The sequence below is a fragment of the Gavia stellata genome, chromosome 1 (genome assembly GCF_030936135.1).
Source record: "Gavia stellata isolate bGavSte3 chromosome 1, bGavSte3.hap2, whole genome shotgun sequence".
In the NCBI taxonomy this organism is placed as follows: Eukaryota; Metazoa; Chordata; class Aves; order Gaviiformes; family Gaviidae; genus Gavia; species Gavia stellata.
In genome coordinates this window covers 57,374,737-57,625,483 of record NC_082594.1, presented here as the reverse complement: position 1 = coordinate 57,625,483, position 250,747 = coordinate 57,374,737, and the positions used below count along the sequence as shown (strand labels likewise).

General features: G+C 40.8%; 1 protein-coding gene across 2 annotated transcripts; it reads left to right on the top strand.

Annotated features, from left to right (window-relative positions):
- Window positions 1-61,076: 61,076 nt before the first annotated feature.
- ABCC4 (ATP binding cassette subfamily C member 4) lies at window positions 61,077-212,897 on the top strand. 2 transcript variants are annotated; one of them, XM_059818476.1, is made up of 32 exons: window positions 61,077-61,150; window positions 74,869-74,979; window positions 77,201-77,321; window positions 77,979-78,203; window positions 83,191-83,280; window positions 83,727-83,890; window positions 88,074-88,199; window positions 91,024-91,273; window positions 95,179-95,283; window positions 99,635-99,724; window positions 100,087-100,278; window positions 101,826-101,920; window positions 102,027-102,113; window positions 112,386-112,482; window positions 113,611-113,826; window positions 115,765-115,905; window positions 117,299-117,336; window positions 117,706-117,806; window positions 120,816-120,962; window positions 148,111-148,190; window positions 167,010-167,160; window positions 167,787-167,906; window positions 171,756-171,866; window positions 173,332-173,432; window positions 175,605-175,796; window positions 178,822-178,878; window positions 180,122-180,277; window positions 184,309-184,398; window positions 184,862-185,034; window positions 191,355-191,460; window positions 206,734-206,868; window positions 212,247-212,897. In XM_059818476.1, exons 1-32 carry the CDS (start codon window positions 61,077-61,079, stop codon window positions 212,352-212,354), a joined length of 4,050 nt encoding a protein of 1,349 aa, XP_059674459.1. In that variant the 3' UTR covers window positions 212,355-212,897. The 2 variants fall into 2 exon arrangements, with proteins under 2 accessions (XP_059674459.1, XP_059674465.1); XM_059818482.1 differs by lacking the exon at window positions 178,822-178,878.
- The last annotated feature ends 37,850 nt before the right edge of the window (window positions 212,898-250,747 follow it).

The following is a 250,747-nucleotide window of genomic DNA, read 5'->3' as shown; positions in this document are numbered from 1 at the left end:
GGACAGACCCTGTGGTCACACTTGGGAAGGATTTCTCCCCTCTTAGATGATGCCTGCTCCAGTTGTGGTTGGATGAGCCTGGCCGTTGACTAATAAGGTATAGACACAACCAAAAAAGCTGCTTTCAGCAGAACGAGTGGGTTGGCTTTTACGTGTGTGGAAGGGTATGGCCTCAAATTACGGTGGAATCAAGGTATTGTACTGCGGACGGCTTGAACACAGCAAAAAGGTCACATCAGGAAAAGGGAAGGAATAGACCTTTGTTCATTGTCTTCCCAGGAGCTGCTGGTATTTATGTAATTTGCTGGCTGTGTGCGCCCTGGCTGCCAGAGTAGGCAGCTTTTGAAGCATCTTTCTTTACCCAGGCAGACAACAAGGTGGGATTAGTGGGCAACACGGTCATCCTTGCAGCAGGAATCCCTCCAATCTGCCTTTCAGGAGTAAGGAACAAGGATGCTATGTTTCCTGCACGTCTGCTCCTTAGGGAAAAGGATGTGTCTGACTGAGTTATTTATGATAGGGTGAAATTTCACACTGTGTTGCAAGTGATCTGGAATGCGTTTGCCTTGGCATGTCCTCTTACTGCCCTCAGTTGAATTACGGCCATCTCTTCAGATATCTATTCACGTGGATCTTGTTCATCGAGCCATTCACTACCTCTGGGAGGAAGACATGGCAGGCTGCTGCCACTCCGGTCCCTGGTACCGGGTCCTTCTGGTGCTCCATGGGAGGCAAGGGAGGGTGGCGAGGGAAGGCTTTACCACTCGGCGCTTGCAGAATTGGGACCTGATTAACATCTACCTCTAAGGTGCCCACTGGGAGTAGCTCTGGACCTGTTCTGGACACTTGTTAAGAGACTGTTACATTTTTTGGTGTGGAATGGGTGGAGTTAATGGGGATTTTGAGACAAATGTATTCTGTGCAAAGTGATCTCTATAGAAATGTCTGGCATTTTTCTGTTCTTTGGCATACAGTGGGGTAGTAGGGAAGCTCCAGTGTGAATGGTTTTGTCCTAAAAATAACGCTTTTCCCGGGTAAGGTCTACTGCTGCAAACTGTGCCGTGTGAGTAAGCTTGGGTTTTTAATGAGTGCTTGTTGGTTGAACCATCATGATGCTCTTCAGCTAAGTTACCTGACGGGCTTTACATGTATTCGTTTGCACTTCATGGCATCTCTGTGGGGGAGGAAACAGCTTTTCACCTGCTTCATTTTTTACCTGAAGTCCTTTGCTACATTTTTACTTTTCTGTCATCACTTCTGTTTTTCTTGCATATTTTTTTTCCCCTTTCACAGCCCTAAGCCAAGAATATGGATCACTCTTTCCCTCTGTACCGACTTGTTCAACTTTACCCCACGTAGTTACTCTTTATTTTTTCTCTTTTAGATGCCTCAGCTGTCTTTGTGTTGTGTTGAAGGGTTTCGGAAGTTACAGGGCAAATTATATGTCCCCTATGATAGTGCACCTTATATTTAAAGGAACATTATTTTCTGCTCTTGAGGATTCATTTGTCTTAGCTGCACCGTAATTGTAAAATGACTGCAAGAGTTTTCTGGACGCAGGGATTCATTCCCATTTTGATGACAGAGAGGAACACAGGAACATACTGTACTGGTATGTTCTACTGGTAACAGCATAAAATGGCCATCTGCCTCCCTCTCACCAGGTCCCATAAAGCTGTCCCTCACCAGCTTGCCTCACTTTCTAAGGCAAGCTCCATTTGCAGCGATAGTCAGTAGCACATTGCTCCCTGGGCAGGAGGCATGCCTTCGCTCTTGCGGGGGTTAGACCTGTGTATGTCGGAGATGTTCTGCCACTTTTCCCCTGCCGTTATAGAAAGCTGAGCCAACGAGGCATTGATTTGTTACACCTGCTCATTTTTCCCTATGTATTTGTCTGATCCTCTTGATGGTACTTTGTAAATGCTACTTTTATTATTTGGAATTGGTGAGTGAGTCTGCTGGACCACCCAAGCATCAGTTCTCCAGGTACTCCAGCCTTTCAGCAGAATTAAAAGTAAATCATAGTAAGTGACCTGGTCGGTAGTCCTTTTGAACACATGAAAGCATTTGTGTTCCTCACACCATATCATTTTGTTTGTCATATCTGAGCCTTGCAGTATTTGAAACACAATTCTATATATTTTCTCAATGGCTTCTGTATTTATCTTTTTTTCTTATGAGTAGATCTTTCTCTCAATTGCCCCAATACACTATATTTTCCCTTCCTAAAACCTTCCCTGACTTTATATAGGGTTTGACATCTACCAGAAAATGCATAACAGGCTGGACTTGAAGATCTGCAAGAATCCCATGTTTGAATACCCCAGCACTAGTGCGTGGAGCTACTCCTGCCTTCTGCTCAGCCCTTCTAATGGGTGGTCTCTGTAGGGGAACAAGGCAAAGCTGCAGAGCAATGCATGTGTTAAATGCCCAGAGTTCAAATCTGCAGCGGCATTACAGATTAATTTCTCTAATCTCGACCACTTCATGGAGGTACTCCTGTAAGGAACAATTAAACCTTTATGTAAACTCAAACTTTTTCCCCAGGTGATGGAGGGGAGCCCCACTAGTCGGGTAATGTTTGTGGCCCTGTGCTATCTAAAGGGCTTAGCCGAGGCAAGGGTCCTGGTGGCCCTGACTTGGTAGTGCTTCAGCAGTTCTCAAATGAGGCACTTGTGATACTTTGGGTAACTGATCTAGTACCAACTGCTCCTAAGCTAACCAAACTGTGCCTCTATGAACTTTCTTCTCAAATTTACCAGACCTTTTTTTGGCTTGAGTACAGGGCAATTTACTCCCTGGAAACCTTTACCAAAATGAGGCTTTGCAACTCCTTTGTATTCCGCGCTCCTGAGATGCAGACTGCCTGGGAACATAACATGCAGCCTCTGCAGCCAGTGCTCTCAGATTATGGAGATAAAGTTATCTGCACAGGCTGCTACGGAAGGTGCACAGGTACCAAATGGCCATTACAAATAGCACACACTGACCATCTGCCAGTGTCACAGATAGATAGGTAACTAAACCTCCCTTTCAAGAGGTGGTCATCCTAGCTCCAGGATGAAGCGCTGCTGAAGAAACTTGCACTGTTACGATGTGTCTCATCTAGCCCAGCTCGAGCAGACTAAAATCTCAGCGAGTGGTTTATGCCGATTCTTTAGGCTCTCTCTACAGGCAAGACAGAGACAACAGAGGGGGAGGGACATCATGTCCAAAAATAGTTGTCTGAGATAGGTGGGGTGAGTTACCTCTTTCTTCCTCTTGACAGTAGGGAGAGCGGAAACTAGTTATTTCATTCTTATTGTCCTCTTTGCATCCATTTTTTGGACATTAGAGGATTTCCATCTTCAGCTGTGACAACCTCATACCTCCAATTGTACAGTATTTGAAAGAAGGTGGTATCTTTTTCTTTATGCTTGCAGGATAGTGATCCACCTGACTGCGGAGAGATAGGATTAGTTATTTGCACTTTCTGTACATCTAAGTGGACAAGAAATCCCTGATCAGCTAATCTTCGTTGACCTTGAGATGTGTCATATATCTTTGAGAATAGTTTTCCCCCAAGCCAGCCATACTCTGAACAGTGTTTTCTAATGAGCCTAATTACTAACCTGTTTATCTCATTATTCCACTATACTGAGCTACTGTTCTAGGCAGCTCTGGGTCTATAAGTGATAAAATCTTACTGGTTTTATGTAACTTCTTTCTGTAAACAACTTCTTGGTAGAAGATTTATCTTACATCCTTTCCTGTTTTAACACCTCTTTGTGCCCCCATCACCTGCCAAAGAGCATAATGTTTTCTGTAAATAATACTCACCTGTATTCAGGATATCTTGTTTTACTGTATATTGTTCTCTGTTCTCACAGAAGTGTCTCACAGAGGTTTGAACTCCGCAGATACTCTGGACACAGTTCTTGCAAAACTGGTTATGTCTAATGTTTTGTAGCCGTTCCAAAACACCTTCGGCAATATCTGCTCTCTCACCTATTTTAACAATTTCTCATTTATTAAGTTTGAATATTCTGTTGCTTGCATGGGCTTTATATTTTTGGGCTGACCTTGGAAAGTGCGAGGCATGTGGCAGTACTCTCGTTAACAGCAGGAGTAAAGCACAGATGATTGCAGGGCGGGCTGCATGGATGCATAAAGCAAAGATGAGGAGTTTTAAGAAACACTGAAACTGGATTCAGGATCACCTTGAAGAACAAAGGGAGTGCACCCTCATAAAACAATACGGTAGCTCAGGATTCAGATCTAGTTCAAAGTACCTAAACCACCAAGGTGGCTTAATTTTGAATTTGTTCTGTCTGCTTTGAAGAGGGTAAAGGTCTGCAGAGGATTTCCCTTGCAATACCCTTGTGACTAATACCTTTGGCAGGTCCCTAGTAGCAATGGCTTTGCTATCAACTGAGACAGCATTGTTGTGAGCTGCTGAGTCAGCTGGGCTGGGTGCTGTGAATACTGCGTTCATGCACAGCTTTGATACCTTCCTAAAGGCGTAAGAATTACGGGCTGCCTCTGCATAGCTAAAGGCACTCCTGGGGATGAGACGGTGCTCTCAGGCCAAATTTGGAGGGTGGCTTAGATCCACCTGCTAGCTATCGCTAAAGCAAATTGTCCAGGATCTCATTGTATATCGTTTGGTTTGGATCTCTTCCAGATTCTAAGTGATGGCTCTAAGACATAATTATGAATTTTAAGGTAGTTTTTTTTGGTGTTTTTATGTCATGAAACTGAATTTAAGGTTTTCACATCCCAGTATAGCATGGCAGTGTGTGGGGGAGAAGGTGTTGCCTATTGGTAAAGCCAATCTGTGGAGCCTGCTGTCCTCAGAATTACATCCGAGTTTATGTTTTGGTCAAATTAATTAGTTATCTCCAAAAGAGATCTGGAAGTGAATTAAATGACATATAGTGTGGATAATGATGTTGACGATGATGAAGGGCTTGGTGAAGACCCAGTGGCAGTGTGGGCAACTCTGCACCTGGAGACTTCAGTCTCTAAGAACAGGACCCCAAACAGGTGGGAGCCACCTGGAGTCACTACCTTGCACCCGGAGCAGGTAAAACACTAATAAGGAGCCCTACTGCTGCTTCCTTATATTGGGGCAGGGTGCAGCTCAGCCAGCTTTGGGTAAAAGATTTACCCCAAATTTGTCATGCAAATTCTTATAGTTTGCAGAGAGAGAAAGAGGCAATCCCAAAGGATAATTCCTTCTCTGGTTAGGGTAATTATAGTAGACAAAACAACGAAGGAGCAACCCAGGTACATAAGCATATGTGGCTAGTGCCATTTTAATTGCCCTAACGTATCCTCCAGTCTCCTGACTGCGGGATGTGGGTCTCGTCTATCATATTTGCCAGGCCTGGGGAAAGTCTCAGATATTTTAAGGGCTTTTAAGATGGGCTGTGTTTAAACACCTCAGTTGTTTCCTTCTCTCTAAGATAGATGAGCCTTCCTCTCAGACCCCCATTCATCCAATTTAATTCAGGAGTGTAACTAACTGCCCTGTGCTCTCCCTGCAGAGAGGACTCGAGAGAGGTACTCAATTTACCTAAACTTTGACCCCCTCCCCTCCGGAGATGTCTATACAGTGCTGAAGCTGAGCATAACTGCTGGTTGACAATGTTTATTACTCAGATTACAAGTATGCTTAGAGATTATCCTATTTCTCACAGCCTGACCAAATAACAAACAGGTAAACTTTAAATGCCTCCTTTTTTTTTCCTAACCAAGCAGACAAAATGACAAACAGTGTGCCATTCCAGCTTGGGCTTCTCTTTATCCACTGAGTGCAGTGGGAGTCCAACACCTCAATTAAAGGTCTCAATTGCACAGCATTTCTGAGCCTCTCAGCTGAAGGAGCAGTTCACCTTTCAAGGTAAGACACAGTCTGCCCAAATTCTACTACACCGCAAAGTTCCTTACCTGGGATCACAGGAAACTGCAGCAGTACTGCAGCTGTGCCTGAGAGGTCGAATGCCCCAGTGTGTTTGGAGAGAATCACTTACTCCTCTAAGCACAGGGCTAGCAGCAAGGATGGACAGATCATGGTTTCTGCCTGGGACAAGCCAGTTCACTTTTGTGGTTCACTTTTCTGTGCAATAAGGTACTACGTCAAAAGCATGTATGCTTGAGACTCAGTTTTAGATAAATTTTATCATGAAAACCTCTGCTCACTGATAAAATCTATGACTTGACTTAAACATTATTTCTTTTAAGCTGTCTTACAACAAGAAGTAACCCTTAAAGTATTTCTCTCCTTCATAGAGCTCAAACACCTCTCCAGATAAGGAATACATCTGAGAATTGATTTCGCGTTAAGACTTGATTGACATTCAGGGCAATACCATAATTCACTGAATGGCCTTTAGAGGGAAGCAGATCCAAAGAATCCACGGAGAGACCAAGAGGCAAGCATTTTGCAAGAACACACTGCCAGATCTTGGTAAAAAAACCCTGAAGATGAGACACTTGGCTTGTTCTCTATGTCCCTGTGTAGTACTGGGTGAGATTTGAACACCCCTCACATTATTCCAGTCTGAAAGCTATCACAGAGCAAAGGAAGTTATCTTAATCTGCTAGTGTCAGGAGACCTTGCTGCTTTGGTATGTGGGGAGTCTTCCTTTAGCCTTCAAAAGTTCCCTTGAGAATAGGATTTGGGGATGATAGAGAACCACAGGAGCATCCAGGGCACTATGCGAGTGGTACTCGTCAAGTCTGGAAAGAGGTACCTTCCTGTCCAACATAATAAGGCATGATTTGAAGTAAATCTGTGACCTGAAGCTTCCTGACTTCCATCCACTCTCCTGTGAGGGATCAGGCAAAAATGTCTGAAAAACACCTAGATACAGACTTATAGCCAAAATCTTAAAGGGTGATTTTTAAATCCTACATATTTGAAGGGCTGTGATATGTGTGACATAATTCTACCTGTATGAAGCATTGCTTTTACACTAAAAAGTGTTTTAAAGACAGAAGATTGCTTTAAAGGTCTTCAAAGATCAGAAGTGGCAGCAAAATCTCTATGGGTAAAGTTCTCTGCCCTTGCTATGTCCTCTTTATGTCTCGGTGGCACGTCAATGGGGCAGGAATTCCCCAGTGGCATTCAGCCAGGGCAGTGTGCCACACTTCTGGCAGACCAGAGCTGTTGTTTTATGGGGAGAAGGCAGATGCCCTATATATAGCCTGGAATTAGATGAGTTTGAAGCAGTCTTAAAGAAGTTCACGCAATTTTCAGTACATGCATACTTCTAGAGAAAGAAGGTCCAAGCAATGAGCTCTGGCACTGGACTTCTGATTGCCAGTTATACAACTTTATGGCTCGGTTTAGGCCATACCAACTGGCTCTCCCCAGGACATATCTGCTCTGGAGTGTGCCCTGAGCAATCCTGAACACCAGTCTGGCCTGTTTTATTTCATGCCATAGACAGAGCCTTCACAGGCTCATAGAGGATTTGTAAATGGCAGAAGCCTGGAAAAGGACAAAGAGGGCCAAACTTCAGAAAAAAAACCCGCAACAGAAACATCAAGGAATTAAAAATTCATACACTTAACGTCAATTGTTGGAATTTTTGGGAACAGGTAGTGAAATAAACTATTTGTAAGTACCTGTAAGACAAGAGATGCGTAACAACCAGTACAGACAAGTCATGTCAAATCCATCTAACTTCTTTCCTGATGGCGTAGAAGGCTTTCCAGGTAGGAAGCTGTACTTAAATGTTGCATACCTTGACTTTTTTAACACCCAATAAAAACAAGATGAAGTTTGCTGAAATCACCCTAAAGCAGAGACCCCAAACACCCGCTGAATCATCAGTGGCTTTCTGTCCACAATGCCCTCAGAAGGGGTCTGCAGGGATCCATGCTGAACCTGCTACTTTTTGGTCGTTAGCTTAGCTAGCAAATAAGAGCTCTGTTATTTCTGGCCAAGCTACAATGCAAACTATTGAAACTACGTGCATGTAAATTAAAGTATTCCCAATTTTGTCACATTATTTGCAAGATTATTTTTAGACTTGCGCCTAGCTCCCCAGCAGCCCCTGCCCTCCCTGAATGGAGGCGCTGCCCTAGCCAACACACCACAGTGCTCCCAGCTGAGGTTTCTCTGGAGTTCCCAGGCTTACGAAAGGAGGTGCTAGCCCCCTTTTAAATCAGATGTCATGCCCCAGACTTACATAAACCCAGGTTAATTACATCAGTCTTGGTGTATACCTTTTCACTGATACTGCTGAGGGAAGCTATAAGCAGATTAACGAGTGCTGGGTGTAAGTTTAAACTTTAATTACATATGTTAACATCCAAGGGTTGTGCAAGACAGAATTTCGAATGAAACATGTAAACAATGTTTGATGATGTTTTACATGCTGTGGAAACCTTATGGGGTTTGTATACTCTTACATGTCTTAGTCATATTTGGACTGAACATCCTAACAGACTGATTTTTAGGTTTTTACCAATGAATTTTTGAAGCTCTAGAAATAGGAGTTAAATTAATAGGAAAAAAAAGACAAACAATAAGGTTCACATTCTCGGGCATTTCAAGAACAAAAAGGATTATCCACTGTAAAAGCTGTCCTCCTTCCAAGTAAAGTCCAGTTGAATATGCCAGCATAAAGAGCGAGAGGAACTGGAGAAAGAAGAAACGCCTGTGTGTGGGTAATGTGACACTGTCCTCTCCTTTTTGTCTGTAGGTGAGAAAGATTTGTTTTTCTGTGTGCACAGTGATTTAGACATGTTTATCCCAGAGGATCACATCAAAATTTTTAATCCTGCCACCAAGCCAACTCTTGATGCATTTTCATAAAGGTCTTCCCGTGACGGTTGTTTCTTGGACCCTAGTTTCAGCTGTAAGTGGCTATATAAGAGCTTCTGTCATATACATGTTAATGGACAATGATAACGGAATTATTAGCACAAAAGCAAGACACAAACTTAAAGAAATCATCTGTTTCTTCTTAGATATAACACAGAAGCTCAGATAAGTGGGCAACTCATTCCTACTCAGATGGTTAGGACCAGACTGGTGTCTACATGAAAACCTACTTCCCGTGCTTGCAGATTAATTTCTCCCAACACGTAAAAAAAGAAGAGCACAGTGTGAGATACATGAACTGTACCGAAGGGGAAAATCCAAATTGTTTTATGGGATAAAGGTTTCAAATTATGCAATTAAGAGCACATTATCGATGAGGACTACTATCTTTATCTCCTCCTGGGTTGTATAAACAGACCACCTCCTTGATCATTTTGGAGGGACAACATGGGGAATCTCCACCACTGAGACTTTTTGCCTCCATGGTGGTTACTGATAATCTGTATGATCAAGACATCAGTCTTTATCCATTTATATAAATGTTCCCTACATGTATTCTTCTCAGCCTCAGATTTGTTGTTTGAGTAGAGTAAAAGTTAGAGACAACTTTCTCCCAGGAAGTCTCTGTTGTCTTACGTCCTCTCCTCAAGAAACTCTAATTATTTTAATCCAAACCCCCTCTTTAAAAGCATTATCTGTGTAAAATAGACTGGAGCTAAACAATCAAACCCTTTATGTGTTTAAATCATTTCTTCCTTGGAAAACAGATAAATCAATTTAAAAAGTGACTTGTCTGAGGTGGTGAGGGGAGGTACCATTTGAATCTTTCTTGTACTGATACCAGAAAAGGATTCTGGTGCCAGCGCCAACTCAGAAATCATTAAAAAATTTGAGAAAGCGGCCATGGGGTTTCAGAGCTGAGGTTTTTTCTCTTTCATAATTAGTCCCTTTTTCACAAGCTTGTTCTCTAGCTCCAATGTTGATCAACCACCCAAAAACACCCTCTCATCAAACAGACTATGTTTTGCCCTAAGATGCACTAAGGCTTTGTGTGAAACTCAAGAGCTGGAGAGGACTGGATCCAGTTTCCCTTCTCCAACACTCTGCCGTTAGTGGGCTGGCCACCTGCACGGCCCAGCAGAGGAGGGTGCCCTGCGCAGTCCCGTGGGTGCTGCAGAGCAGGCGTGGGCTGCCGAACCCCCGGCTGCTGCCGTCAGAGAAGCGGTTTCCTATCTGGCGGTCACGCTGCAGTGAACCGTTCTGGCTCCTGTCTCACTTCTGGGTGTGGTCTGACTGGACGTTTTGATCCTTTTCTTCAAGACGCCAAAGAAGTATAAACTATAAAACATTTCAAAAGGAGAGCTGGCGTGCTGAACCTTCTAGCTTTTGACAGAAATGATTCCAAGCTGGGAAACGCAGCAGTGGCTGGTGGAGTAACTCCCAGCGCCCTGGAGGAACAGCCTGACAAAGAGCCTACAAACCCCACCAATCCAAAGGATTTTTTCCTCTCGCTTTTTGTGAAGCAGCATGATCAAACAAGCTCGATCTTCTTCTTCCACCTCCTTCTTCCTCCTCCTTTATGACATAAACCTACCCACTTCTTTTGAAGTTTGCTCCCTAGATTATAAATGCTTAGGGACAGAGCTGTCCTTTGTGTTCGGTGTTTGCACAGTGCCAATTACAAGATGTACTCCTAGAAGCCAATAATAATAATAAATAATAAACATTTGTTCTGGTTTCAGTGGTTCCTGATAAGTGCAAACAGAGCACAATGCCTGTGTTTGGTTCCTTTGTGGAGCACTGCATGAGAGAGATGTAATCCCCAAAATACGTGAATATAGCTGAGCATCAGCAGAGCAGTGAAAATGTCTCACGAAGCAGAATCAGATTCACAACTGGCCTAAGCACCCTACGGAGCAATGTTTTCCTTCCAGTCCTTGCCAGTTCTAAAATCTGTGTGGTTTATGGTAATAATGAAAGTGGCACAGCCTTTCCGATGCAAATACAGTATTGACTTCAGTTTGATCCTTCAAGAGAAAGAATGCAACATTATTGCTGGAATTAAAACATAGATATGGAATTCAATAGTATACAAGCTACTGTTAAAGGAAAGTAATGTAAGTCAAACTTTAGTGCTACTATTGGCCCTATTGCCAAATCTCAACAAGGCTCCAACATTTCCATGAGGAAATGTGAAATTTCTCTGCTTTGAGGATATTCCACCAAAGAATATACATCTGAAGCTTGTTCCCTAGTCTCTTTTCAGTGGAATTTGGTGAGTGTGCACAGAGGTGATGGCGTGTCATTTCTTGTATACACGTTGAATACAACATTAGTAAATAAATATGACAAAGGCTATTACTTTTACGATATGTCCTACTAAGGGACTTGGTAAGTGAGAAGCATTTTTAGTTTTTGGGAGAGGTGTCTTATGGAAACAAGTGCTCAGTAACAGGAAGGAAGGGAAATCCTACCTCTGAGAGACTTCTCTGTACTGCCTGTGTAAGGAATCCTATCATCAACCTGAGCTGAAATGCATTAATTGCTTTAGTACTTGGGTATGGGTCATCCATACTCAAGCCACCCCCTTGCAGGTCTCCTTGCCTGAAGGACACGATCATCAGCTGCACTTGGCATAGGGAGGACTGGAGCAGGACAGAGGTGGCCATGGCTGTGTGGGAGGGGAGCACCGGCACTGGCACAGGGAAGCATGGGATGGGAGGACAGTGGGAGCCTCACGTCAAAGCTGCGAGACTCAATGTATCTAAATGCACTCCGGGTAAAGGAGAATCTGCCCCTGAACCCTTCCAGACTTGATTTCAGAGGCTCGGACAACCGAAGTCAGTGACATCCTCTATGCACAAGGCCAATTAATCTGCTTACTTCTTTGACATTAGGCACCCAAAGTGTAATATTTTGGGCTGCGATAGCAGCTGTTAGGAAACAAACACTAACTAGGTAAGAAAAGCTTCCTCACAACATTTTTAACTTCCTCAACCCATGTAAAAGCAGTGCCTCTTCTGTCCCACAAGCTGCTGCCTGGTCACGCTGCTACAACTGATGGTCTCTTTCTCATGCCCTTCGAGGACTTGGGTCCTTTGCCAGACTGACAGGCATCCCAAGCAGTGGGGTGAGGACACTGGTAAAAGAAGTAGCTTTTAAGAAGTATTTTATATGAAAATAATGATTAATATATGAGCTAAACATAAAGATAACTGGAAGAATTATAAAAGTATCACTGTTATTATTTTGTCTGTATTTTAGGACAAGACAAATCTAAAGGAGTTCAGATTGTGTGTGTATTTTAGACCTAGTAAGGTAGATTACGTAAGGCAACGTGTTTGGGATAAGGCAGTCACGTTGCCTTATCCCAACTCATGTTGCCATGTGCTATGTACCCCCCAAATTTTTGTTGTTGTTGTTGTAGAATGTGGTTTCTATAAACTTATCCTGACATTTTCTTTTAAAAATATTTGACAATACATTCTTAATAGGACTAAGTTCTGTTGGCCTGATTCAGTCTGAGTCTGATGTAACTCCATCAAAATCTGTGGAGTTTCCCTGGCATCAAAACTGCAGTAATTTAGGAATGACTCAGGCTTTTAATTTTTTGGATTTTGCCAGTAGGAACTTGGAACCAGCAATACAAAAATTACTTTTAATCACATCCGGAGATCCCCATTTGCTTTCAAAGATACAATCTTCATCGTCACATACTCTGGAACAGCACACTTGCATTCATGTTTAGAAGCTTAATTATGCATCAATTACATGGGGGAATTTTAAATAAGATTTGCTGATCCTTTTGTTTCATGGATTTGACTAAAATATTCTGTTTATTTTGGTATCACTCTCATAGCTGGCATGACTGATTTATCTGATGACTAATTTATTTGACTCCAGCCAGAGATATACTGCCAAAATTTCAACAAAGGGCTCCTTTGGAAAGGGTTTATATTGTCTCAGTGCATTCTAACTATTAAACACTTTATGAAAATGTCCATTGATTCCCAAAAGCTGCCTGGCAACGACATAGCCTTAAACAACTGAGCTTAACCAGCCCTTCCTCTTGATTAGCCTTTTTGCCTGCTGTAACTACTTCTCCACCAGTCTGGTATTAGTGAAATATCTTTCAAAAACGATAGCATTATTTCTGCACAAGGAAAATGAGGGACAGCTTGACTTTGTGTGCGCATGTGTGCACACGGAGCGTGTTTTACGTAAAAGCTCGATCAAAAGAGTAAATGGCAGGCTTAGTTTTTGAAATAGCTGGCGTTACCTCTTGCGTGAGTGAGATCCTGGCTGTCAGCGAATGCCTATCAGAGACTTGTTTTCCGTACTCATGCCCATCACTGCACTATGGCTAAAGAAGAACATGGATTTCATTGGGGCATCTAGGCTGTGTGGAAAGAGGGGGTGACAAGGTTTTGCACATCAAGGACAGTTTGAGTCCTGGTCAGCTAGAGATCTATTCAATGAAGAATGAATAATGTGGGATGGAGAGGGGCTCCTCAATCCAAGGTGACATTTTAACGGCTGCAGTGCTTTACCCCTGCAGCAGCTTTCCATGAAAGTGTTGCTCCCTTTGGGCACAGATTGGGAGAGAGGAGAGATATGAAATATGGGAAAATCAGCTGCAGGAGGAAAGAAAGAAATTGCTCTTCATGTGCACTCTGGTTGGGATTGAAAGTTGTGGGTGTAAATTACACTCAAGTGATCTGAGGTAGGGTAGGATTCACCTCCAGGTATCTGCTGAGTCAGGGTGGCAGTTGAATCCTGCCTGGTATGTCTATACCTTCACTAATCATCCATCTGCTTTACTGTCAATTGGCATGTCTAGACTGCTCCTCTGACCTGGTGTAGGTGTCTCCCAGGGATAAGAGGGACCCTGTCCTAGAAGGGAACAGGATCCCATGTTCCTGTTGACTATAAGGTGATCACAGGGTAACTAGCTCCCACACAGCATTTTACACCACAGATGTCTAACGTGGTCTGGGATAAATCCTAAACCTATGCTTAAGATCCAGCGCAGCAATTTTAGCACCTCATTTGTACCCAACTTCAGGTGCCTGATGAAGCAGGGCAACATCTCTTAGGTTGGAAGAAAGAAGAACTATGGGACCCACACCATTCAAGATTACTAATGTGTGGCTCTGTTCTGTACACAAGATTACAATCTCATGGCAAATCTCAGCTGTTACAGAGGACACGAAGCTTATTCAAAGCATTGCCTCTCCCTGCCAGCCTTGCTTGATTCTTCCCTGAGCTGGCCATTAACTGAATGGGGTTTGTTCAGATGCCAGTCTAAATGCTGTTTATATTTGATACAAGGAAGATAATGTACAGTTTGAGTACTCCAAGCATTTTGGCCTATATTGTCTCCCCGCCTCCTCCACTTTGGGCTGTTTCAAATATATTAGGAGAATATTGTTTGGCAGTGCAAATAGCACAGAGAAATGAAATGGGATGAATGTGAGTGTGCTGCCTTTGCTCAGGGCTGTAGATCTTTCAGCAATATCTAGGGAAATCACGGGCATCAAACATGTTACACAGAGCTACGTGCTCTGCAAGCACAGAGCAAAACGCCCACTCCAAATTCAGACGAAAAGTAGAAAAAGGATATAAAAAAGCACAAGAGGATTTAATACCAACCAACCTTTGCAGACCAAAAGTCCACTAAAAGACCTTTATAGACCACTGGCTACTAACAAGTGGACCTTAGATACTTTATAAATTATATTTTCTGAATTACAGCTTTCCACCTAAGCAGGCTGCAAGAGGGAGGCCAAGAGAGAAGAGGTGAGGACTTCAGGGGGCACATTTCACTTCTGGCGGCTAGAACTGACCACGGGGTATAAGGCTGAGCTGATTCAGGTAACCACAGAGTAAAACAACCACAGAGTAACAAAATTAAGCTAAGGGTTAGACGTAGGCTGTCCACAGACAGACAAAAAAAGGACAGTTGCTTTTAGATTAGAATGCTAAAACTGCTGATAGTCTTTGTGGTAATCCAGGCTCACCATTTCCTCTGGTATTCCCACTGGACATGGGGAACTGATTATGCTCTTCCTGTTTGCAGCCACTTCTTACTATTTGAAGGCTATTTTCATGCCTACAGATAGTCTACTCTTCTTTAGACTAAACAGTCTTAATTCTTCCAGTCTTTCCTCATAGGTCATGTTTCGTAAACTTGAGGGATCCTAGTTGCTGTTATCTGTGTGCTCTTTCCAAGTGCCCTGCATCTTGCCTCGAGTGTAGTACCCAAACTGGACACAGTACTGCAGCAGAGGCTTTGCTTGGGCCAAGCAGAAGCCATCTCGCATCTTACAGACAAGCTATTTTTCATAAAGACTTGCTTTTTTTTTGCAGCACAGTGCCATCTATATGCCATGCATTGCCTGATCCCAACTGAGAGGATCCTGGATGTGGGATTGATCCCTGCTGGTCCATCTACACAGACCTGATAGCTGACTAGAAGCTTGCGGGAATTTTTTTCTGTTGAGTTTCCAGTAAATTATTTAGAAAGGCGAAGATAGATGTTTTGAGGCAAGGGAGGGGATAGATTATAAAAACTTAACATTACTTGAGCAACAGTAGTGGGTCAGACATAGCACTGAAGTAATTTATGATCCTGTCTCTGCTAGTGGCATGAAGGAGACAGTAAGGCTGCAAAGATGTTGAGAGAAAAGGAAAAAAAAAAAGAAATAAATCCATTTAGAAAATATTGCTGTCGGTAGAACTGAGTGAAAGCAGATGTAACCCAGTGAACTTCAGACCGTGAAGTAATGTTATTTCTTTTGCTTACTGAGAAAAGTGAGCAATGCCAGTGAAAAAATCTCTGGCTCTAAAAATCACTTTGTACGACTTATGCATAATAGAAATGAGTCTTGTTTGGAAACAGACTTTTCCTCGTCATTCCTTCTTCTTTTAAAAAACTACTCAGGAGCCTTGCATACCTAAAATACACTTTGCTTCCTCGTTCCTCTCCCTTATTCAGCAATGCTTTCCCTTCAGTATTATGAACTATAACTATCTTGCTACAAGGCTGTGTGAGCAAGCGGGCACAACAGGGAGCTCTGTTGCTGGACACAGATTTTTATTTGAAATGATCCAAGGTGGTAAAATTGTAAAGAACAGGTGGTTGAAAGCACTCCTTAAATAAGAGCTCCCACTCATTCTTTAGATTAAAACACTAGAAGTTTTTGGAAATGATCAATTTCTCCCAGTTGAGCGGTTAGACTTTGCTGACATTGCAGAGGGACTTGCCCAGTCCCTCTTGTATGAAAGCAGTGGCCAAATTGTCACCACCAGGTCAAGGCAGAGCCTTGCACCTCACAAGCTCACTTTCTGCTTTCCTAATGGTCTGCTTCCGTCAAGCTGTCTGATGTCTTTTGGGTGGCTGTGCCCTGTGTGTTTTGTGAAGAGCTCTCTCCCTGCCCCATGCCAGAGCTGTCGTACACCAGACTCGCTTTCCTTGGCTGCAAGTGTTTTGTCTCCTGGCAAACTGTTCCCAGGAAAGAGGAGTGCAAAAGAAAGCCATTCCTATCCCCCTGACTCCTTTCGCAGGGGCATGTCTGAGTCTTGCACACTTGTATCTTGCTGATCGAGTGCAAATCCTATCAGCTGGCCCAGACAACCAGTCGTGCCTTACTCTGCCCTGCACTTGCCCTTAGGCCTCTGCAGTAACCAGAGCAATTGCCACACTGCAGCACAACTAGTGAGTGACCTTAGGAAGTGCTCAAATATTTGCATATTATTGCAAATAATAATAAAAGTCTGTGGGATGTGGGGTGGTGTGGAGTATCTCTTATCAACAGGCTCCACAAAAGCTCCTTCTTTTGTTTATAAGGAACTGCAGACCAGAGATGCCTGGATTTGCAGACAGGAAGGGTGAGGGGGGAAAACACCTCCACTTGTTTTCTCCTTTGAGCAACAACATTTCTCTTAACCTTAACCAAAGAAGGTAGTGAAGCCACTTGGCAAACAGACTTGTGTTAAGTACCTTGGCTGGAAATGTTTATGCTTGTTCCTGTTAACACACACAGCGCTCTGCTCCGTGCATGCCGAGGAGAGGGAGGGGAAGGGCTCGCCACCCGGTGCAGCCATCCCCTTCACAGCCCACCACACCCCTGCACTGCATGTCTGGGCAGGAGTTTGCCCGCAGACAGTAACCGCTGCCTGCAGGGAGGGATGCTGGCTTCAGCTGCCCATCTCTCCTTCTGCCTCTCTCCCTAGCCTCTCTCCCTAGCTGTGCTCAGCACAGCCCCTTGAAAGGGACCACCACCACCGGCCAGGGCAGGGAAGCTTCGCTGCTCGGAAGGAAGTTAGCTGGGTTGAGCGTGGGCTGAGCCATACAGCAAAGTATGGCTATGGCAGTGCAGGATGTCCTAGCCACAGAGACCCAACTGGCCATTGACCCTCTGAGAATGAGCCCTGTACCACAGTCTGGAAAGAGGCCGAGATGCAGAACTGGAGAAGCACAACCGCTTTGCTCCCTGTTATACCCCTGCACTGAAACTCACCATCTCCAACCACGGTGCATCTCATTTGCTTTAGGGGAAGGTGGGTCTACTGTATGTGGCCTCCTGCTCCCTGAGGGACACACATTTCCAGCTCTAGATTATTTCTTTGCCTTTAACTATCCCACCTTCTACCTCAGCTGAGCTCCCTGTGCCTCCTGGAAGGATGTACCCATCTCAAACACCTATACAGAGAAAGCAGTAATGTGATGCTCCCTCTGCAGCCTGTGCTGTTGGACTCCGGTGTCGGCTAGAAACACAGGAGGAGCCCTGTGTTGGTCTCAGCTGGAGATGCCCTTGGAAGAACAGGGCTGAGGGGGAAAAGCAAAGAAGATGAAGGCCATGGGGTTGGCAGGGGATGTGCAGGATGGCCATGCCGTGTTCACAGTGCCACAGGCAGTGACTTCCCTAGCAAAGCTCGGTGAGCAGTGCCAGCTGTGGTGCTTGCTCAGCCTCTGGGACCGTGGGGCGAGAAGCCCTGGCTGCTGTCAGCTGGCTGGGATGGCAGCAAGCCTTTCTGACTCAGCAGGAATTGACCCAAATCCCCGGCAGCGAGGAAAACAAATTTTCGGCCTTCCACTCACATCCTGTCCCTAGCTGCGGTGGGTGCCCTTGTTTTAAAAGTTGAGGTCCAGGGCTCTGACTAGGACACTTGGTGACTTCTCAGCTGGTGGGGCTTTTTGGTCAGGTGACATCACCATTTCAACAAATTCCACCTCTGGGTACACTCAATGTGGAGATTTTGTAACCTAGCAAGATGAGACCCAGTTCATCAGGTAAACTGAAGAAGCTTTGGCTTTTGCACTGAAAGGTCATCTTTGCAGCAAGCTTCGATCTGAATGGGGATGCACTCATGCGGGTCAAAAACCCTGTTGGGTGCCAGCCCTGCACCAAGCCAGGTGAATAGGTCTGCTCAAAGGGGACCTGAGCCTTGCTGCACACAGAGGCACAAGAGTCACTGGCACTTGAAAATGCTGAATTTCTGTGAAGAATGGAGTTTATAGGGAAAATATTAAGTAAACACGATCTTGGAGGTTTTGTAATAGCCACTGAGTAAAGCAAAACTACTTGTGGCATGAAGTGTTGAAAGGTGGTGTAAATTAAAGTAAAATTGTCTATTGCATTGGTTTTGCTGGAATATAATGGTATCATCTGTTTTGTAAGGTGGAATGTTTCCATTTAAAATATGCTATGGAAAAGCCAGATGCCATTAATGATTCTTTAGTTAATTACATTACCTCTTTTCCGCACTTTGTGAGATAACTACTTCTGTAATTAACAAAAGGTGGCTGACTCAGGGCCCAGTACATGGTGTGATGCTTGCTTGGGATGGGATGCCAGCCTGGGGCAGCAGCTTGGGCTCATGGTGGGTTTGCAGTGGAGAAGCTCTTTGTACCTCCAGAGACTCCTGTCCTCCTGGTCACCCAATTAAACACTGTACTGAGACACAGTTAGTGAGTCACTTTCACTGTTTCTTAGTGGCTGGGGTTTGGTTTCTGCTTTTGCTGCTTACAGGATGAAATATCAATAGAAAGGCTTTTATGTGACATTCTGTGTTATTGTTTAAAAATTCATTTGTGAAGAAGGAAAAGGCAGTCTCCAAATAACAGAAGGTTTTGGCGGATTTCCATCTGCAGCAGAAATTTAGAACTTCTGAGCTCTCATTTCCTTTGGAAATACGAATCAGTGTGCGTTGCCTTAAATATGAGCCTGAGGCACATCTTTGTGTCTGACTGGCATCTGCACAAGAGTAGCCTCACATCTTAGCCGGATACAAAAATAATAGCAAGTATAAAAATTGGTAGAGTGGACCTAGTAGAAAACCAGTATATATTATTATGAAAGCAAATTCATGAAAATCTTCAAGTATTCAGATTTGCTTCTCATTTTGACTGTCAGGTTATGTAATTGTATTCTTTCAAATACGAGCAGAATCTGTGTAATTAACTTTTGGAAAAATGGGAGGCTAGAAGGGAAATTTTGGAGCCTAACTTAAAATAAGATCAATGACATATCCAGTTGATGATGTACAGTATTAAAATCTAGCACACAGAAGTCTTGATTTATGGAAAACTGTTCAACAGTACAACATAAATCTCAGCTCAGGATGTGGAATTTAAAAATTCTATCTTTAAGCAGGTTAATCCTGAGGATGTGTTTTACTGGAGCTTGCTTAAGTACCTCCAGGCTAACATATGTTTTCTTTAGAAAAGTTAACACAGGGAAAAAGAAACAGAACTATAAAATGATCACATCTGTAGACTGTTGAGCATTGTCTTTAGACATCTTCAATGCCTCTGCTTTTTTAACTGTTTCAGATCCTTTTTTAGAAATTTAAAGGGCAAATGTCTGGGTGACCAGTACAAGGTATTTAAGGTGAGAGATGAATGAAATATTCTCAGAAGACTTTGCATATGCCTGAATTTCAGTATGTGCTTTGCCAATTAAGACCATAAATGTTCAGGTTCTAGATTTTTTAATATTTGGACAGGCAACAGTGTCTTCCAGCATCCCATAAAAGGTCACTATAGGGGCAGAAAAAGAATCTGGCTTTCCAGCTTTCTCTCCAGGCCAGCACATTCACTCATCCCCTGTCAGTCCTGTCCCCGGCATGAAGAAAATATATGACCATATTGTTCTATGGGTCCAATCTATTTAGCCACCATCCTTGTTCTTGAGTGACCTCAGCTAGCTACATGCCAGTTTGTAGGGTCTACACTAACAGATTCTGGTAGGTGTCTGGTAGGTGTTGTTGGTTATCTGTGCCACGTCATCAAGTGACTCTTTTTGACATCTCTTGTTCTGTTTCCTTTGATCCTGGTTTCATGCCTTTTGGTTCATTTCTCTCTGACAGAAAGCATCCCCTGGAACAGAAAGACTTTGCTGGCTTATTATTAACAGTGAAACTAATGAAGGTTTGATTGCTTGGCTTTGTGACTTGACTTCTGTTTTGAATATATGTGTGTTTTAGAAACAGAAAAGTAATAAAATCCAGGAAGATTTTAATGACACAAAACCATTATTAAATCCTGAATACCGTCAAAATGGTACTTAAGGCCTTCTTTGCCTCAGTCTTTAAGAGTAAGACCAGTTGTTCTCCAGGTACCCAGCCCCCTGAGCTGGACGATAGAGATGGGGAGCAGAATGAAGCCCCCACAATCCAAAGGGAAATGGTTAGCGACCTGCTCCACCCCTTAGACACCCACAAATCTATGGGACTGGATGGGATCCACCCAAGAGTACTGAGGGAGCTGGTGGAAGTGCTCACCAAGCCACTTTCCGTCATCTTCCAGCAGTCCTGGCTAAGCGGGGAGACCCCGGTGGACTGAAGGTTAGCAAATGTGACGCCCATCTACAAGAAGGGCCGGAAGGAGGATCCAGGGAACTACAGGCCTGTCAGCCTGACCTCGGTGCTGGGGAAGATTATGGAGCAGATCATCTTGAGTGCCATCATGCAGCATGTACAGGACAACCAGGCCATCAGGCCCAGTCAGCATGGGTGTATGAAAGGCAGGTCCTGCTTGATCAACCTGATCTCCTTCTATGACAAAGTGACCAGCTTAGTGGATGAGAGAAAGGCTGTGGATAGAGTCTACCTAGACTTTAGTAAAGCCTTTGACACCATTTCCCAGAGCATTCTCCTGGAGAAACAGGCAGCTCATGGCTCGGACAGGCGCATTCCTTGCTGGGTAAAAAACTGGCTGGATGGCCGAGCCCAGAGAGTTGTGGTGAATGGGGTGAAATCCAGCTGGCGGCCGGTCACAAGTGGTGTCCCCCAGGGCTCAGTTTTGGGACCGGTCTTGTTTAATTTATTTATCGATTATCTGGATGAGGGGATTGAGTGCACCCTCAGCAAGTTTGCAGAAGACACCAAGTTGGGTGGGAGTGTTGATCTGCTTGAGGGTCGGAAGGCTCTGCAGAGGGATCTGGACAGGCTGGATCGATGGGCCGAGGCCAATTGTATGAGGTTCAACAAGGCCAAGTGCCGGGTCCTGCACTTGGGTCACAACAACCCCAGGCAACGCTACAGGCTTGGGGACGAGTGGCTGGAAAGCTGCCTGGCGGAAAAGGACCTGAGGGTGTTGGTCGGCAGCTGCTGAACATGAGCCAGCAGTGTGCCCAGGTGGCCAAGAAGGCCAATGGCATCCTGGCCTGTATCAGAAATAGTGTGGCCAGCAGGAGCAGGGAGGTGATCGTGCCCCTGTACTCGGCGCTGGTGAGGCCGCACCTCAAATCCTGTGTTCAGTTTTGAGCCCCTCACTACAAGAAGGACATTGAGGTGCTGGAGTGTGTCCAGAGAAGGGCGACGAAGCTGGTGAGGGGTCTGGAGCACAAGTCTTATGAGGACCGTCTGAGGGAACTGGGGTTGTTCAGTCTGGAGAAGAGGAGGCTGAGGGGAGACCTTGTTGCTCTCTACAACTACCTCAAAGGAGGTTGCAGAGAGGTGGGTGTTAGTCTCTTCTCCCAAGTGACGAGTGATAGGACCAGAGGAAATGGCCTCAAGTTTCACCAGGGGAGCTTTAGGCTGGATATTAGGAAAAATTTCTTTACTGAGAGAGTGGTGAAGCATTGGAACAGGCTGCCCAGGGATGTGGTAGAGTCACCATCCCTGGAGGTATTTAAAAGACGTGTGGATGAGGCGCTTAGGGACATGGTTTAGTGGTGGACTTAGCTGTGTTATGTTTACAGTTGGACTTGATGATCTTAAAGGTCTTTTCCAACCTAAACAATGCTATGATTCTACGATTCTAAAAGGGAGGTGCTGCTTCTTCACTTCAATAGTGAAATGTCATCAGAAGTGCCCCTCTCCTTGCCAGGTATCCTGCTGCCAGGCCTGTCCATCTCATACGTTCAGCTTGGGACCCTTCTCAGGTGCCCAACTTCCAGGACTCTGCTTCACCTTCTGCATCCCTGGCTGCTTGCCCCCATGCTAAGAGATCATTTGGTCAGCAGGTCCATGAGCTGCTGCATGGCTGGGCTGGGCAAGCGACGCCATGGACTGAGGGGCGTGGAGTGGGAAAAGAAAGTGCCCTTGCACATAACAAAGCCCTGCTTTAAGGCACAGCTATCTGAGCTGATGTGATCTCTCCTGTGTTAGGAAATGCATCCCTGGAGACGAAAGTCATGCAGGAGCCCTAGGCTTCAATGTCTAGTCTGTAGAGAGAAGATTGAGTGGATTGCAGGCATCTGGTGGGCACAGCCAGAGGTCCGTCACAGTTCTGGCACCAGGACTGAGTCAAGGAATAAGTGCCCTGAAAAAGTGGGAATCTGAAGCCCTCAGTAACACCCCTGGCAACACCTCTGCTCCAAGCATTTGATCTCATTTGAATCAGTGGACCCCAAGAACCTCTAAACCACTGGAGACCCCCATGGCACCCACTCCAGGGAAGGCTTGTAAGGATAATTGGACATTGTAGGACTTGATGTATGTGGGATATGGAGAGGAATCCTATGTGCAAGCTCCACTAAAATGGCTTCACTCATCTGGCATCTTGCTTGACATTGCAAAACTATGTGTAAGTACCATGAGACATAGAATAACACCTGCATTCAGGGATTTAATACCCCTATTGTCTGTGTAGTGATTTGTTTTCTCTACCAAATTGGCACTTAACTCACACCTGCCCAGCCAACTCCACGTGGTAGCCACAGCAGAGATTTTTATGTACATAGATTTTTTTCTCTACAATTTCTCATCTCATGCCCTTTGGCTACACTTATTCCCCCATACCCATTCCCAAGTTGTTTGCTGCTCAGCCTCTCTCCTCTCCCTTGCACCGCTCCCTAGAAATGTCATATGTGCTAGAAGGCTAAAGATTTAAAATCTTAAATCTCAGCACTGTGAATCCCAAAATCATCAACTTTAATGATTTCTACTTCAGTCTCCCCTACCACAGCTTTTTTTGCCAGGTGTCCTCTCCCCTCCTGCTGCACGGACTTTCAAAAATGAAATGGATTCTATCTCTGTAACTTTGAATGAATCTCTGGTTGTAGCATGACTGCTAAAAAAATTAGAAGAGGTACATTGGCCCTAGGCTTCTCAGTGCACACTACAGGGAAGCTCTCCTCACCCACCTCAGTGCTTGCAAGGCAGACCAGGGTACAAAACCTGTTTGAACAGAGGTATTTTAAGACATTGGCTGAATACCAATTACTGCTGAGTCCTATTCATATTGCAGTACACTCTCTGCTGCTATGTAGGAGTAATCAAAGAAAGCTAAAAGCAAAGCAGAGATAACAATCTATCCTGGTGTGAGTATTAGAAGATGAAAGAGCTTTGTTATTAATGCCCCAATAACAAGCTTTGCATTCCCATCCTTGCACCAGCTGCATGGGAACCACGCTAGCAGATAGCAGCACTTTGCACCTTCCACATTTCCTCACTAATTTTCTGCAAATTAAGACCACCTCTGAGGGACTGTCCGCTAGGCAAAAGTCTGTAAGGATGACTGAAGAGAAGCACAAGCAGCGTTACTCTTGTCTGGGTCTTGACAAAAGTGAAAAAGATCTCAATACTGTAACCTCTGCCCTTGTACAGAGGTGGGAAGACAGAAGGCTTATGGCACAAAAAGAGGATTGCGAGGATGCTGTCAAAATGCCAGGTGTAAACAAGAGCTAAAAAGGAGGGCTGGTCTGCAATGCCTTATGTTTTCCTGGAATCCTGCAGATTTTAAAGCAGCATCAGAGTCTGTCCTTTGTAACCTGCCATCAGCTTCTCCTCCAGAACTGGCAGCTGGCTGTGAAAGGCTCCACCCTCAGTGTTTTCCAGCCGGCCCTGTGAAGTCTAGTCCTGCAGTTCTTGGATTCCCTCTGTGTACCTTTCTGGCTGCAGAACCCCCAGTAGGCACATGTCTTTCCAGTCTGCCCCGTAGCTCTGGACTATTCTGGTTCAAGTAATTGTCCAGAGCCAGACAGTCTTCAAGTAAATAGCAGTAAATAGTGATTAATTGTGGTTTAGATTCATGAATTTTCAAAGCTTATAGATTAAAATCTTGGAAACAAAGAGCTTGAAGAGAAAACCAAAATTTGGCAGCAGGATTCCTTGTCAACCACTTCAAAATCTCTAACCTATGTTTCAGCTCTGAGATCGAAAACTCCAGGTTTTACAGAGTTATCCTGTCTCTTGGGGGACTCCTGGGCTCTGGATGCTTCCTCTGGAAGTTACTACCTCCACGGAAGCCCTGGGTTTTGCTCTGGATCTACTGCAAAGCTCCTTCTGGAGCTCCCTGGGGGCAAATATCTTGGATACTAGGGAGTTAGCCCCCTCCTTCAGTTCATATCTGTTCTGCCAGGGGCTGCTAGGTCAAACATGGCTCTCTGCTTTGTGAATGGCTCTGCTGCATATGATTAAATTCCTTCCGTTACTGGAAACTAGCCTAATAAGACTCGTTATTCCTCAGACTAACTCCTGCCTAGGCTGAGCCGTTTAATTTACTTTATTCTTTCACTTCTGCATGTGGGAGAAGGGGAGAGGGTGGGCAATAATAAACAATATATAACAGATTCCAAAAACATTTACTGTATATTGTCATGACATCTCATGACCTCTGGTGCATTACCAGCTTCCTCTAGGGACCAGACATACGTTTTAGGTTATCATCTTGTTTGAGCAGAGAGCAGACCTAGTCATCTCATGTCAGAATGGAGGACATGAGCTTGGAAAGAGGCTTGCTACGATGTAGAGGCAAACTGTGAGAGCGGAGAACCTTTTGTTGCCAAGATTTAACACCCTACTTATCTGCATTCACAAAAGTCCCCATGCTGGAATCAGCATTTCAATCAGTCCAAACAGTGACTGTCATGGTTTAACTCCAGCCGGCAACTAAGCACCACACAGCAGCTCAGTCACTCCCCCCAGGTGCGATGGGGGAGAGAATCGGAAGGGTAAAAGTGAGATAACTCGTGCATTGAGATAAAGACAGTTTAATAGGTAAAGCAAAAGCTGTGCACACAAGCAAAGCAAAACAAGGAATTCATTTACTACTTCCCATCGGCAGGCAGGTGTTCACCCATCTCCAGGAAAGCAGGGCTCCATCGTGTGTAATGGTTACTTGGGAAGACAAACTCCATCACTCCGAATGTTTCCCCTTTCCTTCTTCTACCCCCAGGTTTATATGCTGAACATGACATCATATGGTATGGGATATCACTTTTGTCAGTTGGGGTCAGCTGTCCCGCCTGTGTCCCCTCCCAACTTCCTGTGCACCCCCAGTCTACTCACTGGTGGGGTGGGGTGAGGAGCAGAAAAGGCCTTGACTCTGTGTAAGCACTGCTCAGCAATAATGAAAACATCCCTGTATTATCAACACTGTTTTCAGCACAAATCCAAAACATAGCCCCATGCTAACTACTATGAAGAAAATTAACTCTACCCCAGCCAAAACCAGCACAGTGACCCTTCTGCCTACTGAAAAATGGAGAGTACTTTGAGATTAAGCCATAAAACTCTGAGAGAAATTCTGGACATGTCTCATGGTCACCATTTTCACATTTGCGCTACTGATAGTATATAGTGTGTAGTATACATAGAGTGTATATTTCTTTTTATATTGATGCAAATTTGCTAATGCTGTTTTGACTTTGTTTTTCTAAATCAGCAACGGATATTGTACTCACTGGGCAGAAAAAATTAACAGAGGTGTTGCTCGATCTATCAAACACAAATCAACCCCACCTCCCTTCAGGTAGCATTTTTCCTAGAAGGATTTTCTTGCTGCAGAGAAGTTCTTAGACACCGTTACCGTCTAACCTAAACATCAGACCCCCGTGACTCTGTCCCTTTGACTACCTGGAGTATCCCTCAGCAGACTCCTTTGCGGCTGGCCATCAGTCTGAAGAAAACCTCCCCGATGGATTTCTCCCTTCCTGCTGACGGCTGCGGCCATTCACCCCTGGCTGACGGCCCGGCCCTCTCCCCTTTTCACCTCCCAGAAGCACACTCTGCTGCTGCTTTGCCATGGCTCTGGGTGCGGTTAAACCGCTCCTCCCCTGTGGCCGCTCACCCAGGGGAAGCCGGGGACGACGTACGCTGCCTTTCCAGGACGACCGAGAGCTTCTTGCCCCCACCCGAGCGGCGCGACAGCTGCCCCCGGGCACGGCCGGCGCTTCCCCGGGGCCGCGCCTGCAGCACCATGGAGAGAGGAGCGCGCTCGCCTCCGGCGGGCGGGAGCGCGCAGCGAGCGGGCAGCGGGCAGGGAGCGGGCAGCGAGTGGGAGGGGAGCGGGCAGGGAGCAGGCAGTGGACGGGCAGCGGGCAGGGAGCGGGCAGCGAGTGGGAGGGGAGCGGGCAGGGAGCAGGCAGTGGACGGGCAGCGGGCAGGGCGCGGGCAGCGAGCGGGAGGGGAGCGGGCAGGGAGCAGGCAGTGGACGGGCAGCGGGCAGGGAGCGGGCAGCGAGAGGGAGGGGAGCGGGCAGGGAGCAGGCAGTGGACGGGCAGCGGGCAGGGTGCGGGCAGGGCGTGGGGATCTGGCAGGCAGCGGGGAGCCGGTAGGCAGCGGGGAGCAGGAGCGCAGTCCGTGGCCCCAGCCCTCCCTCAGCTTGCCCCCGGGTGTAGCCCCACTCGTGATGAGTACAGAGCAGTGGCGTTGGCCGCTGGGGGATTTCACTAAATTCCCTCTTCGTAGGCTCAGGAGAAGCCCGGCCTTGGCTGCCGCGCAGATATCTGGCTGGCTCGCTGTTGACTGGCAGTAATCAAATGGCTAGTGTGTTTTCCCTGGCAGTAAGTTTCTGTCTAGTGAGGGAAACTCTCATGTCAGCCCTTTCCTGCTCTAGGCTGAGCCCTCTGGGAAGGTTGCTAGTGTCACCCCAAAGCATGGCTGGCATTGCTCTCCACACCCCAATGAACTCAAATGCTGTTCGACTAAGCAAGGCTGCTCTGGGTGCAGGTGCTGCAGTACTAGTTGCCTTGTTTCAGCTTCCTTCCACCCATTAGCTGTGTTACAGTGGCAGCGTCATGAAATGGCAGCTCTAAATCTGTCTGCTGATGTGACCCAGAATGCTTGGGCATTGCCCTTTCCATAGTGGCTACCATCAGGATAGCACTGCTTGCCCCACCTGGCTCCATCAAAACAGGCACTGGCAAGGCTAAGGGATGCCAGCAGAAGATCTGAGGCTCAAACAAGCAAAGGTTGAAGGAAGCACAATTCTTCTGCTTTCTGGTACGCCTCCCTGAATGCATGGTATGGAAAACCAGAGAGTACAGAGGAGTCATGAAACAGCGCCGTAGGCTAGGCATGCCGAATGCTGAACCAATTATTTGAAGAAGCCCTGACAGACTAGGGAGGTGTCATAGGAAAGGAATGTGGGCACAACTCAGTTTTCTAGTTACACTCAAGTTTTTTTATGTGAACAGAACAGCTCTCTCTAGCATCACCAAAAGCAAAATACTTAAAGTATTTAAGCAGTGCTAGCATAGACAACTAAAAGCTAGTTCTTGTCAAATCTGGTGAATTCTGAAGAATTCTGAAGAATTCAGGGCGATAAACATGAGAGGAATGAGAAGAGAGGTAACTACTGCCTGTGGAGCACTAAGGAGTTAGCAGGAGATGGGGCGGGTAGAAACTCTGCTATAAAAAGCCAGTATCTTTCTGAAGTCCAGACCAGCTCTGACTCTAATGGAGTTAGGAGCTTTAGTTCCCAGGCTCACCCTTTGAAGGTACTTTGTGGGTCTTTCTTATTGATAAAGACTGAGAGGTTAAACAGAGGTTAGTGGTTTTGTTAAACAATATTGTCTCTCTGTTAGTTTTAATTGCTCGCATTTATTGACTGTGTGAGTTTATGCCTGTGTGTAATGGTCCCTCGGTTTTGATCATATAATTTCCATGAGTATATCTGGTGCACTGATAATCATAACCAAGTTAACTGAAGAGACAATGTCCCCAGATACTATTCAGCTTGAAGCTGGCTGTATTTGTGTCAGATCTGATGAATGACTTTGTTGCATACTTCTCCCAAAGCAGTTGATTTACTAAAAGATATTGTTTCTTCCCACAAACATCACCTTAAATGACTGTAGCTAGAATACTGTTACTATTTGTGCTACAGTAAATATGTCATACCCCTCCAGGATCTTTCATCCGAATGTTTCAGTCACTGCAGCGGAGTACACTGTGGCTGTACGTGTGAATGTACATGTACGTTTGGCAACAGCCCAGCTAGCTTGGATACCGTTAGTGTGCCCTGCTAACCCAGACTTCCAGAACCATGAACCCCTCAAGATCTGTAGGTGGGCTGGGTTGCAGAAGCTGAGCTCTTATTACCTTGGCTATGCTCCTATCAGCACAACTAGTCCTTTAGCTGAAAGTCAGTTGAGGTATGTATTCACATACTGCCAATGACCGCAGGGTAATCCTGCTAAAAGAAAGACCTCTGAGGTCTGTTTTTTGTTTACTGTGTTTTAAATAGGAAAAAAAAAAATCTTAAGACTTCATGGAGCTTATGTAGAAGCCTCTCCTGCAGAATCCCTCCAAAAATGCAATCAAAATTTAATGATCAAATGCATCTGCTTTGGAGTAGAAGTGGCTTGTGTTATTTACTGCTAATACTTTCTGTGGGGTAACCTGAAGATGGATAGGTAGGAATGGAGTGAGGAGCTTATGTAACAGAGTTCTCTTTGGCTGTAGGACAATTTGCAAACAGATGCCATAAAATCATAAACGTGCAGAAGAAAAAGGTATATTGCCAGCCCACTCTGATGTCAGTATGCTGATAATGATGATGTATTGAAGCTCTGAGGACAGAGATGGGAGTTCATTGCTTTTTGAATCTGAGCGTTTTATTGTTTTACAATGTAGGACAGAGCGAGAGTGCAAAGCTCTTTCTCTGTTGAACTCTTGTTTTCCTTGGATTACCAGGAGTTTATGTTTAGCAGGTTTTCCAAACAAAATACCTCACTCTTTCCCAGTAGTGTTTATGCTACATGTAACATTACCCTTTGCTGGTGCGTGCACTGGCAGGTTAAAATTAGACTTCCTAAATGTCAGTACAGCAGCTTGCTACTTGCTTACTTTAACAAGAGTGTGCTACTTTAATTTGTTGGGAATTTCTTGTCTATGTTACTCTAAACAGCAAATAAGCAAAATCTTACTCAGATGCTTAAGTATATATTTAAAGGATGCACACATAATGATGCGTATTTTGTTTACTCAAGTTTCAATCTGCCAGTGATCAAAATAATAGTAACAATAGAAAGTGGCAAATGGATTACAGCTGATTATTCTGAAAGCAGCTTTTGTACTACTAATAATAGCAATAATGGTAGTTTCTAGGTACTGAAGTACTTTACATGGCTTTAAACAGATTTGATCATTTGTGCCTGGGAAGAAGAGTTGGCTTTTTTTCTTTAAATCTTGGCAGAAATAATGCATAAATGGTGATTTGCAAAGATATAATATTCACTTTTAAAGCATATGTGTGAGTTTGTATGCTTTTTAAGTAATTTTTGGTGAACAGCACTCTTTAAAAGAAGTAAAACTATTCTTATCCATTCACATCCCTCACGTGTTATTTGTGATCGTTTGGAGAAAGGCATGATAAAATGTGTACAAAAATGATGCTGAGTTTTATCTCAAAATCCTCTGTACATATAAGAGTTGATCTGTATGTCTCAGAATGCAGTCTGATGTGGCAGGGGCATGAGAGGCAAGAAAAGGTGTGGATCTGTAACATCCTCACATTTCCATGTTTCCACGTGTGTGCAAGGTGTGTATGTATGACGCTGTTTATGTAATATGGTAGCAACCGTTCAACAGTACATTTTATGTCTCGTTCAGCCACTTGCTGTTAGTACCTTATAATTGTACTTTTTTCTGGTCTCACAAAAGCTTTGGAAGACTGGTTCTGTCTAGCCTGGTTTTCTTTTCTGGTTCCCTAAAATACCAATGTCTTAATCAATTTTTTCCTAGTCCAGCCTGACTCCATCTTGCTCGTGTGCTGCTTACATCCAGGAGAGAGAAGTCCCTCTGCCCTTGCCCTCGTGAGTACTTAAACGCAATTTCACTGAAAACAACATCTTGCCTACTGTCTCAAGGCTTAACAACAAATAGAAAACAAACCTGTTCATTTTACTGCTTTATGCACAGAGCAAAACAGAAAACACATTGCATAGTAAACTTTTAGTTAGTCCCTGTCTCTGAGAAAACCTGTTCCTGTTCCTGATACAAGGCAAGAAGACCTTGTTTGTTTTTACGCTCCGATAGATGGCTTCCAAATCCGACGCTTTCCATTAAAATGGACATTCTGAAACAGCACACCTTTGATCTTTAAAGTTAAAATATTAGCCTGTGATACAGCAAGTATATACACGTGCACCTTATTTCCAGCATGTGAATATTTGCATAGTATTCGTGGACGCGGTTCTTTGCTATCTAATTTCCTTAGATACTAAAACGAGTACCGATAGCTGTCCCAGACCTTGCTATCTTCCTTCTCTCCCCATCCAGCAAGCAGGGTGCTTATTTTTGCACAGAAATTAGAACTGGAAGACAGTTTAGTCCATCTCTGCTAACAATCGTTTGCTCCTGGTAGCGTATTTACTCGAACTTTGTCGAGTATACTTACCACCTATTAGCAACCATGGAGCAGAGCTTATTTTCTTGGAATACATATAATTCCTACAAAGTTGTTTCTGATATTCTGCCTACAATATCCTTTACTTACATTCATCACAATGCTTTAATCATAATCTCTTGCACAAGCCAAAATAATCTTTTTTCTCCTCAGGCTCACACCTTGGAATACACATAGCTCTCCATATGTTCCAGTTACGTTACACTTACTTACCTTCTACTTTGAAGATAGTAAGGTGAGGTCTGCAGTGAAAAGCACCCAATGCATTGCCAGCACAGTTCATCCAAAGTCCCTGGAAAACCCAGGTTGCAGTGATAACAGATGACGCTCGACTAGTGACTTTCCACTCGTTCGATGCAGTAGCAGCAATAGCAGCTCCCAGCCCACAGAAACAAAATATGAACGCTATAATCTGTATTCCTAGCATGTTTCTCTGTAACCTAGGGACTTAGTAATGCCACTGCGTGGAAAGAAAAGTACTTTAGTCATGTGAGTAAGCAAAAAGGCATAACATAAGCAAATTATACTTGAACAAGTTCAGCAACACTTGCTACAGAAAGTTAATGGGGCTGAAAGAAATTGTCATGCTTGAGTGATTTAAGAAGGCCCTAGGCATTACAAATGTTAGAAAGAAAGGCAACGTACAACTTTAGGGGAGCTAATTACTAGTACTTTCTTACTAATTTCTAATGGCAAAAATTAATTAAAATGTTTTCATATTTTTTTCAATTAAGGTATTCCAGTTAATGCTTAATTTTTAGTTAATTGGAAACTTACAACCATTGCATCTAGCAAAATAAGTTCAGAGTCCAAACTGTACAGCGCTATTTAACAGATTACCATAACATTTTAGAAGGATCACACAACACTTGAAAAATAAATTTTTAAAAGGCTGTGAAATTAATTCAGCCATAACTAGACACCATACAAGCAGCTCTAAACCAGTAGCACCTTGCAGGCAGTGTCTGTGGATGTATTTGTAGAATACCAAACCTAGAACAACTACAGAAACAGTAAGTGGTCCCTGAGCAGTGATGCAGCTGCAGCAGTCAGCAGAATGAACATTATGTAGCCCCCATCGAGACTTCTTCTTCGGTCAGCACAGAAAATTTACCGCGTCTTATGGTATGTCTGCTCTGCACAATGGACATAGCACAGAAACATCTGTCCCACCACTGAATGAGCTCCTGCCACCTCATGCCATGAAAAATGCTCAAAGAATATCACTGATTTAATAAAATGCAATCCTTGCAAGTAGAAGGCACTGACAGCAGAGCTAATAAGCTTGGGTGCAGCACTGCACTGGAACAGCTATTCTACCTCTGGTTCCTCAGCAAATTCTCAAATCAAGTGTGGGACCTACACACTATTTTGCAAACATATGTGGCCTCCAGTCTTTCAATATGCCAACTTCTAGCTTTATTCATGCCTATCCTCATGCTCCAGTCCTTTTGGCCACCCCTCTGAAGAATGAGCACGTGCCTCCTCTCTTTGGTGTTACTGTATGCCATTTGGTGACGAGATCACCCTGGAGATCCCTTTTGGCAATGAGAGTAGTCTATTTTTTTTCCCTTTGGATGCTTCTAGTGTTGCTTCTCTCTGTTACAGCTGTGGTAAACACCACACTGAACTTTGGCATCTGAGTTTTTCTGTAGGCTTCTCGAAGCTCAAGGAGAGGTAATCAAAGATGCTAAAACATCGTTGATATCCCCTGTAAAGACCAAGAGGAGTTTTACTGAAACTGTCCTGTTGAACAATCACCTGATACTTCCACTTTAACCTCAGTGATGAGAAGTAGGACCCCAAAATATGATTACATAGGCCAGAGAATTATATTACAAGAAGGAATTTCTTTTTAGAGTAATTAGTAGGCTCACATCCCGCACATCAAGGGCAAATAGAAAGGTTTTTATTAACTCAGCCAGATTCAGAGACATGGAAAGTGGTTTTGCTACAGAGCAATACTATAATATAGCACGTTGTTTTAATGATGAGGACAATATTACACAGACAGGAAGCAATTTTTCCTTGCTATGAAATAATGCAGTAACATGGTTTTCTTATGGCAAGGGTCAACCTTCATGTAATTCTTCATATATCTTTTCACTAAATTTGAAATGGTATAGAGCAGTATACAGAAATGGGTCCCTCTCTGAAGCAGATTCCTGAGAGTGAATACTATTTTTTTGTTCAACCTTTACCATATAAAATGTGGGTTTTTTCATTTTGTTTTTGTTTTGGGAGGGGATGGTGTTGTTTGTTTTTGTTGGGGTTTTTTGTTTGTTTGTTTGTCAAAGGCTCTGTTAGTTCACAGAGTAGACTAAGAAGAGATGTCATTAGGTACCTTCTGGTTTTTTAAACCAACCCAGTGACAGTGATGTTGGCTGAGTGCTCAGAGAAGCGCAAAGACATGTTTTACATCTGATGCTAAATTCAGGCCTTGTTCTGCAGTTCTCCTGAGTCTTCTCCTCACTGATCCAGAACAAAACTGAGAAGCTCGTTTGGGCTGGAAAAGCAAAGGTGACTGGATGCAAACACTCTCCCATCCCTCCCTGCTCTGCCTTTTGCTATGCATAGCAGTGTGCCTTAACATGGCCTGTGAAGAGCTACCCAAGCTCAGCAGGACAGGGCTGGCTGATCGCTTCTTAGTGACATGGGCCAAAGGCAGTGGTGCCTCCTCAGTAAGACCTCATTCTTTTAAACTGGTATCATGCTAGGAAAAGAAACTGCAATATAAACTCCTAAGTCATTTTCCCTTCTCAGTCTTAGATGATCGTATACAAAGGTCCCATCCAGTATACCTTCACTCATGACTGTCATGCTCATGGGACACTGAAAGCTGCTTACTTTAGTGGAAAGTGCCTATAGGCACCACTTGAACTGTAGACTGCACTTTTAGGGCTTAAGGAGGACTTAATGGTTTCTTGGCCTTTATCCTGATTCTCGTCTAGTGCATGACTTTGCGGAATTCATGGTTACAAGCACTTCACCCTGCGTTGTTTCTAGGCAGTTAAGTGTGTGAGTGATGAATAAATTAAACAGATACTTAAGTGATAAGAAAGAAGTAAGCAGTCCTGTTTACAACCCTCATTTCTTCTATAAACTGTCAGGAAGTAAGTTAATCAGTCATTTAAGAAGTTCAAGGCAAAGTTGAAAGTTAACCTGTTAATTGTGTTTTCCATTATATCAAAACTTCTTTTCTCTGTTACTGAACAGACAAAAGTTGGAAAAAATCTGGGAGCTTAAGGAGTGTTTAAATACAAAGTTGGAAAACATTGCTACAGGCCTTCTTGAACCATTTTCCCAAAACTCCACAAATATACTAGCTGATCATGTGACGTATCGCTGGCTCTGTTCAATTGACCACTGTGTCAGTAACATGTAATGTATCTATTACTACTGATACTCTCTTTTTAAATCAGTCCAATGCTTGTTTTTAAACACAGCTGACACCTTTGCAGCAGGGCAAGAATGTTTATGCAGGGAAGCTGTAGCCTCCGGTTTGCAATTTCTACTTCAGCCTATGTTAATTGTTGTAACCTACTGGCTGGAGGAGTTCCCAAGGCTGGTATGTTGGCTGATGCAGATCTGACTGCTGACTGTGTGTATTTCCCTCATGAAGACATACACATGTAGCTAAACTGCATGAGTTGTGGGGAAAGCTATGATAAAATTAAAAAAAGAACTAAGTGTAAATCAATCCAGATGTTATCTGGGTAAGCAAAAAGAGAGGTCTGCAAAGGAGGTAGCTAAGGTAACTTGGAGACAATGTGCCAGGTAAGTATCTCGTAATGCCAAAGATATCCCTCTGCAGAATGGGTGGACAATGCAAATTGATCCTGAGCACTGTGGAGGAAGTTATGAGAGGCCTAAACAACCATAGAGAAGTTGGACGAGCAGTAAAACTAGAAGTTACGGAGACTGAATAAGTGACTCAAGATTTCTGGAGAAGTTGAAGAAGTAAAATAATTGTTTAAAGTGGCAAAGAAATCATAAAGCCTGGAGACATCACTACTCAATGCAGGCAAGGGCTAAGCTGTATGGCATTGCGGCTGGACCAATAACACAAACACAAACTGTGTTCCTGAGAACTGGCAGTGAAGTATGAGATGGTGTTGAAAGTAGGAAGCGTGCATTCCAGTTGAGTGCCAAATCCTGCCATCTCTTCCAGATGCATGCACCCTAGAAATTCTGAGTAAACAGGGTAACAGGCAAAGGTTGAAGAGGCACCACCTAGCAAGGAATTTCAAGGAGCAATGACATCACTGGAAATGGGAAAGTCGAGGGAATAGACAATTTCACAGTTTGCTACAGCAAAAGGACAACATCAGGTTATAGTGGTATGATGCAGTTGTGGTTTGAGATGTTTGCTGCTCACCTTGTTATTCACAAAGTGCTGGGTGACATACACAGTTGGAGAAGGTAATCTCAGAGTCATGCTCATTCCAAATTTGTTGCTTTTTATTGAGCACTGCAGTCACAATATGATAATATGATTATAATATTAGTGTTACGTACTATAGTATAATCCTATTATTCATAGTACAGTTGTTATATAGCTGTAGAACAGAAAGAGAAAATTCATAAACTTATCACTAGAACTGCTTTGAGAATATATGGATACAGCGGGTAACCCAGTTCAGGATTTACACTAACTTCACATGAGCTAGGTATGTGTGTGTTTAAGAATATATGTATGTATTTAATATCTATATAGATACAAGCTATGCTTTATTACATTTTTAAGCATTTTATGTTAGTTTTTTAATGGTCAAACTACTTACTCGTGTACATTATTTACATGAGCACTTTTTGAATATTTGCCTAAGAATGGGTGGGATTTTGAACAACTGGTTCAAATCAATGTTTGGTGGGAGAATGAAAATACACAGGATTAACCTTGTTTTTTTCATCATGTTCCTTATCTGGACATTAAGGGTAAGAGATGGTTTGAAAATGTTTCTTTTGGATGATCTAGCATGAGGCTTCTTAGTTTATGCTGTTGATACTGGACACTAGCGAAAGTATTTGGATTAAAGACATTTGCTATCATTAAGCGTAGTGTTATTGTTGGCACACTTTGCCTAGACTTGCAGTAAGTGGCAGAAAGCCAAAATGGTTCCATTTACGTAAAACTACAAAATGCAAACAACTAATATGCAGTGAAGTTGAAATGGTATGACAAGTCATATGTTTGACCAGTGCTGAAAGCCAGGATGAAATTCAAGGTCATTGTGCTTTGCTGAGAACTTCTGAACAGACATTGATGAAGTGATGGGCTCAATGAAGACATCAAACCCAGCCACTATTAGAATTATCCTGTTTTATAGTATACTGATAGCATTACTGTAAGCAGTAGTATTAGACATGAACAAGCACCACGGTGCCGTGGACAGAAGAGTTCAATGCTTTGAAAGATGGCAGATACAAAGTGAAATGATTGCAACACAGATGAAGAAGGAAGGAAGCTGGGAAACAGGGAAAGAGGGTAGTAACAGAAATATTGTGATGCAAATGCTACAGATAAACATAAACACTGAAGAAAAACATCACGATGCTGAAAAAAAGCATTAGTCTGCCATTCAAGTGAACTCAACCTTGAGAAAACCCACGTAAGGGCCCTGAGTGCCTCCGCTTCTCCTGGAGGTTTGGCTGCAGGGGCTCGGGGCCAGCTTACAAACAGTGCAGCTGAGGGCGGCCCCCTTCCCACTGGAAGTGTGGGGATAGGCTCCCAGCGAGCATGATGCTGCCGGAAAGCCACAGCCAGCGTCCCTCCCTACCCCATGGGATCTGCTTTTAAGCTGAGGTTCCAGAGCTTTGCCCTTGCCGGAACTACTGCCGCTGCCTGGCAGCCCAGCCTGTGCCAGGTCATGGGCTGCTGGTCTGGAGCTGGACCCTGTCCCTGACCTGCTGACTTGACTTCCCAGCTTGACCTTGGACTTATTTCATCGCCATGGACCTGCCTGGCAATCACTGGGCTGTGTCTGATGCTGGTCACTGTCACCATGGACTGCTGCTCCCCAGGCTGCCCTGCTCCCTGGCTGGGGCGGTGGGACAGGCCCTGGCTGGCGAGGCCGTGCCCTGCCGCCCCTGTGGGGAGCCCCCGCTGCCCCACAGCCAACTTGGGCCACCCTGAGCCCTGTGCTGAGTGCCATGGGGCCCGGCCCCTGCCAGTCCTCCCAGGCTGAGAGCCACAGGCCTGCCCCAAGGTTCCCACAGCTCCCAGTCTCAACACAGCCCCAAGCCCTCTGCGATCCCTGGTTTGGCCCTGGGTCCTGACCTCCTTGGTGGCACCTGAACCGCTCCGCACAGCCCTGATGCCCCTTGGTGGCAACCCCAACTACCCTCAAGTCCCCAGGGCTCTTCAGGGATGGCCTGACCCCCTCACCCCCCTGCCTGTCCTGGATCCTATAACGACTCCCAGGCAATATCAGCCCCAGCCCTCCGGCTACTGGGGACAGATCCACCACCCCTGTGAGACAGGGAGCAGTTGCAGGCCCTGGAGGTAGCCCCATGGGGACTCCAGACCTGGCCCGGGACCCAGCAATGGGCAACCCCGCCACGCCCAGGGCGCCTCACGCCCAGCACCTCGGGCCCCAGGGCTGTGCAAGGTGTGAGGACACCCTTGTTGATGGGGAGCCATGGCCAGGGCCTGATGGGAGCTGCTCTGAAGCTGAGACTTTGGTGCTGGATCCCCAGCAGAGCCACGGACCCCGCTGCGGTGCAGCCCAGCCTGCGCCTGGCCGTGGGCCCGGCTGATCCTGACCCAGACCCCCCGCCATGGGCTAACCTCCGAGCCCTGCTTCAGCCTGTCTCCATCCCCAGGGAGGTGCCCGATGCCTGGGGCTGGGGCTGTCCCAGTGCCCCCCAGCTGCCCTGCTCCTGGCTGGGGGGTGGGATGGGGCCTGGCTGCTGGGTCCTTCACCGACACCCCCCGGGGAGCCATGCCCTGGGAAACCATTATCCAAATGTCTGGGCATTACCAGCGGAAACTATGGTAGAACTGAGGAATCAGAAATCTTGTCTGTGCATAGGTCATGTCATTTGATTGTGTTAGTAGTTTTGAATGAGTATATCTAAAAGTACATGCAAATAACCCTTCCTGAGTACTGCACCATGTTATTGAGCACAGACACAGAGAGAAAAAAAACTTAACATGAAGAATATACCTGAAATAATACTGTAAATTTTGACGATAAGGTCCAACTGTGCCGAATTCATCAAAATTGCATAAAATATTTTGACATAAAGTAACTGTATTATGAAAATTAATAATAAAAATGAGCTACTGAATGACTTTCCTAATACTATGTTTTGCAGATCAGAAAGAGTTTTGGTGCCTTCACAATTTTCCACCTGATAATACAGCTCTTTAAAATGACAACACATAATCAGATTGCAAAACTCTCTCCACATCTCCTTAGCCTATCTCATAAGGAGTGTGGCAAACACATCTCTTCGCCTCTACCAGTCTGCTGTGGTACCAGTCCTCCGGGATGCTATCACTTCACACGGGATTTAGGCAAGAAGGAAAAAAGTGTTGTTGCCTTCCTGCACCGATTCACCCCCCCAACCTCCTTCAAGAGGATGCCTCCACCCAGCCCACTTCCCGTTCTGGTGTGGTGGGGAAGCAACCCCTCCTCTGAGTTACTACATTTGTTGGGCATCTGCCAGGGTGCAGCTCTAATGACTTTTGCTATGCTGCTGATCACTCTTTCCCCAAAGGCAGTAGAAATGTCTCTGCTTATAAGCACACATATGTACTCCTTTTGTGTTAAATAACTGAGATACTGAACATGATATGCAAGTTCCTTTGAGCAATGCCAAACTCTCCTGCTCACATGAGCCCTTTAGTACTAGCTTGTCTACTGACAAAGACTAGGTGATTTCTCCTAAAGCTGATGCACAAAACACAGAACTATGCCTACACATCCAGGCATCAATTCCTGTGATCTGCTCATATGATCCTGAAAGCAGAATTTTGTAGACTTTAGCACTTTCATGTCACTGAGACATCATCTTCAGTAGGGCCATTAACATATTAGCTTGTCATCACTGACATCCCAAATCCATGACGTGCCAGACACACCCCTTCATTGCTTTAACCAAGGTCTAATACCAGGATTTGCATAGGTTCTTCTTGCAAATTCTTTGGATTGCTTCTGGGAGCAGCCCAAAGCTCTCCATTCTTGCTGCAGCCATGTTTGCCTCAGACCTTTTCCTCTAGAGCAGGAAAGGACTCTTGGGGTTATATATTCTACTTTTCCTTCTTGAATCTTAGCAGTACTGCTTACCCTGCCAGGAAACCCAAACCTAGTGTTTCATACAACACATATGAATTAGCTTTCAGGTCTGACTAGTCTCCAGTCTTCCTTTCAAAGGGAAGCTTATTGCAATGTTTAAGAAATCCTCCCCCTCTGCAGTTTTCAGGCAGCAATGTATTAGGCTAAGCCATGATTGAGGGCAGCTGACACTACCCAGAGCCCAAGTTTGTAAAACTGAAGAAAGCCAGTATTGTGCTGATAGCCTTTCTGAATGTCCAGCCCACTGAGCCAATGCCATCAAGCTTGCCAGGAGCAGTGAGGCGACTACATAGATCTGTCTCACACCTCCAAATGGACCAGGTCAAGAGTATATGTGAGGAGCTAGAGGTGTGGCACAGCTCTCTGTTTGCTGGTGTGGGACTTGGGCTCAGCAGCTACAGCCCTTTTCTTAAATTCAGCCTTGTTCCTAATTAAAAGCATACCCAGGCAGTCCATCACCCACAACTCACACACCTGACTGAGAACTGCTAACCACTTTAATGTCTTCCAAAATTGTCAGAAGCTGGTAAAGCATGATCACAGCCTTCCATGGGCTGAGCCTAGCTTCACCTGTGTTGTAAAAAACAGCAGATGAACGCAGTACTGAGAGCAGCCAGGAAGCTGTTCAGTGGGATCTGGGCCCTACTCAGCTCTCTGTTCATAGCAGGGCAAGCACTGAGTAGAAGGGGAATTGCAATGCTGCATCCTGCCCATCACTCACTGGCTGCCTCTCGTATGGATTACTGGCTCTTGATATTGCAGCACCTTAAGGTAAGAAGGAACCCTTAAAATCTTTTCATCTTTCTGTATGTCACAACGTGGATTAGTTTTCAACAATTTCCCCTTTTCACTGAGGCTAGTTTGACTAAAGTCTGTCTTTGGAGAAGGCATTCGCTTCCGATTTAATGGATGAAGATGTAGACAGGAATGTGTTACTGAGCAGTTTGCTCCAAGGTCAGTTTGGTCAATATCTTAAATGTGTCTTCTTCGTTCAGTGTCTCTTCTTTTGCTTTATTAAACAGCCTTTTAGTATTGGCTACTCTGGAAATAGACCAGGTTGGACCAGATGATCTTTTGAGGTTTCTTCCAACCTGGGGTGTTTTATGAAATAATTTTGTACTGGAGTCAGTGTATAATTGACCCTCAATTATGGTTTTCATAAACTAAACACATTAAGCTCTTCCAGTCTCTTGCATCAAGTATTTTCTAGAACTTCCAGGTACTTTCTGGGGCTTTTTTCTGCATCTTTTCCATTTTTTCAATATTCTTGTCAAATTATGGGCACCAAAATGGAAAGTTATATTCTGGTATTGCCTGTTCCAGTGCCAACTCTATTTTATCTGGAATAATCTGATTATTTTCCACAGTACTGCATTGGAAACTCATATTCAGTTATGACTCTTGAGCACTTTCTAAAAGCATTATTTTCCAGAACTGAAATTGTGTAATCTCCATGTGCTATTTTACAAATTACTCTGTTAAAAGAAAGTAATATTTGATGCCACCTATGCCAAAGAAAGGCTTGCTCACTTACTGTCCTAAATGAAAGATAATAATAAAATCCTTAAAAATACAAAAAAAGTCTTGGTAAAAGTAAGTCCTTGGAAATTAAGAAACAAGGCCATCTTGACAAATAGCTCTTGCACATGAACAGTTGCTGTGGCAGAGTAAAGCCGATCCAGCTGGAAAACAAGTAATTCAATGACCTTTCAACACTAAAACATATGCCTCCTAAAAATTTTAAACCCTATAAGTATGCCAGAAGTACCTTTTTAAATTTACTGACCAACCTTTCCCATTCTGTGTTCTGCTTAATTCCACACAAGTAGCCAAATGTGTTGCATGGTGCTTGGAAAGCAAACCATTGCCATGGTCTTACAATTTATGATGGGAAATACATGACTGACCTACTTCACTTCTGTGGTGCTATCTACTTTGGCAACAAGAGAAAAATAAGTGCTTTCTTGTAAACAGTGCTTTTTACTTCTCTGTACCTGTACTGATCATGTCCCAGCAATGTTTGCTTATTTGGCTTTTCAGTCTGTCTGAGAACTTCTCAGACAAACTCCAGGATACTTCAGGACAAGAATTAACGCAGTTAATCCTTCAATTTCATGACAGAAGTGGTGATGTCTGAGGAAAACCTTTGCCATTTCTTATAACAGTGTGGGGTCTGCAGGCTCAGAGACTAAATTAATTTCATTAGCACGATGACAGTATTTATATGTGATTATACATTGTGCTAATGTTTGTAGTTCATTGTTATTATTTCATTTGGCTTGGGAAGGGAAGGATAGGTGTAGGAATGATATCACTGGGAAGTTCTTGCTGAAATAGTTGAGAACTGATAATTACGTTGTTCAGAGGCTGAGCATTGGCAGGAATGAGCACTTCGTACTCCTACATGGAGCTGGCTTCTCACAGGTCCAGGAGCAGAATGGAAGTGAGAAGAGCTGTGCCTTCTCCCATCTGGTCCTTGGCGCTGGGCTGAGGGACTTCTCCTTTTCCTCTCCCTCTCCCCACCTCCTCCCTCCTGAAAGACAAGATGATGTCAGGGCCAGAAACAGAGCAAGAGGAGAGGAGGGGGAAGAGAAAAGGAGGGGAGGATAGGGCAAGGGATGGGAGGACTCTGCAATCAGTCACATTCACTAGCTAGTGTTAATCCACTCCTGAATATGGATGTGCATTGGTATGCTCAGTGGGACAATATCTAGGGCTGAAGCCCATGCTTAACACACAGTGGGAATAACAGCTTCTCTGTTATGTTCCAAAAGCCTATTCCCTGCATTTATTGTTCCTGGACATCTTGAACCAAACCTTGATCCTCACCCTGGGTGACTAAGCTGACCAGTGGTACAGTTTTCAGTCTGATGGAGTAGCATGACAGGGAAAAGCTTTGAAAATATTCATATTGTCTGAGTCAATATCACCTCCTTGTCTCAATAATCTTTCATCTTGTATGCATAAATTGTCTTTTTGTCTTTCTTTAAGTTCTTTACTCAAAGCCAAGAGATAATTCAATCTGGAAGCTTTTTCATTTTTGAGGAAGGACTATAAAAGAGTCTCTAAAAGAGACTATGTACAGATGTAAGGCAAAATAAGACTGTTAACACGACTTTAGTGAGCATAGAACAAAAAATACTCTTGCATTTGGGCTGGCAACTAAAATCTTTCTGAAAGTTCTGTGTCTCCTTGGCACTGCCAAACTTGTTAGCTATCATTTGCTTTTTGGAATTGGCCAAATTCCAAAAAACAAAATGGTTCTCAGAGATTTGGAAGGGACTAAGTGGAAACACCTTCTGCAGCAGGTATTCTACAGCTCTCTGAGTGATGCCATGCCAAAGCCTCTATCATGTTACATATGCATTCCAAATGTTCCAGTGTTTCTCCCTGTGCCTTTCAACAGATTTGCAGTGGGCTCAGAAAGCAAAGGACTTTGGTTTAGACAACTGTAATCAGATGTCAATACAATCTCTTGTTTCCTATCAATAGCATGTACAGTTCAGCAGTGGTGAAAAACTGCTCTTTGCAAAAAAAATACTGTTTTATTTACCATTCTCTCCTGGTATTCATTATTGTTCCAATGCAATTCATCATGCTAATTATTATAAGAAAATGCATTTCTTGACAGGTATATACCCATTGTCTGATTCCTGGTTGATGATTTATAATCTTCTTAAATCACTGGTCTATTTTGGATTTGATGGAAGCAAGAGTTGTATGTTTACTGAGAAGGGCAATCATGAGAGAAGAATAACTACTGAATTGTCACCTCCTCAGCTCTGGAAACTTACAAAATCTCATTCAGAGAAGAGAGACAAAACACATTTTAAAACATAGAATTCTGTGCCTACCCACCATGGTCAGCTGCATTACAGGCATACTTCACAGATCCCCAACCAAAGTCCATCTCCAAGAGCCAGCTCCTCATTTGGCCATAGCTCCACCAACTGCCCTTGGAGTTAACACCTTCCACAAAGCTGATGTACTCACCTGTTTTATTTTCCTTTCATATTTTCTACCCACTTCAGGTGGTTGAATACTAACATTGCTTCTTCAACACAGGTAGACACATAATGTTTTGAAAGTTGTGCTTACAAAATATATCTTCTGTCTTCTTTAAATGAAAGCATGGAATTTGCATCTTTACCATTGAGTACTTCCCTCTGATAAAACTAAGATAAGGATGTGACTACACATACAATGAAAGAGAAATTAAGAGTGAAATAATCATTTGAAGGGATAGATATTGCTCTAGAAAAAGAAAATATGAAGGCAGTCCATATCACTAATATGATATGCATATCACTAAAGTGACAACATTGCAAAAAATAAGGAAGGAAAATGTGGCTAGACAAGAAACCATCTAGGTCAAAGTCCCTTAAAAGATGACCTGCTTGGGTAATGCTGGTAAAGACCACCTAACTCGATTTTGCAGAGGAACACAAACCTTGGTAATTTTATCTAAAAGGTAAATAGCTCTGATAATTTGGAACTACTGTGGTGGAATGTAACTTTTTGGAATCCAAAAAGGACATGATGCTTTGGCAACAAATTTCTTTGTGGTTTCTGTCTGTTCTTGATTAGCCTCTTTTGCTCCCTGTCTCTGTTCTTTGTTGATCCTCTTGTGCCAGCTCTCCCTATTTCTTGACCAGTCCTTTCCTACATGTCCATTCCATAATGTAAAACCTTGGCAGACACAGACAGATGTCATCTCAAAGTGCGCTGCTTTACTCCTCCTTGTGCTCACAAACTTTCTGGATATATATTGAAAATGTGCATTTCCTATTTCCTTAGTAGCAGTAGAGCATATTATTTCTGACTGTGAGAGATGACAGGTTCTTCTCCAAATAGAAATTTAAACATCAGGAACTGACGTAAGTTTAAACTTGTTTTTGAAATATGTGCTTTATGGAAGATTCTGGGGTAAAACTTCAAATTAAGCGGTCACAAGATGATTCAATTTTAGCTAGAGGGAGAAATTAAGGTAGTTTTGCAACTAAGCTCCCTGATTTTGAGAGCAGAAGTGGTGATGAATTCATAGGACTTACCTGTAAAATCAGCTGCATTAAGTTTAGGGACTTGAATGAAGTCTGTAACTTGCAGCTATACAAAAGGGAAAAAACAGCTTCAAACCTACTCGTTGAATAGGGAAAAGTGAGTGACAGAGAGCATTTTAGCCTGCTAAACTACTTATCTGTAGTTCACAATTCAATGGGATAACATTAGGAATGCCAAAAACCAAACTGACTCAACGCTTACGGAGAACTTCAAAGTAAACGACAAAAGGTCTTGATATGTACAAAGTAAGTGAGAACAAAGAAAGAAAATGTGAATCAGCTGTATGGAAAGAAGGAGGTAAATATTCATGCTATGCTGGTATGAACCCAAAATGAAGGGTTGAATCCAATAAGGGACATGGGTTGTGCTATAGTCAGCACCCAGTCAGGAGCGCCCATGCAGGTGCCCAAGTTTGTTACGCATTGACTGAGGAGAGATAAGCACTATGAATGGGATTTGTAGCACCGGAAGGCTGTAGGGTTAAGGCATATGCAAGACTTAATAAACAGTACCAAAGGGTGGTCTAAAATGCTGTCTGTCTGCTGGATTTAAGCATCCTATTAAGGGATACAGGAAGTGCCCCAGTGAGGCCTGGATCAGTTCTGTGCTTAGTACATACATTATACATTGGGATGCAGAAGACTGGCTCATGGCTTCCTCAGCAAAGATGGAGAAGAGCAATAAATGGAGAAAGGCAACAATCAGTTCTGAAGAATAATGTATTAATTAAAGCAGTCAGCAAAGAAGTGGAAGTCCCATTCCTTGACTTGTGTAAATCTGAACCCCCAGATTCTAGGTGAATCCTGCAGACTACATGACCAGTGGATTACGAGGCAAGTGGGATAGAGACACGCTTCAGCCACTGCCCTAGGCAGCCACACAGCCACCAACACAAGATTCATGATTTCAGAAAAGACATCAGACCTGACCCAGGGGCCTAGCAAGTAAGGGACGTAGCTGGATAGCGAGACACCTAACATCATCTTTTCTTTCATTTCTTGTGTATTTTATGTTATCCCGTGTAACAGGATAAAAAGCTGAAATAATTTGGGGGTGAGGAACCATCTAAACACAGACTGATGTAGAGAATCTAGACTTGTGTTATGTTATCCCTCCAAATCAGTAAAGCAGAAAAGCTTCCATCTGGTTTGTTCTCCCCTCATAATTGATAGCAGCACTTAAGGGGACACAAACTCCTTCTGCAGTGTGCAAAACTTTTTGAGATTCTTCGGGGCGATATTAAAGCAAAAATGACACAACATCTTTATAATTTCCACATGAGTGAGGAAATCAATACCTCCTGCCATACAGTGCAGAAGCAATCTGTGCAGGGTTCACTTTCTGGATGCAGATTTGGGCTCTTTCTCCTGTGGCAATGCTTCAGTGCCTCTGTATCCTTCAGCTTCCAAAAGGTGCCTGCAGTGTGACTATGCTGTTGGAACTGCTTCTTTCTACCAAGGTCTTGAGGGAGCCATTGTCACTAGGCCAGTTTTACAAATTAAAAATTCCTGCATCTCTAATGACTGGATCGTCTGCAAAATCTTTTAATCTAATTTCCAAATCTTTCAGAGTAACAGAAGTCCCATTCTTTGCAGCAAAAAAAGGAACAGCAGGTCTACCAGTTCCCCTGTTTCTTGAATAGTTTGAATAGGAGCAGAGCTTTTACCTTCCTCAGGAGACGGTCTTAAATCTTTTGATTACCTCAGGGTTCAGATGGAGAAAACCAACACATTTGCTAAGATGTTTGACCTGACCTGTATTTGGAAACTCAGGCTTGGGTTTCATGTAGACAGTGTCCACTTTAAAGTCCCTATCTCATGCTTTCCATGCAGTTTCAAATGGATGGAGTGCTTTAAATTGACAGGCAGTAGTACTACTCTCTATTTCAAATGCAAACAAAACAATGCCTTTAAAAAGCCCATTTGTTCTTTAAAACTGTTATCCTGATTTTGTTGAAAAAATCTCTAATGGACTCAATTCAGGCATGCTACAAATGTGCCACAGGTTGGGCCTGTGGAGGATAACGTAATAGTAGTTAAGTAGTTTATTGCATCTCAAAAAGCATCCCGTAGTCACTCGGAAGGATATGTACTAAGATCCTAATCCTGCCAAGAGCAAATGGATTTCTTTTTTTTTTTTTTTGCAATTACTTTGCAGGGAAATCAAGTGGATTGCCTTAATGTGCAAGTATCATTGATCATCATTGCTCATGTTTGCAGAGCCCACAGACTTAGTCATGCAGATACTTACATCACATTACCTAAATTAATGTAGGACCCAGGCACCTACATGCTCCTGCCAGTCCAAAATCCAGCAGCCACTGTTCTATTACAGCGCTCCTGGGAACACCTTCAAGGCCAGGGTCCAGTACAACCAAATGCAACAGGAAGAGTTAAGCTTATTATGAACATATTGGTGTCACAGGCAATAGCAGGTAAAACAGAAAAACAGATTATCCAGTTCATAAAGCAGAGCTGACTGATGACCTCATGCTGCCCACCAGCTAGTTGGTGTGTGCTAGCTGCTGACATTTGTTAGACTAATGTCACTTTTAATGCAACAACTACATCACATTCTCAGGTCTTGTGTTTGCCTGGACATGGTCCCCCTTCCCTTATTTCTTCAGTCAGTAGCACGTGGCTCAGCATAGACACCACAGTAGTCACCAGAAGTGTCCAAAGCAGAAACACATGGGAGAGAAAAGTCAAACATTCCCCATACCTCATGGTCTTTGTTGTCTCTTCCCATCCAACTTTAACCAGCCTGTGTCTCAGAAGCCTCAAAGCTTGGCTCTGCCCTCATCTTCTCCAAAAACTGCGGCAGTATGACACTTCAGAGAGACAAGATGGCACAAGATGACCCACTCACTAGCTGTCTTATTCCTGCCTAGTTTCTGGCTAGACTGGACACACAAGGAGGAAACACCATTCAATGTACTCTGTGTCACCTAGATAGCCTAAAATTGTGTCCTGGGCACCGCTTAGTTTACTAGCACAGCAGTGGTATTCCTCTGTCAAAGGCATTCCCAGCAGAATGGCATTAGCTAACAAGGCTTTCCGTGTTGGCTGGACGTCCTGCCACTCTTCTGCAGAGGTGCAGCCACCCCCGCAGACTAGCCTGCTTGCTCTGGGGGAGGGAAAAACACTTTCCAGGACTTTTAGAAATGCACGCAGCCTGCCAGAGCTGGAGATGTGGAAAGGAACCATCTCTGATGGAAAACAAACTTTGCTCTCCCATGTCTGAGCAAAAAAATGTTCATGGGTTTGTCCTGGAAGAATACCAAAGCCTGGTTTTGGCAGGGGCCTGTGAGCAGACTGTGAGCTCCTTCTGCAACGAGGGTGAAAAACAGGAACGGGCCTCAGGGTGCTGCAGGGAGCTTAGATATCTTGTTTTATCCTTGGGGCTTTCTCATTAGATAGTTGTGTGGTGTTCTAACCACACTAGCTGGCTGAGTTGCCTGGGCTGACCTGGCTGGGGCTAAAAGCAATAGCAAAAAGCACATTTAATTCAGAAGTCTTCTATGAAAGGTATAGCCAGGAGGGTTTTATCTGATGATTCTGAGTGAAGGCCCAGCTATCTGATGCCAAATTTCTGAGTTTTCTACAGTGGTCTGAGAGTGACAGTCCCGATATTGAACTGCCTTGGCAGGCCCATGGGATTGCCGTTCTTTAGGTACCAGTTGTAAGAATCTACATTTGCCCACAGCCCTTGTAAGCAAAATGAAAATTATCTATCCTGCGTATCAGCAATGGTAACTGGCTTTTGTTGGGTTGCAAACATGTCTTGTTGCAAATGGGCCTTATTGCCCAAAGTCCTCCCTTCTCCTGGCTTTGCCTGTGTCCCCCGAAATGATACACCCTCTGCCCTCCTGTAATCTGAGCTCTTCTGAATCTGGAGAACCCAAAAAGAGGGGGGCATCCAGGTGTCCTGCTAAAAGCCAGGGATGGAGGGAAGCACATGGCTCACTGTGGGATAGGGTGGGGTTGCAGAAAGGTCCTGCCCCACACCAGCATTTGGGCAGGCTGGGCCTGCAGGAATGGGTTCAGGTCAGTGACCTCAGCAGGGCTGCCAGGTATACCCCGGGAAAACCCTTGGGAGACAATGTGGAAAGCTGTTAGCCTGGAGGGCTGGTTCTTGATTTTTACCTCCCTTTTTGCTATTAGACCCTGATGAATAAAGGCACGAGGCAGCTGTGTGACATGGTCAGTGGGTGCATATGGAACACATGGGGAGTGTGTGGCACAGGTACCGCACAGGAGAGATGGGGAGCGTGGTACAGGTATGATGCTCCACCTTTGGGCCCCATCACTGTGACAGGTCTGCAGCATACACAGTGCTCTCCTGGTTAAAACTGCCTAATTGAGCAGGGCTTCCTTTTTTAAAATGGTTGTTAGAGAAGATCTTATTGGTGTTGCTCATCTTTCATACCATGGTTAAAGCACTTGTCCATGAAGTGTGCACTTAACATTCAAGATGGCACAGTTGGGGGCAGACTGTTTCTTTTAAAGCGGGTCCCCATGGATGTTGTGGCACCATTAAAATCAGGCAGTTGGTAATAAAGTTCTACATGAAGGCATAGCAGGGATAAGTGGCTTCTTATTTCTTTGTAATTTTCAAAAAAATGCATTCACGTTTAAATATTTGCGATTTTTTTTTTTGTTTGTGGTTTGTTTTTTTTTTTTTTTGTCTGCTGTGATCTTTTGCATGTCAGGTCTGTTTCTGGCCAGGGGAGGAGACCAAGTGCGTCGAGACAGTTGTGGGTAGCTGTTTAGGGAAGTGGCTGTATCTATGTCTAAAGAATATGTGCAGTACATGCTTTCAATCTTGATTGCATCCTCTGACTAATATAGAGATGCATCTATGTAATCATAAAAATCTGCTTATAATAAAACCGAAAAGGTTAATAATTCCAGTGCCTGTGCAGATGTTACTGATAGTGAACATGAACAAAGCAGACCTCTGACTTTCAAAGAAAGAAAAAAAAGGAAAAACTGTGCCAAATTTTAAAAAGAGAAACCCTTAAGGGAAAGAAAAACAGAAAGTTTGAGAGTGCAGAGTAAAAAAGCAAGTATTAAAAACTATGAAAAAACCTTGTCACTACCACATTCATTAGAAAAATTCTGAGTACCCTTTGTGAAATATCCAAGTTTTATATCCCAGCAACAAATAAGAAACAAATGAAATCAGGGGGGTTGAATTACATTATATATTGCTTCAGTTAAGTCTTCAGCTACTTGCATCCTCCGTCAATAAAATGCACTGATTCTAGAAGATAAAAACACTGTTTTATAGGATCAGAAGAGTAGAAGCCTTTAAAACAGATACTGCCTAAATCCAGTAATAAATATAACATTTTTGGTTTGAAAAAGCCATCATCCTGTTCGACACTTTACCTTCTGTTTTCTCCATGGTTGCTCAGAGTCTATCTGTTTTGCTTGTGGTCCTACTTAGGGCAGCAATTCACAGAAGGTTTCGTGCAAGAAGAGGCGTGAGCCTGGCAAGAGCTGGTGGCCCTTGGGAGCTGAGGGGCAGGGCTGCTGCGTTATAGACCCAGCATGCCATTCGCCATCCAATTTTAATTCAGAAAAAACCATGTGCCCCATGTACCACAAGTTTTAGAAATGATGGTTTGGAGTCAGTTTTAAAAGAACACATGAACATGTAGCCCTAGAGGAGCCGAGAAATGATGCCTGCTAGTTATGGAAAGGGGATGTTGATAAAAAGACAGCTAGTGATAAATTTAAATGTGGGCCCAGAGAAATGAAATGCAGTGAGAGATTGCCTCAGACCTAATAAAATCTAAATTAAAAGTTTCAGGTCTAACAAATTCTAAACTTAATTTTTTAGTGGGGACAGGTAGAGGAGCACTATCATGCTGAGTCAGCATGAAAAGAAAGACAGGGAAGGGGATATGCAGGGATTAAGATACGCCAAATAGAAAAATAAAAAAAATTTAAAAATAATTTTCTGAAGGTTCCTCAGATCATAGATTTCTTGAAATGCATTGCAAAATGTTCAGTAGTCTTTCATGGGGGAAAAAAAGTAATTCTGGCAAGACAATTTGTTCTGGATTCACTGAATGTGTCAATAAAAATCCAAACTGAGAATAACAGCAAAAGAAAAGACAAATGTTTTTATGTTAAATAAAATGTTTTGATTCTTCTATTCAAAATTACTTGTTCAGTCTGGATTTTCTTTTAAGATTAAAAATGTAAAGTACTCAAATTCACAGGCTGAATAAAAAGCTTTCTTCAACCTGAAATTAACCTTTTCTGTGAAATTACCATCAAATAATAAAAGTATCATTCACATAGGCTCATCCATCCATCTAACCACCAAAAGAGCATCCTTTTTCCACTTCCCTTACTGCTTTGACTCTCTGTCTTCTGTCATTTATTATTATTTAATTGTGCTGCCATTCATCCAAGCCAGGGCTGAACTGTGCTAGTTGCTGCATGATTAGGTAGCAAAAACTTTAAATTGACTGTTTCACTAAAGAAACCTTTCAGATTAGAGACATAAATAAAAAGGGTTTAATCGAATATTTATCACAGTGCAGTCAACCAGAAAAAAATGGTTGCCATGGCAGCTAAAATTTCCCTATACGAGTGTTGGGAGCTGTGATAGTTCACTCGTCAAGCCACAAACTTGGGAGCTGCTGTTACTACAGATTTCTTCTTTGGCCGTAGGAATGTAGGGTAGGTGTCCCTCTGCTTTCTTCTCTACTTGTTCAGCTGCGACCAAATTTAGGTGTGAGGCTTTTTAAGTTGCAATCTGCTAAACAACGTGTACTTTTCTGCCCTCTGTATTGGTCCCTTGTTGTCATTCACACAAATTATGCCCACCCTAAACATGCTTTGCAAATGATGCTTTTAGCATCATGTCCCATGAGGGAGACAAGGATGTGCTTAGCCTAAGCATTTTGTTTTATGACCTGTAAAAGTTCTCAGCTTGAAGTAAAACTCTAAACTTGTTTACTGGCTACTGTAAGGCAGCATTAGCAGAAACTGAAATGCAGGCTTACATCAGTTAGGCATTTATGGAATTAGGTCATATTATATTACCATTGCGTTGATGTGTGATTTTATTTTACTTAAGGCAAAGACAGTAAGAACTGTATTTCTGTGTTTCTTTTGTAATGTTGCCATACCTTTAGAGAAAAGTAAGTTGTCTGAAAGGTCACCTAGTTCACATAGAAGTGACCACATGTGGCACTTCCTGTCTGATCTGGACTCCCAGCAGCTTAAATCTTTCTGAATAAGTAAGAGCTACAGGGATGCTTAGTGATGTATTTTGTATTTGGACTCACCTGAGGGTTTGTACAAAGAATGGGAACAGGCTTTGGAGCCTACCGGGAGCTCAGTAGGATGCTAGTTTTGTTTTCATTTTAAAAAGTCCTATTTACTCCTATTTACCTATTTGGGTGGTCTCACTCTAATTTATGTGCAGGTATGTCCAACAAAACAGCTGGGTGTACTGAGTCACTCCTGCTGAATAGAAACTCTGCAGGAGGAAGTGGAGAGCACTTACTCAGTTCACCTACTCACCAATGTTCCAATGCAGAAATTACTAATGCCATAGTTGTCTTATTCTGGGTGGGCCTTTTTCCTTCAAAGAATGACCTTCCTATAAGGAAATACCATTCTTACAAAATTACTAAAGGAAAATATCTTTAAAAATTTGGCAGGTTAAATGACTCATTCAAAGGGTCATTATATAATGTGTAGAACAAAAGCTGGCAAGATTATTCGTATTCTTTTTCTGTGATAATGTAGCTCCTGGGAATCCTGCTCCCGAAGTAGAAGCACTATGGCAGTACTGGGCAATTAAAGAATGAAAAGAACAGTCAATCCCCAAGGAGCTCAGCATCAAAGTATGAAGACAGTGATTTGTCCAGTCCTCTTGAAAACTCTGCATTATAAAGGTGACCTGCTAGGAAAATGACTGTTAGAGTTCACTGAGGTTTTTTGCACTTCATTTTCCTCTGTTCTTGAGAAGAACAGGAAGGAAGAGCCATCAACACAGGTGCCATGTTAGAGGCGGGATTCAAAAAGATCCCATCTACATTGTTAGCAGCATGGCAGGTTTGTGGAAAACTAATTCAGTTAGAGCCTCCTCTTGGGAAAGGATAATCATGGTGCTGCCTGCATGTAGGAGGTGGGAAGCTTTTGTGTTTCCTTTTAGTTTCTTCCAGAGAGAGGGTTGGTACTTTTGTGCAACCCTCTGATGGCTGGTCATCTCCTTTGAAGATGGTCTGGGGAAGAAAGGAACACACAAAGGCACCAACTTTCTGTGTCAAGAGGGATGATGGTATAACAGTTTGCTGCTGTGGAGTTTGTTTTGAAGGGTATGAAATGCATTTAGTTACAGAAACAGAACTACAGCTATGACTACTGATATAGCCTAAAGCTATCCCATGCACAGCAATATGAGCCTATAAATATACACACAAATTTATCCCACCTGTTCCTGCCTGCCCCTGGTCACAACTGAGGGGATTTGTAGAAGAGTTTCCTCTCCGTCAGTTTGACCTTGTATTTCAGTTGTTGTTGGGACCTGATGCATATCCTTGGCTTGTTGGACAAGGCAGCTATTCCACACTTCACCATCTGCTGGTTATCTTAGCACTTGACACAACCATCCTCATTTCCTGTCCTCCTTTCATGGTTAACCTCAACTCTCTCTTATTTTTATCATGCTCGGTCTTCTGTCCTTCTAATTAATTTTCCTTGCTTCTCTCTCTGGCACCAGTTTGGACCCACATCCTCCCCAAGCCTTGGAGAATACCTGCCCCCAGGCCTTCTTCTGTTCTTATTCTCTATGGTTCATCTAGCAGTCCTTACCGCCACAGCTGCTGTTATGCTGACATTTCTAACTTCATGGCTACTTCTTCTTGTGCTGTGCCTGGAACTACCACTCTTCTGAAAACATCCACAGACTTTTTATATCTTTCTGGCCCAGGGTGTAAGGGTTGAAAGGCCATCAGAATGAATATGCAGGCAGAGGATTTGATCAGAGAAATAAGAATTGTTTGACAAGGATGAGGGCACTAACAAAGAAAAAAATTAAAATGTAATGAATGCAAACATGGCCACAGGATTCCCAGGAATGCTCTGCAGCTTAAGAGGAAGAGCAAAAGGTGCATATGCATGAATTTACATCTGGCCAGTTCAAGTCATGGCATGGGAGTGCTCCCACATGTCTCACCAACGCTAACCTTTTGCATATTAGCAAACATGAGTACCTCTTTCTCTTATCTCCCATAGGAGACTGTGACTTACTTTGGTGTGACGCATCTGAAGCCATGGCATTCTTCTCTCTCTTTTACATTTACCCACCTGCCTGTTCCCTCTGGACTACACCCACTCCAAGCACTTGGATGTGAAGCCCTCAGCCCACAGGAAATACCCTGAAGTGCAGAATACAAGGTGCACATCCCCAAGGTAACACAGAGTACTGTAAACACATATCTGTGGTCTGTTGTCTGCTTTGCCTTGCATAGACTATGGTTAAATGCAAGATCTCAGTTCTTGTGCTCCAAGTGCACCATTGCTTATTCCCAGAGATCTAAATAAATGCCTAAACAACCAAGGTAAACATCTTCCCACCACAGAGGGTGTCCTCTGTAAGAGCAAGCCTCCCTGTGTAGGAGACAAAATTTTCCACCTTGGTTTGTCTGAGGCTGAGAAACAAACAGTCATGGCAGGGGAGCACTAAGGAAGACCTCACTGCCTTTTGCTTTAACAGCAATATGTATTGCTTCAATCTTTTTTTCTCTAACCTAAACACAGCTGTGGGCATGTTAGCCTGAAGCTGCACTAAATCAAAACAGATTGAGAACAAGAATAAACAATGCTTGACATGTGGTAGTCATGGTACTTAACGTGTTGCTAGAAGATACCCAGATGCAACAGTGATTAAGATGTTGTAAGAATCTACACACAGAAAAATATTGGGTAAATATCCTTGGTGACTGTGAGTCAATATGTGTAGACTTTTCACACACACACTTTGTAGTACTTGGGCTTAAATTTATAGTTTTGAAGTAAACCAAATAAATAAAGAATTTAGCACAAATATAGTACAATAATTACATTACAAATCTTATAATGTAAATTCTGACTCACAAAATGCATGCAATTCAGAAAAAGCTTCCTGTATTCTTAGTATCTAGTCCATCCTTGCTTGCAACACCCAAGATCAGCATCAGTCTGCCAAGAAAGAATTAAGGAAGAAGAGCCTTGCCCTGTGGTGTGTGGTTAGATGAGGAGGATATGTGGGCCAAGGATATGTGGAAAAAAAAAATTGCCTTTTGGGAGCTCTGCATTGGCAGGTAACTGGTGGTCTGCTGAGAGCTGTGCCCAGAAGTGTCAGAGAACCTTCTGCTTCTTCTCAAACTCTGGGTGCTCCAGAAAAGGTGGAAATTCTGTGTAACCCAGCCAAAAATCCAGTCCATGGACCTGCATGTGCTAGATCCTGGTGAAGCAGCTGAGAGCTAAGGAAGGCCAGGTGGTAACGGTGTTGGCAGACTGCGTTGGCCAAGGCTGAGAGTAACTATGTTTGCAGTCATGTAACATTGTTTGTGTTCTGATTTGACTGTCTGTACTTGATGGTAAGTGCCTCATATCCAGGTCAGATATGATGTATTTTGAACATGGCTTATGTTTTTACAGGCAACTAATTGGCTCCCTTCTCATCCCCTGACATATCGACACCCTGGGGCCTTAGTCGTCTTAGTCACTTTTAGAAACAGAGCTTTCTTCCTGAAGCCACTTGAATTTTGCTTTTCTCAGTGTTGTATGTCCTAAATGTTGCTTTAAAAAATCCAGACAAAACTCTTGTGCCTAAGATCCTCATCCATACAGCAAGAGCACAGTATCACTGAAACCAGAGTTAGATGAACTGAAGTGGAGATCTACCATTCACCTCCAGGCTCTGAGAAGAAATTTTAAAAAATAACTTTCCCCTTTGTTGTGTGGAAGTCATGGCAACACCCTGGGAATCTTGCCTAGTCAAATGAGTCCATGGACACCGGCATTCATAGAAAACACAGATGTCAGGAGGTCAGCTAATCCACTTCCTACCCTTGGACTAGGTTGCCTATGCTGATCAAGTATCACGACAGAGATTAATCTAATCTGTTTTTCAGATGTTAGGAATGGGAAGTCTTTATTTCCCTAGACCATCAGTCACAGTCTGCACAATACTCACAGAAGTCTGTTTTCTATTTGCTGACTCACTCTTACCCTGAAATTACTTCAATTTAATTTTTCTGTTACTATAATTTGACGTTGCTTGGAGATTATCCTGGGCTGTGCTGGCTAGTATGAAGCTAGAAAAGCAAGAGGTCAGGATAAGAAGAAGGCAAATAAAGTGCAAGATTTTCCGCAATGTATCAGTTGACAGAAAATATAAAGAAAGACTTTGTTCTTCAGAAGCTGCATTATCAATATTAGAAATGTGGGTTAAAAAACAGAAGACTTGAAACTGTAATGAATAAAAGCAGAAAGTTTAATGTCTATTACCTGGTTAGACTGGAACAGTGAAATAAGCTCTTAGCTGCTTAGGAATGGATAAGAGAGGGCTATGTAGCTCAGGACAGCAATATTGTAAATACACATGAATCAATGTTTTCACTAATAGCACAGGGAGCTTCTGCTGAAGGCCTGCTGTAAACTCATCAAATCATCCTACAGAAGTATCAGTCTCTAAGTATCTGTGCATGAAGCACAGAGATGAAATTGTTAGGAGGAACTGAACAGGTGGTAGGTGTGCCAATTTTAACGTTTAGTACAACTTTTTCTGATACTTTTCCATTGCAACAAATATTTAATTTAAGAAACTAACTGGTTTGATTCTTATCTTAGCAGATAGTCAATAGAAACTATTTGCTATGGATAAATGATTGTAACATAGTTTTGTGTAAAGCAAATAATTAAACATCCAAACATCGAAAGAAATTAACTATGAAAGTTAACAGAAATATTGTGTGTGCATGTATGTGTGTGTGTGACATTTGGATAGAAAAATGTGAATGGAAATTAAAAGCTCTTTAGGGAGAATCATATGGGCCAAAATAACCTTAATGTGACAGTCAAAGACAGAGAGGACTCCAGCTTTAAAACCCAGACTGATTCAGTAGTGAAGATGGTAAGGGTGAGATTCAGTTGCCTAAACGTAGGTGCCTACTGTCATTTATAAGGCATCAGATACACCAGCATGGGACAGGCAGATATGACACAATTAATGGAAGACCTGAAACTTTCTGGAGTGGCAACTTGTGGCCAAGCGGAATACCCTACCATGTCTAAAATGGAAGAAGGCACCTATGCTTAGCCATCTGAATTGCACTGTAACTTGAGGAGAATAAGTCAATAAATTATAAACTATGGCATGTAGAAAATGGATACAGGTAGTTAAAGATATGGGAAAAATAGAGATGGCTAGTGGGGTAACAGGAAGAAATAGGAAGTGCATCCAAGGAAGACTGTTGGTATTATACACTAATGACCAAATCAAAAGAGCAAAATTACTTACAGCTTGGTTCTGCAGCATTGACATCTCTGTTCTGCAGCTGAACAAGAACAGGCTGATATGTCTGTATTGCAGAAGGATGAGAAACTACTCTCCAGTGGATACGTCAGCAAGATGATGAGTCAGGCCACCGGATAGTGTCAAGCTGGGCTCACAGCCAGCGGGACAGCCTGCTTTCTTGCCTGTGGCACGGCGGGAAACAAGGCTGCCTGTTTGGTTTGTCAGGCAGGCCTTTCTGCCTGGCTTCAATCAAAAACATTGAACTCAAACAATGTACTGTTGTAAAGCCTTCACACGCTGCTGTCACAGCTTGTCTTTGGGAAACTACTCCCTCTGATGTCTTTTAAACAGCTTTGAATCTGATTCTGTCTCTAGTAGTGCCTCAGAGATACCACGTAGTGCTCAGCAAATCTTTTATCCAGACTTTTCAGACACACTCACGCACATGTCTCCTTGGTTTTCTAGGTACCTGTCTCGAGGCCCTGGGCTGTGATATGGAGAAACTGTTCAGGCCTGAAATCAACGGTCACTTGCCTGAAAGGGAAAGGTTATAGTGCTACATCCTCTGAAAGACTAAGCTTTAGGTTCCTGTTGCACAATCGGGATCAGTGGCTATACTTCACCTTAAGATCCACACGCTTTTATTCACCATCTGGAAATTAGGTGGAACTGCCCAATTATCTTCTAAGTGTTTTGAGAAAAGCAGATGTTTGTGAACTCCTTGTACCCTAGTGATAAGTGCCATAGAAAATGCACATGAAGAAACTTGTCAGTCTGACTGTGTTCAGAATGAGAAGAGAGTAGAGCAAAGAGGGCTTAAGGCCACACATCATACAGATGCTTATTTCGTGACCATTGTCTTTCTCGTGGACTGAGTAAATAGGGAATCTTGTGTGTTTGCATGTTTGTGACATCCTCTGTGATCATCTAATTGATTTCCCTAGCACAATGTATATGCATAATGGGTTTAATTCAGATTCCATTGGCTTAATTTGGCCATTACCCTATTTGAGTAGTTGGCTTTGCTAGACTGCTATCCATATTACAGATTTACTAAGTTGCACTTTGATTAGTTTGTTATATATCTTGCTCTTTCCATGTTGTGAATATACTGTTGCCATAGCAAAATATTTAATGGATAAATTGGCAGTTGCTTTGCTTTTCCCTCCCAAAATAGAAAGATTATTAATTTCATTACTGTGCTATTTTCCCTTCCCCTTCCTTTCCATGTGCAGCCTTAGATTTTCCTGAGCATCTCTGTTGCTAATTGCTTCACACTTCATTACTGCATCAGTTTCTAATGGTTACTTGCACACTTCACAGAGTTATGGATTAATCTGGCTTTCAGGATACTGTTTTTTTGGTTGAATTTTATTTCCCCCTTCTTCAGTTTTCCCTTCTCCAAAACTTCATACAGTGTTTTGTTTTGGACTTAGAAGTAAACACTAGTATTTATTTTAAAATTAAGTAGTGTCAATGTTTGTCACTGACAATGCTGGCAAAGGAAAAATTTATTGATGTTTTGGGACTTGCATTGGGCTGTCATACCTTTTAATTCTCTTAGGAGTATCTAGCTAGACAAATTTGCTTCACAGAAATCTAAACCTGCCAGATTTTGCTGATGGGCAGAGCTTTTCTTCATACATTTTGGGAGATGATTTAAATTAATTATTCCGGTTCTGGAATACATAAGCACTATTTTGTTAAAGCCTGTCCTTTCAAACCACTGCACCATTTCCGTATCTGTATTTCCTTGTTTTAATTTGGAAGGATCTATAGACAGTTGTTGACAAGTGTGCTACTTACTGCTTGCAAAATTCTGTGGCACATCATCTACGCTCCAGCAGTGTATGCAGTTGCCAGCCCTGTCAGCGTTCACTGACAGCAAGCTTAAGCTTGATTTGTCTGACTTATGGTTATTATGACATTCTTGCAAGCATGAACTGATGCTGTTTCTTCAACAACACAGTGTAGCCCAGACACTACCCCTCTTTTTATCTCAACAACGTGTCAACTCCTATGCCTATAGTGAAAGTCAGATGCCAGTCCTGTTAATTGTTTCACTGGCAATGCATTTTAGTGGGAAGAGATAGGGCTGGTCGCTACTGGGGGCATGAGATGAATAAACAGAACATAAGAATGGTGCTTGTCTTGCAGCTCACTCAGCTGGAGGGGGAAGCAGTCTAGGAGATTAGAGGTGTGATTAGTCGCATGAAGTAACTAGAGGCCAGTAACTAGTGGTGTTCACCAGAGGCCTACACTGGCTGCAAAACTGTCCATGATCTGGATGATGGGCAGAGTGCACCCTCAGCAAATTTGTTGATGATACAGAACTGGGAGGAGAGGCTGTTACACCAGAGGGTCATGCTGCCATTCAGAAGGACCTCGACGGGCTGGAGAAATGGGCTGGCAGGAACCTCATGTTCAACAAGGAGAAGTTCAAAGCCCTGCACCTGGGGAGGAACAACCCCAGGCACCAGTGCATGCTGGAAGTCAATCGGCTGGAAAGAAGCTTGGCAGAGAAAGACACAGGGGTTGTGGTAGACACCAAGTTGAGTGTGAGCTAGCAATGTGCCCTTGCGGCAAAGAAGGCTAATGGTATCTTGGGCTGCGTTAGGAGGATTGTTGCCAGCAGGTCGAGGGACGTGATCCTTCCCCTCTGCTCAGCACTGGTGAGGCCACACCTGGAGTACTTGGTCCAGTTCTGGGCTCCCCAGTACAAGAGAGACATACTGGAGACACTGCAGCGAAGGTCCATAAAGATGATGAAGGGCCTGGAGCATCTTTCCTGTGAGGAAAGGCTGAGAGAGCCTGGAGGAGAGAAGGTTCAGGGGGATCTCATCAATGTTCGTAAATATCTGAAGAGAGGGTGCAAAGAAGATGGAGCCAGATTCTTCTCAGTGGTGCCCAGTGACAGGACCAGAGGCAATGGGCACAAACTGAAACACAGGAGGTTCCCTCTGAACATCAGGAAACACTTTTTCACTGTGAGGGTGACCGAGCACTGGCACAGGTTGCCCAGAGAGGTCGTGGAGACCTCTGAAATCTTCAAAAGCTGTCTGGACATGGTCCTGGCAACTGTCTCTAGGTTGTCCTGCTTGAGCAGGGAGGTTGGACCAGCTGACCTCCAGAGATCCCTTCCGACCTCAGCCATTCTGTGATTCTGAGACTGCAGAGAAATGACAGCATGGCAGAGAAATGACAGCATGGCAGGGACCCATTCTGCCAATTATTTTTTCATGGAGATGAATTGTTCTTCGGTTACTTCAGATACATGTCCCGCATTCCTGTTTTCATAGGTCTCTTGCAGTTCCTCTACTCCTTTTGGTCATACTCCCTGTGGCAGGCCACAGTGACAGTATTGGAGAGGAGTATGGTGATCACCTGCTGAACTTTTGAGAACTGCTTCTAGGATTTCTGTGATTCACCGTCTCCTGGAATTAAATTACTACTTTACTTTGTACCACCAAAGTCTCCTAAACATGGTTATCCTGAGCTACAGACAGCACTGAGGGTCTGTGGACTCAGACCCGTCTCTGGCTCATCTCCAGCTCCCTGCGTGCTGCAGCAACTGCCATCCTGAACGCAGACCCTTATTTCAGGTCCCATGCCCAAGCTGGAAAGATGACGAGGAGCCTTTTTTTTTAATGGAAGTATCTGCAACGTCTAGAAAGCAGAGGTAAAGTAAGCGTTTCTGGCGGGGTTTGGTCCCACGAAGCCGGACTCGCCTCTGACTTGGTGCTGCGCGCACCGAGGAGATGCTTTTCATCGGCAAGGGGCACACGCAGGCGAGAAACCGGGGCGGGGGGGGGGAAGAGCGGAGCCCCCTCGGCCCCGGCGGCCGCCTGCCCCCGGCCGGAGGCTCGGGCCGCGCTGAGGTGACCAAGGGCCGGCGGGCGCCTGCGCCCCCTCGGAGCGGGGCGGCCCCACCTCCCTCGCGCGGGGAAGTTGGCAGCGCCGCGGGGCGGCCCTCGGCCCTCCCGGGGGGAGGCGCCGCAGTGCCGCGGGGCAGCTGAGGGACGGCTCCCGCCCCCGCGCGGCCTCCGGGGCTGCCCGGCGCCTCGGCCTCAGCCTCCGCGCTGGGACGGGCGCCGCGGGGGAGCCGGGCCGGCAGGAGGCGTCCTGCGGCGGGAGGGAGGGACGAGGCGGGGGGTGCCGGCTCTCCCGGAAACAGCGCCGGCTGGCAGCAAAGCGGCGGCGGCTGCCGCGGTGGGAAGTCGCCTCTGGTCCTGCGCCCTCGCCGCCGCCGGGCGGGCGGGCTGGCGCGGCGGGCGGCATGGAAGCGGTGCCCCGCGAGGAGAAGCCCAACCCGCTGCGGGATGCCAACCTCTGCTCCCGGCTCTTCTTCTGGTGAGCGCCAGGGCAGGGGGGAGGGCAGCGGCGCCGCGAGGTGCGGCTCCGGGGCGCGCGCCGGCGGGGAAGGCGCCGCGCCGGTGCTTAGCGCCGCTCGCCTCGCCTGGCCGCTCGGCTGCGGGGGCCCGGCCGGCGGCGGCGGGGATGCTGAGCCCCGGCTAAGGGCCGCTTAGCTCCCCCTTCAGCGCGGCTCCCGGGAGGGTCCGGGCGCCCCGGCGGGGGCGGGGGGGGGATGGGAGGCGGCGGCCGGCGCTGCCCGCGCTCCTCCGTCGGCTGCCGGCGGTGACTCCGCAGCCGCGGCTCGGCCCCGACCTGCCGCGCGCCGCCGCGGGCCCGGCGTGTCAGCCCTGCCGGCCGGGGCAGCCCCTCGCACGCAGGTGGCTGCGGGGAGCGCGGCGAGGCGAGGCGGGGCGAGGTCTCCTGAGGTGAACGCGGTAACCCGCGGCCTGGGGACAGCCCAGCAGGGGCCTGCCCGCCTCGGGCCGGGCTGCCCTCAGCCGGGCGGGCGGCGCCGAGCACGGCCCCGTCGCCTCCTTCGAGCACACGTTCGAGTCCCTCGGCAGCTGCGGGAAGGGCCGGAGCGTCCCCCAGCCGGGGACGGGGTGCAGGGCTGCTCCCTGGCATTGTTCTGCTTCCCCGCTTGCATAACGGATCGCGGCCAGGTATTGCTCATCTCGGCAAGGCTTGCTAATCTCGCTTGCGGCGCGGGGCTTTCCCCCTCCGTGAATGAGGTGGTTTCTGAGCTGCGTAGCTGCGGGGGAGTTCCCCGGTGTAAGGGATGGCGGGCGGCAGCCTGGCTGCTCGCATCCACGCTTCAGCTGCGGTCGGCTGCACTGACTCTGGGGGGGTCTTAGGGTGTCACAGAGCCAAGACAGGGGGTGTTGCTGTGTCGCCACAAACTTCTATGGGACCAGATGACTACTAGTGCGAAGTTCGTGCTTGTTTTCTCGTCAGTGGGGACCTTGGCGTGGGTATATATAATTACCTAAAGCATTGAAGAATTACAGCTCAACAGTTTAGTTGCTTTGAAATACAATAGGATCAGACCTGCAAAGTGAAATGGGAGAGCATCAAGTTTGTTTGTCTTAGCAGATCCCCTTTGGAAGAGAGCAGTTAGAGGGATACCGCTTATTCTGCTTCACCGACTGTAGCCTGAGCACGTGCTGTGTTACGTGGTGGAGCAGGGGGAAGGAAGAGAGGGCATGGCTCATGAGGCTCTTTTTTTGGAAGCCTCTGAAACACAAGTGAAAAACTCTCTGATCCTATAAGCAACTGTGAGCAGGTGCAGGAATCCCTTTTGGAAGGTAGGGGGATTTTAAAAGCCCTGACAAATTTTAGCTAAATAAATTTTCAGTCAAGGATATGCCCTCAGAGGTATTCTGTGCAAAACAGAAGAAAGAAAGGAAAAAAAAAAAAGGAGGTTATATGCTTGTGCAGAACTCCCTGCCTTCAGCATTTTGACTTGTAATTTCTTTGACACCAGGGGTGCCCATGTTGGAACAGCTTTGCTAGGAAATCCGGACAGAATGGGATGAACCTCGGTTGGCCACGTAGCATTCCAGGGCTGCTTCTGGTCTGTTCCCTTTCCCTTGCCGGGATCTTGTGGTGTTACTGGCAGTTCTGCCAAAAACAACCCAGCTAGATGTGAAAAAGGAAGTGTGCAGTGCTCGTAGCTAGGTTTCTGACTGCTGCTATTGCCCTTTTTGTAGGCCTTTTGTGTCGATCTCCATGTATAGTGGTGAAGTGTTCAACAGCAACAACGAAGTACCTTAAATTTCCCAAGTTTTAGGCAAGCACCTGAAAGGTTCCTTTTACCCCAGACACGTTTGTATGTTCTCATTGTGCAAAGGGAAGAGTAGGTGGAAGCCTGTGCTTGTGGAGTGACAGGCCTCCTGAAAGTTGATGGATTGCGACTTCATGCTTTGCAGTCAGATGGTAGGGTACATCTGTAGGGCTTGTGCTTTGAAAAAGGGTTTAGCGACGCTAAAGCCTCACAAAAAGAAAAGTTTTAGAAGTTGTCCTTCCCTTGCTTGTTTTTCAAGCTTTCATAGCAGTATAATTCACAGCAGTGGAAATACCCTTTTAAAATCTCTTCTCTTAACTATGCTGCATGTGATCATGAAAAATAGTAAATAACAAGGATATACTGGTAGTCAGAAAGCATTAGTATTTTCTTAGTGAAAATTTCAGCTGGAATGATGTCTGTAGTGGTTTAAATTGAGTAAGCAGAGGCTGTCACTTTTCTGCAAGTTCATACTGTTCTACACAAAATCAAGGAAGTATTAAAACACCCTTCATTAGCTATAAAGCTAACTTCAAGGGTAGTTTTAAGAATTGTTCTTCCTTTCTACAAAGCGTCTAGCATCTGACAGGCAGCTGTGTGAGTACTGATTCGGTACTGCTTCATTTTCACTGCCGTCTCACACAGGATGTTCTGAGATGTTTTCAGCTGGAGAACTGGAAAAACAGTGCTTGAAGAGGGCCGTCCCGGGAGTAGTGGCAACCACCACCATGAGGTTGCTCGAGTGTGCCTGCTCTGCTCTCCTAATCCCAGGCATTGGCTGCTTGTTGTCAAGGAGGGTAGAAAGTAGGGCATTGCAGGTAGCTGGGCAAGGGTCCTTCTTACTTTTATTTTACTTATATTTTTCTTCAAAAGTGCAATTTCATCATTGTAAGGAAGCACTCTCTCACTTCTTGCCAGCGGTGCAGAAGAAAAGCTAAAATTATTGCCTGGCAGAAACAGGATCAAACTCACAGGAGAAAAGAAATCATGTTTTCATTGAATTATAAAACTAAGGTAATAAGTGTGTAGGCTGAAGATGCATTCTTCTCCCATTGTTCAAAGCTTGTCTTCTTGCTTTTGGATTGTGACTTTGACAAGTATGAGCTTGATGAACATTAAACACTCTAGTAGTACATTCATGGGAAAGAGGAGCATCTGGATTGTGTGTGACTTGTTATTTTTATAATGCATCCCTTGTGTAATGTTAGTCTGGATGTTAAAACAGTAAAAAAAATATTTATGACAGAAGTATGAAGATCAGGGCAGTTGCAAAATACTCTTGTTTTCCATATGTCTCACTGAATTATCAATATTAACATAGGATTATCAAAGCCCAAATGTTGTTCTGGATGTTCCAGATACTGCTGTAACTACTGACCTTCAGAGTCGCAAGTTCCCATGCTCACCAAACTTTAAGCTCTGGCTGGTAGTTCAGTTCCAGAGTTAGCAGTGCTTGGGTTTATTTCTGATTTACTTCATCTATGTTTTGTTGTTGGTTGTTTTCTTTTTTTATTGCTGCCTCAGCTTGTTGGTGAGAATGAGGGCTTTGAAGGATGGGTAGGAGGATTTGCTTTCTTTTTTAGGTCTGGCCAAGAAAGATAATTCAGGCCAGGGTTTTTCATGTTTAAACAGCTGTTCTGTTGTAGAAAGTGTTTTGAGTTTAAAAAGCCTTACACTCCATACTTTATGCAGTTGAGAAGAGCACTTTTCACATAATTTTTTCTGCAGGGGGGAGTGTGGATTATTAAATTAATAACTGTAAGAGTATTTCTTTTTTCTAACTATTAACCCATCTTTGAGCTTGCAGGTTCATTAAGTAGCAGGTGTATTTTTATTTGCTTATAGCATTTGCTCTGTTGATTTATCAAAGATGTTCTATCTATACAACAGTTGAATTTTTATGCACTCTGTTGTTCAGGCATCAAATCCACTTCAGTGTAAAGTTACAAAACATGTGCTATGATTAAATTTTTAAAAGGCTGGATAACTTTTGGCCCGTTAATAACATGAGAAGGAGGGCAAGCTGGAACACCCTGGAAAGGGTATCCGGTGTTTTTGTGCAAAGAAGTAAAAGAAATTTAAGTCCTGCTGTATTTCATATATTTATAATTTATTTTTAATAATAATAGTAATTACTTACCTGTCACAGACTCGCCGTGCTTATGGCAAGTTCTCAGCTCCTTTGGAGCACTGGACACTGTCAGCATCCTAAGGCTGGATGCCTTTTTACATCATCACTTGGCATGTGGCAATTGCCATTACAATAACAGCATTAAAACGTGAACTGAAAACTTGCTCCAAGGCATCTGCACAGTTATGATTCCAAGGAATAAACGATTGGTTTATCATTACCTGTTGGTGTCTGACAGCATTGTTCTTGGCATACTAAACATGTGCTTTAGGGAACATGACAAAACCACTAAGTCTTCTTCACTGCTCTGACTTGGAATGTAGTGGGAGAAGAGTAAAAAAAAAATCTTTACCTGTGGATTTAAGCGTGAACAGAATGGGGTAAGCACAGATATGTAAGTCCCAAGATTTTCAGTGATGACTGCACAGTATGTAGCCGTTTGTCTAACCAAAGAGAGTGATGTCATGCACCTGCCTTGTAGCAGTGTGAATAACTACATGCTTTCCTTAACTTCTTCCTCCTCTCTCACCCCATGGCTTAGAATCGGAAGGGCCACTGACTGATTTAGTTGGACTTCTGAGTAGGCCTAAGTCTCACCTGCATTTTAGTCCTGTGACTTGGCTCTCTTCAAAAGCATATCTTGCCTTGTATTGAAAGAAGTTAGGCAAAGAATTCATTGCCTTTCTTGGAAGTTCCAGCCGGAGTCCAGCAATGCCACCATTACAACTGATCCATGTTCCTTACTGTGTCAGCGAATAGAAATTGCCTGTGAGGATTTTACGTTTACTTCAGGTAACAAATGAAAATACCAAGCAGCATCAGGCTTTGCGATTTGCCTGGGATCTTGCCTGATACCTAGCGAATTCCTACTGGCAATGCCTGAAATTGGTGATGACTCCTAACAGATGACATTTTATAAAGATCTCTGAGGTGGCTAATTTTTAGTTCATTTATTGACTTATTGGTGCAGGATGATTGTGGTACTCTAAGAAACTCCAAAGAAATATGTAAGCATCTTCAGTATAGATAAACAGAAAACACATTTTCAATAGCCAAAGAATCAAATCACACTTGTTTCTTTTTTTTTCTCCTGATTGAAAGAAGACTGAGGATCACACATATAACTTCTTTTAAAGATAATGCCTTGTTTGTTCATTTATCAGGTATTTAATATCCTGTAGTCAAATTTGAATCATTCAGTCTCTTGAACTACTGCATTTATGTGTAAGTTTTGCTTGTTTCATTGCAAGATAGCTGTATTATGCAGAAGAAACTATTGTTTGAAAATCATTGTTTATGAGCTACTAAAGTTAAAATATGTGGGTAAAGAGTGTTAAATAGATTATATTGACTAGGGCAAGTGTGTATAAACTATCAGAATGTTAGCATTTGCTATCTACAGTACATACCTGCTTAGATATGCAATTAGATGAACTGTTTGAGTATAACAAAACAGTGAGGCTATTTGCCTTTGGAATGCCCTACGTAAAGCATGGTGTATCATTTATGAGAGAAAATGTCCCTCTTACAATTGCGGCAAAACTTCAAAATTAGGAGTATGTTGTGCTGTTGGTTTTTCCTTTTTTTCCAAAAATCAGTTTTTTCCCCCCGCTTCTAGAAAATTCTTCAAGGCCTTAAGTAGAGTGGAGGAGGGAGATAACACAATTAGATTTGGGGAGTGGAAGGTTAAAAAGACCAATCCTCTATTTTTGTATCCCTGGCACCCAACCACTTGTAATAGCAGTGTAAACTCACAGGTGATTTTAATTCTTCCTGTTTTCATTGCTTGCCAGAAAGGATGTTAATACAGAAATTGCTACCATTAGGTTTCAGCATTAGCATTTTCTTTTGGAAACTGAAGTTGGAGACCATTATGGTCAACTAGACTTTCTGAGTAACGTTGGTTTCAGGCTTTTTTTTTGTTGTCGGTTGCTTTTTTCTGTTAAACATGTATGTGAGCTATAACACAGTTTTTAGATGCATTTTTCAAGTGGTGAAGAAACTGTCTGCTCCAACTAAGTTGTTTCAGTAGTTATCTAACCTGAGATTAGAAACTTGTTTGGATGACCAATTGTTTTCTGCAAAATTGAAGAACTCTCTTCCTTTTGCTCTATGTAACTACTTAGGCCCTACTTCAATAAATAGCTTGTACTAAAATTTATTGTTATAAGGCATACTCTTCAGACCTTTGCATCAAATCTTTGGTATTTTGGATATTCTGCTTGGCATGTGGATGCTGGGTTTGGAATCAATATTTTAATAACGGTCTTTGGAATGCCACAGGTACAGGTGATGATGCTCCCCCGTTCCCTGCTTCCAGGCCCTGCAGAAAATGTTAGCCACGGTATGCTTTCCCCCCACCCCGTCCCCTTCGCCATGTTTGTACTTCTTCTTGCCATCTGGAATATCAGGAATTATGGTAGAATAATCAGATGTTTCATACCAGTGTAGATGAACAGCATGAAAATAGCCTGCAGTAAGTGCAATCAAATACCAATTGGGTTACCGTTAGCATCAGAAAGTGGATGTTCAGCAACTTAGCTGCTTACGCTGTGCTGTGAAAAAGCAACAGCATGGAAGATGAGATGAAGCTGTCTATCAGAGGTTAATACAGCCTGACATTGGAACTGGAAGCCTGAAGGGTGTTTTTGAGCAAATATGGCTTTGAAGTAATTTCATTGTATTCCTGTTTTTTCCTACTGTAAGCAATGGGAAAATCTACTGTTTAAGTTGCAGTAAGCTGGGGGGGGGGAAGTTGCAACCAAAACACCAGTTGAAAAGCATCTGAAGAAATACCAGAACTTACTCTGTTTACTTTATTAATTGTAGATGACTGCCTTGGTAAGGGGAAGCGGGAAAAGGCAGCTTACTGAAGAGACTGGGTGAGCATGTGAAACAGAGATAGGTTAAAAAAAAATAAAAATCACATGATGACTACAAAATGTCATGGTGATATTTCTGAATTCTTGCAAAATAACCATGGAGACTGTCTGTGTGTGTCCTTCTGTCTGTACATCCCATCCCAACAGTGCTCCTCTGGACTGAGAGCAGTGTTGGATTTGCACTGCTGGTATAGAACTTCAAGTCATGAAGGTGGGTAATGAACAGTACAACAAAGCAGGTAGACATGTGAGGTAAGCCACAGAGGATAAGCAATGTGGATTTATAATCAAAAGGTCCCGTGAGGAAACCCCGTGTATTTTACAAAAAACCCAGCTCCAAAGCAGGTGATTAAAGAGGAAGAAATACATGTTGTTTTGCAGCTTAGTAGTTGAAGTAGTGCTTCCAAGCTGCTCAAGGAGATGAAATCCTAGTGCTATGGAAGAATTTGAATAAACAAAGACTCTCCTGTACAACTGGATGTTGAGTGTAAACAGATGATGCTTGTAATGTAATGCACAAATAGGCTTAAGAGGAATGGGGAAAATGCAGTTTGTAAACCACGTCCTTAAGGAATTAGTTGATGAGAGTATACAGGATGTGGCTTTGACTGGATGCTGTAAAATCACCCAGAAGTTAAACTTCTGCCTGTAATTACAAATGAAGAAGGACAAAAAGAAAAGGTTTTTCTAACTAGAAAAGTAGTTTATGTAGCCTGATTTTTCTGACTTGGCCAGTGATAAAGTGAGGACTTTTGTGAAATTGGTGAGAGCAAATTTTTGCACTTGTGCAGAGGTACCCTAAGACGTTAGTGACCGATTCTGGTGTAACTGTTGGGGGGCTGGTCAGGGGAATTGAAGCCTGTGAGTGCGCCCAGGGCCCCGACAGACACATCCTCTGGTCTTGGGACATTTTTTATTTGTGTCAGCTTTGAGGTGTAATTGCAAATGCCTCTTGGCTGATGTTTTGTGACAAACTTTCTCAGTTCATGAAGAACTTGCAATATATGCATGGGTTTCTGGAAAGCTCTGCAAGCCTGCGCTGCAGTGTGAGAATGGTACTTTTTTGAGCGTTTGCAAGCAGGACATGATACAAATCCAGAGGTACAGCAGGTCCCATCTCTAGGTTAATGGACCAGTTGAGCTGGACAATGCTGGTAGTTTAATCTACCTATCTATAATGTATTTCTTACTTGGCTGAGAGGAAATTCTTTTGGGATGCTAGCAAACCTAATTTAAAAGGTTTCTCATTTAGGAAATTATATTTCATGTATGAAATAGAGTAGCATGAGTATTCTGATTGCATAATGACCCTGCCTTTGGGATAGCAGGGCCTGATACTCTTACATGCCATCTCCATGAAGAAAGGGATGGCTTGAGACCTCCCCTTGAGGTCTCACTTCTCGTATGAGGGTAAGAAAACACTGTGTTTCTTAGCTTTTTCTGCAGACCTTAGAGACTTTCCAGAATCGTGGTGAACTTGCTCTAATTATAGCTGGTAAAAATTGTACTTTCCTGAACAACCAAGTAAATTATGGCTGGTTGACTGTGTTGTAATGTTACAGGGTGTGTAATGTCAGGGCCCAGGAGCAGGGAAATGCAGGAAGTGAATGTTTATGTTATGTTCTTTGTGTATCTGCTGGTTAAGAAATGAATCACTTTCTTTTTTTATCAGTGCCCAAGGTACTGCTGTAGAGGTGCAAAGCTTTTTGGGGTCAGAGCAGTGATTTACTGTTTTGCAGTTGGCTATTTCTTGGGTTTGCACCAGGTTACAGAGTGATTTTTTTTTTTTTAATTATTTATTATTTATTTATTTTAATCTTTATTCCTAGTGATACCAGTATTCTGCCAGTAACAGAGTCTAACTCTGGGCTTCTTTCCAGACTGATGTCTTTGATCAGCTAATCGCCTTGATAGAACAGAGGCATTCCCAGCAGAACAGAAGGTACTCAGGATTCTTACAGATATTCACATTTTTACATGCAGTTCATGCTTGCAAAAATTTGGGCTAAGCTCTTTTGGAAGGCATCATGTGAACCTTGTGTTTTGAAAGAGTGACTAAAATGAGGTGATGTGTAAGAACCAAATAATTATTCAAAATTCTTAGCAAACAGGAAGGTACCTGGGGAAAGAGAAGATGATGACTAAGAGGTCCTATTTTTATTTAAGTTGAACAGCTTCTTCAGAAGGAAATATAGAAGTATGGGACTGAGGTGCAAGTCTTTCCTCCCTGCCATGTTGCTTCTCTCTTTCTTCAGGCAATAGATTGGTAGTGAGTCCATTTTATGGCCTTGGAATAAGAGTAGTAGTTTGCATCACTGTCTATATATTCCCTCAGTTTCTCTAGGTCATCTTAATTTTTGTTTATTATTTTAGCTTTTTATTAAAGAATAATACAGCTTGCACAGTTTCTGTGTTCATAAAAAATTCTAATTTTCTGTGGGCTTTTTTTTTAATCCCCCCTTGAAGAGATCAGTGTTAGCTGATCTCTGAACAAAAGACATACCACTCTAACAAGCAGTCTTCCTTTATGGCTAAGTTGAGGTTTCAGGGATGTTCTTTATGTAGGCCATTGCCTTATTTGCCAGCTTCCTTTAACAGTCCTCTTACAGCACTTTTTAATTTAATTGAGTCTTCAGGCAAGAGAAGGGCCTGGTTCTTTTGCTTGTTATGAGTGTGTGACTCGAGTACAGCAGGCTGTGTGAAATAGGTTGGTCTCAGTTCTGCTCTAAGTGCAGAGAATTCCATAGGGCGTAATCTGCATGTGGCGTCCTGTTGAAAATTTTTACTTTAACGACGGAATATGAACATCTGCTAAGTCTTCTGTCTGAAAGCAGACCTTCCAGTGTGAAGTTCAGGACACATCAGTGAGACGGTGAAACTTGAACCATTCTTGCCATACTGAGAATTTGCAGTGGACAAATAGAAGACCTGATTCTCGGGTCAAAAGCTCTTCAAGGACTGAGCGTAGTTTGAAAAGAAAAATTTTTAACCTTCTTCTAAAGATCTTCAAGTATAGTCTACAGTGACACAACATACTGTTAAAAGCTTTTGTACTCTTAAGACCTCCATAGCAGTAGCTCTTGAAGATCAGTATTTTTGGTGAGAGTAGTCAGAAAGCTCAACAATGGTTGATTTTTTTTTTTAATTTTTCTTTATTTTTATGTATTTTTTTTCCTAACTGTACAGAAGCATGTGGACTTGTGCTGAGTCTTCGCCATGTTGTCCATTATAATAATAATGAGTCACAGAATGAATTTACCACAGTTTTCTGCATACTCTGGATTGGTTTTCCTTGCCTTCTTTAATGTTAAAATAGAGGTTGTAGTGCAGTATATTACTGTTCTCAAAATTATGGTTTTAACTAACGGAAAAATGTGAGAAGCCCTGAATTTGCGCTAGGTCTCACTGGATCTAATAGTCTGAAAACCTAGAGATTTTTGGCAGTTTTTATCCTGCACTATGATCTCCATCTGCTACTTAATTTGGAAATTCAGTCTCGTAGTGTGTACAATACTTGATTGGTGTGTAGATGGGGGAACAGAAGGGATTTGCTACAAACCGTAAGAACTCAGTGGAGGTGGGTGCATCATCAGTAAGTTTTTTGGAGACTTTAAGGCCAAAGGATCACTAGCAATCCTGTAGACTTGAGACCATTATTTTTCATCTGGTTACTTTGCAAGTGGGCTATGTGACAGCTGCAGTCAACACTTTCTGCTGCTGTTGGCTCTAGTGCTGAATCAAACTGACATCAGGATAGAGCAGTCGCCCTCAACAGAAGTACTGTTCTTCCTGTGGCCTGGTTGTGGTTTTTCACCATGTTTTGAAAAGTATAAGTAAAGGAATGGTGTTGTACAGAGTAACATTAAGACCATTGTTTTGTTTTTTAGAAGTGTATATTTAAGTGTATTTTTAAAGTGTCTTATTTTCCTCTGTGCATTCTGCTACATGCCAGTAACAGACAGCACTATTCAGCACTGGTGAGGCCACATCTGGAATACTGGGTCCAGTTCTGGGCTCCCCAGTATGAGAGACATGGACATACTGGAGAGTGTCCAGCAAAGGGCCACAAAGATGATGAAGGGCCTGGAGCATCTTTCCTGTGAGGAAAGGCTGAGAGAGCTGGGACTGCTCAGCCTGGAGGAGAGAAGGTCCAGGGGGATCTCATCAATGTTTGTAAATACCTGAAGAGAGGGTACAAAGAGGACACAGCCAGGCTCTGCTCAGTGGTGCCCAGTGACAGGACCAGAGGCAATGGGCACAAACTGAAACACAGGAGGTTCCCTCTGAACATCAGGAAACACTTTTTCACTGTGAGGGTGACCAAGCACTGGCACAGGTTGCATGGGGAAGCAGCGGAGTCTCCATCCTTGGAGATACTAAAAGCTGTCTGGACATGGTCCTGGGCAGCTGGCTCTAGGTGGCACTGCTTGAGCAGCAGGGAGATTGGACCAGCTGACCTCCACAGATCCCTTCCGACCTCAGCCATTCTGTGATTCTGGAATAAATATCCTATTTATGCTCCCTGTTAAATGTCGGAAAGATTTTTGTTTTCACCACCTTGGCAGCAGTAGCTAGTGGAATCTCTTAACCATTTCCATAGATAGGAGAAGGATTTATTTCTGCATTTTCCTGAAAGGGCTGCCTCATCCTAATTCTTGTGATAAAGGAGTTGGGGAAGAGAACTTGTTCTCTATGCTTCTCTGTCAGAAAGGAGACCTGTGACTTGTTTATGGAGTACACTGTAGGCTAATACTGGTGTTGCAAGACGAGGAACACTTGGTATCGGCTACGAGTCAACTGACGTCTGCAGATCTTTCCTATAACTGTCTGTCCTGGGGCACATAAAGCCTCTCTCGTCCGGCAGGCAGGAATTGTTTGAATGGCCATGAGGGTATTTGCCTCACGTCTGCTTTTTACCTGTGGTCGGCAGCAAGAAGTGAGGCTGAAGAAGAAATGTTTCAATGGAGCAGGTTCATTGTGTCAAACCAGGCAGAAGCTTTTCTGCTGGTGGGAGCAACTGATCTGTGAGACATTTGGTCAGGAGCTCTAGGGAAGTTGTGGCAGTGATTGGGGCCCTGATGCTCTTTGGCCATACAGTCCAAGGAACAGACTTGTTTGACAAGTACTTTCTGTTTCTAATTGTACCTTTAACATACATAGAGGACTTAACAGTTCACGTATCATACATATCGTCAGTACTCGCTCCAAGAGTTTAAAAAGGGCTGTTAGGCATCAAAGATGCTACTCTAAGGATAGAGACTTAATCTTTGAATGAGTCACACAAACACTGTGCTAACACGCTAAGTAATGAAGGAAAAACACTACTAATCCCATCTGTTACATGCAGTTGTGCCATGGAGCCTGTGAAAAAGGTTTTTGCAACAATTCTGTCTTTGAAGAAACTCTCTGAGCCCCCTCTTCTGGTGTTCAGCCTGCCCCTCCACCCTCTCTAATCAACAAACTTCTCATAAGCCAGTGTATGCAAAATTAAATTAGAACATGCCCAAGCAAAAAATGCAAACCTAGTTGATGAGTATTCATAACCACGGTTGTGGTTGTGAATAAATAAATGCCCTCATTGTAAACCATCCCAGTTAGAATTCTCACATGTTGGCCTTCCAGAAAATAATACACTTCACCTAGTGTACCAGGTGCTCTTTTAAAAACTGTGTTGGTGAAGTCAGGGAATAATTAAGCATCAGAAGCTAAGCAGCTGTTATGAATTTTCACAGGCAATCGATATCAGAAAAACATCTTGCCATGAGTGTGAGTATTTTTTCCAAAACAGGTCCATCCCTGACCTCTTGGTTCTGGTCATGTTGGCCAACTGAGAAAGTACTTGTAGGAAACAAGCCTGAGAGCCAAAATCCACACTTCTCCTGGAAACTAAGTGTCTTGGATTCAGTAGAGACAAACTAAGTGGCAAACTGCAGTTGCCCTACTCGCCCTGTTCCTGCTAAGCCATGCCTGTTTCAGAGGTGTTGTCTTTTGCTCCATCTCATGAACAACTTAATCACTTCTGTGCCTTCTGCCATACATCTGCTCTGTGGAGCACATCTGAAACTGTTTGGACCTCCTTGATGTTTCAGGCTTGAAGAAGGATCTAGGTGCATAAAAGCTAGTCTTGCTGTTCCCTGACAGTATTATTTGGTCTAAGAAAATATTGTCTTTGCCAACAAACTTACAGTAGTGCTATTAGAATTTGTTTTGAAAGCACTCTCATAAAATAGTGAGCTTTTAAAAATCTGTCTGCTAAGGAAACTGAGCTGTTAGACAATGTTTTCCTTTTTTGAACCTATACACTGTGACAGTGTGCTTTTTGTTTGTATTTCCAAAAATGGCTAAGATCAGTTCTAGTAATAATCCATTATTTACCTATTTTTACATTTGAGTGGTTGTCTTTAAATTGCTGACCTTTTAATATTTGTCAAGATGGCAGTTGAACAGCAGTTATTTTTTTCCCTCATGTAAATGAATAGCCACGCTAGTTAAAAAAAAAGTCTTTTAATATGTATTACAATTTTATTTACAACTCTGTCAATATTTTAATAGTTGGATAAAGTTCTGTTTTTTCCTAAATATTTAAACAAATGCTGATTTTCCTTAAATGTAAGGAAACAGTAATAAATATAAGGAAATGTAATAAAATAGTTGCCTTAAGGCCAAGAAGAGTTGTGCTGACTGTCTGGATGTCTGAGAGTAAGGTGCTATGGGACATAAACAGCTCTAGGAAATGCTTTCCCATTTGTAAAATGGGGATAACTTAATTATTAGGTAAGAGAAAAGTGCAGTAAAATGTGTGGATGTTGAGTGATGCAGGAGAAGAGAAGGGAAGAAAGGGGTAAAAGAATTAAATTTATGTAAAGAAATTACTCTTTTGGTCTGCTGATCAGTTTATTAATAACTTCTATTTAAATAGGTGGTTGAATCCCTTATTTATTATTGGCCATAAACGGAAGCTTGAAGAAGATGATATGTATAAAGTGCTGCCAGAAGATTCCTCAGAGAAGCTTGGAGAGGAATTGCAGTGGTAAGGAGAAAAGTCATTGTTCTCTTTCATTGTATTTCTGTTGGTGAAGGTGAGAGTTTTATTCCTATTCTAAAATGAAAAGAGGTTGTTTTAAAGTTTAACAAGGTCTACTGTTAAAAATGCTGAAAGGCTAAGAGTAATATTTAGAACTTGTTTACCATGGAAGCATTTTAATTTTTTCGAGTTACACATAATGAAAATGTATTAGAGTATTTCCGTTATGTCATTTATAATTAATATGACACTTTGCAGAATGCTTGGAAAAGAAGACTTTTCGTCAACTGTTACTGCAGTAATCCTCAATAAATTAATGTGAGTCTTCTGGTCTGTGGTAGAATAGCCATGGAAACTTTTAACAAAAGTAGGGAAGAAGTTTCAGGTTTTTTTCTTTGTTGTTTTTGAGCACAAACTGAATTAAGTGATAGCTGTGTACCCTTTATATATGTGTGTATATAAATATATGTATGTTGAAAATACGCCACTCTTTGGCAAAGTGGATAAAATGCCTTAGACATATAAAAGCTTGCGTCTAGGAGGTGTTTTTATTTCGTTATACTAATAACTGGACTGTGTACCAATATGTGTCATCATGAACCCAGGGGGATCTATCTCTTTTTCTTTTAATAGTGAAATACCTCCCAAGAATAACAGTTAAAGTAAATTGTCTTGAACCTTGCAATAGAGAAGATTTTTGTTTCAAATACTTTTTCTTAAATATTATTAGAGGAAGAGGTGTCCCTTAATGAAAGATGGCCCCTGTATTAAGAAAGTGTGGCCTTGCTATTTCTTGCCTTTACGCTGAAGGTAGAGCAAATGAACTTTCCTAATAGTTTGGTTGGGATGAGAGATTCCTCAAGAAGTAAAAAAGAATGCCAAAACAAAAGGTTATGACCAGATCCTACCTCATCCTGCTCTGGCTGAGTTCACTAAAGAAAGAGGGACAGCGATAAGCTCATAGGAGTGCAGCTTTTAACATCTTGCTAGCTGGAGAGCTTTGCCAAATTCCGCGGATGTATCTTGAAGCGGTTCAGGGAGTTTGCTGTGGAGGAAGATGGACTCTTTCCAGTGATTCTTACAGTAAAAGCACACACTTTCCATGAGTCAGGAAATGGTAGAAAATACAGCATGCAAAAAAAGAGTGGCTTTTAATTTTTTTGTGTACTTGGCCAAGAAGCGGAGAATATAATTCATAAATAGCCATCTAAGGAAGTAGCCTTTTCTCTTGGGCCAACAAACCCCACAGAATCTACACAGTTGCAATTCTGCTTCTGAAGCATTTAGACAATAACTCTGTAATCCTTGTAGCAAAAAAGAGGATAAAAATGAAAAAGTTTTGTTTTGCTATCCATACTGTATGCTTCAAACTTGTGTGCCTTGTTGCAAAATAATTTGGCTTTCATGCCTTAGACTCATTTCAGCTCTCAGACTAGCAAAGTCAGAGGGCCTGGCAGAAAATATTTAGCCTCTAGAAGCAAGGAGAGTATCCTGCCTGACAACAGCGTGCTTTAAGAACTCTGCTTAAGTTCTGTTAACTTTCTTGTTAAAATCATGCTTGTTATTACTTTCTTTGATTTTGATGTGAACAGATTGTATCCTACTTGTGGGCAGGCACGCAGTAATGCAAAGGTCTTTGCCACTCTGCTGCTGTAATCTTTGCCTTCAGAGAGACGTGGGGAGTGTTAAGTGACAAAACTTCTGCAGACAGTTCCCTGTGCTTTTGTGCCATATCTGCTCGTTTGCATCAAAGCACGTGGTGGAAAGAAGAAAGGGCCAGACATGAGAAAGAGTTGTGCATCACAACCTTTCTGGGGAAGTGCAGGGCTTGTAAGAAGATAAAGACACTCCATGCTGTCTCAGTTTAGTCCATAGTCAGGAGATCATATGATAATAGGCTCTTAACCAAGGTGAGTGGCTGTCTAAACTGAGAGGAGAAGAAAGAAAGGAAGAAAGGGTTCCTCATCTGCAAATATGTCAAAAGCGATAGTAGTCAACAGTGGTGAATTGTTTGTGATTATGAAAGAGCAAATAGGGCTATAATACTAAGTACAACGTGGTTATGTGAATGAGAAAACATGACTATGTGTTAACTTCTTTTATATTTTTTTTAATTGTGTAAAAGTGATCATGGCAATCTGGCTGTAAGTCTGAAAGTATTTTATTCCAGGTAATTGCCTTATGGTTTTACTTATGTCCTCCAGCATGTTTGTGGGTTTTTTGTCAGGTACTGGGATAAAGAGGTGCAAAAAGCAAAAAAGAGAGGAAAAATGCCACATTTAACAAAAGCCATTGTTCTTTGTTACTGGAAATCCTATTTAGTTTTTGGAATTTACACAATGATTGAGGTAAGTGGTGTGAAATGTCATACAACACACTTCTTAGCTAATAGCAGTGTGAAACTTGGCCTCTTAAATTGCACAGTGCATACTTGTGACTTCATGCTGGGCTGTTCAGAGAATCCGTAATGTTCATGTACTCTCTCAAAAAAGTAAAACAGAGCCACAGCCCTGTAGAGACTGAAAAATTGAGTTGTAACTGCGGGATTATGTATGTGGAACAGAGAGCTGATTTCAGTGCAATGTTTATGAGACATTAGAAGCTGTTGACTTGCTTTGTAAGGCTTAGGAGTATTTTATGTGTCTGAGTGGGGTGCCCCATAGAAAAAGGTTTTTTTGCTATATGTAAATGCCTTTAAAGGAGACACTGTCATCTTTAAAAATGGAAGTGTAATACATATTCATGCAATTTTTATAACATCAAAGTTTTAATTGGTAATTGAGAGAGTTCTTTTTAAAGATTCAGCTAAATTTTAATGTGGAGCATGTTTCTTTTGGATTATGTGTTCATAAAAATTGACTTGACATTTTAGAGCACAATAAAGACAAAATAATAGGGAACGTGACTTGTGGCAGTACTTGGCTCTTGTTTGCCCGGTTATGAACTTGGGTAGCATGGTATGGTATGAAATTGTTCATACTTTTTTCCCTTCTTTTTTTTTTCAGGAAACCCTCAAAATAATTCAACCAATATTTTTGGGAAAAATTATTAATTATTTTGAAAACTATGATTCCTCAGATGAGGTAGCTTTGAATTTTGCATATTGCTACGCAGCTGCTCTGTCTGTGTGCACGCTTATTCTAGCTATAATGCACCACTTATACTTCTATCATGTACAGCGGGCTGGCATGAAGCTGAGGGTAGCTATGTGCCATATGATTTATCGGAAGGTAAGCAAACCTGTTTACAGGTATTTTTGGCATTTGACAGCTATTTCATTAGAGGGGTTTAAAAATACAGTTATTTGTTATGTTCATGCTTGCAATTCCATTGAAGTTACTCATTTGTAGAAATGTAATGCAAACTAATATGTATGAGACCTTAAACGCATATATGTGCTTTTGCTCTCTCTTTGGTAATACGGAGTCTGAGCGACAGCTTCAGTCCTCCTAGTGAAGGTGGTGAATTAAATAGCCCTAAAGCCCTGGAGGAGCTGCTGATTTCCACCTGCTCGTGCCGTCGCTCATGCCCCCCCATTGCTGGTGCAAGGGCTGTGTGCTGGAGCGGTAAGAGGCCGTCAGCATACAGCAGGAGAGGGGCAGAGCTCCCCGGGGATGCTGGCAGTTACCCAGCCCTGCAGTTTGGTCCCCGGGGAGGACGTTATGCTTGGCTGTCACCACCTGCTTCAGCCCTCCCCATTGCCTGGGAATTGCTTCACTGTCCAGTTCCCACCCCCCGGCCCTGTTGTGGTTAATGGTGGGATTTATTTATGTTTTCTTGCGGCAGTGCTGTAGAGCTAGTGAGCTGCCTCCCCTGGGGGTCAGGGGGGCTGCCCCCCTCTCCCGGGGCATCCCTCAGCTTGGTTCAGGGAGAGGCAGCAGTACTGCGACGCTGCTGCTGCCCCCTCCAGGCTGGCGGGGGTGCTCGGCGTCTGCACAGGCCGGTCCCTTCAGCATCCCTCCTGCTTGGCGGGGAAGAGAGAGAGGAGTGGGCAGAGGAGTCAAGCTGAATCCTAAAGGCAGGATGGAGCCGGTTTTTAGTATATCAATTACTGGCTTTACTGTGGGAGCACTGGAGACCTTCGCTACAGCCAATGAAGCGTGAGAAGTAAGCTGTAGTTTCTTTGCTGTCTGTGTCCCCTGATCAAGAAATAGCTGTCCTTGACTGCAGACAGAACCGAGGCCACTGTCAGATGGAAAGTGGAACAAGAGAAGCTGTGGCTGTTACCTGCAGGAAGGACTTGAGGGACATCCAGGATGAAATGCTGGCCTTGGTGTGCTCTGGGGAGCAAGCAACCCAATTGTAAATGTCTGCTTCCCTCTTCTGAAGCTGTTGGCAATACCCAAACCATTGAGTCCGTCTCCGCTTCCAAGCAGGAAGTCCCTGCTGGGGATGCTGGAAAGGAAAATGCCCTATCTTTCTACCTTTAGTGCTGCTAAATAGTGACCTGCCAGTTCTTACCTCAACAAAGAAGTTTAATTGAAGGATCAGGACTATAGAGTTTCTTCAGAATGTAAAGAAATCCATGTTATTTTAATGATTAAACATAGGTACCATCCACTTAAGGCAAATGCTTGTACTACTGGTATAGCTCATGCAAAGGTTTTGGGCGAAGCAATAAAGTGAGGAGAGTAAAAATGGCCCCATTGTAAGTGTTGATTGCTTTTCATGCACATATTTATTCTCCTCCCTCTTCTGATACCTTGGAAATTATCCTCTGGGAACTTGGCTCTAACATGGCACACTGCTTTCTTGTACATAAACATCTCTCTAAGGTATTAATTTACTAAACTGATTATCATAACACAGTTTGAAATTCATGAAATATGTATATAGTGATGTTGTTTGTTGCTGTGTTGATATTAGCTTAGAAGCTTGGAAGAGAAATGTTCATAATGTGCACCCTTATTTCTAGAGATGTGATTAAATGGAAAATTAATCTCCCCTCATCTCATAAATGTTTACTCCTGAGGGTGAAGGCTGAGGTCACAGCAGAACATTGATAAACCTTTCTAATCATTTGTCTTCATTATCTGAGGCTTATAGATAGGTCATACTTTCTCTTTATCCTCATATATGCTTTTGAAAGAATCTGGATGCTAATTTACCAGCACTTTTGCAGTGTTCGTTAATTCCTGTAGTAAATAAAAACTTGGATTTGCAAGGATGAGTGGGTTGGATGAGAAAGCATCCTTAATAGAGAACTTCAAATGCTCATAATTCTCAAGTTTCAGACCCTTTTTTATTTCCTGGAAAGTTAAAATCTCATTTACAAAAAGCCTGTATTCAAACTCCAGGATGTTTTGTGATCAGTAAGAAGTATTAGTGATGCACGCAGGAAGCTTGTAACAAAAATGAAAACGGAATCTGTCTCATGACTCACAATCTCATGTTTTAAAACCAAAGGCTACTTATGGGAGGCTGGTGGTTTTTTTTTTTTTTTTTTTCCCTTGAAGACTTAACTTTTAGAAGTTCTTTGAGGTTCAGAATAAACTAAAGCAGTTTAAGCTGTGGAGTTGAGACAGAAAGCTGCCAAAAAGGTGCCAGGAGTTATTTGACTGAACAATTATATTATTCCTTTCTATTCTCAGTTCTCCCTTTTTAATATGCTTTTGAATTAACTATTTGGGGCAGGAAGAGATTAAAACACTAAGATGGGAGTACAGAAGGCAATTTGTGGTTAAAGAGTTGAAATTGGGCCTGTCCATTTACAGCTGGGGGAAGAAAAAAAGTTTAACCTAAGACATCAAGCATACAAGCTGCTCTCATTAGTTCATATAATTAAAACCTATTTTCCTTGAGAAAGAGTGCTTGCTGGGAAATACAACTGTACGGAAAATTTATGGACAGAAAATGATAATTGGCAAATGTAAAATAAAATGTAAATTCAAACTATAGTTGTTTTTTAGAAAGGTGTGTGGCTCTAGATAATCTTCAGTAGTATTTCTTACCTTTGGAGTGAATTTATAAATGTTATGGTCAAAGCAGTATTTAAAGGCACAGTGTACTGACTTTGGCTGGGATAGAGTTAATTTTCTCTGTAGCGGCTCGTATGGTGCTGTGTTTCGGATTTAGTAGAAAGGGAAAGCACCAAAATAGGACTTTTTGGTAGAAATTGGCTATATAAGTAAAACTGCTGCTTTGTGCCCAATTTTTCCATTTCCTTCTGTATACTTTGCAGTCTAGACAGGTCCATTCAGCCAGGAAAATGTAAGGCTTACTTCACTTAAAAAAAAAAAAAAAATTAAAAAAATCAAAAAACAGTGCTACTTCAGATGTAGTTTTGAAGCAGGAAGGGAAGAAAAGACTGAAATCGCATTGGCACTGACGATGGGAGCGGCTGTCTCTTCCCTGAGAAGACAAATCAGTCATAGACGAGCGCCCTCCTTTTGGCTCAGATGCTTGCGTGGTTCCTCCTGAGACTGTCTTGGTCAAAATGAACTGGGCTAGCACATCTTGAAACTGTTTTTGCTGCCTGTGTCTGAAATAGCTAGGAAGAGGTTGGAAAGGTGATTCAGATGGCAGGTCCGAGACAGACCCAGGGCACGGGCCACTAGCAAGACACCAGTGCCATGTTCTTCTGGGTGGCTCAGGTGGACCTCAAATAGCTGAGATGTCTATGTTGTAAAGGAGTAAGTAGCAGTAGGTGCTCTAAACACACCCTGGTGGGCAACTTCTTCAAACACGCATCACTTGAACTCCTATTATTATGGTCTATAGATATCTAACAGCTTTTCTAGGAGCTTATCAACCTTGATCTGTGGTGTGGAGTAAACATCATAGAAACGTGGATGTGCTGTGGCTTCATTACCTGCAGGCAGCTTTGCGAGGGATTTCAGATGTATAGGAGGTAAACGGCTTAAGACAGGGAATGAAGTAATGATTTTCTCAAATAACTAAATCTCGTCTCTCATATACCCAGTATTCTAGATTTATTATTGGAATATCAGAGGAATTTCGTTGTGGAGTTTTAAATGTTTCTGCCTGCTGGTTTCAGTGAAGTTAGGGTTGGGATTCTCTCTGTGATTAATACCTTTGTAACCCAACAGTGAGGTCCAAGAAACGTAAGGCACTTTGTTTGGAATGATGCTTTGAATAGTACTTTGATGTTCTTGCACCTGATTTAAAATACTGGAACAATATTTTGGAAACAGTGCTTTTCAGGTTAGGTTATTGATCGAAAAGGAATACTAATAATAACTGTTTGGAGGGGGAGAAGTAGATGTGCACCACCTAAAAGTGCGAAGTGTTTCTGAGGAGTGAACTATTCCTGTTCCAGGAAAACGTGTAACATGTTTTGTATATTTTTTTACTTGTGCTGCAAAACTGTGTTTTCTTTCTAGCAGGTGTAGAAGGAAGCAGGGTCTATTATCTGCATCTTTGAGCTAGTTCAGTTTGGATCTTTGCAGTAATGTTCAGACTGCATATTTCCAGATGTGATTTTTTGGGGGGTATTTTATAATCACATACGATTTTCTACTGATTAACTTATTTATCAACCTGTAAAAATACTTGATATTTACTCTTGTTGCTTTTCATAGCATGTGCTAAACTTCATTTAATGTAATTCGGAAATCTTATGATTTTATGTAATTCGGAAATCTTATGATTTTACAAAAGTTATTAAGAAGGGAAATATTTATTAATTTGTAAAGGGATATTAACTCTGATTTGCAAAGACAGAAAGCACAGTTTGCAGTGTTAGCAAGAACTGATAATGTAAAATTAATAACTTGGGTTTTTTGTCTTCTGTCAGGAACCTCATTCAAAACAGAATTCTTTCAATTGGCCAAACATCTTGTTTTTAGTTTGGTCTTCAGGTAGAGTTTGTTGCTGCTGTTTTGAACAGATGCTCATAATGTGGGGAAGAGCAATGTAAATGAAAAGTTACAGGCTCTTTTGTTTAGTTTTAATAACTTGCTGTGTTGGTATTTTCCCATTTTTAATCACTTCAGACATGAAGATAGTTATGGCACTTTTGTTCTCTCAGTCCTTCCCTAGACTTTATACTCTCTTCTTTAGGACTTTCTTCAGAATATTTAACCTAACCCACATACTATCTAAGGTTCTTGAACTGTGCCCAGATACTCTAAGGCAAAAGCTGAGATGTGCCCTCAGCTTTTGCCCCGGTGTTGTATTTGTGTATTGAGTCTTCTGTGTGTAGGTGTACTGTGCTCTGTAAGCTGTGACAATTTGAGACTGTTCTGACTTTTTTAGGCACTTCGTCTCAGTAACATAGCTATGGCAAAAACTACCACTGGTCAAATAGTAAATCTTCTGTCAAATGATGTGAACAAATTTGATCAGGTAAGAAGTATTACAGATCTTTCCAAGGGGCTGAAGAAATTGTGGGGTTTGAGTTACGAAGTTTTCGTTTACAACTGGTGGTTAAGTGCTTCTTATGAAGACTTCTTCTAGTTGTTTCTCAAACATCATTGGAAGAGAAATATTCTTTTAAAATATGGGAGGAAAACGTACTTTCCCTCCCCCCCCCAAATGTTTTCCTGCTGTTTTCCTAAGCTCAGAGAAATGTTGGTGCATGAAGAGAAAACAAAATCAGTGTGGTAATTTGCTTACTTTCTGGAGGTTAGGCACCTCTGTGTACATTTAGGTCTCTGAATCTGGTGCAGAATTCTCACTGGATGCCACAGTACCTGCTGCAGGCACAGGTGCTTTCTCAACTTTGTGTTATTACAGTTTAATTTTTTAGCTAAGACCAAAAGCTAATTTTTGTTTCTTAACTGTTTGCCTAGGTAACGATTTTCTTGCACTTCTTGTGGGCTGGACCAATTCAAGCTGTAGCAGTAACAGTACTTCTCTGGATGGAGATAGGCCCATCGTGTCTTGCAGGAATGGCAGTTCTGATTATTCTTCTTCCTGTCCAGACCTGTATCGGGAGGCTTTTTTCTTCCCTAAGGTAAGGTTGCACATGTTGGGTTATAGGTATTTTCTGTCCTGGGTTTTAAAATGAGCATACTGGATGGAAGTGGAGTGCTGCTCTGAGATCAGCTTCTGTCTGGTGAGGTTTTTTGCGTGGTCTTTTATCTTTGCCAATGTTTTTCATAGTCACTAATGTGAGATTTCTGAATTCCTGTTTAGGGACTTGAAGTGGTCTGTCTTCCAGACATGCTAAAAATATCTGCTACTCATTAGCTGTCCAGTATATTAAAAGAGTTGGGCTGCTTCTGTAGTGACCTTACTGTAGATCTTGGCGTAGAATTGTTGTAACTCCTTGAGCTTTGCCTTCGTGTATTGATGCTTAGGGAGTGGTTACTACAAAGGCAATACTGTCAGTGCTGCCATAAGTTTGACATACTGGGGTGATACAGGAGTTGAGCAGAAAGCTCTGAAGGTTTTGTTTTCAAAGATGTTGCTCTCTCTCCTCCAAGACAAAGATGCAGAGAGGGAAAAGGGGAAGGAACTGAGACAGAAAGGAAGAAGAAAATTATGATGGTGGGTTTTATGCCAGCTATGAGGTTTCTAACTGTAAGGTTCTAAGCTGCAGAAATATAAAATGAGTTTGCGGTAATTTTCCATTATCAGACAAATTTAATTTGGTTTTCTGTGACTTCCTCCTAAAAAAATAGACTTGCCTCAGGTGGGAATATTGAATTATCTTCAATGTTCTTGCTTCCTAACTTTCTTTTTCTTGTGTCATTAATCATGCTCAACTTGCATCATGAGTTTATAAATGGCTTTTGCATCTAAATGGGAATATTTTTGTGTTCCTTTACTGTGTACGCATATGCTTATTAGCGTTATGCACTTTTGTTGCATTTTTATTCAGGGTGAAGGGGTTCCTTCTAGCTCTTTGGATAAGTAAAACTTTTTTTTAGTGAGTTACTGTTGCTTTCAAGTTGTATTTTAAGACAAGTTTTCCAGAGGTCTTGAGACTGGCATTGCCGTTGCATGGCTAGGTATGAAGAGAGAGCTAAGAATTACAAAATGAGACCAACTCATAGACTTCCTTCTATTTGTAACCACTGTGATAGTCTTCAGTTATTATGCTCACATGCTATTTCGCAAGTAATGAGCCATTCAGTGTTCTCTGTCAAAATCTTAGGGGTTTTTTATGATAAAACCTGTTTGTAGAACACTTCCAATATATTCTTACATGTGAGTTTTCAATGCATGTGTAATATACATGCGTAAGTATCAAGCTACTTCACTGTTGTGTTTTTTGAGTTTTAAGTTTTTGGGGTTTTGAGCTCTGAGTCAATAGTTAAAAAACTTAGCACTTAACTAGTGCCTTATCCATTGTGGCAAGCAAATTTCCCATTTTACAGATGGGAAGCTGAGGCACAAAGAGATTAAGGGACTTGTCCAGGGTCAGACAACAGGGTGACAAAAATGTCGTCTTGAAGGTATGTATTTTAAAAGTTAATCAGTGGCAACGTAACGTTGTTTGGGTTTTTCCCCCATTCATTAACAGCCACTTATTTGGATGCAGTGCAAGGGAAAGCATTTCTTAACCAGAAAAACTTTTGCTTGTCTACGTGTGCACAGATCTTTGTATTTGTGCATAGAAATGTGCAGTGAACAGAAGGAGTTAAAGGAAAAACTGAAATGGATTGCAGCTCTGTAATGATGAGTGTGTTCACATGGCAATTGCTGGGAATCTGCATAGATTTAAGGAAGTCGGCCTATGAGGAAGTAATTTAAGGATTAAAGCTTTTGCTAAAATCAAGGCACGCTCAGTGTGGCAGCTAATTTGTGCTATTATTCAGCATTATACTTGTGACCCAGTCTTGTAAACATAGATACGCGCACCAGTTTATGATGCAGGCATTGGCTTCCATGCTGTAGGAGTTTGCAGAAATGGACTCAATATCGTGTAGAATGGTATACACTGTATTATGCAGTATTGCTTTTACCTGCACAAGTACTACAAGTTTTACAAAATACACATGACCTAATATATTATTTGAGAAATAGTTCGATTATTGGACTGAAGACCATTTTATATATATTTATTCACAAGAGCTCAACCCTTTCCCTGCTTAGCCATGCAACTGTAATATTCTCATTTAAAGCCTTTTTAATTTTTTTTAAGAGAAAAACTATGTGGAACTGTTGTGTCAGATATGATTAAAACCCACCAAATACGCCTCATGAAAGCAAAAAGGAATCCTGCAGCTTGCTTAACTTAGAATGGTTATTAGTATCATAGAGGGGACTTCTCAGACACTTGAAGAATTATCAGGTCCTTTCCTATTGTGCTCTTAAGCATGCTGTGTGAGCATGGGTTTCCCAGTTGTCCTGATCTGCATGTACTCTGAACTTAATATTTTTAAAACTGGGGACATGTCTTCCTCTGCTGTAAATTGCCATCAGTGCACTGGAAGTCTGTGTGCTTTAAACCATTATATAATATCTCTGAGACTGTAGCTTCTGGTATGTATGTATGTACAAAATATGCTTTTTTCAATGTAAAGGAGTGTAACTTAAAACAAAGAAAAATACCCCTCCCCCGCAAACTCTAGAACATTTTAAAGCAATTTGAAAGAGGATGGTTACTATGATAACATTTCAGTGGGGAAACTGAAAAATTGGTTTATGAGAACTAGAGCCTTTTTGATTCACACCATTTAAAAAAGAAACCTCCATTAACTTTATTATTTTGAAACATCTTCAACCTTCTGTTATCTGGAGACCAAGCCTGGAAGTTAGGTTGGTGACTGTTTCAAAAGATTGCAGGTGAGAATTCTTGTTTGCTGCTGCAGAGACATGAACACCACATTCTAAATTTTGCCTTTTGCAGTGGTGGTGTGTATATGGGAAGAAAGGATGAGCTCTCACATTCTTTGAGGAACTGTTTGTCTTTAATGTTTTTCTGAAAAAGGAGGAGAGGACTTAGCAAAGATAAACTCGTTCTATGTCAGTACAGTTGGTTTAGGCTAAGCTATCTTCCTCAGTCTTAATAAGAAGCCTTGATTGTATTAGGGAGAAGTTCCTAGATTTTTTTGGTCAGTTTTCTTGTATAAATATTTCTTAATACCCTGCTTGAGCCATTGATGGAACACTGGTGCTGAGAAGTTTTTTTTTTTTTAAATGACAAGCAGGTGCCTGAAATTCTTTCTACTTAAGTGCTTTAAACATGGCTATTTCTTCCAGAGCATCAGAGAAATGTTACAGGGGGCAGGTTAAGCTGACAAAACCCAACCACCCCTTCTAAGGAGCTTGGGGTTGGGGTTTTTTTGTTTGTTTGTTTTGTTTTTTAAATATGATCTCTGAATCTTAACTTTCATTGGTATATACAAAAATAAAAAAGGTATTTTTTATCAAAATAAGGCCTACCGTAGCTCACTATGTGCGAAGTAGGTTTGTCTACATGAATGAATTCAGAATTGTAATAGGCTTTATTAGCATGGTTTATGCATTCATTACATGGCTTCTAATTTTCAATGCTTTTTTCCCTAATTAAAACTGTGACTTTATTATTTAATTTTATATATATATTTCCAGTTTGTTCATCAGTGCAAACATAATGTGGGACTAAAATAAATATATTTACTTTAGTGTTAATTACAATTAATGCTTAAATAATATTTATTTATTAAACAAATATCTAGATTAGCTGTCCTAAGTTACAGCTTATGTACTGTTACTAAGTAATCTTTGCTTCAACTAGAGTTAATCTCACAAAGACAAAAATGGAGGCCAGTTTCTTTAACAAAATCAAAAGAGCCTTATGAGAAGGATTGTTATTTTGGCATTTCAAACCCATTTTTAAAAGTAATTTTCTGAATTTTGTTTAGTTCTAAATTTAATATTTCTAATTTTTTAATTGAGGGGGTTTTTTGTACACAAATATGTTGTTTAAGGAATACCATGTGTTTGTGCAAGCTGACATATAATTCTGAACATTGAATCAACTCACAGTTCCCTGAAAATAGGCAATACCAGGAATACAGACATACCAAGTCTGTCTGCTCTGTGTCAGCTTTAAGATTCTGTTTTAGGAAGACCCTTTAATGCAATTACAATTATACGAATCCTCTTTACAAGTAAAAGCAAAAACTTCATTAATATGTTACGCGATTGTAAATAGTCTCTCTTCTTTTGAGAATCTGAGAATTTTTACTTTATGCTATTTACAGAAGCAAGACAGCTGCCTTAACAGACGTCAGGATTAGGACCATGAATGAAGTCATAAGTGGTATGAAGATAATAAAGATGTACGCTTGGGAAAAATCATTTGCGGAACTTGTGAATGGTTTAAGAAGGTAATCCTGGAAAGATAGAGCTTGGTGTATGATCTATAACTGTTTCCAGTTTTTTACATGTCAATAAGTGCATTATTTTGTGCTTTAAAGTGCAGTTTACTTGAATTTCTTTGGCTTTTATTTAAACTTTCTATAGCAAGAGTGAAGGAATTAAATATATCTGAAGGGGACAGAAAAAGAAAAAAACCCTTCGATATTTATAAATTCTGGGGGTTTTATGCTTCGTTTTACAGTTGTATTTAAAAACAGCAACTAATAAAATGTAGTAGTTGTAATTGAACAATTTCATCCTCACAGTTCTGTCAACTAATAGCAAGGAACCAATAAGCAGACATTTCCCTTCTGAGAAATATATGTAATCTGACTTTCTGTCCTAAATGATAGCAACCTCAGGTAGTACTCTGCTTCCCTTTCTGCGTTTTGAAGTATTGCTCAAGCCATCTGGGAAGGGTGGAGGGGAGAAAGACAGCAGCTTAGAAATTCTGTAGTTGATCAAATGGCAAGGTCAGCTGAGTTTGGTATCCTAAGACATTTCATTTCAGAAGTCTGTCAGCATCTGATTAAAATTTATTCATAAATTCTATTTTCAATCAATATTTGGACTTTTACTTGACAGTATAAGAACATTCAGTGCTAAAGGATAACTGTAGGAGTTCAGGTGCATATTTCTCGTAATTTAATTTTCATGTTATGTCCCTCAGCAGCACATAAGTAGAAGGTTGTTATCCGGCTGTAGATTCTCTGATTTTTTTTTTTTTTATTTTTTTTTTATTTTTTAGAATTTTTTAATTTGGAATTCCTTTTTTTAAAGGATTTTTTTAATTTTCTTTACATCCATTTGCAGGCTTGCAAACTTGCTAATGTTCCCTGAGACATTTCTTCCCGCGCACATAATCCTTTCGTCCTTCAGATTATAGGATCCTGTGCTGATTGAATGTTCTTGATTGAAAGCTTTTCTCTCCTGTGTGGAGCCAGAGAGGATATTTCTTTATTGACAGCTTCCTCAATGGGCATATTCACATCACTAAACTTTAGATTTCCAAGTTCAACACCTTATTAGGATTAGAGGCTTCCTTTTTAATGATGGAGAGAAATAAGCTCTTCCAAAACCCATCTTGAGCCCTCTTTCTTTTCTTTAACTGAGCTGTGGAAAACTGTAGTTAGAAGTCTTAAATTCAGCCAGGTGATTTATTGCCCAGTATTTCCACAGTGGCCCTTGACAGTTGCTAAGATGACATTTGAACTCCTCTGTTGCTCTTTTTTTTCCTGTGGCTGTCCGTATTAGTTTCCTTTTATATAACTCCATGCCTTAAGACAGTGTAGTATATTATATACAGCCTGCGGGTAGGCTGTAATTTATCTGATATTTATGGAGAGTAGCACAAAGAACTGGCTGATTATCCACAGATAGTGAGAGGATTATTAAGGATTATTAGAGGGTGGGAAAAGAGTTTCATCCAGGATTGTAGAAGTAATTGAATTAGACCCAATTCAAATAGTTTACATACAAATGTTCTTTCACTGTACTCTGGAGGAGATCAGAGACTGTGAGCCCTTAAGCTGAAAAGTAAGTCTTTGAAACTCTTTGAAAGTCTGTCAATTCAGCCAATTTGGCAAGTATAGTGGGAAAGTTGCTTAACTAGTTTTCCAGTAGCACATCCTACATCCTTCTATCAAGTGAGGACTAAATTTACTTAAAATTGTATAATCATAACTTGAGTTTCTAATCTTAGTATTTAGTTCCAAGCGGAAGGTAATCAAAATGATGAAGATTTTCCCTGAGAATTGCCAGAATATTTGGGAAGAGACATTAGGAATTGTTTCAGGATTTTATATTCTATATTATTTCAAGCAGATAAGATTAGAATATATGGGGAAGGAGTAAGTTGTTATGGTTTTCTTCATAAAGAAAAACTATTTTTTTAATAAGTTAAGCCTCATGGCATCCACGTTGTAGATAATGCAGTAACACTTTGAGGATTGGACTTGATGAGTCATTTAGAAGTGGAAACTGAAATTTAACTGAAGTGGAAATGGAGAACATATTCTTCAGCAGCTTTTTGGTTACTGGAGGGAGACTTAAGTGTCTGTGCAGTACTTCAATCACTATTTAATGGCTGGCAGAACAATTGGCCTCACAGATCAGTATTTTCTGAATTATGAACCAGAATTCCTAGAGCAAAAGAAGCCAGGAGCAGGGTCCAAATCAGGAAGGATTTAGACTGAGATCAAAGGAACTACTGCAAATCCTGTGGTCCAGCTTGAGGAGCAGCAGCTTAATAATGGTAGATACTTGGGCCATGGGTGAACTCTTGATCTTTTGCAAGTTGCCCTGTTTTTTCAACTGCAGAGTATGTGTTGATCTTATCAGGAGTGTGACTGAACTCTACTGGATTTTGATATTGGAAGGATAAGGAGTTTGTGGGTGCTCGACCTTTATACAGAGGTTTTTTCCTCTTTGCTCTTGTACGCAACCCACAAAGATTCAAAGCAGATTAGAATCTGAATTAAAGTACTAGTCTGTCAAAGCAAAATAAAAGAGTATTTTGGTTTTCTATCTCTGAAAAATAATTATTTTCTATAGCTACTAAGATACTAAATGTAATAATTTTCCCCACTCAGCTTCTGAGCCCTTTAAATTCTGTTTTGTTATTTACCGTATAACATATGGTCTTTACAGTTCTTTACATATGAGTTGGGGTGGTGTGAAGGGAGGAGAAAGGTTATAAAAGTAAAATCCTGAGAGTGGGTTTCCCTCATCCTATTGTTGAGGGCAACTGTAATGAGAGAGATTGATGTGATTGTTTATATTTTGCATTTTTAGGAAGGAGATTGCCATGGTTATGAAAAGCTCCTACCTTCGAGGACTGAACTTAGCTTCTTTCTTTGTGGCAAGCAAAATAACAGTGTTCATGACTTTCATGGCATATGTACTACTTGGCAATGTTATCTCTGCAAGTCGGGTGTTTGTTGCAGTGTCCCTGTATGGTGCAGTAAGACTGACAGTAACTCTGTTCTTCCCTGCGGCTGTTGAGAGAGTGTCCGAGGCAGTGGTTAGCATACGGCGAATCAAGGTATGGTTATTAATTTGAATGGTATGTGGATTTCTTCTCTTATTCTAACATTGTTTTAATGTCACCGAAAAAAGCAGCCTTATTTTAGTTTTGTAGTTTGGGATTTTTAATGAAATAACTTATTTTGAAGACTGAATGTGTTGCTGTGTATGCATGTGCAAAAACATGACATGCACTGTAGGGCCCGCTGAAATGCAGGAGAAAAGTGTATGTGCAAAGAGGTGTTGTAGGCATTTTTGAAGTGAGAGGAACACATGCACAGATATGCAGATACGTTGGGATTGGGAGTTGGAGGACAAAGCAGGCAGATGGGAGCTGTAGGATTCGTATTCATATTCCATGTGCACTGCACTACCCTGTCAGCTGTGGAGGACAGGTGTGAGCCCTAGCTGGTGTCTTGTGGCTGCTTTCAATACTGGAGTGAAGACTCAAATTCAGTAAGGATGAACATCAGCAATGCTGCTGGTTTTGGCAGATAGACTTTATTTTGTTTGGTTTGCTGTGTTTAGTGTGTGTTGTGAATAAAATAGTCATGTTTGCTATATGCACCAGTACTTTAGCATAAACTGCAAGAGCGAATTACTTAAATGCAAAATGCATTTTGAATTTAAAACGTCAAAAATCCCAAATTGTCAGGTTATTGAAATACAGAATTAAAGCATGCCAGCGATTTTAGAACTCAATTTTGCAAAAAACCCAGGTTAATCTAGTCTAGAATAGGGAAAACAAACACTTTAGATGTAATCGTATGGCTTTGCATAGTGTCACTATGCCATTTGTTGATGACAGTAGCTGAAAATCTCCTATTTTATTTTCTTCTCCATGTGCATATAATAAATCAGTTTTTTTGTTGATAGATTTTCTATCTGTACTAAGCCTGCACAAAAACCTATGTATTAAACAGGTAATCTTTGCACTTCAGAGAAGCATTTTGTAAAAGTTGATGCAAATGGAGATAGAAAAGGTTAATGTGTGAAAATCATGACCACAGCAATATTGTAGGCATTAACATTTATTATTACTGCTTAAACTACACTGTGGGAGGGGAAATAAGTGCTTGGGATCCTGGATGTTGCACACTGTCTTTTCTGTACTCTCAAATACCCTGTGTTCAGCTGCAGGGCAGTGCTCTTTCAAGGGATCTTTCAAGCTGTGCAGGTTGAGAGACATGGGTGGCTGAAAAAGGTGTGTTAGGAACATGAGAATGGCACTTGGGCAGAGGCAGTGACGATTTGTTCCTTTTGTTTTTTTCTCGTCTCTGTTTCCAGCATATCCTAGTGGTCACATTATTTTGCTTCTGACAGCTGGCTCCAACTCCCTTGCACTTATGATTCCTTAAGGGTGGCTTGTGGAAACCAGCTCCAGAATCGAGGTTCATTGGGCAAAGAATTGTCATAATGAATCTGTAGCGTCCTTGATGCCGTCACCAACTTCTTAGCTTCCATTTCCCAAACTGTTTCAGGACGTTTTGCTACTGAATGACGAGATGCTGCCTGACCAAAGATGTGTTACCGAAATGTAAATAAGTGGAAAGGAATTAGGAGATGAGAGTAGGAAATACAGAAAAAATGATTAAGACGATGGCTAGGTATATTTGGGCAACACTGGAAATGTATTTTAATTTTTTTTTTTTAGGAGGTTCTTTCTTTTAGGTTTTGTAGAACAAGTAATGTTTCTGCACTGGTCTCAAAGTACACTCAGAGAGAGAGAAGGAAGCAGGAGATAATGCTATGCTTCATGTGACAATAAAGAACGATAGTCAGATGGGAAGTAGTAGCCTTTCCTCCATATTAATATATACGTATGTAAGAACTGTGTGGCAGAAAGAATAGTGGTCTCCTTATTGTGTTTTTCACCTAAGCTCTCTTTTCCCCTCACCCTAGCTACACATCTGAGAGGTGGTCTGCATCTCTTCTTGAAGCTCATTCACGCTTTTGTGATAGAGCAATACGCTCAAGGATCCCTTGTGAAACAAAGCGAGAGTGGTTGTTTTTCAGAGGGTTATTTTGGCAAACAGAAAAGAGTGTAAGTTTCAGCTGGGTACAAAAGATGGTGGTTTCTCTTTCAAGGACACAGTCATATCTCAACCTAATGTTTGCTTCTCAGCAACCTGTGGATGGTAGCAACTTTATTTTTCTCTGCATGGAAGATTATTAAGTACAAAAAGAATGGAAGAATGTTTTAAGATAACTCAGAGTCTCTAAGCCTTAAGTTATTTATTGCATTTGAAAGTTTTATTTCTAGTGTTGATTTTTTTTCCCCCACTGTTTAAAATTCATGGTATTAACCATATAACTTTTTTCTTCATTTGTACTAGTTTTATTTGAAGTCTTCCATATGTGATACTGTAACACTTTTGAGTTAAATGTCTAGCTAGGATTTATGCCTGGGATGAATGCTACTGCTAGAATAGAAATTCCTGGTAAATGCAGAAACAATGAGAGATTGATTCCTTGCTTATAATTGCTGTGGTATTTCAGCCATCATCTAAATCCAAATCACACTTTTGGGGTCTTTTCTCAAGCCACACACCGTAGTACTGATTTAGGCTGTGTCTGGAATTTCTTTCCCTGCCTACCGCTCTCTTATCCCTAGTTTTCTCTTACACACTTACCCGTTTGGGCCTGCCTATCCAAAACAGTGCTTAGCAATACTCACCTGGCCAGAGAGCTCAGGCATGTGTGGCTTTGCACTTTGGCCTTTTGGTGGAGATATATGTATGTGTGCATTGAGTTTGTAGGCTGCTGCATTAAAACGTTTGACTTCTCACCGCTCTCTAAAGCAATACCTGCCAGCTGGAGTTTGAGCAGTACCTCTGTGCCTCTTAACACCCAGCAGTACTCTTCCTGCCCTCCCATGGCTCCTGGCATCCTCCTCCTGCTTCCTTTTAGTTACTAACTTCTGTAAGTCTTCAGCAGCTATCTCACATCTGCAAACTGTTAGCTCAGTCTTGGCTTCTAAGATCAAGACCTTCCTTCTTTTCTCAAAATATTGTCTGTTAGAGCCTATTTAAGGTCTTTATGCTCTGTGATTCAAAGCATAATAGGATTTGTCTGGTTTTGTCTTAAAATTGTGGTAACTGTTATCCTTGAAAGTTTGCTTTAGAATTTGCCCCTTTCCTTTCTAAATGCGTTTGAGCTATTTATAATCTAGCATCAGGCAAGCTGTGCTAGAAGTGTGGCTGTGGTACAAAAGTGCACGTTTATGCAACTTGAAGGAAAGGTTCTCTGACTGGCATATAATGTAGAAGTACAGTAGTGAAAGTGCAATAAACCAGTTACACAGGTGTAAGCAACTTTTTTTTGTTAATGCCCTGGACTTCAAAAGGAGGAGAGGTTCAGATAGTGTTCTGCAGCCGTTTTGTCACTTGAATGGTTAATAGGGACAGTGGACAGCTTCTTACTGTGTCCTCATTGTTCCTCCGAGCGAAACAACATAAGCCTTTACCATCAAAGCAGTGGAATGATAAGGTGTTGCAGTGAGGGTTTCACCTCTTCTGCATGGGAAGAGGGAGTCAAACAAATCTAAGATTTGTCAGTGTTTCAAGGAAAAGACTGGGTAGGTTCTTAAGGTCCATTTGCTTCAGAAATTCTGTTTTATTGAGCAGGTGGTGGTTAGAGTCCTGTAGTACTTTTATGCTATTAAATCTGCACTTTTGTGTTTGGTTGTTGGTTTTTTTTGGGGGGGGGAGGGGGGCAGGGGACACAGGTAGCTAGTTAGAGGTACACTGTTGTAGGAGATGAGCATTGCTTTGGAAATGTAATTCCTTGAGCAGTTTGTGGTTGTTTTTCCCCCCTGGCCCATAATTAATGTTCTGTATGCTGGTTCTAAAAACATATGCTTGGTATCCTTTCCCATTCTCAGTCTCACATTAGGCAATATCCTGTGCTTTTCTTTTGTTGCAGAACTTTCTAATACTTGATGAGGTCTCACACTTCCAGCCACAACTGCGTAGTAATAATGAGAATGCCATTCTTCATGTTCAGGATTTGACTTGCTATTGGGATAAGGTAAATTTACTTCTACTAAATGTACAGTATATTGGTGCTGCAGGCATTTTAAGTCTAAAAAGCAGTATGTCTATGAATAGTGTGCTGATGTTTTGTATTCCATCTTTTGTGTATGAGAATCCTTTTAATATGTTAAGCTAAGTCTGTAGAATAGTACTGAAAAGACTATCAAGTGCATCTTTAAAAGCAGCTATTTCTGAATATTATACTAAATGAAAATCTGTGCGTTTCTATGTGAAAATATCTCTTGTTATTAAGCAGCACTGTATTGTAGCTGAGATGCTTAAATGGGAATTAAGGACAGACAGCACAGTAAGGTGGGCCTTAGTGTGTGGGTTTTTTTCTGTGAACTGAATGCTGGTAGTCCATTAGTCTAGAACCGGTACAATATTATACTTCTCGTAACAGATTTGAAAGGTTTAGAGACTAGTCTGCATGTTTGTTACTCTGTGTATTTTAATTGAGACTGTTCAGCTACAAATTGTTTTCTGCTTAAAATGCACCAAAACCGTGACAATTACTAGAAAAAGGGACAATACACAGGTGATAAATCTGTTATGTATCCTTTTCTGTAAGAAAGACGAAGATTGACCGTTGTTTCTGTTTTAAAACTGCAATTGCTATGGCAAGCAGCAATTTGTGATGAATTGTTGGAGCTATTACGAGCTGCCGGTATCCTTGCACAAGGGGAGCTTCAGTCTCCATAAGAAATGTTGGAAGCTCTAAAAATGAATTTTGCATATAAATGTAATGCAAATAAGACATGTCACGTGTTTCCCTTTATATACCGTCTTCCCCTACATGTGCTGTGTCCCAAGGAAGATAAAGTGTGAAAACATGTGAGGATCTACCTACTACTACTACTCAGCTAAAAAAGAAAATTGCTATATTATTGTGCTTTACTTTCTCATAGTTGTTTCTGTGACATAAATCATGCTGAGACATTGAACAAATTTTTAAAAAATAATTTATATGAAAAACTTAATGGTGAATACATTCTAATGCAAAAATGAATGTATTTCTTAGTTTTTGTTTTCTTCCCAAACCGACACTGGTATCACTGTTAACAATTTATAGGAAATGGTTGCACAATTTGCCCATAAAACACCATCTTTTCTTTTCATTAGTTGTTTATATTGCATAAAGCAGGGCAGCATGACTGGAATTACTGGTTTCCGTTTGATTTAAAAAAAAAAACAACAAACAAACCAACCACAAAACTGTTAATGTAATTTTCATTTTGATATTTAATTGCAGTGTGCATGGGAGAAGAAGAGTTCTCCCAGAACTGTGAAGAGCTGCTCAGAAAGTTTCTCTTATATACTCTGACAATGATGAAAAATAATCTTATAGAGTCTCTCACTGAAAAGATGATGAATTCTGAGTGAGAGGAGTTACAAAAGGAGTAATAAAAAGATGCTATCCGTTGTCAAGTAACCGACTTAGCTAGCTACCCTGACTAGGTTTCTCAAGACTCTTTGGATCTCTGTACAGACACTGTACAGCTGGGTGATAATGTTTTTATTTTTAAAGATTGTGAGCCAAAAGAGATGCTAAAAAAGCTCCAACAACCCACAACTCCAAAATCACTGGAAGTAAAAAAGGGATTATTAGCTAGACTTTTAGGAAAACAACGTAACATGGTGTATTACAATTTATCAAATGATAAACAAACCCAATTAATTCATGGTCACACTCTTGTTTTACTAAGGCAAATATTATCTTGAGTCCCACAGGCTAGTCTGATACCAGCACGGAACTAGGGATTCTTCAGTATGGGTTTTTACTGATGTGCCTTGTGTTTACAGAACAGTCTGTCTGCTCAACTGAGCAACTTTAGATTTAAAATTCAAGCATTTGAACAGAGGCCAAATTTATCCCTTGTAATTTTAGTCACTTAAATGAGGAGCCTAAGTAGTATAGTGCTTCTGTAGTACTTCTGTGCAATATATGATCTCTGTATCCCTTAGATGGGATGAATTGTTTCTTTCTCTTGACTGTAGGACATGTAAGGTCTGCCCAGGCTCACCTAAGGAGTTGCAGCCCCTGAAGGGATCATTCTTGTGTCCTTCTGTCCTCGCACTCTGTTTCTCTGTTCCATCCCTTGTGCTGGTGTCAATGCTTGTATGTATGACCCCGTGGTGAACCAGTTCAGAGGGATAAAGCAATAGAAAATGAATCACTTTTAATATGATTTGTTTTCTGATAGCCGAGCCCCATGAACAGCAACCCGTCTGCAAGGTTAGGCAAGAACAAGTGGCAGAAGGAGGGAAGCGAAAGACGCAGATAGTTGACAGGGCACAGGGGAGCTGGGACATTTGTGGTAATGAGCTGTCAGATGAACTTAGCTGTAATATTAGTCTGTGCTCTAATTTAAGTGCTTCAGTTTAGTGCCTAAAAATAGGTGTGATGAATTCAGGACAAATTGTCTTTAACAGGAATGCTATTTTGTAAAAATACCATGCCCCTTAGGTGTTTGTGGCCACACTGTTTGCTTGCATTACTACTTTTATATAGGGTCTGTGATATCTAACAATACTGCTTTAATGTGTAATATTTGGGTAATAGATTTAAAACTTTTTTGAAATTTTCTGTACTGTTTTTAGGCTATTATGGTAATTTTTTAAAAAACCTGAGGGTGGGAGGAAATATCTTTGCACTTTTGTGAATACGGAAGCACAACCTCAAGAGGTCTGAAGAAGGGCCTGTGTGTCTGAAAGCCTATTTACTTTTTCCATATAGACTAATTGATTTAATAAGAGATATTTTCTCTTCCTACAAGCTTTGCATTAAAAGAAACCCAAATGCTTGGCTGCCATAAGTTGGTAGCATTACCCTGACCTTAGCACTGGCTGAGCACCTGAACTGTGTACTCTGGACTGAGAAATCAAATGCATGGTAAAATGCTGATGGGGGGGGGGCGGTGTGGAGAAAAGGGAGAAAGCCCTGTTGATGCCACCTTGTGGAAATTAATAATAGCAACAAAAGTAGTTTTGCAGAGTTGCACAACGCGCACAAGTTGAGGTTCTCACAGTGTGACTCTGACCTCATGTGAACCCTGCGGTGCTTCTGCGAGGTGGGAGCTGTGATGGGGGACGTGCAGCTTTGAGCTCTGTGTACAGTGCTGCCTAACCACGTATTTCTCCTGGCATGAGTGGACACGTGTGTGCTAGCCCAGCTCTCCCAGCCGTCACAGGTGTGGATGGATCCTGTACCTGTGTCTTTCCCAAATAATTTGAAACGAATTGCAAGCTTCCCCTTTTTACAGTCCCAGAACTTGGTCATGCAACATCTTTTGTGCGGGGTTAGGTGGTGGCCTTTTCAGCCTCCTGAGCTTCAAAGGGTAGCTGGAGATTTTAAGCAGTCTGCAGGCTGTTAAGACGTACACTAGATATTCTTCACCTTGCTCTTCTTTCTTGAAGCTTAAGGCTGGATTTTTGTTTGGTCCTTTAATAGAAATACTTTTTTTTTTTTAAATGCATATATTTTTCTGTTTGCATTTTAGTGTCAGTCATGCTTAGTGCGGTCTAAGATGCATGTAAAGGCAGATCCTGTTACAAGGGTGTTTTGCTTTAATGAGAGGGAGCTGCACCAGGCCCTTAGGAATTGCAGTTTAGCATACCTATTAAAGGCATGAGCATCCTTTCTTTTCACAAGAAATAGGCATTTTTACAACCTTGATAGGAGAGGTGCAAAATATGTTGGGAAATAAGCTCTTGTCAGTAGTGTAACATGAAGGGTAGGCATACTAAAAAGGATTATTAAACAAACAATCCTAGGGTAGTGTATTTTCACACAAATAGCCCACTATGTCCGTGAAAAGTCTCTGAGAATCCACGATATACAAGATGAAGTTGTGTACAATCAAAGGGCATTTTTCTGTTTTTACTATGGATGGAGCCTTGACTAGAGCAAACACAGACCTGGCTTTCCTGGGGCTCCGAGAGAGCTTCAACACTCCCTTTTCCAAGCATTTGTCCGGCTACTTGGGATCTCCATGCGTGCCGTGCTGGGACCGTGAATGCCGGTGCAGTGGCCAGGAGAGAGCTCCTGTTTCCGAGGCTGCTGCCCCAGCCTTATGCTGAGCTGCAGCGAGGATGCATGGGCTTTGAGGAGGCACTGCTTCTGCTGCCTTTGAGTTCCTTATTCCCTGAACACTGTTTTCTCTGTGTTGCTTGTTTGTGGTGAAGGATCAGGGTCTTTCAAAAGTGTTCATGAATTACTGAAGAGGCATACGGTATGCCTGAAAATATGGTGGGCATATGGGTTGCTAATTTATAGTGATTTATGAGTTGTTTTAATGGTGCGTATTTCATTACTGAGGAATCCTAACTTTTTCTCAAATCCATAGAGTTTAGAAAGCCCAGCACTTCAGCAACTTTCATTTACTGTCAGACGAGGGGAATTATTGGCTGTGATTGGTCCTGTAGGAGCTGGAAAAGTAAGTCTTAATGGTTACTCCATTCTGTGGGGTTTTTATGAGTCTGTTAAATGTGACTAGAAACTTGAAAATGTACACTTCCTTTCCGCATGTAATAACACACTTCACATCTAGATACTGGCATTCGAGGAAGGCAGATGTCCTTCTGGGAGTGGGGAGGAGATGGTTCGGAGTTGAACAGTACTTTGTATGTTGCTTCTAGACTGCATGTAAAGGATACTAAGTGCTCTTCTACTCCTAGCAGTAGTTTGAATGACAGGGTGAAACAGGCCATCGTGCCAGTAATCGCTGCTCAATCTCTGTGATATCTTTAATGCAATCAAACTTTTCAATTTTTGTTTTATTTTTTTAATCTTTTCCAGTCTTCACTCTTAAGTGCTGTGCTTGGTGAGCTGCCTAAAGACAAAGGTTTGATAAACATTACTGGAAGAATTGCCTATGTTTCTCAGCAGCCTTGGGTGTTTTCTGGTACAGTAAGGAGTAATATACTCTTTGACAAGGAATATGAGAAAGAAAAATACGAAAAAGTTTTAAAAGTCTGTGCTCTTAAAAAGGTATGGTTTTCTCTTTGTGTGTTTTATTTTCACAATCTTTATTTTTATCTTAGTGTTCTTTCAGACTTATGGTACATGCTGCAATGTACAATATATAGAATTGATTATTATTAGTAGCATGTGAAATAAATCCTATCGCTTAACCGAAATATGTGTAATTATTTTTGACATGTGTGTAAGCACATTCTTTTAATTCCTAAAACTTTCACTAGAGGGAGGTGTAGCTTATGTGAAGCACAGGCAAATTTGGAAAAAGCTATTCCCAATTATTTAATTTCATAATCACGTTTAGCCTTTTTTAGTGGTATTGTGGTAGGTGTGTGTGTAAATGCAATAAAAGGTGGAAAACAAATGATCAAGCTAGCACTATTTATGACTTCCATTTTGTAAATATCCTTTATGCTTTTTTAAAATAAATGTCACGTATATCATGTATTATGCATTGCTAATGGCTACCAAAAGAACCTTAGTGCTAGATATTGGAGAACTTGCTGAGCCCAAGTAGTTTTATGAAAAATATTTTTGAAAGGTCTGTGCGCAGAGGAGTTTGTGACATGAGATATAGAAGAGGATTAAGCCAGATTTGTCAAGAAACAGACATTTTGCTTGGCAGCGAAAAAGGTTTTATGCAGCATGTTACGATATTCCTGTCAGCCGCAACACAGGTGAAAAGCAGATGGTTACTGTGATGAAAATTTGTTTGCAAGGTTTTTACACATGGTAGATAGAGTTTTAGTATCTCCTGCTGATACTCAGTCATATGCTGTTGTCTAAACTTGAGGTTTTAGTGACTTTAAAAGAAGCAAACTGCATTTAAAAAAAAATCCTGCTTCATATTTGATGGTAGATTTGCTTTCATAGTTTTCTTTCAAATTTACGTATCTTATAAAATCTATGAATAAACTTTCGGAATATGTTTTATAGCTTAATATAAAACTTCTGTATTTCCTGAATAGAAATACAATAATATGACATGGAACACTGTAAATTTTGTTCTCTTACTTGTAGTCCCAAGCCCTGTAAATTAACCAAATTTGTGTGATGAATGTTGTGGTTATTTCTCTTGGATACATTGCAGTAAGAATAAAAGTAATGCAGTTCTTAGGGACATTGGCAAATGGAAGATAATTTACTGACAATAGTTAAGTTTTATTTAATGTGACAGCTTATTTTGTTCTAGTAAAAAATAATTAATTTACTGTTATGCTTCGTAATTTTATTTTGATTTTCTGAATCGCCAGCAAATATTCCTTGTAACACTGAGAATAGTAGTGCACTTCCCTCTGGCAATGCTGTAGAAAAAGGTGAACTTTAAGATCTCGCCTATTTTTCCTGCTTTCTTAATTATCTTTTGCTGAAGGTACAAAGTCATAAAGTAACTGTGGATATTTCATTTGGTATGAATCCTTGTATTTTAATGTGAGATGATAAATGAATACTTTTAAAATAAGAAAATGTTATGTTGAAGCAGCTTTGTCAGTCTTTTGAAGTTAAAATTATTTTTAAAAAATACAAAATTCTTGCTATCTGTTCTTTCATGTTCACAGGACTTGGAATTATTAGCAAATGGTGACCTAACAGTAATAGGAGATCGTGGAGCTACGCTGAGCGGGGGACAGAAGGCCCGTGTAAATCTGGCCAGGCTAGTATTTTTTGCTGTTTCTAGAATTTACAAATTGTCAGGCTTTAGTGACTAAAGTAAACAAATGTAAAACTTTGTGATACTGACTTTTCTTTAAACTTTTTAGAGCTGTGTATCAAGATGCAGACATCTATCTTTTGGATGATCCTCTGAGTGCGGTAGATGCTGAAGTTGGAAGACATTTGTTTGAAAAGTATGTTACTGCTTTATTTTAATTTAAAATACAATTGTTATCTTCTAATTCCTTACAGAAGAACTTGAGAAAGGATTTTTGGGAAGATGGGTCTCTTTGCAAAACTTAATGCATTCACTTTCTGCATTTATTTTTCCTCTATTTTATGTATTTAGAGACGTACAGTTTTTTTCCTGTGTGTGTCTTTCATTTCATTCTTTATTTTTAAAAGCCCTGTAAAAGTCTGGTTTGGACATCTATAATTAGAATTATTCTTAAGGAAATATATGCTATTTTCTGGAGGAAAATGTCAGATTTCATACATGAGTATTGGGGTTTATGAATATTGGGGTTTATGAATATTAGTACTGAGTGAAGAATAATATGGGGTGGGATTTTAAATCACTTCTTAGTTCGCTGCAGCTTTATTTGCATAGTAATAAGCATGTAATTCAAGTGGCTAAAGAAAAGGACAGAACTCTCTTAAATTCTTGAGTGATTTTTCATTTTCTTTCTTGAATGGTTGAAATTTCTCTCAGGTGGGTGAAACGGCAAACCGTGGCCTGTAGAGTAGACTGTGGAGAGCAGAAATAGAGGAAAAGAGAATGTATAAGCTTGCCATGAAAGAGAGAGATATTGGACCTTCCCCTATTCCTGAAGAAATAGGAGAGTGTTCATTAAAAGTCAGGTTCCCATTTCAGTAAATTTCCTCTTCTCCGTCTCTCTCTTCTTTCAAACTGCTTAATCTACAGCACATAGTGAGTATGAGAATAACCCAGTTAATCCCAGCCAGTGTTTCATCCTTGCTTCTTCATAGCCTGTGCCTCTCGGTATCAAAAGGTGTAATCTAGAATTTATTAGAAGTAGAAAGAAAAAATTCCCTTGACTGAATTCAGTGGGCTTTGGTTGAAGCCTTAAATGAGAGTGTTTTCTTGAGCATCCTTACATCCTTTGAATTCCACACTCCAAATACATGAATTAATTTGGTTTTACTGTTGTTCCTTCCTCTTCACCCCTAGACAATCATAAAAACTTGTCTTGCAGAAATGGTTGTAGAATTTGCATTGACTAGCATTGCACGCGTGTACTTTTTCCCCATGCGGGGAAGCTTTTATTATCTAAATTTGAAAATTGTACATCCTATTGATGTTTGCAGTTTTCCAATCTGGAGATCCCTCTGAAATCCCATCAACATTTTAGTTTATTCTATTGATTTCTTCAAATAGCTACTGTTTGTTTCCATCAGCCAGTATGGAATAAGAGTTTTATGTTCATTATTCTGTGCAGGATCATTTTCACCTGCCACGACTGATAGATGGAGTTCATTACTTCTGTAGTTCACATACTCTATCAAATTCCTGTAATGCCTGTTGAAGCTATCTAGGCTTTAGCTGCCGCTTTTCTGTTTCTGCACAAGATCACTCTACAACTCCAGCATCTGACTGTATCAGTGCCTGAGTTCTGAAAGCACACCCACCTGAGCTGTTAACCTGTCTCTCCCTTAAGTCTTAAGGTCTTTTCACAAAGAGGAAAACGGGGAAGTACGATAGTGCCTTGCAAAGGAGGTCGGGTTGCCTCATCAGTTTATTCTGCGTTTTGTGAGCTGCAATACTGGGAGCATCTACATCCTACTGCGAAACTGGAAGTCTGGATTTTTGTACATCCGAAACAATAAAGGAGCTAGAAACCATTGCTCTGTGAGCACAGCGTATGTTTTGCTGATAAATGTGTGGAGATGGGGAGGAATAAGGAGATTATCTCAGAGTTTGAAACTCAGAAATCTAGCTGGGGTTCTTCCTTTTACTTTTGTTTGTTCTTCTTCCCCAACTCTACATCAGTTTGAGCGAAACAGATAAAAGTAGAATGAAAGCATTTTTTGGAGAAAATGGACTGGGTGGAGTAGTAGTGGCAAGGAAAACTGAGCGATGCCTCCCTGTTCAAGATCTTAAGGGAGGGCTTTTTTACAAACAGAAGTTGTCCCCTAAGCCCTTCGTGGCAGCTATAAAAGGTGCTGGGGGTAGTGGTGAGAGTGTTATGTTCAGTAGCTCGCTTTGAAAAACAAGGCAGGGCGTGTTCTTTAATGCTTCCTGAATAGTGCTAGAAATGTGGAGAAGAGAGAAAGCACTTGGCCAAGAATGATTTCTTAGAACATGGTGCTGGGGAATGTCCGAGACACCACTTCATAGAAGCTGTCCCCAGGAGTCCAAACCGCGAGGCATAAAACAATGGGCGAGATGGAAGAAACAGGATTATTTAATGAGAATCTGAAGTGGATATTGTTCAGTTCACTCGCTATTTTTTTTATTGTAAATTTATATTAATGTTTTAATTTTTTTGGAAGTGTCTAGCCTATGTGTTTGCATCAAAGATAGGTATGTTCCTAGTAATTCCCTGAAGCTACAGTCTGTGGATGGCTGGTTCATTACATTTGCTGCTTTTTCCCATTCTGTTCAGCTACTGCGGTAAACAGTTTAAAATATATAAATACTTTTCAAATGAGAAAGAATGCGAGTAGCACAACTCCAGTGGGAAAACAGTACATGATATTATTAATAAGGCATTGTGACTCTTAAGAATTTCTCCATAATACAGACAAGTTGTTCCATAAACGATGGAGCAGATAGAGCCAGTTTTCCAATGAATTCCACTCTCCTGGTCAGATTCCTTGGGGCCTAGTAAGGTATAAACTGGAGATTCCCTATTTTTGTGTTATTTGTAACCTCTTTTCCTGTCAGTTCTCGTGATAGTTAACAGTAGGCATGCTTCAGCCTTTTCCCAATGGGGGGCACCAGTATAGTTCTATGTTTTGGTATATATTTGTGTGTGTATATGAAAATATGCAAATATTTATATATATAAAAAAATAAAAATAGCTTTTCATTAACTTTTAAGGAATGTGGTATTTTGAGACCTCTGGTTTTGAAATGAGGGACAGCCATACAGATACAGTAGCATGTTACCTTGTATGACAAAGTTTGGAATAGCCTGTGGAGTTCTAAGAAAATGATTCAGTCATGCTTGGATCCCAAGAAATTTCCTGCTCTCCCTCTGCATCTTTGTAAACATATTTCTACAGATTATGTGGTTTCAGATCACCTTTGGATAGAAATTAAATTGTGTCCCATCCAGTGATACTTTTTAAGAGTGAGATTTATATTCCATCAGTCTATTGAGACAGATGCCTTTTTCTAGGTATTGTTCTTCCCTGGTATCTTGTCCAGTGACAGGAGCTGTGCGTCCGTCTCAACTGATGATCAGCCTGATTTCTTTCTGTTCCTCCTCTGTGCTTGTGAGAGTAGACAGAGTTGCAGGACAGTTTGGGAATCTTAAAATCAGACCTAAAGTTATGGTGATACTTGGGAGTGGTATGCACAGGTGTATAATTTCTACTATCTAACAGAATTCTGCAAATCTTTTTTTTTTTTTTAGCAGGAAGCTGTTTTGAATGTGTGGTCATTTGTCTTTTCTCTCTCAATTTTGCCTCTGGAACTAGATAAAAACTGCAGAAGAAATCACTGCATTTATCACAGCACAGTAATGAACTTTAGCATCTGTTCAGATGCAGCACCTTGGTACTAGGCGATGGCCTCCCGTAAGAACTCAAGGGACATGTAACTGGGCAATGGGTCATGGGATAACAATATGTTGAGGCTGACCAGAGAGTCACCTGGCAAGTTGACCAGGTGTCCTGAAAGATAAAGTCTCTCCATTGCCATCTGAGGTAACTGAGCGTTCCTCTGCAAGAGAGGGAAGGGAGCAGGCATGGTTTTGTAGCAAAGGTGTCCTTCATAGTTGCAGAAAAAGGTGAGGAAGAATTGAACTGATGGCAAAAGAGAGTGTGCAAAGTGCATGGATTAAGACATCCTGAATTTCTCAGTTTGTTCTTACCTAAGCCCCAGAAGTACTTGAGGGGAGGAGCAAAATGAAGTAGGGAAAATGAGTAAAAGGATTTTTTATTTTTTTATTTAATTAGATACACAGATCTGAATATTTACCGTGTCTGTTTAAAGTAATTTGATTTTTAGAACCCTTAGGAGTCCATGAATGCTTCCAGTCTCATATGTCTCAAAGTGGGGTATGCTTGTAGATCTCCTGTAACGTTGGAACTTTTGAGGAAGAAGTGCTATTATGGTGGTGTAGGTAATTAAAAGCAAGTGGAGCTCATCAGTCCTGTAAAAATAGCAGATAAAAGCTAGAAGGTCTCATTTCTGTAGAAGCATTACAGACACTGTGTCAGAGGAACCAAACAAAGATAACCCTGGCACGTACTTGTCAGTGCTGTGTTTAAAGGCATATACGTATTACTTACTTTGTCCACTGATGACAGGTGTACAGGGGAGTTGGTGTGTAAATTTAAGGATTTTGCTCTGCTCCCTTTCAGGTAGGATCTCTCTAAATGAAGGATATCTCTAAGGCTTGCCACTTTGTGTTTCACACCTGGTCCATGCTCATTATGCCTCTGATACCACTGCAGTTGTTACAGCCCTAATGAGAAGTACTGGGCAAACTTGAATGCTGTGTACCTCTTTTGTATTACAGCTGTTGCTCTTAAAAACATATTAGTTATATTTATTCATTTAGATGATACAATTGAAATTCCTTGAGCTTCATTGTGTTTATTGTAGGGAATATGTTTAAAACGTATGAATATGTTGTAGTAATGTTTCTTGGGGTTTGGGGTTTTTTTGTCATTTTGTTTTTCCAGAAAGTGAAAAGAATAAGTGTGATCACTGTACATTGTGTGTTTTCAAAAAACTGTAAAATTTTACTGTTCTTATCTCACAGAAATGTGTGTGGTTTTGTTGTTTTTTTTTTAAATCACGTGATATAAAACCAAAAAACCCACTTGCAGAACCCCAGTGAAATTATGTGCTTTAGTGGTCTGTGGGTACAGTTGCAAAACAGTATTACGAATACTAAACCAGAAATGTTGACGAAGAGCTACTTAAACACTAAGCTCTCTGGCTCAAGAAGTCTCTAATATATGTGTACCAAAGGAAGCATCACTGTATGTTTGCTTATATGCTTTCTCCAGCCAACCACTGCTGGCTGGTGCCTGGGACAGGGCAGTGGATTTTGTGGACCTTTATTTTGTGCTATAACAGTTGTCCTTGCACATTAGTCCAGTGAAGGCTGGGACCTGTCATGAGATGGAGATAAATGGTTGACAAACATTTTGCACCCCTTCTTTTTTTTTCTTTTTTTGTTCTGAAATGTACAAAAACAACTGGGGGATTGTTTTTCCTAAACCACTTAAATTTAAAGCGAAAGGAGAGGAAAGCAAATGTAACAAAGGCTTTTTGCCTGTGAGCACTTCTGCATGTGCTGTAATTTCATTTCAGTGGTTATTTCAATTGAAACAAATACAAGTATTAACTAAAGTTAAACTTGCATCTGAACTTCCAAAAAAGGAGAGGCAAAAAGAATGGTAAGGAAGAAAGTGGAATCATTAAAGAAGAGACACTTTGCAGAGGTGAAAGAAAGCTGGTTCTTGGAGATAAAAACTTAAAAAAGATTAAAGAACAATTTGGCTCAAAGAGAAGAAAACCTGACAGGGAAGTAGGAACAAATAAAAATTCGTATGCACGAAAGTACAAGACACTGCCTTTGCATAAAGGAGCACTGTGCTGCTGTAGGTCCCCTTCTGAGGAACTGTCTTCTGCTGCATGCTGTGCAGTACCAAGGCTCAAGCTCATTTATTTTTTAATTTTATAGATGTTTGCTGTCAAAGTGCAATGGTTTTTTAAAATGGGTGATGGTATACTGTTACTTAGGTTTGTTAATTTAAAATACTGTTTGTTTCTTTGTTTTCTTTTTGTTGAATTGGAAGAGTGTAATTTCTGGAGAGATCTATCCTGAGTCTTGTATTCCTGATGATGAGTGAAGGTCCTTGATGCTATATTTTCAGGTGATAGAAAACTGGGCAATGCTTCAGGCAGTTCTGGAGACAAACAGGGATTTGGAAAGTCTTGGTTACAGGATGTGAATTAATAGACGCACGCAACAGAGATAAATGCAAAGTCCATGAACACACAATGAGCAGGGATCGGTAGTGTGGCAGTTTATGGAAAAGGAGGTGCAGATGGCGGTAGATCACAAATCCGGTATGAGTCAGCAATGTCACGCTCTTGTTAAGGAAACTGCCCTGGGATTTACAACCAGTACTGTATCTGGCAGTACAGGTAAAGTGATCCTCCTATTACATTTTGTACCTTAAGGTCTCAACTGGACTAATGTTTCAGTTTTGTGCACTTCCAAAAAATGTGGACCAGCTTCAGACTCCAGTGTAGCCCATCAAGAAGATTCAGGTGTCAAGGCGGGGGTGGCGGGGCAGGGAAAGAAAAGAAAACTATTTGTCACTTGAAAGAGAAAAAAACAAAGTAGTGGTTTTGGGGGAGCTTTTTTTTTTCCCCTGGTCTGGAAGAGGAAGACTTCATGTAGGAAGGGACTGTGTACACAGGAGTAAACTGGTCTACTGACCTTTGTGAAGTAGTGGATTTAAATTGCACGAAAAGACGTAAATTTGGACTTCAGAGTAAAATTTTGTAATGGTGAAGGTAGCTTGCCCCGAATACTTTTTTTAAGGATGTTGAAGTTTCTGTTGTTGAGTTTAAAAGAAATAAACATGCAGAACAACCCATCCAACATCTGCCAGGAACACTTTTAAGTTTAAATTGTTTCTTACTTGGGGAAGAGGATGCAACTGTCATAGTTCCTTCATCACCCTTTTCCTTATACTGAAGAGGCTGAAGAACCTTTGGGTCTTCTCTGTCCGGATCTTGTTTGGCTGTGTGAGCACGTGTGTGTCTGTGTGCACTTGTGTATTTAATAAGTGTGGCAATGGTGACTGCAATTTGTGCAGTAATTTGCCCCATTGTCATACATTAAACATGCTCACAGTCTAACTAACAGAGTATGTCCCTCAAGAGTAACAGAGAAGCACAAGGAAGGTGAACTTTGTGGGGTTTTAAACAGTATGTAAAAAAGGTGGTGACAGTTTTGGGTGTGCTCCAGCAGATGTCTGAACCCTTGGACCAGTTATGTCCCCTGCTAAGGCAGACTTTCCCTGGATTCTCTGCATCGTCAGTGAGAAGGGGAGACACTGTCAGATCGCGGTTCACCTAGAATTGGGTGTTGCACCTGGAATTGATGGTTACTTTTCTTCAGCTACACAGAGCAGGATTTCTAAAAGTAGATGCATGATGAAACTAAGCCTTAATGAACCAGTTAAAAATGTAAACACTTATGGACTATTTTGGGTTTTTTTTCTTTTTCAATTCTAAGACAATACCAAGTTTTCACTAATAAGAATTCAGTGAGCTCTCTGAGTTTTGTGCCAGCCCTTTTACCGCGTTCGATTTTGCTGAGCCTGTCTTTGAACTCTGGCTTCAGTCTTCTGTGGTAGCCAAGGCACCATACAAACTTAATGCTCGTTGTAAACTGCAGAATGGATGTTGTCAAATGGGAGAGAGAATATTAAGGAAAAAAAAATTAAAAACAAATTTCGAACATAAAACTTAAGTAGTTTGAAGTTTTGAAACAGATGTTAAGTATATACTTAGTATTTTACTTGTTTTGCAACTTCTGTGCTTCATGATGATACAGTATTTTAAATGGCAAAATTTTCTAGTGAGCTGTCTGAGCAGCTCAAACTTGGTAATAGATCTAAGTTTACACTCTTTGTTGCAATTTTTCCTCACTGTGCTCATGCTAGTTAATTGTGACAACAATTTTTCTACTCGCCTGTTGTCAACAGACTATTCAGCTAGCTTCTTTCTAGCCAGATAGACATCAAACCAAGAGCTGTTGTTTTTTTAAAAATTCTCAATTGAGTGAACTGATATATCAGTGGAAATATGAATTTCCACAGAGGTCTCTTTTTGCCTTCTCTCCTGAGATCAAGATCACACAGTATGCTGTGCTGACAGCTCTGACAGTTCTAATTGGTTTGCTCTGATGCTGCGATAACCCACTCTTTTTTTTTTTTTCTTTTTTTTTCCCCTCCAAATGCAAACTTAAAGTACAGTGGGCTCACCATGACTCACGATCAAGGTTTAAAGGTTTTCAGCCATCGGATTTTCTAGTGGCTAGTTTGTCCCAGTAAGCTGTTAGACACACATCTGGCACACAGAAAATTCAGTGATCAAAGTGGTATATAGGCTGTGGGACTATGTAAGGGAAAGCTAGATCTCTTCACGTTGAATACCTGATAAATTCTCTTTTGGCAGCTTTTCTGCTAGGCAAGTAAATATCTTGTAGCCTCTCTGATCTTTGTTCAGTTCTCTGGATAGGTTTTGTTGAAAATTATGTTTTGTTGCATGTCTTCAGCTGGTGCTCTAGTTGCTGTGTGGCTTGTTTCAGTGACTACTCGGAAGGTGGACACTCCCACAAAGAACTTGGTGTATAAATAGTTGCAACTGCTCAAATGGTTATGCTGCTGCAAGTACCTTGATTAATTGTTATCTTGGCCACCTGAGAATGACATCATGGGTTTATAATTGGCTTCTTGAATGCTGCATAGCAAGCATATAACTTTCTCAGCAAGACTGTCACTTTTAATTTTACTGCACAGTTCATTTGGACCACTATAATATACTTCCCGCATGTAGTTATGCGGACTAGTACTAGTATTAACCATTTTATAGTACTCTACTTCCTACAGTCTTTGCAGGAGTGATAAAATAGATGTTAAAAGCTGTGTAAGGAGTTAATTGGATACACAACATGAATGTATGAAGCACAGTAAGCAATATGATATCATTGCTGTTAAGCTCATGTTCTTTTTCTGCCTTACTCCCTTTCTTGCTTATTTGCATTTCTGCATTGAGTTTGTACTATTGAATTGCTGTGGTTTTGCTTCTGTGTTTTTGGAGAATGGGGAGAGAGAATTGGGGGGGGCGGGGGGAGGATGGTGTTTGTTTCGTGGTGAGTGCCACCTTCCTGTGTCATGTTAGCAAGTGGGAGTTAACACATTAGCGAAAATGAGCCCAACAGGAGCGGATCTGTGGAGAAAAATGCACAGTGCCAACGTCCCCGAGCAGTTCAGAAGGTTCTGCTTTGAGCAGACTGCAGCCTGGCCCTGCGGGCTTCATTCCTTGTCAGCTGAATACTGATGAGGGACGCTACTGAAGTGTGTGTTCCTGGTTTTGTCTAGAAGTCCAGTTCATGGGCCCCAGTACCACTCAACAGTATGAGCAACAGCAGATTGAGTTGAGACAGCTGGGATTGGGAGATGATCTTCAAAAAGGCACTCCTGATCCAAATGGAAAATGCTAATGTATACACCTTCACTGGACACTTCAGTTCTAGACAGTATCAGTTTTCCTTGTTTTCTTAAGATAGTGAGCAGTCGAGAAAGTGGCATCCTTTCGAAGGGTTTGTCTCCCTGCTTGTGTTACTGTGGGGATGAAGGCAGTGAGAGTGTTGGTAGTGTTGGATACTCAGTTGTGTCTGTGCTGACCCTGTTGCACAAGAAGAGCGTGCTTGCAAACCTCTGCACTTGTAAACCATTGCTCCACTGCTATGTTTTTGGGGTTTTTTTTGGCTCTGGTGGCCTTTCAAGGCTCTGCTGAAAAGATACCAGATATCTTTTCTGCTAAAACTGTATGGGATTGAACTACACTTGCCAGCTGATTCTGCTGTGCCCAGTCACCTCTTCACTTCTCTCTCCAAATCCCAAACTTCTGGGGAAGCCTCTAGGGTAAGCAGGTAAGGTACTGGAGAGGAAGGTAAGCCCTGATTCCATGGGAAAAGGTCAGAGATGGTTGAAGATCTCGCTCCTCTACCTCAGTGCATACCTGGATGCAGCTCAGATCAGTAGTACTGTTTACTTCTCCAAAACTCTCAGTAGCTCACTGTTACTGCTGGTCTGAAAGCTCGTCTCAAAGAAGCTACTTTTATTGATTGTATTTTTCCATAATTGTCCACAGTATGTTGCCCTGCTTTCTCCTTCTGTTAGTTTAATTTTTGTTAAATATGCTCTTTGCAATTCAGCTTATGACATCTACCTTTGTTAGGAGAATGTTTAAAACAATTTTAATAAAATGTCCTTAAGATATTTCCTCCTCTTTCACCTGAGACCAGAAATATGAAATTTCTTTTCCCTGCCTTGAAAACTTACAAAGTTAAATAAGGAACATGTTTGTTAAGTGTAATTTTTATAAATCTAATAAGAATGAGCATCTTTTTTTCTTATTTTAAACACTGTATAATTCAATAGAAGACATTTTCCAGAAATAGTCAAAATGTTTTAGGACACTTCATTTTTTAATTAATTTTTCCATCTCTTTGCAGATGTATTTGTCAGGCCTTACATCAGAAGATCTCTGTTTTGGTCACTCACCAGTTGCAATATCTCCGTGCTGCAAATCAGATTCTAATTTTAAAAGATGTAAGTGATTTCAGTGTCTATACTTTTATATCTCATGTACTTTCTAATTATCCTTTTTAATCTAAGAATGAAAAAAACCCCATTTTTTTTATTTTTGGTTTGTAAATATATTTTCTGTCTACTAATGACCACATAGGTTTTTAAAGATTTATAATTATTGATGAAATAAGTTGATTTTTTTAAGAATACCTTCCCTGAAAAATCTGTTTCTGAATTTTATCATGCATATACCTAATCTTACATAGTGATTTTTATCTTACATATGTATAATATACTGTGAGAGAATTACTCATTTTGAGACTATGTTAACGCTTTGCTTTTATTCTTGTTTCTTACACTTTTGTGTGAATTAAGAACTATGTTGATTTTGCAATGAGTCCCTTTTTTAAATTAGGGCTGAGAAATGGTCACAGATACCTTTTGAGAATGAGCAGGTCTTCAGTGAAACTGGTTCCTTCCAAAATTCATTGTACCAGATATTCACGGTTAGAGGGGAAAAGCAAGAACTTCAGTTGGTTTTTTGTTTTTTTTTTTTTTTCCCAAGGTTGGGTAGTGAAGTACTTCAAATTACTTTTGATGCCTCACAAAGTTACAAAAAAGGACACTAGCCATCTTCTTCCTCCCATTCAGATCTCTTTTAAAGTTACAGTAGTTTTCTGGAAATGAGTTTGTGACAGAGCTGTAAGAAATGTGGAAATGGTCTGTGTTACTCCTTGTAGAGCTCTGTGAGGACCAGGAAATTAAGCTGCTGTTTACCCCTAGCCCGGAGTAAAATAAAAAGACTAATGGTTATGTATGTAGTTCAACAGCTTGTCCTAAAGCTGCATGGCTGTCTCCCACAGCTTCTCCAAGGAGGTAGTTCTCGCCTGGCTGTAACTGGGACTTTCGTCATCCCGTTTGTATGCTCTTTGGCCTGGTTAGCTGCTGGGAAGGAACTGGTGAGAAGGTGAAGAGCTTGTTTCTGCTCTTCTAAATGAGTAACCGATAGTTAGAGGCTTCAGCTCAGTTACTGCAGTGGGATGTGTGCTCAGCAACTGCAGAACCCCGGAGGCAGCAGGGGTAGAGAGGAAAAATTGTCCTTTACAGAAAGTGTATAATGAAGATAATGAAAGCTTATATTAATTGTAGGGTAAAATGGTGGGGAAAGGTACCTATTCAGAGTTCCTGAGATCTGGCATCGACTTTGCTTCCCTTTTGAAAAAAGATGAGGAGGTAGAACAGCCATCGGTTCCAGGAACCCCCAACCTGAAGTCTGCCCGGAGCCGAACCTTCTCGGAGTCTTCTGTCTGGTCCCAGGATTCTTCTGTCCACTCACAGAAAGATGGAGCAGTGGAACAACCACCTGTGAGTGCTCAAAGGATAGACGTGTCTCAATTCTCATCTGGCTGGTTTTTAACTTAAACTGCGATAAGGGCTTTCCCTGCTGCATTGGAATTGGGATTGTTGGATTGCATTAGCAGGTCGCCCAAGGTGGGTCTGGCTAGCACTGTGCTTGGCTGGCAGTCCTGCCACCGGGGCTGCAGAGGGTAGGCATCCCACAGCTCTGTGCCGGTCTGTTCAAACCCAGCAGAGTTTGTTGAGGTTCAGCATCAGCGCTGCTGGGTGCAGGAAGCATTCCTACAGGTGTCCAAAGACACCGCACTGTGTTTTCTTCATCCTGTCCTCTGACAATGGTGCTTTAAAGGGCCAGTACCACTGTATTGGGTGGGTTCTGTCTGCTCGTGCAGTGCTGAGCTCAAATGAATACTTTCCCTGAAGTCCTGAGCTCGGGGAAGTGCATGCAGAAGGCTTTATAAAAAGTCTGCGTTTGCACGGCTGGCATTGACGTACCCACATGATCTTGAGCTGGCCCTGAGGGGGTAGCCTTGGGACACCACTGCGTTGGTCTCCCCAGCCCTTCTGTTGGTGAAAATAGAACGCTTTGTATGGTGCCAGCTTGACTTCCAGGTGCCTTGTTACCTCTTGGTCTGCAGAGTGCAAAAGCAGCCATAAGGTTTCTGTACCAGAGGTGGCCTTCTGTTGGTGTGCTTGCATTCACACAAAACAGGGCAGGAGCCCTATAACCCTAGACTTGTGCTAGCGCTACATCCATGGAACACATGGAACAAGTAATCCCTGTGTGTCCCTGCTGATTGTCACCTTTATTCTGTGGATATATATTATTTCTTTTTCTTTTCTATAATAAAAACCAGTGAGATTTAAAAAAAAAAAAAAAAAAAAGGAAGAATACTACAGACTTTTGTTTTTCATACGTTTTTGGAGGAATGGTTTTACAGCCAAAAGCAGCAAACCAGTAAACTTATCTGATATTATTAATGTCCCAGTGGTGACTCCACTATTAAATCCACAAAGGTGTGCCAAACTTTTTAGCAGCGTTAGAGCTGTTGGATGAGGGTGGCGGGGAGGGACTGGAGAAACAAAAAACCAAGATAGGCTTCTTTTATAGGTGACTAGGTGGGATTTCTCCTTTCACATCTGAGTCAGGTCTGTTGATTCCACTGCTCTTGTACAGCCATGTCTACTGACAACAAAATCAAGTGCTATGTGTCCACTGAACTGGCACTAGTTTTTCTATCACATATACTGTAAAAAAAAAAAAAAAAAAAAAAAAAATCATAATTTTGTTCCATTTGAATAGTTCTTTTGCCTTCTTTATGCCTGCCTCAGTTTTCTTTTTCTGTCTTTCAATGTCCCCCATCCATTGTTTCCTTAATATGATTTCTCATTTGCTGTTTTCCTTGTTTTCCCTATTAACAGATGCTTTGTTGGTACTTACAAGGAGGTGATTAGAACTTTATGGGTAATTTGTTACTCTGGCCGTACGTTGATTGATTTTGGTGCGTACTTGCAGAAGTGTATGTACTTTAAATACTTTTCTGAAAAGGAAAGGTTACACACACTTGCATTCTGAAAACAGAATCTTTCCCAAGTCAAGGCCTTAGTTTCCAGAGCTGTTATGACTGAAGGTAGTGTATAAGAAAGAAAAACCTGGTTTAGTGGTCAGAGTAAATATTTCTGGCTGTAAATGAAGTCATGTTACATGCTGTGATGCAATGCAAAATAAAATCCTCACAGTGTCATTTTGCAGAGTAGATTTTTTTGGTATTACTGCACTGAGACTATTTTTTTTTAATCAAAGCTATAATTCTGATATTTAAAGTTTTTATATGCATAATCACTTTATCTCCTTATTTAATTGTTTGCTAATTCTGAACCATGACTTTCAAGTGGCTTAGTCTGAATGTATGTTGTTGATGGTTTTTATTTTTGGTTTTTTTTCAGGCTGAAAACGCACTGGCTGCAGTGCCAGAGGAGAGTCGCTCTGAGGGAAAAATAAACTTCAAGGTTTACAGAAAATATTTCACTGCAGGAGCAAACTACTTTGTGATTTTTATACTTTTAGTATTCAATATTTTGGCACAGGTAATTTGTCTGGAGCCAGAAGTTATATTGAGTGTATTTTGGGTTTGCCTTTTTTGGTTTTTTTGTTTTGTTTTGTTTTGTTTTTTCTTTTAAACGTAGTGTGTGCTTGTTACTGCGATGTTTCAGCTAAAATGTTTGGGCACATGGTGTTCTTTTAATAATTTTGCAGTATACTCATCAAATTTTATGTACAGCATGGAGTTTTGGTACAGCATTGAGAGGGCTTGCACTGATCCTTATTTCAACCATTTTAACACTTCAGTAAAATAATTATTTTACTGGCAGCATGGCACAGAAATTACAAGCCAGTCTAATTTTTGGAGATAGAAAACAAAATCATAAGGTGTATAACGTAGTGTTTAACAAATCTGAACAATCAGTATGTTTCCATTTGAAGGAGGGTGAAGAGATTGACTGGGTATGGGAGGACAGTGTTAAATGACAAGCTTGACTGCTGATAAGTGGAGGTTATGAGAAAGGCTAGAAGGAAGGTCACTGTTTAGCAGAAGAAGAAAATGAGGAAGACGATAGGCAAATATTGTGTGTAATGCAGACTGTAGCAGGTATGTAAAAGAATTTTTAAACAAGGAAGATTATTTTGAAACTTGCTGAAAGAAATGGTGAGCTGAGGAAGCTGCGTGAAGATAGCTTACTGCCTTTTTCTCTGTTTCTTGCTGAGAAAGCTTAAATTAATTTCATGGAAATTATTGGTCTTGGCTGTAAAAAATAGTCTATATATTTAGACATGTTACTTCCTTTTTGCTTGTCCTTGAATTGAGTCTGTTGGAAAGATAGCTGAGAAAGATCAAATCTCTGCAGTAGACTGCCCAGAACTTTAAATTCTCGTGAACAGAGGTGTATTTTGAGATAAGTAACCCTGTCACAAGTTTGTCGTCACCTCTTGGTACAGAAGGAAGGTGGCAGTAGGAATTTTTCCCTCCCTCTCTTCTCTCATCCTCCTTCAATCCTGTTTCTGGTAATTATCTCCTGTAAACACAAATTTCTGGACTGGTAACATCAGAAAGTTTGTTAATCAAAAAGCATTTTGGAATATCTCTTACAGCAAATTTAGAAACTGAAAAAAAGAGTTCTTTAATGTGCAATTAACATACATTAGGAAGAGCTACTATGTTTTGTTTGCTTAAGTGTATTGCTTTCCTTTAGTTTGCTATCATGTAAGGTAATTTAAGGTAACTTCTTTCTTTGTAGAGCGTTCTAATGCACCTTCTAATGTGCTTTGCAAATTGCTGCTGGTCTTGAAAGACTGGATGGCATACTTTCCTGAATATGTGATGTTTTCCCAGGGAACATTAAAGGATAGCAAGGAAATTTAATTTTCTAATGTTTTTTTAATTTTGTAAGATGATTCTTGTATTTGCCTCTTTTACTCAAGGTGGCATATGTGCTCCAGGACTGGTGGCTTTCTTACTGGTAAGTGGATGATAATAACTGGTCAGTCATTTCTGGTCTGCCTTTTCAGTCAAGTGCTGTTTGTCTAATAGAAATTAGTGTTGTATAGGTGGTGGTGGAGGTGGGGGAAGCCTGTTCTAGGAAACTTCAGAATATGCTTGATCTTTTTGTGATCTCCACTCATTTTGTGTGGAGAAAAAAAAAAACCTTTAAGCTAAAGTGCAGCCTGTGACTGCTTCTACTTGCAGTGTGATGCATGATAACATCAGTACATGGGATCTTTTGAACTAAAGTTTTCAACAGAGTTGAATCTAGAAACAGTTAAATGTACTCATGAATATTTGCAGAATGTGATTTGATGATTGTTATCTTCTGTGTGCATTTCCACAGGGCAAATCATCAAGAAAAGTTGAATGTCACAACAAATGGAAATAATGGAGCAAATGAGACTGAACATCTAGACCTTAACTTTTATTTGGGAATTTACGCAGGTAATTACACATGCACGTGTGTGTGTCTAAAGAACTATTTATTATCTGATCTATCATAATAAACAGTTTTGAGAGGTGCGAAGCAACGGTAATGTGGAGAAATGTGATGTCTAGCAGTAACTGAGTAATGCCTTAATAGATTAGGAGTCTGAGTCTTGCTTCCTGGCTAATTAATTGGAATAAATAAAATAAAATCTAACGGAAGAAATAGGTTGAATGCAGACTCTTAATTTGCTTTGCCTGGATTTTGGAAAGTAAACTAGGAATTGAGTAGTCAAAAAGTCAGTCACCATAAGGTTGTGGTTATTGTCTATACTAATAGGTCATTGAGCTAAATCTTCAGTCATTATATGGATGGGCAAGAGGGATTAGAAATGGATCTTCATTCTGCGCTGTTCTAAAACTTGGCATGGCTACATTCCTTCTGAGGTGCCATAGCAAAAGAACCAGTTTTTCAGAAGCATCCTAGATGGGTATGCAAAGCAGGATGTTAAAAAACATTTCAATATATTTCAATAGGTAGCCATATACTTCTGAATATCTAGAAAAGGGCATTGATCTTTGTGTTCAGGCATCTGAACATCTTGAAATACTGCTCTGAAACGTAGTAAAAATTGACAGAAAAATCACGTGTAGAAATATGCTCTCAGACTGCTATTTAGCACTTCTATTGATGTACAGTTTTGTATCGCATGGTAATTTCTTGACGGAGATGTAAATGATAGGTCTGAGAAAAGAGGTGGAATACCAAAAGAATGTGCATTGAATATATTCAGAAACATCTCTGATGGGTGAGAGAATAGGTGGAGGATTTTTTGTTTGGGTTTTTTTCGGGAATCCGCGTGATCTAAGTGCTTGACAGAAAACATTGTGCTTGGCCTGGGAAGCAACAATTTAGGAGCCAGATAAACTTGGCACTTATTTTCTCGGTGTAATGTCTTATTTCATGAGCTGTTCCAGTGGACTGCACAGTATGATTAAGTGTGGCAAACTTGGCTTTCTCTGACCATATAACCTAAACCACGTTATGGAAAATTTTATCCTTTAAGGCAAATTTTGTTCTAGATAGCAGAACAGCGTAATTTACCTTTATATTGAAATGTTCAGATGGCTTAGTGAGATATTTGCAATAGCTGAACAGACAGCATTGAGTTACCTATACAAAATTATAAGTAAAGTTGAAAAAGTTATAAAAAGATAGTACATTTCCTGTGAAGTACATAGTAATCTAACTTACCTTTTTCTATAGCCTCTGAAACTGTATAAAATAATTTAACAGTTTTATTTCTGATTCTCAATGTTTGGAAAAAGAATAAAAACCACCATGGGAGTTCCTTCCTAGTCCTTGTTGTTTCTATCAGACAAAGGTTTAGAAGAGTAAAATTTCTGTTAATGGGAAACCCCGTTGGCCAGAACTGAGGTACCAATTCCACACCTTTTCCATAAAGTGAGCATGCAAAGAGTCCTTGTCTCTCTCATACTGAGGTGGTAAGCTTGTAAACGGGGAAAGCAAAAACCTTTGGTGTGAGACAGACCAGATGGAGGACTTGAAAGTAAGTCTCGTTCCTCCCCCTACTCCCCAGCCACTAGTTTTTTTCAGGTGATTCGTGTGGTGAGGGTCATGCCAGCAGCTTCCAGTGGCTTCCAAGCCTGAGTGAAGTTGTACAGAAATGTGGGATTCCCAGGACGTGCTCCCTTTCCTCCCATCGCTCCCACAGTCTACTGTTAGGCATGGGCTCTGCCACAGCCTCCTGCTTAGTACCTCTTCTGCTCCCTTTTTGCATGACCCAGCTTTCCTGTTTGGGTACATGCAGTTACTCTTGGAAAAGTTGTTTTCTTTTACCTGGCCTGGAATACAGCAGTCAGGACAAGGCACACAAGCTCTCATCCCAGCCACGTGCTTTTTTCTTAAAAACAGCACCGGGCAGAACATGGGCAATAAACTGCGAGCAGACAAATGGAATAGTGATACCTTTTCTTGCATCCTGGGAGGATACAGCACTAAGCAGGATGGAGTGACTGATTGACTTAACCACATCATATAGTTTAAAACCTCACTCTTTCCCACTGTTGCTATAGCTATACCTGAATTTTAACCTGTCCTTAGAATAGGCAATGTTTTATGTTGGTTGTTAGGGTCGAACTTAAGGGTGTCCTCAGGGCCTGAGCATCTGGGCTTGTGGTAGCTATGCTTAGTTTCTGGAGCGGATCACCTGGAGCCTGGAAGCATTGCCAAATGTCAGGTTAACACCTTCGCTGTTCACCTTCATCAACCGGGAATTTGGGCAGGCACGTTGGAGGTTACACACAGCAAACAGAGCAGCAGCAATCTCATCATTCTTTGTTTCCATCTTTTGCCCTGTAGCACCCCTGTCTTCTAAGTGGAGATGTGCCCAGAAGAAAGACAAACAGCCTACAGACTGATTCCCTGCAAGGGCTCTGTTTCACATGGCATAAGGGATGCATCTTACACTGTGTTAAAGAAATACACACAATTTAAACGATTTAATGTGGTTTACAAGGGGAAGAATGGCATGAGTGGTTTGGGCTGATTGAGAGTAACTCAAGGGTGTCTCTAAATAGCCATTTATATATTACTTGGTTAATACCTGCTAGGAAATGTTGGATTTTCACAGTGACCTCTGCAAGCCACAATTATACACAGCACTGTGAAATGAATTTCTTAGCAGAGCTGTTATGCAGAAGGTTTTAATACAGATTTATTTTATGGGTTAACAGACATTTCCTGCATTTCTATAAAGTACCAATTCTTTCAAACTGAAAAAGAGAAATTGTTTAAATTGATGATATGATAGTAACTGAAGGTAGTGACAAATATAAGGTATCTGTGTTCTGTGCTCAGTCTGAGTCCCTAGACTTAAGTTTGGGTTCTTGCTGTATACAGAAGTCAATAAAATTTGGTTTTAGTTCAGTTTTATTTTTAAATTCTTTTCCTTGTGAAAGATCCATATCTGTATGCATGCTCTGTCCATGTTTTTTTAATTTCAGGTTTAACGGTGGCTACAATACTGTTTGGCATAATAAGAAGTCTTCTGGTGTTTCAAGTTCTTGTTAATTCTGGTCAGACTTTGCACAACAAAATGTTTCAATCCATTTTGAAAGCTCCTGTCTTGTTTTTTGACAGAAATCCTATAGGTAAGTGTAATAGTATAAAAAAACCCCTTAACATATACATCATTAACAATGCTATTTCTGGACAATTATGATTTTATAGTATTTTTGCAAATTTTTGGGGGTTTTTTGCTTCTTTTACTTAAAATCTTTTAAATTTAACAGTGTGATCCTTTGAACTTCAAAAGTCAGAATGTTGACTGCCTATTGATGGTTGATCTTACTCGCTTCAAATGCAGTCTACAGAAAAATTAATTACCTGTGGCTTTGGTTTTGTACATTGACCTGCTAGTTGCATTGCTGTTCTAATTCAGTTACACAGGGGTGTCTTCCATATGCTGAATGTATATGCCTGCATTTTGTGGCGATGCCTTTCTTGTTCTTTTCTTTGAAAGAGTGACCCCAACAATTATTTGCTCTTTTTAAAAATAATCTTAAATATGTGTGGTAATTCACAGTTTTGAGAAACTGTGTAGCTTGCTATCCTTCCAGAATGCACAAAAGCGTAAAGCATGCAATTTAAAACTGTGATCCAGATCCTTATGTTCCTCAACAGAAACAAGAGAGAAGCTGGAGCACAGTGAAGAGAGTGGGGAAGTGGGGTGGTACTGATTTAGTAGCCAGAAATTTGATGGCCTTCGCTCCCATGAAGAAAAGGAATATAGGCTTGTTTTCATCGTTCCAGAAGCTGTTAAATAATTGTAAGGGTATATAGGGGTGGCTTTATTGTTTCAGATAAATTAGTAATATTTTCTGGAAAAAATATTCATGGGGAGGAAAGATTCGTGTCCATAATATGATGAATGAAACATGTACAATTTCCCATTTACAAAAAATAATCTACAACTGCACAAGTTTAAGGCTGTTCTGCTTGTACTGTGAGTCTGTAGTAGTGTAAATTCAAGGCCATTGCAAAGGATTAGAAGTGAAGCCATATGCTCAGGAGGCAGGTTAGTGGAGAGCTAGTGAGAGCACATACATCACAAGAAATTGTAGTACTGATGGCGTTTGTTGTCAGGCAGGGATTTCCCTCTTTCCTCTCTTTTTTCCTTTTTTTTGTGCATGGCATACACAGTAACTGTATTTTTGAGGGAATACATAATCATCTTGTAAGAATGCCTATTAACATGGCTTATCATAACAAACTAAGAACTATAGAGTGAACATGAGGGACAATATAGAGTAATAAATAACAGTTTGCTTTGTAACATACTGTGAAGCTCAAATTAGCAATGCTTTGTAAAGAGTGATATTCATAAAACCTGCCTATCGCTGGTATTCACACACTGTCATGATTTACAGATGTGTGTTTCTATTTATGAGCAGTTATATTATAATAGAAGATTAACTACAGTGTGCATATATTTCTTTCCCTTCATCTTTCTTTTGGTCATGGTAGCATGCAAAGATGCTGCTGTTCTGATGTATATATTTTTTGAAAAAGGAAAAAAGAAAAGGAAAAAAGATGACATGTGAGACGATGTTCTTGTTCATAATTGCAGCATGTAGCAGTTCTGAAATTCTGTTTTTAACATCTATGTTTCATCGACTGATTTAGGTGGTTTTTTTACTGTGTATGTATTTTTCTTCTAGAACTTCAGATGCTGTGTTTTTCCGTTGGGGTGAGGTTTGTTTAAGTAGAAGTCTTTTTTTTTTTTTTTCTTTTTTGTTTTTTTTAAGATGCCTTACTATGAAAGACATACTAAAAGAAATCAAAATTGTTAAAGGCTCCTTTTTCTAGGGTTGTGATTGTAATAGCCAAGCCAAGCTATTTGTTATCATATCCCTTATTAGCAAAGCTGATATTGTAGTGACAGATCTGTCACTTAAGCATCCAGTGTGTTGTTGGTGTTTGTGTGAGGTGTCTAAGACCTTAGCAGGAGCAATTGCTGAACTGAGTTTTGCTGTTTTATTTATCCAAAAATAATCAGCAATTAAAAAATGCCACGGTCAGTATTTTGAACACATGGTGATCCATGTTCCAAAGTCAAGGAAGGAAACTTAAATAAATAGACATCCCAAGCTCTTGATAGTTCTTACTGGGGAAACAGACTAATGAGCAGCATCAGGGAGTCGACATTAGGAAATGGAAATAGGTGATGAATCATGACATGTCTGTCAGCTCCCAACAGTGTAGGTCCAATCAGTCGTGGTGAATAAATGAAATTACTTATTTCTAAAAAAATTATGCTTTGTGAATCAGTTTAGGCATGAGCCCAGGATCTCTCTTTACAGATTGCATTAGTAGTATATAGGGAGGGGAAAGTTGTAAAGGGAATAATAATGAGCATCTTACCCAGATGATATAAGAATTTGAAAGTATTTTTGGAACCTGGATTACATAGCAGAGACAGAAGAGGAATTTGAGGACCCCTCTCCTTTGTCTCTTCCCACCCAAAAATATTTGTATGTACACAGATTTCACCTTTCTGTAATTTGGCATAGATCTAAAAATAGATGTTACTGCTTTACGTATGTTTTGCATTGGAAGAACCTTACTAATAAATAACTGTCTCTTTCTTTCTTAAGCACTTAACCTAACCCTACTGAGCTGACAATCCTAAGTGACTAAAACTTACTGTGTTATTCAGCATTCAGAAAGAATGATCAAATATTTATGACTGAAATTCAAATTTATCAGCAGATATCTTTGCAGCATCACTTAAACAGCTATAGTGAAAGCTTGATGGGAAGTTAGAGATTAAGTGGTTGTATTTTGGGCTTTATCACATCTGACTTGTCTGCGTTTGTTGACAGAACTTGTATATTTTTTAGCACTTAGAATTTGACTCTTTTGAAACTTCCTTTGCTCTTCTATCCATATCCCAGTAAGGGAATTGCATGCATGTCAAGCTATCTGTAAGGAGGTAAATGTGGACGTTTTCTACTTCATAGTGAATGCTTTATATATTCCTCTTCATGTGCCACTTGCAGGAATAAAGGGCTTGATTTCTGTGCACATCTAGCACAAGAGGGCAGCATGATCTGTTTTATCCCAGTCTAGCATTACAACAGCTTGTTAGAAGGATAACAAAATTTGTCTGTTATGTTTTTGGAGATGGTATTTGAGGAGTGAATTTGCAACCTCTCTACTGAGCAATAGTAATGTGGTTCAGTTCAGTTGTCCTCATTATCTGCAAGTGTAGTATTTGCTCTTAATCTTTTACACAGTCAGCTTTTCAGCTTCATTTAATGCTGAGTTCAGGAACTTTGTTGGCTTTGTAATTAGTGGCCAAAAGTCAGATAACCCTATAGAGTCTGATGCTTTGGTCCAGTCAAGGAGACCTTCAGCCATTATTCCTTTTAATTTCTTTTTCAAGAGGTTAGTAACATTTCAAAACTAACTTGATAGAAAGCTAGGGACCAGAAATTCAGCAGCAATGACTTGAATTGGGAGTTCCCTCTTTTGAAATTAGTTTCTTATTGATAGTTTAGGAGATCCTAGTTTTGACAAGCTTCAGGATTTGATTCAAGATTACTTGCTTAGCTTGTAAATGAGTTGTTCTTTTCTGGGATTTGGGAACAGAGATTTCTTTAGAGAAGCGATGCTAATGTGTAACTGCATCACTTTCAGTAATGGTCGTTTTAGTGGAGATTGTGTGTAATTTTGAATTGCATTAAGTTTAGGAAACTGAAACCTGCTGCTGCTGTGCTGATGGGTGCTGTAAGAATGAATAAATGCTATGCATGAATTTGTTCAGCTAAAATAGGAATCTCTTCCCCCTCCAGAGATCTGTCTAAAATTCCGACTGAACCAGAACCACTACAGAAATGCATATGAAAATCTAGCTCTTTTTTTGTCATTTTTTTTTTTCTTTTTTTAAATTGTATCTCTCCAAACTCTTGGTTCTGACAGTTCATAGAAGGAGGAGAAATATTTTGGCAGACATTACAGCATTTCTGGCCTTCCTAGAAATAGAAAGCACCAAATTGTGTGATGGTTGTCCTCTACATATTGCATTAGAAGATTCCCCCACAAATGCTTTGTGGAAGCTGTAAATAAACATTGATCCCTTTGGGTGCTTATCCAGACTTTGAGGTTTGACCAGGTTATAAAGAGGAATATTCTTCTGTCTTGGCAGCCAGGAATGACATGCCAAACTGGTAGCTAATAGCAGCATATAAAAGCAAACTCCGAATATTTAAAGATAAAAATGTGAAAGAAAGCTGTTGTTATAATGAAGAGTTGTTTTTCTTTAAGGCATAAGGATTTTAATTACAGTGTTCATAAATCAAGTGTTGAAACATCTATAATTTGACAGAGAAAGTTTATTTATAGGATTAAAAGCATGTTCATCAATGCACAAGTGCCTATCTGCATTTTATCTGTCAGAAGCATCAAATGGGCAATGTTGTTAAAGTATTTAAAACGTGTAATATTTGCAACAAATATGATATTTCAGCAGCCTGAAAATTACAATGCTGATAATGAGGTTGTTAATTTATACTCTATCAGTTGGATAGTGAAACTGCTCTAGTTAGTGTACATTAATGTATGCTTGTTCACACAAGTGATTCTGCTGAACAAGTAGCATGTTTAAACAAGAAATACTGGTCTTAAACCCTGTGATTTACAGTAGGTGGTGTTTTGGCATATCATGCAGTTAACAAGGCAGAGCTTCATGTTAAAATATTTCATTTGTAGTCTCATTCATCACTGATATAAATATTCAGTAGCGATGCCAGAAAATGTATTGTATTCCTATTTGACTCAATGACTCAATTGCTTTCTTTTTTTTGGAAACAAGATCTATGCTATCTTTCTGATGCAGTTTTCAGATATTTCCTTGTGGTCAAGATGAATTCTGTGGGATTGTGAAAAACTATACCAGCTCTTTTGACAGCTTTCATGTTCTCTTAAGCTAATACAAAAAAATACATTGTTCTTAAAGCAGCAGAGGCTTTGTTTTTTACTCTCTGTGCCAAGCTCTAAAGCATGTTCACGTGTGCGCAGGTTTGTTAGTTTATGTTGAAAAGAAGTCCCTATAGGACAGCCTTTTGTTGTGAAATAAAAAAAACAGATTCTCTCTTCCGTGTTGGTAATCACTTGCATTTGTTGTTATTAAGATGGCAACACAATAGATTCCATCAATCATCGAGATCCTTAACAACCGCACAACGTTGTAAATATTATGTTTGGGTGTTTGAGTGGAACAGCTCGTCACTGAAGTAGGTGTGGTAATTAAAACCTGTTAGGTTGCTACATGCGTTTAAAAAAAAAGTTAATGTTTTTTCATATAACAATGGCGATAATGTACTTTAAACCTTATCAGGGCGTGATTATTAAATGATCTTTTGTGGGAGTTGCTCATTTACTGTTAGTATTATCATGGCTTTTGTTAAGAGTTTAAATAGTCTTATGCTTCCATGTGTTTTATAGCCATTATGATTCTGTCAGGAAACTTATAAAATTGATAGCTACAGGAGTAGTCTTTAAAGTTAGTAAATAGTACTCTGGAGTTATGTTTACGTTTATTATCTATTAGCATAACTCAATTCAACTCTCTCCTATTTTTCTCTGCAATAATAATTGAATGAAACTTGGCTGTAAACTGATGAGACAAGCCCATTACATTTTCAGTTCACCGAGTCAGTGCTCACCCTATTTATGCTTAATACAGGAGATAAAATTAAAAGGTTACGGAAAAGCTGTTTGTAGGAGGGAACGGGACATTATTTGATAGGGAAATAGCGTGAAGCTTGTACTGTCAACCACTTCCAAGTGCAGTCTCCTGCTTTCCTGGCACAAGATTTCACGTCCCTTCACAGGGATTTTCTATCTTCTGCACATTAAGATCCCCTGGTGGGGAAAACGGCCTGCTGCGAAACTCATTTCTGACCATATGCTGACCTGCCCAGATACTGCAAAGTCTAGTTTTTTCATTTGCTAAAGCAGCCACAGAGAGAGCTGCTCTCGCCCCACCTCAGCTGAGCAAAAAGGAGGCACGGAGGAGTCAACCAAGACAGAGAAATGTAATTAGAAGTATTGACTTCAGAAGACAAGCCATTCAGAAACGTGTCTTTCCCACAAGTGTAGCAGAAAAGTAAAAATGGAGTTAAGTTTTAGTCTCGCATAGATGGCAGACTATTTGATGAGATTTGTGGCAAGGAGGAAGGAAATGTTGGTTGGAGACACTTGAAAACAGAGGGAAAGACTGCAATAATATCAACGGAAAAACTGCAAGGGGCTTGAAAAGAGGGCCTAGTTGAGGTGATGCGGCTGGCAGCAAGCTTTTGGAGATAATCTGAAGGATGGAGGGGTTTGGGTTTTGGTTTTGATAATAACTAGTTTAAATATATGCCGCCTTTTGCTATTTTTAATCTGCCTAAAAATTGTTGGATGCTGCTGTGACTTGTGGATAGTGGGGATTGGAGGCACCACATGGATAGGGCCTCCTCTCTTGCTCTTCATGGACACCCGTTCTGGGTGAGAAATGAACATTTTTGAGAGATGAGGAAAAACTTACCAAAACCCCACTTTCATTCCACCTTGGAACAAGGCAGAAGAATTTCTGTAAAAATCATTTTGGGGAAAAGGAGGGCAGGGATGACAAATAGCCAGGTGGTGAGGGCGCATGTATGTGGAATGTGGGGAAGGCAGCCCAGATCTCCTCCCTCTCTGATTTAATATGGGCCTTGAACACATGGCTTCCCCATCACAGGTGAAAGCCCTACACATCAGGCTCTTGGCTCTTCTGGGCTCTTTCCTGTGCCATATCCTTTCATTGCTGTCTCTTGCAGATGCACAGATACAGTTAGACCACTGTGGTGTTTGCAGAAAAAACAGCCCATTTTGATTTTTTTTTTTTTATCTGAATGGCTGTAAATTAAAAGAAAACAAGGACTATCACAGTGCAAACTCATTTCGTTAGTACTGTTCTGCTTTATACTGCACAGAAGTCTTTCTCCCAGATGATGCTAGGTAATCTGCACTGCAACATCTGGGTGAATTAATTAGTCTTTTTTTTTTTTTTTTCAGATTGCCAGCATCTTGCAGATGATGCAACAAGTGAAGATTAGTTTGTGCCTGTGGTGATCTTGGAGAGTCTTTGGAAACCAAAGGCACTTCTCAATCCAAAATTAGAATTTTAGTGTAGAAAAGAATGGATGTTGTATGTGAATCTGCTTGTTCTGGCAATCCAGAAGAAAAGCTTAAAAGATAGAAATCAACAGTTAGGGAAGTGGAGGTATTGAATCAAGCTCAGCTTTAATGTGCTGTTCTGTTTAAAAAATACAAACTTGATAGAGTTAATTACTAGGCTATTTGCAAATAGTACAAGACAACATTACTTGCTTGCTTCCACCCGGTCTTCCCCAGGTGTTCTTTTTTTCCATCAGAATCAGTAGGTACTTTGTCAGAGGCCTTTTGTTATGTATTCAGGTGAATACATATGCAGGATCTCCTTCGGGTTTTGCTTTCTGATGTCTTTTTATGCAAGATAATGTTATATTTGGAGGAGGCAGCTTTATGACAAGCTGTATATGTCGACAGCTGTCAGTCTTAAGAGAGCTTTACAAAGTGTTTTAAAATAGCATCAAGCATATGAAGAACACTTTTGTTTGTTTGTTTTATTAGTTACTGGACAATAGTCCTGTAATTAGAATGGTAGTATGTAATGGACGTTAATTATTGCTTGTGGCAATACCAACCTTGAGGTAGGTAGCTTGAAACTGGAAACTGCAGGTTCATGGAGGTTTGTTTTAATGTTCATTTAAATGTGGGTTCTTGTTGAAAATTTTCCTAGGTGATTCTCGTTTGCATATTTTGTTGCCATAGCTTTTGATTTCAGCTTGAGCAGAATATTTAGTTGTGGTGGTCCCTAACAAGAGGTTGTGGAGTGAGGAGATTTCTGAAATGTCTGGAGAAGCTGAGGCTGATTGAGCTGTTACTCACCTAATGCTGGGTAGGAAATTGTGTTCACAGAGCCAGCATGCAAAGCAAGCTGACTGGTATACAGGAGAAAGGTGTCAAAGTCTTAATTCTCAACTGTATGGTTCAGAGTAGAAGTGCGTTGTATACTAGGGAGGCAGTTTTGTTTTCGTGTTGGACTTTTCACTGCTATAGAATGCTCAGGAATGGCTACTGACCTGCTTGTCTTCTAGTTGTAGCATCCCCTCATCCTTCACCAGTTAAAAAAAGAATATAGAGGTCACTAATACTCCTCAAACTTGAGCTTTCATCATGTGCTACTTGTGCAACACTTACGACATTCATAAACTCAAAGTTTAAACTCCTCATGAGTTCATGTTTTTTCTGTCCACCGGCATGGTCCTTGTCAGTTTTCACCCACTGTGTACTTGAATTTAGCCTCTGCTTTCTGTGTCTGGGAATGCTACTCTTCCATCTCTCCCAAACCCTTTAGACTGTCTTCTGCATATGTCCTGCCCTCTTTCAAGCATAAATCTTCACTAGCCTATGTTAGTGTTGGGGCACAGAATGCAGAATAATCTGAATGTGCGTGGAAAACTAAGAATTTGAAGATTTGGAGCATGGACATTATTGCTGGCAATTATAAGGTATAATGGATGGAAGATAGATGGCCTCACTCTTCCCTTCCTCAGTTTTCTTTTTATCAGATAGGATGAGATTTCTCTGTGTGTGTGGTAAACCTGTTTTTTCTTAATGAGGTTATTGTTTGTTTGATATGCAAATGATACAATGCAGAATATTGCTAATTCGTGCATAGGCAAGAAAAAACGCTCTGCCTTGTGGTAAGCTACCCTTCGTCGGGAATACATGTTTCTTTGTCCCTGCTTGTATTCATTTCTCAACATAATTTTGGGTTCATCAGTTTGAATGTTCACAACCCAAAATAGATACAGTTCGGTCTAAATTTTCAGACAAAGTTCCTACATCTTTTTTTAAGATGTCATAAGTAATTTCTCATACAGGAACACTGTTCCTACCCTATCCTTTCTAGGACATGCCCAGAGGACAGTAAATGATTACATGCCGGGGGCATTTGCTCAGCATTGGGTTGGGTTTTTTTTCTCCTTTTTAATATGAACATTTAAAGCTGTAAATAAACTTTACACTATCTCATTCATCTCATCTTCCAGTGCACTTATTTTATGTTTATCATCTGTCATGCTGGTCTTTAGAGAGAAGGTGGTGACTGTCTGTCTTCACTTAGAGAGACTAGGTTTAGAATGTTAAATGTTTTGTATGCAGCGATCTTCTTATTACATGGGAGAATGAACAGTTTCAGAAGTACTGTTGCTGTCTGTCACTCGTGTTTGCTTTCTCTTCCCTCTCACTGAAATAGGGGAATATAACCTTAATGCTGGGCAACTTAATGAAGAACCTTCTATTTTTGTTATGACTTGTGAACATGAATAAATCTGTGCATCGCCTAATGAGATAGGAGCCTAACTTTCTTTCAGTTTACAGAAGGAGAAACTAAAAGCAAACTGAAATGCTGGAGTTTCTATGCCTGTTTAGACCAGATTTGCTGTATGGCGCTTACTTTGTTAGGTTATTGTTAAGTACAAAGTACATACGGCATCTTTGTTACGGTAAGATTATCCTTTCAGTAATAGAAATTAAGGGTTCAGTGAGTAAAATATACATTTTTCTGGCATAAAATAATAGAACTTCTTCAAATCCATTATTATTTCTGTTTTCTAGCCATTTAGGATTCCAGTTTGAAAAGTACGTATAACGAGGAATGACCAGGCAAAGAAGGGTATTCACAAAAGTTAACATTAGCCTAGGTTTACCAGGTACGTGATAGAGAGGCAGGCTCTTCCAGGGCGTTATTGAGAGCACCAATGTTAGGCTTTTGCTCGAAATCTTGCTGTAGAAGACCTGTCTTTCCTACTACAGTGTGGGGGTTCAGGGTACCTAGCTGTCTGTGTGCTTAAGGATGAGTATCTTAAAATCTTCAGTATTCTGAATTTACCACTAAATGTAAGAGAATTTCATTTACCATAGAGAATTTAATGAACCATCATTTTAATATTTTTATATATACACACACATATAAAAATATATATTAAAAATACATGTATATATACATGTATATAAAAAAACCACGTATGCTTGCCTGATGTTAATATAATGCTTCTTTCCTTTCTCCCTCCCTTCATTACCCAGTCTCCTCTTAGAAGAACAATTCTCCCTCCCCCCAGTCTCAAGAACCAGCCAAAAGTAAACAATTACTATTAGCCTTCCAGAATATTTCTGGTATTTCCTGACTAAAAAATGGTAAAATGGTTTAAGGAAGAGTTGGTAGTAGTTACCTTGAGTCAGCTAATGTTCCCTTACCATTGAAGGAAAAAAAATTTGATGCTCATTTAGGACAAAAGATATCTGCAGAAACCTCTGCAGATTGAAAGCGCCAGAATTGTGAAATACAGATGGTTTTAGCTTTAGAAGTATCATCTTTTTTTCTATTGAACTAACAATATAGAGGGAACATTTTTTTTCCCCAATATTTTCAACAGAAAACTAGTTATATTAGATTTGTTCTAATACTAAGAAATCTTATCTAAGGAGCGCTTTCAAAATAAAACCAAATTTGAGAGAAAAAAGTGCCTTGAGGTTTTTGTAAAGCTGACAAGTTTTAATATTCCAAATATGTAGTGACAATGATCTTTTTTCATAATTAAGCTACAAGTATGGTTTAATATTGAATTCAAAGCCATTCACTAAATGCTGCTTATATTTAAACCCCCAAAAATCCCTAACAGAAAAAATGGAAAAAACAACCCCAACATCTATTTTTTTTAAATTGAGATAAGAAAAAATAAACTCTGCTGCTGCACCTCAATTTAATAACCAGTGTTGTTCAGCTGCTACTGAAGGCTTAAGAAACACTGTTTAGACGTGATTGTTCAGAAATAAGTGTTTCTGAAAGATTGTGAGGGCTTATACAGATGATTTTGTTCACCTGCTGAGTGTTCGAGGGTAGAAATGTCCAATCTGACACTTCCCAGAAGTGTTTGCTTAAAAAATAGAAACATTCCTGTGGAAAAATAGGATTTTGTTAATTGTTTTCCCATCTTAGCCACACAATAAAGAATATTATTATGCTCTTTTAATAGAGACATGAACATTTTGTGAAATGCAAAATCCCAAGTTTCTGAAATGATCTGAGATGTTCTCAGCTTAAAATTTAGTGCTGTGAACACTGCTTAATTTGTTAATACCTTTGCGCTCTGCTTCTATTGTTTGTACTTCTCATGAGATGCAAGACGTTCAAATGCTTATTGACTGCTTTTTATTAATTCTAAAGTAGGCATGGAGGTGTTTTGAATAGAAATCTTACGTATTTTTCAATTAAACGGGCAGAAGGAGAACAAGTTAGTATTATTTTTCTTGGAAAAACAGAGGACTATATTCATTCTTTGACTTTCTGAGAAGGAGATGCAAGAATATTATCCCAGCTAGTGACCTCCAACACTAGCATAGAATAGACTAGAATTTGCAAACTTCTTTGGGTTGTATCTGAATTACTACAAAGTAAATGTGATGGCTTTCAGCATGGAAGAAAAAGTCTTAAAAGGCCCTTCACACCCCTTAGATTTGGTTTACAGCAGTGATTCGTGCTTGTCTTTCATCCTGCCTTTAAAGGGATGGCGGGTCTTCATAATGGAGCTTGACCAGCAGGATAGGCAAAGTATGCTGTGGGTGTAAGAGGAAGTGTGATGGGCGTAACGCTTGTTCCTTAGACCAAATTTGCCTCTTGCTATATGCCTTTCTGCTGTAATACCAAAGCAATTTAGAGAGGAAACAGAGCAAGGAAGGCAGTTATTTTAATGAGTGAATTGTAGACTATCCTCAAAGGCTCTGATACTTCGATCTAATTCAGTCTTCTGATTTTTCTGTGGATTCTTCCAAATGTTTCAGACTTCCTCAGACAAAAGCCTCTTTCTTCACAATTGTCAAATTTCATTGAATCTCAAGTCTTGGTGATAGAGCTTAATTGTCAGCAAAATAAGTCTTGGTTTCTGTAAATTGTTTGATCCTCAATTGGTTTAGAAGTGACAATGTACTTTCTTTTACAGGGTTTAGATATTGTTTCCATGTGGCATATGGAGCAAAGTTGGACCAACTAAAGAAATTATTTCAATTGTTTTCTGTCAGGAAGGCTTAGACAAAGAGCTTAGTCTCAGATCCTTTAAAGTTCAAGCATCTGCCACTAGGGGCAAAAATTATTTTCCTGTAGGCGTTCATCTTTTATTGTAGATTTACTGTGCTTCTTCACTTGGTTGATAATCTAATTTAAACCTCAGAGATGAGTCATACCTCCTCAATGGGATTCACAGCTAGTTTAAATTCTCTGATGTCAGAACTTTTCAGTTCTTCCAGGATCTTTTCTGAACATAATGGTCCTTTGGGTGTCTGAATGCACTGAGGAGGAAAGAATGTGACCCATGCAAGTGCTAATGCTTTAGTGACACTGTTTTACAACATACCTCAGGTTTTGTTTTCAATATTTATTTGAGTTTCTAGTTCAGGTAATTTGAGATGTCTTGACTGAATTTAGGTCCTAATCGTGCCAAATAGTCCACTGTAGATAGACTTCTGCGGGTATGAGAGTGCTACTCTGCTGAAGTAAGGAACCTTCTGGAAGGTGGAATAAACCTCACCACATGGATCATGTGCTGTACTAGAGACTTTTGTTTCATAGGACCAGCATTTTCTATACCAACTGTGATATGACAGTTTTCCAGAAAAACACTGGATTCTGGAAGGGTACAAAACCTTGATGTCAAGAGACATTTCAGTCTCCTTTCTTTGGGAAAACAAACAAACAAACAAAACCCCAATTGTTCAGAAGGTCCTAGAAGGTTTTAGAGTGATCCAAACACTTAAACTTGTTCATGACCTCTTCCTGAAAGCATGACCACTGTATAGTTGACCACTAAGAACTTGAGGAATTGAATGTTAATATTTGGAATTTGAATTGCTATTAAGGACTTTCCCTCCAGAGTCAGTCAAGGACAAAATAGGCATTCAGAAAGTTAAGAGGCATTGTAAATACCATTCATCTGTGATGAAAAGTTTATTGGATGCTTTTCATATGCATTCTAAAGTTAAGCTGCATTTTGAAAACCATCAGAGCCAATGTTTGTTCTCTAAATATTATAATGAAGTATCTACAATGCTAAGTTGTTACTAGTTAATACTCTGTAATATTAATAGTGGTTGGGTTATTGACACAATTTTGCCTTCTGTGTTTTTTTTGCTTGAAGTTATACTTTTGTTTCATATGTTTTAATGAAGTATCCACAAATTGATCCAGAATCAAGTTGTGTGCTCATGCTGTTTTGTCAAGAGGGATGGAAAAACACAAGATATTTTTCTGTAATTTAATTTCATGATTATATGTGTATTTTTCCATTTTAATCCTGCCTTTTCAGAGTTGGTTAATGCCTTTTTTAACAGAGAATAACGACAAAGCAGTTGTTTTAAAATAGCCTTTCCCAAAACATCTGGGATCGGATTATGATCAGTGATTATTTGCAAAAATTTGTAGTGTTTATTTCAAAATACAACTTGTGCTTTAGGTCCATGAGACGATTTTATAGTGTTTCATATATTGGATACGGATACCTGAAAGATAGGTATTTTTGTCATAGTCTTTTCATTGCTGCTGTAGTTGTCCAGTTCCTTGCAGTCCTGGAACTTCTTTTGTCCTGATGTGTCTGATGTAGTTTCAGCAGAGAAGCTGCTGATTTCAAAAAACAAAACCAAAGCAACTGTGGTGAAAATGGTGTCAGACAAACAAAATGAACGCATAAATAAGTGAACTGTTAAGACCCAAAGACAGACATGTTTATTTTGAAGGAAGAAAGAAAACTTTTACTGAGAATTCCTCTACCTGAAATCTTAATTGGTCTTGTGACATCTTAAGACCCCGTGTGAATGAAATTAAGCAAACTGGTTAGAGTATACTCTAAAGATTAACTTGAGACACAACCAGCTGTTGCCTCTGCAGTTCTGTAGTTAGCAGAGTGAAATATGGTCGTATAAGAGCAGTTTAAAGCAAGAACTAACTAACATCCTCTGAATTGTTCTCTAAAGGCATCTCTCAATAGATAGCAAGTCTTGCTTCATCTGTCTAGGTATAACCTTGTGAATAGTCTGTATGTGTTACATGCTTATAGTTATGCAGTATGTCCTGGATGTTCTTTGCCATCTCCCTTCAGGTGACAGTGGCCTTTTGGCTTCCACTGCTTTAATTGGGGAACTATTTTACAACCTGATCTCTTACTTGCTGTAAGGATTTCCCAAGTTTTTCAGTGTAAAACACCCTTCCTGTTGCCTTTATGGCTCATGTGTAGTTACTGTAGTTCCCCTGTCTGGCTCTTTTTGTCACTCTGCATTTCCAAAACATTAGTTCAGGCACTCTTCCAGTTTAAGTGTTGCAGCCACTTTCTGTTCACCTTCTGTTCTGAGTTGCTTTGTCCCAAACTCTTCCACGCTTCCTAGCCTATACCTCGCCATGTCAGGCTTCATGCCTTGGTTGTGCATGGGATGACATTCTCTCCTCTTTTTCAAGCGTGCTTATTTGTATCCTGAACTTGTGCCATTCCATGGTCAAGGGAAATGGAAGAAGCAATGTTGAAGGAAGAGGGAGGAGAGGAGAGGAAATGGAGAGCGGATATGCAGAGGGTGAAGGAGAGGGCACGTGCAAGCAGCCTGTCTGCATAGGGCAAAAATTCAAGTCAATATGTACAAAGCTCTCTTGATACCCAAACATCCCAAGTTCATCAACTTCTGTTACTGTTATTACTAGCTAGTTTTTCAATAGTTATGTCTTGCAGCTCCTTCTCAGGGCCAGATGGAGAGAAGGCTTTTTCTTCATCTTACAGCCCCAGTGTACTTTGAGGGAGTCTACCAGGAGGTGTAGAAAGGAGTGTGGCTTCATTTGAGCATTAGCCCTCTTCCCATGCAAAGCTTTTACTATTTCTGCACCCGGTAACTGGAGCTGCTGGCATGTTCCTGTGTTTTTTCCTCCCTCCATCATCATTTTGCTTGCTTATCTTTCATGCTTACATCTTTGTAACTTCCTGTTCTCTGTGCAGTAAAGTTCATTCACAAGCTGGCTCTTCTTCATCTTAAAATCATCTCTCAAGATATACCAGTATCATTGCAACCACAGTATAACTATACACTGACAGTAGTTAAACATATGGGTGGAGAAGCTCATTAATTCCCTGACCCCTTTGTTTTCCCGCACTTAAAAAAAAAAAAAAGCAAAACGGCACACATCTTGTCCTGCAACTTTCTGTTCCAGCCTACTGCTACATCTTCCCTTTGCTCGTTGTTCCTTTCATAGTCAATTGTGTTGGTTTCTCTTAACTGACACAACAAACTCTTCAGGGCAGGGCATGCTGCTGGCTACGTGATGGTCCAGCGTGCATCCTAGTGAGGTTCTGCCTCCCACTTTGGATGTATTAATCCTCTTTTGGGTGTTTCTGTCATGCAAATAACAAATGGCAGCATTCTCAGGAGTCCCTTGTTGCGGGCGGCACTCATCTGGTTTTGCCTATTTATTTATTTAGGAGTTCATATTGCTGGACAGCTGTAAATCAGAGCTTCACAGTAAAGTCTGTCTTTGAATTGAACAAAGACAAAATAGATTGTAAATTAAACAGTCATTCAAGCAAAAGTGAATACAGTGAAGCATTTCTTTTTTCTCCTTGATGTGTGTGAATTTTTTTCTCTGTTTATAGAAAAGTGAAGAAACATTGCTGTTAACGTATTTATGTTTATCATTCTAAGTTTCTTATTATTTAAAAGCCATGAAAAAAAAATTATAGGGCTATGCTAGATTTTTCTTTAATTTTAAGCAATGTATATGTAAGTATATGTTTTTAAAATAATTTAATGTCTAGCATTCAGCTGGCAAAAAATCTAGGGGGATGAATTTAAGGTATAACTCTACATGAACATTAAAGGTTCTTTTGGTTTTGATTTATATGCTACTAGTGTGTTAGTATGGTACAGCAGCTACTTACTCCTCATTTGCAGGTACTTACTCCTAGTATGTTTTTCTTTTTTGTTTTTGAGGTGAAGCTTTCTAATAGTTGCCCAGTAGAGGGGGTACAGTAAAGTCATATGCAGTGCAATATAACTTTTCACAATGCTTAGCATTTAATTATTAAAATTTCTTTCTTTTAATGTAATGAATATAATATACAGTAGAGAAGAGGTCATATTTTGGTTTTTTGTTATTTGAATGTATATTATACCCCACGTTTCCATTTCAGTATTGTTAATTATAGTTTAGGCTGTAAAGAAGTTTACATTAGAGTGATATTTTTTTTCCCAGAAGCTGATGGCCCAAAGAAATGCATTGTCAGACTATATCTAGATTCCTTTGGACAGCACTCCTTGCTTGAAGAAAACGCTGGGATGTGGTTGCCTTCAGCTTTTCTGAGACAAAAGGTTTTTGGCTGTTTCTCAGGCAAGATTTGCAAGTGGAATTTGGTGCCAATCAGAAAACCGAAGAGGAGGTGAAGTCATCCCTCCTTATACCCTACAGCCCGCTCTGCAGCAAAGGATCTGTTCCGTGCCTTAAATTAGGCCAAAAAAAAAAAGTATTTGAATTCAGCTGTAGTCCTTACCATGCTGATTGCTGTAGCCTTCAGGCACGCACTCACTTGCCTTCTTCCAGTGCCATACTTATTTACTGATTCATCCAAAGGGAGAGCAGCTTTAAGAGCAGAGAGAGACTGAAGGAGCAGAATTGCCTCTAGTAGAGCAATTAACACACTTGCTGGAGAGGTGGGCATCCAACACTCAGTGCATGCTCTGTGACTGGTAAAAATAACACGTTCCCTTGTGTCTCTGCTCAACCTTCACCTCTCATGTAAGGGTCCTGACCCCTGGGCTTGGCTGTACCTTTATAAAGAGGACAGCAGGTTTCCCAGTATCTTCTTCCTTTGTGGGTTTGTGAATGGTACCAAAGTTGTGAATGTAGTCGTTTCCAAATTTTCTGTGGCTTTGCTCTAACATGTGGTTTAAACTGTCCTAAATTGAAGCAAAATTTTTAATTTCTTGGGGGGTGTGACTTTTTTAACACACAACAAATTTTCCAAGCAAATGCTTTGATTATTTGCACAGCAAACTAAAAGAGACACAGTTCTAATTTTCTGATTTCTCAGAATTTCTCTTGATTTCAGTAGTAAAGACATTTCATGTGAGACAGGAAAAAACCCACTGAAAATTATCAAGTGTTATCCATTGTGAATTCTGGATAGCCAAACCCATGTTGTTGCAGTGGCTTTTTTATGGTATGAGTAGTTAAAAAGGAAAAGGTTTTTCAGGAATCATTACATGGGTACATAATGAATGAATTTTAGCGAGAATCTCTCCTTGCCAAACAATTCACATTTTCCAGAAGAGGAGAGAAAGAAAAAGAAAATGAAGCTAAAGAAAAATGAATGATCGAACCAAAGGAACATGCCAAGCAGAAGACGAGGGTTTAAAAAGTCAGATGAAGACATGAAATGCCTCTGCTGTTGGAGCTGCCCAAAGGCTTTATCCTCAAAATGGATGGGCTAGGTAGAGGCCAGAAGTCTTGGCTTGTCTTTCACAGCAACAGTCTGTTGCTGTGTCCATATAGAATTCCCTTCCATGATTTCAAAAAAGGAAGAAAATGGATGGACTACATCAGAATCATTCTCTTCCGTGTGTGGGAGGGGATCTGAATATATATGATTGGTAAAATACAGGATAATACTTGTTTTCTGAATGGTAACTGTGTCAGCCAGATAGCAATTTCAGCTGAAGATTTCAGGAGGCAAAAGCTTTATATTCAGTAATGTCCTATTTGGTTATTGTCATCTTAGACTGGAGTAATGATTGAGCCCTTCTAATTTCAATGCCTAAAAAAAGGGGGGGAAGAAAAACATTAAAAAGAAGCAAATTAAGATTCTTATTCAGTGAATTATCTTTAGGAGATGGAATGGTAAGAAAATCAACAAATACGAGCAGATTTGCAAGAGCTATATGAAATTCCCCCCCCCCCCCCCCCCCCGATATTTTCTGAAATACAGTATTTAAAGCCTATTCTGAATCTAGTCTTGATAATATAAATAGCACAGGAAAACTCCTTTTTCTTCTTGGAAAAACCTTACCAGAAAGGTGACATATATTTCCATTTTTGTTTTAATCCTTGTATTGATGCATATTTATATAAAACCCCCAAATCTGAAAGTAGCTCTAAAAGCTGGTTTTCTTCTCTGATGTAAAAATTCCAGCAACAGAATACTTTTCAGATATTTCAGTCCATCCTGATTTGTAGTCTTCAGTTTAATTCATTGTAAGCCCCCCCCTCCAGCAAAACAACACTTGGGACATATTTCCAATCCAAATTGGATTTATAGCAGAAAGGAGAACGGGACTACACAAATGCTCTTTCAGAAGTGGGTGTGTTTGTGGTTAAATAGTTTAGCAAAGAATTAAACTCATAATCTTGCTAGTAAAAAGCCAGTATAGGACTATATTTCATATATACTATTCCAGGTTTCTATTATAGTGATGCTTTGTATTGTGGTGAGAAGTTGAAGTAGGTAACTTTACATCTGGAATAGAAAAAGAAGGTGGTGTGAATCAACAGAAAATTCTGTACAGTGTACAACTTGACATCTTTTTAAAGGCTAGTTGATAAGAAGTTGCAAGTGGTTACCATTTTTTAATTTATATTTTTTTCCCTTCAGGAGGGGGAAGGAGGCCAGCGTCAACTCTTCTTGTACCCCCTCCTCTGTATAAATACATTTTTTATTTTTTTTTTTTTTCTTTTCTTTGGCTCACTTGGACTTTATGCCTTAAAAATATCTTGTTGCTTATGTGGTACTATACAGCAGAAATTAAGTTGTGCTGTATTTTGGCAGTACATTAGAGTTGGTGGCTTGGTTTTAGTTTACGTGTTTCAGTAAGTTTAAGTGTAGTTTTTATTCATTAAACTCGGGATAACTTAAAATAGCTCTAGTGAATACAAATTAGTTTAAAAAGAAGCAGAAAGGATATCCAGAGCTTAACTTCTGGAATTGTTAGAACATTGTTCTGGCAATCTTCATCACAGAATTATATATGAAAGGTTTAATATTACTCCAGGGATTGGGGGCGGGGGGGGAAGGGGAGAGTGGGCGGGCAGGTATTTGCTTTCATTGTCTTTCTAATTATGAAGCAGAGATACAGATTTGTACTCAGGTTGTGGGATAAAACTTTGTTATATAGCCAGAAGTTTGTTCTTTGGCATTATTCTGATGCTTTCTATCACAATAAATTACAGAAGAAAAAATCTGTGGATGTTAATTACTGGAGTAGGGGGTATCATTGCAGCAATCAATAATTTGAAAATTGCTGATGAATATATTACCCCAGATCTATCGTTCTTTTGTAAAAGAGATCATTTCGTTTGCAAGTATAATACAGCACAGTATTATGTGTATAATAAGTATAGCACAGTATAATACAGCACCAAAGTTAAATTCTGTTTTGCAAATTCTGTTACAGCTGAAATGGTAGCCAACTTGGTTAATTGGTAATGACGTATAATGTGAAAGGTGGTTACAATGCAGAAGGTATTTCGAGATTTTCTCATGAAAGCAATTTCAGAAAGAAGGGAAGTTGTACTACTTTTTTTTTTCTCCCCCCAATCAAGATATTTTTCTTTGTGTGCTTCTCTTTTTAGTGAAGACTTTATATATCCTTTCTCCATTGTATCGTAAGTGAGGAGATAGACTTCGGCTGGTGATAACTGATGTTAATACACGTGCTCTTCTGAGCACACCCAGGAAAAAAGATTAATCAACTGTATCACATAATTTAGCAAAGGGATAAGTCAACTTGCATGGAGCATTTACCAATTTTGATTTTCTACAAGCAGGGTAATTCTAATCAGTACGTCATTAAAGTACTATGTGTTTCTAGCGGACTGGAAAGCTCAAGAAACAACTGTACTGTTAGGATCAATGTATTCATACTAGGTAATGTAGAAGTCTCTATCAGCAGTAAAAATAGAAATTCATTTCCAAAGAAGCCTGTTTTCCATTCTTATCTTTGTCAGTTATCCTTCTTTCTTTAAATCCTACACTTAAAAAATAAGATCAAACACAGCGTTCGTGTTTTCTTCTCATTTCCTAACTGTTTGCCTGTTTGACAGCATTCGTGTAGAAAGTCTTTTTCAAGTAGTAAATTAATTTGGATAGAAGGCATCCCACCTGAATTCATTACATGCTGGCAGTTTAGATAAATGGATATTATGATCTCAGCATATTTTGGCCCACCACCACTGTGCCTATTTGCAAATGTCTAAGAAAGTGATAATATTCCTGTCAGTTTCAGGCTGCTAAAGAAAAAAAATGGGGTAGAATTTCTTATTTATATTTATAGGATGCCTGTAGGGAAGACAGTAATGCTGTATATGGCAGTTTGTGTGGACATGTGGTGCTAAACATACATTAAAAAAAGATAACAGACCTATTGACGTTTCTTTGTAGAAATACAGAAGAAAAGCCAAAGTAGATCAGTAATTGACAGCTATGCAGGAGATGCATTTCCAGATTTCTTTCTGAAGAAATATTTCACAAACTTACAATTCCTTTCAAAGTCGGTAATCCATCTTTAATTATTTTGTTGATTTCATAGTTGTATTTTACAAGGTTGATGTAATGTCTGCTTCCTGCCAACATTTGATACGGACAATCCACTTTGTCGCTGCTTTGATGAAATGGAAGGCTGCTTGTAGTTGCAGTACTTTTTTTTTTTTTCCTTCTTCTTTTTTTCTTTTTTCGGTCTGTGTGTGTGAACTGAGCACGGGTGAAGACTTATCAGTCACTGAATGCCATAGCTTAACAGCAAGATATGTGGGGAGCTGTTGATTTTTACCACTGGCAGAATGGGAAACATGTTCAACGTAGTTAAATTGATGGGCATTTGAACGTACCCAGTTCTGTGCAGCTATTTCTTTTATTCCTACCTTTGAATGTGCTTTTATTACCACGTATACACTTCTGAGCATTATTTTACTACCATGCGTACGTTTAAAATTACTTTGGTTTTATAAGCTGTAACTGGGACTGTTAAAGTACATGATTTCTCTCTTTAGGGTAAGTTAAACACCTCTACATACACACAAACTGGGGCGTGGTATGTCATAGCACGTCTCCGTGAGACCGAGCGCGGTGATGACACCCTGCCGCGGTGGCCACCCTCGCGCCGACGCTCTGCCTGCCTCCTGCCGGTGGTGCCCCGGGGCATGGCGTCAGCGGAGCGTGATGCACAGGAGGCTTCTCCTCCTCGCTGAGTGAAGGAGGTGGCAGTGAAGTGCACACTTCCACTGTCTAACATCCATCCCTCTAAATTAAAGTTGTCTTGGACTAGAAGAGCATCTCTGTGGCATGACTGCCTTCAGGCAAGTGTGCTGTCCCAGTTGGGGTTGCTTACACTTAGTTACACATGTATGACTAAGTACCTTCTTGAATCCATTCCTAGTGGTACAAGTTGTTTTCAGACAGTTTTCTGCGAATTTGCAGCAAGGAGTGGGAGATAATAGTGTTTAATTTGTTACTTTTTCTTCATGGAGGCTGGGCAGTGGGGCAGCGTTCCTGGCTTCACTGTTGCGGAGTAGATAAAGAGATTTTGAATTATTTTTTCACCTGGTAAATGCAGTGTACGTGAAAATTGATATCTAGGCCAATTGCCATGGAGGAGTTTAGGTTACAATGCAAAGCTGTATTTATTAATAACATTTGTGTATTGAACTAAAGTGTGATGCAATTAAAATTCCCTGGTTTGAGGATTAGCTTGATCTGGGAAAAAAAATCCAAGAGTGTGCACCCGTGCACACACATGCACACACAAGTGGCAAAAGCTTTCTATCCCTAGAAGGTCCTTTTCTTAAAACTTTGCTCTTTTCCAAAGAGGCGAATCAGTGGACTAGAGAAGTAGCAAAAAAGTATTTCTGCAATGTGCAATGAAGCAAGTGGGTATAAAGGCTTTGTAAACTCTTTGCAAGGTATATAAAATCCATCTGCCCGCTCTATTTTGTTACATAGGAGTATTTCAGTGAATACACTGGCCAACAAAGTATACAGAAACGCCAAATACATTTAGAAATAATGTACTGCTGCTCTTAGGGTCCTTGATATTTGGAATTTAGGTTGCACAACATTGAATGCTGTTGGTGGCATTTGGCTGTTCCAGTGGAGGATCCTAGTTTCTTGTTTTTTTTAAAAAAAAAATCCTTCTCTTTTCTGGTGTTTACATCCTAAGTGTTGATTCAGTTTGGATTATATTTCTTTCATCCTGAAGTATGTATAAACATTTTAAATAGGTGTGGCACACTGTCAAGTGTTTTCGTTATTTGGATGATAGGTTTGAACATCTATTCCAAAGTATCAGTAGGCACCTGCAGAAGCAAAGTGGGAATGTAGCACCTGAACACATTCTGATTCATGCAATTAAAGCAGTTTACAGAGTGAAGGAGAAAAGAATATCACATACTGAGGTTTGATGTCTTTTTCATGGAGAACAAAAGAGATTTGATTCTTTCAGTTCAAGTTTAGCCTAACTATTGTGTAGTGGAGGAGGTTTAATGAATCATTGTTTAACTTTGATACTGCCAAGTATTTGACCATTAAATAGTTTGAAATGTGTACATAGCACTTCGGTGACAGACCCTTGTTTAACTGTGATTAATTGGCATTGAATAGTTATTTAATTACTTCAGAAGAAATCTAACAACAGTGTGTGTTCTGATTGAGTTATTTGATGTAAAAACAAACATTGGACTGTTGAAGAGAGCACGTTCCCTTTTGCAGCTTGCTACTGATGCTGCGCACCACGTGGAAGCCTGAGAATGTTTAAAACAGCAGATACTATTCACAAATTTGGATTTTGTTGTAACATTGGCGTACTTAGTTCTTGATTTCTTAAAAGACTCTTTTGTTAGTGCTTTCATGAAATTGCCTTCGCCTTACAAGTTTTAGGTGTAGAATTTTCTTTTTTCTTTTGAAGCCCAGACTGAAACTTGCTGGGATAAGTAAAGGCTGCAAGTATGAAGTAAGCTTCAAAATTTTTGTAAATTGAAAGTACTGGACTAGATCTAAGAATTATTGTCTCTTGGCATGTATCTGTATCACAGAAATGTTCACTTAAGGAATTCAGAGGTTTTGGAAGTATGAAGTATTGTGTGACGGTGATGTTGATAGCGTGTGAGTTTGGGAGGGAAGGATATTAGACGTTTCGGAGAGAAGAAGAAGACTTTTTTTATGTGAGTTGTGCAGGTCGTGCCCTGCTTGAATAGCAGGTGCTACAGTTTCTTTAATCTGAGGAACCATCCCCAAAAGTTATGTTTGCAGGTGCCTGTAGAAACTGTAGTCATAACTGTAAGCATTTTGAGTCCTGACTCAAAATGGCTACTTTAACTTTCAAATCTGGAATGTTTTCTCTTGCATACTTAATAATGCATAAGCAAGCCACTGATTTACTGTGCTTCCAGTAAGTGGAAACAGTTGTTTCTTCATACCTTGCGAAATAGACCTCATTTACTTGTAGACGTCCTGATAAATGTAGCAATCACTCTGGATGCAATGTCGTGATGGCTATGGGGCATTTTGTGGATATTTCCAAAGCATAGCACTTCTGCTTGGAGGTGCATTGCTCTCTCTGGTATATGGTGGGAACTTGCTTGCTTTAGTGGGTTACCGTAGCTTGTTTCTGCATTGGATGTGCTGAATAAAATGCCAGTTCAGTTATATCTGTATGAACAGGATCTGAAATACATCTCCAGGCCTGTGTTTTCTCGTATACCATCATTGGGGTAATATCATTGAAAACCAGCAACAACGAAAATACGGCTAAGGCTTGTGGCTTTGTCACTGCTTTTGGCAGCAGAAAAGCATTAATGGTCACTGGATCGATGTTACGAGAGGGAGATGTGGACCTCTTAGCAAGAAGTGAGGTATTTTCGTAGACTTACTGACTTCAGGTATCGTTTTCCAGAATTACTATGTGCAAACACTAAATAGACTGTAAATGACTCTTTTCAATAACTTGAAAATTCAAAAAAATGAAGTTCTGCTACCAGAGATTCACCTGAATGTTTATTTGGGAAGTGGCTGATTCATGTCCCCACTGTTTAAATTGCTTCGATTGTATCAGGTGGACTGTAAAAGGTTCCATTTTTCAAGGTTTGTCTTTTTTATGTACCATTTTTTTGCTCACTTGTATTTTAGTCCATGTAATTTTACAGAATTACTGTATTTACATTTTATAGAGGATTAGGCAGATTAAAAGATGTTTTCATGTTTTATTGATAACGTCAGGTTAATTTCCACTTTCCTAGTGGCAGCTCACAGCTCTGTCAAAACACAGTCTGTAGAAACACTATTATACTTAACAATTTCATAAGGTAATTGCCAAAAATACAGTTTTGGCAATTAATTAACAGCTTGATTACCCATGGGAATTTGAATAGTTGGTGGTTAGTGGGTATATGGAAGAGACAATAAGACCAGAGGACCTGAGGCTGATTCAAGTGAGCTAAGTTTTCCTCCATGATCAAGTCCCTCAAAGAACCTCACTGAAAGAGATGTTACTGTGGAGGAGAACATTGCCATAGCCACTCTTGATGTGCAAGATGAAGGCAAGTATTCTGCACCTCTCATTTATATCTGTGCTGACTTATTACCCCCAAAAGTGCCGGAACAGATCTGTATCGTGCTTCCAGCCTAAAGCTGTCTTTGTCACAACACTGAAACTTTCTCAGAAAATGGCTGGAGATTGTCACAGCCTCCAAACAATTGCCGAAAAAAACCAAAACCCAGACTCAAAATCTGCAAAATTTCTCCTTGAGCAACTTTAATGGGTCATTGTTCAATAGAAATGAGAACTGAACTCCGAGATGCTGTTGGAACAGAAACTAAAATCTCTTTCAACAGCGAGCATTTTGTAATGGCTTCTCTCCTCTAGCCCTTAAGGCTTTGTCCTTACCGTACAAAATGAGAGTAAGCACAGTGACTCTCCAGGAACAAGTTTGGATGTGCTTTTCCACTTGTAGGATGAGGGAGATCATGAAGGCATCACTTGATTCCTGGAGGTGCCGGCATTGACGTGACCTGCGCTATGGCCATGGAAAGTAGCGATCCTGAGCGACCTTGCTGCTTCCTGGCAGTGTCGCATGGGGTGGCCTTTGCGCAATAGCTTCTTCTATCAGTCTGAAATCACTACAAATAAAACTTATTTGGGGTTAGGAGGTAAAGGGGGATTCTAAGGCTGAACTAAGGTGGGGTTTGCTTGCTATGGGAATAATCCTTTGCCATTGCGTAAAGCTTGTCATCGGTGGGTCTCACAGCGTTTCATGGAGGCACTTGGCACTGTCACCTCTCCTTGGTCTGCTCTTCACTCTGTAAAATAAAGTCACTCAGGAGGCAAGTGACAAAGCTGGGAGCAGATTGCTAATACCCTGAGCCCAATCCATTATGCCACCTTCTTTCCCTCATCTCCCCCTCCTGGACAGGCCGCTAAGGAAAGCCCTGTCAGAAGGCAGCATTTACCCTCTTTGAATTATTTTCTTTTTGCCAGTGAAGTCTTGGTTCATTTGAAAATAACCTGTAATGTGACATTTAGGGATACTAAGAAGTCTTAGCTACACCATGCATGCACTGTGTGCTAAATCACTCTTCCACGGCCAGCCTCTGTGTAAGGAAACCACAGGAGAAGGAAACTTTAAAAGAAATTGCCTTGGAGTTCCTTCTGATGTATGTACCCCAACATGAAATAAGTGAAAGGGAGCATCCCCAGCTGCCATTCTGAGTAGAAACAGATGAAAGAGATTTTGCTGAGTCTTGTGCTGCTATATACCCTTCCTCTCTGTGTGCAAGGCCTAAAAATCGGATGAATTCTACTGTTGTCTGCCTTAAGTAACGGCCTTTGGTAGTAAAGTACTGCAGAACAAGCTGTTTGCCACCAGCATCTCTCTTTGGAGTCATGTCCCAGGCCTGAGGAGAGGATGTTTTGCATATTGCTTGGTGTGAAACAGAAACTCCCTTAAAAAAAGAAATCTAATGTTATGCAACAAAATTCGTAATTCTGAGACAGCCATGAACAGAAAACTAGAATGGTGGTTGCTACAGAAGTTACTTCAGTATCTCTTATCTCTGAATTACATCTCCAACGCACTCCATGGAAACTTTAAACTTAACTACTTTCAGTTTAATGAGCTCCTTTGAAAAGAAAAAAAAAAAGTCTTTTGTTGCCAGTGCAGTGAATGTGTTTGTACCGGTTAGAAGTAATAATTGAATCCAGATATATGTAGATAAAAAAGCAATGTGAATGCATGTACAGGCATTACACACCTTAGAAAAGGCCAGATTCCCATCCTTAGCTTAGTTTCTTTCCTGGTGAGTAGAGATATCGATTAATAGAGAAAGATACCAATCCACTTACGGGTGGCAGCGTTGTGACTTTAATAATTAAAGAACTCTTGCTATAACTGATTTCTTCACTCAAGTAGAACTTGGGAAAATAGAGAAGTGTAAATGCTTCACTGACAGCAAATTAAAAATTGTTTTATTACCTTTAATAAAGATCAGTATTGTCAAGATATCGAATAAGTATAAATGTAACGCTGCAGGAACACAAATCTGCCTCAAATTTTATTTCAGAAATGCCTGCAATTTGAATCCACGTATAATGGTGGAGGGGTGGGAACAGAAATACTGAAAAAGGTCATAGTAGATCTAACTGATCTATCTGGGACATGCATGCACTAGTGAGTTTCGGTCAAGGATGGGAGCAGATTCAGGCTGATGTTACTTGATGAAACTTGCATTAAGTTGTCTGAACTGTAAACCTTTACCTGCACACATTGAGCATACAAAGCATGTGTGTTTCACCTGTTAAATTGTATTGAACTATTATCTTCAAAGCCCATTTTAATCTTTTCCTAGCAGTTTAAGTAAAGGTTTTATATTTAGGTGAAAGGCATTTGTAGAAAAGTATTCTTCTTCAAAATATATTGCAGTGGTTGTAAAAGATTCCCTTCACATGGTGATTTCAAAAAGTATCTTTTTATCTTTAGATTCCAGCTGTTTCCTTTTTACTGTTACTAAAATGGTAAAATATGGTATGTTTCAGATATTTTGATCTTTTAAGGTATTATATTTACTTTCTTTTTATTTTTCTTCTCCATCCCCCTTTCTATAGGAAGAATCTTAAATCGTTTCTCCAAAGATATTGGCCACCTGGATGACTTGCTTCCATTGACATTTTTGGACTTCGTGCAGGTAATTCAGTTTCTTCTGTCAAAGACTTCTGCACTGCATTCTGAATTTAGGTTCCTGTATGCTTTGGTGAAGATCAGCTATTTGTCACAGATGTAGCTGAGTTGAATGAAAGTGCTTGTTTGTGAAAGAAAGGTGCGGTTGAAATTTAATGTGTCAGTAAAAAGCTAACATGAGTAATAACTGGCAGGTAGGAGTGGCTATACACAGCTTGCTATTATGTCAAGATTTCAGTTCATAGTAGCTACATGCTTGGTAAATTGCTCCTGATTTGCCTCCAAGCAATCTGGCAAGCTTATTGTTGTTATAAGAAATATGTCCATAGTAAAGAAACAATCAACTCGCATGAAAAGATAGCACAGATTAACCTAATTACGTGTCTACTTCCACAAAGAATCAAATGCTTACCACACCATTTTGGATTAAAATAGGTGTGGCTATTTACAAAGAAAAGATTAGTAGTAATAGGGTGAATATAATAGCCTTAATAGGAACAAGTGAAATAAGTTGCTGCAGACAAGAAAGATGGACAAAGCACTGAGATTTTGATGATGATGAAAGGGTAAAGGATTATATATGACATCAAGGTAATTTTTCTGTTGCAGTTGCTATTAATCCTCCTTGTAAAAAATTGCAGAAGGATAAAGCTGCAAAAAAATGGATTGTACTGTATCAAAATAACATGAATCACAGAACACAAAGAATCATGAAGGCTAGAGAAAGAAATTACTTAGTGGATCATTTGGATCCACTTAATGGATCAGACCTGTCATGCTCAAGTCAGAAATGTTTCTTAAGGTGCTATTGCTAACTTTGCTTTATCTTCTAGAGATAGCTTTTTCAGGATCTAAAACTTGTTTTGACTTCTTTTAAAATAAAGCAAAGGTATTTCGGGTTGAGCTGTTGAATCATATTGTTAATGCTGAACTCTTGAAAATAGAAAAAAAAAATATTTCAATGAGTTAGTAAAAACACCTCTTAAGATAAAGTCTTTTTCTTAGTTTAGTGAAGTTGTTAAAGATGAGGCGTGTGTTTGATTTTCAAAGCATTACAGTGCCACATGTCATTTTGGGGAAGAAAGGAAAGTGATGTATTTTACTTATCAATTAAAACAATTGGGATTTTTTGTGAGTTAGGGAGTTGCTTATAGTGAATATTAAGATTTTGAATTCATGGGCTTTTAAGACCCTGACAAATTTTTTCCTGAAAGTGCAGTATAAACATCTTTCTATGATATACTACTCATTTTCTACTGTTTATACAGATTCCACATTTTCTTCAGTCTCATTAACTGTCTTATTAGACAGAATCTCTTACTTTATTTCAGCTCTCTTGGGACAATAAATATATAATGCCTGTCTTTTCGGCTGGAAGCTCAGGCTGTCCTGCAATCTTTATCCTCTTCTCTTAGCATAGGATTTACATCCACAAAATCAAAACCATCTCTTCTGCATAGCGCTCCTTGGCCGTTAGACCAAGCAATGCAGAGGGGTTTGTATTTGCATAGGTTTGTCCCCTTTATAGCAGACTGCACTGTGTGTGTTCATACTACATGTTACTCATGGCCAGAGCACCCTCTGGGTCCTGTGGTCTTGAGATAAAATGATTAACCCTTTTCCTTAGTTCCGTGCATTTACAATAATGAGAGAGCTGTGTTGCAGCCCACTTGCATGGTGTTTTTATAACAAGAAACTGAGTGGGTGTTTTGCATGCCCCGGCATGTGGTTTAAAGGCATGTGGGGTTGTCTGAGGACACAAAATTTGGTGGGAAAATGTTAAGAGAAATCTGCGTAAGGAGAGGGAGCCAAAATTGGTGTGGTCTTGTCCATGCTTCCTTTTGGGAGCGGACCCTGAAGCAAACTGTCTTGAGAATTATACTCTTTTTTTTTCTGAGGGAACCAACTGGTTTGCTCCAAGAGGAAGCTAAGAAAAGAGGTAACTTGTATGCGCAGCACACACAGAGGACCGAATCATCTACTAGTGAATTGGAAAACCTAGCTATTTGACCAGTTAGGCAGTATACGCTTACCAAAACTTAACTGGTCTAGGGTGAGAGAATGAAAGCTGTTGCTCTAGATGTGATTGTTTTCTTCTTTCAAACTCCTACTGTAAACAGCATTTTGTAAACATTTCCCCTCATGTTGATTACTTTGTGCATTTCTTTTAAATTGGCTATTGAGTAATTTGTCAAATTCTGAAGTTTGTATTTTAAGTGAAAAGTTGTCCTTTTCAAAAAAATAAAGTAGATGTTACATGTCCAGTACACTATTAAAATGATACTATGTTTGAAAGCTTGCCTGTTCTATTTGGCATCAGGAAAGAAAATTTAGGAACTTACTGTTGTTTATTAATGCGCTGCTATCCATAAGACAAAAGCACTTCCTTCTTGGCAGGTTTTTTAAAACTTACTATTCTTGATCGGCAGGCTTGTTGGTTAGTGGATGCCTTTTGAAATTCAATAGCAAAGAGATGATTTTATTTCTGAAGAAGCACAGATTTTTACGAAGGATAACTTATCAATTATGATAGAGATCTTTTGTCACTTGTTTTGTTTGCAGGTGTCTTTTATAAGACTTCCTATAATCCCTTCAGGAAGAAATATTTTCTTCTTTCTAAAAACAGTATTAGCTAAATATAAAAGCTCTGATCCCAGCCATTGTTGTTGATTCTTTGAGAGACATTTCCCAACATTCATTGTTTAAATGGTTGTCAGAAGAAATCAAGTGAAACTTAATAAACAATGCAGTAACTGGTTCATTTTACTTTGTGTGTAGAAGCTTTTCTTGAGTGGATTTGCATTGAAGTGGTCCTTTTTCGGAGTTATTGCTAGGATCATTGTGATGCATTCCACCCTTTTACTATATTGGCAAGTGAGTGTATAATTTCTGCACAAATAAACACAACGTGATTGGACACCCAAAAACTACAATTTGAGCCAATTGAAATACCTATAAATAAATAAATAATATCTACTAGTTTTGAGAATTTAGTAATTACATTGAGTACAGATTTTAAGGCAATGCTAAAAATTAATAATGTTCTTTTTAGAGTCCCTAATAGGATTTATACACTACACTACAGTCATAATGAGCATGATTAGTCTAGACAGCTATACTGGAGGAAAATTAATTCCTTGGACTAAGAGAGTTTAATTTTTTTACATCTTCCATTGAGTCAATGAAGAAGAAACAGTCAGTTCTCTTCAAGACAGTGGATAGTTACTGTATACTTATTTGTTAAAGTAAAAATAAAAGGTATGTGGAAAGCACAAAAGTGCATCATACACCTTGTGTATTCTTCTGAAAACCTGGCTAGATTTTGCAAAACTGTCACTTTGCAAAAGCTCCCAAAGTAGCAATTCTCACTATGTTTAAAGTTTCCTGCCATCCTTTCTTTGGTTTTAAGTGTAGGAAAATATAGCACACCAGTCTTTGGAGAGGTTGGGGGCAGGAGGGGCAGTCCTCACTAGAAGGAGGCAATCTTTTTTTTTCTTTTTAACTTACGAATTTTAACAACATATGAGACATGTCATGTTAGTGCAGTTGACTATCTTTTTGTAGCAATTACTGCTGTATCCACAAGATTATAAATAAAAAATAAGCCTCTTTTATGAGAACACATTTATGGCTATGTTTGACTACATGGCTGTTGAACAGAACTCTGTGGGTAGATTTGAAGTATAGAAACAGAAAAGAAACCAAAGGTTGAGTTAGACACTTCAACTGAGATATCTTTAATTGTACATTTACAGACCAGTTCAAAGCTCATTAAAGTAAAAAATAAACTTTATAGTCCACGGTGTAAGCCTAGGCCTTATCTTCTGTAATAGATTCTGGCTGGCCATAGGGTTCCATACCTGCACCCCTAAAAAACAAAATAAAAAACAATGGTATGTTCACTATGACACTTGTTATTTCTGCTAAATACAGCACTAAATATGTTTGTAAAATCAGGTAGTAATTAATGTTTGTAGGTTGATTCAGATAGTCAAAAAGCTGAATGAACTTGTTTGGTGAAGATGGTGTATTTCTTTTTTTTTTTTTGTAAGCTTGCATATGTTCAATTACTTGCCTTAATACTGTTAACCTTCTTAACCTCAGTTCTGCATCTCGCTTTCTTTTTCCTATCCTGAGTTACGTATTCTTGGCAAGTGTTTTCCAACTAAGTTACAATCTCCTCAGGTAAAAGACTACTTCTGTGAAGGCCATTACAGCGCTTTAAAACTTTCTAAGGGGATTTAAACATCTACTTCAAAGATATATATGCTTTATTTATGTATTTGTTAGTTTAATCAGAAGGCAGGCCTGACAGCAGCCTCAAAGAGCTACCCGAATGCAAATAATTGCAGAAATGCTTGATTTAGTTGGTACGAACTTGATCATCCTATAAATAAGTCCAGAGGGACTTAAGGAAGTCAGGTGCCATTTAAGATGACTGGGATTTTGTTACTTAATTTTCTTAGGCTCCTCTGAAAATACCAGCTGATATACTCAGTGTTGTAACCAAGTGTTGTTCCTCCTCCTGCCTTAAGCTCTGTGGGAGCACAAGGTTCTGTTGATGCGGACTTCACTGGTAGGTGTGGGGCTTGTGGTTTAAAATGTCGTGGTTAAAATGCATAGCAATGTCTAGCTCAATGCAGCACTAATAAAACGCACTATACTAATTTGGGAAAAGGTCAGCCAAGGAATAGAATAAAAGAATTTAATGAGGAAGCATTAGGAATCCAATATATTTATTAGTATTTTATGCCCATTAGCCCAGATATTGCTAAGTGGCCAGTATTTTGGATGCTATGTTTTTGAGAGCTCATCAAAGGCTTTTTCTTAGTACCTGAATCTAATTTTGACTTGAGATGGATCTGCAGGGGTTTAACATCTTTAAACTGTGGTCTCAGGCAATGCAGGATGAGTACCTAAACTGATAAACTACTGATTGAAAATTGTATCTATAAACTGATTGAATACATAGGATGGTGAAATATGTTTCAGACTTTATTTTGATTTTGTTAATTATTATGATAAATTTTAAAGGGATGGTTTTCTCTGTAGTTTCTTACCCTTTTAATTCTTAAGTGATCTTATTACCTGTTAACAGAGTTGATTTTCTGCTTTAGTTTCTCGTGAATTTGAGTAACTTAATGTGATGGCCCCTTCATTTTGATTTCTTACCCTATGTTGGATTGCGGGGGGGGGGGGGGGGGGGGGTGCGGAAATCATGATCTGTTTTGTTTCTGGAGAACACTGTGAACATGTGAACTATCTGCAGCTGCCCTTGGAAAAGGGCAGTGATTTATTGAGGAAAACTGAATTGCAAAACCTTTTTCCTCCCCAAAATCAACAGCTTGACTGAGTTTAAATAACTGACTTTTCATATCCTTTCATTACACACAAAGACCTAATCCTGAGACTACTTGAGCCACCAATGTAGGCTGTGGCTGAGACCACCACTGAATGTGCCATTCCCTTCTCACCACACACAAAACACATTGACTGCAGCTTTATGAAGTGAAAATGCTGAAGAAAAGGAAAATGTGAAGGAGGTGTCCACAGTCATTTCTTTAAAAAAAAAAAAAAGAAAGAAAGAAAAAAGAAAGAAAAAAAAAAAAGCTGCTGCATCTGGATATTAGGAACAAAAAGTGCCTCAGACTGGAATAATAGCTTGGGTCACTTGCTTTCGTATGTGCACAAGAGTGGAACTGCCGTTCCTTGTTTCAGTACCACTGACCCCTGCATTTTATTGTGTGAAGATGTCAGGGAAAGTGTGTAGAAGGAATTCCAGGATCTTTTAGTCTAACAATGACGTTGTTATTTTGTGATTTCTGTGAGAGATGGAGTTCTGGGGGGTTTGTTGTGGGTTTTTTTCCAGTTTAGCCAGGTTTTGTATGTATGCATGTGTGAGTTTTAAGAGATGTTTCTATTCATTAAAGAATAGTTCTTTCTGTGTGCTAGCATGTGTACGTTTAAAATATGATCATAAATATGTTGTGAGAAAATAACCAGTGGTGGGATCCATGTTAAATGTCAGCATATTCTCATTAGCCTGGTACGCAGTGCAGACTGTGTCTTGGAGACTCCTTTTGGTTTCCCTTCTGCTGAGTCCTGGTAGTTTTCCTTGATGGTTAGATCACATGATTCTGCAGCTGGGCTGAGGTTTAAATGAAAAATAAATAAATTTAAAGAAACAGTTGTCTGGTGGCACTTGACTAATGAAACCTCACAGAACTTTTTTGCTGTGGAACTAATGTCCTAACTGTACATTCCCAAGATGCATATTACAGTGCATCGTGCTAGTGCATAAAGTAAGACAAATTAAAACTTAAAGAAAAATAATAGGGGCGTATATTTTTTCATTGGTTACTTTTGAGCTCTAATTTCAGAAAAGGTTAACATTATCGTTATGATAAAAAACTAACTTTTAGTATAGTCATTTGATGTTTGTATGTGCTTTCAGCTTTACTATTTTCTTTGAATTAAAAAGGGGTTATACACTGTACTGTTAAAAACAAACAAAAAACTGTCCATCTTGCCTGCCTGGTCATCATAATCCCATTCCCCCCGCCCTCCCCGCCACCCCACCACCACCACCACCCCCCCCCAAAAAAAAAAAAAAAAAGAGGCGTGGGAGGCTGAGGAGGAAGAGGAGGCTTGGGTTGCACTTGTGTCTCCAAGACCAACATGCAGGAGCTGTGAGTTTAGCACAGACACTTGTCTAAATAATGCAGTTCTTTATTGACCTTTCATTCCTCTGTCCTTGAATGCCTTGATTGTTAAATCCCAGTAGCCAATTAGTCTTCTTGATGGTGACCAGCAGTGGAGATAATCTATGCCAAAGCTATTGCTCGTCTTTACTCTATACCTGTCATCATGTTCCTTTGAATGTAGGGATGAGTGTTTTGCATCATACGGACTGCGTATTTATTTGGATTGTTGGTATGTGTATAGTGTAAAGTCTGGAGTCACTGCTAATAGGTGGATTTCTGTTTACATGGACCTCAGTTTTCTAGGGAAGGCTAAAGGTCTGTTCTCACTATAGCGGTCATATGTAATCCAGCCCAATCATCTCCCTCACCCCATTTATTTTTCGTATTTGCATTAGTGTGTAGAATTTTTATAAGAATCTGTAGGTGTGTTGTTCTCCACACGTTAGTGTCAAGGCCGCAAGTATCACTGCGGTAACAAAACTAATTAGTGTGGGAACATGATGTAACTTTTTTAATATTTTAGGGGTTTTATTTACTTACTATAAATAAAATTTGGAAATTTAATGTGTTAGAAAGAAGAAAAATCGAAAAGAAGATAAAATAATACTGAAAAATGTGATTTGATTACCTCTTTGTCATCTTGCTTCCTGGGGTATCCTTTACCACTTTTCTGCTTTTCTTGTTTTTCTTACCTCTTTTTTCTTTTCCTTTTTATACTTCTCTGTTTATATAGTAAATACCCAGGTATTACTTTTGTTACTGTGCTCTTCCTTCCATTTTCTCAAGGCAATGTGGAATACTGCTGTTTCGAATATAGTACTCAGAAAAATAAAGCTAGCTTTCACTTAGTGGAATTCTATCTTCTGTATTTCTTTGTCTAGAGCATGCAAGCATCATGAGATGCAGTCTTCCTCTTTATTTCTCGAACATTTTGAACAGATCATGGCTTAGTGGTAGGAACACAAAAATGTAGTTGTTCTTGCAGTATTTTGGTATGTCCAGCTGAAACCTGTAAATACATAATTTCGATGAGGTTTAAATCTGTTGTTCTCCAAATTGGCTTCTCTGTTTTCTTTATCAGATTACTCAATACATTTTCAGCTACTAGAAAGCAGGATAGTTGTATGGAAGTCCAGTGATGTGCCCCAGTTCTGTGTGGTCTGGAAATTTCCCCCCTTTTGGTTAAGGTGGAATTTGTAAAAGTTCCAGAGAGATTCCATTCGCCTGGGGCTCTTCATATCTGTTGGAAGGTATTTTCTTGTTTGCTTATCTTACTGTGAAAGAAGGCAAAGAAATATTCTGATGTAAGTGAACTTAAGTTCTGCAGTTTTCTCCTTTTCTTTTTGGTCCATCTTTCTATATATACTACTTCTGCTTTTGGTGTCAGAGTGGGAATTTTTATTATTATTTATGGGTATTTACCTGACTTTTTAAGCATTATTGCAACCTTTCACATCTGTAGCTCATACTGATGATTATTTTTAAGACTTCTGGAGATCATTAACATTTCGAACACTTCACAGTAGCTAGAAATCTTTTAATTCTGCTGTCAGTCATAGAGTGTAACAATCCTGTTCCAAATGGTGATAAGTACAAATCTTCTAGATTGCCTTAAACTACTGATATACTATAGATAGGACAATGTGTGCTTACAAACAAATTAGGATTTCAGTGTTTGGCAAAAGGACTGGAGATTTCGCTTTTGATTCAAGAGGGAAGGAGAAACTTGGAGGTAATTTGAATTACTAAGCCATATAGCTGGCGTGTGTGTATGTGTTAAATCATTATGCGTATTTGCGCCCAAAACAAACAAGTGGGACAAGGAATTATCTTTAGCAAAAAAAGACTGCATCTCACAGAAACGTGCTGCCAGGGTTATGTGTGCATCTCATAGAGAACGTAAGAACTTTTTTCTTGCTGAAGCTGATACCATGGCTGCCTGGTGAACTCTGCAGCTGATCTGAAAACTCCAGACGAGTTTGTTCTTCAAAAGGTAGTGGCTGCAGTGTGCACAGTTTCGTACAGCAGAAGATGAGCGTTCCGCTGGGAACTGAATATCACATGTCTTTGGGAAGCTTATACATCTTTGTGTTACATCTACGTTAGCGGATAGTTTTGTATCATTTAAAAAAAATTATGCATTTGGATTGCATTCTTGAAATAGTAAAAAATAGTGTGTTAAGAAAGGCTCTTTCAAGGGCTGGATAATAGCTATTCCTGCACTGTGGAAGAATAGGGTGCTGAGTGAGTGCATTTTCTTCCACAGTCACATCCCTAAATCTTCTTTTCTTTCTGTTTTTCTCACTGGGTTTTGAAATCCTTCTAAATAAAGAGTTCTCTTACTATGAAAGTCACTTGTATGTTAAAATAATGATTTTAGATCTTCCCTTTTAAAACTGAAAACATGCTGGCTTTGGTACCCGGTTCAGTTGTCCATCCTTCTGTTAAACATAACATAATACTGAGAAAATAACATAATATTGAGAAAAATAATTTTTCATTTTTCTCAGTGATAGAAAGTCTGGATTTTGGGGTCAGACTTGATATCAGTTACTTACTTTGGTAGTGCGTCTTTGTTGATGGTTTGCGATAAATAAACTTCTGAAAAGTCTTCTTGATGGTCTTGGAGCATATTTGTAACAAATTATGAATGAGCATGCACTTACCACAGTAAATAATGTTTGTTCTCTGCCAAGAAAGTTTCTTGTTACTTCTTTAGATGCCATTGGGTTCTGTACCTGCAGAGAATGGCTAAACTGGGTGAAACCTGATGGTGGTGGTGAGAGGCTGGTGCTGATAGTTACAATACGGTTGCTGAAAGCGTCAGGCCACTGCTAAGCTTCCTGGAGCTGAGTGGTCACTGAACTGGATGCGGTACGGAAGAATTACGAGTCAAGAGTTTATTTCGAATAGGAAAGTAGTATTTTATAGCCCTATCAGAGTGGCAAAGCTCTAGGGAAGTTGGGAAAAAACCCAGAGACAGGCTAAAAAGCATTTTTGCATATCTGCTGTGAAAAAGTGCGACCAGAAAAGAACAGAAGGTAGTTTTAGTTCTTAGGATAGCTGATGCTGTAGTCCTTAATATTTTTCATAGTTTTTATTTAACTGGGGCAGAGGGGCTGCTGTGGAACTTACAGAAATATGAGTAGTACTTCATTCCACCTAAAAATAAATATATGAATAGTGTATTTTAAATAGCAAGGACAAACAGTAAAATGCCTAAAAGCTTGTAATTGCTGTAAGGCTGAAGAGCTCTGTTACTGAAGAACTGATACTCTTTTTAACAGAAGAGCCCACAGTTCAAATGTAGCACAAAGCTTTTCAAGTTGCCGAAAGACCCAGAATTGACTTCTGGCAAAACAATTAGACTTGGCTGTGCAGAAAAGGTCAAGCAGTTGAAAATGAGGTATTCTCGGGGAGGGCGCAGGGCTGCTCTGGCATTATGGCCATGAGGGGCAAGAGGCATGAGGCAGGAAAGTCCACATAGCTCAAAGACAGAGTTTGCAAAACTGCAACATGTGGGGCAGCAGCATCTGCGGTAAGCAAAATTTTGCTGGACATTTGGAAGAACTGGGGAAAAATGTGCACAGCATGGATGAGAAAAGGTTATGATAACATCGCCATTAGCTCAGAGGAATTCCTCACAGGAACAGTGGACAGTATTATAGCAAATAAGTTAGCGGACTAGACCATAAGAACACTAAATAATGCCATGCAGGGTCACAGCAGTGGTCCGTCTAGGCCAGTGGTCTTTCTCCAGCAGTAGCAATAGGAGATACTGTCTGGGGAGAGCATGAAAACCTGGCTGCTTTCTGTGGTCCATTCCCTGTTTAGTTCACAGTTTTGTACTGTCAAAAGGCCTATCCCTTCCCAGACGTTTTACTATCCATTTTTTGCATCATTTTGTATCACCTTGCAAGATCTGCCTCCTGCAATCTAACAGCCTGAAAGCAGTGAGGTATTTGTTGATTTTTTTAAATTTTGTTCTATGTATATGTGCCCCTTCTATGGAAAGAAAGCAATAATTATCACTGAAAGAAAAACGGCTTTTAGAAGGGTGGTAAGTGGGATAAGACTGAGGACAAATATGGGTGAATCAGCCTTTGCTGGTAAAGTGCCAAACATATGAGCGAAGAACAAAGTAGGAGATACACCATTTGTAATAGTACTAAAGAAAAAAGTACCCATTGTTGAATCAAATGTTTTGATTTCACCAGGGTCTGTGCTCAGTGGGGCTGTCTTGGGCATATATAGCTGGGAAAAAGTTTTGGAAATGGCCTCTAAGAGGTAGGAGGGGAGCAGAAATTGTCAAGCCATTCTTTATTTTCCTTTAAAAATATCAGTTATTTGGCAGCAGGGTCTGATAGAGGAGATACAAAAATGCTTTGCTCTGGGAATCTTGAAGCAAGTGGAACAGCCAACAAAGTGCCCGCGCTTGGCGATGGTGGGGGTTATTGGAGTCACAAACCCCCTAAATTAATATAATGGAAAGGGATGCTTTCTGCTACCTGAGAAGAAGAGTAACTCTGGGAGGGTTGGGTGGTGTCAGACGTTTTTCTGTATCATTTCAGGCAGGTTCTGACAAGAGCTGTTGAGAAAGCAAAGCATGTGTGTGTGCGTGTTCTACACTCTCTGATTAATGCTGTTTCCTCAAGCTACCATGTAAAATTGTGCTTGGCATCTGAGGTGTTCCACAGGAAGGTATAACATATTTGTCATGGTACAAAGAGCACTATAGTTTATGTGAATAGTTTTTGTGTGTGTGCCTTTTTTATCTTGGGAGAAGAACGGTGTAAGAATATAGCCAGGGACTGTGGACATTTACAGGAGAAGACAATAAACTTAGCACTGCTGAACAACAAAATGTATTAACTTTTTATGTAATTATTATAGGGAGATCAGAATAAAGTTATAACTAACTCCCTATAACTTCAAGAAGAGGACCTCTCACTTCTATATAGATCCTCATTGCAAAGTTGTTCCTTGCTGCCCAAATCACTGAGAACACTTTTGTGCAAATGTGCCTAGTGAGCATGAAGTGCAATAGAAGAAAAGCATTTGAGAAAATCAAATTGAAGGTCCTTCTCAAGTTTTTACTGCTTATAAATAGAAAAATACATTGTCCATAGACTTTACAAGAATAGGTCTTGGCACAGTCCTTTTTTGTGTGACAGTATTGGTTTCCATGTACAGTGGGTATGAACAGGAGCTGCATGTAGAGATGCATAAGTAGAGGCCGTAGCTTTGGCTCTGATAAAAGCTTGTTTTTTCGCGGAAAAATCTGTATTAGCTGGAAGTCTTATCACTATGGCCAAAGGGCCCTGGCAACTAACTTCTTACATGAGTGAAGATAATTTATTATTGAAAGGAAAATAATCTCTATGTGATGTAGGAATGTAACATGGAGTTTTAAAGGACAAGTATTTTGAGTGTCTGTTAGAATCACAAAGTCCAGAGCTTGATTTTGCATCTGTTTCTAAAACATCAATACCTGGAAGTCTCAGACAACGTATGGACTGTGATTTTTTTTGAGAACTGCTATTGGAATTGAGACCTTCAAAAGATAGTTAAGCCTCTTGGCCCAGGGTGCCCAGAAAGCCTATTTCTAGCCCTTGTTGTTGGGTAAGAGATTATTGATGATATGATGCTGTTTAAATACAACAGAGTGGTGGCGGTGCCAATGTATTAAAGAAAACACCCTTTTTATTATAAGGTCACTTGTTAAAGAACAATTGGACACAGTTCGCCATAATCTCAAACAAATCTTAAGGCTTCTCACTTAATGGCAAAATGCATGCCAAGTCAAATGAATGAGCATGTTGGTGGCAGAGAAAACATTTGCCCTGAGGAGCTAAGTATACGCTTGTTCACTTGGAAAAACAACAATCCAGAAAGACTATCTTACAGAGACAAGAACAAATAGAAGGTACTAGCATTAAGGATGTGATTGGGAATTTTGAATACGTTTCTGTGGGATAGCTGACATGTATTCAGCCCATTTACAGTGACATATGGATTTAGTTAGGTAACCTCTCGTCGACTGATTGCAAATAGCAGGATTCAGAGGAGGAGAGGGTGTCTTACAGATGATAAGAGGAGCTTGCTGGTTTTGAAGCTTTTAGAGCTGGCAGTATTTAGTTCTTACTTTTTTCTTTCACTCAGTTTATCTGAAATTACAATTTTCATTTTTTCCCAGCTGTGCCTTTTTTCCCCCTTTCAGTGCATTGGTTGTCTTGTCTTTATATTCTCAATTTTCTCATGGATGCACATTTTCCTAAAGCTGAATTAACACTGACCGAGAGCTATCATTCCTGTCAAAGATTGCTGTCACTCCTTGCTTCAGAAAAGGACAACGTCTGCGATGTCTTTTAAATATTGGAGTTATGTGCAACACTTCTTCTCCTGTACTCATAAGTCCTCATTGCTTTTTCTCTCAGGAACAGATTTGTCTTGACAGTTTGATGCATGCAATAGTATAAACAGCTGTATGTACTTTTTTGACCATTTCTGAAAGAAAAAACATAAATTTTATTAAAAAGGTAGTTTGAAGACAAGATTACACACCTCAACTCGGCCACTTTGAGTAAAATGAAGTAGAGCTGTTTATGTACTAGGATTACGGTACAAAGGTAAAGGGTTTCTATTTGGATGTTTCCTGGTTTTGGGTTTGGTGGTTTGTTTTTTTTTTTTTGGTAATGAAGGAGAAAAACGCAAAAAATCTACAGTGTTGTTTGATATGCTGCTCTGGATGCAGCTGGCCCGAATGAAGTGTTTATTGCTCTGATCTGCTCATTGCCATGTCTTCTCCCCAGGGAAGCTCGTCCTCTGGTGTGCCAGTGTAGCCAGCCGCCTGTGCAGTTGTGCTTTAACAGAGCTGCAGGACAGTCAGTCCAAACAGTCTGGTTTGAAAAAGCGTGTTTTTAAAAAAAAAAGTATTCAAAGAAAAAGAAAATTTCAGAACTGGATTAGGGATTGATTGTGCATGCAGTTACTTGGCAGAGCCAACAAGGAAATAATTTAGGGGGAGAGGAGGAGGAAGGGTGATGCCAAGCAATGAACAGAGTGGGGTTTTGTAGTTTCTTGACCTGGCTTTGCTTCAGACAGCACAGCCTGACTGAGGGTGCCCTAAATTAATGCAGTTAAGGTTGCAAACTTGAAATCCAGAATATGCAGGATATGCATCGTTGCTGTTATTAAATTAGTATGGCTTCATGGCAGTGTCCATGGGCTAATATAATCCTTGGGAGTGCATATTGGGGTCAGGGAGTAGGGGTTTGGGGGGCAGGTGTGTTTGACTTCTCCTTAAATATTGGTAAAACCGGTCCTGCAACACCACAGTTCTTGGGTGGGCTTTGACTGCAGATTCAGTCATCAAAATTTAGGTATCTGCTTGTTGGGCTTTAGATGCTCTCCTTTGCTGTAGTCAGAGGGCATCTAGCAATACAGTTAGTGGACTCTCGAGAAATATTCAACCATAGGGTAACTAGGTATCCACTCAGAAAGTCATTCAGCTAACCTTTAAACTCAGCCAAACAGGACAGGAGCATCACTATGTAGGTCACATGTAGAGTCCCACATTCAGGTTTCTGAGTCTCAAATCCCATCTCGTTCATTAGAGATCCTACCAGGTCACCGTCTGCAAGTCCAGAACGGTGTGTTTCCTACAGTAGTAGCTGCTATATCATAGCTGTCAAACCCAGCTTGGCATCACACATCGTACTAGGCACTTACACAGACACAACTGCATGGTACCCCTTATGCATATATTTTATAAGAGATGCTGAAATAAATTGTAAGGACCATTTAAAAAAAGAAAAAGGCAAAACTTCTTTTTGAATGATGGAAAAAAATGGAAGACCTCAAAGATCTGACTCTGTTGAGCTCATTAGAGAAGACAGAGGTGATTGATAGGTACTTTCATAAGGAGAAAGTGAGGGTACCTACCCACTGGGACAAAGTGCTGGCAGACCTGAGGGGTTCAAAACATCTCTACGTTGAAGGCTGGGTGCCTTTTTCAAAGAGTACTTGAGCCAAACATGAAATCGTGAGCTCAGGCTATAACTGATACAGAATGGCAGTGATCTATAGGATGGAAGGGTAGACATTCTTATGAGACATCTTGGAACTCTCTAAATTTTGCTTTTGCATTTTTGTCCTGTCAGCTTTATTAAATGACTTCAAATGGCTTACAATTTGTCATAAGATTTGTAACTTTATATAAATGGTATAGCTTGTGCAAGAAAGGGAAAAGCTTATAGCTTGTGATTTATGTATGGCTTACAGCATGTAATTCCCATGTTTTTCCAGATTTTTAGGGTTTTTTTTTCCTATTGTTTCTTTTACTTCGCATTAAATGCTTTTCTGTTGTGTGGTTGTGGTACAGAAATATCTTGTTCTTCCTAGATCAAGACCTGTTTGAGATAGAAACTCCAGGATATCACTCTCAGCACCTATAAGAATTACAAATACGTAGGTTATCAGAAGATGAAGGGAAAGCACACATTTCACAAGTGAATGTGCTGATCAGAGCATTCACTTTCCCAGAGGGTTATAGGAGGGTATGCTTGCTCTAGTGAGACAGTAAGACAGGAGATTCCGTGAGGAAAAATAAGCCACAGTGAATGGAGTGACCAAAGCATGAGGGAAATCTCTCAGGACTCCTGCAAGCAAGAGGATGACTCCCAACAGAAACAGCACGTTCTTTTCTGTACTCTAGGGATAGAGTACTTGCAGTCTGTGAGCGGGAGATTCTTCTTTCTCCAGTGAAACTGAAGCAAATTTGAAGGTGGTCATTGGACAATATATGGCTCCGTTTGGAAGTAAATTAGATCTCTTCATCCAGGTCTTTTCAGTCTTGGTAGCCTGTGCATCTGTTGTCTTTTGTGTAAGGTGGCCTTGTTTCCAGTACTGTGCAATAGCTATAAAATGTAATTAATCACCTCCTATGTTTTTTAAATTTAGCTATTGATTTCTGCATGGTCATTACAGAAGATTTTTAAACGCTAAAATTAAGAAAGACAGTAAAAGATGCTGATTTTGTAGGCCATATTTCTTTATGTAGGGAAATCTTGCATGCTTACAATTTTCAGTTGTGAGTTGATTCTGCTAGACAAGGTCTAGATATCCAGTCCTGAGCGTTTCTTGCTGTGCAAACTGAATACTTAGCTTACTGCTTGTCTCCAGAGAGGAGAGCAGTCAGACTGCTCGTGTTACCGTTATCGTCAGTCTGCTGATTATCCTGGGTCCTCCTGCTTGCACGCAGTGAATCTACTAGAAGTTGGGGCAGTCTCCCACTGAAGAAGTTAGTTGTCTCTTGTGAAACTTGGGAGCTAAAACCTTTGCCTTACCTCACGCAGTAACTACATGATTACAGTCTGCAAATGGTTGTGTCTGGCTTTCAGACTACTTCATTAAGAGTTAATTTATATGCAAGTTTGGTTTTCCAAAAAAACAACACACATGACTGATCCACCCTATCATAAATTTTTATAATGATAAGGTGGTGCAGGCTCATCTAAAATTCCTTCCAAAGGCGGTGTCAGATTTTTACTTTAGTCATCCTAACCATCTTTTCCTTCCCTGTATTTTCGCCGTAGCAAGGCTTTGTTTACATGAGCTGGATCCTAATAGTTCTACTCCCACTCCCACCCCCATCGGCACTTTGCAACATATTGTAGATTATCATCACTAAAACTTCAGTTTGGCTTTTTTTATTTTTTATTAAGAAACATTTTATTTTTCTTGGAATCCTTTTCCTTGAAGCAACTTTCTTTCCTCAGTTCTTCACTTCTTCAAGTTTGCAGCTGATGGTATGAGGAGGCAGAAGTACTTCGGAGACTGCTTTTTTGTGACTGTCTACGAGGTGATGGAGGGAGAAGGGGAAGGCAGCAGGCGTGTAAAGCAGATTTGGGAGCGAGTTGTCAGAAGGAAGGACCAGACTTTAATCTCCGTTTGCCATTGCAGATGGAGGTGAGGGAGCCTTTAGAAATTAGTTAGCGTGTGGATGGCTGACAGGCTTGGCAGAGGCAATGAACAGTACTGGGAAAAAACAGGAATCTAGACAGGAGAAAATTTGGAGGAGATCAGGAATCTTTATTTCCTGTCTCATCCCACGATAAAAATTAAATACGCTTACAGGGTTTTAAAGAATGCTGGAGAAGTAGAAGGTGGAGAAGGGCTGATGGCAGCGCTGGTGAGGAATCAGGGTGCTTTGTTTTGCTTTGTGCTGACATAACCATGTGCATAATTGATCCAAGTGAAATACCATGCACTCTCGTTGCCACCTTAACCTCCTCGTGATGAAATCTAGGTAAAATGTTTGCAATCTACTGTATGTATCTAGAAGGTCAAACAACATGATGCCGTCAACACCTTAACCCACAGATGAGGAGTGTAGTGGTAATGCAGCTTCCTTCAGAGCTCATACCCCATACCTACCCTATAGCTATTTTCCTAATAGATTTATGAGACCCTATAATGTGCTTTCAGCATCTGTGAGATGCAAGGCTGTTACGCTGATAAATCCTGTATCATGAGCTAAGATCTTGCCTAGAGCCAAAGACTGAATTGTGCTGACTCATGCGGTTGTAATGCATAAGGTGTGTGGGTTTGCTGTTTGGTCAGGTGAAGTTAGGGTAAAGTCAGAGAAGCCTCAAGAAAAAACAGATGTAGGGGAAAAGGTTGTGCTTGGTTTTGGCTTTAGAGCGTGTGTGTGTGGGCTACCAGAAGCGCAACAGGGAATGCAGTGTTTCACAGGCACTTCCATTGAAAGTGTTTGCAAATCCAGGCAGCTCTCCGGTATCCAACCTTAGCTGACGTGTTGCTTAACTTTTCCAACTGGATGTACAGATAAAGGGGCAGAAGCCTTTTTGCTGTAAGACACACGTTCTCAGGACCCAGTGGTCACTAATGCACTTTTGGCATCCAAAAATCAGGCAGCCACAAAGTTCTGCTGGAACCTACTTGTCCATCGTATGTGGTGATGAAGAAGGTGGCTCCTCTACAGTCCATAAAAAGGAGACATTTTAGAAAATACTGTAATTTCTAAGGCATTTGTTAATGAAAATAATACAGGAAATTAGTGTTGAGCTAGAATTTCAGTTGTCTGGTTTTTGTACAGGGCGGGTTTCTTTTTGTATGGGTTGGTGGGGTTTTTTCTCTTTTTTAAGGAGCAAATGGACACACCCTGATTTCAGTACGCCAGGACTCCTGGCATGCATGCATACATACACAGCTGGTGTTCTGAAAGAAATTTGTGTGCAGATACTGCTTTTCATAGTGTCTTCAAACTGAAAGTTTGATGTGAAGGATGTGAAGTGGTCTGAGGGAAATGTGAGGTTTAATTCAGATAGTTGGGCCAGGATCCACTATCCTAAGCAACAAAGCTTCATTCCACATTATGTCTAGTTTTCTAAGAGGAAATTCAGGTTTAGCCCAGCTGTTCCTCTTGTACTCTTAAGTAAACCTGGTAAAATGAGCCTCTTGTGACACTTCTCCTTGCAGTGCTTGATGGTTTTGTCTTCTTTGTAACTTTCCCAATGCAATTCTTTGGGAAGAGAAAGCTCCCTTCCTCTGATAATTGGGTTTTCTTTTTAAATGGGACAAAGTTGGTTTTTAGGAAAAAAGTTACAAGTCTGTGTTGAACGTTAGTCCTCCAACTGTCAAGTCTTTCAACTGAAAGTCAGTCTTTCACAAGTTTCTTTTCACCTGGAGTGAAAAAACATATCCCTGATTCACCGTATTGCTTGGATCCATTAAATATTAGTTGTCTATTTCATTAATCGTCTGTTTCATTAATCATCTATTATTTTGTTACAGCAGTCACAGAATGGTCTACAAAGTAAGAAACTACTGTTCAGTCAACCAGTTTTGTAAAGACATTTCTTAAAGAACAAATAGTGCAGAAGAAAACCATAAGCTGCACAATTAGTCAAATTAGGTATTACTGTAATTTCTTCAAGTTGCTTAAAAATAGATGTTGCTCGTATGTTATACAATGCATTCGCTCTTAAATTTGGTAGTTATGTTTAAATATTTAAGTGTTTCAATAAATAGTTTTATACTTGTTGTAAATTAAATTCTTATGGCAAAGAGTTTTTTATTTTGTTTCTATTGTGTTACAGACTCTCCTACAGATTTTTGGTGTGGTGGCTGTGGCTGTGGCAGTGATTCCTTGGATACTCATCCCCTTAATTCCACTATTTGTTCTTTTCATTTTTCTTCGACGATATTTCTTAGACACTTCAAGAGATATTAAACGTCTAGAATCCACAAGTATGTAGTTTGGCAGGACTTAATGTTAGTTTGAACCCTGCTTATTATTATGTGAAATGCTAGTATTTTATAGACAATCCATCAAAGATTTTTTTCTTTTGCTATGCAAATAACTTCCTTATTGCCTTGGTTCTCAACTAGTGAATTACATGCTTAACTCCTGTTTTGCATAATGATAAACCTTAGGTATCTGTAAGTAAAGCTAGTTAAGAACATGCTAAGTTGCTGGTCTTTGGGACCCTGCATGCACGTATTAACGATGTTTCTGATCTAATCTGACTCTTGTGCCTGATTTTAGCTTGACTATGATATGAAATACTAAGCATTATGAATAACAAACATTGGTGGCTCATATCATTAATAAAGCTCAAAGAATTTCTTCAGTGACAGTTATTGTAAAAAACATAAAGACGTCTTTGTATAAGTTAATCTGCCTGGCTGTCTGACTGATTCTAATTGAGTAAGAGGGCTTTGGTTAAAGATACTGTGTATTTATTCTAAAAGCTTGCAGTACAGTAACTTGTATGGTTAAATATAAAGTAGGAGGATTAAAGGTTATTGTGGTACAAAAAGAATTAAATGTAGTCCTTCAGCTATTGCTAAGTTATTCTCATTTCCCTTTGTAGCTCGAAGTCCAGTGTTCTCCCACTTGTCGTCATCTCTCCAGGGACTTTGGACTATTCGGGCTTTGAAAGCAGAGGAAAGATTTCAAAAATTGTTTGATGCACACCAAGACCTCCACTCAGGTTTGTGATGAATTGACGTGAAAAAGCAAATACTTTGCTCTGGAGGAGGGAAATACCGTATGCCCTCAGTGACATGCATATAATGTACATTAAAATCAGTAGGAGCTGCGCATTTGTCTCTTTAGGGTAAAATTTCTCTATTAGAACAAAGATGTTATTATCTGCTGAGATTTTGAGAGTTTACTTTGGGCTGTAATACATTTTGAGATACCCATGCATATGTTTTAATAATGTCTCAGATAAACATTTTAAAGTATGCCTGATAAGAATATTTGAAGAATCATTTTTGACATTTTCCTGGATTCCATCTTTAAAGAGAGAGAGAGGGGGAAACAAGCTATATTATGAAGCATTTAATATTAAGTAGTGTGCTAGGAGCAGGCAGAGATGATTAATATAAATCATCTTGGAAAAGTTTCGTAAATCTCACTTCTTTTTTACTTTGAGCAGCTTTCAGGGCTCAAATTTAATATATGGTTTTAACATGACCAGAAGGTGTAAAATATTAGTATTCTGCAAGCATAAGTAATATATTTCAGGTTTGCACTGTGATTCTATACCTTCTGTCAATTAAATTTTCTCTGTTACAATGTTTTTCAAGATGCAACAGAATGCAAGTTTGCAGTTTTGTGTTTTTTAGGGAAGATCTTGAATTTTCTGTCATAAGACACACAAGTGTATTCTCTGGCTTTTTTGTAATTTATAGACTTAAGGTTTCAGACCAGACCAGTTGATCTTTTCTGAAGTAGAGTTTATCACAGGCTGTAGAATCGTGCACACTGACCTCCATATTGAGCCCAGTAACTTGTGACCAGGGAAGCATATCCTCCAGGGAGGCACCTCTAGGTTTGAATTGCCCATTTCTTAATATTTTCAAGGTGCTAATTATCTCTCAGTTTTACAGTAGCTGATAGTGAGGGAACACAAAGTTGTTTTTTAAGCTTTGTATTAAAAGACATCTTTAGTTGATAAACTGCATATAAAAATTTCACTATACAAAGAGGATTGTGACCTTTAAAAGAAATATTTTCTTGCATTTTAATGTCAGATCTAAGGAACATAAAGACACTATTTTCCAATTGATTTTATGCATCTCTCTAACAAAACTGTCAGTAACACCCCTCCTGGGCAGTTGAGGAACCTGCTTTTGAGATCAAGCTTCAGTGCTTATAGTCACACTTTTTTGTGTACCTGCATGCTTCATCTTGGTGTCTTTCCCATGAGAGTATTTGGGGGTATACCAGCTTGCTTGGTGTGTGTGTGGTTTTTGGTCCTCGGAGGGAATATGAGCCAGCAGTGTGCCTGGGCAGCAAAGAAGGCCAACAACATCTGGGCTGTATTAACAGGAGCACAGCCAGTGGAAGGAGGGAAGTGATTATCCCCCTCAGCACTTGTTAGCCCACATCTGGAATACTGCATCCAGTTTTGGACGCCCAGATACAGGAAACACTCTGACAAACTGAAGTGAATTCAGTGGAGGGGCCACTAAGATGGTCAGAGGACTAACAGGGGAGATCTCCCTGTGAGGAGAGGCTGAGGAAACCGGGCTTGTTCAACTTGCGGAAGAGAAGGCTTACAGAGGATTTAATAGCTGGCTTCCAGTACCTGCAAGGATGTTACCAAAGAGATAGTCATCAGGCTCTTCACAGTGGTACATGGCGGGAGGAGCAGGAAAATGAGTATGAGTTGAAACAAGAGAGGTTCAACCTGGTTACAAGGAAAAACTTTTTCACCATGAGGACAGTCAAGCAGAGGAACAGGTTGCCCAGAGACGTTGTGCAGGCTCCATCCATGGAGATTTTCAAGGCTTGAACTGCATGAAGCGACATGGTCTGACCTCAGAGCTGACCCTGCTTTGAGCAGGAGGTTGGACTAGAGACCTTCTGAGGTTGCTTCCACCCTGAGTAATTCTTTGATACTAAATGTTTGCAAGCAGTAGCCGATAGAAGAGGATACCTTTCATATTAGCTCACAAGGTTGGAGTGCTGGGTTCTTAAGTCTCCCGAAGAGTTTTAAATTCTTTCCTGCATTGCAGAAAGCTCTCCCAACCAGCAATGGTTTTGTTTAGCACTTTTGGCTGGAGTGGTATCCTCTTCTGTATTTAGGGCTGAGCCTGGGAAACAGGACACTCGCTTGGAACCCTCTTTCAGGGATGCCTATGAATTTGTTATTAAATAATCTTTAGATAAAAATAATCTAAAAGGCATGCTGAGGTTGACCAAACCAAGTTTCCTTCCTGCCTGTGCAACATCTCTATAAGCAAGCTCATGAGTCATCAGAAGTTACAGGATGATGAGTCTTTGTTAGTCCCCATGATTGCCATATTTCTTCCTGCATGCACAGTGGCCCTGGTTACATAGGGAGGTTGCAGAATGACCCATCTCAAGCTGGTAATTCAGTGTACCTTCCTGGACGACAGGATCAATGGAGCAAAACCTTGGAGCTGAAAAATCTGCAACCCACGTGTCCCATTTCCTGGTCTTACAAGTAGTACACTGTTGCACCAAAAATGACCTTTCATGTCACCAGGAAGCTGCCATAGTCTATTTCCAGGGACACTCGGCTCCTGGGTTTCAGAGAGGTACCTGAATTATCACAGTGAATTCAATTTCTGGAACTTGGTTTGTGACTTGATGCGGCACTGTCTTGTGCATATGTCGTTCTGTGTGCCTAGGTGTATGACTGTCCATTAGACCATATCAAATGTCTTGTTTAATGAAACCAGCTGATAAATGTGTGGTCAGGCATATGCAGTTAGAGTTGATGTAAAAGGGACTAAGAGGTTACCAGCTCTGGACCTTACCTGGCTGCCTTTTGTCATCCTCACTCTTTCCCTCTGCTGCCCTCCAGAAGTTACATGGAGTTCTGTTGTCTGAATTGTTGATGTGATCACTCCATAATCTGGCTATCCAAAATGACCTGGCTTAAAACCAGATTTACCTTCTCCCTTTTTTTTATAAAAGGGAGGATTTTTAGTTTGAATCTTTCCCAGCACTGGGCGAAGGAACAGTGAACAGTTGAAACAGCACTGATCTTTAGCATGGAGTAATGACAGGCAAAGCAGAAAGGGTTGGAATGGTAACCTTCTGCTGTGACTTGTTAGCAGCTGGAACAATTCATCTGACTGCAGTCTAAGCAATAAATAATGCCATACTTTGTTATGGCTACTTGACTTCTGGTTTTGGCCCTGAATTCAAACACTTTGCCTTCTGTATTGCAACGTCTTTTCCTGCTGTCGCCTGTATCTTGTACTGTAGCATATCTATCTGGGATGGAATTTAGCACCAAATTGTGGACACCTGGATGTGAGTGCCCAGTGGAGATGTCCACCTGCGAGCGTCTCCAAAAGTAGATATGTGCTTTTAGTCAATTGAATAGCTCTGTAGCTTCACTGGCTGTATTGAGTAGCTCTTATGGGAGCTTAACCAGCTGCAGCTGTCTTCTGAAGACTTGGCTCTGACAGTTGTGTTGTGATATGTTCTAGCTAAAAGCCTGTAGACGGTAGTCCAGCTACAGCAAATGTAGTTGTACTTCTGCTTTTTGTATAAGACTCCCGAGTCCACTAGAGTTAAAAAAAGGCTTCCATTTTAAATAAATGGACCATGCTTCAGGCCGTGACTGTTTTTCTCGTTCTTCCTGTTACTGTTTGTTACACTAGCTGTGGTTGCTATTAGTGTGACAACTGGACAACGTTCTGATCGTCATCAGTTCATACAGACGTGCACTTGAAGATGGCAATGTTTTTTTTTTAACAACCTATAATATCGATGTGAATTAATTTAATAATAATTATACAGCCTAGTTTTCTAATAGTCCGCTGTTCTTATGTTTTTGTAAAATACACTTTAGAGGCCTGGTTTCTATTTTTGACGACCTCGAGGTGGTTTGCTGTGCGTCTGGATGCCATCTGTGCCATTTTTGTTATAGTGGTTGCTTTTGGTTCCCTCCTTCTCGCCAAGAGTAAGTACAGATGTTAGAAAAAGTTCACCCAGTAATTACCGTGTATAGTAATGTCTAATTCTTTTTCATAGTTTGCTGTTTCTAATTGTTTAAGGACTGTAATTAAGTTAAATGTTTCTTTCTAGATCATGATCTCTTCCTCAGTCTAGGGCATTGGGCTGTATCTGTTTTCCTGCAAATGCTGGAGGCAGTTCAGACATCTTCTGGGCTTAGGCATGCATCTACCATCATCCCCAAATGTGCAAACAAACTTGCGGATCTGTAGTCTTCACTTTTGAGATTCTGGCTTTCAGAGCAATAATAACAAATAAATCTTTTTCTTTTTCCCCACCTTTGCCTTTCTTTTTTGGGCCTACAGGGCTTTGCTTTTCATACTGAAACACCCACAGAGCTGCTTCTTAACAACTTTTTTCCTTTCTACACATGGCACAGTAGGCCAAAAGGCAAGCTAAAATTCCTAGGGATACTCTTCCAGTATCTTGGATCAGCAGGATAGGCCAGTTCCAGAAAGAAAATCACCTCGTACATTTTACGTTCACTGTCACTCATGAACTGTCATTAGTTTATGCATCATCCAGGGTGTAATTGGGTTAGATGTACTAGAATGAGATAGTCATCTAGAATATGAAGGAAGAAGTAATTATCTTGGACATGAAAATTAGTGCTAATTTGCTGGTTTTGTTTCTTTTCTTTTTCCTTTGGATAAGTTCTGTATGTGCATGTGTGTGTTAAAATTTAAACACTCTGTGCTGCTCAACACTGAAAATTTTGAGCTAGGTTTCATGTTATTAGAATGCAAAAAGACAAGTCAAAACAATAGTCCTGAATCTTTCCTTGCCTCTGGATAAGGAGTAGCTCTCGAAGTCAATAGAGCTGTGCTAGGATAAAGTTCAAGTAAGTCAGAGGACAATCGTGCTTAATATTGGGGCAGACAGAATTCATTTATTTTGTGAGAGTACACCCACTGAACACAATAAAAGCTTATATAAACAGGGGAAGAAATATTCTGTCCTGTTATTTTATCTGATTACTTACAAGAGTACAAAGTTGATGTAAATGGTCATAACTTATTCTGAAATAATTTTATGCTCATTTTTGCTTAGGTTTAGGGACTGATCTAATTCCCTTCGAAAAAAGTGAAAAGTTAGTAATGCTCAGCCAGATAGGGATGACCCTAACAAGTCCTGAGGCTGAACCTCAGTTTTTAGATAAAGTGCCAGGCCAAGGAGAAGTGTGGTTATCTTTTCAAATATACAGACAATTTCCAAAATGTACCAAAAAAATGCAGCAAGTAGCTGTTCTGCCTGGAGCTACTCATTGCACAGATGGCAAGTACAATGTAACCAAACAAAATTCTGGCTGTGATGCTTCCGTCATGTAAGTAACCTCATGAAAGGGAAGTTAACTAGAATTTTGTGTAATTACCAGTGTACCTATTTGATTCTCTCTTTTCTTTATTCTGCAGCTTTGAATGCAGGGCAGGTTGGTTTGGCGCTATCCTACGCAATCACCCTCATGGGAACGTTCCAGTGGGGTGTTAGACAAAGTGCTGAAGTTGAAAACCTGGTAACGTTTATTTCTTCCTTTTCACCTCATGGTTTCTTTTCGTGGTTGTGACATGAGGCCTTAAGGATGGGATTCTTCTTAATTAACTTAGGACATTAATACCTTAGCAAGCAACTGAGGCACCACTTACAGTCCATAAAGAAAAATAGCCTCTTCTAGGGTATAATTTGTCTGACAGATTTTGAATGTCTGTTGACATGAATTGTGGCCACTGACTGTCCCTCTCCATTCATAGTAAGGGAGGCTTGATAATCTTCCTTTAGAGCAGAAAGGAGAATGTCTAGTTACAGTGTAGACAATTGCACTGCAACTCACTAAAATTACAAGAATATTTTTTTAATGGTATTTTTAGATTTGGGATTTTTAATTTATTATTATTTATTATTGCATTTTAAAAATTGATTTATATTCCTCATGGTGTTTTTTAGGGTCGTGTTAATTTGTTGTAAAGGTTTATATCTTCTTAATTCGTTGTAAGTTAACAAATGTTTGAAAGCGTTTTTTTTATATTCAGCTGAGAGGTTTGTGTGTTTTCAAAAACATATAAAGTAAAATGCCTTCCACCAATTTACAATATTTATTAGCATGTTGTAGTTTGCCTATTTACTTTTTTAAGTTAATATATAAGAAAAAAAGGCTATGAAAAGAACATACTGAGCATAAACCTGGGGGTTTTTTGTATGTTTTGTTGACAACGGAAGGTTACTTATAATTATGATTTGCTGACCATAGTCTAGGCAATACATGTAGTGCTTTTGTAGAAGTTACAAAGCCATGTTAAATAACAGATAAAATTAATAATAATGTTAGATTTGGGGGTTTTTTTGTCGAGCACATTGCTTCTTCAGAGCGTTTTTCAGACATGAATAAACTAGTGGTGTCAGACTTCAGTGAGAAATGGGAAGAAAGCTTTCAGGTTTTTTCATACCAGTTGGGAAGTTTTGGAAGTGTCAATCCGTGGGACTCTCTTATGTAGTGAGTTAGTCTGTTGGAGGCTGTGATTCAGAAATACTTTGGAGGAGAAAGGATCGCCATTCACTAAGCTGGCTTTGATGTGGAATGTTGATCATTTTATGATTAGCATCGACTTCTTTTGACAGGTGGACATCCACCAAAAATCCCTTGTTATTAAAGGCTAACTACAGTTTGGGGAGGCAAGAACATTTCCTCTCTCTTCTACTCTGTCACTCCTTCTTTATATGGTTTTCCTTGGAGCTTATTTTGTAATGTGGAAAGGGTAGGTGGCAATGAGGTCAGAGAACTTGCTGCCTGGTGACTCTTAAAGCCACTCCAGGCAAGATAAGCCCACTGGATATCTTTGTTTTGGGGTTTTTTCAGAATCCATCTATGAGCAGATAACAGTTAAATAAAATCAATTGTATTGAGAAGATGTATGGGTGAGGATGTGCACCAGAGCCTAAACAGAACTTTCTTTTTTCCCCTTGGGCAAATAATAAATCTAGATAGCTCAACTTCTGATTCTCTTCCTTCCCGTAAGATTAGAGGCATCAGTAAATATTGCAGTTTCTTTCATATGTGGCATAAAATACCTAGGAAAACAAGTTTTATTGCATATAAGCCACTAATAATATGGTGACAGCTGTCTTGGATTGTGGAGTTGCTTGTGACAAATATATTTAAAAGATTTGCTGGGGGTGAGCGCAGAGGTAATGATGAGGACAAAAAAAGGAATGATGAAGCCAGTAACTCGATGCTAGTAGCTATCGTGGATCTGCCTGTAGCTCATACAGCATTTTCATTTCTAGCTTTGTCTTGCCAGCACAGAATGAAATGGTGTCATCTTAGCCAAGACTGACGGACGGCTCTCATAGCTTAAATATCTTAATATTTATGCATATACTTAAATTTTTAATTAATCCTACTGATCAGAAATGAATACAATACTTTTGTATGGATTTATGTATCATAATAGATTTGGGTCTGTAGTAGGACATGAGATGCATTCTTTCCACTTTTTCAGTTGTATAAAGTAAGAATAGGATGGTACCAAATAGTCTTATCTGTGCTTAAAAGAAAAACTCTGGAATAATTTGCATTGAATCTTTATAGGAAGAATACACACACACACGCGCGCGCACGTGTGCATGCAATATTTGCAACGTATGCAATTAGCTGAAATTTATGTATATATGTTGTCTTTCCTCCCCTTAGATGATATCAGTAGAAAGAGTAATGGAATACACAGAACTTGAAAAAGAAGCTCCTTGGGAGACCAGCAAGCATCCACCACCTGAATGGCCAAGCCAAGGAATGATAGCATTTGAAAATGTTAACTTCACTTACAGTCTAGATGGACCTTTGGTGTTAAGACATTTGTCTGTTCTAATTAAACCAAAAGAAAAGGTATGTATATGGCTGTCTTTGGCCATTCACAGAAATTAAGCAAAGATGATAAGTTGACAAGAAGCTGTGTGATAAAAATACATTATAAAATATATGAATGTTAGGAAATTAGTAAGTGTTCTTTTGAAAAATAAGCCTTAGTCATATTTAATAGCAAAATTTGGAGCCTATTTATCTCCTGTAAATGTAGCATAAATGTGTCTGGGAACATGACATTTCTGTCTGTCAAAACAAAGGGTTAAATATGTTTGATAATTTCCTGATAAAATTTGGGTTTCATCAGAAAGTGGCAGACATTCAAAATACAGACTAAGCCCAAAATGTTTGTTGAAATCCAAAGCAAATGGAGCTGCATTAGGAAATTGGGATTTAGTAGAGGGAATGTAAAGGAATGAAAGGTGTTAACACACAAGGTGAGCAGACGCAATTGAATATAAGGAGTGTACACGCTCTTGCACAGAGCCCCGAATGGAAGAGAGGAGAAAGAAATACAAATCAATTGCATAAGTTTAGAATTGGGGATTTTATTTCAGTTCCTTTTGGCAACCAATCCAATTAACTGCTGCCATTAATTAGATTAGTAGCCAAAAGAAACATAGAAATAAAACTCTTCCTCCTCTGCAAATTTGACTCTTCCTCCCCAATTTTGACACCATCCCAACTGAAAGAGTGCTGCAAGGAAGGTCTCCCCCACAGACAAAATTAAATTAGAGCCCTGCAGTGTTAATTTGTGCTTTGCTACATTTGAAATGCACATGTACTTCTTTGATTAGGATATCTTCTCTAGGAGGCTGGTTCAACTCTCTACAATCATTGCTCTGGCCTCATTTGTAACATGCTTTTCCATTCAGTCCCAAACCTGTTTCATTGCTCATGTGGACCTTTTTAATAGCATGCGTGTTACCAGAATTCAACCCCACATTGCTGCATGGAGATGATTTCATGGAATTAGGTATGGGTGAGTTAAAAATGGTGTTTAAGAAGAGCAAAAGGGATGTTTATCTACTCTCTGCTTTTCTTGCCTATGGGCCATCTCTTTAGCTGTTCTATATCACTCCAGTGTAATAGCAGACAAAAAGATTTACATTTCTTAGTGAGAGACAGAAATAAAAAACGGAAGCAAGAGATATTAGCAGTGTATGATTCAATCCTTGGTGGGGGCAGGACGGAGAGGGATGACTGGGGGTATTTATTTTTGCTGAGTGGTTATGCTGTGGTTTTGTCATCCTGAAGTGAATTTGCCCAGCTTGAAACTATTGCCAAGAACTTCATGTTTGTTTTCTATGATGTTTTACACAATACTGCAGTAGACTGCCACTGTGTAAAATAAATCTCTCAAGCATCTGTGCCCCTTATATTGGTTTTAATTATGGAGAAATGTCTCTTCAGAACCAGGTTTCCAGATTTGCTAGGGATTCTGCCCATGCGGCTGTCAGTGAGAGCTCTTATGCCTGCTCATACCCCTGGCTCATACAGACTTCTGGTGGCTGCAGTGCCAGTTTAAACTTCTGTCATGTCTGTAGGGTTTTTTTGTGGCCACCCCAGCACCCAGCTTGGGAAGCTGTAGGTACAGTAAGATTGGAGGAGGTGATTACTAGCAGATCACTCGTGGGCTAGGTAGGGTCTCTCTTGGTCCACTTGCGTCAGCGTTCAGTATTTCCCTACAGTCAAAGCAGGCTAGGAAGGATCCTCTGTTTTAACATCTTCCCTAATGTAGCAGGGTCTGCCAGAGACAGACCAGGGAGTGCTTACTTAAGGAGCTCTGCCAGCAGCTGTCTATGATTAACCTCTTCAGCTACTATAGCTGCAGCAAGAGAAGATTAGCATGTGCACCCTTGGTTTTTAAAAACCATTGTCTTTGGTTTAGGGTGCTTATGAATGCTTATTGACTAATATAGCGTTAAATGCACTTTGTCCTGACAGATCCTAAATCTGGGGCTATGGCTACATGAAAAAGTTAGGAGGGTGAGGGTCTAGATTTACGGCATGGCAGCTGTTCGCATAAATACTCTCACAGCGTACCACGAAAGGAGGTTGCCTGAGGGATAACAAAGACATGGGCAGTTTCAGTGGAGTAGCTGACATGCTGCAAATCTCACTCTCATTTTTTGTGCAGCTCTACTTTGAAGTATGAGTGATGCTTGAGTAACGATGAGCCCAGCGTAGCAGGTGTACTCCTGTGTATGCACGTGGCTTGCATCGGGCAACAAAATCCTGGCTGTATGATTCCTGTTAGGTGGCTGGGACTCCCATCTGCAGACTGTCGCTGTGTTTGCACTGGCTATGAACATGGCCCTCTGAAAAATACAATGTATTAAAAAAAAAAAAAGTGTACACTGAGAGCTGTTTCAAATTCATGTCAATTTTCAGCAGCCTGTAGTCAATTGGACCAAAAATACAAATAGATTCCTCTAAATACTGAAGAGCATAGTCCTTTCATTTGATGCCAAACTGAAAGTGGGATTTTGACAATATGCAGAGCAGCTGCATTTTTATTTTAAGTATCAATGTATTTTTTATTTCTTTTCTTTATATCCTTAATACAATACTTTATATCACTGACATTTACAGAGAAACAATTGAACTTTTGTTTTCACAACTCCGGGTGTCTGTGTTCTCCATTCAGCATTTTCTTTCTCAGATGTAGCGTAACTGTTCAGAACTATTTTTCCTTTGTTTCACTGATATGATTTAGAATACTAGACGTTTTATCAGTTATTGTAACAGATTTGCTTAAATTAGGCTGTACCTTTAATAATAAGCACTGTATAAATGTTAATTAGTTTACACACAATAGTACCATAATGAATTGTTGGATGAAATTGTTGAATTGGAAAATAGAAGTAGAAAATACCTTTTAGATTATACAGCATAAGTTGCTCCTTGCAGTATACTTTTTTAGTGCTTTCTGTATTTTTGATCAAATGTGGGTACTGCTGCTTTGTCTGAGCGTAGTGTCTCTGACTGTTAGAAAGTTTCTCCTTGCTCTTCGATGTAATGTTTCCTGTGCTTAATTTCATTCCAGCAGTCATTACTGCATACATCTGAGTCTCAGGCAGTGGGTAATTGCCCTCTGATGTCTGTACGTATACTCATGAAGGTTTTCATGTTTCTTCCTCCCTTCTGCACCCCAATCATTTCGCCAGGCTATATTGTACATGTTTAATCCTCGTAAATCCTTCCTCATCAAATCAGTATCTCCAACCCATAATAATTTTATGTTGCACTTCTCTGAACTCTTTCCAGTGTGTTGATTTCTTTCTGGAAATGTAGCGATTAGAACTGAGTGCAGGAAATAAATGCTGCCAGATCAGATCTGCGTAGAGGGTTACTCCCATCACCTTCTCAGATACAATTGATTACTGTACATTGTTTTCTCTAAGAATCCTTTACCTGAAGACAACATATTAAAAAAAAGAGTTTGCTGCTCAAGTAGTATTTAATCACCACTAATTATATGTCTCCTCTTATTTATTAATGGGCCTACTTTGTCCCGAGCGTTGATTTCATAGGAAATATTTGAAGGTCTTAACTCCTTGTCTTTATAGTTAGCAATCCCATATTTTGCGTTTTCGCTACCTCTTTTTACTGAAAGCATTATTTTTTCGCATTGCATACAGCTTCTGGTTTTCCTTTCGGAACGTATAGAAGCCTGAATAACTGTGACTTTATTATTCACTGTTTCTCCTGTTTGGAAAGGAATTGCAGCTTGCTTACGTGGCCTTGTATTTTCAATACTTGTGTCCTTTCTGTTGAAGCTGTCTGAAGCATGAATACAGTTTATAATCCTCCTGCTAGTTTTGGCTTTATTTTGGCTTTAGAGTTTGACTACTTTGAAGTGCTTCACCTTAACCATGCTAACCAAAATCAGTCTAGTTGTATAAAATAGGAATACTGCTCGTACATTGTTCCCAAAGTGCTTTATGGGAGTCCTTTTTTGGATTGAGAAGGAGATGCATGCCTGAACTGATTTGCCTAACATCACCCAGCAAACCAGGTTTAGTATAAAAATTAGCAGCCTTGAATCACATTACTCTATACACTGAGCCACTTTATCTTGTTTGCACAACAAAACACCACACATTAAGGGGAAATCTTTCACCTTTGAATATGATCCAATAAATTGTTGGGTATCCAAATGTCACCTGAATCCAAACTGATTTAAGGGGAGGTTTTTTCCTCTCGAAAAAATGTTAATGAGAAAAAAGTTTTATTTGGTGCTTGTTCCACTGTAAATCCTGTGATGTTGTAAAACAGTTGCTTGACATATTGATTCATCCTGGAAAGCTCATGGTTTAATTGTACCAGCTTGGCTTGCTCTGTAGGTTGGAATAGTGGGAAGAACCGGAGCTGGGAAAAGCTCTCTGATAGCAGCCCTCTTTCGCTTGGCGGAACCCGAAGGAAGGATTTGGATTGATAAGTACTTGACGTCAGAGCTAGGACTCCATGACTTGCGGAAGAAAATTTCAATTATACCTCAGGTAAGAGTGACTTGGTCTGCTGTAAACATTTTTCAAGATAATGCCATAGTATTTAAAATATGTTGCCAGGATGTGTTCCCCCTGCACTTCTACATGGAGAAGACATAGAAACTTTAGTGAGGCATTATTCTTACTTGAATAAAGTCTTGATTATTTTAAGATAAACAGAATCAGTTTTGGGGACGGAGGATTTTCTTCCTAGATTTGTCCTCCGTCTGTTCCTCTGGAATACTTGTGAGTAGGTGTTAGCAGTTTGCTGTCATCCTATAGTCTGGGAAAGAGCAGAGAAAATCTGACAGGAATATACCAAGCTTCAGCAGTCCTCTGAAGTCACTTGATCCTTTGGCAGCAATTCCTACTTGATGCGTTGCCTGAAGCTTCCTTAGTAAGGGACTTTGAGGGACCACTTTCAACTCTGTAGTCACCCCTGTACAAACTGACTGAGGCTGGATCTAGAAAGAGCAAATGTGCCAACTGGAAGTGATCTACCAGCCCTTCCATTATTTTGAGAAGGTTGGACAGGAGGAGAGCAGGGGAACAGACAAAAGAGTGGGTCATTATGACCCATAAACAAAAACTTGGTGGATTTTAGAAGCTGAATGCAGGAAAGGGTGCAATACAGGAAAAAAACTGAGACAGTGCTGGGAATAGCTCATCTCTGGTGCTGAAGCAGAAGAAAGGATGTTCCAAGAAGTCCAGTAGGTCACAGGTCTTCTGTGGTTTTTGCTTTCAAATGAGACATTGAATCAGAGAAGGGTTATGTATAACCTCAAAACTTCCTAAAGGCAGAGCCTGTACAGGTTACCATGTTTCATGAGAGCTCTGATCTCTTCATGATCATTTGCTTTCCACTGGAGAGGGAGGAAGAGGAAAAGCTCATATGCTACAAATGCAAAGTCATGTTTTTGGCAAATAATTTATCTGGGATATTCTAGCAGGTAGGTAGAACAGTAGGCTGGAAACCAGAGGAATTTGTTTGCCATGTTTAGCATTAATTCTCAGATCTCTGTATTTTATTACAGAAGCTGTATTTAGAGTCCTGACACCATCTTTGTATCTGAATGTTTGCTAGCTTGTTGGCAGGATGGCATTCAGAGTGTATTACTTTATTTAAATTGAGAATCTGATAAAAATGGTAATGAACGGTGGTTCTAAGCCTCTCTTGATTACCTGGGGTTTTTTTTCCTTTCCCAAGAATACGAGTCAGAGAAAATAAGCAGGTATGCTATTAGCAAAAAAAAAAAAAAAAAAAAAAAAAAAAAGAAAAGAAAAAAGAGGTACTCCCCCAGCAATTGGATTGTTGCCTAATGCAGGATGTCTTTTGTTTCTGCATGCTGAAGGCTTTGTTATTGCACAGCTGAGGTACTCACTGGAACTAGTAATCTTTTGTATGTAAAGAGGACTTTATGTGGATTTAAGTTCTATTTTTTTGTTTGTCTGCAGAGTTCTTTTCTCCTGAAAGTAGATGATCATCTGTTCATTCAAGGTCTATAGCTTTTTCAAAGCCTTGTCCATAGCTATTGCGGGTGATTTCTACATCTGGAAGAATTCAACCCGGTTGAATAAAATAGAGTACTGAGGCAGGAAAACTGCTGGTCAAATACAGTTTCTACATGTTCAGTGATGCAGATGCTCAAAGTTCACTGCATTTAATTACACATGGGTTTTTTTTCATACATTGGTCTATCAACATGGTTGTAACACTATTTTAATCCAGTTGAATTCTGTGACTTTTATCAAGTTTATATGATAGGGTTTTCATCATGGTCACAGAGGGTTTTAAGTGTCCAAAGGCTAGCAGGTTGCATTTCTTTTCCACATAAGGGAAGATTTGTTTCCACTAAGAATATGCAAAACTATTAAGTGGTGATAAGAAGAAGGGGGTTTGGAATACAGTTTATACTATAGTAAACTGAATGATAGGCATTGTCTTGTACTGCATTAATAGTAGTGTCAGTAATAAAAATAGTAATGTAACATCAGGTAGTTATTTTGCAGCAAATATCTTCATAATTATGTGGGAAGCTAAGAAACAAAGAGGGAGAGATGCTTATTAAAATTACAACATAATGCTAAACAGAACCATTCCTAGAGAGTGATGAGGCAAGACTGAAGTTTTCTTATATGTAAGTTTAAATACTTACCTGGAGAAATAAAAATGTGCTTAGGCTTCTAATTGCTTGCTTGGATGGAGCTGTGTGAAGGTTGTGTTTGTAAATCCTTTCTATGCAAATGTTGTCTGCCTCCCTGACTGCAAGCATTTTTACAACAATTATTTACAGGTTTGTCTTATTACTTTCCTCTCATAAACCAGACTATTTAAAATAATAATCTGTGTCAGAAATGGTAATTAAAAAAATATCCTTATCTTCTGTTGCAGTACATGTATGTTGTTAGGACTTTTATAATAGTTATGAACACTTTATAAATTCAGCCTCTTATTTTGCCAACCTATAAAAATGGATTGAAAAGGAAAATAAACGTAATAATACCTTCAAAACACACCAAATGGTATATTAAAATATGTATTGTTAAACAAATTACTTTCTAGGTGTTTTTAAAGAAAAATGTTGTTTAACCTGTTAATGTTTTTATTAAATCCTTTTGTTAATTCAACAGGTTTTTAGGGACATGTTGCTAATGCAACAGATACTTTCAAATAATTGGCATGTTATGTCAAGAAATGCATACGTTCTTTTACATTGCTTGTGGCATGTTAATCCTTTTATGCCACTCAGAGTGGTTTAGAAATGAAGACACAATAAAAGGGTTAAGGTCTAAATTCTGTTCTGATTTGCTGCAGCCCTTTGGAGCTGGGTGTCACTAGGGTGAGATGGGGCGTAAGTCAAAACAGAGGTTAATCTCGGAGTAAGCTGAAGTTATCCAATGTAAGTTTAGACTTTATTTCCTAGAGGAGAAAAAAAGAAAACATTTTGCATAAGATTTCTGCAATTTAAAGAAGACTGACAACATGATGAATGGTCTCCATTTATGATTAGCACTATTACAGCTTTTGACTTGTTGTTGTTGTCTTTATGTGTGGTATGAAGAGGAGTTTAGCCCTAAAGTCGTGTCAGTGCATGGCTCTCAGGTCTGGCAACTCACATTAGTGAGTACTGATCTGTTTTTTAAGGAGTTCTGGACCAAAAGTTGTCTTCCCGCTTCTCAAACAGTACATTATCCAGTGTGACTTGATTTGTGCCAGTTTTATTAATGATTTGTTATTGATCTGACTGGGAACTGAAGTAGAACAAAACTTGCTTTGACCACAGGTAAACCCACATTGGTACCTGAATGCGAGAAGGTACTGATTTGACTCGCTGGTGTATTTTGAGTTAGAGCTTTGCCCAGCAGTGCTCCAGTTCTAAGTAAGTTTACTTTGATGCTGTGGCAGTATAGATTAACTTCTATGTGTGTAGGTTTAAACATTGTGTTGAAATGGTGAAAGCTGTTCCTCTTAGGCTCTGGTGGTAAAATTGAAGGGCTTTTATGGTACAAAATGAAAAAAAAAAACCACAACCAAATAGAGAAGGAAAACCAGAAAGGCATTGTGAGCTCTTTGATTCCTCTCTGGTTTATGTGCATCAAAACCAAATTTTCAAAACTGCCCTAATGTAATTTAGGAGTGTGAGCTCATTGACAGTGGTAGTTGCTGGTTTTCATTAACAATATCAGGAGGATAGCAATGATTTCATGTAAGTGTGAATATATATATATATAGCTTGTGGCATCAAAACAGTGGCATGTAAATGCCCGTCTGAGTACCGACATAACTGTGTACAGCGATTTGCAAACAGACCTGTCCTGTTTAGTAAATTATCTTCATACAGACTGGTTGAACACTTGCCTTCCCCCCGCACACCCTTTAAGTGTGCTGTTGTGAAATACGTCTTTGCGTTTCATAAAAGATAGCTTGTTGTTGGATATTTCTGTGCTGTTGTTGATATGGGTTAGTTCTGATTGTTATTAAATTACCTATTGCAATATAAAACTTGTGTTTATAATGGAATGCTAATTTTACTGGGTTTTAGGAGCCTGTTTTATTCACTGGAACTATGAGGAAAAACTTAGATCCTTTCAACGAATACACCGATGAAGAGCTGTGGAATGCCTTGGAAGAGGTGACTTATTAAATCTAATAATGTACATCTGATATTTACAAGCCAAATAACACTACAGTGCTTGTGTGCGATAGGTTTTAGATGTTTTCATCAGGTTTGATAAGGGCATAACTGTTGATAGAAAAAGGTAGACCTTTGTGTGCGTGTGTGTGTGTGTATGAGTGTGTAGACATGTATATTGTTATATAAGTCTTTTATGAAAAAATTATCCTTTGGGATGATGCTTTGGTTACGTTTTGATTCATATCTTAGTTTTAATGAACAGTAATAGATTCTTAACAATGTGCTTTAATGTTTTTAGAATTCTAATAACTGACACACTGTGTAATCCAACTTGGCACTTACTCATTTTGTGTCCGAATATAAAAGATAATCCTTGCATACTTACTGTTGTGTCATCAGACACACAATAGCTGATTTAAAAGAGAGTTACTCATCCTACAGTATGTTGACATGTCAACAGGTGCAACTGAAGGAGGTTGTGGAAGATCTGCCTAATAAAATGGAGACCCAGCTGGCAGAATCTGGGTCTAATTTTAGTGTTGGTCAGAGACAGCTGGTGTGTCTTGCCAGAGCGATTCTAAAAAAAAATCGGATCCTTATCATTGATGAAGCAACAGCAAATGTGGACCCAAGGTAAAAACAAAGTCTGTCATGTTAAGATGAGCTGGGTTTTCTTCTAATATGATCATCTGTAGTGTAGGCATTAATTTAAATGCCTTATATTTCTTGTAGTTTGTATTGCTATTTTATGTTTTTAGTCATAGCATCATAATTGTCTATTCAAAATGGGGTGGTTGAGCTTTGGCTACAGAGCAGATGATATAAACTAAGTGCTCGAAATATCCCTAATTTCAATGTATTCCACAGAGTAGGGAAATTAATATTCAAAGTTTTTATCCTGCAGCCATAGACAGGAAGACAAGAACCTCCTTGGAAATGCACATCAGTAACATCAGAATAGCCATGAAAGAAGTTGAGTTCTGTTGATTTCTAGAAGAAATGTCTTGTGGAAGTAAATAAATAAAGATTATTTAATTCATCTTCTCCCCGAAAAAAACCCCAAAACTAGAAAGGTGAAAAATGGCTATAAGCAAAACGGGATACTTCTGGTTATGAGCTGCTATCCCTTTGGATATCTCAAGATGCCGGTGTAATAAGTTACAGATAAAATAGGGGCCAGGGGGAAGGTAGGCTGTCCTAAACACCAGAAGAATTGCAGAAGAGATTTGGAGATGTTTAAAGCTACAGGAGGGACTAATTTATCATTCATTATTTTGCTTGTATAACTCAGGCCGGCAGAACTTTCCTGAATTCATTCCTGTTTGAACTAGAGTGTACTTCCAGAAGAACATCCAACCTCAATAGAAAAAAAATTCAATGACAACCCTTGTTAAATTGTTCCAATAGCTAAGTACCCCCACTGTTAATTTTTGAAACATTTGAAACGCTGGTGGAAGTATTTTGGAAACAATACTGCAAACGTACTGCATCAATTAGTCTGAGCTGAATATATAGTTCCAACAAACTATGGCTTGAGGGAGAACTCAAAGTCCAAAGAGGACAATAACACAGCAAGTCCCTCAAACAGATGCATTAAGGATTTTGTATGTCATCTGGGCGTGACTCATTTTTATAACATCTTCTTGGGGGAGAAGTGGTGCCACTAGGGTAGCTTTGCAGTTCAGCTGACAGTGTATTTCTAAAATCTTTAGAGAAGTGCATTCCCTTCCCAGAGGTTCTCTTTTATTTTTTTTTTTTTTGGACTATTAGTTTATTTTTGGCTGAGCTCTGATAGATTAACTGTGATTAATCATAGCTGTGGAAATTTAATACCATCTTACTCATCCTCCCTGTTTTGGCATCTCACATGTGTGTGTTCTCAACTTGCACTATCCATTTAATTGATCTTGATTAATGTGTGCTGCAATATATATTATAATAAGGTAAATGTTTGTTTGTATCAACTCGAGGCATAACAATACAAATAATAACTTAGAACTTCTTCTTTGAATTCAGTTTGCATTACAGTCATTATTACCTTTTCCTTAATGTGTTGCTATAACGAGAGCTGAGTATTTTGCAGCTGTGCAATCTGATGGGACGCTCATCAGGAAACGCTGATGTGGGTTGCTTAACTGAGCAGTTAGAGAGGCATTTTTGGCACGTAAGGAAAACCTCCTCCTCTTCTGATGCACAACCCCCATACCTGGCACCCTTGTCTCTAGCCTGGCGGCAAGCACACATCGTATCAAGCACCTGGGATAGGAAACCATGGGGAGCTGCCGCCGGCTCTGGAGATACTCTGTCTTTCTTTGTTTTTCTGGCTCTTGATCTCTTTGCCTCAACTGCTGCTGCAACCGTGTCCCTTCTCCAGTTCAACCTGGAAGCAAACGTGAGAAGGCAGGGTTTGGGGGTGGGAGGAGGAGAGGGGAGGGGGAGATGCCATGAGGCAGTGGATGCGACAGCAGGGTGAGAAGTGTGCAGTGTACCTTCCTCAGGGCTGAGGGACTCCCCGCCATATTTCGCCAGCTTAGCTAGGCCATTCTTGTCTGCTGCTGGGTGAAGCTGAGCAAAGGAATGAAGGGAAGGAATTTGGAGTTCACCCTTCTCCATCCTTCTTACATCTTCCAGCTCTCATATGTACCCTTATTTCCCCCCTTGCTCCTTGTAGCTACCAGTGGCTCTGCATGCTGCAGGAGTGTCAGCGGTGCCATGCAGGAGAGGAGGAGCTTGCCGTAAAGAAGGTTGCCCTAAGTCAAACTACTTGCATGTTTTATGTGATGACTGACAGATGTTTAATTTGATCTTATCTTCTTGGTCCTGAAGCCGGCATTCTCACCCTGAAGAATGGAGTCATTTTAAAGCAGTTGAACCATTCTGTAAAGTTGTATGAAATCTGGAGCAGAAGAGCTGAAAATCTTTCTGTAGTCGCTTTGGTGATACATTGAAACAAAATCCTTAGTAATTGAGACTTTTTTTAAATACTGAGTAAGTTGAACTTACTAAGCATTCTGCGCGCTGACTACGGTATTATGTGTTAAATTGGATTTTTACTGCTTATAGAGGACAAAACTTTTTGGGACCGGTCCACTGCCACGTTTTTACATTGGTTGTTCATGGAGTCTGGTAAAAACAGCCATTGCACATAGTTCAGTTCATTAGCCAGCTTAACCTTGTAAGGTTTAACCTTTCGTTACATCTAACTCCTATCTGTAACTGTTTCTTTTCTGGACAAATTACCTGAAGCCACTCAGGAATTGTATAGAGTGAGATACGCTTCCAGGGCAATCGCAGGAGGACGTTAGGCTGAAGATAACGGCTTAGCCAGTATTCCTTTCAGCAGCTTGGTTGCTTCTTATTCAGGTCGTATTTATTCTTGCTCTTTAGATAGTTTTCTTTTTACACAGTCAACTAATTCAGGTTGCACCAGACCTTGGGTTGCTGTGAAACTTGGTGTTAGATCCTCAACCCGAGGTGCCAGTGGGACAGCTATACCACCATTTTGTGCTTTCTTATTGTACTGTTCCTTGTGATGGGGAGTATTGTGGTTCCCGTTTTCATATAATCAGATTAGGGTTGAGCATTTGTCATCCAGCAGCCCTGGTTTTGGTATTCAGGTTGCATCTTTGGTTTCTAATGTGCCTGAAAGATGATGGGGTTTGATCCACTGAGGTGGGTGATGGAATCACCTGGCGCTTGCCTGGCCCCTTTCTCAATGTGGGTAGGTGCCACAAAGGGTCCATTTATGCCCTGAAAAAAGGACAGAAATGCTGCTTCCTTTGGCACTTTTCTAGAGGGTAGACAGCTCTAATTGGTATGTGATATAGTCTCTACACTCTGTCAGCACGTAATTCTGTACACAGATCCTTTTCTTAGTCTTTTAGATTTTCTTGCCTTTCCTACCTTCTCTCTGAGATTCTCCTGGAGGGTACTGATGGTGCTTCTGCCTGCCACCCCAAAAACTATACTCCAAGATCTACCATGAACCTTAGAGAGGATCTGGTTGAATCCCTATCAGCTGACATGTCTGCATGAGATTTCATACCGTGATATTTGAAGATGGTGCTATTAGGTCTGTTTCTGATTACTTTGTAGTCTCATTTTAAAACATTTGTCACACCCACAATATGGCCAGCAGTTTCTTATTAGGGATAAGCTTATATTCAAGAAATACCTGCTTAAGATAATCATTTGATAGTATCTATCTAAGAATGAGAAATGGTTTCTATTGTAAATATAGGAAGAGGTGGCGCTGTAAGGAATGCAGGTAATAAAGGAAGGCATAATAAATGAATGCAGAGGACAGGGATGTTCAAGGATGAGGCATTCTCCTCAGATATCAGTAGGAATAACCTGAGAGTTACAAATCATTTAGAGCCCTTTAAAAAGTTGTTTTCGAAATTCCTGAGCAAGCTATGATTCTCTGTGCTCTGTAGTAGTTCTGCAGAAAACCTCACCTTGAGCTTGACTATAAAGAAAGAAAAAGGCTTTCTTTACATAATTCTAGGGAGTATTGAACCTTTTGTTTCTGTTTTGCTATTCTAACCATTGCAGAGAACACATCCTGCTGTCTATATAAGCCTCTTCCCTACTGAGTGTTTTCATGTATGGCTCTGATTTTTTTCTTTTGAAAGTAAGAGTAGTCAGATCATTGAGGCATTGCTGAGAAGACAGCAAAAAAAGATACATGCATTAACACTGGGGTGAAAACACTAGTATTGCTGTCATGTGGGACATTAACGATGAACAACTTCCTTTTCTTAAGGAGACTATTAAGACACAGGGCTAAAGAGCCTGGCTCTGTCCTGACTTCTCTTCCCCTCTCTTCCCCTGATTGCATACTGGCCGTGGTTCAAAAGGAGGAGTTAAGGAACACCTGCTTCTTTAGCTTCTTTTAGGAAGTAGGAGCAGAAGGGCCAAGCCTTCTCAGAGAACCAGGTTCTGGGCTGCAGTCTTAAGCTCATGACAGAGCTTCAACGTTTCTGTCCCCATATGAAGATGACAGTCAGCATGCATGGGAACTCTTACTTAACTGTTTATGTCTTCCTTCTCTCTGATGATTCGTCCTGTCATCAGCAGGGATCTGTCTACTCCTTTGTCATGCTGATTGCTTAAACTTAGTTTGTAATAGAAGTTATGTTCAATCCTTCAGAGCATGAGCTTGTGCTCTCTACTGTGGAAACTTAATGGTTACTCCATTCCTCTAAGTCATCCTGTTCTTCCAAAGTTGTCTTTGTCCACTTTTTATTGTTAGTGCCTCCTGACATGGTGGCATCAGAACCATTCTTTTTGCTTAATTTATGAAGCTACACCCAATATTTATCATGTGCAGACAGATTCAATGCAGAGTACTACTTCTGTCTAAAATATAATAATTTGTTAGAGGAAGACATGTGTTGCATGAATCTTTGTTGTATTTTATTTGAGTTTCCAGTTACTTTTAAAAATTTGAAGAATTAAGGCTTTGCAAGCAACTGGTTGAAGCTAACATGGCTGCCTAAATATATCAGTTTATCCAGGTATCTCCTTTGTCTTGTTTTAACTCTATCTACAGCATTTATTATTCTCCAGTCATTATATATAAAAGTACAATGTCACGTGTTAATAGAAATCCTGGAAATGAGACCCATGCCTTCAAGTGCCCGACTTCTAGGCTGGAGCTTCCTTGGTCCAATTAACCCCAGGATATTTTGAGTTCTTTGTGTCGTCCTTCTATCTTGGGTGAGAATTTTAGTTTCTGTACCTTTTTCTCCATTGTCACCACTCATCGGTTTTTTTGAAGGCTGGTGGTCAATATGTGAGTGTTCACATGGCCTGGCTTTGTGTCCAGGTTGGGAGCCAAGGCTTCCTGTGCAATGTGGGCTGTCAGGTGCCTCTAGAGGGCATTCATCACCTGATGGCTGCCTAAATCAGGTGCTCCAGTTCACCTTTCAGCCATGCCTTTTCCCTTTCATTGACTAAAGAGAGGACTATATAGATTTCCACATTTAATCCTGACTGGTATGCTCTAAGTTAGGTGGTGTCAATGCTTCTCTTGTACAGTTAGTTACTTGAATAATCTCCAGTTTTATGAGTATTGCACCTATTTTGCCCTAATGCTTCTTTATACAGCTAAAGAACATTTTAATGTCTTGTGTATCTTTCGGTATAATTTTATTTCCTTTTCACGGTTCTCAGCTTTATTTGTGACAGTTATCACTTTAACGCTCTACTTCAGTGTCTGTGCTCTAGCTTAGTTTTCATTCTTTACGAGTCTTATGTTTCCTCCTGATATCCTTTTCTTAGGTGGTTAATTCATATGGGAGGTCGAGGTTCTTAATTTGAAAGTTTTTATCCCTTTCCTTGGGTTGTGTGTTCCAGTTAATGCTTTTGATTTATGGAATATGCCAAGTTTTCTTTTTTCTATATTCAAGTTCTTGAGCTACTCCAGTCCTAGTTTAGATTACCAACCACCTCCTTTGTTTAATCCCCTTTTGCAGTTGAAATCAAGAACCTTAGTTATAGGCTGGTTTGTGTTTGTTCTTCAGTTGGTTTGCAATGAAGGATATTTACTTTTACCAACTTTTCTTTGCTGCTTGGACAAACTAAAGCTTGAAAGAAAATAAGTGACCTTTTTTTTTTAGTGTAGAAATCTGTAGGAATACCTGACTCTATAGAATTTTCCTCTTTCTGTAATCAAAGCCTGGGAAGTTAGTCTCCTGAAATGAAACCTACTGCTCTACGTGCAAGAAGAAACTCTTTCCGCCTCAAGTATTGGAGGATAGATTTTGGACTATGTGTCATGATATGCCTCCAAGTTATCTAATATAGCAAGAGGAAGAAGCACTGTTATGACTTCATAAGCATATTTCCTGCTATACAGTCATGTTTTATGAAGTCATAAAATCTGCCTGCCATTCAGTTATCAATGCAAACATCTAATTTTTGTCTGCATTTCTCTTGCTGTGTTTCAGAACAGATGAGTTCATTCAAAAGACGATCCGTGAAAAGTTTGCTCACTGCACAGTGCTGACCATTGCACACCGCTTGAACACCATTATCGACAGTGACAGGATTATGGTAAGAGAGTTAACTGCTTAAAATTATTTATTTTTTTTTCCTGAAGAAGAATAATAATGTTATTAACTCTTTCTTCTTAATTTTGATCCAAAAGTGGGCAGAGGTTTAAGTCGTACTTCAGAATTATCCTAGTTAACCTAGTTATCCTAGTTACTGTGATTGGCAACTCATAAAACTGTAGAAGTAATGACCTGAAAAGACTTCTTACATTGTTTGGCCCTGTGGTTTCCAACCTGCAAGGCATGAACCCATTGCAGGTGAGGTGCAGCAGCAGACCTGAGCAAATAAACTCTGCCAGCACTAGGAGCCTGTGGAGCCACACCCAAGAGGCTCTGGACAGAGTCAGCCGGATTCGGTCAGGTTTATTAATTCAGTCTCGGTGGGCTGAGGGAGGCAGTGACAATAGTTAGTGGTGTGGGATGTGTGAGGAGGAAGTGGTGGAGGTTCTGGGGCAGGAGACATGGAGGTAAGGAGGCAGCAGCTGCCCTGGGGCAAGGGTGGTGGTAGGAGAAGTGGAACTAGACTGGTGAGGTAATGAACATGGCCAGCTTTCTAAGGCAAGGTTCAAACAGAAAAGATGAAATACCACCAATCCAGCAGCCTCTGCCATCTTTGTTCCCAACAAAGCAGTGATATACACTGCCACTGTGAAATACCTTCTCTGCCATCTTGTCTGCCCCACAGCACATTGCACACACATAGAAATTAGGAAATACTTGCTGATTATTTTCATAAAGGCAATGGTTTTCCCTAGGCTCTCAGGAAATCAGGCTGGTTTGTGTCCTTGAAATGATGTGCAGCCTGCAGTTTTGCAATTTTCTGCAGTAGGAACAGGAGCCCTTTGCAAGCATTTTCTTCAGTCAGTTAATGAAGTAACTGACATAATGGGCAAACTGTGTTCATGAGTGAACTCAAATTTAACTGGGCTTCAAGCAGAAATCACCCTTCACCTCTCAGTGGTAACCTTAAAAAAAAAAATACTTTCTTCAACTCTTTTTTTGTGAAAATGAAGCATGTTCATTCTTTCCATGTTTTTTTTACTGGATGCTCAAAACATTTTAAAATCTGTGATTGAGTTACAATGGTTGCCTGAAGTACACAAAATGAAACAATTGGATCTACTGAGGTGAGTGGTGTTCTGAGGAGTAGAATAGAGCAGATTGTGAACTGGATGATTATAGTTTACTTACAAAGACAGAAACCAGCAGAACTGCCATAAGTAGTCATATAATTGCAAGCATTTAACGTATAATAAATAAATATTTTCTTCGCTAGTGAATACCTCCCCACAGGTCTAATGGATATGTTGGTGTTTTCTACAACTAAAGTGAACAAAAGACTTGTGAGGAAACAACTGTGACCTGATTAATAGCTGTGTGTGTTTGTTAGCTGTCCAAAGGGATTTCTGTGGGTTTTGGTTCGTTAACTACCATTAACATGTTATGCACAGAATGCTCTTTCCATGAAGATGTTTTCTTAGTTTTACCTTTAATATCATGCAGTTGTAATGAAAACTAGATGCTTTATTTACTTTTTTGCCAAAAATTATTGGAACAAAGCGTAGAAATTGCCCTTCTCCTCAAACTGCTCGGTATTATTACCAACTATATAGCTACTCTACTGCATTTTTAGAGTTTGTACATTATTCTTAACCTTATGTTGTTTCTGTTTAGCCACTATTAAGATTTCTAGTTTCCTAAAAGTCCATTTATGTTCATATGTTGTCTAATACAGTCTTTTTTAATGCCTTTGACCTCTTTAGAGTATTGAGGAACAGATTTGCAAGATGTGCCTTTGAGTCCGCAGTCATTAGTAACTCTTAAATATTTTTCTATTTCTTAAATATTTTCTTAAATATTTTTTCTTTCTACATTGCTCCATTTTGATCTTCTTACAGATTTATGTAATTTTGGGGGGGAGAAAGGAGGGTGAGAAGCGTAGAACAGAAAAAAGGAGGAAACTGACGTATGTGACCCCTTAACAAACCTGTTTTCTTGACATCCTTATTCAGTTATTGATTCTGTACCCGGACAAATCAGAAATATGATTGCATATTTAGAAAGATCAGAGTTATGGCAGGTGTGCTTTTGTTACACTTTTAATTACTTGGTTTACTCAGGCATGGTAATGCCTGAGTGAGAATGTAGAAGAATTTTGGAAGAATAAGAAAAATGTGCATTAAAAATGCAAGGAAAAAGAATATCCCTTTAGAAGACTAACTATTAATGAATACAATAAAAACAGCATTCATGAAAAATTAATCGTTTACTTAAATATCACAAAAATTGAGAAGACTCAGCTAAAGAAAGCTTTGAGTGTATTTTAAAATTTGGTTAGTCAATAATGTGTGTTAGTAATTCACAAATTTAACTTGATGCAGATTCTTTTTTTAAGAGTGAAAATGCACAAACTGAAGTGCATTGTTTTTCCATTACGCAGTATTATTAAAAATCCTGGGTTTGTTTCTCCTTTAACTGAGACTGCTAGGTGCAATAATGCCTTTATATGCCATCCCAGGTCTCTGTTGTTTGCTATCATGGTAAGTTTGTCAGAAAATGAGGGAAGAACAACAAAGATGGAACTTGGCAGTTGGAATATTAACAACTGTCTTTTGACAAATAATGAGTAAAGTTATTTTTCAAACAAATTTTCAGCAAACTTGTTCAACTCTTCTAATTCAATCATGAAAGTCCAAGCCCATTCCTGAACAACTATACACAACCTGAACATAAACTAGAGTTTCCCTCCCTTCCCATTGAATCAGATTGAAAGGAACCTCAGGAGGTCTCTAGTCTAACCTCCTGCTCAAACCAGGGTCAGCACTAATTTCAGATCAGGTTGCTCGGGGCTTTTTCCAGTTGGGTCTTGAAAACCTTGAAAGATGGAGATTCCACACTCTCTCTGGGCAACCTGTCCCAATGCTTAATTATTTGCCATGAAATCTTTTTTTCCTTATATCCAGTTGAAGCCTCCCTTCAGTTTATGGCAATTGTTTCTTGTTTACCCACTGTGTATCTCACTAAAGAGCCTGCTTCTGTCTTCTCAGTAACTTCCTTGTAGGTATGGGAAGATTGCTGTTAAGTCCCCTGAAGCCATCTGTTCTCCAGGGTGAACAAGCCCTTCTCCGTCAGCCTCCCCTCACAGGTCAAGTGCTCCAGTCCACTGACCCACCCTGGTGACCCTATTTAGAACTTGCTCCAATTCACTCTCGTCTTTCTTGTACTGAGGGGTCAAAACTGGTCACTGTATTCCAAATCTGATCTGATGAGTGCTGAATAAAGCAATTCCCTTGACCTGCACTCCTTTTGATACCCATGGCACACTGCTTGACTCCTGTTTAGCTTACTGAACCCCAGCACCCCACCTCCTTTTCAGCACTGCTGATGCGCAGGCAATTACTCCCCAGCTGCTACCGATGCAGGGGGTCAGTCCATTCCAGATTCAGGACTTTGCATCTGTCATTGTGGAGTGTCATGAAGTTCATGCTGACCTATTCCTTTAGCCTGTCTAGATCTAAGTAGCTTTGAATATCAACCCTGTCTTAAGTGTATTGACTGCAATCCCCAGTTTGGCGTTGTCCACAAGCTTTTAATTTAATTCAATGTGATTGCTGGTTAAAGCAGAACTTTCCAAAAAGAAAGTGTTCACCTTTAGGGTGAATCCAAACATTAAAAAAAAAAATTAGAACAAAAAATAATTTTGAGAAAGTCATGAGAAAATGTCATGTTGGATGAGTATGGAAATAGGAACTGAACGTGAACTGTTGCATGTCTGCTCACACCCATCATAATAACTGGTTCTATTTTAGAAGAGAAGAAAAGCCTACTGGAAGAGGAAAAAAAAAGAACAGAATACATTTTATACAACTGTAGACAAATCTGGCCTCAGGAGTTGTTTTAATTCTCATCTGTTCCATTCCCAAAACCATACCTCTGGTTTCATAATCCAGGTCACGCCTTAAGAGTATTTCCATTATATCTATCTTAGTGATAAACACATTTTATCAGAACTTCAAACGCTTAAAATCATTGAGGGAAGAGCTGTATTGTGTAACGTGATACTCTCTAACCCAATCACCTCAATGAGTAATACTACATTGCACTTGCATAGGACCTTTCATCTGGAAATTGTAACGCTCTTTACAAACATTAATTAATTAAACTTCAAACACCTGGGTGAGATAGGGAAGTATCCATACAATCTTTGGAACCAAAGTTGGAAAGACTTGTAAAGTCAGACCATCAAATAATACTACCATAAAATTATAATCCAGTGGTTTTCAAGCTTTTTTTTTGCTTTTTTTTTTTGCTTTTTTTTCTTTTCTTCCCTCTGTGCTGCTCCAGAGTCTCATAGGACATTTTCTCATTCCTTTTTCTTCATTAGTTCGAGAACCCAAGTTGTAACTCCTCCCGTCAGGTGCTAGCAGTACCCGTTTTAGCTCTTTGGCACAGGCAGCTGCCCCCCTCCCTGGCGGAAGGGGAAGATGGGATAAATGCTGCAGTTGCCTCTTCTGTGATGGCAAATCCTGGCAGAAGCTCAGCTCAGTCTTGCTCCGCTGGCCCCTTATTCCACATAGCTTCCCCACCACCACAACAGCTGCTTCTCTGTCCTGTCCTCACCTTAGAGGGTGAGGGCCTTTTACCTAAATTGCATCTGCAGCTCACGAAACTCAGCCAGGAGCAGCCTAGGGCAGCCAAGAGGCACCACTCCCAAGACTTCCAGTGGGATCTTGTAAAATCCCCATCACCCACTCCTCCCCCTCCTCTCTGCTTCCTTCTCCAGGTTGAGAAATACTTTTTAGAGACTGTGCTCTTACAGTGGGGAAAACAGAAGCATACAGAAATTACAGCTCACGCAGGGACATAGTGGATCAGTAGCAAATTAAGTATATGCATCTGGCAAGAGCCTGATGCAGTTGTTTGCTCTATATGCTATGCCATGGTCTCTCTGTAGGAAAGCCACAGAGTAGTCAAAACTTGCGCATTTTCCAAGGACAAGGATGTTTCTCCACAGAGACTTTTCATATCAGTGCAATACTTCTTTGAAATGGAAACTCTTTATGCAAGCAGAACTTGATCTAGTAATTAAAAACTGTCATTCAAATAGGAAGTTTTTGATGAAGAGAATCATGGGAAGAGATTTGATTTATTTATGGGAAAACCTGTTGTGGTTACATTCTGAAATGGCTAATATTCAGGGTAACAATACAATGTACTTCACAGCCAGACTTGAGTTGTTTTTTTGGTCAATAGAAAATGACTTCCCACGTCTTTCCGGTAAGCCTCCCTCGTTCAGTTGTTCTCATTTTTCTGACATTACGTTTACCGTGGTGGAACATCTGGGCCTCATAAACCAGGCACCGTGTTTCATGCACCGTAGACATCTAACCTCAGCAGGGCAATTAGTCCACCAAGAGTAGGTGTAAGCATCTTGAAAGCAAAGGGGAAACTCTGGAGAGAGATCCAGGCAGTTTGCATGGTGAAAGGGGAGTCACCTACAGCTAGACAGAAAATGCTATGCAGTAGACAAAGTCTGAGCACTTGTCTCTCTCTAGAGTTCTGGTATCTGACTCAGTGTTGCATATTACTATCCTGCATCCATCCAGTTCGAGATGAGGCAATGGTGTTAATAGACACCTAAGCAAACATGATAGTGATGGCAATGCTGCCTTTCCTTAGCATGGGTATGACGGCATTCTTCCAGGAAGTGCAGAAATCTGTGCTCTACATTGTCCTCCGTCTGAGGAGGCCTGGAGACAATACTCCCCATTCCCAGGAAGATGCCATGCCCACCAGCGTACACAGGGCAGTCAGGTTAAGGCCACTCTCCACCCTTCCTTTTGAAGCATTGTCTTGCCAGAAATGCAAGAGTCATGAAGCTAGAGGGAGAATAAGCATGAGGGAGTCTGAATCTGCAGCCCAGTGAGAAGCAGAGCTCTTGAAGGAGTTGGGGAGCCTCAGCTGCCCTACTGATACCTTCATGTGAGCTTTTGCTGCAGTGGCCCAGCTTCAGATGGAGATGGGGAAAACATAGGAAGGTAGTGGTGGTACATTTAAGTTAGTAGTACTGAGTTAAAGCCGTAAATGCTGTGGCTTATTGGCTGTTCTTTTGGTGGCTTTTTTGCCACTTATTTAAATATCATTGCTGGAAAACAAATGTGTTTTACAGTGAATCTTAGACATTCTGTTTAGGGGGTATTATGTAAGTCACAAGATACAGAAATGTGCAGTCCTAGTTGTAGAACAGTTCTTTGTGAAAACTGTGCGAGTTACCATTGGTGTTGACTCTCATCTTAAGTACGTACCTGTAGGACTGTTTCTTTGGTGGAGAGCTACCTGCTGTCAGATGCAGGCCCTCAAGTGCATAAGATGTCTATGAGAGGTCAACTGGCAAGACCATAAATTTTCCTGGAGCCCGGCATGGTAAAACCTGAAACTTTGTGAAAACTAGAAGTAATTAGGGCTACATTCAGAGCTGTTGTTTAGTCCTTCAGAATTCTAAAGTAGGAGAACTGCAAGGGTATAAAATGGGTATTTTTATTGTTCTGTAACACAGAGCTTAAAGGGTTTTTGACCTTATATTAGCTCAGTATCTGGAGTGTGGTGAAATATTATTGGATATTATACTTGTGCTATTGAAGTCTATTCTGTTAAAAGATTATAAAGGGAGCTTAATGGATTATAGTAGCTTGAATGAAAGCCAAATTTTCAAAACTAGGGATCAGGTCTCCAAAGATACTTAGGCACCTAATTATTCATAGAAACCTTGAAGTACCTTGTGGATCTGAATCGGGTAATCCACAGTAAAGTTGCTACATTCATATTTGTGCACCTGCTGTCATTATTCAAAAGGAACAAACACTAATAAAACTCCTTTTTTGACTAAGCCTCTGTCTTGAAAATATGGTCTAGGGAATATTAGAACTAAATTTATTATTTTTTTATTCAACCTAAGAAAAACCCCAGCTGTTCTGTGGGACCAGTCTCTTGGGTAAAGAAATGCTAAGATAAGAATATGAAGGATCATCACAGAAGGGGACCTGCATGGAGCAGAAGATAGAAATTAATGGTGATAGGTGAGATGCCTTGCAGAGGGGAGGTGAAAGAGTACTTAGTCTCAGCATACCTGAATATCAGTATGTACACAGCAAAAACATAGCTTGTTTACATGTGTTCTATAAGGTGACTGGTAAATTGTCCAGATTTTCAGGATCCAGACAATGAAATGTGAAAATTTAGGAAAGATCTCAACACTTAACTATAAGGGTTGATGAAATATTTCAGGGAGACTCTTCGGAGTTTTAATCAGTTCCACCAGATGGTGTGTGTGATTAATGCCAACCTACCTACTTGGCTCTTGGCTGTGTTGGAGCCCATCTGGCCAACTGATGGAGAGCAGAGGGCCTGGGAACCGTAAGGTTTTTCCTTTCATTTGGTAACTCAAGACTTGCAGAGTTTCTGGAAGAGCTGAGCATTTAGCAAGGGAATTTTCAGAAATGATCAGTTTTGTTTTGAATCTGAACAAAGGCAATTCCCACCACTCCCAGATCTTCTGAAACTGGGTTGATGTTTAGCAAACCAAAAGGGAAAACCAGATCCTTCCATGTTCTTTCTAGGAATTTAATATTTGAGTTCAACAAATATGAACAGTGAACACATTGTTTTCAAAGCTGAGCAATTTATGCATCTTTACCATTAAGAAAAGATATTATACTGATGTTTAGGCCAGGTTTTGCATAAAATACTGAGCTGTGTGCCATGGTCATGTATCAGAGCAAGTGTTGTCAGCTGAAATAAAGTGTCTGTGACAGCTGTAAATATCACACCTGGCCCAGCTGTGTCTAAAATGAGTCAAAATCCCAATGAGCTTGAAAAGATACTAGGATTGTTGATTGTTTTTGCCAGTTTTAAGCCACACCTCTCCAAAACATTGGCATCTTTGAGTTCTTAAAAAGTGCTCCCATTTCAAGAGGGCTGCCCAACAAGATTCTTCTTTTGCCTAAATAAAACAACTAATTATTGAGGCAGTACTTCAGCTGGGAGCATTCAAATGAAGAGCTGGATTTGAATTTCTGCAGGAAGTGAAGCCAATGTTTGATGAACCTTGATCTCTCATTCTGTCAGGCATTTGTGTGTGAATGTGTTTCCATCAGTATAAGGACAGGATGGTTGGATCGTGTTTCTTTAAAGACAATGGTATGGAATCCAGACCATATGAGAAATAGTAACACATCTTTAGAGAATGATTTTTTGCTCTCTCCAAAATACTGTATTACTGTTTAAAAGCAAATTAGCACAGGACATGCTGATGGCTGATGCTTTCAGCAGAGCGTTTCTGATAAGGTAAAACTCTGTGCATGGCAGCTGAGCCACAAGTTCATTGTCATCAGAAACTGATAAAACCAAGAGACATGCCCAGTCATCTGCAACAATATTCCTTAACCTCTTGAAAAGTATAATATTCTTGTAGCTTATCTAACTTTCTAAGACCCTCAAAAGCCTTATTAAAGAGTGGGATTTCTTAAGCTGAAGTATATCTTCTATCACTTCAGGGCCACATTCGAGCCATTCTGCAATCCTGATTGAGAAATTTGGCTTTACAGTGATGGAAACAGTCATTACTGATTGACCAAGGGAGAGTTTTGTCAGCATGTACAGCTGTTGGTAAGAACTGGCATGAGGGTCCCTTCACACTCTCTAAGGGAAAGGTTGAACTTGCACTGGTATATCAGGTGTTTTGAGGTGAGGAAACCGAACAATACAAGAAACATCTGCAGTGACTCGTTAACAGGTTTCTTTCCTCCAACAAGATACGGAAGGACTTAATATTGGATGATTATCAGTAGAATAAGACTCATTACTACATACACAATCGATATTTTTTCCCACAATGTTTCAGCCAGTTTACAATGGCGTGCCATCAGATGGAGAAAAAGAAGGTAGATGTTTAAGCCTCTGCAAGAAAAATAAAGATAACTTATATGTGGAACAGTTTACCAGGCAGCGCTGCATGCTCAATTTTCCCTAAGTTATAGCTCAAGAATAATTTCAGTTTAAAGAAAGCCACTATTTCTGGTTACAGAACAACATGTCTGAAGTTGCCTTTTCTGTGAAGCAGGGGAAGGTGGGTGGGTGGTACATGTCAAATCCCAGTGACCAGTGGCAGATTTGGCATTGTTGCAGCAAAGTTAAGCTCTGCTGAGGTGAAATATTTGGAAAGTCTGAAAATAATAATTCAGATTATAAGAAGGTAAATGCCCAAGTGTGCTCTGCTTTGTTTGTACACACGATCTATGAAATGTACATTATTTGACACCAAATTTGTCTGGAGTTACTGGTAGAGTAATTTGTATAGGAACCCTGAAGGAGCTTGGGGAATGCTTAGATTAAACCTGAAGACTAAAAAAAACAAAACAAAAAAAAAAAAACCCCAAATTCAAAGACAGCCAAACAAAGCTCCACCATCAAAAATTAAAAAAAAAAAAAAAGAGGGGAGGGGGGGAAAAAAAGTAAAAGAAAAACCCCTTAAAAAGAAAAAAAACCCAACTTTAAAATGTTTCCTGAGTTATTTGCAGCCTTCTCAATGTTCTTCGATGTTTGCAAACCTGTTTAGATAGGTTGATATTTATAAATGATTCTTTAGAGAAGTATGTACATGTTTCTGATCTGTTTTGACAAACCATGATGAGACGGAAGAGGCAGAACATGCTTGCATCTGAACTTAATGCCAACTGGAGCACAGGCTGTTGACTCTTTCCCACAAAGCTATGTATTGTCTTGGGTAAATATATTTCTTGTAATATGATGTAACCAGAAGCATCTCCTGAATATTCTCTTCTTCCCAGGACTTTATTGAAGATCATCTTGATGTATGCTCTCTGAGGAAAACATTGTTCAAAGTTGTACTCCTAGCGGAGTTTTGAACTTTAATAATAATTTTGTTGTTTGGTGATGTCTTCTCCAAGTCTAAATTAAATCAGATGTATTCCCTAGGAGATAATTTGCTTGAATTATTTTCCTTTTGAATAGGAAATAAAAACATTTATGATCAACTCTTAAATGTCCCATTTTCCCTCTGGCTTTATGGTGAAGATGAACGTGAATAGGAATACTAGTCATTCCTCAATAATAATTGAAATAAATTCCCATGCCCCCCTCCTCTGTTGCTGAACACTTCCAACCTTGGACTGTTTTTTTTCTCAGAATGTTTTATAACTATTGTTCTCTTGGTTTGTCTGCTTTTGCTGCTGAAAGTTAGAAAATGCAGGATTTAGAACTTTCTTTTTTGTGTCTATGGATAGCCATCAGTACATGGTATTTGTTACAGTGGTTTTAAAGGTCCATGTTCTTTCTCTTTCTGCAGCTAATGACACTTCTTTCACTTATATTAATCCACACACAAAATTTTAATTCATTACAAAATGAATGTTTGCTTTTCCAAGGTCCTGTGTAACAGAACAATATAGATTAGTTGCAGGAATCAGCAGGCAGAAAAGGTGCTGTCCTGGTTCTGCTGCCTAGGTCTCTGCTGGAAACTGGACTATCTTGGGTGTAGTTTCTCTCTTTTCTTTGTGAAATAGATCTCTGATTTGTTTTTCACCATTTTATGTTTTCCTTTTTGTCTTCCGTCCCCTGCTTTTTTGTCATGGTCAATACGTTAAACTATGAAGCTATGGAATGGAAATACTGCAAAGTTTGGCCTTTTTTGGGGGGGGACCTAGGCAAAGTGGAGGTAAATACCCTGGTAGGGTACAGATGAGGCAAAATGGACAACTATTTTGTAGTTGCTAAATCTTATACAGATTTAGTTCAGCAACGTTTTTGTGGCATAGGCAAATAGTCCTTCTGTGCTAGCTAGAGTTAACATAAGCAACACATTTAAATGGCTAATACTCCATTTTCATGTTTGCCTTTGCAGCTCAGTCAAATTCAAATACTTTTTTTCTGTTTCTCTGTCCTTCCCTGCTGTGTTTTTAATCTCACTCTTTCTATGTTATTCTGTGCCTCTACATCAAACAAAGTGCTGTTCAAAACTATGTTGCCTTCTACCCAACATGGTGCTTATACTTCTGAAAAAATCACAGCTGGGATGAGCAGTCACTGCCCCAGACTATTCAACCAGGATGAAACATTAGATGGAGTGGAATTAGGTGGCATGAGAGGATTTTACTCAAGAATATAGCATTTGAGCCCTGTTTGAACTTAAGATGTCTGAATAGTACTGCTTGAGTAGGGATGATTTGGGTAGCTGTAAGTAAAGAGAAGTTTCACCTTACGCAAGGACATGAGCAAATTCCATTGAGTAAGAAGTTTCCTGCTTGCTTTCTTTTGCATGATCACCAGCAGCCAATTTTGTACATTTTGTATGGTTGGAGTTACTCTGCCACTTGAGAAAATCCTGTTGAAGTCATAAGTATGTGACTACAAAGGCAAGAACAGTGCAGGTGAGGTAAAAGAATCTGCCAGTGCAAAACAGTGGAGAATCTCACCCTGGTTTACGTATGACTACTTTGGGCTTATATAGCTGTTTTGTGTTTGTTTTTATTTTACTCTGGTCTGTCTGAGTATTTCACAGGCAGTTAACTCCCACAGAGTGATTATGAGTCTTTATTTGGTCTGTTTTACAACGAGTCGGACCAAGGAGCTGAAAAGTTGAAAGGTTTGTCCAAAATCCCCCTCTCTCCATATCTGTGTTAAAGTCTATAATGAAATCCCAGTCTGATTCAGCATCCTGTGCGCCTGCGTGTCCTCCATAATCACCCTGCCGATCTGATTTCACCAGCTACAAGCTTCTCTGGCTTTTCTGTATCAAGTTCCACTGGTACAACTGCCTTGGAACGCATCTGGGTTCGATTCGGTTGTATTGTGCAGTGATAAGCGCTGCATGCAGGTTGATCGGAAAATATGTGGCTGGTAAACACCAGATTCCACCTTTCCTGAATGATTAGCTGGCTTTTTGAAGTCCTAATGATTTTAATTTGGCTTGGAGTCAGTGAGTAAGAGTATGCAAAGCCTTAGCCAAAGTACCTATTTATTTATTTAAATTTTATCAGCACGTATTTCTTCAAAGAAGAGTACCTATCTCTTTGTCTAAGCACTTTTTAATAAATGTATAAATATATAAATATATAGGTACCAAGTAAACCAGGATAAACTTTCTCCATTGTCTCATAGATGACAGCAGTTAGTAGAAACAGTGTTTTTCCTTGGTGAACAGGGCTTATAGAGTGCTCCTGACTTGTAGGAATGATATTGTCTGTTCAGTTTCATTCTTTATTTTTTCATTTCAGATTTTTTAAAAAAGTAACATGGCTTGTTTTCCCTATGTTTTTTCTGTCTATTTTCATAACACAAGTTTGTTTCTGTTCCCCAAGAAATGATACGAATAGATTAATGGTTTGTTTAAAATGTGAATGGAATTTTTCTAGACACAAATCACTCACTCTATCTGTTCATCTTCTGGACTTAGCTGTTTAAAACTTGTCAAGGAAGAATAAATTTTTCCTTTTTCCCTCCCAGGTTTTCTGGAGGAGAAAGATTGTCCCTGTTTGTGGTTGTTTCAGATATTTGCAAAATTAATGTTAAAATTTGAATACCACAGTAACATAAATTTTAAAAACCCCTCTACTTTTCTATTGTAGTTCTTTTCTTGTGAGAGACACATTTAATGAAGATGCTTTTTGTTTTTTTTTCTTAAGGAGTGGTTACATAATCTAACACTATGCTGAAAAAAACTTTACTTATTCAAGGCACCAGAGGTGTCCTATGCTGTGGCACCCCAATTTAATTGTTATGCTGAACTGTATATGATGAATTAATTTATTGCATTTTTAAGGAAGCTGTCCTTAACTGTGACATACTGTAGTATACAAAATATTGTGATTAAAATTATATTTGTAATTAATCCTTAAGTATTCAGATTAAATGGGATAGGACTAAGTACACTGAAAAATCAACATGTGTGCAAGTATACCTTTGCGGGTGAAATACTGCATCTATTGTATATTAAATTATTATATATTGTGCTATGCAATATTACCAATATTTTAACATTTTTCCACGAGCATTTTTTTCAACTATATACCAAACAGTATTGGAAATCGCTAGCAAAGGAAAATCATAGTATAAGCTGGGTGCTCTAAGAGACAAGCTTTTGAAAATAGCAAATAACTTCGTACAGGTTTCTGTGCATACAATGTATAAAATTGTTGGCTGTTACTTTCCATTCAAATGCCAGGTACTTAATTGAACTGGAAGCGAAGGTGTGGGTGACTTTCCCCTGGAGCCGGGTCCCTGGTGTCAAACAAGTCGACAGCGATCTCAGCAGCGTATAGTTTTCACACCAGTGCAGGCAAAAGGATCAGCTCAGCTGTCCTACTTCACCGCAGGTTTTGTCATTAACAGGGGTCCAGGCCACTTGATCTGCGGAGCTCTTGGCCATCAGGATGTTTTGCTTTAAGCAGTTGCACAGGCAAAGTGCATGTTTGAAAGTTTCCTCACAGGACTTTGAATTCGTCTCCAAGCGTATTGGAGTTTCTTCTTTCAAACAGAAGTTTGCAACCTATTTTTGCTATTTTGGAAGTTGTCCTTATAATACCTTTTATTCATTTCTTTCCTGAAATCAACAGCTCTAGTTTTTTTGTTGGTTTTTTTTTTTCCCCTTAGAAGTATGTGCACCACAATTATGGCTTGGGTTATGAGTCCTTGAAGTCCCTCTGTTGTTGCAGTCTTTTCCAATAGTATGCCATGTGTATGCAGTTTTTTATTTATGTAAGAACAAAAATATTTTCTGAATTAATTGTTTTCTCACATAAATTCTTTCTCTTTTTTTTAACTTCAGTGCTCCTACACATAGACTAAAGTACTGAACTTGTAGACTGATACCCAAATCTCTCTCTTGAGTCAATACCATTAATTTATAAGCCACTTAAGTATTTGAGTGCATTGCATTTGTCAATATTGACTTTTCCCTGCTATTGTGTTTCTCATTCTCTTAGGTTAGTTAGGTGTATCTGAATCTCCTCTGGTCTAGACTCACCTGCACATTTTTGTGTCATTTGAAGGTTTGTCACTTTTCTGATAACTCCTTTTTTTGATGACTAACACATACACAGCTACCACATCAACCAGAACGATGTGGTTCCCACCAGTTCCTACCTGTTCCTACCTGTTCAGCTTTCCACAAAGCAAAACGCACTGTTTATTTCTAATCTCTGTTTTCTGTCCAGGTTCTTGAAAAATTTTTGTCCCTTGTAGCACAGCTATTTAGTTACACCAGATACCTTTCTGGAAATCCATATAAACCATTTCTCCTTTAGTTTTTTTCTGGTGCATTAAGAATTGTATCAGATTTGTGACGTGCAACTTACTTTTGCTGAAACTGTGGAGAACAAATTCTACCAGTGATCTGTCTTTTACTTATGTTTTAATGATTGTTTTAACTATATTGCTGTCTTATCTCAAAATATATATGCTAGTCTAAAAGTTCCCTGAATGAATCCCGTAAGGCTTTTCAAAATGTAAGCGTGATATTTGCTACCATGCAGCCCTTAAATGGAGTCACTAGTAGGAGAATATTTTCTTAGAGGTTCAATCAGCTTATTCTTAAATTTTTCTGATATTTTTGACTGTATATATCCTCTGTGGCTTACTGACTTAATGCCTTTTTAATTTCTTTGTTGGTTTTTTTCTTCTTCCTTCCTCTGTTTGGGGTACCTATGTCCCTGGTGGCATATTATCTTTTTTTATGTAGAAATAATAGGTTCAGGGTAAGTGTCCTTCTAGTACGTAGTTGGCAAAAACTGATGCAAGAAATTGTTTATCTTTTCAGTAACACCCTCATTTTCTTTAATTACATCTTCACCTCCTCTAACCCAAAAGACCTGCTTATTCTCCCTTACCCGTCTTGGTGGTTATTGCGTGGTTTTTACCCACAGCTCTTTCCTCCAGAGCCCGTTTTAGGCCTCTGTGTTTCTTTCTTACACAATGAATCTTATAATCTGCTTTGTTGGCTTCACAAACATTGTATTTCCATATTCTGCATAACTTTGCATTGGATTCCTATAGGTGGATAGGCTGTAGAGCACTCTAAAATCGTACAACAGGTCTATAAACTGAAAAAGTGCTATGCTAGTTTGAAAAGGACATACTTCATTTTCAGGATACAAAATTCATCTTAGCACTTAAAGTGCATACATTCCACCCTTGCTTGTAGTCTCTAACATTTGTTTTTGAGTTTCTCATGTTAACATGTTGGTTTCTGCTGATTTAACAGGTTTTAGATGCAGGAAGACTGAAAGAATATGGTGAACCTTACATTTTGCTGCAAGAACAAGATGGCTTGTTTTACAAAATGGTGCAACAAGTGGGCAAGACTGAAGCGGCTTCTCTGGTTGAAACAGCAAAACGGGTAATTTTGGAAGAAGGGATAATGAACTTTTTCTCTGCAGTTTGTTTATCTCCAGTTAGCATATTCAGTGTTATAGTAAGCCTTCCACTAAAGAATCTGTCGGCTTTGCAAGGCAAAGCCATCATTTTCAGTGCTTCTTTTAGTGGGATATACACAGACTTCCAAACGATAAGTGTATTTATATATCCCAAGTTGAAAGACTGTTTGGATTTCTTGCATCCTTCTATATGTGCACAAAACAGTAAGTGTAAATAATATATGACATACTCACCTGTGCTGGGCATTGATCTTAGAAAAAACTTCCTGTAAAAACTTGTTAGGGCTGCAGAGTCCAGAATTTATCTGTTATTTCTATATTTTTAAAAGAGCCCATCAAATTTTAGTTTGAGGTTCAGTATCTGTGCATTATATTATGGTCTCTGGGGCTGTGATCACATTCTTATTTTTGTGCTTTCTCTTACTTCATTCTTGTACCTTGCTCTGTTCCACACATAGGATGAGCAGGGCTCAATTAAGAAACAGCTGTTGAATGTTTTGTTGCCTCCTCGTTCCCTACAAGGCTCTGTGCCTGACTTACTGCTTACTATTCAAATCCTACTCTGAGTACAGAATTATTAATGTAATTGTGAGCATTCCTCTGGCAATCAAAGTGTTTAAGAAACATTAATGGATTAATTTTTGTAATATGCCTCTGAGGTGAGGCTATATCATCTCCACTTTTCAGATAGAATGCTGAAGCAGAGATAAGAAGATAAAAAAATGACCTGTGATTGAGGAACTCATTTTGACTAGCTTTTGGCTTGATTTCCTTTTTTCTTGATAATTTACCACATAGGATGTCCTGAGCAAGGTTTTATTTCTCTCAGTGCCAATGAAGTTTCAGCACTGCTTCAGTTGAGACTGGCAGTGCTCAGTTTGGCAGCAACTTGCTTCACAGTCATGTAACTTCACTTTCAGCATGCAATAAGGCACTGACATTAGGCATGTAGCGACCTAAGAGAGCCTTTTCAAGACAAGAGGCAAAGGTCTTATCTCTAGCCTTTATGCTTTCCTCTCCTCCAGTTGCTGGATGTGTGGAGCAGAGCTAAGGGAACACAAACTCCAAACTGTTTCCTGGGGAAACAGGAGACCAACAGACGGGAAGCAACACATAAAGACAGGAAACAAAATGGCAGGTGCCCAGCTATTTCCTAGTAAAAATAGATGCATTTCCAGCAAGTTGGAAAAAAATGAAAAATTGTGCTGTCATGAAGGCGGCGTGCTCGTGTCTGGAGGCTATTTTACTGGACTTTTTGAAGATTAGGGAAGAGATTTCTGTGTCTGTTCATATTCTTAGAATTTTTTTTGAGCTGTTGAAACCTCTTTTTTTTTTTTTAAGAGTTTTTAAAGTGAAGCTTTGTAGCTAAGAGCATACACTATAAATTCATGTGTGGCACTAAATGTAGAACTGAGGAAACAGCTTTGTCCTTAGCTAGACTATGTATTGAGTCCTGCTGTCCTTCTCCATTGCTGCATTGCTATCACAGAATCACAGAATGATAGGGGTTGGAAGGGACCTCTGGAGATCATCTAGTCCAACCCCCCCGCCAGAGCAGGTTCACCTAGAGCAGGTTGCACAGGAATGCGTCCAGGTGAGTTTTGAACATCTCCAGAGAAGGAGACTCCACAGCTTCTCTGGGCAGCTTGTTCCAGTGCTCTGCCACCCTCAAAGTAAAGAAGTTCCTCCTCATGTTTAGATGGAACTTCCTGTGATCAAGTTTGTGCCCATTACCTCTTGTCCTGTCCCTGGGCACCGCTGAAAAAAGACTGGCCCCATCCTCCAGGAACCCACCCCTTAAGTATTTATAAGCATTGGTAAGATGCCCCCTCAGTCTTCTCTTTTATAGACTAAAAAGACCCAAGTCCCTCAGCCTGTCCTCATAAGAAAGATGTTCCAGTCCCCTATTCATCTTTGTAGCCCTTTGCTGTAGCCTCTCCAGCAGCTCCCTGTCCTTCTTGAACTGGGGAGCCCAGAACTGGACACTGGACACACACATGCAGCTTCTTATATTTTATTACTAGAAAAGAATAGGTTAGCCATGTTTTTTATGTTATACGTATGACAATCTGGAGGTTGTATAAATGATATTTAAAAGGTTAGCTTCAAATTTATATGACCAGTGTTAGTCTGTAAAGTGAAGGCCAGTTTCCTAAGACTTGATACTTGGAATGGCAAGAGGTGAGGCTGTCCAGCTGTCATCTGTAGAGATTTAGCCATGTCATGCTGTCTCTCCTTCCTTCCCTGCAGCCCTCCCCAGTTGCACAATTGTATTCAAAGATAATTCAAAATATATAAAAATAATTGCCTGATGTTACTTGCCCATATAGTCATCTGCAGTTACCACATCAATGTTATGTGATTTTGTACAGGAAGGGAAGAGATCCAGGAACCAGTCTCTGCTGAAATGTGGTTTGATGAAAAAGTTTGCTAACTCCCAGGCTAGAAGGCAGATACAAGCTTTAGCATCTGCCAAGAATGCAAAGCATGGTGCCTATCCACACTCAGCCCAAAAATATGGGAATCAAGAGACTATATCTCGAGTCAGCAGCTACCCAGAAGCACAGTTACAGTTTTTTCTGTTTGAAGGACTTGGACATTAATTCAAGGTTTTTGTTATTGCTGTCCCTTGTGCTTCATGCATACTTTCAGAGAAGTTGCTTAGTCAGAAGAGCCGATTCCAATGGTTTTTCTTTTTACACTACTAAGTCTGTTACATGTATTGCTGTTGGTCTCATACATTCCTACTGTGGTTACTAAGAACTGTTTTTATGAAGAACAGCTTTTTTCTGTTGTTGAAAAACAGCATGCTGCACATAAAAAGAAATGGTAATACGACATATATACATACTTTTCAAAAGGCGTTACAGTGGGTTGCTAAGTAAAATGGTTTGGAATGTGGCCATGCTTTGGCAATGATTATTTGATTTATTGCATTTTGGACCTGAATCTTGTGCAGAACAAACTTGTACCAAGAGCTTCTTTCAGTGAGGTGAGAATTTAAATGCATTTTCTGGGACAGTATGGATTCTGCATATATCCTTTAAGTGGAAATGAAGAGGGACTACACATCTTAAATTGGAAGACTAGCTGGGACATCTTTGAAGAAACCTAATTTTGAAAAAAATCTGGTGGGCATCTTAGCTAGGCATTGCAAGATCAAGCTGTTGCTGGAACCTTGGCTCAGGCTTCCAAATTGATCCAACGCTGCTATTTGTATGTCTCTCTTGGTCACTCAGTATCCCCATTTTTTGTGCAAATGTCAAAGAAAACAACGCAGGCACAGCTCAAATTGGAGACCACTGAGTATATATTAACTAGCCTGTGAGCCTGACTGCAGTAGAGTTGTGCTTGGCATCATGAGACCGTGTCTTTATCTTCGCTCAATTTACAAGAAGCTGTTAGGAGAAAATCCTATGGGAAAGTGCAAAATAGTCATCAAACAGTTAAAAAGGAAAAAAAAGTGCTCAGTTATTCAGATAAACAAAAGTGGTGTGTTCTCTGTGCTCTTGGCAGCATCGAGAGAGGCTTTTCTGCAGGCGTTGGTGGCATCAGGATAGGGCTGGTTTTCTGTCAATCAGTTTTTGAGTACTTTGAGAGAAGAATAAGGGTTATTTTATTTTAAAGCTATGACAGCTGTGTAAATATTAAAATACTAGGTGTTACCTTACCTCAGTGATTACTTTTAAAAAGGTTGCAGCTCTGCTGGCGGTGGAAGAAACTTGTATAAAGACTTGGGCATTTAGTATCTTGAGGGACTGGGCTCAGGGGAAGAATTGCAATGAGACAGTTGAAAAGCAGCTGCCATTTCATTACGTCTCTAGTAATGTGCCAAGGTTTTCTATTAACTTTCCATTAACAAAAAAAAAAAAATCACATTCAAAAGCTGCATTAAAAGTATGCCAAAGTTTTATGTTTTAAACCAGGAACGGGATGGGAATACACAACTGGGGCTGCCGTCTCTGCAGCGTGTGTGCAGGCAGGCGCCTGATTAACTTCCCTGTGTTGCATCCCATCGTGGCTGGTTACTGAGGAATGCCTCTTAACAGGACTTCCGATTCTTTTGTTGATTCAAATCAGACCTTAATATTCTTTGAAACTTGTAAAGATGCATATGTCCTGCGTTAGCGTGTGTGCACAAAAGATGACAGTGGTACTTACAGGAACGTTTTTATAGAACGACTGTTTCTTTTTTATCCCGCATGTCTTATACATGTATTCATATATATGAAAAGGACATTATTATCAAACAAATTGAACTTTGTTGACAACACTCCCAAATATAAATTGGAGACATGTTTCGTAAGCCGTAGTCAAAGCAGTCTGACTATGAGACCTAACTCGTGACACGTGTCAGCTTCAGAAAGATAGTGTATTTTCTGTTTTTAAAGACTCAAACAAAACTTTTCACATTCTTCTTTGAAAAAATTGCATTTGAAGTCCTTTTTCACCCAAACACATTTTCAGATAAGAGCACACAAGTCTTGACATTATTTCATTTTGTTATGCGCATCTGTCAAGGAACAGAGATATGATACAGCTACTAAAAACTGATGATTGTGGAACAGTGAAACTTGACAGCATTTCATTTCCTTTATGTTCTGATTATACATTTATCAGGAAACCTGTATCTCTTCTAGTTGAGCTAGAAATTGGTAGAATTCAGGAACTCAAAGGCTTGGCAAAGAACTGTCCTATTATTTGGTATCATCTTACATTTTAGAGAAGTTGCTTGGTTGAGTCATTGTTAAAGCTTTTGCTTCTTCTTTCATTGTTGTGGTTCACTATCCAGAGATCACATTTCTATAGGCCCTATAACTGCTCTGCAGCACAAATTAAACGCTGGGATATTTCATACATATACCTTGAAGTTTCAATGGTTGTCAATCATAGTTTGTAAAATATAGGGATTACAACCTGATATTAACATCCAAATCCATTGTGTTCATTTTATGTGTGAAAATGAGAAACCCTTGTGCAGACGCAAGATTTCACAGCTTCTTTGTCATCCTGTTTTTAATTTATCTCCATGTTTTGAGCTAGTAAAATGATTTTACTTATCAGTTTAATGTAAAGTGATAAAACATATCTATTTATCTGACTTACCAGAATTTGAGTGGATCTACAGGTTGTGTGGGATTTTTCATATAATGTAAGATCATATAGTAATTTTACTAATTTTTCTGTGACACACAGTTACTGAACGCCACTAACCTGAAGTTCCTGTTGGGATTCCTTAAGGACATGTATTTATCTCTACTGTATTTATCTCCAGAAATTTTATTTGAAGCTAAAATGTGTTTGATGCACAATTACTCACAGAATCTGGTATTTTTCCTAGGTGTACTTCAATAAGAATTACCCAGAAGTTGTTCAGAATGGTCAACTTGCCACAGACTCCTCCTTGGATCCTCCCTCAGGATTATGTATAACTGAAACTGCACTGTGATTCCTAATAACCTTAACTGTTTTCCATAGAATGTAAACCTGAGGTCATCTAAACTCAGTGACAATGTTTGCAAGTGTCAAGGGGAAAGGAAAGGGAGGGGGCGATTCTTTGCACTGGACATCCTTCCTATTTAATACTGAGAAGAAAATTTTTCCTGTCCCTCTTTCTTTAATTTCAGTGCAATATGTTTTCCTTTCCAACTAATTTTGGTTGTATTGCTAAGGAAATTAGGCAGACTCAGTTTTTATTTGAAAGTTACGTGGTAGAGATCTCTTTTATTTAAACAGGTGCAGGACACCTAACAGGTCTAGGGAGCATATTTGGAGCTTATGAAAAAAAATTGAATGTGTCCTTTTTCTCTTTTGGAAATACTTTGAGAGCAAGCAAAACCAAAATTTTCTCAGTGTCACTTTAGCACGACAGCTATGTCTAAGCAGCAGATTCGGTAGTGTACAACTTAGTTGTCAAGTGCAACTGTCTTTCTACCTGTCATAAGTAGCTATGCAGGTTGGTAGAAAAAAGAATTGAACAAGCCAAAAATACTTTTTGATAGCAAAAAGTACTATATACTTATTTTTTTGATAAATAATTCAAATAATGCTGTTGAAGATGGATGTAAATACTAGTTTTATTTTGCTAAAATCCAAATGCTGAAAAATCAGTCTCAATCTTCTATAATTCAGAAGAAAATTACCACATTTGCACTGAAGAAATATTGAAATAATTTAACATACATTCCTCTTTTTATCCAGGTTATCAAAGAAAAAAAGGTATTAAAATAACTCGAGGAAACGTTTGAATGACATATCGTTATACCTAAATACCGTGTAGTACAAAGTTATCTTCAACACAACACATTGAAATGTATACATTATTTGCATTTATTGTGCCTTAATATTTGTGCCTTCAAGCCAAAGCTGTAACTGCAGGGTACACAATAAATTCATTAAATATATTTTTAAAATATGTAACTTTAGTATATTTCAAGTTTTGCATCAGGGTTTCTGTTGAACTCAAGCTGTTTGAAGTTACCATCCTACCAGAATAAGTAGGAAAGTACAACCTGTAGTTTTGAGCAGCTGTTGCTGATAGTGAAAGGAATGCAGTGTGAGAGAGAGGTTCGGTATTCGTAAGTTATGTCCTGATTCAGCGAAGCACTTTAACATAAAGGCACTGTTCCCATGCTTGGGAAAAAAAAAAATCAAGCAAGTGCTATGATGCTTCAGATTTTTTTCATGCTTAGTAAGATACCTACTCTTTGAGGTCCAGTAGAAAATAAATCTATTCATCTTACTGTTTAAAGAGCACAGAAGAGACTAAAAGGCAATGGATCTCTTCAGGACATGGAAAATACTGTGCTTTTAAAAAAAATACTGAAGGTGCTTGCTGTTACTTTTGTAAGACAAATGTTATTTACCCAATGTTCACCCAGTGGTCTAAAAGTAAGGCAAACACAAACGTTTCTCATTTCAAGCAGTACTACCAGCAAATAACTAATCCAAATACAAAATTACTCTCTCCTAATAGAGAAGTAAATTGAGGGCGGAGCGTGTGCCTCAGCACAGCTAGGGCTCATCTAGAAGGACTTTGTCCTGCTCAGGAGTCAGCCCAGGGGTGAGAGGCAGTATCCTCATCTCCCTGTCACAGCATCTTCCCTGCAGTGAGGCTCAGAGGCTTGCTGTCGTGCTGTGAGATCCTGGGAGAGAGGGGAGGACCTCTTACTCCCTGCAGTGCCACCAGCCAGCTTCCTCCAGTGGGCGGGGGGAAGAAACGAACATTGGATGTCCCTTTTTGCTGGTAACATCCTCTTCTATCATTAGCAGAAAGTTACAAAATGCAACTTGTAGCTCTTGTCCCTAGCTTTTTCTTTTGGCAGGTTCTGACACTTCTTCTGCGGTGTGTAGCACCTTACACTATAACAAATCCCATTGATGGCAGGGGAACTGAACTTCATGCAGTGATGCACAGCATGACCCTTGTGCTACATCTGGTGCTAAATAGCAGATGGTCAGGGACAACTACCTGTCCCCAAAGCCATGTGACACAGATTGGCTCATGTGAGCAATGCTTATGGCTAATCCTTCTTAGAGCATAGCAGCCGCATCCACTTTACCGTATCTCTTGGCCCTTGGTCTTCTCTGGGCTCATGCAGTGTCCTTATGGACCTAGCACACAATTACCATCTAGCGCTTTTTGGTTTGTTTTGTTTTCCTTTTCAATTCAGATTGTCTGAAATAAGAATAGGGCTATTCTGCAGCTCAGTAGAGTGGTGTTTGTGCTGCAGAGGTGTGTGAAGACATAGAGAAGTGTTTGAGTGTGTAAAGTCACATGGGATAATGCTGGGGGACTGTGCAGCATGAAGGCAGTTCAACCTTGCATGGTCTTGTCTGTAACTACCTTTTTGGAAGGGATCCATGGTGTGAACCATGTCCAAACTCTGCTCAAGCTTTGTCGTGGAGAGACCTGGCTGGAACTGTCCAAAACAGAGCTAGGGTGAGCTGACCAGTAAGGCAGTGTAGACACTTAACGGAGCCTGATGCTTGAGCTCATTTGTTTACCTTTTTTATTGAGCAGTTTGGATATATCCAGAGTCTGCATTTTACAGTAGTGAATTATTTTGATTTCTGAATAGTTAGTTCTTGCAAGAGAGTATGAGACTTTTAAATATTCTAAGAGAGCAGTACATTCTCCTGGCCATATACCTTGAGTTTATATTTTTTTTTATCAGAACCAAGGAGATATGCATGTGTAAACCAAGGGTATAATTACAGTTTTAGTTCATTTCAGCTCTGAAATTAATCTATGGTAAGTTGTATTTCAGAGCAGAGCTCCAGAACACTGGCTGCTGCAGACTCACTGGTATGAGACCCTGACAGATCTAGCTATCAATCTATAAGCTAGAATTAATTTGATCCTGTAGCTTTTTGAACGCGCACAAAAATGTTAGGTATCTCTGAAAATGCTGATTCTGCTTCTTCACATGTTTTGGCAGGACATTACTAGCTGTAGGTATCAAATATCAATATAAGAGAAAACAAATTTTTTTTAAATCACACTTGAAACCCATAAATTGCCAAGTAGAACAACTGATAGCAAGTCATTCTTGTCTGTCATTGGCATTATACCCATCTTTTTAGTTTAAAGTAACAAAAATATTTTCATCAGGAAGTTGTTTTTTAGATTCTTTTGTTGGTTTTGTTGTTGATAGTTGTTTTGTTTAGATGACTGTTGGTTAAGATTGACTGACTCATTTAATTTCAGTTGAGTAAAAAAGTGCAATGTACCTGAATGGCAAAACTCTGATCAGGGATGAAAAAGGCCTTCCTTTGGTGTTAAATGGACAAATTATCTTTCTGGCAAGGTGTTTTAGGTTTCCTTTTAAAGAAAAGTTCAAATCGTTCTAAACTTCCACTTTGAAAATTTTCATGCTTTATTTGGAAATAGCAAAGCTGGTTACTATAAGCTACATTCCTTCCTGGGGATCTTGGAAGAAGAACTCACTCTTCTGAGTTATTCAAGCCTTTAAAATGTTTCTTTGCCATGAGGTGCCTTAAAGTAGTCCAGAGTCTTCTTTCTAATAAATATAATTTTATACAGTAATACTGAAAATCATCAGTTACAGAACTATTGTTTGTTTGGTGTAAAAGACTAGGAACAGCTTCTACTTCTGATCTCAAGAATTGTTCTTCAGACATTCATTTTAGTGTATCTTTGCTCCACCCCTCCTCAAAAGACCACTGGGAGAGTCAAAACCAACATGGTTCTCAAGAATAGGTTATCTCATGTTTTGCTTATTTTAAGGGTAAAACTCTCTTCAGTGAACTGAACCAGAGCTCATTTGCCAGATCAGCTTAGTCTTCTGCGATACCATTCGTACTGCACTTTGGAAGAGGGAGGACCTTCTTGTGACCAACATCAGTAATACTGGTTGTTTAAGTGGTGTTCATGGTTTCTTTTAACCTTCCCAATACATGTTTAAAATAAGATTGCAAAAAGAATCAGAAGGGCACAAAAGATCCAAATGCCAAATGTTCCTGAAACTTCCCTGAAAATGCTGCTTTTTGTGTTAATCTGACCCTTCAAAATATCTCACTTTAAAGTTTGCCTCTTTTTTTTAAGGGGCGCAGAGGGAGGAAAAGTTGAAATCACTTATTTCCTGTGATGGTGATGAGCATCTGACATTTTAGCAGAAGAATGTGGCTTTCTCTGTATGTTTTACATTGTGTAACGGCACACTGCTTTTTCATCATTTTAACTCTGGTTTTGTTTTGGTTTTTTTCATTTGTGTAATAATTTGATATCGGTATTGCTATGGAATGATTTCTTTTGTTGACATTCACATGACAACTCCCGTCATACAATAAAAGGTGTTTCTCAGAGGTGTGCAGAAGTGTGCCGTCATTGCCAATGCGTGGTTGAAGGCAGAAATGCCAGGCTGAGCTAAGTCAGGTCATGCCTGAAAGCTCCAAACACCTCTCTGTGGCATCGCCAACTTGCAGGGTTGGAAGTCCTCCGTTTGGAGGTGTAACAGAATATTACATTCCAGCATGTTTTTACCAGTCATCTGCGGTCTGAGATCTCTCAGATTACATTGTCAAGCTTTTTGCTTCAATGACAAGGGCTAAAAAGTGATTCAAACAGTTTTTCAAAAAATTGCGAGGGAAGAACCGCTGCAGTTGCACAAGTGCAGATCAGGTACGGTCTCTGCCTCAAGCAGCTAGCAGGCTCAATGGATTGGACAGCCAAAAAGTGGAAGGTTAATGGACACCGAAGCAAAGTGGCTTAGCAGCACAACTCCAATATCTGGTGTCATCTCTCAATCCTGTACTTCTGTGATGAGTTTGTTGCTTAATGTAGCAGGACACTCTCAAACTGCTCATTTCTGAGTTTCTCCCTATGTCTACCAACTGTCTCGAGCACTTAAAGCTCACATCAAAATAGCAGATTTTAGTACAAGATGAGTTGTGCATTTGTCAATAATCCCCCAGTGCAGCAAGTTCCAGGACTCGATGTGACATGAATTGTCATCTGTCCTTTTATAACATGATGCTGGAATATGTGTTAAAAATTTCTCATGTTTCTACCAAAACTCTGCCTCACAACCACCATACAGCAGTCTTAATTGCCTGTAAGTGAATTTGGCTTAGGTTATTACAGCACAATAGGCACTTGCGCGATGCACAGTATCTCCCTGGAGCATTCATGTGCTCCCATGTTAATATAACAATACTCTGTCTTCGAAATGGGTGAGGTAGATTTGTTTGCTTGCCTGGAAGAGAGCTGCTGATAAATAGCAAAGCCAAAGATGTGTTTTATGAATCTGCCCACAAAACAAGCATGAATTTCATGAACTCCGTGTATAAAGCTGGTTCTTGGATTTGGAGCAACATTAATGTCTAAAAACACAGGGCCATACTCTGACCTCTGAAATCAGGTTTTCGCCATCTGCATCTTGGCAGATGATTAACTCCCAAAATTGCCTCGTCCAGTTTGATAAACAAAAATCCCTGTGGATCTTAGCCATGGATCCAGCACGTGGTCAAAAGTACAATAATCTCGAGAAGACACTGGAGGTAGGCCCACTGCCGTTCAGGAGCCAGGGTCACGTCCTACGCCAAGTTACTGGGGGGTTCAGTGCAGGGTACTCAGACCATACCTGCCGCCTTCAAACATTGCTGAGTTCAAAGCTGGACCCGAGCTCCTGTCCCTCTCCTGCATGGGACACCCTGGTTTTAGAGCACGCACTTGGGACATGGAAGATGGGGTTGCAGGCTTTCCTTAGCCTGAGCCGCTTGGGTCTTTCCATCTTCTGCATTGCCAAAGCATGATATTCAGGATGTTTTTGATGGGAATATTCACCATGAGTGAATGAAGCGGGGGACTACATTTCCACCAGGACAAAGGAAATCCCAGGTTCAGGTCCCAGTTCCAGGGAGCATTTATGCATTTTATTCAGTCTTTGTCAGTAGAAACACCAGGAGAAGCTGGGGACTCTAGTCTGGGGCTCTCGCATTAGCGTAGCTGAGGTCTCACCAGGCAGCAGGATCCATTTGCTTGGGTTCACTCCCGCTCTCTCGCCCCGGCTGGGCGGTGGCGGCCGCGACCGCAGCTCCCGCAGCGCATGGGCCTGCTGCTCGCAGGGTCGGTGCTTTAGCTGTTGGGCAGCTCTACAAAAGCAAACATGCTTCTCCTGCCTCCCCAAGGACGCTTTGCCCTCAGAGCTGTCACTACTGTGTGGACCTCTGCTTTGGATGGGATGCTCTCTGTAGCCAGCTGTTCCTATTGCAGCTGCTCCTCGTGCAACATATGGGCAGTGAGTCTCCCCATAGACCAAGGTTCTCCTTATAAACAATAAAGCTCCTAACAGAAGAGCTCTGAAATACTAGCTGAAGCCTCTGCATTGACTATACCCACAGAATAAGCTCCCAGCTTATGCAGTTAAAATTACTGTGTTGCAGCCAAGGGGATGGGTATAACCTGGTCACTCTAACATCGGAATTTGATGCCTGAAGTATGGCTGGTGGATCATGTCAGGCACATAAGACTTACAAAGGAGCTACATCTTTTTTTTTCTTTTTTTTCTTTTTTCCTTTTTTTTTTTCTCTTTTTTTTCCTTTTTTTTCCTCTTTTTTTGCTTTTTTTAGTTTTGGAGACATGCGATTGGAAATGAAAAGTGGGGGGGAACATTGAAAAATAGTGGAAAAACAAAGGTGTTTAATTCCAGTAAGGTTTGTATCTCACAGTTCAGCCACAGATAGCAAACAAAGGAACAACTTATTTATCCTGAGAGTAGCCTGAAGAAAGCAAATCTTGCTAGTGTTCATACCAGTTGACATTCTTCACAGAGCTCTGTATTTTGCAGGAAAGGACCATAATTACCTTACGATATTAAATCGAGTTGGGTGGGAAACGCAGTCTCAGATTTAGTTAAAGTTTCGTTGTCAACAAGAGCTTGCTCTTGAATATTACAGGCCCAGATTTTCTTTTTAACATAAATGCCAGGCACGAATAAGGCAAGCGAGCACTGTCAAACTGTCTCTTGAAAACATTGCCAGGATACCAAAACAGAGGATTTCTCCCCCCTCCCTGCCCAGCTGAGTGGATTTTTGTTCATTCTATACTGGCACAAGGACAGCATTGTACCAAGAATATGGACCGGTCTGTGTTTTGGTTGATTTAACATGTATGCGCGTGTGGAGAGTAGTGATTTCTGCGAGTGGAGTTATGCAAGGAACTCACCGTGAGTCATTCATGCAGTGAATTAAGCGCCTCTTCCCATAACCAGGTTGTCTCCTGACAATCATTCTTTTTTTTTTTTTTTTAGATTACTCAACAAATTCTTTTGCAATTACTTTTAAGCATTCTGTGTAGATCACACATTTATGTATGTGCTTAATGTTTACTGATTTTTTTTTTTGAGTCATATTCATAATAGATCAGAGAAACTACATAGTATTGTCTCTGTATTGGTTGGTGTGAACACCCGCCGTACCTGTGAATTTAAAATTTTGTTTTTCATCTGTTTTTTGAGCACAAACGTGTGTGTTCACTTCTGTGAGTATCCCTGTCAGTAAAGCTAGATTTACTTGAATGGCATGTCACGTCATGCATACACATGGACACAGAAGGGAGGAGAACCTGCATTTTTCAAATAGTTTTATGGAAAAGTCTCTGCTGCCATTTCTGGCAGCGAATGATATGGACCATCACGGCCTTGAGAGAATAGGAAGGTGCCTCTGCACATGCCAAGAGAACATAGAGAGCAACGAGTTGCCTGCGGTCTGCTGGGATGGAGCAGGGCTGGAAGGCGTCTCCCTGCACTGGTTTTACTTGCCTAGGTGCTTTGTGCATTTCTGTGCTTGTAAGAAGTTGCAACAGACACTGTGCAGAACCAGTTCTCTTTGCTGAATGCAGAAAGTGAAAGGCCGAGCACTGCTGGTAAGCAAGAGCAGATGCTTATCCTGTGCCAGGCATGGCCGAAGCCTGTTCCCCTCCGGTGTTGTCCTTACAAGCGCGCTGGCTGACTGTGCATCTGCCCGTCTTGAGTAATCGGGCTTATTTGGGAAGAGGAGGAGCCCTCTGAAAAGGAGACATTTCTAGGGAGGTCTTCCTAGAGGGTGAAGGAAACAACAGCAAGGTTTCCTTCGGAGGTCTCCGTCTCACAGGCAAAAAGTTGCTCTTTTCTGCTCTTTTCAGGGTGAGTGCTGGAGCGACGGCCAGCGAAGCTCCTGGGTGCTCTGTGAAGAAGGTGTAACAGCCCACAGTGCTTACAAGGACCTCCTAATGGGTTGGTTAATTGGCTAATGGGGGTGTCTTTGCTGCAGCCTAATGAATGTGAGTGCAACGATTACTTAACAGAGAGATGTACGTGTATATCTCTGGGAGATAACTGCTGGGCTGCCAAAAGGAATGGGCAACAAACCAGTCAGAGCTGCTGATGCTGTTGTCACAGACTTACCAGAAAGGCTGCTTTTCCTTCCAGCTTTTTTTTTTTTCTTTTTTTACTTTTCTCAAAAAGCAATTATCAGTTCATCCTTTCCCTGGAACTGATATTGAGGCAAACTTCTCTCAGATATTGCTATGTGTGGTGTGCCTTTTTACGACTTCTCCTTGCTGGATGAGAGCTGCCAAGCTCACATGATACTTAAGCCCTGTTACTGTAGCTGTGGCTACCGTTGTTGGTAGCTGTTCAAGGCTTTCATTTGCCCATCCTGAGGGGACTGTAATAAAGACTGGCCCCTGCTGTTAAATTGTTTGCATAATTCCTTTTTTTCTTTTTTCTTTTTTTTTTTTTTGACTGGGAAAGTTGATATTATGCTGGGAGAAATATCAGCCGTGCTAGAGTTTTAACACCTAATCATATCATAACCGAGTGAATCAAGCTGAGTTTGTCCCTCTTCTCTAATCCCTTGCCTTGAAGTTGAGGAAAGAGCTTGATTTCCCACTCTGATTTAACTGGACGTCCCTTAATCCTGAATTTTAGCGAGGAGCTGATTTATTGTCTAACATCAGGGAGGGGACATTAATTCCCTGTCTGCCACCCAGCATGCCCACTTGGAAAGAAAGAAACCTCCTCTGCTGTAGGTAGGATCAAAACCAAAGGGTATAAACCGAACTGAAGTCCGTGTGTCCGGGCAGCTTGTCTGGAAAACTCAACTCTGCTGCCACTTAACCCTGTAATTGCCTGGAAACCCTAGAAACAGCCGACTCTTTACCTCCGTGCTTACCCAGGTGCCCAGAGCTACACTCCGCGGGGTCTCCAGAGCTGCCAAGACTGGGCAGCCTGGTGCCTCGCACCCAGCTAAGCCTGCCTGGCATGGAGAAAAGCGGTATTTTACGTGTTTAGAGGCTTGGCAGGCCCCACAGCCGCACCCGGCGTCTCCCCACGCAACACCATGGCAGCTTCGGCTCTGAAAGATGGCGCACGTGTGGGCACCCGCAGAGCAAGTGGGAGAGGGGCAAAGGAGGACCCTGCCTGCTGCCTCCCAGGAAGGTGCCCTCGGGGACAAGGGTGCCCGGGGGTCTGGGGGGAAAGACCCTCTCCAGCTGCCGCAGTGCCACCTTGCTGGAAGCCTTTCCTAGAGCCACGGTGCCAAGGAGAGAGGAGGAAGTTGGACGCCGTAACGCGCAGTCGGCCTGCGAACCTCCTCGGATGACAAACGTCGGGGGAGCGAGGAGGCAGCCCGGGGCTCCCCCCGCTCCCTGCTGACGGGCCTCAGAGCGAGATTTTGGCATCAGGCACGTGCTCCCTCCTCGCTCTTCCCTGCCCCCCCGCTCCCTGCCCTCCCGGCCTCCTGCGTCTGAAATTCCTGGCTGCGGAGCGGTGCAGTTTCAAAGCAGGGGTGGAGGAGGATCCTCCGCCCCAGGTAGCCTCCAGCCTGGCTGTTGGGGCGCTCTCATGGGATGTGGGAGACGTGGGTTTGGGCCCCTCGGGCTGAGGCGGGAGAGGAACCCAGGCCTCCCACTTCCTCAGCATATACTTTGAATACCAAGGCATTATATAATAAAAGCTATCACCACCTTTTCTTCTTCCTGCTTTGTTTTTAAGAGACTGATCTGCGTGGAGTCTTTTGAAAGAAAGGGCGTAGGTACCAATCTCCAGGAGAAGATTTCAGACAATGGAACCCAAGCAGACAGGATTGCCTCACTCCAGCCTCAAGGGGCTTTTAGTGCAAGAGAGAATTGCAGATACACCCTCGTCCTCCACTTTTCCTATTGCTTGAATGAAAGCAGCTGCCCGCTCCCTTCAAGAAGATCCCACTGTACCCTGCCGGCTCTGTTGGGTTCAGCTCTGAAGCACCTAACTTTCGCCGTCAACCACGTAGGGAGTCTGAGTGCAGCTCGTAAGCTGCTGGAGGCCAGATCACCTAAAAGTCAGGGATTTCAGTGCCCAAAACTCTCCCGAATCTAACCTTAATTTCTGTAGTTAAATCAGCTTGTCAAATCCAGATGAAACAACTTGCCTCTCTGAAAAAATGCCGAGGATGGAGGCTAGATCAAGCAGGATGTGCTTGTTTAATTGCATAAGCAGGTAAGACAATTTTTGTTGCTTTGAAAACTTTAGAGACTTTAGACTAGAAATAAACCTCCACAAGTAGTCTTAATCATTGCACTCTGTGAAGACTCATTTGAAACAGCCTGGGCAATCAGTTCTGATGTAGCTCTTTGGCTGGAAAAGCCCAGACAGTCCCAGGTGTCTCTTTGATGCAGAATCACACAAAGATTCAAGTTTCCATTGCTCTGTTCAAGCAAAATGTCCCCTGCCCTAACTGAGGAGGAAGAAGTCTCTGCTTCCCAAAGCATAAATGTGTTGCTTATGGTGCCTATTAATCAATGGAGTCAAGTCTTGATCAGCATCGACTCTTACAACTCGTGCTCGGTGGTGAGATTATACAAACAAAGCTTATGCAAATGCAATTTTGCAACCTTCAAAATTTTGTATGTAACCTGTTTTTAAAACATTCCCTTTATGGGAATCTATTATTTCCCCCTTATTTTCTAGGCTGAAACCTCACTCCAGAGGGGAGGAGGCCAGCTCAGCAGTAGGGTCTTCATGAAAGATTAAAGTCTTTGGCTTATTGCAGCAGATACTGCAAATCAAAGGAGATCAGGCAAGTAAAATGAAGACAGGATGTCACTGTCCTTGCCACACTTTTTTCAAGAGAAGTCCCCAAAGGATGGCAAAGACCCCTTGGAGCCCCTTCATTCACATCATCGTTATCATAAATTGCCAGTGGCGTGATCATCAGCATCTGATTAGGTTCATTTTCAGCCATGCTAGTTCATTTCTCTGTTGTCTGTAAGCATTTTTTCAGTGTTGATCACTACTACGTGAGGGACGCCAGCTCTTGTAGGGGGGAATGAGACTTTCTCCACTCTCGGAGGCAGTCAAGAAAGCTGAAAGGCATTAAATAGAAACCTTTCCCAGGTTGTCCTGAAAGGCTAGGCTACATTCGAGGAAGTCCAACAGCAGTAGAAATGGCTGGTTACCCTGGGCCTGGACTGTCTGCCCGGATGTGATGCTTCATGGACCCTTGAGTAGTTTTTGCCAGGTGCTGTGATGAGATGCTGCTCTGATACCATCAGGAGATGCTCATCACAGTGAAATAAAAGAAAGAAGGTATTATAGAGGATCATTTCAATACCTGACACTCTTACACTTGGCTAATTGTATTTGTTCATTAAGATAAGGATCAGCATTCAGCTTCTCCTACATTTAGGTCAGCCTTCCAGTACATTTGCACTTGCAAGGGAGAGCTGCTTTAATGAGGGATAATGAAACTTGCTACGCATTGCATCATGACTTCTGTGTTAATATCATTTACACATGATAAAATGCAAATAGTATTGACTGTCAATGCACAATCATGCTTAATCCTCTAAGCCCACACACACACATGTGCTAAAACTAATCTCCCTAACAGTAAACAAAATATACATCTGTGCCTCTCTCCGTCTTCCTGAGAACATTCATTTTGCCTAAACTACAAAGTGCATCTTCTCTACCCACGCAGCCAAGCAAGTAGGTTGCCAGAGCTCAAAAGGGCTCTGACTCCTGTAGGTACCCTCATTCCCTGTTTGCAGTTCACAGAAACATGACAGTGCCATGAGACCTTACTGTAAACAACCCTATGTTAAACAGACCCTTGCTCTGTATTATAGGCATTTGGAGGGCATTTCTAATGTGTAACTCCAGTTCACTCTCCCAATGCACTTTAGGTGTCCAAGGCCTGATTGTCCATCTTCTGTAGGAACTCTGAATTTTGAAATGGGCATCTCAGCTAAATGGTAGCCAGTAGAGATGATCAAACTCTTCTTCGTTTGGGACTTGTGCTGGTAGAAGGGTACCAGTGTACTTTTTTTTACTTCTGAGTTTTGGAGCCGGAATAAAGTACAAAAGGCAAGATATTAAGCTGAAGTGGGATCAGTTAATGACTAGCCATCTTCAGTGAATAAATGTTCCCTAGAGGTTAAATGGGCCCACATGTATTTTAAGAAATGCAGATTAAGCATGCAGTGAAAGTATTTAATTGTAATTCTGCTGTGGGAAGTTCAGCTCACAATGTCAGAATAACTGAACCAATTTCAGGTATCTTAATACCACGTGGGTGTTCATATTTCTGAGAGAAAACCACCTTCAGGTTGCACTGCTATTTGAGAGTGCTATCTCTGAACTGTATGATTTTAGGGACTTTCTGCATCTCTGGTTCCCTGAGAGGTATGATACTTTTTTATTAACTTTTCTTACTCTTTGAACATAAACAAACTCGCATTAGTTCAGGACCGATGAAGAATTCTCTTTGGAAATTTCTCCCCAGCCTTATGAAATGCAGGGTTGCAGCATCTATTTCCTATTTCTCAGCGCTATCAGCAAAACATTGCCTTGGGTTTTAATGATCCAGAAAAATGCAACATGCAGCAGTTGTCTGGAGAAACCATGGAGTTGTGTAGCACATGATCCCTGGGGAGGCATCCCACTGGTGAGGAAACCCTGAGGAGCAGCTGAACAAGCTCAGTGTCTTTGAAAGGTGCTTTTCTTCTTTGATTACATCGGCTCTTATTTCAAGAGGGCTGCTTCATGAAGCTAGTAAAATTTAGCTTCACAATGCCTACCAGCCGAGTCTCGCCATGGACAATCAAAGACTTAGCAAACGAGATTTGCTCTCTGGAGAAGGGAATTGTCCCAGCCTTTGTCACTAGCTAAGCCTGATGTTCACAAAGTTGATCAGAGAGTGCTCAGCGTTGAATACAGATGTGCCCTTTAGACACTTCTTTGCCCATTTGAAGCTTGGGAATGTATTCCTGTGCCTACCTGTAATCACATTATATTCCCACAGCAGCCATAAAGTGAAAACTTTTTTTATTCAGTATCTGTGAAAGCAGATATTATTCAGCATTTATTGTCTTTTCAGTATCTCAGCAGCTGGAAAGAGGAGTGCGTGCCAACAGCATGTGTTAGAAAGCAGAGGCTGTACACCCAAGGTACAAAAGAGTGCAAGCGCAAGGGAAGCATCTCCTCCGAGCAGACCGGGCAGCCTGCCGCCAGCGTTTGAGCCAAGGACCTGAAGAGGCACGGCCTCCTCACAGCAGCTGAATGTGGACTCCTCCCAGCTGGACGGCATACTCAATTTGAGGATTATGCTTGTTAGATCCTTGCTCTGATACCTTCACTTGGGCAAAGCCTTGGCTCCATTCACGCCGGCGAAGTCATACTTGGGTGAATCAACTTCCCTCAGACCATGCAGCCTGATTCACGTGCTAGGAATCCAGTCTCTCCTTATTGCAGAATAGCCAGCCTAAGCTCCGGCAGTGGAGTTGCCTTTAGTATCAGCTCTGCAAGCATTTTCGTACGTGAACCGCAGGGGTGAAATCATGGCCCTTTTGAACCCTGGCTGGCGGGAGTGTGCCCTGGATTGCTCTGACCGATGGGATTTGTAAGAACGAGGCTGTGGACGCGGGGGGTGAGCCTGTGCTCCTAACGAAAAGGCACAGCTGTTTTGTCTGTACCAGTAAGTTCGAGGGTTTGAGCTCTGTGCTGCAACCAGGCACGCTTTGAAGTGGGTGCACCCCCCGGCATGGCTTTGGCCCATGATGGCTAACACCCTCCTAGGCGGCACGGGGTGTAGCCCCGATTGGGCTCTGCTCTTCAGGGGCCGTATGGATGAGGCCAAGTGTTTTGGAGGGGAAAGAGTGTTTACCCATGCATCTGCAAGTCGTGCGTGATGTAAAAAAGATTTGCCATCCTGGTGCTAGAAACTTCTTTCACAGCTGGCAGTGTGTGTCCAAACATGCACTAGACTATGAGGTGTGGACATGTGATACATACATGCACATATATACTTAGACATATATGTATATACATGCACTACCTGCATACACTGCACTTTTATGCAATACCCAATTTTAGTGCTGTAATTACCTATACTGCAGACTAAGAACCATGGCCTGTTGTTCTTTTTCTTTTTTTGGAGAAGGTAGGCCAACCCGTGCTAATTTTAACAGGTCAATGGGCTTCAGTGCCCTCAGCACAACACTTTCGTGAGCCAGTTGTTCTCCCTCAAGGATGACAGGACTGGGGTGAATAATCATAGTGCTACAGCCCCTCTGCATTTTGTTTCTGACCAGTGCGGGGTTGCTAAAGTCTAGCTCTGGCTTCCCTCTCATCATCGTACCATCATGTCCCAGGCACCTGATTTTGTTACCTGCCTTTTGTGTAATTCTCTGGACTCCTCTCCAGCAAAGACTCACTTACAGACAAAGAACGCTAACATGCTATTTGCCGAAATTCTCATGGATGAGAAAATTAACACACAGACCCCCCTCCTTTTTTGTTGTTGCCATGGTCACAGGAAAGGAATTAAAGCATCAAAGCCTTCCATTTCCTGATGATGGATTAAGGAAATTATTAATTTGTCTTATAAAAAGGCAGGTTGTGTCTCTGCAATTAATGTTAGAGGGCCCTTCATGAGGGGAATTTCAGCCTCCTGGGCGGAGAAGGCTAAAGCATCTGCTTATTCACCAGCTTAGATAGATGGGGCTGCTGTGGGGGTCTGTGCTGTACCTCCTGCTTTCATTAGTCACTGCAGATAGGATTTGGCCGCCTAGGCAGTGGTTTCTTTGGGGCACAGGATTAAAAATTCAAGCTCCCCTATAAATTAAGCCCTCTTCTTTATCCATTTTTTTATGCTCCATCCACTATCTCTCAGGATTTTTCCATCACAGGATGAGGAAGAGAAAACTGAGGGGAAAAAACAACTTACACGTAATTGTCTTTGATATGTTCCTACTCCTCCCTTACCCTGCCTTTCTGGCACCCGGGCGCCCGGCGTCTGCCTACTGACGAGGCGGCTGTTATATGGGAGCTCTTTACAAAGGTTGGCTTCGCAGTGGGCTGCCTTTCCCCGGGGGACTGCGGGCTTGGCCGTGGCCACCACACCTGCCCCAGCATTGGGCGTAAAGACTCGGTCCCATAAAGGCTTTCTGATGGATCTGGGCCTCTTTACCAGCTCCATCTCACGACGTTTCTTGGTGAGCTGCCCCAGCTGCAGCCCCTGCAGGGAGCAGCTGACATTTCCCTCACCTTTGGGGCTGCCCATGCTTGCAGGACACAACTGGGAGGAAAATATATTACCTGTCTGCTTCTGCTACAGAAAATTCTTTTGCTTCACCTTTTCTTCACCATTTCTAAGTTTTTTCTAAACAATTGCAGAAAATATGGGTTTGAATCCCAGCGTTCAAAATTAGGAGAGGAAAAAAAAGCAGCACCAAAACACAGAGATTTTGATCTTGAGGCTCGTCAAAAGTCACTTGGCTCCACAGAGAGTCGCATTGTCCCAGGCTTCATTTTCGCAGACTCCCTGAGCAGAAAGGTGCTGCTCCAACCTTCCACTGCCTGCAGCGGTGTCGTCTGATGACAGAACCCAGCATGCCATGCGGACTCTTTTAAATTCATCCTTTCATATTTCTTCTTGGAACATTCAAGTAATTTGGCCCTTTTATTTACTTGAGGCCTTTTTTCTTCTTCCTGAAAGGGAATGTCTTAATGCTTCCCACTGAAACGCATGGAGGAAAATTGTTGCAAGATAATACCTGGTGAGCTAGTGCCAGCTGGGGTAAAGGGAGGCCGAGCAGTGCTTGTGACACGGAGCGGTGCCTCGTGCGAACCTCATGGCTCGTCCCTTTAATACGGTGTCTCTCAGGCGCTATGCTTTGCTTACCTTGCTGCGGGAAATGCGGGAACTCGTTTGTCACTTTTCCCTACGCTGAAAGGGCACAAAGGAGGAAAGGATCTTTCCTCTGAGTGGTAAGCTCCCCTTTCCCTTTGATCTGCTTTATGGGAGTTCCTTTCCTCTCTGAATGACAAAAATGCCAGGACTACTTCTTGGAAAAGCTGAATGCAATTTGAAAACTCAACCAGAGTTTGCATACCTGCTGTATTTCTATGAATAATACAGTGCTGCTCTCCCAGTGACCACATTCAGACCACACTCAGCTCTGATATCGTTCTTGGAGACACTGCCGCAGTCAGGAAGGCTGCTTCAGTTGATTGAAAGATATGAAATCCTTGTTTCTGGGCTTGATGGGTCTGTAATTAAGAGCTTTAAAATCAATGTTGTAACTCCATGAAGGACGTTTCTTTGGTGTTAAACATGCCAAATAATCTGCTGCTCTCAGATGCTGAGCTACACCCCTTAAGGTCTCAGCTGTTGGGGACAAAACCTATACTTACCTCTATATTAGTGCGATGATCATGGGTCCTGGTCATATTGGTGTGACAATAGCACTTTGGCGTGCAAATAGACTCATTTGCAAACACAACAGAAACCTACAAAGTCTAAAAAAGTAAAATGTTTCACCATGTGTACCCTGGGTGTATTTATACATTAATTAAGCCCACCTGGAAGTGTTCCATAGTGTATGAATGGCATTTATTTTTCCTTTGGTCAACAATGGGTACACAGTGTGCAGGATTTAAAACAGACCCCCAAAGAGTTTACCTTCTCCACAGATAGCCTTTCAGGACCGAGAAACACTGATGCCATCTTCTCTGCCATGCCTTTTCTCTCCAGCTGTGTTGAGTAATTGAGTTGGTAGCCCAGGTGGCACCTCAACACCTCCACAGTCCTTGATACTGAGGTCTTTTTGGCCAGCCTGCAGCAAGTATGAATTGTGCTAGCTTGTCGATCTTTATTTTCTCCATATTCGATACCAGAAGGTCATAATGCTCGCCATAATCTCTCCTTATGCTGTTGTGAGTGTCCAAATGCAGATACATCTTGGTGTACAACATCAGGAGCATGAGGAAAGAAAGGTTTATCTACCAAAAGAGAAGGAAGAAGGAGAAGCAGATATCATGCAAAAAGCCTTTACCCAGGCCACAGTTTACGTTCTATCAAGAGAAGGAATTAAATTTACATGTAAATACCTTTAAATTGAAATGTCCACCTTCTAATTCAGTGAAAGCTGAAAGAAAAAATTTATAAATCTCATCTGTTTTCCTATTTCCTTCATCCCAGACTCTACAGAGACCCAACACAGGTCCCCCAAATGTCTTCTGCTCCATGGCAGTCCTGCTGTGAGCAACCAGGTGCTTTCAAGGGAATATGGAGGATGTTTTGCACCATATAAACTTTTCTTTCTGGCTCTTTCGCTTTCTTTCATGGACTCCCATGTGAAGATTTCCAGGTCATGACAGCCACAAGATAGGGGAAGTTGGGATCGGAGACTTCAGTCGTGGAGTGACTCCGCTTGTCTTTGACTCCATAGGTGCTGCCGATGGAGGCATACAAGCATGCAAGTATGCCCGTATAGACCTGGTAACCCATTTCCAGAGGGACATACATCTCCTTTTGTAAGCCTGTGGAAGATCAGAAGGGCAGTTAATGTCGCTAAACTTATGCTGTGGAAAACTCATTAAGAGATGGGTTTCTTCCTCAAGTGGTATGAAAGGAAGGACTCAAGATAGAAATCCTGACAAGACAGCCTTATTTCCAGGTAACCAAGTGAGGAAGTCAGTCCTGGGAGCTGAAGATGTGCACACTCTTCGCTTTGGAGCTTGATGACTGGCTTACATGGAAGGATGAGGTTTTATTCCATCCAGAGACGCAGTTGTAAATTCCTCCAGAGCTTTCCAGCGCCCTTTATTCTGCAGCAGCTCAAGCCTCTCCAGGCGGGTGGTCAGCTGCTGCCAGTGTCACAGCTTCCTCACCTTTTTCTGTGCAAGGTGCTTAGCTCATTTTGTATCTGCTGATACGCTAGAACAAGATCCTGCCCCCCCGCCCCCCCAAAGTAACTCCCATCTCATTTGCCAAATTTTTATCTCATGTAATGCACCTACCAGGAGAGCATCTGAAACCTGCACTGCCAATCTCATTATTCCACAGGAGCAAAAGCCTTCCCATTAATCAAACAAACAACATCCCCCCTGTATGCCACTAGGCAAAACGCTGAAAGTTTAGCCAGAGTCGCTGCCACAAAGTGAGAGAGACATCACTGCCTTGGTCATCGTTTACATGCTGATGGAAACCATGTACAGCATTTGTGTTCATTTTGTGATAGAAAGTATTTTCTCTTACAGAATGTATATGCACATATAAATAGCTACATATTACTTGATAAAGGTACCACAGTTGTCACACCTGGGGGTATCACATGGGGCTGGCTGATAGGACACATGTCTGCAAGAGGCTTGAGCAACAGCTGGGGACAAGTGAGCAGCCCTGCTGTGTCCGAACTAGCACTAGATGCATACACTTAGGGACACAAATTGCTCTGGAGATCTGGTGGCAAGGGATTTGTTACTGGGAAAAGAGAATGGACAGATGGATGCCATGGACAGACGGACGGATGGAAGGAAGGAAGGAAGGAAGGAAGGAAGGAAGGAAGGAAGGAAGGAAGGAAATAAGGAAGGAGGAAGGAAAGTTTAGCTGCATGAATTTTCGGTATAAATACAAGAAATTGTTTGGTTACATAAAGAGGATGACAGGTTACATGGGAGAAAACAGCTGGTATATTGAGAAAGGATGATTTTTTAATTTTGTAGAGACAACCAATGGAAAAATTTTTGTAAAGCCCACAGAAAATACCAGAAAAAGGAGTTGTAGCCTGATTAAATGGATTAAATACCTTGGAGGGGAAAAAATACAATTTCCTGCTCAATTTACTACCAAAAAGTCAGCTGTCAAAATAATGGCAAAAAACCATAGAACTCTGCAGGAAGACTTACTGTGGCACATGGGATGCCGCTACCGAGGCACGCCGGGCTTTCAGCAGTGAAACCAGCAGGAGGGTGAAGCTGGTTCCTCTTCCGTGCCAAGGCAGCATGAAGGACATTATCAGAAGGCTGCCAGTTTTGTGATGGCTTGAGCGGGAGGTGGTGTCGCTCCTGGAGGTACCTGGGCGAGGACCGTGATGGAGGCAGAGCTCATGTTTCATCGTGCCACAGATGCTGCTGCGCCCGTGCAAAAGCAACAGGGCTGGTGGGAGGGTTTCGGCCCCGTGCTAATACAGAAGGCGAGCAGCGTAAAATAATTGCGGCGTCGAGTGGTACACGGAGGACTCCTAAGCGAGCAGAAGCGTGCCACTGTCCGAGAGGAGCTCCCCCTCACTCGCCTGCACATAGATTTAAAGGTGAGTGTTTGAGAAGGTGTAATAGGAAAGGGCACCTCAGGAGAGGCTGCTGCTTAGGGAATGGTAAAGAAAAATCACTCCTGAAGGATGGGAGACTAAATAAAAATATGCATGCTGTGGACACAGATAGTGCTGCAGACTGTGAGGCTGGGATAGCCAGTTTAGAAATATTCATCTTGCGCAAGATGGATAGAAATATAATCTGGTTAACACCCTGGGTAGTGGGGAGAGACTGAAGATGAAGCTGGATATAGTATCATCACACAGTGGCTGTCATCGTGCTTTGGCAGTATTAAAAAATCCCTCAGTGGCATTGCACTAATGCAGACACCAGTGTCGCTGAAGATTTAAAACTCCAGAGAGATGGAAGAAAGCCAGGACAGGGGCTGGGTATCTGTATAAGTACCAGGAGGGGGATATCCACCACTGCAAGAGCAGAAAAAGCCAGTGAAATTCAGCTAGACCGAAGCTGGAGCAGCACTGCCCTGCCTCTGCCCAGCACCTGAATATATGGCCCAGTTCAGGCCAGGTGCATCCCTATGCTGAGATGCCTCTTGGAGGAGTTTTGCCACCCCAGGCGCCTTCGGTGGGGCGAGGGCTTGCGCCTGCATCTCTCCACGGAGCTCAGCCAGACGCCTCAAGTTAGGCAGGATGACTAGGGATCCAGCTATGTGAAATATTTGAGGAGAGGATCTCTGGATCCCGGGGAACGTGAGTCACCGTTTCATATTTGGCACTCTGGGTCCCACCACAAGAGCGTGCTTCAGCACATAGCAGAGAAGCTTTCATGTCTTGGGTTGTGGCAGATGGTTGCAAAAGACTGTCATGGATATTATCTCAATAGCAATTTCTGACCACACCAAAGTGGTTGGTTTTTTTAAAATGGTTATGGTAATAATTTACCAGGTTACTAATTAGTCTATTAATTTTGAAATGGTTCAGAACAAGGCTGAAAAATGATGATTCATATGTATTGTTTATCAAGAAAGATTTCAGAGAGGACAACTACTTATTACAAGTATATCACATTATGAAATCAACAGAAGAAGAAAAAATAGAAAACCACAGAAAATAACAAAAAAAATGAGGAACACTATTCATCTACCAGGATAAGAAAAAACAGACCACATTATATGTTCAGGAAATTATTACGAACGATATGAAAATAAAATATATCCGTAGCATTCCTTAAGTGTTGTAAGAAGAAATAAACTAACGCCTCTCATCTTCTGCTCTTACCGTCAATTACGTTTCTTTTGTTTCCTGGTGCATGATTATACACAATTGCCTTTTAAAAAAAAGTCATCTCCCTTGTTTGTTAGTCTCTAATCCTAGTCCTATGCTCAGGTGTAATGCCATTTCTCGGTCAGATTCCTCAGTGATTAGAATCCCCCCTCAGAGACAGCTTCCCTGACAAACTCCAGGAATTAGGGCAATGGGAAGACTTCCACTTTGGTCCCAATAAAGTTTAGCAGTGTTGATGGTGGAAAGCTGAACGTGGGGCTCTTTTAACACGTCTTGTTGTGCTTTTATGACAGTAAGGGCTCCTTTTTTATGGTCGCTGGAAAATATATTATTATTTGGTATAAATTTTATTGTTTATTATAGTGTAATGCTAACTGCAATATATATAAAATATATAATACAATATAATACTGACTATTATTTTTTATGAACAGCCTCTCTAATGCAGAGGAAAGCCATGAAAACATAGCTTATCAGGCCTGGTAAATTCAGCTTTTTTACGGCTTCAGAAAATTTTCAGAACAAGGGGACAGTTTGTTCCCAGTTTCCAAAGGGCTTCCATCCAGGCAGTAAGGCTATCTTTTAGATGGAGCAAAGGGAAAAGTACCTGCCTGAAGTTTTGTGAGTCGGCCAATTGCTGGCCACCATCACAGCCTCTCAGAGAGGAGCTGAGCCGCACTTTCCCAGTCTGCAACAGGCATGCATCTAGTCTGGCCCTTCTCTTTCCCTGGGAAATGCGCTCAGCACTTACCCAGGTCCTTCCTCGAGGTACCCATAAGGCTGTCTTTTAACCGCCACCCGGCTCTGGCTTCACTATGCGAAATGTTACTGACTGCACCTCCCGTTCGTGTTGCCCCTGTTGCTGGAAAATGCCTGCTTTGCCTGCCGTGCGGAGCTGCGAGGGCAGATGCCCTCCCCAGCTGGAGAACCAGACTCCCATCCCAGGTTTCCCTGCCTGGTAAGTACACTCTAATTTACATTCCTCCTGAGTTAGTAAGCTCAAGCTTAGCCTTGAATCCTTCTTGAAAATCCTGGACTGATTCATTTTCCCCCTGAAGAAGCTCCTCATAAACTCTGGCTCACCCCACATACATACATTTCATTTTAATTAAAAAATACCTTGCTGGCATGACAAGCTATACAAGTTCTGCTAAAATATTAAATAATAAAAAAAAAACCCTCAGAACCCTCAGGTCTCTGTCACAGAGAGATACAATACATCAAACATCTGTCCAGAACAGAGCTGAGGATAGTCATAGCATTTGGAGGTTTAACTTCTTTCCATTTATCATCGTGACGTGTTTCGGATTTGGAGGCAAGTTCCTTTGCAGCATGATCATAGGCCACCTTTTTCTTTTCTTCCATAGCTGTGCGAAGGTTTTCCTCAACATTTTTTTTAATGGAAAGTCTTTTGCTACTTTTAAATTTTTATTTTTTTTTAAAGAAAATATCATCCTCACATTTCCACCTGTTTTGGGCACAGAAATAGGATGTGTTTATCCATTTCAATTCCTCCCCTATCACATTAGTTGCTCAGTGATTTCTTTTCAGTTCTGCACTGTGCTTTGCCTCTTCCAATTTCCATTCCTAGTTTACAGTCATTGATTCTTTATATGCTGAGCATCTACTCCAGGCTGGCACATTTCACCCTGTGAAGCTATCCATTAGTCTCAAAGTGCTATTTAAAGCTCTTCAGCAAGTCCATCTTTGGGGCTTTAATACATCTGTGACAGTGACCTGTATACAGTTTTGATGTAGGGTTAGGCCTGGGGATAGAGATACGCGTTTGCTCCACCTGCTCAAGAGTCCCAAGCTCCCTGTCCCAATGCTGGGGGAGGAAATATAATTCACAGAAACTTGTGTGAAGTATTGAGAGCTGTGTAAGCAAGCCCATAGAAACGCAGAGCAATGAGGTGGAGCGTAAGTACCACCTTTGGTATGTGGTCAGGCAACTCCAGCTGCTGGGGTTCTTAGCCAGCATCTTTCTGGGGTGCTGGGAGACAGCGAGTGAGAGCAAGCTGCCAGGGAAAGGCATACTGTAACGTAAACCAGCACAGGGGCACTGCTGAACAGCTGCTACAGAAGTGTGTTAAGATGGTGCTCCACCTGGACGATTAGCCCTGATGTTATAACCCCTCTCTGAAGCTGTTACCAGGGCATCTTGGTGTTGTGCTGTGCAAGCACATCAGCCACAGCCCACAACCCACAGCCTGAGGGTTCAGACACCCAGCAGAGGCATAAGGGACCTGGGTGGGAATTCCTAGTCAGCTATTTCTGCTGCCAAGAGAGTACCTTAATCACGAAGTGCTGGGTGCACCTTGGAGGAGAGCATCTTCCCATCTTTTCGGTTAAGGCGAGTTACTGTGCGGAGAAGCCATCAAATTATGTGAGACCAGGGAGACGGTGGGCAAATGCTAAAGGGAGTAATGCAATGCCGCTGTGCAAGTCATTGGTTTTGTTAGGCGTTGGAGTCCTAGTCGTTTTATGTGTTGGCTCATCTGTTGTGGTGCCTTTCCTCTGCTGATCCCAGGGCTTGGCTTGGCTGGCCACGTGTTGCAGTTGCTGGTGCACTGGAGATTCAGGGCTGAAACCAGGAGCAGCACAGTTAGGTCAGTGCAATGCCGTGCTTGAGCGACTCAGTCAAGTCGCCCCTCTCCGCCTGGTTCAAGAGCTGTGCCTTGCTGACAGAGCTATACCACTCTCAACTCCTCCACTACCGTATCTGCTGCTCAAGTAAGGATCTCCCCACTGTGCTTCAGCTCAAAGCTTAGACATTCCTGGAGGTGTCCCCCGGGATTTTGCTTTGGTCCCAGGGTGCACGTTGATATAACTTCTTATCATCCAAACTAATGTTTTAATCTGTTTTGAAAGGTCTCTTGCAGTGACAGTCTTCTGGAGTGCATTTCTTGGTCATATAAATTCCTTTGCTGTTCATCTATGCACTTAATTTCAAGAGAGAGCAAGCCACCCGCATGGCAGAGGCGTTCCACCTCCGAGCCATTTTGCTGAGGTTTCCAGAAGTGTGGTCTAGTAGATTTAATATTTATTGTTATTTGTACAGCATTTAATACTTATTTATTGCCTGTATAGCAATAAACATGTTTGAGGCATGCAGCAGCTCAGCAAAACAAAGGCCAGCTAGACAGCAATAACAAACTGCGCACAAGAAAAGGAGGAGGAAAGGCAGCAAAGCAATGTCACCAAGCCATGACATTTCTCACGTGTCTTTGTAGTGAAAAAAACAGAAACAGTGGCTGCAGGTAGTCTTGCACGCTGTCTGAAATCATGGCCAGCGCTGCATGTGGTGGAGAAGGAGGCAAGAAATCGCTTTGTGGAGAATTACAGCGTTAATTGATCTTAAGGGAAGTTTGCCTCTTAACTCTCATTATTCAGTTAGAAAAATGGTATGGTCTGCATGTGACTGACCACTGGCGTGGCCATGACCTTCTTCCCTTCCCTTTTCTGTCCCAAGACCTCAGTTCAGCTTCCCGTGTTCCCTCGGCCCCCTCCAACACCCTCAGCCATGAGTGCTCATCTGGAGCCTTTCAGGTGCCTAGAGAGGAGGTGGGAGGGCAGGTCCCTGATGCCTCACAGCAGAGCAGGTAGCTACCAACGAGCCGTCCAGAGGCACGAGCCCGTGTGGATGTGCTCAGCCGTGCCGCTGAGGAGAGCCTCCATACCAGCCTGCCCAGCCATGGTATTGCACTGCTGTTTGAGGTGGTGGCCCCCGGCTCCTCCTGAGAGGCCTCTGCAACCACAAGACATGGACATAATGCAAAATACATTTTTAGGCAGTTTCCCTCTACGACAAGTCTCCTTGTGTTGGAACGTAACCTGTTTTTTATTCTAGCTAATGTACCACAACTCTCAATGTTCATGCCACCCATATAAATACTAGCCCATTTTTAAATCCTCTCTTTCTAGCCTCAGTGGTATCTGTGGCTTAAGGTCCCACACATTAATTATACGTTGTGTAATAAAGTATTTCCTTTAGCAGCTCCTTAATTTATACAGCAGAAATTGTCTACTAGGTAGCATTTCATTTACCTCGCCCGTGTTTCCCATTATTCACATCTTCTCAAAACTGGCATCACAATTTTTCAGTCAAGCGTTCATCCTCTCTCTTCTTGTCTGTTTGGAAGCCAAGGATCAGCCTTGAGCACAATATCCATGTCAGTGTGTGCTCCTAAGTTATGGTTTCGACATTATTTCCTAAATAGTCTTGAAACAGCTAACCGTAACCTGTTCCCGAGTTCTCCTGGCCCCTGGTGTTCCTCCTCTCTGTTCCTCTCTTCTCTGCCACGGGCCTTTCCCTCCACCTCCCTCAGGGGTTTCCCATACCCAATGCCATGCAGAAAGTCTTGGATTTTTTTGTCTTCTGAGACTGCTCCAATTCCCTCACAAGCTACACTGCTATTGAGACCCAAAGACTTGCCTGTTTTTGGAGAAATGCCAGTAAAACCAGGGGTGTCTCTGAAAGTGGGGATGAAGCGAGTGCACCCTTGTCAAAGACTTGAGGGGTTCCTGAGTGGCGGTTTCCCCTCTCTTTCCAATCTTTGGGGTTTAGGTAATGACAGAAAGTTTCTCAGCTTCTGTTTCATTGCGTGATTAGACAAAGCTTTTCAAAAAGACAGTGGGAACACATGTTCAACGCTTTTTTCTAGGGGAGGTGCAAGGAATTTGCCCCATTTCCCACTTTACACTCCTGTTCCGAGAAGGAAAACGTTACACTATTGTCAATGAAGTAGTAAGTAATGAGACGTACTGACAAATTTTTTAGGCCCAGAAGAGTTTCTATGCTGTACTCACGGTAACAGCCTCTACCACGCTGCATGGGCTTGGCTGGCAGAAAGACAGTGTGGCAGACCCGAGAGTTTAGCTACCTGTATAAACCCTTGCAAAAATACAGTCTGACATGGTTTTCTTCTATGGTGTGATTTTAATTCTTTTACCTTTAAATGTCTGTAGGTGTTTCCAATTAAATCAAACTTGCAGAGACTTAGGATAGCCATAAAAATGTGCTAACTCTGCAGATATTTAAGCTGTGACATTCCCATCCAGACGGGATTTTTAAAAATGAAATTTTGTGCAACTGTCATTGTAGGATTTTTTTCTGGGTTTTCTTAGTGTTGAGAAGTTTGAGTGTGTGACTCTGTGTGTGTGTGTATGTGTGCGTGCACATGCCTCTGTGGTCTCTGATTCAAAACTCCAGTATTGAGGATGCCTAATCTTCTTATAGATCAAAGTTCACAGAGAGTTTGGGGGGAAAAAAATTAATATTTTGTCTTTACCTCTCTTTCAGAATTTCATTTTATTTATATGTACAGTTTTAATAGCTTCACCCTCACTTGTAAATAAATAAATACATAAACAAGTAAATGCTGGGGTTTAGCATGCTGGGAGGCATGTGCTGATGCTGGATTTGTGCGGCTGAGCTCCACACACCAAGCTGAATGTAATTGCTCCTAGTTCCTGTACACAACATCTAATTTATGGATTTAAAAGTCCGTAAGTGCTCATTGCCATGATGGATCATAACAGCTTTTGAGGCGGTTTTCAGCACCAACATGGTAAAAGATATTAATTTAAAATTACTCTGCATACATGTATTTTTCTCCAACTGTGACAGACCATCAGTACTGACCACTGTAATGAAGGGGATCCATTACAGACTCTTTTGTGTTCCCAGAGGAGAAATCTCGTAGGACTAATAAAGGGAACTATATGCAAACACACACACATATTTTTCCCATTACACTGATAGTCCTGAGCTGAAATAAGACAAGAACAAGGTAGCTTGGTACCTCTTCTAGGCTAAGAGGTTACAGTGTGGGAGCTTCAACCTAAACCAGTGCTGTCTGTCGTCTCCATCAACCCCATTTCAGGCTGCAAGAGGCAGAGGCGCCGAGAGTTTTCGTAAGCCTGCTCTTATTCACCACATCTGTGTCTAGGTATTGCAGATAGTAGAAACTTCCATCAGGGGTCTCTGGCTAGCAGATGATCTTTACACATTGTGTGTGAGATACACGGGAATTCGGAGAAGGCTGAGGAAGAAGTTTGAGCTTTTTCGCTCTATTTCTATAGGGGACAAATCTGCCACACAGGTACTGGGGCCCTTGACCACTGCACACGTGTCTGCGCAGGGAGACCCTGCGTGGACATCCCGACCACATCGTAGTGCTGAGCCCCCTGGAATGATCCCGCCTGTGTGGGGAATAAGCATAAAATACTGCCTAAAACCAAAAAAAAAAATCACAGACCAGCAGCTAGGTCTACACTTCTGGCCAAGATGCTGTAAGTCCCGGCCACAGGATGCCGTAAAAATCACAGGACTGGGTCTGGAAGAGGCGCATGAGAGATGGCAGGCAGTCGCCTTCCCTGTGTTTCATTTTACGGCAAGTGTGTCCGTCGAATTAGGGGGGTGGCTGCATGCATGTTGGGGGGCGAGGGGGTTGGAAACTGAAAAAGCACATGCAAAACCCCAGGCTGCTGCTGGTGAGCCCCCCCCCCCCATTTTCAAGGGGCTTTGCTGAGAGGATCTTGGCTGCCTCTTGCCTAGACAAGCTTTGGTAAGTCAGATGAGGAACAGACACACCTGGAAAGCACAAATCTGATAACTTCTTTTTTTTTGGAGACTCTGAAATGCGGCAGCAGGAGAAGTGAGGAAGCACGAAATCCGAGTGACAAAAAGCCAAGCTCTGCTCCGAGGAGGATCTGCCTTCTGCTGCGCACAGACACAAAAAAAATCCTGAAGAGAGGGAGAAACTCAAGGGGACAGTTTAGCAGCGTGCTTCCTTCTGCCAGAAAAACAGGTCTTCTCCTAGGCTGGCGAAAGCTGGTCACAGCCCTCTCCTCCTCTGCATGGCCATCCTTCCTGTATAACACGAAATGAGGGGGAGGCAGAACCTCATTTTTCATTCACAGTGATTATTTCAGCTTTAAGTAAATACCCAGGGTATGTGTACAAAGTATATACAATGTGCGTAGCACGTGTGTAATGTATAATCATATGTTATATGATTATATATCACGTGTGACAGAAAATAGGTACACACAGCATATTTGTAGTATATGTTGCACAGCTCAACAATTCTGTCTCATCGATATATCTGGTATATTATCTATACATTTATCATGTGTTTATATATCTATGTATGCTTATATACTTAGATATCTATATTTTTCTATAGAGAAAAGAGAAAGTTTTTTAATTCTGTATCATGGGTGTATTGTATAGTAGGTACATGTCAGAGGATTGTTTTGATAATTTTACAGGTTTTTTTTATTAAATTACAAAAATGTAAATTACTTAGAGCCTGAGGAGACTAAGTCTCATTTTCAGAAGTGATTTAGGAAGAGAGTCTCCCTCATGTGAATGAGTTTTGTGCTGGTTTTTCCTAACTGGACTTAATTATATAAATATAATTTAAGTATTTAAAATTTGAAAATGCTTATTTATGGTCTCTTTCTGTCTGAATGTAATGTTCTGAATTTTTGATACACACAGCTGTAGTGGCACCCTAGATGCCAGTCCCACTGCTAGAAGAGTGAAAAAAAGACACGCCTGGCAACCATGGTAAAAGAACTACTCAAAATTCAGCTTAAATATTAAGTATCAGATGCCTATGATTTTGTCAAAGTGTTTGCGATGGGACAATAAGGCTGTTTAAGGGCTGTGTACTGTCAGGCAGGCTTGCAGTGCATGCAGGCTTCCAGTATGGCTGTGTTTCCACAAAACACTTTCTGTGTGGTATAATTTTTTTCAATCATGCTTTGGGTCATAAGACATTGGTTAATGCATCCTTTCCCCAACAAGTGCCAGCAAAACCTTTATACTCTGCCCCAACACGGGCTATTCTGTATACACTACCTTTTATTAAAGAAATATTTTGGAACAATCGCAGAGAGTTTTTAATAACGTTATTGGCACTCCAGCCTTCTGCCTCTAAAGCCAGATGACTCGGGGCTCTGTAAACACCGGCAACACTTTCTTCATGTTGGTAGCCTTACTGACTTCAACTCTGTACAGTACCTGTAGCAAAACCGAGAGTGCAACTCAACCACATGAATAGGGTTTTTTTTTTTTTCCACTTTAAAACCTTTCACCGTACATCATACTGTCATAATTTTATGTTATAAGAAAGCTCAGGAATTTCCAGGATGACAAGCAAGCATCCTGCAGGAAAGCTAAAATTCCCCCTCACTCGGTGGAAACCTCTCCACCCCCCCATTTACCGCACGGAGAATCTTCAAGCTGGTCCCAAGCAAGGCTCATGTTGAGCCTTGGCTATTGCAGTCCTGGAGAAATCGGAAGGCCTGATGTGAGGATTTAGCCCAACAGCCTTGGGCAAGTTTCAGTAGGTTTCTGTACAGGATTCCCAATCTAATGCCTGCTGCAGCCGGAAGCTGGATGTTGGCTGGTGGCAGGAGACATGGTGGTGGTGGTGGTTGTTGCCTCTTGGGCTAGCTGAGGACGTAAAGTACTGCAGACCTTTAACCACCCTGCAGAATCAGGGATTTTCTAGGAAAGGAAGGAATTTTTACCTGGCGGGTCAAATTAAAAAAAGAAAAAAATTAAACAGCAGCTGCTGTTAGCTGTGTCGTGCTTGGGAACAGGGAGAGCAAAGCCAACAGAGAAGGGTATGAGATGGGACAGAAAATGCAGGTGACTATGTCTGGAGGGCATAAAAACGTAGTTTAGTACGCAGCTTTGCAATTTATCACATACCTATCACCCTGCATATGTTGTGGATGAGCATATGCAAACAGACGGGAGGATGCTGAGGGCATGCGGATACACGCAGACCCGCATGCACATAGCGGGGCCACAGGGAACCCACTGCAGTGTCTTGAGTACCTCCACCGTCACCACCATCACCACCGCCTCTCTGGGGCTGGAAGCAGCCAGGTGCTCCCGGGAGTTTTTACGCCAGCACGGCAACAGGAGCAGCGTGCTGTCCTGAGCGCCTGACAACTGGCTTTGCTCTCCCGGCTGCGGGAGCTGAGTGGGTGCTGGCTCCTCCTGCTCGCTGGGGTGCTGGCAGTGCGGGAGTGAGCCACCCCGGGCTCGTGCCCCGCTGCCTCCGGGCTCCCTCTGTGCAGCGCTTACTCAACATGCTGCCGCTGTAGAGAAGATAGATGCTGCCAACCCATCCGACCTGGCAGGGCTCCCTTGGCAGCTGTGCGGCTCCATCTGAAAGCAGTGGGGCCTTGCGGATTTCGGGGAGGCTGCGGAGGGAGGGCAGGGCAACCGGCACCTTCTGGTGGGTGCCATGCAAAAAGCCCTCAGTCCCCATATGCTTTTGCCTGATATATTTTGTGGAGGAGGGCCAAGACCAGAACTGGGGACGGGACATGCCTTCAGGCTTGTTATTGTGGCTGTCCACGATGCTGTGTGTTAGCGGGAGATGCATTTTGGTCTGTGCAGCTTCACCCCGCCGTTCACCACACCATGAGGAAGAGAGCATCCTGCATCCCACGTTCTGCATCCCACGTTCTGCATCCCGCGTCCTGCATCCTGCATCCCGCATCCCGCATCCCGCATCCCGCATCCCACAACCCACACGCCTTATCCTGCGCCCTGCATCCCACATCCTGCGTGGGACCCAGCGGAGGGAGGAGCGGGAGCCCTGCCCGGTGGCAGGGGGTGCGCTCCCCTGGTGCTGGGAAAATTAGAGGGGTCTCAGGCTGCCTTAATACCAGGCTGCCCTGCGTGCTCAGCTCAGTCACAACAAAAGGCTCGGTCGCCGTACCAAGGGAAGGACGTCGCGGTGGCGCTGGCCGTAGCCGAGCTCCCGGCCTCGCGCCAGCTCTGAGAAAAACAACGTGAGCATGGGGACGGGGCAGCATCCCCCGGGCGCAGCCTCCTCGGTCTGGGACACACCGCCTTTGCCAGCCGGGCTGTAAACAAGCACCTGAGCGTGTGTCTGGCCTGAGTCAGCCCCCGGCTTCCCTCCCCGCCGCCAAGGCTGGAGGAAATTTGGGAGGCAAAGTCCCTCCCCAGACTGCCAGTCCCTTTGTTGGGAGCTGGGAAGAAAACCGGTCGAAGTTGAGGAGGAGGAAAGGTGTGCCGAAAACTGAATTGCAAAGTAGAAAGGCAATTTCGGCTTAGCCAAAGTGTCCTGAATTTCTTACTTGGGAAAATAAAAATCACGGTGTGAATCTGCAGCTTAAGAGCCTTCCTAAAAGTGTCAATAATTTCCATATACAAAGAATTTATTTTAGCCTGGGATTTCAATGTAAAGTGATTCGACTACGGTAAGTAGGACCAGTTTATTGCTGTTCACAAATTCACATGCATTTATTCTGCTGAAAATTTGATATAGGGCATTTTTTGTATTCCCATTTATCGCTTGCCAAGAAATAATTAAGAATAGGAGCTAGAAGATTAATTTTAAATAAAAAATCTTCTCAAATGAAAATGTCAGGTCATAAAAATTCCTTTTAAATCATAACAGCATATAAATCTTTGAAATTAACCATGTAATTACAATGTCTATCAACTTTTACCTTGAGCTTTGAGCCTCTCTTTTTAATCTCCCATTCTTTTTTAATGAATAGCTATTTTGAAATTAAAAAGTACTGTTCATTACACATGCCCCACTATAATAGGGTTTTTATCATATTTGCTCTATTTAAAAATACTTGCTACTTTGTAATTATTCACACGCCGATCCCTTCCTATATTGAGTAGAAAATAAAAAATGAAATAGAAGTCAAAGGTGCTTTAGAGCTGAATGATTTACACAATTCATTAAGGACGGTGATTTTTCAGTTAGCATCAGATTAAATGGTTACTTACTCTCAAATAGCCCTTGGGGAGTTGAATTGCTGGGTAGCAAACAGATTAAAGTTTGCATTGAAAGAAAAATTGAATTCAGAGGTAATCAATAGCATAATAGGGGCAGTGAGTGGTGCCTGCTGCCTGAAATGAAATTACCATATTTTTAATCTTAATTTTCCACTCTGTTTATCTGACAGTGTGGATGTGCAATCCAAACAGATAATGAGAGAGTGGGATATTGACACTGCTGTCCTCTGGAGTGCTTGTTTTCAGTGATTAAATGCTGTGATCTGTGATTACTTTGTGCAGGGATGTCAGAGCTGCTGGCCAGGACTATGGGAGGGACACTAGCTCAGCAGCTGTAGCTCTCTGGTCTCTCAGGTCCTAATGTCTGAAATTCATTTTCTGCTGGCTATGGAGGGGGGGGGGGAATTGCCTATTTATGTATATACTTCTGCTGCACAAATTACAATAATTAATCCCATTACTATTGTTGTCCTGATTCAAAAACATTTAATTAGATCAATATGTAGTGCACCCTCTCTGTAAGAGCTATATTAACGAGCCACCGAACTTGCGAGGGATAGTCAGACATGAGTTATTATACAAAGCATGACTAGCAAAGTTTGGAGGTAAAGTGAATTATCTTTGTAGCAGAAGAAGATGGATAATGGAAAGCCTGATTGTATCAGAGATCCAGCAAAGCCAGTTGGTGCAGATATATGGAAATCTGAAATGTAAATAATACCCATTGTAAGTATAACATCCGCAGTCTTTTAAAATGCAAATGTAATGATAGAGATGTTTTTGTAAAAAACGTAGAAGGATTTGGGAACAAAACATGATTTTAAAATTGTAATGCATTAACATAGCTAACACAACTGGAACACAGAAAAATACAATGATGCAACCTCCTCTTGACAAACAGCCTCGAAGTTTTCTTAGTTCCACGGAATATGAGGTCTCAAAATATTCCTAGTGTTTGTTGCTTAACCCAAACGCGAAGTGAGCCGTTTGCATTTTGATTAGAACCAGCAAGATGGTATGTTCAGTATCAGGGCCTGATCCTGCCTGATAATGGGATTACTGGCATGTCACGAGGTTATTTGTGTCGCTCAGCCTAGCAGGGATCAGGCCCTGGAAACAGGATTTAGGAAGCTTTAAGTGTGTACATACGTGCCGGTGTGATGGATGGGTAGGTTATTTGAACCAGAGTATGTCAGGCCTTGGCGGTGTATTTATCGGTGACAACTATCATGTTCTCTGGAGAATTAGCATCTCTCTATAATACAATTTCCACATTTGATTGCAGTCTGAATTGGACTTCTCACTTTTCTAACATCACCGCTGGAAGACTCTCCTTGTGCACCTTCCCAAATCTTTCTATCAAGGATTATGTTGGTCTAATAAGAGAGGTTAGTATTTTAACCAGTCATTAGCTATTTACTTATTTTTGGCTATTTTTAGGTTTTGGGTTTGGGGCTTGTTTCTTTGGCTTTTTTCTGTCTTTTACTACAATAGAACATAGAAGGCAAGGCTTTATTTTCACACGTGCTGGGTTCTCACAGCTACTGTTGCGGGCGTTAATGTCTGCAAGATTTTATTCCTCCTGAGAATTAGGTGCACTATAAAAAGGACTCCTGAATGCAGGTCTGAGCTGTAAGCACAAGACCCTCACTCTCTGTGAGCATCTGCACCTTCATGGGGGTCACGTTTCTTGATCTCTAGCTTCGGAGAGGGCAAGGAGGATACACCTCACAGCAGATAGCTCAAAAATGCCCAAAGGTCAGATCCTTCTTTCCTTGCATGTATAGATGCATGCATGCATGCACTAAGTGAATAGCAGATTGATTTACAGGTCCACAAGCATCCTCAAAATTTGCCCCTCCATAGTAATTTCTACAAGTTGGACCAGGGGTATAATGCATGAACTGATGTACAGCTGTAGCCTGATCAGGTGTTCTTCACCAGACACGACTCTCTTTGCCCTTCCCCTTAAAACTCATTCAAATAGATCTAACAACATTCTGGTTCAGTCTTAATTTTACTTTCCCCTCTCTTTCAAGACAGTTTGGATGCTCAACAGCACAAAAGAGCTTCTTTACCTAGAGAAACCAAATCTCGGGAGCTCTGTAAGATCAAATCCCTGAAGGCTCAGCGAAAGCCCTGTGTTACTTATAGGGAGCAAAAATAGTAAAACAACTGCCACTCCAAGAATTAATAAAGACAGAGGAAATTGCCACAGAAATACCACCCCCCATATCAAAAACCTAAACATGGCAAACAAAAGGAATATCTGTAGATATAAAATCCATTTAAGATATTGAACTGAAATGGTTATAATGAGATTTCCTCCATTGCCTTCCTTAAAGAAGTATTTTTTTGTAGGAGTACTTTTTGGGGAACTAGTTCCTACCCCAGAGAAACTGATAGTAAAAAGGACTTCAGTGGGAGATGAAGAAGGATGGTAAATAAAAAAAAAAGACTTTGGCATGTGTGTCTCCCCCATTATGTGGGCTAGATTACACACTGTGTAATGCCCAAAGGTGCAGATCCAGAATAGCCCAATTTAGTTTCTACATATGGTAAGAATTTACAATTTGATACAAAGAAATGTAGCAGAATGTACCTCAATGCATGCTAACAGGGATATCTGCAAGTATTTATTAATCCCTGTTAACATTTTTCTTCGAAGTAAATCATCATTGGTCATGTATCTTGCATGGTGCTATTCTTCTTCCACCACTTAACGCTTACATGGATGAAGGCTCTGATGCAGCACTACTGAAGTCGATTCAAGTTTTTATCACTGATTTCTGTGGGAGGAAGACCAGGATCAAAATGCACATGGAGATTTCCTCAGTCTTCATTCCCTGTTAGTGACTGACCCAATGAGAAGATGGGTGAGACTAGGACAGTACCGTGAAAGTACTTGCTTTTTTAAGGGCATTCTTAATTTACTTATTTTTTTCTGATTTCAAACCTTGCTGTTGGCTCAAATGAGATAATTATACACGTATTTCTAGCATGAATAGTCATGCATGCTAAATTATAATGCCTTTTCCAATGAATACTTAAATATATGACCTTGAAATTTGCTTTTTTTTGCAAATGCTTATGTCAGTAAAATTAAAATACACTGCAGTGCTTAGAAAGTGAGTGTAAAAGAGGTGTGAGTGTGGCAGAAGCAAATCCAGTTAAACGTCTGATCAAACATTCATGACAGTATTCACTGTCTTCTTAGTAAGAAGACAGTATCCAAAATATTCACATAATTATAAGCCATGCTTTCAGCAGACATTTAAGATATCACATTATTCTCATATTAATCTTTGAACAGTGCATTGAGGAGATACTTTGTCACCTCCATATGGTCAATGACATGAGTTCCCCTCAGAATTGCCAATATCTCACTGAGTCACTTGCTTTACCATATTTCTTTGAAACTGTTTTCTCCTGAAATTACTATATCTGCTGTGTTTGTCACATCCATTAATATAAAATACAATGAATTAATATTAGCAATATTTTTTAAAATTGCTAAAAAGTCTTGACATGAGAAACTCCCTTGATTCATGACGTGGGGTTCAGGTTTGCTCTTGTTATTCTGCAGACTGTTGTAGATAAAGATGACATAGAAAGATAGGCATTTTCCACAGTTATGCAGAGTTTACAAACCTGCTGAAGTTGAGGAGCTTGTTTGGGGCTAGTGAAGTAAGAAACTATCTAGAAGATATGTCAGTGGGAGAAGCAATATGGTTGCAGTTGTTTCCCATATATTAACACCCAGCTGCCATTTGCAGAAAATTATAAACTCAGATGTGAGCAACGCGTAGTCCTCTAGCTTTCTAGAAAACAGGGACATCTATAGTCAATACTGCTCTTTGCATTGTTTTATCTGTTCATGCATCAAACTCTTTATCAGCTTTTTAAAATGCTGATCTCTGAGACTCAGCAATATTGCTAATAAACACCCATTGAAATGGAAAGGGGCTAAAAACCTGTTTGAACTTCTTTCCTGTCTTCTGACTATAGAGGTATAGACCAAGCAAACGCTGGGGTTTTTGAGAGTACAAAAGCTTTCTTCTGCCCGTGTACCTGCAGTCACCACTTTAAGTATATTGAGCTTCAGAGCACACAAAGGGGAGGCAGAAAATCCAAACCAATCTCTTCTCTTTCACTCCTTAAATCCTGACATGCTCCATCACCTCTTCAAAATAGTGAGCTGCCCTTCCCCAAAATGGAGAAAAGAAACAAAATCAAATGCAAAACAATAAAGAAGGGATAATCTGATCTTTAAATAAGGAGACATGTTGCTTGGGGCTTAAGCAGGGTAAAGTTTCACAATGATGTCACCTTCTTCTGAGAACGTGACCCCCGTGAGAGGTGAAGGGTAAAATATAAATACCGCTAATCCATTGTGTTTGTATATCTCTTAAATACGTGCCAAGTTTGGCATGGCTGAGCCCACCAACTGTCCGGCAGACTAGGAAGTCTTCACTACAGGCTTCGAATGGGCAGTATTCATGGAAATCAAATGGCTGCTCTTTTTTTCTGACTGAAGTATAGCTCATTGATGCATTTTCTTTAAAAATAGACCTTTTTTTGTCTCATTTCTCACAAAACTAGACCTGATTTTCACATACAAAACCAGAGAAGCCATTGCTTTTCATGCAGACAGCAACAGCCTCCACATGTAGCAGTTACCACAATCCCAAGTTAAAAGTCATGTGTGTGAAGTTCATTGTTAGTTTGTTTGTTTGTTTTAAATATCTGCTCCAATCCAAACAGGAATGCATTCAGGAAAGTCTCGTTGCTCGTGGGACAGAGGGTCTCAGAATGGATGACACAAAGGTCCCCCCTTGCCTGGTTGTCTATGTGTTGGTAAGGCGGAAGAGAGCTACAACCATACAGATTTCTGTTTTTAGGAGACGTTCATGAAATATATTGACGATAGAAAAGTTTTAAGATATTTAAGGATATCAGTGGGTAACATTTGTTTGTTATTGGAATATCCTTGCAAAGAGCCTTATGTTAGTGTGGTGGGAGCAGAAATGGAAACTGATTGAGAAACCACTGTCCGAGCTGTCTGTGTGATGCCTGTTTGCTTTTAAGACCAGCAACATATGAAGCACAAATATAGATTACATTTTAATAATATTTTTATTTAAAAGCACAAATGCTTCTAGGCATAACAGCTGGTAAGGGGACCAGAAGCTGCTGCCCCATCTCACAGAAGAGGAGCAAAATCAGTGCTCTGCCACTTGGGCCAGCGAAATTGTTTAATCCAGCATTCCTCTACAGAGAACTTTACTGAGGGGGACACAGAGAGAAAGAGGATGAAGGAGAAAGGAGAAATACTTATTTATTTTTAAAAAGAAAGACAACGTTTCGCAAAAATGTTTTACCCCAGGAGGCACAGCTTTTCCATGCAAGGGCAGATCCTGCAAAATCCTTTTCGGTGAACTTGAGAAATGCTTTTTTGCCCTGCTCCCACCTAGCCAGGTCTGCAGGCATTTTTGTTTCTCTCCCACTTATTCTCTCTTTTCTACTGCAAGAAAAATGTTTCTTGTTTTCGTTGGTAAGGGCTTTCACAACCTGCTGTCATCCAATCTTTCATCTTTATTTTAAGTAGGTCTCCACTAGTTTTGACTGGGCAAAATATTCCTCTTTTCCATGTTAGATTTGTGAACAGGTACTCTTGGACTTTTTCCAGCATGTAGGAAGAGTTTCCTGTGATGGTCTCAGGGTTGTCAGTCAACACTGATTCTTTTATTTCTCCAGATTCTTCTGCCTTTTCCTTGGAGCAAAGACACTGTTAGTTTCTCTAGTCTGTGCACTACCCAGTGTTAACAAAGTCCTAACCCAAGGCTGAGGCTCCTGGTTGGTCTGATAGTACCAATTCAGTAATACCTAAACCAGGAAAGGCTAAATGTTTGTACATCACATTGATCTGTTTCCCACGTTCATGCATGTACCTGTCTTCACTACCGAAACTACAGGCTCTGAAAAGCAGGAACTGACTTTTACTGTCCCTGCATGCAGGGATGGTGGGTAAAAGTCACATAGCAAGTCACTCAAGTGCCTGAACGTGTATGTGTCTAGCGTGATTTTAGATGTCTTAAAGCATTGAAGACATCCATGCGGGCTGGGAGGTACGACACAGGACTGACAGGACCCACTGTGGAGAGGCCATGGAGGCCAGGTAAGATACCCGAAACAGCTGACGTGACCCTGTGCACCTCTCGTTAGGCTGTGAATCCCACCACAGCGACTCTCTGTGAGCCGTGTTAGACAGCCGTGTCAGGCTGGATCACGTCGGTGCATGGGTACTCCTCCACACAAGCCAGAAAGTCTGCCAGCAAACAACAAAAGTACTCAAGGAACATTAAAGTTTCAGCCTAACTTTTTATTCAGCTGTTAATTAAGCCACTGGCTGTGTCTAGACTACAGGACCTCGGAGTGCTGCCAAACGCCTGTGCGTGGCGTGTACCCACCCTGCTGCATCCTGGCTCCAGCCTGGGGTGTGATGCCCACATTTGCTGCCCACAGTGCCTGGCCCCGCCAGGAGACCCATGTCACGCTCATCAGCACCAAATTTGGGGGACCATGGCCACTGCTGGGGCAGCATGACAATGCACAGCCAAAGGTTAGTGAGGGCACAGCCTCTGTCACCAAAACAGAAGATGACTTTATTTTCCAAGTACTTTTATAGCCCCCTCAAACACCAGGTTGA

What these genes read in the sequence shown, in the direction of transcription:
- ABCC4 (XM_059818476.1), top strand. Translation starts at nt 61,077, where the DNA reads ATGGAAGCGGTGCCCCGCGAGGAGAAGCCCAACCCGCTGCGGGATGCC. An exon ending in GGAAGACATTTGTTTGAAAA is followed by an intron (nt 102,114 to 112,385) that starts GTATGTTACTGC and finishes ATCTCTTTGCAG; the next exon opens with ATGTATTTGTCAGGCCTTAC. An exon ending in TATTCAATATTTTGGCACAG is followed by an intron (nt 115,906 to 117,298) that starts GTAATTTGTCTG and finishes CTTTTACTCAAG; the next exon opens with GTGGCATATGTGCTCCAGGA.